The sequence below is a fragment of the Lissotriton vulgaris genome, chromosome 10, assembly GCF_964263255.1.
Source record: "Lissotriton vulgaris chromosome 10, aLisVul1.2, whole genome shotgun sequence".
Taxonomy (NCBI): Eukaryota; Metazoa; Chordata; class Amphibia; order Caudata; family Salamandridae; genus Lissotriton; species Lissotriton vulgaris.
Window position 1 is genome coordinate 31,936,240 of NC_141698.1, and position 288,358 is coordinate 32,224,597.

The 288,358-nt window shown below is 46.1% G+C and overlaps 3 protein-coding genes across 4 annotated transcripts in view; 1 reads left to right on the forward strand and 2 right to left on the reverse strand.

Moving 5' to 3' along the window:
- Nucleotides 1-16,055: 16,055 nt before the first annotated feature.
- On the reverse strand, nt 16,056-58,373 carry WDR13 (WD repeat domain 13). 2 transcript variants are annotated; one of them, XM_086940348.1, is made up of 10 exons: nt 58,231-58,373; nt 54,737-54,841; nt 51,976-52,213; nt 39,965-40,074; nt 39,064-39,194; nt 37,763-38,070; nt 28,444-28,624; nt 28,160-28,301; nt 22,893-23,011; nt 16,056-18,486 (listed from the first exon to the last, which is right to left on the reverse strand). In XM_086940348.1, the coding sequence occupies exons 2-10, from the start codon at nt 54,775-54,777 to the stop codon at nt 18,302-18,304; spliced, it is 1,455 nt and encodes a 484-aa protein (XP_086796474.1). In that variant the 5' UTR covers nt 54,778-54,841; nt 58,231-58,373; the 3' UTR covers nt 16,056-18,301. The 2 variants fall into 2 exon arrangements, with proteins under 2 accessions (XP_086796474.1, XP_086796473.1); XM_086940347.1 differs by having other exon boundaries at nt 51,967-52,213; nt 58,231-58,369.
- Nucleotides 58,374-75,966: 17,593 nt separating this feature from the next.
- LOC147684422 (scavenger receptor cysteine-rich type 1 protein M130-like) lies at nt 75,967-232,749 on the reverse strand. Its single transcript, XM_086940349.1, has 17 exons — nt 232,632-232,749; nt 209,872-210,201; nt 202,340-202,648; nt 192,094-192,399; nt 188,508-188,813; nt 183,148-183,462; nt 179,021-179,368; nt 177,201-177,314; nt 170,195-170,509; nt 162,547-162,855; nt 156,207-156,530; nt 140,534-140,845; nt 132,569-132,880; nt 117,072-117,203; nt 95,239-95,346; nt 77,990-78,115; nt 75,967-76,458 (listed from the first exon to the last, which is right to left on the reverse strand). Exons 1-17 carry the CDS (start codon nt 232,675-232,677, stop codon nt 76,340-76,342), a joined length of 4,131 nt encoding a protein of 1,376 aa, XP_086796475.1. The 5' UTR covers nt 232,678-232,749; the 3' UTR covers nt 75,967-76,339.
- Nucleotides 232,750-269,454: 36,705 nt separating this feature from the next.
- ZWINT (ZW10 interacting kinetochore protein) overlaps nt 269,455-288,358 on the forward strand; it is a 62,361-nt gene continuing 43,457 nt past the window's right edge. Inside the window, exon 1 of the mRNA XM_086942342.1 lies at nt 269,455-269,552. Coding sequence (XP_086798468.1) covers nt 269,494-269,552 — 59 coding nt within the window. The 5' untranslated portion in view covers nt 269,455-269,493. The remainder of the gene's footprint in view (nt 269,553-288,358) is intronic.

A 288,358-nucleotide genomic window follows, 5' to 3' on the forward strand; every position in this document is an offset into this window, starting at 1 on the left:
TGCATCACATGCAGGAATCTACTGCAAGCCATTGTGATTTTGAAGGCAGATTTGATAACTCAGTGGAGCTAACATTTTCTAGAGTGCCAACTATCTCTTATGGGCAATTGGTAATCAGTAGGTGTACATGTTTCAGCAATGGAATGAGAAAAAAACACCTCTCGCTCCGTGTTGGTTTATATTTTTAAAGTCACATGCTGTTTGACTATTGTCCCAGGTTAAGCTTGGCATCCTCTGGTAAATTTGGCATGTAACATGTTCAGTCTTTAATCAAAAGCCAAGCAAGCAGCATTTTTCTAATTGTAATTGCTTGATTATAATCCGCGTTAACACACGCTCCTATACTCGCTGCAAGTACTCTTTGAATAGAAATTTAACGTCCGCATTGAAAGTTGACCGCAACAGCAATGTTATTAACTGATGATATTACTGTAAAAGTTTCTCTTTTCCTTTTAGGTACAGATCTATCCATTCACTACAAAGGTGGTGAGCAAACCACTTTTTTACATTTAGGAGCCACAATGAGCTCTTAACCGATTGGTCCTGATGAAAGCCTCTAGAGTTACCAGGAGGCTGAAACATGTTGACCGCTTTCACGAGTGCGATAGGCCAGTAACTAGGTCTAAAAACGCACGTCTTTGTTTTTAGTTTCCTATACCATTGATCTACAGAATAAAACACAAGACTTGGCATAAGGAATTTTATTTCACATTCACTTAAGCACAAACATGCTCTCCTTTATAAATGTTTTTTTTTTTTAAATATCTGACCACTACTGCCATTTCAGTTGGTCTTCCTCCATGTGGAGGTCAGCATAACGTACAAAGGAAAAGACCCGATGATAATGCTGTTACAGCACTGAAAGGTGGAGAATCAACATATACCACCCGACGCCTGTGTCCGAATATGAGTTTTTTTTTTTTACAATGATTCCCCCCCCCCCCCCCCCCCCCCCCCCCCCACGCACGTTATTCTAGACCCTGGTAACACAGGGCAAGTGGTCCATTCTCCCCCCAACTTGACTTTTTGTAAATTCATGTGCCATCCTCCTCAAAAGAGCCCGGTGTAGGTTGCAGTTCACATACTTTATATACTTACATTATGCTATCACCTGGCCATCACTTTGCTATACTTTTCACAATTACATTCTCACCTACGAACAGCAAAACAATATGAAGATGGCGTCCAACACCATGTGCAATAGTCCCAAGAGGAGGTGTCACAGCCTTGTGACTAATCATCCAAGCACAACGCTAGATGGCGGACTTATGCAAACATGTTAATCTACTTACAACAAGGGGTGGTGAGGGACAGAGTCTCTGAATTAAGCAGAAAGCTCTCACCCAGTCAAGAGATCAGGGCTAGATCCAACACCGTTTTTTAGCTCACTGCACCATCCCAGTTTCAGAACCTGGCTGTATGCAAATTAGTCTGTTCCTGTCCCAGTGCATGATGGGAACAGGGAAAACCAAACTACAAAAGCCAATTCTTACACTGGGAAGGAAACAAGCTCCCGGGGACCGGTTTCTGGCATTACAGCCGTCTTCGGCCCGGTTTGCTTGAATCCTGATGGTGCAATGAGCAAGGGTCTCACATCTGAGAATACCCTTCCACGCTTAGGGTGGACAAAAATATTTACAACAAGGGGTGGTGAGGGACAGAGTCTCTGAATTAAGCAGAAAGCTCTCACCCAGTCAAGAGATCAGGGCTAGATCCAACACCGTTTTTTAGCTCACTGCACCATCCCAGTTTCAGAACCTGGCTGTATGCAAATTAGTCTGTTCCTGTCCCAGTGCATGATGGGAACAGGGAAAACCAAACTACAAAAGCCAATTCTTACACTGGGAAGGAAACAAGCTCCCGGGGACCGGTTTCTGGCATTACAGCCGTCTTCGGCCCGGTTTGCTTGAATCCTGATGGTGCAATGAGCAAGGGTCTCACATCTGAGAATACCCTTCCACGCTTAGGGTGGACAAAAATATTTACAACAAGGGGTGGTGAGGGACAGAGTCTCTGAATTAAGCAGAAAGCTCTCACCCAGTCAAGAGATCAGGGCTAGATCCAACACCGTTTTTTAGCTCACTGCACCATCCCAGTTTCAGAACCTGGCTGTATGCAAATTAGTCTGTTCCTGTCCCAGTGCATGATGGGAACAGGGAAAACCAAACTACAAAAGCCAATTCTTACACTGGGAAGGAAACAAGCTCCCGGGGACCGGTTTCTGGCATTACAGCCGTCTTCGGCCCGGTTTGCTTGAATCCTGATGGTGCAATGAGCAAGGGTCTCACATCTGAGAATACCCTTCCACGCTTAGGGTGGACAAAAATATTTACAACAAGGGGTGGTGAGGGACAGAGTCTCTGAATTAAGCAGAAAGCTCTCACCCAGTCAAGAGATCAGGGCTAGATCCAACACCGTTTTTTAGCTCACTGCACCATCCCAGTTTCAGAACCTGGCTGTATGCAAATTAGTCTGTTCCTGTCCCAGTGCATGATGGGAACAGGGAAAACCAAACTACAAAAGCCAATTCTTACACTGGGAAGGAAACAAGCTCCCGGGGACCGGTTTCTGGCATTACAGCCGTCTTCGGCCCGGTTTGCTTGAATCCTGATGGTGCAATGAGCAAGGGTCTCACATCTGAGAATACCCTTCCACGCTTAGGGTGGACAAAAATATTTACAACAAGGGGTGGTGAGGGACAGAGTCTCTGAATTAAGCAGAAAGCTCTCACCCAGTCAAGAGATCAGGGCTAGATCCAACACCGTTTTTTAGCTCACTGCACCATCCCAGTTTCAGAACCTGGCTGTATGCAAATTAGTCTGTTCCTGTCCCAGTGCATGATGGGAACAGGGAAAACCAAACTACAAAAGCCAATTATATAGCCAAAATATTGGTGATGGATCAAGCCCTGATCTTTGGACTGGGTAAGAGTGGTCTGCTCAATTCAGACACTGTTCATCACCACCCCCTTTTGTAAATCGAACATGTTAATCTACAGCATTACATGTCAAGAACAGATGCTTACAGGGTATCTAACCTAATCCTTATCAATGATCCAGTACTGGTGAAGAATATTACTTGGCCGTCTGGGTGGTTTTCGCGGTTTTAGATGCATCTTTCGAAGACCATGCCCAACTCGTTTTATTTTGTATGGTACTTTGTGTTACATATGCCAACTCAACTGCAATGTATTATTTCACAATTTTATACTCCTTTTCAAAACTAGCCTAAGATCTTGCGAATTGCAAGACACAGTTGCCCCGGGTCATGTACCAGGTGTAAAAATAATATTTAAAAAATCCTAGAAACAAATTAAGCAGACCAACACGCTTGTCGTTTGATATGAGAAATAAAGGCGTTGGTGTTTCAATCTCAATTCTAAGGATCTGCAACATGGATACCAAAAACACAGAATTCAGTCGATTGAGCCTTCCCAAAACCTGCTTAATATTATAAGGACGCATGTAAACCACCTGCTAGGAAATGTTATGCTACGGAATGGACAAAATAAACCAAATGGCGCACAGTCATTTTCAACGTGATTGATTGGACAACTTTTGTTTTCCACCCTGGCCAAAAAAAAAAACATTTTGTTGCTGTTTCGTTTCTATGAATGAAATATAGAGGAATTTGTTATGACATCCATGCATGCAAAAGGGAATTTATTCAAGTGTTTAGGACTTCTATGAAGATTCCTATGGTACACAAACAGGACTGCAAGCACATAACCGTTTCCTACCTCTACCTAGTGAATGTGGGGAGTTGTGCTAAACAGAAGATGTATATTATTTTTGGTGATTTTATTGCATAAAATGCAGTGGTATTTAAACCTATATGTTACAGGGTTTGGTGAAATATGGAAAATATTTTACAGTCCTCTGAAATTTGTCTAAATCAGTGCATAGTTTTAACCAATCATTGAATAGTTTATGCAGGTATTTATCCCATTAAACATACTAATAAGAACACTCATGGAACGCCCCCCCCTGACAAAAGTAATGAAATCAGTGCTTTGCGCAACTTTGCGTTAGTTTGGAAAACTATCCAACACAAATACTAATTTGTGTTGGCTAGCATATCCCAGCAAAACACATTGTGTTGGGTTTGCTTTATCCAGAGCAAAACAGTAGTAAATGCAGCCCTGTATGATTAGCTAAAATTACTTGTCTATGTGTGTCTTACAGCAATAAACAGAGCATTGATGTTGTGTCTTCTGACATGACGAACATCCAGTTAGATCTTCTGCAGCCTGGCCTTTTCCACACACCTTCAAACAGCTAAACAAATGTTGATCCCACCCTTCCAGGGTTGGTATGGAATTAGGTCCAGAGAACAAAATACTGAGACAGTGCAACCATCTCTTGGGGGATGATTTTTGTGAGCTTGAGTAAGTTTTGAAGCTTCTCCGTACACACATAACTCAATTGTTAGACCTGGCATCTTCTGGTGTGGTTTCCCCAGCCTTTTTGCCTTTGACCTGTGTTTTAATGTGCTGCATTTCTTTTTTTGCTGCTGTATGGACTGGGCACTTTACCAATGCTGACCAGTGCTAAAGTGCAAATGCTTTCTGTGTAAAATGTACAGATAATTGGGTTCTCCATGATTGGCATCTTTGATTTACTAGAACGCCCATAGTACAGTGCACCAGGGGATCCTAGGGCCTGTAAATCAAATGCTACTATTAGGCCTGGAGCGCTGATTGTTCCAACCACATGAGTAGCTCTGCAAACATTTCTCTGACCTGCTACTGCAGTGTCGGTAGTTTAAATTGCCATTTTGACTTGACAAGTGCACCCACTGGCCAAGCCCAGACGTTCCCTTTTATTACATGGAAGATATCCCCATGGCAGTTTGCGGTGTATTTAAGACGTAGGACATGTACTGTTGTGTTTTACATGTCTTGGTAGTGAAATACTGACACCCCCTTTAGTATGTCTGGAGCAAGGGCAGGGAAAGGCAGGGTCTTGTGCACTACAAAGACTGTCCTTTGGCGTTTGCCCACTTTAAAGGCTAACATTGTTATAAATACTGGAGCTGATACACCATATGCTCAGAAAACTGCTCGGTTAAGGACATTCTGCCAGGAAGAAGAGCTGGATAGCTGTCAGGAGAGACTGACACTTTGCGGTTTGCTTTGCTATGTTGGCCTGCTGCTTCTGTTCTGGGCGTGAAAGGACTGGACTTTGCTTTCTACATCCTGCTTCCAAGGGCTTGAGTTCAGTTTGCCTCCTGTTAAGAAGTGTCGGGGCCAACAAAGACATCACCTGTTCTTGCCACCAGCACTTAAGCGTATCTGCTTAGGGTCCTGTCTTGCCAAGTGGTGCCAAATCCCGTTCCTGGGCCCTTGGAATCTAGTAGTTTGTGCTCCAACTCCATTAAAGCAACCCTGACGCCATCATCAATGGCACTGCCTGCACCGAAGCGGAGAGCACTGATCATGAAGTGCACAACGCATCGCCCCGACTTACACCGCAGCCTTGGTTGTTGATGGGAGCAACTTATCGACTCCAACGTCATCGAGGCTGCTGCCTGCCCTGGAGCAGAGAGCACCACTTGTGAAGAGCACAATGCACCGCCCTGACTTACACTGCAGCTGGTGCTTCTGCATTGACATTGTGGAGCCGAAGCCTTGCAGCCTCCAAGGGACTGTACTAGGGTCTGCCCGACTCCGTAACCGCCCCTCACTCCATCTCTGTAAGTTTGATTTTTGTCGTTTGGCTTGTTTTATACAGATAAATATTGGCTATTCTGAATGTGTGTGTGTGTATATATATGTATGTATATATATATATATATATATATATACATACATACACATATACACACACACATATATACACACACACAAATATGTTACACATTGCCTCTGGGATAAGCCGGACTACTCCGTGCCAAGCTACGATGAGGATGAGTAGGGGTTATCTTAGGTGTGTAACATACCCTGACCAGAGTGGTGGGTTCTGCCTAGATTAGGTGCATACCCTAGCCAACCAGAAACCCAATTCCTAACTGTATTCAGTACCCTGATACCATGTTTGTCTTTTTACAATTTTGGTTTGAATGTCCGCACTTGACCCATTATTGTTGATCTGCGATTGTAGCAACTGGCCACTCATCAGTTTGACGACAAGGATGATAAATCCGGACTGAAGACTCCAGTGTCTTTTTTTATTGACAGAGGCCTGACCTATCGTTTAAACAAGTAGAGAAGCAGAAAGAATGACAGAGCATTAGATAAGGAAATAGCAGGGTGGGGTGCTGATGAGGCAATCGGAGGAAGAGTATTCCAAAGTTTAGCATTGAAACAAGAGAATGAAAGCTCACCCGCCAAATGAATTGTTTTTCCATGCTAGCTGTAGTGACAATCCTCTGAAAGTTTAACATAACGTCCAGACTGGACATCAAGAATTGATTAAAGAGAGGAAAGCAAAAGGGCCTTTACACAATAAAGCTTTAGGATAGATATATATATATATATATATATATATATATATATATATATATATATATATATAGAGCTTTTGAGTCTGTTTTGGAGGGTGGTTGTCTATTAGATGGCTTGATGTTGGGTCAATGGGAATTACTTTGGGCCCGATTCACAGAACTAACTTAAGATAAAATCCTAAACGTACTACTTTTGGTATTCACAGAAGTTAGGATTTTGTCTTAAATCTGTCTTAAGACAAACTTAAGACTAATTCCTAACTTCTGTGAATACCAAAAGTTGTAAGTTTAGGATTTTGTCTTAAGTTACTTCTGTGAATCGGGCCCAGAATGTCTGGTCTTCTCTGTTAGGCACAATTAGTCTCAGCACTGTAAAGTGATTTCACTATCCTTATTTCCTTGACATTACAGCGAGTTATATTTTTAGTTTGAAGGTGGCATGTGCTTCAAGACTAGTCTTCCACTCTTGTTCGGGTCTCTTTTTGAGGTTGGTCCTCTTTTCAAGACTGTTGGGGCAAAATACATGTTGGCTGTTTTGGGTTCTTTTCCCCAATAACAGGGATTCTAATCCCTAAAGAATCGCTTTGGACTAAATATATTTTGAATCATCATTGAATGGAATTTACCAATGAATTATAACTTCATCTCTCTAGCCTTGATTCACTCAAACTGTTTTATGATATAAATGGTTCTCTCCGTTTATAAAGGCTTAGTTACCTTTGACTTATCCTCATTTAGCAGTATGGGCCATGAAACAGGATCTTCAAAATTGTCTCTTTTCAAGACCATTTGTCCTTTAAAGGTCAAACCTCGTGGCTTTCCCCACTTGGGAATTTTAAGCTCGAGTCCTCTGGTGAGTGGTGTCAAACTTCAACCAATTCTGTATCATCCTCTCAAGGGTTCTTTTCGCTTTGGTTACTTCTGTTGCTGCCAACACTAATGTGGCAAACAACTGAAGTTGCCTTGAGGGCAGTGACAAGAAGTCTTTCTATTGTAACATACTCTTCAGTATCTAAAGTGTACCTGGTGAGATTACTGTGAGTCTTAGATAAAAAGTTCTTTGGGAGCTTTACTTTGATACACATCATCCTCCTGCTTCCAGAAGATGTTCGAGGAAAATTCAGAGCTAAAAATGATTGTCTTTGTGATTGAAGCTGGTCTATTTCCATAATTCGGGGCTGAAATCCAATGGCTGCAGGTTATTATGTGATGATGCTGGTTAGGCTTCACCATGCAACAGTCTCACAGACCCCAGAGATGGTCCTTGGATTCAAAATAATAAATCGTTAGCTCAGTCCTGGTAGTGTGGCAAAGAGTAGACAGGCTTCGAGTACCAATATGAATAAGTAATTGACACGGCTCAAGAGAAATACGCCACCAATTTATGAAATATAAAGTGTTTTTATTCTAATTTAGACACCTAAATGAACGGAATAGCATATATATATATATATATATATATATATATATATATCCAAAGTTATGGGTTTTAGAAGCAATTTAAAAATCATTGCAAAAGAAAACAGTGAGACTTTTTCTTTGCAGTCAATGGCAAAAACCACTAGTGATAATCCGTCACTTGCAGGTCGCGTTGTTGTGAACCCTTGCAGCTAAAGGTGATGTGGGTCGCAGGACCATGTCACGACCGTCAGTTCAATTTTACCTGGCCAGTGGAGCCTGGGTGCAGAGTTGTCCTGGCTGTCCCTGGGGCTGAACGGAAGCTGCGAGAGAGCTGCTTTACCGCTTACACAGTGCTGCAGGGAACAAGATGTAAAAACACAACAACAAGGCGGTTGCCGATGCCGATCGAAGTTCCCTGTAGGTGTAGCATCTAGTACAGGGGTCGGTTGCTGGACTGGCAACCAACAAGCCTCGGCAGCGGTAATACTTGGAAAAAGGTACTTTGACGTCTGGTGGATGCAGGGAATATGGCAGCTGCCTGTTAACTTCGTGGAACAGTACAAAAGGTGTTGTCTTGGTAGCAGACTTATTTTCGTGAAAAATAAAGAATAATAGCAAAACATAACAACTAATTTATAGGAGCATAAATACAATTTAATTCAGGCTAGAAGAGGGATAAAATCCCCAATGCGATTTGATTCAAAGCATTAACAAATAAAGGCAACCCTGTAGCTCAATATGATTCTTAGTGCAATATATTACAGTGCTCTGGTTGCAAAAGGTAAGGTAGGAAGGGGGTAGGTGTTGAGTGATAACGTTTAGGAGCAGGGACAGGGAAAAGGTAATCGTGACATATGTACATCAATATTTCATGGTATCAGCTTTTCCAGCCTCAGATAGGTCAAGAGTTCCTAACAATGCACATAACTCTGATGGACAGGTTATTATTTATAAGCAATGTCACTGGAGTTTGTGTTGTGTGGGTGCTGTCGACGTTTCGACCCCTTAGGGCAAGAATGGGTGTGGTCCTCGCGTCTGGGTCTTCTTCAGGACTGAAAGGAGCACCTGGGGAATAATTCTGAAAGTGGGTGTAAAAATGTGGAGTTGTAAATTATGTGCTACTAGTGTGAAAAGGTGAACACTACCTACTATGTATGAAAACGACGGGTCACCTCCGCCGGTCAATCCAAAGGGTGGGCCTGTGGAGGCTCCTGTGGGGAGAGAGGAAACAGTCACACGTCTGCTGGTAAGTCCTTGCCAGCATAGACAGGGTTACTCAATAGCGGGCCCATTGGTACTTACTTACATGGAAGAGTAACAATTGCAGCACAGTTTGCTTGCAAATTGTGAACGGTTCTGTAATGAAAGAAGGGGGGGAGGTGTCTGTCATTAAGACATCCAGAATGGAAACTTTGGATTAATTAAACCATAAACATGGAACAGTGGAACTAAGAACTGTCTGCCTAGCAATACCATGGTCACCATGCTTGTGACTGGAGGGCCAAGATGTGAGAGGTTTGGGCGGTTACACAGGTGAGTGCTCGTGTCTTGCTATGCAACCCGGTAATTTTTCCGGGATGCTGGCAATGACTGCATTGGTGGAAGTTATGGGTAATATCATGCCCAGAGGAGTCACTGTAAACGTTAGGGCAAGTAACAAATAGAGCCCAGGTGTTAATCAGGTCAGGCTCCGCAGGCCTGGATTTATGTACAACTGCGGACCTGGGAGCTTGGTTAGACTAAATTCAAAGGCTGTCAAAAACAACCTGGGCCGGTAACATAGTAAAAAATTCTCTGAGCGGAAATGCCTGTGGACGCGGGAATGCTGCCGCTGGAGTCAGCTTAAAGCAGTCGAGAACGACATTACTAAACAACACAAGTTTGGCCGTCTATTCTGAGATGCGATTAAGTAAAGGAAATGTGGTTGCGCCTGAGTCGCTTGGAAGACTGTGAAAAAGCGGAGTCTCGCTCTCCTGAGTAAAAACAGCTAGGCGGTTCTGACTAAAAAGAAAGCAGTGCGTAGAACCCCCCTCAGAGAATGACATAAAGGCCACATTAAGTCCTAGTGGGGGGAAGAAGGTAGTCTGCTTAACTGACTTGTTTAGGCGTAAAGCTCTTGAGGCAGATTGGCATCAGAGAAGTGCCGTGATATATAGGACATGATTAGCATGCACGAAGAGGCGCTAACATTCATCGTCACTGTCTCCCGGTGTGGCAGAGTTAGAACATACTTGGAATGTTCTGGGGCACTTTCTCAAAAGAGGAGGCCCTGGTGTAAGGGATAATGTGAAAAGACGGTCGGTGTGTATAGTACATGTGGTAGTGGAGGATCTAGTTAGAGTATAAAAAATATCTACATGTAATACAGATCTTATCAGTAATAAATGCAATGGAACAACTAGTAGCAACCAGTCTCTTAAAAACAGACACACATGAATGTTAAACACCAGTATCAGCCTGACTGTGATTACATATATCTTACAACTATGCACAAACCATATGTCACATTTTTTAATTATACACTCGTTAGCCATGGTTGCGAGTATCTAACCTTCACAGGTATATAACATCATACATTACAATTGTATTTAAAAGGCACAGGGTACAATAAACACCCTGTTACATGGTCAGTGATTCGAGACCTAACAAATGTCAATGTGTTTGCTGTAGTTGACACTCAAATGCTATGGCTCACCTGGCGGCATAAGTTCATGTGTGGCCCAATAGACAGTGTGTTTAAGAAAACATGGTTGTGGAGTGCTATTATACAAATACCTCCTATTCTGTCATGAGGCCAGCCAGTTGGACAATGGTACCATCCAATTCGTTTAGCCCAGTATTAACTGTGTCTAGAGGTACATCATTTTACACACTCTGACATTCAAGATAGGTCTAAAGTCACCGCCCTTTGGTCCCAAGGATACCTTCTCTAGGACCAACCATCTGATGGAGTCTGGTGGGTGTGCGTGTGTTTTGAAATGTTCCACCAATGGGGCCCCCAGGGGTGTTGCAGCAAATCCTGCTGCAATGCTGCATTATCCTGGTCTTAACCTTATGTCTGGTTTGTCCCACATATAGTAGATTGCATGGGCACAAAATGGTGTAGATAACGTCACAAGAATTGCAGTTGGTGTGGGTATTGAGTTGGATGGTATGGTGTTTGTAGTTGAAAGACTTGGTTTCGATCACCATTTTACAGGTCTTACAACGTGTGCACTTGAAATGTCCCACAATTTGGGGTAAGTTCCACAGAGTCTGGATAGTCGGTTGCGGTGGTGTGTCGAGCAGTGAGTGAACTACATGATCACGGACACTCTTCGCTTTCTTAAACGCATGCATTAGAGGCTCCTGTGTGTCCAGGTTATCAGATATGAGTTTCCAGTGTCCGTTGATTACTTTCTTTATCTCATTACTTTGTGTAGAATATGTCGTCTAATTCTGTTGTTGCCCAGTCTTTGTTCTTTAGGTGTCAAAAGGGTTTCTCTGTTTTGGTACCACGCTCTTTTCCTGGCTCTTTTGACAAGTCGCCTGGGGTATCCTCTCTATATTAGCCGATTGATAAGGTCGTCTGATTCATGGAAGAAGTCCTCCTTTAGGGTACAGTTCCTCCGGATCCAGAGGAACTGGCCGAATGGAAGATTGTCTCTAAGGCTTCTGTTGTGGTAACTGGTGTATCGTAGTAGAGAGTTCCTTTCAGCTGGCTTCCTAAACAATGTGGTGTATAGGTGATCCTCCAATGTTTTAATAGTAACATCAAGAAAGTCTATTGTATGCCTGTCACAATGGATTGTGAACTTGATATCTGTGGAGCATGTGTTCAGCCACTCGAAGAACTTATTGAGATCGACTTTGTCCCCTGACCAGATCAAGAGTATATCGTCTATATATCTGTGCCATTGTGTGACGGTTGCCTTGTATGGGTTGGTGTTGGAAAAGATATATTCATCTTCCAACATTATCCATATATAGGATAGCTACGTCCGGGGCGAAGGCTGCCCCCATAGCCACTCCTTTGGTCTGGATGTAAAAGTTATTTTGAAAGACAAAGAAATGTTGCAACATAGACACTTCCAAAAGATCCACTATGAATTCGGGGGGTACCTTGGATGGTTGTGGCCTTCTATCCAGGGTTTGTCACATCACATCAAGAGCTTGTTGTTGAGGTATACTTGTGTAGAGTGATACAATATCTAAGGTAGCCAACCGTTATGACCCTGGGTCGAAATCCAATCCATCCACTATGTTTATGACCTGCATGGTATCTCGTAGGTATGTTCTAGTTTCTTCAGCCAACGGTTTCATGAAGAAATCACCGTACTTGCACACAGGTTCTAAGAGTGAGCCACAGCCTGATATAATGTGTCTCCCAGGTGGCTCTGTAGGTTCTTGTGTACCTTCGGTAAAGTGTATATGGTGGGAAGACGTGGTTGGATATTGTTGAGATAGTAAAATTCGTGTTCAGACAGAAAACCTGCCTCCTTGCCCTCAGTTATGAGTTTTCTTACTTCTTTGGTAGAGTCAATGGATACAGATCTGTTACTGATCCCATCTTGTAGTTGCGAGTGTATTTCATCCTTGTAGTCACCGATGTTCCGGACCACATTCGCACCGCACTTGTCTGCGGGTTTGATGACTATGGACTTGTTGTCCTTGAGTGTGTGCAGGGCTTCTCGATCTCCTCTGGTTACATTGTGTCTAGCATACGGCTTGGTTGCACATGTCTTGAGAATATCCTGGATTACTTTCGAATGTTAGGATCTTGTGCGACATCATGTGGCTCGGTGGCATGAACATATAGAGTGGTCTCAATCCAGTGGTGGAGATCGATGGCGAAGGGATGTAGTGGCTATAGAAGTGCCGCAGTCGCACTTTCCCGAAAAAACAAGTGAGTTCTGCCTTAACATTGAAGCGATTGGGGAACAAAGTTGGTACAAAAGATAGTCCCTTTGTCAAGATGCTGGTTTCGTCGTCTGACAAGGTGTATCCAGATAAGTTAATGATGCGGCTGGTCTCTCGTCACCATCTGTATGTTTTCCATCTGGTGTTGATCTCGCCGTGGTTCTCCGGTTGGAACCGGACTTGTTTGGGGTTCTGTCCCTGGGGCCGCCCGTGTCCCATGTCTGTTGGCCGCGTCATGCAGGTCTTTTCCAGTTGTAACCGCGTCCCCTGGGCGGTCTCCACTGGGTATCTTCTAAAAAAGAGTTTCCAGGTTGGCATTGGCCTTGTGGTGGTTGGTACCATGGATCTTGTTGCTGGTACCCACTGCTTGGTCCTGCTTGCTCACTCCCGCTTCCTGAGCTGTACGATGAATGAGAAAAATTGGTGGCACGTCTGTTACCTCTATATCCTCCTCTACCTCTGTTGAAAAAGCGTCCTTGGGTGTCCTGTTTGTAATAGTCCTCTTGGAGGTAGGGATATGTGATCTTTTGGTCGTACAGGTGCACGTCTTTGGATAATTTGTCAAGTTTCTTGGTTTGTGTAGTTATTTCAAATTCCTTGATGGTTTTCTCAAGTCTTTCAAGTGTTTCCTTCGTGTTGGTAAGTGCGGAGTCTCCTTTAATTTCCGATTTGAGATCATAGATCTCTTTGGTCAACTTCTCAACTTGCTCAAGTGCCGTTTCCACACCAAGGACCATCCAATGGCGCGAACAGTTGTTTGCGACGAAGCTGAACCCCTCTTTGATTTTTGGATGGTCAACAAAGATCGCCGGTTCGTTGCGGACCTGTAGTCCTGTTGGTATTATGTTAGCTTGCAAGTATTTGGTGAGAAGGTGGCCATGGAGTCTGGTGCGGATCAGTTTCTTTTCAAGGCATTCCAATATAGTTATCTTCTCATTCAGGGAGAAGTCGATGTTAGGGGTACTAGATGTAAGAAATGCCGTTGTGGATTCACCTTGTATCAAGTTGTTTATGTAATCCTCAGTGTAGAAGAGTGTTTCCCTCTCTGACATGTTAGAACCTACACGGTTCCAAAGTGTAAAAAACCCTCGCAAGTATGCACTTGCTCTGAGAGTGTTGAGTATAAAGGGGGCCTTCCTTCCTTCGTGGAAGGCAGGACTACAGTTCCCACAGTGCATTAGACCACCTGGATTTGGGCGAGCTCTCAGACGGCCCGCTGCCCAGTGACTCTTCGGATCCTAAGTGTTGTTTGTTTTATCTGCAGTTTGCAGTGGACTAATGCCACTAGTTCAGGGAAGTCTGAGGGTGCTGCAGGCTCTCGCAGGGATCCCTCTGTCTGGTGGAACCGAAAGTTGGCCTTCGACGAATCTTGATCGGCAGTTCCAGGAGTGTTGCTACATGGACCTTGTATCCGTCTTTTGCTTTGTGTAAGTCCTGTAGTCACAGTCTCTTCTTTGTCATCTTTGATCCAGGTTGTTAAGACCGGAGGTTCTGGTGTCGGGGTAGCCCTTAAATCTTACATTTAGGGGTGTTAGTGGCCAATGGGCTGCTTGCCCCAGTGACTAATTTGCCCGGAGGTGAACACATCCGGTATGTAGGTCACCTTTTCTACCCAGAACCCAATACTCTACCAATTTTTAAAATGGGAGAAGAATTCCTTAGCTGCACAGACCAGGTAGCCCACCATAGAGGTGAGACTAGCCTTCTGGGGGTGTACACCTCCTGCATACCGATTGTCATGCCTGCCTGGGTGCAAATCTGTCTGGGCAGGGGTTTCCTCTGGGGTCAGCCCTGATGCATATCAGAGACGATGTAGCCTTTGAAGCTCTCCGCATTGATGAACCATTTCACTAGCCTTCCTTGTACTTTGTCATTTCTTCACCAAGTCACGTTGTGTTTTTCATGTCTGTGTTTGTGACAGATTCTTTTGAAAAAATTGTGTATAGTTTTAGGATATATGATCGTGAATATATGCAATAAGTAATGATTATGTTGTGTGTTGTCTATTCCTTCATTGATTTGTACTACGGCGTGTTAGACATTGGTCCAAACTCCATTTATGTTGTGCATATTGTCCGCTCTTCAAACTATAGACTAATTTGCACAAATTGTTGGTATATTCTAGACACCATTTCGATTACACAAAGCAATTGGGTCACCCGACTTAATACATTGTAGCTTTTATCATTATACTCCCAGGTTCCGAGGGGCACAGGGTCACCCCATTATTTTTTATGGTATGTCTACTTTCAAGTCAAGTCAAAAGATTTGTATAGCGCACTACATACCCAGAGGGTCTCAAGGCGCTTGTAGAAGGGTGGGGAGTTACTTGTCGAATATCCACGTTTTGAGTTGCTTTCTGAATGCTAGGTGGTTCTGAGTAAGGCGAAGGTGAGTGGGAAGTGAGTTCCAAGTTTTAGCTGCTAGGTAGGAGAAGGATCTACCTCCCATGGTGGTTTTGTTGATGCGGGGTACATTAGCAAGGGCTTGATTGGAGGATCGTAGCTGGCGGGATAGGGTGTAGAAGGATAGTCGTGTGTTGAGGCATTCGGGTCCGATTTCGTAGAGTGCTTTGTGTGCGTGGGTTAAGAGCCGGAAAGTGATCCTCTTATTGACTGGGAGCCAGTGGAGGTTTTTCAGGTGATCAGAGATGTGTTCTTTACGCGGGATGTCTAGTATGAGCCTGGCTGAGGCGTTCTGGATGCGTTGTAGTTTTTCAGTCATAACTATCAACTTTCCTACAGTCATTAAATCCAGAGTATAAATAAGATACTTTCAACCAAGATAGTGGAAAAATGCAATCAAGGTTGATGTCTGTCCCTACGCATTGTGGGCTTTGGGTGTTGTGATCACAAGCCATTGCACTCATGCTTGAAGCTGAAACAAAAATATTTCCCAAAAGAAAGAAAATTACTACTCTGGACCCAACATTTGAAGACAGGAGAGAACATCTGCATCAGGTACATTCTACAAAAATATACATTTTCCCTTTGATACAGTGCCTAGCACAATCACTTAAACTAATAAAAGCACTGGCTCTGCAAGTTGACATGCTTCTGTTATTTAAAACGTCAAATAATGAAGAAAGGGTCAGGGAGCCGCAGGTTTGGAATACATTGGAATTGAATCCTAGTAGAGTTAGAGCAGGGGCAAGGGGTACATTACAGAGTAGAAATAATTAAGGTGCACGGAGACGGAGTTCAACTAAAATACTGCACGTTCACTGTAGGTTTGTATGGGACATGTGTTTAAAGAACCTAAATAAAATGGACTGATTTCATTTTGATGCATTTTTATGATAAAAGCAGGAATTGGGTACACCAAGCTTTATTCACATGATCACAAACAAGACACAGGTACAAATGGAAAACTCATTCCTTCATCAGCACATGCAGTACATGGGGCCCGAGTAGGTCTGTTCTTCTGAGGATATGGGTTAAGTATAAAATCACTGTTCATACATTCTTTAAAGCAACCAATGCTTATTAGTCAGCTTCCCCTCACCATGACCATCTGGGAAAGAGGGGGGTGAAGTTTTACTTCCTGTTTGGTTATTTGCAGGTTTTGTATTCTTACAATTTAGGACCAGAAGACTTCACAAACCGCAATGTAAAGAATGGCCTACCTGGAGAATACAAATGGACTCTGCTTTATGAATTAAGAGGCCACTTGTTCTACCTCAGTGCATCTGACACCACAAGCAAGCTTCCCTAATCCACTTTCCTCCCTGAGCATTAAGAAGTGCTTTCCTGCATGCCCGTCAAGCTTCCAGCACGAACACTCTTATTCGTCAAGCAAAACGGTACCCGCCGTCCTGCTAGTTTGTCTCGCAAAAGCAGTTAGTTCTGCTTTGTTTGGGTCAGAATTAAGGGGGTTTGATAAAGCAAGGGAGCTCACTAGAGCAGAGCATATTCGTATTCCGGCCTTTTAAGTGGAGTGTCATGAGACCCTGCTGCTGGCAAGAGGGGTAATGAACAACAGCGAGACGTTGGGTAGCCCAAGACCTACTTTTCAAGCACCCGAATGTGCCCCAGCAGGAGTACTGCAAAAGGGAGCGGGAGTATGGACCATACCATGGTGTTCAAGCATGTGCAACTGCAGGGCCCAGCCCTCTATATAATATGTTTTCACACCTACTGATGTGGACAGTATAAGGTCCTCAACTTAGTAAATAGGAATGGACCAGCTTGTTATAAGGATTTGACAGTACAGAATGTGAGTTGGTGCTTGTGACCAAGCACAGATGTGATTGGTACCCTTTTCAGCTTCGTTCCTCAATGTACTCTGCCAACTGTGAGCTCATTGCTTGATTGGCCTTCCAATGAACCAATTGCAGTTAAACTAATAATGTTTAAAAGTTTACTTTAGGATGAACATAATCTCAGAAGTTTACCAACTAACTAGCAAAGCCAAAATACCTCTGTGGACATTTACCGTTGAATGGCAGTCCCTAAGATGTTTCAACAGGGAGCGTCCATATCCAGTAATAGAAGAAGTGTGGAGTTGGTCACCCTACTGACAGCGCAAAATAAATAGCCCTCAGGCAGCGCTATGGTGACTACAGCCAAAACAGGCACTTACTTCTATGGAGAAAAAATCTTCATAATATCTGGGCACAAAGAACTGAGAACAGCCATACAAGGGATGATTACTCACTAACAGCTTGGAAAATACATTTTTTGCAAGTCACAAAACCCAAAAGGTGTTAAGTCTCTAGTGTGTGCTTTATACATTCTAACAGTCACTCCCAACCTGTAACCTGCTGGATGACATTTCACCTCCTGGAAATCCACTGGTCCTGTTTTCATAATGTGCTTTAGGAGTGCTTAAAAGTTTCACTGGTCAAATAACCACAGAACAACCCCCACAGAAGTTCACAAAGTCACCACCACCACAAAATTGTGTGAAATCACACTTGCCATACAAACCCAACTGCCATGGGGTCTCACAACTTGCTGTTCACACAATTCTATCAATCGTAATATTATTAGACAGTAGTGTTCTGCAGAGTATCGTCCAGGTAAAACCTCCTTAGATCATGCAACGAAATTGTGGAATCTCAACTCCTCCTAGCCCCAACCCACTAGAGTAACAGGTCATCTAACCTTCCGTTAGGTCAGCAGCAACCAACCCAGATCAAACGATGCCCACCCTCAGCTGGCTGAGTGGCCCCAGTTTCCACAATGCTTATCTCTCCATGTTGGTACAGAGGGGTCAACGCAATGACTTCAGGACTGAGCAAAGCACACAAAAAAGCACAGCAGAAAATTTCGGATGGTGAGTCAAAGTAAAAGGAAGCATGGAACTAAGGTTTCAATTCAGTATTAGACGTACAAGTAGAGAAGGAAGCAGAGTTGTTCTCCTGGCTCAATTGAGGCAGCAGCAGCAACCAAAGTCAAGTCACCTGTAAAGGAGGCCAATTGCAAATCCTAAATTGTCAAAAAAATCAAGACCTGCTGGGGAGGCAATCCGACAGGACTGGCATGAGTACTGTTCAGCTGCATGAACTGAGAATGTTCCTTACAGGTTTGGATGCCCAAAGAGGGCATATGGTGCGTTACTTCTGCTCCCTTCTCCAAATGATGACCATGCCCTTAGCATCGCTGGAGGCCAGCAAACTCTCGTCGCAGTTGAAACTGACATCCAGGACAGCCGCACTGTGTCCCTGAAGCTTGTTCACAATGGCCTTGGTAGCCCTCTCCACATCAAAGAAGTACACGCACATGTCCTCGCTGCCGGTCACTGAGGGGAAGGAACAGTGCAGGGAAAAAGATATTTAAATTAAGTATTGAGATATGAACAGTTACAAATGATCAAATCAGAGAGAAAGAAAGGAGACAAAAAAAGGGAAATGGATACAAAGCAAAGCATACCAGCGTGAGGGTTATACAGAGGTAATAGGGAAAAATAAATAGAAGAATAAAGGAAAATATAAAAAAAGTGTAATATAAACAAAAATAAAAAGAGGGCAATGAAAAGAATTGGTGAAGGAAAATGACATGGAAAGTCAAGTAAGCCAACAAAGTATAATGGGAAAATATGAAAAAAAAATTAAAGTAGGGTACAGTGAATAAGTGATACAGACATAATAGAGAAGTAAGATCAATGGAAACACCTGAGTAAGAGTAAAAGACGCAGTGGCTTGAATGAGATAAAAAGAGCAAGAAAATGGAACAATGTGTGGGTATAAGTGGGCTCGGGGAATAGAAAAGAATGATGGATAAAGAAAATCAAAGAAAGAAAGCCAGTAAATTAGAGAAGAGGAACACACAGCAAATAAAGAATATTAAACGTTTCAGTGAAAGCAAGTAAGAAAGAAACAAGTTATGGTATCCAGAAATTGAAACAAGTCTGAAAATGTAAAAGGAGAACAAAATAGAAAACAGATGTGTCTAGGATCTCTAAGAATTTTGCTCACATTTTTTATAGTTTTTAATGAATATCACAATGTTGTTCCTTATAAGCAGGACCAGGACGTTTTGTGATAGATAATTTTAAAGTCTCCACAATACGTTTTGGGCCCTTCCCTGCTGTGGGTACTTGCCCATCCTCACAGGTGAGGTACCATTTTTATTGGGGGAACGCTGGGAGGTAGGAAATTTGTGTAAGACTGTGATCCTACAACTTTCCCACACAGAAATGTGAGAAAATTGTGATTTTTTTCAGCTACATTTGATGTTTGCAGGGATTCTGGGTAGCAAAACGTTGGGGATACACACAAGTCACACCTTCCTGGACTTCTTAGGGTGTCTAGTTTTCAGAATTGTCTGGGATTGGTAGGTTCCCGTAGATGGCCGCTGAGCCCGGGATCAAAAACGTAGGTGACTCGCTTGCAAAACAAGGTATTTTTGTAAATCGATAATTTTGAAGTCTCTACAGTACGTTTTGGGACAAGGCCATTACCTTCAGCAGCCACTAGGCCTACCCATACAAGTGAGGTACCATTTTTATCGGGAGGCTTTGGGGAATGCTGGGTGGGGGGGGGGGGAAGGTTGTGGATCCACAAAGATTCCAGAACTTTCCATCACAGAAATGTGCAGAATTCTTTTTTGTGTGTTTTTTTTTACAAAGTTTTGAGGTTTGCACAGGATTCTGGGTAACAGAACACCTGGTGAGAGCCACACAAGTCACCCCATCCTGTGTTCCCCTGAGTGTCTAGTTTTCAAAAATGTATAGGTTTGCGAGGTTTTCCCAGGTGTCGGCTGAGTTGGGTCCAAAATCCACAGCTAGGCCCATTACAAAAAAAAGGGTCAGTTTTCACGTGAAAAGTGTGATGTGTACACGTTGGATGTTGGGCTGTTTCCTGTCGCAGGCACTTGGCCTACCCACACAAGTTAGGTAGCATTTTTTTCGGGAGACTTGGGGGAACACAGAATAGTAGAACAAGTTTCATACCAATTGACTATCTTTGCATTTCTACCTTCCAAATATAAGACAATTTGTAAAAAAAAAATACGTTATTTTGAAAAATGACCTCTAATTCACATGCCTGTATGGGTACCCACAATTTTGGAGATGTACAAATAACCACTGCTTCTAAACTCTATATTTTGTTCCCATTTCGGAAATATATAGGTTTCCTTGATACCTATTTTTCACTATTTATATTTTACCAGATTAATTGCTATATACCCGGTAAACAATGAAAAACCATTGCAAGACGCAGCTCAGTTATTGGCTCTGGGTTCTTCGGGCTCTAGGTGAACCTACAAGTCTTATATATCTCCACAACCAGAAGGGTCCAGCAGATCTAACAGTGCATTGCTTAAAAAAATCTGTCATACTTAGAAGAAGTTACAATGAAAACGTTGCACTAATGGCTGTTTTCTTTAACTGATTTTCAATTTTTTTTAAATTTATTTTCAACTGTTAGTTTCTATAGAAAAAACTTGAAGGACAAATTACCCTTTGCTGAATTCAGAATGTTGTCTACTTTACAGCAATGTATAGCTTTACGGTATCTATTATTGTTTTCACACCTATTTCTACCACTAATTGGAAGGAGGTTGAAAGCACAAACAATAGCTAAAATAGGCTATGTCCCAATAAAATGCCAAAAACTGTGTAGAAAACGTTGGTTTTCTGACAAACGTCTGCCTGTCCCTGAAAGCTGAGATTTGTTGATACCATTTGCAGGAAACAAAAAAAAAACCAGATGCTTTTTTCTGCAGCATTTTCCCCATTAAAACAAAAAAATGTATTTTGGCTAATTTCTGGGTCCCCTCCAGGGGAATCCACAAAGTCTGGGTACCTTTAGAATCCTCAAGATGTTAGAAGAAAAGGACACACATTTGGCATGAATACCGTATGTGGACAAAAAGTTACATGGGCCCAAGCGCAAACTACCCCAAATAGCCCAAAAAAAAGGCTTAGCACAGGAGTGGGAAAAGGCCTAGCAGCAAAGGGGTTAAGTGGTTCTCCTGAACTTGTGCTATGGAAAATCTGAGGGATTGGAGCTTCTCTCTGGAATGTTCTAGAGGGCAAAGCAGCCTGATTGGCTGGATCCAAGTCTGGTCTCATTTTTAAATAGACTATAGTAGGTTGCAAAATTGAACGGCCGAGGGCCTTCATGGTCTCAACATTGCATTGCTATTGGATGGTACCGGGGACTCCCATCTCGACGATGGGGGATGGCTCAAGCATGTGAATCTATGAAATATTCCAATACTGGAGAAATACAATTACAGGTAAGTAACTTATTTTCGTCTTTCTAATATGGTCTTTCAACCAATGCATATGACTACCGTAAGCCAATATTTAACAGTTTTGACTCGGTATACAACAGGCTTGAACCAATGTAATTGATTTTTCCGCTAGTACTCAAATTTTAAGACCCAGCAATGGAGGTTTTTCTCACACCTGTGTCCATGAATTCTGCATACAAAAGGAGATGCAAGAAGAATGTTTGACTCCATGCCGGGCCTTTTCCCTAACAAACAATTTTACTTTTACAGCTATGTTATGAAATGTGTAAAGTGCACTATCATCCTTGAAGGTATCCCGACACTGAGACTGCACACAGTTTGTGATTGTGAGGCCCACATGAAGTTTCGATTATTTTCCACTTCTATTGCGCAATTCAACAAGGACATACAATGGATAGATGCTATGTGAAATAAAACTTGTGGAAAGTTCGCCAATGCCTCCCTTTTGGGCCAATTAAATTGCTGTGATGCCACGGAAGGACCCGATCGATGCTCTTGAAAGATTAGAGAAAAGATTATTTTAAAATGTCCTAAAATATGTAGTGGTAGACACTTTCCATTTTTTGATATTGCGATGGAAGTTCCATGAGACCCTCCACTTTGTTTTCAACTTGACAAGACAAAACAGATGCCCTGCAGCAGGTACCAGGTCTACCTTTTTCAAGCTCCTCCTTTTCTTTAATCCCACGGAGGTGGTGAAGTTCCAAAAATGAAGGGCCTATGTGTGTATATTATTAGTTGGATTCGTTTTTCCGGGTCTGGTGGCTTAGTGGACTAATGTGTCCTTTGTAGGGGCTTGTGTTCAACCTCATGGCCACAGGTTCAAATCCCAGCGGGTCTACTCTGCCTTTTATCCTTCTGAGGTCGATAAAATGAGTACCATTAAGTTGGATAACAATAAACATTTGTTATTCAGCGCCAAGATATGCATGGGTGAACATGCACTTTACAAATCCATGTTATGTCAAGTTTTCCTTCAAGTAGTACCCCCTCCCACCAAACTTTTTATTTTATTTATTTGAACAGTTCATATTTTATTCTTTTCAGTGTATGTTTTACTGAACATTGAATAAAAAAGACAAATGCAAAATGGGCAAATTAAAAAAGTTGCATTTCTTGGATCTGCATTCGAGTATTAACTGCCTAGTTTATTTCTAAATGTTTAAAATTAAAGCAGGCACAGTTACAGTTTGGGGAGAGATATTTTGTTTTTATAAAAAGTCTTCAGTGTTTGTGCATGCAAATCAAGATGACATGATTGGCCGATAAGGTATCATCAATAAAGCAACTCTTCTTTTTCACTGATGACTACGGTACTCTGGTGCCGATACAGACACCTAGATCTGTGTTGCTCCAAACCATAGACCAGGGTCATCCAGGGATCCTCACCCGGACATCTCAAGCAGAAAGTCAAGCACAAAGTGTGGTGATGCTCATACTCACCTACGCAGGCACCTTGACGGAAGGACATGAGAGGACAGAAAATACTACGCAGTGGGTGGGAGTTCTGCTGGATTTGGAAGCTGCGCTTTAGCTGTAGTGTTCCTTCATTGTCCACCACCCTAGAGAGAAGACAATGTAGTTTATAAAAGGTCAAATTAAAGAAAACAAGTTGGAAAAATGTGTTAGACGTTCCCTTTTCTACTAGGTAAAAGGACACGTCCATCTTTACCTCTAACTAGGTGAAGGCCCTCTGACACTCCGTGATAGTGAAGCATCACCCCACAGATTCCATGCACAGCAAATCTCCTCCAGCGATTCACATTTACTGAGGACAGGCCAGCCAGCTTTGACAAGGACTTTAATGTCAACACCCAGTATGGACCGGTCTGTTGAGGCAGCACCCAGAACAGGTGATATTTGTGCTTAGCAGAGTGTACAAGCCTGGTGCTATTGTTTCAGGCAGCACTGAAGCATCTCAATGACAGATAAGCATGCTCCATCTATACACAATCATGAGGTATAGGATGGATCCAAAGAAAGGATTCAACATCCCATCGCATTCAAAGGCGGTGTGCTCGAACTACCCTGGACACAATTATAATTTCAAACCAACCACACCTCCAAAGGCTTTTGGAGTCCGCGTTAAGTAGTATGCTAAATAGCACATTTAGGGAAATAAACATGTTTAACCCTTTCCATGCGGCCGCGATTCCCCTGGTGTGCTGTAAACAGCACGAACAGGGGCGGGCCGTGACGAACCCCAGCCGTCATCAGCACACGAGCACCGTAGTGCATGACGGCTGGGGTTCGTCATCAGCATGGAAGGGGTTAAGATGCTCTTCAAAACAGGCCTAGGCAAGGCACAAAGTTACACCTTGATGTACTATATATATATCCAACTGTCTACAGACATAAGATGTCATGCTTTGTCACCAGAAGGAAGAATCACGGGGCAATTTTATTTTTAATTCTCTCTGAAGAAATATAATCTGCCAAGTTTGTACCTCTGCATTTCTTTAAAATACCCGTCTCCTAGTTCCCACTCTTCACCTTCTTGGAAGCAGTCTCCGCAGACGTGACAGGGGCTCATGCACTGCTCTTACCCCATAATTTACCTAAAATAAATATGCAGGCCTCGCTCAGGCTGGTGCAGCACACCATTTGACCCTAGATTCAGAACTGGCCACGTCATCAAGTGACCTCAGGAAAAGGTTCTAACTAGAAAACCCAGATCCAGAACACATATGCAATTCACTAAGGCATCATTTAGTTAAACATCGTTGATACGTTACATTATTTATTTAAAAAAAAGGATTAATAATAGATAATCTGTGTAAAACCGTTATAGCCAAAGCTATGTCAACATGAAAATAAATAGGGTCCGAAATCTTAATGAAAATCACTGACCTGCACCTGCAGGTATATATCCTTGCATTGGTGCGGATTTACGACTTTCGGGAAGTCACAGATGCATGCCTCGAAACTGTAATCCTGACAAACATTGATGAATTTTGTGTGAGTGTGAACACATACACCTTTGTGCATTTGCTCATGCAACATTCTCCTGAGTGATTGCAATGTCACTGTCCCTAAACCTACTTGTTTCCCCAAAGAAGAAAGTTTTGCTTCTGTTTTTGTCAGGACTAAATGTGCAACCTTCTTAAGTGTTATAATTGACCGGAAAGGATTTGGCGGATACCCTTAAACATGTTGGTCTGTGGGTGTACACAGTCTCAAGGCAGTTCAAGCGTGGAACTACAGCTTCCTGCCTACCTCCAGCCCCTGTATGTAAATGTGTAGAAATGTCAATCGGAGCCTTGCTAGAATCAAAACGCTGATAGCCTTTTTGATAATGTTACTGCTCATAGGATATTATCAAAGCGCTGCTATAACGAGATTGTGGTCAGGTGTCAACTCACTGCTTGACACCAAAAGGGACAAGCATTTGCAATGCAATAGGTCTCGCATGTACGCTAGTTTGAGCTATTGGCATTGTAAATGACAATGACATTTTTTAAGTTTTGTTTTTTAAAACATTCATAAAAGGCATTGTCATTTATAATGGCAATAGCTTAACAACACTTACGGCATTGCAAATGCTTGTTAAATCCTCCCGCCTGTTGTCAGTTCAAAGGTTTGCATCTGCATTCACAAACCATTGATTCATTTGATTGTTACTCGCAATTAGGAGAGACCTTTTCACACTCCCTCCTACATGTAATTCGACTGAGTCACAAAATCAGTTTTGTAAATCTGACTCCCAATAGGACGTTTATTAATAGCAAACTGCTCTTTTGCTGTCTCGGTAGTGTTTATACATCAGTACCTTACTTTCTCATAATCAGTCCTATGCCAAGATTAATATTGTAAACCAATGTTTTACACACCCAGAAGTAGCAGGTCTTTGCTCGTAGGTGATACAGAGTGCCACCACTGTGGCCTTCATATAAAACAACAAACCGTACATGGATAATAAAGGTGCTGCTGCTCACCAGCTAAGACTCATCAAAACAATCTAACGTCTCCCACTCCAAGATGGCAACTGTTCGTACAGGCATTGGTAAACCAGAGACCGGAAAATGTTATCACCAGCCTGACTATAACCCATCACTTGACATCTCCACTGAAACGGTCCTTGGTGCAACTGCAAGACTCACTAGAGGCGTGAGGAACTTCCCAGGTCGACCTAAACCGTGGGGAACCATGTTCAAATTTCGGGAGGGACGCTTAACATCCTGTGGGGCGCGGCCTCTAAAGTTAAAGCATGCCGTGTTTGAAAGTGAAAGCGTCCAGAAACCCATTAAAGAAAAGAAAGCATGCCGTGTTTGAAAGAGAAAGTGGCCAGAAACCCATTAAAGAAAAGTTAAAGCATGTTGAGTTTAAAAATGAAAGCGGGCAGAAACCCATTAAAGAAAAGTGGCCTTACAAATTAAAACAAGCTTTCGCCATCATTCTTTCACTTTAATGGGGAAAAAAGGACCTACACCGAGTAATGAAGGAGACAGTGTCACGCCGCAAGCAAACAATCCAGTCCAGTTGGGCCGCCGCAGAAGGAGATCGGGCAGTAACAAAAAAGCCTCACTTTCAATCAGAATCCAGCATTTAACATAAATGATGACGCCAGCCAATCAAAATGATCGGTGTGGCTACAAGTCCACTACTGAAATTTTCTCGATCACAATAAGCCTCGCAGAGCGAGAAGCGCATGCGCGCTCCAGCGCTAGGCGAGACCTAACAATTGAGTTAGTTATAGGGCAAACAGATTCATGCAGTATACCCATTTTTGAACAAGTAGATATTTTATAAAAATTCCACGCCCTTGGTTAAATTTACCACAGTAATGGTTAGCTAAGATGTGATATGATACTAATATTCCCAATAGAAAGGCAGGCGCAGCAGCACCCTTATCCTGTGGTAGAGTTGCAAGACATTAGAGTTTCCCCCATAGAGCTCTATCATAAATGCAAACTGGCTTTAGACAATAACAAAGATGATGGAAGTGAGTAATCAACTTCGTGATTTGAAATCCTCTGTATGCTACTCTATCCCATTGTTCTTATCCTTTTTAAGCCACAGCAGAAAGGGGCCAACCAAATCAGTCTAGACCTTTCACTCAAAAGGAGAATTCCAGCCCGAACATCAAGGCAACTTAATCTTTCTGAAGGAAATCACAAGCAATTGACCTCATACGGAGATCCAACCTAAGCCACTATAACACAGCAATGTCAAGATCCAAGCCTGATGCATGCATAATTTCTAAGCACTACTTTTTGTTGCTCTCAGCGGGTCATCCTAAAGGGCTAGGTGTGTTCGGATATGGGTCTTGAACTTCCTTATAGCAGAGTTCAAGATGCACTTTACAGATGGTGCCTACATGGCTAAAACACTTCTTCAGTTACTTGTGTTCTTCGGAGGAGGAAATGCCTTACAGTTTGGCCTAGGCTACACTGATTTCCATATAGATCCAACCTTCTGAAGCCGAATAGGTGGGCTAAAGATTGATAGTCAGGAAGGTTAGGATACAGCAGTGATTCAAGGACCACCACTTGTTTACAATATCTGCAGGATACTGTATTGAAATATCCATAACAATGTCAAGACCACACACACTCTATGCACTAATAACACAGATTCCTTCTTCTGTTCTCCCCTCTATTAATTACACAGGGCCACATAGTCTTGCAGTAGGCCACAACTTTTCTTGGTACCAGAAGAGACAAAAAGTGCCATATCAGAGGCTATGAGCATATCAGCACAGAAAAGAACACTATCCCTAGTAAACAGCAACTAGCAAATGAGGATGGAAAACTTTGGCAGCATGCCTACATTTTACCAAGGGAGATTTTATTCTGGGAGGTTTGAATATTTTCTTAGCAGCTATCAGCCATTAGAACAGCACGTACACATAGTTTTTACCTCTAGTGAGGTAAAACGTCTGTCAGGAGCAAAACAAGCTGAAAAGACTTTAGGCCAGGTTTAGAGCTTGGCATACAGGGTACTCTGTGGCAAACGCAACAGAATACCCTGTCTGCCAAACTCTCGGATGTAAGGTTTCAATTAACGGAGCCCCTATTGGCTCCATGGAGGGAAAGTGTAAAGGTTTGGTGAACAGCCATCAAAATCGATGGCATCAATCTACCGAATGTTTTGTTCCTGGAAAGGAACTGTTGTCATGGCTGTTCTTTTCAACATACAGAGAGGACTGCTGGGTTGGCAGTCATCTCTAAATTTGGCAGATGGTAGTCCGTTAGGGTAGCATAGGCAATGTTCGCCTCCACCCGACGAACTATCCGCCAAATCATAAATTGGGCCCTTTAATTAATATAGAGAGTGACCACCTCCCTCTAGGTGATTACGGACACTGTCTCTAGTCCTGAACTTTCCGTTTACAAATCAAGGATTTCGGGTGTTTTATTCTAATTAGTTCAATTGAAGTTAAACAAGACTACACTCTGATGGCATTAGGCTTTCACACAAATGTTTAAGACTGGAAACGGTGTCCACAATTACTTGGAGGGAGGTGGTCACCTTAAACTAATGCCAATTTTAGATAAGGATTTCATGTCACATTCAATACAGATTTTTTAAATTATACTTTGCACAATTGTAAGCATATCACAGATGAGATTTTAAAAGACTATAGGTTGGATGACGATGGTCGGGATCGCCATCCGGCTGGTGTTTATGACCACTGACTGGAGTGTCTCCTTGCCCCAATGCCATCTGTTTGCATGTACTCTACTATGGGGGAAGTTAGGCAACCTCACCTGTACAGCAGCAGTTTGTTCACACATGCATTCACAAGTAGGGAGGGATCCCTAGCCTCCCGACTGATCCAGGAACGCGCAGATATGTTGGTGATGCAGCTACCTTCATTCACCACCAAGCGCTTGGCTTTGGTGAGCTTTCCTGCAAAAGACAGAGCAAAACACACACCCATCAACGTACACTAAGCAAAATGCATCCACAATGCAACAGTACTACTGCAGAACTTTCCCAGCATGATCTATGTTCCCAAATGCCTGACCCGGTAGATGCTTCCAAACCTCACCTGTAGCCATGTCGAACAGGAAAGAGAAGATGCTCCCCCGATCATCCCCAGCCCACAGGATGCGCCCCGGAGAGTCGAAGGATAGGGAGAGTACCCGGCCTGTCAGCTTGCTGGATCCCCCTTTCACTTTTTTACCAGTCGAGATGTTCACCACATGGATAGTGTGTTTAGCATTGCCCACCTTTGGGAGACAAAAGACATGTGCATGAGAAAATAGTAGATAGGGAATGGACTAGAAGATGAATGTGAAAGTTGAAAGCAAAGAATGAACCACAAACAGAAGCTGCATGTCCACCGTTACAGGTGGGTATAAGATGAACAGGTTGCAAGAATTTGGTTGAAGAACATTAGATACATTGTAGGAGTAGGTGGGATAAGAAATAGACGAGAGTGAGCGTTCGGCAGGATAGAAAAAGGGACGGAGAGATAAAGAGGAAACATAGAAAACTTGGAAGAAAGCTAGAGACTCCCCTAGTTTGTCTTTCTCAAACAAATAACACTTCTACAGCTAAAGGAACTGTAGGTTCAATAACGCAGTGGAATAGCCCTTGTAGAAACTTCTAAACTGAGCACAGTAAATACCTGTAACCTTGAGTCAAAAGTAGACCATACTATAGAGACAAAGCTATCTTCTTTGGTTGGTCACAAAATAGAAAACCCTCTCATCCATTTTTGTTCATGGATTTTACTATATTGTCAGCTTTGCAACACAATCCTCATGTCCCTCACGTTAGAGCTTGCATAGAATATTTTTGCAGCAAATACCTTGTTTATCCAAAGCAGGAGAGCAAGTATCTTTGCACAAGGAATCATGTTCAATTTAAAGTAATACTAGAAAAAGGAAGAGTTACTTATAATCATTTATCCATCAAAATATAGAAATTATCCATTTATGTACAGTTCCTATGGCAAGCACTGTCTATTTAAATACCATATTTTATGTCTCCTATTTAACAGCTCCAACAAGAAGTTTAAAACAAGCTTAAACAAGTCACCTAGCAAAACATGCTTTATTTCGCCCCCATTAAAGGGAAAAAGTGGAGTAAGCAGGGAGGGTATGTAACACCTTAATTGTAAATACATTTAAGGCATCTCCTCTAAGGCATCAGGGTGCTCCCGAGTCCCAGAATGCAATGCAGTTATGTTCGCTTAATTTCGACAGACACGTTAGTCTAAAGATCTTAAGCATCACTGCCTCATCCATTAACCTGATTTCACCAGAAAGGTAAATGGGTTATTTACGACTTTTACAAAGATACACTTAATTGAAAATTACGAATACGAGTAACTTTTAGTCCACTATCACACAGCCTTTACCAACAGTCATTATTAACAAGGGAACACCATCTCCATCACCATAAGTGAGGAAAACAATTCCACAGAAAGTTGTGGCCCACTTGGGTCTTTGTTCTGCAGGGAGAAACACAAAAATATTGCCTCACAAAAGGATGAGCTGATCTACAAGTGGTCACTCTACAAATTTCATTGAAGGAAATATTCCTCAAGGGACCAATAATGATAACACACCACTACACATCCCAATACGGGCTGTTTAGAGTTAGACTTAAGGAGATGATTGGCCTCGCCCTATGATTGTTTTGATTGGCCTCGCCCTATGATTGTTTTGTTTGTATTCAACAGAACTCCACCTACTTGCACATCTGAAGCCAAAGCAATTTTTCTGAAGGTTGGGCAACGCCATATTAATGAGCGTATGTATGCAGATGATCTACTATTACATCAAACTTTGGTAGACCTCGAGAGGCAGCGGGATCAACTTGCTACTTAATGTGCAGAGAACCGTCAAGAACCTATCCTAGAGGTGTATTTGCTTCAGCACTTTGATACGCTATATGGTGGGTTGTCTTTCGTAAAAGAAAGAAGCAATCAGCAAATTGTAAAGCGCACCCGTGCGGGTCTTAAGGCGCTGGAGGGGGGGCAGCTCCGGTCAGTCATAGAGCTAGGTCTTGAGGGTTTTTCTGAAGATGGGCAGAGTGCGTGCATGCCTGATGTTGATCGGGAGCTCGTTCCAGGTCTTTGCTGCGACGTAGGAGAAGGCTCTTCCACCTGTTCAGGCTCTGCAGATGTGCAGGGTTTTGGCGAGGTCGGCGGATCAGAGGTTTGTCCTGGGTACGTGGAAGGCGATTCTTTTGTTGAGATATTGGAGTTCGGTGTTGTGGAGGCATTTGTATGCGTGGGTGAGTATCTTGAAAGTTTCTCTCTTCTCGACAGGGAGCCAGTGGAGGTCTTGCAGGTATGAGGTAATGTGTTTGTGTCGGGGGACGTCGAGGACGAGTCTGGCTGCGGTGTTCTGTATTGTCTGGAGCTTGCGGATGAGAGATTTTTTGATCCCGGCTTAGAGGGCGTTTCCGTAGTCTAATCTGCTGGTTATGAGGGCGTGGGTGACGGCCTTTCTTGATTCAAGGGCGATCCATTTGAAGGTCTTGTGAAGGGTGCAGAGAGTTTTGATGCAGGTGGAGGCGACGGCTTTGATCTGTCGGTTCATGGAGAGGGAGGAGTCAAGTATGATGCAGAGGTTACGGGCGTGGTCTGTGGGTTTAGGAGGGCTGCCGAGGGCGGCGAGTCACCAGGTGCTGTCCCATGTAGAAGGGGAGGGTCCGAAGACTAGGACTTCGGTCTTCTCAGATGTTGAGAGATGTTGAGCTTCAGGGAACTGCTGCTCATCCAGGTTGCGAAGTCCTTCATTCCTTCCTGGAAGCGGAGTCTGGTGGTGAGGGGGTCCTTGGTGAGGGAGAGGATGAGCTTGGTGTCGTCCATGTAGGATACTATGCTGAGTCCATGTCTGGTGAGGAGTGCCATGTAGATGTTTAAGAGCGTGGGGCTGAGCGATGATCCTTGGGGTTCTCCGCAGCTGATCTCTGTTAGTTCGGAGAGAAAGGGAGGAAGTCTGATTCTTTGGGTTCTGCCGGTGAGGAAGGAGTGGAGCCAGTCTAGGGGGTCCCCTGTATGCCGGCGTCGTGGATTCTGGCGGTGATAGTGTGGAGGGAGGCGGTGTCGAAGTCTACAGAGAGGTCGAGCAGGATCAGAGCCGCGGTGTGTCCTTGGTCGAGGAGCGAGCGGATGTCTTCTGTGGCGGCGAGTAGGGCGGTCTTGGTGCTGTGGTTACTGCGGAATCCGTATTCGGAGGGGGTCGAGGATGGAGGACTATGAAGAAAACATGGTCCTAGCGGCTACATGTGTGCCCAGGATGTTACTCTGCCCAAAAGAATAAAAGAACCTTTTATCCTGATGGTTAGACAATGAGGTTTCCCCAAGCACCTGTATAGTGAACTTTAGATTTTAATGCATCAAATGCCAGTCCATGAACTCGGGTAAAGTCTCAGATGAAAATGGGGCTTTTTATGCATGTGATAAGAAAGGGACTTGCCTTACGTTGATTAGGAAGTAGGCAAGCTATATATAAGGGCAGGGACAAAGGAGATTGACATATATTGTATTGGCCTGTCCTGTGTATTAGCAATGCAGATATAACTATCTACCTGAACAAGCATTTTCAATGCAATAGGTATCGCATTAGGAAAGTGTGAGCTATTGGTATAGTAAATGACACATTTTTTTAATATGTGTTGGCTTTGAAAATATATAAATTAATAGCTTCACAAAGCCAATAGCTTACACTTTCCTAATGCGAGTCCTATAGGCTATGTCAATGCGTGTTGGTAGCAAGCAAGGACAGTGCTGTTGTGGTGCTGAGTGATGATGTGGTTGGGCTGAGTGATGTGGTGGTGTCCCCGAGTGATGTGGTGGTGTCCCCGAGTGATGTGGTGGTGTCCCCGAGTGATGTGGTGGTGTCCCCGAGTGATGTGGTGGTGTCCCCGAGTGATGTGGTGGTGTCCCCGAGTGATGTGGTGGTGTCCCCGAGTGATGTGGTGGTGTCCCCGAGTGATGTGGTGGTGTCTCTGAGTGATGAAGGGTGGAGTAGGAATTGGAGGGTGGAGTAGGTGTTGGAGGGTGGAGGTGAAGGGTGGAGGTGGAGCTAGAGGGTGGAGTTAGAGTTGGAGGGTGGAGTTGGAGTTGGAGGGTGGGGTGAGGGTGAGTGAGGGGATGTGAGGGTGTGTGATGATAGGTGAGGGTTGTGAGGGTGAGGGTGTGTGAGGATGAGGGGTGAGGGTATGTGAGGGTGAGGGGGGGTGGGTTTGTGATGGTGGGTGGGTGAGGGTGAGTGAGGGTGTGTGAGGAGGATATAAATTAAAATATATATGTTCAATTCACTTGGTTGGTAGAAGCAATCTTATAAATCGGCTGCTTTTTTCCCTTTGACTTTAAAGGCTACAAGTATCTGGCAGCGTATCGCACCTTTCATTTACAAACTCTGAGTGAAATGAAAGAAATGAAGCTTCAAGTAGATTACTGTTGTGTATGGAAGTTAACGTTTCTAACAAACTTAATATTGCAGTGATGCAAGACGAATGTGGGCAATAGTACTGGAGACCTAACGGACTAAGCACTCACAAAGCCAATAGTCCCCGTTACCTTCGTCCATTCCACTAGTCCCCGTTCCCTTCGTCCATTCCACAGTGCAGACCTAGTGGCTTTTCACATGCTTCAGTATTAACTTAGAAAATGGGCATCTTGAACCAGTACATTAGTAATGAAGTATAAAAAATCTAAAATGGTCACCAGTGCATCAGCTCTCATACATGCATGGCTGCTAGTGCACCAGTGTCCATCTCTCTGTTTTTCTGTTATACTTAATTGCAATTTTACCATTGCAGGATGCCCAACACCCATTTCTAAATGGTAAATTAAGAATAAGCATGATGCCGCACAGTTGGAAAGGGGTAAAGCCCGCCAAGCAGCATGCAGCTGCTGACGTTGGTGAACAATATAGTAAAAAACAAGTAATATAATGGGGATGTTCGTTGAGGGTACTGGTGTGGGGGGACTTCTAGATTTTTAAAATTTTTGTGACTAGAAGAAGCAGAGATGGTGCCACCGAGAAAACCACTGAAGTTCCTTTGCGAGAGTTTTACAACAAAGCTGGAAACGAATTAACGTGGCATGGCGCCAGTCGCAAGTTGAACACATGCTGTTTTACAACAGCGGATGCTAGCGCGTGTTTATGAGAGTTTTTGCAAGATATCCTAGTCAATGGAAGAAGGCAGCAGAGGAATTGTTGTAATTTTAAAAATCCTAGGTATCGGAATTGTAGTTTAATAAGAAGCTTAACAGGGTTAGAAGACACGGACATAAAAAATGTTATATTTAATGGGGAACAGCAGAGGCAGACGATAGAGGCTCGGAGTTGTAATTTGAAGGGGAACATGGCATAATAAACTATAGGTATAGCTGTGGAAACTTGTTAAGGGACTTGTAGAGAAGTAAAAATGTTTGCAAATGCAACATAATATGGACGGTGTTAAGATAGCAATGCTGTTAGTGACAATGCACATTAAGGGCATATAATTGCAGCACGATAAAAGTGTTGTCCATAATTAAGCGGAGTGAACGGGGATGTAGCTACATAGAAATAGTGCAGAGTTGAAATAGATAGACACTATTCTGTATGTAAATTTGATTGGGGGCTGGGCTAAAGTGAGGGGATGTAAGGGCTAAGTGCGGTACGAGTAATAACAGTTTTAGAGCATAGGGTTATGTGTATTGCTAAAGTAAATATAATAATATTAAAAAGCACGCAAAAAGATTGTGCTTTCGTAAAAAAAATAAGCAGTAAGTAAAGTAAAGAGCAGAAATGTTTTCGACAATCGCATTCATTCAGCTTCTTTTTTTATTGAAGCACTTGAGGGGTTCGGTCTGATTTCAGGGCGCTCGGGGCAATACCTGTGAAGGCTCCTTTTCCTGTCACCTTCTCTTCTCCCTAAGAGAGGTTCCCCCATTTGGCACCCTCCAACTTTCTCCCACCTGGGAGAAATAGGTTAACACTCCCAGAGAATCATCCTGTCCAAATTATCAAGGAATGCCATGAAGACCTTCAGGCAAAGGTTCCTTGACGTGTTACCAGAATCCCTCCTCTCTGACCTATACTACTGTACGAGAAGAGGGTCACATAAAACGGGCGTCTCATTCTTCTCACCCGACATTCCACTCTGGCTGGAGACTTACACCTCCACCCTTACCCTCGCCCACGTATCAAAAGTTCCTTTTAGAAAGAAGCTAAACATAATTCCATCAACTTTCTTTAATGCAGCAAAGTAATTATTCAAGACTTGAATAAGGACCTCCAATCCTATGACACATTCTTCTGTCGTTGTACTAGAAGGGGTCAGTTATTGACTGAGGTCTTATGATAAGCCGACTTTTTTTTTTTTTTTTAAGTGAAGGATCACTAAGGTCTTTACCCAGTACTGGAAAACTTGTTCACAGGCATGTAACACATTGCATAATGTTGTCAACCTAAGAGCAACAGAAGAAGAGAGAGATCTGATTGTACTCCTACAGCAGGATTAAAATGTATTTATTTTGGATAGTACAATCTCTTCCATAGCAAAATAAAAGCTGATCCACTGTTAGTGCGATATTTAACAGCTGACTGATGAGAATTAAACGCAAAGGGGAAGAAATGTGGGGGCGGGGTACAGTGCTGATTTTCGAGTGGAACTTCACTTGTTAAATGAATCGTGGCAGTAATTAATCTCCTTATTCAACCTGGAGGATGGATAAACTGAGATGACAGGATACTTGTTCAGTGTTTAATTTAGGCCAGTGCCTGCTGAGATCTGTGAAAGATTTGGGACTGTCTTTTGGAATCACTGGACTACAGAAATGGAAAAATGATGGCCATGTGATCAGTCCAGGAATGGATAAGTGTCTACCTAGGAACCCTTTATTCTGGTGGCGGTGCACACGGAAATAAAATTAGGAAGATAGAAACTCCATTTACTTGTAGCTCTTCCTTGAGAAATCTTTTTTTAATCATCTTTTCTTTTAACCCACTGTTAATATTTTCTCTCTGGCATGCTTTCCTATTCACGTTATGTTCCTTCTATGCGTTTTGAGTTCCAACCCTTAGTCAGGTGATTACTTAATACATTTGCTTTTAAAAAAAACAGAAGAAAAATGAATAATACGTTGTAATTTTTAGCTTTTTAAGAAGCATTGTAACTAGCATACAATCATACATAGTACAGGCATTGCAACATATACATTCTTTCAAGAGTAGGCACTGGAATTTACAAAAATCCTTGTTCGTTATAATGTCTGGTATTGTTTTTGATCTGTTGAGCCTTTTTCCCCATTGAAACAGTTTACCAACATGGCTTTATGATTTGATGGAGAGGTTTATATTTTTGCATTCTGTCGCTTCACAGCTTATAATACTCAGAGAAATTATGTCTGCTTACACATATTGTTCCATAATTCTCAGGTCATACAATCATTCACCCTTTGTTATACTTCATATTTTGCTTACATGGTAACTTGCCTTCGTTTACTCTTATCTTACATATTCATCAAATCTATTTTAATTGTTTCATAGCGTTCGGGATATTTGGGGAGGAAGTTCCGAATAATTTGTATTGATATGACCTGCACACTAATGGTTCTTACATTTAGAAGTTGCAACCATTCTATTTAGCTTATGACCGAAAGGATAATTAACTCCTAATTCCCACTTCTAAAAATATGAACCAATAGTGTGCTACAATAATACCAATAAAAGTGGTTTTAAACTTGACGCCCTATAATTTAGCACGCTGAGAAAACAATTAAAGCAAATATATAAAGCATACATCCATTCAGAATGTTTACCTGCAGAAGACGTGACACACACTAAAAAGACCCATTACCTTAAATACAGCAGAATTGAGAGCACCCAAAATAAAGCAGTACTTCCAAAGCTAATTTTTTAAAGTGTAAAATATGCACACAAAAAAGTCCAATCCAGCGACCAGAGCACAATAGATGGACACAGCTCTCTCTACATTGTAGGTCTCTGGGCCAACCTGCCATCTTAATCATGTCGCTGCCTGCGCACACAGCAGTTCGCCATTGTACGATTGTCATGCTGATGCTTACGACAGCACCACATTCCTTTCTAATGAAGCGGTTGCCTTCCTAACCCCATTTCTTGCACTTTTTACTTTTAACATGAATAGTTTGACATGAGATTTTTTTTTTAATTCTATTTGGAGTTATTTGTAAATTTAAGAGAAAAAATTGTCTTTATATAGCCAATATTTAAGATAAATTGTCCTGAACAGTATTTTCTCTGTTGATAAAATATGTTCCGGGATCCTGCACTGCCGGAAACATTCCATGTTCATAAATATTAATTAAATCCCATTATGTGAGAATAGGAAACTTTCAGAAATTCCGCAGTTGAAGTAGGCAGTGTTACTTACCGCCAGAGAACTGTATACAATCTGTTGCAAGATCCCGACTGAGCCATAGCGTAACAGACTACGCAGGAGATTGCTTTTGTAGGCTAGCTGATGATTTTAAAGGCATACATGAATTGCAACAATATTGTCAATGTGCACTCGAAATACAACTGATGAAACGTAGAGATTCAATTTCATCTGTGTGCGTCCCTGCCTGTGCGCCATGTCCAAAGGCGCCAACTGAACAATGCAACAAGTATGCTGGGAAAGAAAAACCCTCCAAGCTGGAGGGAGCACTTATTTGGACACAGGGATGTTTCCTGTGTCAATTAAACAAGTTCATTCAATCTTAATAAACTTGGTGCATTGCTGAAGCTTCTTTTTCAATTTTATTCAACCAATTGATGTAATTCTACCAATGGTTCCTTGGTAGCCAGATAGTATTTTGTTGCAATCAAAAATGAAACATCCCAATGCATTTCGGGTCGAGCGTGGCCCTTCATCAGGGGTCTCCTTAACATATTCTGTAAATGAAACAGGAGACTTTTCAAAACAGTCAAAGAATTCACACTGCCTAATCAAAAACGGATAATTCTTTTGCCATCACCCTTGGTTTCTTTGCTGTGCACGCATTTGCATTCTTTTTTAACCCGTGTCACGTCTTCATAAGGATGCATGACCCACATATCAGAAGGTTGTTGTAATTTATTATTATTAGGCAGTGTGAATTCTTGGACTGTTTTGAAAAGTCTTCTGTTTCATTTACAGAATATGTTAAGGAGACCCCTGATGATATCCATCTATCTATCTATATATCTCTCTCTCTCTCGATCTCTCTCTCTCGATCTCTCTCTCGATCTCTCTCTCTCAATCTCTCAATCTCTCTCTCAATCTCTCTCTCAAGATCTCTCTCGAGATCTCGCTCTCTCTCTCCATTCACAGAAATCAGCCACTTGAAAATTAGGCGAAACTAGGCACAGCCCCATGCCATCTCTCGCTAAAGGACACTTTCCACTCACCACTGTCAGGTTGTTGTTCATGGGTTGAAAGGTGCAGCACAGCAGCTCAGAGCCGTCGGGATCAGGGATCTCCCGGATGCACTTGCCATCCTCAGTGGCCCAGATCCTCATGGTGGCGTCAAGCGAGGTGGAGACGATCACATCGTTGGACAGCGACCAGGCAAAGTCTGTAACACCCCGAGCGTGGCCACGGAGCACCCGCACTACAGCCGGCGGTGTGGGCACCAGCTGGCAGACTGAGATGGTGCCATCCAGCGAGCAGCAGGCCAGTAGGTGCTTGTCATCGTTGGCAAACTGCACCTTAGGAACTGGGGAGGAAAGAGCAGAGGTTTGAAACTCTCTCAAAAGTACAAGCCTTAGCCAAAGCACCCAAATCCAAGATGGAGCCAAGCTAAAGAACATTTCTAGGAGTGCATTGAAACGTGGGTTAGGGTCTGGGTTATTTTAACTGCACAATATGGACCTGGATAAAGTATAATACCAATACCAAGCCCTTTGCTTTCTAGATGTATAATGGAGGTTACCTTCTGGCTCTCTGTACCTTCCTCTCCACCTGAACAAACTGTCTCCACCCATGCACATTCACCCTATGCTGGAGGTAAGTAGGGCACTAAAGACCCCAAGCTCCTTTGACTTGCATACAAGGAAAGATGACGAGGAGAGTTTAGTGTCATCTGAGGGTTTGGGGTTTTTTTTATTTACGAAACTCACTCAAAACTGCACTGGGACAAAAAATGCATTCTCCACCACTCCCCTCTCCTGCAAGGATCCTGTCGTACGCAATTCAAATTAAGTCATAGGCCACATGAAAACTGTATCATGCAAGGTTTAAGAATCATTGATTTTGTTGCCTGAAAACAAGTAATTTATATTCAACACTTGGGAACTAGAATGAGGTATCTATGAAAACACTGCCGCTTCGTAGGGCCAGCAGTACTGTGGTCTATGCACAGTCACTGCAAAAAGATGTCAGACTTTTGTTCGTGGCCAATGATGCCACTATATTACCTGTGACAGCACCAACAGAAGTACACAAGACTTGCCCTATTCAATGACTGAAATTTAAGGATGGGGAAGTTAGGGGGGCTGGCATGTATTAGATTGGACACCGCAGACTTCAAAGAACAGCATATAGAGCAGTGCCAATTGCGCACATTTTGAATGTAGTGAATTCCAGTTGTGGAATGCTACTGGAAGTCATTTCTCACTTAAACCACACTCACTTCATCATGGCCTTTTCTGCTCCCCAGACTTTGCAGACAGCCACAGCAATGAGGTCATCCGTGTGCCCAAACACCTACCCGCCTCGTCTACATGCTGATCAAAGATGTGGTACATCCCGGCAAAGGCGTAGTTCTCACTGAGTGTTGTGTCACCAGCCATGGCCCGGCTGGCTTCGGCCACGGAGGTGGGCACCACACTGCCCGAGGGCCTGCCACATGGGAGAGAAAGACAAGAGGGCAGAGTGAGAAAGAAAGTAGAGAACCCGAAGGGGGGAATAAACAATATGGAACTTTATTAATATATTGAGTTAACAGCCAGGCAAAAATGAGGGAAAAGATAGTGAAAACACCCTAGAGGGACACAGTAATTGATTCAGACAAGGGGAACCAGCAGGGGAAGATACAGTCATGGTTCCTGAAAGTTCAAACTCATTCAGGCCAAATAGCCCACCAGAGTGGAAACAAGTGTTTCACAAAAAACAAGCAAAACAGACAACAATATGCAAACAATGCATACACAATCCAGACACAGCTACTACACAAGCAAGCGAGCCAAAGAAAAAGCACAAAATCCAGACGCAGTTGTATCATACAAAGAGATGTGCTTAAAAAGCATGCTAAATACAGTTTTGTCACCAAGTGGAGTACCTAGGAGATATGCCCTTTTGTTTTCAAGTCATTACTGATCACAGGATCCTAGAATCTACACACAGAAACCCCAGGTAGAAAATGAGCTGAAGTCCATGAGCTGATTGTTAGTGCTTTGTGAAAAGACCTGTCCCTCCCTCCCTCCACAGGGCTGAGACAGTTAGCATGACAATAGGAGGAAGGAAGGAAGGCAGGCAAACAGTTTATGGGCTCACGATTCGGTAAGTAAATGGGACACTGTATAAATACATCGGACAAAAAAAAGTCATTGTATGGGATAGGTTAACCACATCTGAACCTTACACATGATTCTCTTAGAGAACCAACTCACTTCTCATCGTAGACAGCTCGGTTCATCTGGGCCTGCAGCTGGTATGAACCCCGGCTGACCGAGCGGCGATGTCCACGGGCACCCTGCGCTCGGGGATCGTCCTCAAAGTCCTAAGGTGGAAAAAAAGAAAGATGTCAGAGTCTGCAGCAGGAAGACATGAGGGAGCCTGATCTTCCATGATCTTTTCTGGAGATGAGTTTTTTATTCTCTGCACTGAACAGAAAGCTCATTATTAATCGTCTCTGATGTGATGGAGGACCCGGTCCTCCAAACGCTCGGTCCGCCAGCTCTATTCTGAATCAGGCAGATGGTCAGTTTTCCAACTACTGTGCCCCCGCTGGCTCTCCTTTTAGAAAAACCTATTCTGATGACCCTACAGAGAAGGGGCCGTCAGAGTAAGGGCATCAGACCACCTGCCCCTTTAGATCCAATGGTCTGATGTATGTTTTTTCTGCCCATCACAGCCAGGAAAAAGGAAAAACTTGGAAATCACAGAGAGAAAAAGCATAATGATCCCCACATTCTGGAATACAAATCTCAGGGTGCGAAGGTCATTAGTGTTTTGTTTTTCGGAAACAAGCTTCCGCTTTAGGAACTTCAGTAAACAACCAACTAACAGACAGCAGCTGGCCACCAAACTTGTTGAGCCTTCAGACGAACAGCCGTGATGGGCAACCAGCGATCCAAGAAATCAAGCCTTAGTGTGCACAGAAATGCAACCTATTAAAATAATGATAAAACCACTGACAACACACATCATTTCTTTCATGCCCGGCCTAGGGTTTGATGCAGAGTGAGCCTTCCCAAATCAATCGGCTTCTTCTTACATTTACCATCAGGAGACTAGTATTACTTTACACTCTACAAACTCCAATTAACTTGTTGCACTGGTGAAATGTTCACATTAAAATTGGACCAGTGTCTCAACCAATGGCCGTCCTCCACTGCTGTGTGACATGCATCTTCAGCATGGACCAATGTACACATAAAACTCAACTATGGAGCACATAGAGATCTTCAAAATCACCCAGGACAGCGGGGAAAACGAAGATTGGGTGATGAGACCTGGATGTCCAGATGTGGGTAGGTCCGACGCGTCGGAACTCCTCTGAATGATTTGATCGCCCTTGCCAGTGTGCGAGTGTCTTGGACATCAAGGTTGGGGTGTCACCACATCCCCTTCTAGGTTTTTGCCAGAAGGTAGACTGTTTTTTACACTCCCTTCCCACTTGCACCATGGATTAGGACAAGAGTCCTGACCTGAGGGCACGAAATCTCTTGGTACATCTTCCGACCATCCCCTTTAGAATAGATGAGGATCCCCGGTCCTTATGAAATGCCATTAAGCCTTCTGAATATCTTGGGCATGAAACATGTCAACCATTTGACCACTTTCACCATTCACAAATCACTTTGAGCTGTAGCAGGTTTCATTTTCCTCGTCAGCCACAACTTTTACAGTTGCTTGTTTTTAACCATGGCATCGGTATCCAACGAATAACGCTATTTTTAGACACCATTAGCTATTTTTAGACCTACTTTTTCTCCCACTTCTACTCATCTTACAGACGCCTCCGCCCCCACTTTCTGGGCTTCACGGCAGCAACCCGAGAAGACCTCCGGCAAAGAGCGCCCCTGCGGGGCCCGCTGGGCATCGCAGTGCCGGCCCAACGAGGAGCTGCCCTATGATGAAGCATGACACCTCTCGGGTATGTGAGGGTCCTTGCTCCTTATAGGAGCTATCCCAATCCGTTCTCTCATTCCATACCTGGAGTTTCCTTCCCCCACCCCTTCCAGTCCATTCCTATCAGGAACTGCATACTACTTGTTTCACCACTGTTGTGGTAAAGTCACAGTCTGCCAAGATAGTGTGGAACAGGAGTGGTCAAGCCAGCCTGTCGGTCGGTTTGCTTCAGTAGGTAACTGTATTGGCGCCATGGAAAGCTGTGAGCTGAGCACAAACGCAGCCTGACACACTTAGTTCGGGAATATCCCATGCAAGGCATATGGGCTTGTTTCCCTGCCCCTGAGCGCCCATCTACATGACTAGCTTGTACCCAGACTTTTAATTTGGGCCTGACATCATGTCAGTCTAAGTGTGTGTGCAGAGGCCTAGGTCGGTCACTTACTATGTGACGTACTGGACCTATCCTGTGACCCGCATGGGTGCACAAGCATGCCCTTACTAGCGACTACTGTCCTTATCCCAGGTATACTACATGAAGCCAAGATTGCAGCATGCTGTGTTTTGAGACAGATTATATTGGTCACACTTGGGATGAGGCCTACAGGTCCAATTAGGCAACGTTCTGCTTCTATGTCTTCGCCCAGAACCTCAGTCAGATTCTGTGTGTATTTTGAATGCATATGTAGTGCATGTAACACGTGTGGTAATAAGCTGTGTGTGAGTGATGCGGAGTATTGAAGGCCACTGGCATAACACAACATGGAAGGTGAAGTCCTTTCTCCGAGACAGTGGAAGTGCATTGACTACATTCGTGTCGCTGAAGGGAGGAGAACCAGGCAATGAAGTGAGGAGAATGGAGACAGTTCTGTCTTTGAAAGTTCACGTTACAAAATCCCCTAACTCTGCAGTCAGAGAAAGAAACGTAAACACCAACCTCCAAGTTGAAATATGCAGCAGCTTGTAAGAAGACAGAAGCTGACTTTGACCCATCTTTGTTTGCACAGCAAAAGTGGCATTAAAACAAAACAATATTTAAAGGCATCTTTATTGCTCATTCACTTTCGGAATGAACAGAACACCTGTTCTTTGTCAGCTTGAGCTCTTTCGTCAGAACGGGCCAGTAGGCACTAAAAATAGCTCACCCTAATAAAATCTGACTGGCCATAATGAGTGGGCGAGCAGATTTCTCAAGGTCTGGGTATGTATGATGGTTCGAGGAGTCTACAGTACACCATAAGGCAATTAGCAGGAAATGGAGTGGGTGGTGATGAGGCACGTCATTGTTTGGAACAGAGACCAGGTGGTTACAGTACTCATGCACACCTTGAAACTTGCAGTCACTCTGGTAGCCCAGGACCTTCAGGCTCAGTATCTGCAGCTGCTCTCAGACTACATCAGTGTTAAAGGGTCTAGCTAGTGACGAAAAGAAGCGGTTCTATTTGCCCAATCCCGCATCACTAACAATCACCAACACTATGAATACCTTAATACTGATTTGTTGGACAAGATCACTGGAGCTTTCAGACATTTGAAATCATTCATAGGACAGCCACTCTAAAGAAGATGATTTGAGATTTTCCCACAGGGAAGAGATGTGTCAGATCTGTATGGAGCCTAGGTGGCCACTGGTGGCTGACGAGCATATGCCGCTCGTGACTACAGCTATATGCTAAACTGCAGGGATGAAGGGCAAGTATCAGTGTCATCTTGAAAACAATCTTTCGAAAAATCGTCACTTTGAAAAAGATGGAGGCATCTTTGACTGTGACAATTGAGAGCTTTAAAAAAAGCTTTATTCAGGGAGTACTAATGCTCTTTTATGGAAGCCACAGAAGTTCAACCCAAAAAAAAAACGTATAATCGCTCTTTTTCTGGTCTTACCACAGGAAAATTGAACGCAATACCTCCCGAAACCAGATCCAACTGCTAGACAACCTCCTTCAAAAACCAAACTAAAACTGCTGTAGCTGACCAGATACCTTCAGCAGTAGTCCCGAATTTACTAAACTGGACTATTTTTTTCTGATTACACTTCTGGATTCTGAATCTACTAAGTCATTTGTTTACATTGTATATACTTTGTTTCTTGCTTGTTCCTTTGCTTTTGATGTTTCAACTTGTTTGCTATTTGTACAACACTTTGCTATTTATCTTTTGGTTTGCTTGTTTCCTTTTTGCATTTGTTTGATGTTCAACTTTTTTTGCTATTTGTACAGAGCTCTAATACCCGGATGGGTCTGTTTGCTGTTTATAAAACTTTATAAATAAACAAACATCTGTAGGAAGATAACTCTTTATATGATATATCAGAATGAGATATACCATGCAAGGAGTCCAGGTATTCCCTTATGAATGGACAGGGACTTGCTCCAGCAATCCCAATGTGCTCTTCTAAAGTGTAGTGTGATTGAGCAGCCGTAGGCTTATCAGAGGGTAGTGTTAGATATCTACAAATACAATCAGGTAAGTGCGTTTTTCAGTAGAAATGCTTTGCTTCAAAAAAATTCAAAACTTAGTTCATTTCTCAGAAGCTGCAATGTTATCCTATGGGAGGCAAAGCAAATCTGGCATTCAGGTACAGGACAGCGACTTACTGGATCAATCACCTAGACTTAAGGTGAGTAGTGGGCAAGGTCCATGGCAGCACCAGCAGAACACCACCAGTGGCACTAGGGTGGCCATGAGCAGAAGTGAAAAACAGGATGGGGTGCCCAATGTTAGACTATGGAGATCAGTCTTTGAGTAAAGAGGCTGAAGGCTTTGACTGGGAGGCCAGTTGGGCTGAACCAACAGGTGGACTCAGGCCTCACGATGCTTGGGGACGTCGGGACACCTTAGGTCCTCTTCTCCTTGGGCGACAGGTGCTGAGGTGTCCTTAGGCATCGGGTTTTCTTACCGGAATCAGTCGCAGTAGATGGAACAGTGGCTGCAGGCGGCATCGGTGAGTTCACGAGGGGTGAAACCACGGTGGACGTGGTCTCTGGAGGGCTGGGGAACCACATTGACACCGCTGGCCCACTACAACTCGGGCTGGGAGCAACAGGTGCAGTGGTGTCCTTAGGTGTCTGGTTTTTGCAGTCTTGCTGTCCTCTCAGTTCTCTTTGGGGTTCTGCAGAATGCAGGGAAGCAGGTCCGCTGCGTCACAGACGGTCTTATATTACCAGTTCCTGTGGGAGGTGGGCATAACCATGTCCCCTAGTTCCTAGATTTGCTTTCACAAAGATGGGCAACTCTGAAAAGTTGTGTCCACTTCAGGGTAGGCCACCTGGGGGTGGGGTACTAGCATGGGGGGGGGGGGGGGGGGGCATGCTTACCTTACTACCTATTTTTCCCACCAAGAAGGGGGTCGGCTTCTTCTATTGTGAGGGAAGCCAGACTCATTTCAAAGGCGGTAACTTCTTTGAAGCCCCTGCCATCCTAAGTGAGGGGGTAATAGCACCCTCTTCCAGAGCAGGCATTGTTTCTAACCACCTGAGAACAAAGGCCCTCACCCTTGGCCGCCAGAAACTTGCCTCTGGTTGCGGGCTGGCAGAAACCAGTCAATCGACACATAAGTGGCTGGTAGGTTTTCAGGGGGCACCTCTTAGTGCCATCTGGGTGCACTGGAATAAGTGTGGGTTTATTAATTTGAGATGTTAGCTTAACAGTCACTGGTAACAACAAACTGTGCTGCTGCATAAAGAAGGAGCAGAGTTAGTAAAGAAATGTCATGATTGTCAGGATGCTTTCGGTTGTTTGCATATGCAGTTCAAACTGTGAACTAAATGTATTTTACACTGACGGGCTATTCCTAATGGATTTTGTGTTTATTGAAAAGCCAAATCAAGGAATGCTAAGCCTTGATTATTTACTTGGAATGCGGGCCTCTGTTCAGTTGAAAGTAGTGCAGGGACTCTGCTCCTGCCAGGCTTGTGTGAGAGTTGCCCAAGGTACTTTACTGCCGTGGTCTGCGGAGCGTTCACTGTTCTGGTGCATTTTCCATCTTGGGAGAAAGAGCTTAATACGTTTCCATTAAATTTAGTGACCTTGGTTTGTACAAGTGATTTTGTCGATTGTCAGGCCTAGTTTCAGCACTATAAGTTTCAAGCTTCATTTTGACATACACACTTGAATTTGGTGTTCCAGGGGATGTATCGTGAACACGTTTCCTGCTGGTATACAGACTAAGAGCAGGTCTACGCACCAGTTGAGCTCCGATTCTGCTGCCTGCAACACACAGTAGAGAACAGAGCAGCAGCTGCCGCTTCATGTTTCTGGGCTGCATTGTCTGTATCTCAAACAGGTACTCATTGTCTGAATTGAGGTACGGTCTGGATGCAGCGCAGAGACAGAATAAAACAGTCCATGACTCTTTCTGGACCTGTGCATGGCTGCAGAAGGTGTTTATGACATGGTCCTTGTTCTTCTGTATGAGGGAATGTTTCTCCTATAGATCATCACAGTGTACAACAAAAAAATAGGAGTGCTAGGTAGAGCACCTAATGTGAGGACGTTGATTCTGGAGGCATCCTTATGCAGTGTAGTATTTCCTGTCACAATCCGGATATCTGAGCATTCAGAAAGCAAAGAAGCTCTGCCCCACTCTGTGTGAAGGAGGATGGCATCATGGTGGCATCTCCTTCCCTGGCTAGAGATCCTAGTCATAGTTCAGCTGTGAACCTGCTGGCCACTGCACGGCAATAAGAATGGCACAGTGAGCTGAAGCCCTATGAGGTCTGCCATGCAAACAAAAGGGGAGCAGAAATAGGCTAAGAGAGTCAACAGGGTCTAGGGACCTCGTGGGGATGCTCAAACGGTCAAATTAAGTGGATTGCCAAGGCCCAAGTGGGTGATAGTGGGAGCATCCATCACAGAAAACTGATTTAATGTAAAGGCTGCACTGTCACTGCTTTGACGCTGGACAGCACTAAATCAGTAAAAGTGAAGCAAACTAAGGTGTTTTCCAGTTTTGAATGAAAAGCAAATATTCCCTTCCATAGTATTATATTGGTTAGAATTGGTTTTAACTGAAAGCTGTAAACCCTACTGCTAAAAATGAATTGTCTCTGCCACTGGTGCCGAGTGAAGCCTCTCCCACTCACTACTAATGTGTGTGGTCAAACTTTCTAAGGTTGTGCAAGTCTTGCCATCATTCTTTTGATATGTACAGTGAGAAGGCTAATGCTAATAATCCAGAGTGGGAAGGGTGATTGCTACAGTTAGAGATGCTGTGAAAAGAGTCCAGAAATGGAATAATGTTTCTGGCCAAGTGAAGGTAATAAGTCCAGGGAATAACACCCATGGCAACCAGGCAGGAATGTTTTCATGCATGGTTAACCTTCTGTAGGCAGAAACATGTAAAGCAGGCCTGAGGCAAGCCGCTTAAACTGTACAGACATATCTCTGGTAACTGCCCTTTAAATTAGCTTGTAAAAAGGTGTATTTATTTTTACTGACTTTTATATAGCGCAAACTTGACCAGAAGGTAGCGGGTATCAGAGCGCTTTACACGAGCACCAGTTGCGTTACATGAGGACACATTCATTTTTTTGTTAGGTACAGGGAGATTAAGTGATTTGCCCAGAATCACATGATGTTCAGCGTCATTGCTGAAACTCGAAGCCGGTTCCCCAGATTTGAGGTTGACCGCCCTAGCCGTTAGCCAACTCCTCGCCTCAACAATATCATTGAATATCATTGATATCATGAATTTATGATTTTCTTCCTCACCAATAAATCGCCAGTATGGTACAGAGATTCGTTCAGTCCAACACAAACATAATTCTAATCACCAATTAAAAAATAAAAAAAAACACAGTGCTCCAGGGTGATCAATCAGTGCTGATCAAATAGGCAGACTCTTCAGGGCACACAATTCATAAACTGCAATCTTCCAAAAGAGACCTGGAAATTATCAAGACCCACCAACGAGCAACTACTGTGGTTTCAGGCTCAAAGGTTTTTCTTCTGGAACGTTTCCAAAGACGAAGGTGCTAAGCATAGTCCAGTGGAATCAGTAGCACCCCTTTTGCTGCGTGTACCTAATTCAGGACTGTGGCCTCTCTAAATCACAGCACATGCTGCAGCCTTTTAAGACGTTGTCAAAGATTTTAGCTGATTAACTTAAATATAAATGCCCCTTTTTTGGCAAGTTGGTCAATCTAATATTTTGTTTCAAACATTGCAGGGATCTCGTTCTGCACTCATGCGAAGTTGAAACATATCACCTAGAAAGTTGCTTCAATTACAGCAGTGAAATCAGCCAGATGATTGGTAAAAATGCATGCCGTTTTTCCTAAAAATGTTGTTATAAGAAACAATGTTGATTTTTCCATAGATTGTTCCTGAAATTCACGTTAACTTGACTATTTTTCATCTGGTTTTCTTTTCCGTACAAATTGCAATATCAAATGAACTTCCAGTTAATAAAAGGATTTACCATCTAACTTTAAAAAGAGACTTGTCACACACAGTTCTCCAGTCGCTGGTAAAGTTGCTTCCAAACGAGGTTCACCCAGATGGCATGAGACTTGTTGCTAAAAACTCTGTCATCCCCAGCAAGGATGTCTCAGGAGACATTCTACTAGAGGCAAAACTGCCAGTGAAGCACACCTGATAATATCAAACTTGCAGAAATGTGCAAATCAATTTCCTGCCGTTTAAATAACAATCTGTGCAAAGTTTAGCATTGTCTCTAGAGAAGATGGTAAAGCATGTTGCTCAATCCTTGATAATACTGCTCTCTTATTCCTCAATAACCCACCATCAAAAGACTCTTGTTGGTTTGATTCTCTTCCACGTCTCAGCTTTTCAGATTTGTAAAGCTCCTTACACATGCCCCTGCCTCAGGTAACCACAGAAATGCAACATACTAAATGGAGATCACCAGGGTCTGAACCGGCAAGATATATGGGGGAATGATGTGCCATGCTCTTTTAATTTTACAAAAACAGTTCCCATACGTTTTAATTAAAAAACAATCATCCCTGAACAGTTCATGAGAAACTTGAGGTGCATATGGCTGACAGTGAAGGGAAGGACTCTCATGTGCTGTGAAGTCAAGGGAGGACCAGAGATCTAAAAGAGAAAGAAGTCTTCTTCCCAACGGGCCTGAACCTGAAAAAACGAAAATGCATTCAATCGGTTTAAGTGCAAATGTAATGGCTGCTTGAGACCCGGTGTAGGTTTTAATTGCTTAAGTTACTTAAATCTTCATGGTGACAGATTCATTATTTTTAAGAGGTAATGAAGGATGTTACCAGCTGAGTTCTGGAATGCTTTCTTTCAATGGACACTTATGATTGCACTAGGTACTGTTTGACTCCCTATTAAAAAAAGATTTATTTTCAAAGCACTTGTTTTATGCTAATCATTAAGGGCAGGATTTTCTCCACCAGAGGGATAGTACCGAGGAGGAACTTCCGCTTGTGGATTCTGCCTGCATTTAGATCTACCTGCAGACCCTGGAGGACTTTTACTTGTCTCCAAACTCTTAATGAGGGTCTAAATCTATGTTTGCACATTTTGAGACAGTCGACTTGATACTATTTGTAATATAGTTTTAAAATAACGATTTCTAAATTCTCAGTGTCAAAGGCTGTGGCCTCGCAGCACTATAAATATGTAAGTCGCTATTCCCATCAAGCAAACTTCGGTTTACTTATGCCTTTCTTGCTGGACACAAATACATCTGCAGTGATCGTATTAAGTAAATAAGGTCTCAAAGTGAAAGTGTTTTCCTACTGATTAGTTTAACCTGCATTTATGTTGCACTTAAGGTGCACGCTATTTTATATGCAGTTACCTGAAGGCAAAATAAACTAGTTACAGAATATTTTGGTTTTTTTAGCCATGTCTTTGACCACGGCCCCACACTTATTGACCCTTCCCCGATTACAGTCAATATCACAGTTTCCATACTAGTTTTATACACTTCAATCACGGACAGGGTCCGATTGGAAACTTATCATTTCTTTGAAAACATATTTTAAGAAAATCAACGATGGACCCTCCAAGCAAAAGTAGTAAAAGCGATGCCGTTCTACTAATGAATCACAAATGTGGGTATTTTCCAGAGCTTCATATGCAACTCTTTTTAAATGAAGTTCGTAGCATCCGGTTTCTGAAACATGGCACTAGTTAAGCCATGCTTTTATAACCTTTCACACCATCATCTGGACTATTTATTATGGCCCAGCAAAGTTAGAACAACTACTTATGTGCGATATGCTATCAAGAATGTAAATCCAAAGAAAACATCAGACAGAATAACATGTGTTACTAGCGAATGTTTATTATACCCAAGTCTTCCTCACAGTTCATCCTTCAAACTTTCTTCTTATACATCTTTTGAGAGGCCAAAAAACAAGCCACTAAAATGATGAAATCAATTTAATAATGTACTTTCAATTGCAGACAACCTTCATAATAGAGAGAATGTCTGCCCTGGAAGTGTGTTTCCTTACAATTAGTACTCTACAGCAGAGGTTCTGAACATTTTTAGTTCTTTGGACCCCTGGTGAATCATTACTGGAATCCGTCCCTCTGTCATTATTGGAAGTCGCAGACCGCCGGCCTAAGCAATTTCTAGAATATTAACCTCTAAGCACACAAAAATAAGTATACATCATACAAATGTTCAGATATTTAAATGTTTTGTATATGATTCACAATCAAATATAGAAAAAGTTTTCACATTTCCAGTTTTGCTGCTTTATTCGTATACAGTTTATTATGTTTAATTAATTTTTATATGATTTAATTTTGTACAACAGTTGTGGACTGCCAGAGTAGGCCTTGAGGACCCCAGGGGAACTTGGCCCACAGGTTAAGAACCACTGCCCTAAAGTAATTTACTCTTTTTTTATCCCTAGGCTCTTACCTTTTGGTGCATATGCCAATTGACATATATGCCCCTGTCTCCCAGAACTCACAAAAAAGTTACTTTTCCCAAACCACATTTTTTCTCCATTTATTTAGGACCTGGATTATTGATAGACGTACTTATTTCACATCTGGTTTGATTGACAACTGACTTGTTTAACAAACTGTATCAAACGCCTAATCATCTAAAAAAGTTATACGTGAACGCTTGAAGCCAGTAATTGCATGCGCACTTTGGAATAAATGCACACATTTTTCCACCACAGAGCACTGTTGTTGTTTCCCCTGCCCACTGACCATTTTGGTAACAACTCGATGGAGTTGAAATGTTTCCCTGAAACTTAGCTTAACTGAACAGAAAGTGGAAACAGTATTACATGAGATACAGTTTCTTCATTGGTCCTACTGCATAAACAGAATTTCCCCTCGATCTGATAACCTCCTCCCTAACTTAACTAAAGAACTGAGGCCCTGCCACATTCGCTATGTTGGCTGCTTGGGTGAACCGCACATCAACTAGCAGGGAGGCAGAACTGCCAGTGAGATGCCCTCCTGCTGTTGCCCGAGATGCGGATGTTGGAGCACTAGAGGATTTAAGGTCAAAATACCCATCAAGCCCACTTATGCATTTTGACCTAGAATATACAACTAGCTACTAAAATCTTAAAGAGCACCATGCTGCCTGGAAGGGACAATGGCTTCAGATGGAGGTCTCCCATAGACAAGAGATCTCTGGAGAGACAACCAATGTAGTCAGCGCCTATAAGAGAACACCACTCTACTGTATCCTTGCAGGATGTATGACGTTACAACGCATGCTTTTACCACGCATGCCTTTACAACGCGGTTTTTACATCGCAATCCTTTACAACGCATAGCGCTTAGAGGTGCTGGATAGTGAAAAGTTTAATTTTCTATTCCAACTCCAGTCCCCGTGGACACTAGGGAAGGTGTTGGATAGAAAATTAAACTTATTCCCTATCCTAGAGCGCCCCCCAGCGCAATGCGTTGTAATGGTTTGCGTTGTAATGCCTGCATTGTAATGGTAGTGCGTTGTAAAAGTTTTGTTGTAAAGGTTGTTCACCATCCTTGCATGTAGAGGGAGGCACGACTACAACACAGTATTTGGACGAGACCAGTACTGTAGGAGACAACCACAGCTGCCAGTGAGCGACCGCCAATCAGCAGTCTTTGAATGTAGAGGAGTAAAAGCAACGCCTCTCTCTCTTATAAAGGACAACACATCCCTTCCAGACCTTGTGTTAGGAAGAGCTCACACAGAGATGAGATAATTAAGCACACATCAGGCCTGTGGGGAGGATGTTTCTGGATATACCACTACCAAGCATAACACCTCCACCAAAAGAGAGACGATAACAAAACACTTGCGACCAGACCACAACCTTCTAAGACCCACCACCAAGGTACCTATGTTATAAAGGAATGGGCCCACCTCGATTACCTCCATGCGATCCAGAGTGGTGCGGCTGCTGCGGATGCTGTTGCTGTAGGCCCTGAAGCTGCTCTGTTCGGACAAGGGCCCGTAACGCTGTGCTAGGAGCTGGGCCCGCAGCTTCAGGTACTGCCTACGTACCAGTGGGTCATAGCCAGCCTTGGCATTCTCCCGCAAGAGCTGGCTGCGTCGCCGGATGTACTGCGTGCGAAACTGTGGGTAGTTTGGAGTGCGGTAGGCGTTGTATCTACAGGGACAGAAGAAAAAAAGGACAGCGTAACTCAGTGGAATCTCTTGAGGAGCATGAGAAGGAGAACTTGAAGACAAAGCATTAGCTTTACGACTAAAATCTTGTTTTGGAAACTCCACTTGTCAGGGGCATTGTCCTGCATACATTACAGATCTGCCTTTAGAAGATTCTGTGTACCTAGTGATGGTGAAAGGAACCCGACTCTCAGAATTGGAAACTAACTCCTTCCATACATCCTCTGTATAAGTACAGCCTACACAGCAGCAGAGCAAGCATTCCTTACCCAGAGCAAACAAGGGCACCAGAGGCAGCAGAACAAAAAGCTTCATGCACACAGAACAGAAATAGTACAGGCAGTAAAAGACACATGAAACAGGTAAAGCATCTGTAGCAGCAGCCTCTCACCGACACAGACAAAGTATGACGAACCCAGCACTAATGAGCCTTCATCAGCAGAGTAAGCTTCTTTCACAAAAATATAACAATAGAAGATAGCAGCAGTGAAAGACACACACATAAATGCAGGCACGTGTACCCAAGGGTACAGTCTGAGCAGCAAGCTCCCCTCAAAGAGACCCTCGCCAATAATGCAAGGACGAGCCCTATATAAAGTGATCCAGAGGGCAGAGGCGACAACTATTTTAATAAAACACCCAACGCCACCTTAAGAGTATGTAGAGGCACACCATTCTAGTAAAATTGTGGATATGGAACGGTGAAGAGGGAACTCAACATAAGATGTGTGTTATTTGCGGAGCTTTAGACACTCTCAAACACAGGGCCTAAGATGGAGGCTTGGGGCTAGAGATTGGACACTAAGAAGAAACATCAATCAATCTATCAATCACTCAAGGAATTGTAAGCGCACTACTCACCCAAGGGGGTCTCAAGGCGCTGAGAGATAAGGGGTGTGTGTGAAGATCTGTTTAGTCGAAGAGCCAGGTCTTGAGAGTCTTCCTGAAGGTGTTCAGGGAGGGGGCGCGTCTGATGTCTGCCGGTAGGACATTCCAGGTCTTGGCTGCGATGTGAGAGAACGATCTTCCGTCTGCTCTGGCTCTGTGGATGCACAGGGTTTCAGCCACTGCGAGGTTGGAAGATCGGAGGTTTCTTTTGGGTATGTGGAAGTTGATTCTGTTGCTGAGGTATTTGGGTCCGTTGTTGTGTAGACATTTGTAGGTGTGGGTAAGGACTTTGAAGGGGACACTTTTCTCCACGGGGTGCCAGTGGAGTCTCCGTAGGTGGTGGCTGATGTGTTTGTGCAGGGGGATGCAGAGGACAAATCTGGCTGCAGTGTTCTGTATGGTCTGGAGTTTGCGGAGTAGGGACTTCTTGTTGTTGGCGTAGAGTGCGTTTCCATAGTCCAATCTGCTGATGAGGAGTGCCTGGGTGACTGTCTTCCTTGACTCAGGGGGGTTCCTTTTGAAGATCTTGTGAAGGGTGTTGAAGCAGCTAGAGTTGACGGCGTTGACCTGTCAGTTCATGGTCAGCGATGAGTCGAGTACGATGCCGAGGTTTTTGGCGTGGTGTGAGGGGGTAAGTGGGCTTCCGAGGGCAGTGGGACACTAGGTGTTGTCCCAATCTGATGGGATGGTTCCAAGAATGAGGACTCCTGTCTTCTCGGCGTTGAGTTTGAGGCAGCTGTTGGTCATCCAGACTGCGACGTCTTGCATCCCATTCTGGAAGTTGAGTTTTGCTGTGGTGGGGTCTCTGGTGAGGAAGAGGATGAGCTGGGTGTTGTTGGCGTAGGATACAATGTTGAGGCCTTGTTGTAGGACGATGGCTGCGAGGGGGCCATGTAGGTGTTGAAGGGGGTCTGGCATAGAGATGACCCCTGTGGGACTCCGCAGGTGATTTTCGTGGGGGCAGAGAGGAAGGGCGGTAGTCTGATCCTTTGGCTTCTTCCGGTGAGGAACAATCGGATCCAGTCCAGGGCTGTTCCTTGTATGCTGGCGTTGTATAGTCTGGCGACTAGAGTGCAGTGAGAGACGGTGTCAAAGGCTGCCGACAGGTCGGGTAGGATGAGGGCTGCAGAGTGGCCTTGGTCCAGGAGGGTACAGATGTCGTCTGTGGCAGCGAGTAGGGCGGTCTCGGTGCTGTGGTTGCTTGTTAATCCAGATTGGGATGGGTCTAGGAATGCGTTGTTTTCAATGAAAAGTGTCAGTTCCCTGTTGACTGTTTTTTCTGCCATTTTGCCTGCAAAGGGGAGGAGCGATATTGGCTGGTAGTTCTTGAGATCAGTGGGGTTGGCCGTGGGTTCCTTGAGCAGGGGCCCGACTTCTGCTCCTCCTAGAATTGGGTGATCAATCACGGTTCAGCAATGAGAAGCAGCAGGTGTAGATTCTTTAAATTGACTATCTGCCAGCTGGAACACTCCAATAGGTAGGACATGATTTTAAGACTAAATAATATTTTGATGAGGATGAAACAGTGTGTTTATACTTCAAGAATAAAATTAAACCATGACTCTTTGCAACCCTTTCCCCTGCCGGATTTCCACTCTATTTCTATCCTTTCTCTTACCTTGCATCCACAGCCAGCACCTGCTGCCACACTGCGGCCATCCCCAGGCTCCACAGCCACCTTCACCTCCTTCGCCTTCTCAGAGCTTCAGCATACACGTGGGGCCTAGTATACGCGCAACACAACGGACATATTGGTAAGGCAGAACAGCTAAACAGCCTCAAGAACACTAATTGTAATGGCTCAACAACCTCTGTCAAGAAAACATAAGCAGAGCAGCAGCATGTGGGGGGTGTTGTAAATCATAACATCACCAGCAGAGCGACCCTTTAAACTGGTGCTTACAGGTACTCCGTCAATCAAAGTACGCACAATAGGTGTGCCTTTACCCAGGGCAGCACCTAGGAGTGCCCTCAATCCGTTCAGTAAATAGACGCCTCGAGTCAAAGATGCACACAGAGGTATGTAGCCAGTCTAATATTACAAATGTGCTTCTAATATGAGCAGCACTTTGAGGTGAGCCACCAATCACAATGGTACCTAGAGGCATTTGGCCAATTGCGGCACACCTACATATCCAGAACAGCATCTACAGGTGGAGCGGCAGTGAATTCCAATGCATGGCAAATCCATCTGCATCGAGAGATGCAGCCAGTCTCATTTCTGCAGTACTTAGATGTTACTTTTATTAGTTCAGGAAGTGTCAGACTGATCTGTGGTTTGAAAGTAGTAATATATATTATCTCAGTAGTTAAACATCTGCAAGATTGTTTTCCAATATTCTAATATTAGAGGTGATTTCCAGTAAATTGGTAACTGTGAGGTGATTGCGTTCTCTCGTCTTGTGGTGAATAGCAAATCCACTATTGTAAATCATCCCAATTACACAGGATGACTCAATTGAACATACCTCTCACAATCTCCATTCTTTGCCTGCTTCCCTGCCTAAGCCCTCTCCCCAACGAAACCTCTTACAATCACAGACAAATGCACTCTTGCTCATTCCCCTTGCTCTCCAAAACCTTGTACAATGTTCTCACTTGCACACCTGTTCACTCACCTTCCTTGCTGTAACCTTATACGATCCTTTACTCAACTGGCACTGCTGCCCAATGCCTTTCCATACCAAAACCATGGAAAATCTGATACAGATAAGCACTCGTCAATCCTTTCTTCCCTGAAACTTTCTAAAATCTCTTACCCACCAGCATTCTTGTCCAATCAGCGCCTCAGCCAAGCCCCTCGACAGGCTGTCCCAGTCTGGCATTCAGGGTTTCATGGGAAGAGAGGCAAGGAGTTTGCTGTTTTCTTGGCTTAAAGTCCAGTACATATAGGGTTACGCCATTTAAAAATTCAAAACTGTGTATTTCTTTATAAAGGGACCATTGCAACTGATTTCAGTTCAGTATACTAAATTATACCTTTGTAATGAGACAGTTTTTAGAAGTTATTCTCATCATGAACTTAGAAATATTCATGCCCCCCCGCCACTGCCCGGACAACGATGCTACTAGTCAACCAAGAGGGAAGACAGTTGTCTCATGCCCCCATATGTGGCTTACAGTGTTACTATAGATTGCGTAACATTATAAATTGAGTATACATTACAGTTTCAACCAATGCCTTACTGACCACCTCTGCAACCACCAGCTCCTTGAAACCACGCAAGTCCAGATTCAAGCCCAACGAAAGTACAGAAACAGCACTCATCACCGTCACAGATGACATCCGCATGATCCTTGACAGAGGTCACATGGCAACTCTAAATTTCCTGGAACTCTCTGCAGCATTTAACAGTCTTAGCCCATGCTCATCAAGCACAAGATTGTCTTGCAATGATCCCTCTCCCCTGTGGATCAGCTCTTCCTTAACTGATAGAACACAAGCTGTCAGCCTGGCAACTTACTCCTCCGAACCCCGAAAACTCATCTGCGGAGTGCCTTAATGATCATCGCTCTGCCCTACCCTCTTCAATGCATGCATGATCCCTCTGGCCAACGTCATACGCGCACACATCAACATCCTCGCCTACGCAGATAACACACAACTCAAACTCTCTCTCCCTACAATATCCAGCTTCATCTGACACTGACCCCACACTCCAAATGTTCAGGAAAGAAATCAAAGTCCTGTCCATTTTAACGTCATCCTCCCAACCTGTCCTCTCCAATCACACATTCAAGTGCACACCTCTGAGCACGGAAAAGTACAGCATGACATACCATCTCTCATCAACTACAATGCCCACTTGCAACAAAGAAGGCAACAGATCATTCTTAATCAACAATATAATAAAGTGACACTGCACTTGTATATTTCACTTTCTTTAACTGAAAATCCCTGGGCTTTGAATGCTGCTGCCCGTTGTACCGTCACAACTACAGGGTTTAACTCAATTCCAACAAGAAAACGAAAGAAAAAAATATTTAATATTCTGCTCTCTGTTACCAGGTCGCAGCTTAACGCACCAACATCCAATCCAGTCATACCCACCACAACACATACACAACTCTCCCATGATATCACTGAGATACCTCTACTGACCGCACAGGCAACCCCACCGTCCCATGTCATTTCTTTAAATAATTAATAAAAGTCCCTCATTCATAATTGTGTCCATTTCTGTAACCAGATTAGAAACCTGCTCGCAACTAACCTATAGTTGTTGGCTCAAATAACATTGTCAATATTTTAGCTTCTCCGAGTTATCTACTCAACATAACGATTTCACGTAATAACATTAGATCGCTATTAACTGATTGTCCATCTCAATAATCGGGGAGATAGACCTGCAGTCTCCACCTCTATAACATGTGCAAACTGAAACTGAATATCTCTGTTGACTTAAAAACGCCCTGACAAGTTTATTAATAATAGAAATGGCTAGTAACTGAATACAGTTAACCAAAAGTGATCCTGACAGAAGGTAAAATAAATCAACATCTTGGTGGAATGGAGAATATAATCCTAGAACGACACATGTCTGTGGGTCTTGCTAATTCATTCCATTTTATCTCACTGTCTCCTGGAAACACACAGGCAGCATATTTTCATCTGGAGTTCACATCCTTATTTTGCAAATATCTCGGTACATAAATGTGTCTAGATTAGTATTTGTTTAATGAGATCCTAGCAGAGTAGCAGCTTCTCTTCTGCGAGCCTCTAAAATATAATACTTTGCAGTACGTGACAATGGAAAATTCAGGCCTGCCTCACATTTTTATGAGTCATGTACTGTGTAAAATTGACATTCATGGCAACATGTAACATGTATGTCCGGGGTTGTAATAAAGTGCTATTCTTCTATCTCCCCTCCCTACTTCCGCTTCTTTAAATGTGGCATTTGTCCAACTCAGTTTTCTCTCTCAGTCCTAAAATACCCATTTTCTCACTGCAGTCAATTAACAAATAAAATAGCCGCTTTTATCTGCAAAACCTCTCTGGAATATTTACAATTAGCAGGTATGGAAATTAAAGGTTTAGCAGAGCGCTTACTACCCCCAACCGAGGCGTTAAAGTGCTTTACGTGAAGGGACCGCCTATACACTACTCACACGGCCCGTCCGTGAAGTCCGCCTCATATTCGCCGTCCGCAGGGGGTCTTTAACGGGTGTCATTTGTCCGTGATTCTAGCACTTCCGGGTCGCACCGCAACCAAGCCCACGGATGACACATTCTGGGAGTCGCATGCGAAGGGGCGGTACTGCTGTAGGATTAGGTAACCTAAGAACAGGGCAACCCAGCCAATCCGAGCGCCCCATTCAGAATTCTGAAGTGCTGATTGGCTCAGTTTTCCTAACATGTCTTTCTTGGATCCGCCTCATGCCGTCGCCCGGTCCCGCCCATCTTGGATTGGGCGGGGCTTGGTTGTGACAGCCTAGATGTTATAGATGGGGAAGGATAGGCTGCTGCCTCTTGCTCAGGGGATGGAAGCAGCTGTGGTCATAAGAATGAGCCTTGGTTGGAATAGACCCTGCAAGCCAGGATCTGTTCACGACTGACTGCTGGGCAGGACCTTGGTGGCCCTGGGGCATAGCCACCAGTGGTGCAGCAGGTGCAGTGGCACCAGAGCACTGAGGAGCCCATGGGACCCTGATAATTGCTGTGTTTTACTGCTTTGTAGCAGTCACAGGGGCTGTTTTCCTTTTTTTGCACTTGGTTTCATTGCATTCTCGGTACACTACTGAGTTGACCTTTGTTTCTGGGGCTCATGCTGGCTGTGAAAGTTGAGGGGTTCAAGGTAATCAAGACAGGGCATGCGTTCCTCAAACTTAGTGTTTGAGGCTGGCGTTAAAGCGCTTAGCTTACTTTTGTACGTGCTTTAACGTTATGTTGTGCCGTATTTCACATTTCTTTACCAACTTCATAACAAAAATACAAATGTTTAAGTGGTTCTAGGATTCGAAATCTCTATCTTTTAGTGAGTGCTGCAGGTTCTCTCACAGGGCATACCACGTCCTTTGACTAAGAGATGCAGGTGATATTGTGAGGCCACGCGCCACCTCTTTTTTTGAGATTCTCTGCATTTATATTCTGCAACCTTCCTAGGGGAGACAGCAGGACTCTCAGTCATTTCTGGTTCCTCCAGGTCCCAAGACATTCCTTACATTTTTCCTATAACTCGAGATGTCATCACATTCGCTTGGTTGTAACCTTCTTAACCATTGATATGTTTGTAGTTGATGAGCTCACATCTCCGTCTTACATATATCATTGACCCTTTTTTGTCTTGCAGCATTCTTTCATAAGGCATTGGGAATTTACCGTGGGTTTGTCAATCTCTCACAAGCACTTGATCACCTATGTGAATCTTCATGTCTAGTTCTCAGCTGTAAATGGAGGCTTTGTTGTTATTTGACTTAGCTTCCTGTGGCTGCTCTGATAGTTGAAACCTTGATGGGGCAATCCCAGGGCAGTCTGTTTAGTGTCTTTGGGAGTTCTCCCAAATAGCACTGTTGGGGGTGGATAGATTGCTTTGCTATGTGGAGTGGTTTGGTATGCTCCTAGGAGATAGTGTTACCAAAGGGATGATGGACGGAGCGCTTGAGCAAATCAAACACGTACCCCCAGTCAACTGATCTGGGTTTAATCCATCATCATACTTTTGATCACTCCACCACCCCAGTTCAGACATGGCCATATGCAAATCAGTCTGACCCTGTGCCTCATGGGAACAGTCCAGCCTGAACTGCCAAGCTATGTCTTCCCTGGACCAGAAACAAACATCCTGGGACCGGTTTCTGGCTATTTAGCAAACATCATCCAGTCTACCTTGAATCCAGTGTCAAAGTGAGCAAAGGACCCACATCTGGGCACACCCTGCCAACTTAGGGCGAACAAAGCGATACCAAAGGAGATAATGAATGGAGCGTTTGAGCAAATCAAACACTCACCCCCAGTCAACTGATCTGGGTTTAATCCATCATCATTCTTTAGCTCACTCCACCACCCCAGTTCAGACATGGCCAAATGCAAATCAGTCTGACCCTGTGGCTCATGGGAACAGTCCAGCCCAGCAGTTCCATGCACAACATGGCAGGCACGGCGCGGTGCCTGCCATGTTCTGCATGGAAGTGCACAGCATGCCCTCCTGGCATTGTGTCGAGCGGTGCTGAGTGCACCGCCCGCCACAATGCGCTTATGGCGGGCGGTCTCTTTCTACGATGGGCTGGCAGGCAGACAAAGTCCGCCCGTCATCCTAATGGGCCCCTAGGTAAGTAATAATCTTTATTGCGTGATTAATAAAAATCTTTGCAATGAACTAAGTGATAAAACACCTGCGCAGAACACATAAAACAACCTATTTCCTCTCAATGAGGTTGATTTAAAATCCTTTTAAAATTTGCAATGTGTTTATGCTACTTTAAGGAATTAAAATATAAAACCTCACATACAGTGCAAGCATTAAAGTGCAATGAAAAAAAGCATACAAGTTCATAATTGATAGGTATTAGATTGATGCTAATTTCTAGGTACTGAGCCCTAAAGCCATGACCCATCTGATACAAAAGGCTAGTATGAACTTCAGGGCGTCAAAGAGGAGTTTTTAAGATCAGTTCAATTTTTTGCCAATCAAAGATTATCCAGCTGGTTCTAGATTTAGCAATATTCACAGATTGCATTTAGAGACAACAGATCTCCTGGGCCAGGATATCGAAAGATTCCCTCACTATACCACTGAAAGCACCCTGAGATCTTCCCATGCCAATCCCTGTTCATTCAGACTCAGAACTGGAGGAGGCAACTCTTTCTCAGCTCGGTGCTGAGGCATGGAACCAACTCCCCAGTCATTTAAGATTCATTGAACCAGAAGTAATTTTTAGAAAGCAGATGAAGACTTGGCTTTTTGCAGCCCCTGATTTGCACTGCTGCCCCCTTATTGATTGATCTATTACCCTTCTTTGGCCTGTCTTGATTGTAGCACCGCTGTTTTCATGGCAGGATGCTCCTCTGTGAGTGGCAGAGCGCTCTTCAAGTGCCCAATTCAGCTCAATTCAATTCAATGCTCTGGAATATGCACTTGGCTTTCAAACGCCTCTGTGAGATTACTAGCCTGTTTTTCCGCTCTCCTCCCAGGGTTTCTGGCGTGGTATCTTTATTGAGTGTGGGAAGATGTCACCGTGGAATATTGACCACCTATGCTTCAATGGCGTTGCTTGGGTTTCTGAGGGAGATCCCTGTCCCTCTGAGAGGGCTTTGCTGCTTTGGTTTTTGTATTGGCTGAAGTGTGTTGGGGGCCTCGTCCAGAAGGATGAAGAATGAATTAAGGATTCACTATTCTGCAGTGATGCATTAGACCCGGGCTGTCCTCCCATGCTGCTCTCCTCCCATGCCGCTCTCCTCCCATGCCGCTCTCCTCCCAGGCCGCTCTCCTCCCATGCAGCTCTCCTCCGATGCCGCTCTCCTCCCATGCTGCTCTCCTCCAAAGTCTCTCCTCCCATGCCACTCTCCTCCCATGCCGCGCTCCTCCCATGCCGCTCTCCTCTAATGCCACTCTGCTCCCTTGCCACTCTCCTCCCATGCCGCGCTCCTCCCATGCCGCTCTCCTCCCATGCCACTCTCCACCCATGCCGCGCTCCTCCCAGGCTGCGCTCCTCCCAGGCTGCTCTCCTCCCATGCCACTCTCCTCCCAGGCTGCTCTCCTCCCAGGCTGCTCTCCTCCCATGCTGCTCTCCTCCCATGCTGCTCTCCTCCCATGCTGCTCTCCTCCCATGCCGCTCTCCTCCCATGCCACTCTCCTCCCATGCCTCTCTCCTTCCAGGCTGCTCTCCTCCCATGCCACTCTCCTCCCATGCCGCGCTCCTCCCATGTTGCTCTCCTCCCATGCCGCTCTCCTCCCAGGCTGCTCTCCTCCCAGGCCGCTCTCCTCCTATGCCACTCTCCTCCCATGCCACTCTCCTCACAGGCTGCTCTCCTCCCAGGCTGCTCTCCTCCCATGCCACTCTCCTCCCATGCCGCGCTCCTCCCATGTTGCGCTCCTCCCATGCCGCTCTCCTCCCAGGCTGCTCTCCTCCCAGGCCGCTCTCCTCCCATGCCGCTCTCCTCCCATGCCACTCTCCTCCCAGGCCGCTCTCCTCCCAGGCTGCTCTCCTCCCATGCCACTCTCCTCCCATGCCGCACTCCTCCCATGTTGCGCTCCTCCAATGCCGCTCTCCTCCCATGCCGCTATCCTCCCATGCCGCTCTCCTCCCATGCCACTCTCATCCCATGCCACTCTCCTCCCATGCCGCTCTCCTCCCAGGCTGCTCTCCTCCCATGCTACTATCCTCCAATGCCGCTCTCCTCCCATGCCACTCTCCTCCCATGCCACTCTCCTCCCATGCCGCTATCCTCACATGCCACTCTACTCCCATGCCACTCTCCTCCCATGGCACTCTCCTCCCATGCCGCTCTCCTCCCAGGCTGCTCACCTCCCATGCCGCTCACCTCCCATGCCGCTCTTCTCCCAGGCTGCTCTCCTCCCATGCCGCTCTCCTCCCAGGCTGCTCTCCTCCCATGCTACTATCCTCCAATGCCGCTCTCCTCCCATGCCACTCCCCTCCCAGGCCGCTCTCCTCCCATGCTGCTCTCCTCCCATGCCGCTCTCCACCCATGCCGCTCTTCTCCCATGCCACTCTCTTCTCAGGCTGCTCTCCTCCCATGCCACTCTCCTCCCAGGCTGCTCTTCTCCCAGGCCGCTCTCCTCCCAGGCTGCTCTCCTCCCATGCTACTATCCTCCAATGCCGCTCTCCTCCCATGCCTCTCTCCTCCCATTCCAATCTCCTCCCATGCTACTATCCTCCAATGTCGCTCTCCTCCCATGCCGCTCTCCTCCCATGCCACTCTCCTCCCAGGCCGCTCTCCTCCCAGGCCGCTCTCCTCCTGTGTCGTTCTCCTCCCATGCTGCTCTTCTCCCATGCCGCTCTCCTCCCATGCCGCTCTTCTCCCATGCCACTCTCCTCCCGTGTCGGTCTCCTCCCATGCCGCTCTCCTCCCTTGCCGTACTCCTCCCATGCCGCTCTCCTCCCATGCCGCTCTCCTCCCATGCCACTCTCTTCCCAGGCCGCTCTCCTCCCATGCTACTCTCCTCCCAGGCCGCTCTCCTCCCATGCCACTCTCCTCCCAGGCCGCTCTCCTCCCGTGTCGCTCTCCTCTCCTCCCATGCCGCGCTCCTCCCATGTTGCACTCCTCCCATGCCGCTCTCCTCCCATGCCGCTCTCCTCCCATGCCACTCTCCTCCCAAGCTGCTCTTCTTGAATGTCACTCTCCTCCCATGCCACTCTCCTCCCAGGCCGCTCTCCTCCCGTGTCGCTCTCCTCTCCTCCCATGCCGCGCTCCTCCCATGTTGCACTCCTCCCATGCCGCTCTCCTCCCATTTCGCTCTCCTCCCATGCCGCTCTCCTCCCATGCCACTCTCCTCCCAGACTGCTCTTCTTGAATGTCACTCTCCTCCCATGCCACTCTCCTCCCATGCCGCTATCCTCCCATGTCGGTCTCCTCCCAGGCCACTCTCCTCCCATGCCGCTATCCTCCCATGTCGCTCTCCTCCCATGTCGCTCTCCTCCCATGCCACTCTCCTCCCATGCCACTCTCCTCCCAGGCTGCTCTTCTCGAATGTCACTCTCCTCCCATGCTGCTCTCCTCCAATGCCGCTCTCCTCCCATGCCGCTCTCCTCCCAGGCCGCTCTCCTCCCATGTCGCTCTCCTCCCATGCCGCTCTCCTCCCATGCCACTTTCCTCCCAGGCTGCTCTTCTCGAATGTCACTCTGCTCCCATGCCACTCTCCTCCCAGGCTGCTCTTCTCGAATGTCACTCTCCTGCCATGCCGCTCTCCTCCCATGCCGCTTTCCTTCCATGCTGCTCTCCTCCCATGCTGCTCTCCTCCAATGCCGCTCTCCTCCAATGCCACTCTCCTCCCAGGCCGCTCTCCTCCCGTGTCGCTCTCCTCTCCTCCCATGCCACTCTCCTCCCAGGCCGCTCTCCTCGAATGTCACTCTCCTCCCATGCCACACTCCGCCTATGCCGCTCTCCTCCCATGCCACTCTCCTCCCAGGCCACTCTCCTCCCGTGTCGCTCTCCTCTCCTCCCATGCCGCGCTCCTCCCATGTTGCGCTCCTCCCATGCCGCTCTCCTCCCATGTCGCTCTCCTCCCATGCCGCTCTCCTCCCATGACACTCTCCTCCCAAGCTGCTCTTCTCGAATGTCACTCTCCTCCCAGGCTGCTCTTCTCGAATGTCACTCTCCTCCCAGGCTGCTTTTCTCGAATGTCACTCTCCTCCCATGCCGCTCTTCTCCCATGCCGCTCTCCTCCCATGCCGCTCTCCTCCCAGGCCGCTCTCCTCCCATGCCGCTTTCCTTCCATGCTGCTCTCCTCCCATGCTGCTCTTCTCCAATGCCGCTCTCCTCCAATGCCACTCTCCTCCCATGCCGCTCTCCTCCCATGCCGCTCTCCTCCCATGCCACTCTCCTCCCATGCCACTCTCCTCCCATGCCACTTTCCTCCCATGCCACTCTCCTCCTAGGCTGCTCTCCTCCCATGCTGCTCTCCTCCAATGCCGCTCTCCTCCCATGCCACTCTCCTCCTAGGCTGCTCTCCTCCCATGCTGCTCTCCTCCAATGCCGCTCTCCTCCCATGCCACTCTCCTCCCATGCCGCTCTCCTCCCATGCCGCGCTCCTCCCATGCCACTCTCCTCACAGACTGCTCCCACTCTCCTCACAGACTGCTCTCCTCACAGGTCGCTCTCCTCCCATGCCGCTCTCCTCCCATGCCACTCTCCTCCCAGGCTGCTCTCCTCCCATGCCACTCTCCTCCCAGGCTGCTCTCCTCCCATGCCGCTCTCCTCCCAGGATGCTCTCCTCCCATGCCACTCTCCTCCCAGGCAGCTCTCCTCCCAGGCTACTATCCTCCAATGCCGCTCTCCTCTCATGCCGCTATCCTCCCATGCTGCTCTCCTCCCAGGCTGCTCTCCTCCAATGCAGCTCTCCTCCCATGCCGCTCTCCTCCCATGCCACTCTCTTCCCATGCCACTCTCCTCCCATGCCGCTCTCCTCCCAGGCTGCTCTCCTCCCAAGCCGCTCTCCTCCCATGCCACTCTCCTCCCATGCCACTTTCCTCCCATGCCACTCTCCTCCTAGGCTGCTCTCCTCTCATGCTGCTCTCCTCCAATGCCGCTCTCCTCCCATGCCACTCTCTTCCCATGCCGCTCTCCTCCCATGCCGCGCTCCTCCCATGCCACTCTCCTCCTAGGCTGCTCTCCTCCCATGCCGCTCTCCTCCCAGGCTGCTCACCTCCCATGCCTCTCTCCTCCCAGGCTGCGCTCCTCCCATGTTGCGCTCCTCCAATGCCGCTCTCCTCCCATGCCACTCTCCTCCCATGCCGCTCTCCTCCCATGCCACTCTCCTCCCAGGCTGCTCACCTCCCATGCTAATCTCCTCCCAGGCTGCTCTCCTCCCATGCTACTATCCTCCAATGCCGCTCTCCTCCCATGCCACTCCCCTCCCAGGCCGCTCTCCTCCCATTCTGCTCTCCTCCCATGCCGCTCTCCACTCATGCCGCTCTTCTCCCATGCCACTCTCTTCTCAGGCTGCTCTCCTCCCATGCCACTCTCCTCCCATGCCACTGTCCTCCCATGCCGCTCTCCTCCCATGCTACTATCCTCCAATGCCGCTCTCCTCCCATGCCTCTCTCCTCCCATTCCAATCTCCTCTCATGCTACTATCCTCCAATGCCGCTCTCCTCCCATGCCGCTCTCCTCCCATGCCCCACTCTTCCCATGCCACTCTCCTCTCATGCCGCTCTCCTCCCATGCTGCTCTCCTCCCATGCCGCTCTCCTCCCATGCCGCTCTCCTCCCATGCCGCTCTCCTCCCATGCCGCTCTCCTCCCATGCTGCTCTCCTCCCATGCCGCTCTCCTCCCATGCCGCTCTCCTCCCATGCCGCTCTCCACCCATGCCACACTCCGCCTATGACGCTCTCCTCCCATGCCACTCTCCTCCTATGACGCTCTCCTCCCATGCCACTCTCCTCCCATGCCGCTCTCCTCCCAGGCCGCTCTCCTCCCAGGCCGCTCTCCTCCCATGCCACTCTCCTCCCATGCCACACTCCTCCCATGCCACACTCCTCCCATGCCACTCTCCTCCCATGCCGCTCTCCTCACATGCCACTCTCCTCCCATGCCAAACTCCGCCTATGACGCTCTCCTCCCATGCCACTCTCCTCCCATGCCGCTCTCCTCCCATGCCACTCTCCTCCCAGGCCGCTCTCCTCCCATGCCACTCTCCTCCCATGCTACACTCCGCCTATGACGCTCTCCTCCCATGCCAGTCCCCTCCCATGCCGCTCTCCTCCCATGCCACTCTCCTCCCAGGCCGCTCTCCTCCCATGTCGCTCTCCTCCCATGCCGCTCTCCTCCCATGCCACTCTCCTCCCATGCCACACTCCGCCTATGTCACTCTCCTCCCATGCCACTCTCCTCCCATGCCGCTCTCCTCCCATGTCGCTCTCCTCCCATGCCGCTCTCCTCCCATTCTGCTCTCCTCCCATGCCGCTCTCCTCCCATGCCACTTTACTCCCAGGCTGCTCTTCTCGAATGTCACTCTCCTCCCATGCTGCTCTCCCCATTCTGCTCTCCTCCCATGCTGCTCTCCTCCCATGCCGCTCTCCTCCCATGCCGCTCTCCTCCCATGCTGCTCTCCTTCCGTGCCGCTCACCTCCCGTGCCGCTCTCCTCCCATGCCGCTCTCCTCCCATGCCGCTCTCCTCCCATGCCACTCTCCTCCCAGGCTGCTCTCCTCCTGTGTCGCTCTCCTCCTATGCCGCTCTCCTCCCATGCCACTCTCCTCCCGTGTCGCTCTCCACCCATGCCGCTCTCCCCCCATGCCGCTCTCCTCCCATGCCACTCTCCTCTCATGCCGCTCTCCTCCTGTGTCGCTCTCCTCCCATGCCGTGCTCCTCCCAGGCCACTCTCCCCCCATGCCTCTTTCCTCCCATCCCACTCTCCTCCCAGGGCACCCTCCTCCCCTCCCCAGGCCACTCTCATCTCCTCCAAGGCCACTCTCCTCTCCTTCCAGGCCACTCTCTTCTCCTCCCCAGGCCACTCTCCTCCCCTCCCCAGGCCACTCTCCTCCCCTACTCAGGCCACTCTCCTCCCCTCCCCAGGCCACTCTCTTCTCCTCCACAGGGCACTCTCTTCTCCTCCCCAGGCCACTCTCTTCTCCTCCCCAGGCCACTCTCTTCTCCTCCCCAGGCCACTCTGCTCCCCTCCCCAGGCCACTCTCCTCCCCTCCCTAGGCCACTCTCTTCTCCTCTCAGGCCACTCTCTTCCCCTCCCCAGGCCACTCTCTTCTCCTCCCCAGGCCACTCTCTTCTCCTCCCCAGGCCACTCTGCTCCCCTCCCCAGGCCACTCTCCTCCCCTCCCTAGGCCACTCTCTTCTCCTCCCCAGGCCACTCTCTTCTCCTCCCCAGGCCACTCTCTTCTCCTCCCCAGGCCACTCTCCTCCCCTCCCCAGGCCACTCTCTTCCCAGGCCACTCTCTTCTCCTCCCTGGCCACTCTCTTCTCCTCCCCAGGCCACTCTCTTCTCCTCCCTAGGCCACCCCCCTCCCCAGGCCACTCTGCTCCCCTCCCCAGGCCACTCTCCTCCCCTCCCCAGGCCACTCTCTTCCCCTCCCCAGGCCACTCTCTTCTCCTCCCAGGTCACTCTCTTCCCCTCCCCAGGCCACTCTCTTCTCCTCCCAGGCCACTCTCTTTCCCTCCCCAGGCCACTCTCCTCTCCTCCCCAGGCCACTCTCTTCCCCTCCCCAGGCCACTCTCCTCTCCTCCCAGGCCACTCTGTTCCCAGGCCACTCTCTCCTCCTCCTCAGGCCACTCTCCTCTCCTCCCAGGCCACTCTGTTCCCAGGCCACTCTCTTCCCATGCCACTCCTCTTCTGTTCCACTCTCCTCCGGTGCACTTCTAGGCCAAGATACATTTGGTCTCCACTCAGACTGTATGTGATAAAGCAACATCTTGGACTTGCTTTGTATGACCACTGCACCTTACCAGGTCACTTCAGGTTGGGATAGGTTTTTGATCTCCTTTTTTATGCATGTGCTCTGCATAGATGATGTGAACCTGAAATGTAATCACGTGGTGAATAATATTTAGCCTGATTTCTTTACTTTATGCGGCACACAGGTTTTCTCTTCTTCGATGTCCATATATAATAATACAAATTAAATAAAGATTTTTTTTTAAATGCATCCAAGCTGTCATTTTGTAAACAACATGCAGTTCTCTACCACCACTTTCTACAGGTACTTGCAGGACGTGTTAATTGATGTTACATCCCTCTGCCACCAATACTGTATAATAGTACATTTGGTTTTCTTAAAGGGAAGATTTCTACCTCTTGTATAAACTTGGAGACAAAAATATTTTTCCAAATTAACGGTGATCCACCACAAAAACTCAGTGGGCTGTGACGTGTTCGCTGCTGCCTTTCTAACACAATACATTAAAAACATTTTTCTTAGCAAGCTAAAACAACAAATTAAAATACCAGTTTGGGTTTCACTATTCTTTATTCTAGTAAACAGAAGGCAAGATAATAGAAATATTAGCACAAGGCATCTCTGGTAATTGTCCATTTCACAAGCCAAAATAGCCTCACATTGTAAGTATATATGATCACTCCTTTAGTATATCTACCTTCCATCCAACTTTGGCACAAAAAGATGACTACTTCTCTAAACAGGTTGCATGGTGGGACCAGGGGTCAAAGAGGTAAGGGAACCGGTAAGGTAATGAGGAGTGAGAGCAGGACCTCAAAGAGATCAAATTGTTTCAGAAATCAATAGTTAATGCCAAACTGGTCCTCATTCTAAAGTTCTAAAGAAATGGAATCTAAACAGACTCAGGCAATTTCCCTACTCCATTACATTTATTAACATCCAACAGTACCTCAGTCTTCGAAATATTTCGCCTGCATTCCTTGATGAAAGAATTCAGCTGCCTAGAGGCCCGAAAAGAGAGTTTTCTCCTTCCCAAGACACTCTGTCCTGGTTACACTCAGTAGCTGAAATCCTCTTAGCTAGTAACTCTCTATGATGCCGACTGCCATGACAGACCGTTCCCGGGCATTTTGCGCTTCACTTTTGAGAAGTACGAACTTGACAACCGGACCAATCGGTATACATTTCTGTCCTTTTTTTAACTCAATACGCCCTGAGGAAGCCCCAATCCGGATGGCCATGTAAAGGGGGCGAAACACGTGTTGGCTGTTACCTTTTTCTATTCACCTGAGAGGAAGTCTCAGTCTAAAAACACTGCATGAACATATTGCACATGAACAATCGTTTATTGGAATTTTTTCTGTGTCGAACCAAGACTTCTTGAAATGTGTCCTGACACTCTCTTGGAACTCTCTTGTCACCAGTGGGGTAGGGGTCTTCTACTGTCATTCTACTCGTATCTCACTCAATAATACAAATAGTACGGGAATTGGACCATTTTTTCCCCTTCTTTCACTGTGATAATTCTTTATATGCCTCCATAAGGTGACGCCTCTACTCCTGTGCTCCACGCCGCCACACAGGAATAACAGCATCCTGCATTTCTCACACTGAAGCTTCAGCTTCAAAGCAGACTCACATCTCTGGGTCTGACAGTACCACCCTCCAGTGGGGTCACTGATGATGGAGACTCCTAAGATGGCAGTTGAATTGCCTTCTTCACCAGGGGTGGGTCAGAGCATCCAGTGGGCATCAGAACATCCATGACATTCACCACACTTTGCCTAAAGGATTCTGTTTCCTAGAGCCCCAGGTTTGTATCCTTCAAGCTTGCCTTTATAGACTCATTGGGCCCGATTCACAGAACTAGCTTAAGACAAAATCCTGAACTTAGTACTTTTGGTATTCACAGAAGTTAGGATTTTGTCTTAAGTTTGTCTTAAGTCTGTCTTAAGACAAACTTAAGACAAAATCCTAACTCCTGTGAAACCCAAAAGTAGTAAGTTTAGGATTTTGTCCTAAGTTAGTTCCGTGAATCAGGCCCTTTGTCCTCACTGAGTCCACTTCTGCCACAACCCCTGACTCAGCAATCCTCTTTACCTAATTGCTCTTCAACTGCTGCCCCATTCTTTTCCAAATTCTCCAGTGTCTTAATAATCATTTCCACTGTACCCATTACTTCTCTATATTCTCAAAGCATCTCACTATTGAACCATCTCCGTGACCACTCTCCCCTCTCTCCTTCCACCTCCTCACCTACAGTGGTAAAAAAATACTTCCTTTACTTTTAGGCTGTTTCCGAGTTATAGTAAAGTCTCAATATCTAATCACCAGCCTTCAAGAAAGCGCCCGAGGCACAGCATGCGCCTCCCAGAATAGCCACTCCTGTTGTGGGAGCTCACTTAGAGAATATCGGAACAAAAAATATTGTGTGGACAGAATGTCGTGTCAAAAATAATAAGAAGATAAGTGCAAATAGGTAAGTATAGATTTACTATTCTTAATTCCACATCTATGTCCCTTGACGATATATATATATACATGGATACAGGGGTGGCTCGAGGCTCATGGGGGCCCTGGGCAGGGAGTGCAGGTAGAGGGCCCTGGGAGAGGGGGTCTGGGCGGGGCAGAGCGTGGAGGCCAGTGAAGAGGGGGGGGGGGGGGTGTCAGGGTGTTTGAAAGTGGAACAGAGCCGGAGGCTGCCAAATCCCTGCCAGGGGCCGCCACGCAAATATGTATCCATCCTCAGAGGATTAATATATTAAGATTATATATTGGCGTGGTGGCCCCTGGGGTTTGGTGACCCTGTGCAGGTGCACAGCTTGCACATGCCTAAGGCCGCCCCTGATAGATATGGAGTTATATCTAGTAAAACTTTACTTACCTATAGAAACTTATCGTCACAATCGTTCGTCCTAGATTCTTGATACAATATTTTGTTCCGCAATATTTTTGGTTCTGATATCCTTTCTAACATTTGTCAAGTGCTGTGCCGCCTCATTCCTTCTAGGGTGTACTATATCAAACAAGTGACAACTAAAATGGACCATTCCTGACAACAATTCATAACCATTGGAACATTCCCTTCAGATGTCACCTCACAATCTGGCACACAGACACTAGTGTGAATTACACAGTTGAACCGGCAGCGCATCCTCTCTTCGTTATGTTTTTCGATTCTCTCAGTGGCAGCAGCACTGACATATAGTCCAAACTGACATTCGTCAAGCAAATCACTAAATTCTTGACCATTAGCTCTGGTTGGACAGCTATGCATATCCTCACCTATACTAGCCATCTCTCGCATTGACAGAGTCTTCGAGATGATTCACCATTTGGGAAAGTCCTACCTTTATATATATATATATATATATATATATATATATATATATATATATATATATATATATATATATATATATATTATATATATATATATATATATATATATATATATATATATATATATATATATATATATATATATATATATATATTTTCTGAATCTAACATGCATCCTTGTTAACATACTCCATTGAAGGAGGCCCAAAGAGGCTGCTGAGACAGACAAGGTAAGTAGAATTTGTGATGTCTTCAGGAATCCCTCCTTGATCTCAAGATAAAATTCAATCAATCAATCAATCAGGGTTTTATATAGCGCGCTACTCACCTGTGAGGGTCTCAAGGCGCTGGAATCAAAGACAGGCCTATATTTGTTAAAACCTAGAGCCCCATTAGTAACTCTGTGAAAGAAATTATTCATAGACATTAAGCCATTGTGAATTTATTGAACAATACTCTGTCCAAACACACAATTGCCTTCTGAAGAGACAGAAATACCAGGGCCATGTGTACAAGTCCTTCTTTGAGTAGTCTGTTTTTTATTTTTTTTATTTCTCCTCAGAAGTTTGCCAAATTCAGATAGGCCTAAGTTTTCTGTTTTGGTGCTCATCACTCAGATGGGATTATTTCCTACAGATGTGTAGCCCATTATTACCTTTATAACTCGAGGGCTGTTCTGCATCTTGGAAGACTTTTCCTAGGGGTTCCACCACCATACCAGCTGCCTGCTTCTGCTTAAAAAAGCACAACAATCTTGCTTATCTTAATTGTGAAAGCTGTTTGTTTGGATTGATTCTTCATCTCATGCTGTGATATTTGTTCCCTGTCTTCTCTATTATTGGGGTAAATTCATTTTGAAATCCTGTCCAGTCTATGTTATTTAATCTGACCCACAAAACTCCTGCTAACATTTACATTTCGGATTAAAAATTAATGTCATGAGCTGATAAATGTTGGTTTTACTGCCGATTTTAGGGTAAGTGGTGAGCACATTATGTGCCTCCTTATTAGCTAAATTCTTATTTTTTTTTTAGTATGGTTCCCAATTCCTAAATGATGTTCTCTCAGTCCTGATGAAGGCTGATCAATTACACCTTGGGGACAAGAAATCAACATTATCTTCCTCTTAGACTGGCTCTCATATTTAGACAAGCTGCCTTGAGACATAGGGCCTCATCAGGATGGCGGGCGGACTTTGCCCGTCCGCCATCCCCATGGTAATATGGACGCCCACCTTAAGGGTGGGGGTCCCGTTGCCAGTATTTAGGATGCGCCCCCCACAGTGGCGGGCGCATCCTGCATTCATACCATTGTGGCGGGCGGTGAACTCAGCACCGCCCGCCACATTGGTAGGAAAGCATGCTGTGCACTTCCATGCACAGCATGGCAGGCACCGTGCCTGCCATGCTGTGCATGGAACTGCTGGGGGGTACCATAGGTACCCCCCATGTGCTCCCCCCACCCCCCTGTAATCCCTGGGGGCCCGCAACGGGCCAGGGCGGAAAAGCGTCGGACGGTCTTTCCGTCCACCGAGGTCCCCCCCCGCCATCCTAATATGGCGGGGGGTCTTTAGTGCAACAATGTCGGGCGGATTGCCCCCGCCTACCGCCAGCCTGGCGGGGGCAATCCACCCGACATCGTAATGGGCCCCATAGTTTTCTGAAACTTTGTCACAGACATTAGAATTTTTTTTCTTTAAATTGTGCTTTTGTCACTCTACATACATGTGACAGATTTTCACTGACAGTCACTTTTATTCTCACTTTGCATGCATGTTTGTGTTCATTTCATTTGTAAGTTTCTTTTCTGATATGTATGTTCAGTTTTTGTGCGGGTTCCTAAGCCTGTTCTATCTTGACATTTTCCGAAATCGATCTGTGCGATTTGCACTTTGAGTTAGAAAAGTTGCATTTATTTATTTTCCCTTAATAGTCTCCAGTTACATTAGGGTTGTGCTGTCGTTCTCTTCTGCAAATCCTAACCCTACTTTTGAAAATGATTTCACCCACGGTTTGTTTTTTAAGGTCACATAATATGTGAAGTTTAACCCCTTCCATGCTGATGACGGCCGGGAGCCGTCATAGCACACAGTGCTCGTTTGCTGATGACGGCTCCCGGCCGTCATGACCGCACCCGCGATCGGAATGTGCCGCACAGGCGCAGAATCGCGGCCGCGCTCAAGGGGTTAAAAAAAAAAAAGCTGAATAGGGCGTAGACGAAATATGACATGATTGATGGCAAAGAGGGCTTTCAGCTGATGACGTAGGGAAGTCCATGACTTACAATGCTGAGGGGATTGTGTGGCTTCTGCAATGTGGGTTGTTTTATGAGTTGATAGTAGTTGAAATATTTCAAGGCTGATGTACAAGGGAGTATATCAAGCTTTCATTTTAGTGATGTCAACAAAGGGCATGCAGAGATATCATGGCTAATTACACGTTGAATAAAGCAGACATGTGATATCTCAGACCACGAGCCTAAAGCTGTACCCGATACACAAACGTTGAGGCATGCGGTCTGGGCTATCACATGTGCCTTCGGTTTACCAGGGGACATATCCCTGTACCTTTAATAATGCCCTATCTCTCCCTTTTTGTGGCAATTATAATAACATGTTGAGCCATTTATAGACCATATTTCATGGGTCATTGACGCTTTAGTGGTATTTAAGGGGTCTTTTATGGCTGATACTGACAGAGAATGTCATGTGCAAATGATGTTTTATGAAGGTAAGAGATGAGTTGATGGATCTTTAGGGAAACCTTTCATGCATCTAATAATGTTCATGAAATACTGTCAGTTAAGATTTATGTTACCTATTTCACAAGCAAACAAAAGGAACAGCTTTCTTTACAGATCTCATCTGCTCCACACCATTTCCTTAATTTTATTCAGATGATCCTGTTTGATCAATTTTAATTGTCAAAACATTGAAGAAATGCATTGTCTTCTAACATATTTCATGGATGAGAGCCCTTCTTCCCCTCAGTCATTCTTCTTTTATATATTTTCTAAGGGCCCGATTCACAGAACTAACTTAAGACAAAATCCTAAACTTACTGCTATTTTGGTATTCACAGAAGGCACTTACTCATTTTGGTATTCACAGAAGGTACTTACTCATTTCAGTATTCACAGAAGTTAGGAGTCCTAACTTTAGGACTCCTAAACTAAGTAAAATCCTAACTTTAAGACGTAAAGTTAGAATTTTTCTCAGTTTAGGAGTCCTAAAGTTAGGAGTCCTAACTTTACTACTCCTAAACTGAGAAAAATCCTATTTTTAAGACTTTCCGTATTCACAGAAGGCATTTAGGAGTCCTAAAGTTAGGACTCCTAACTTCTGTGAATACCGAAATGAGTAAGTGCCTTCTGTGAATACCAAAATGAGTAAGTGCCTTCTGTGAATACCAAAATGGAAGTAAGTTTAGGATTTTGTCTTAAGTTAGTTCTGTGAATCGGGACCTTGTGTTTATTTCTATGCCGTGTTTGACTGCAACTTGATAGTGAATGGAAACTTTGTGACTTCTCCCTCAACGTTTTATCCACATCTTACCCTACTTTTCCCAAGTTAAAGAGCCAAAAGGGATTTAAAATTGCATAGTTTCATACAATGTTTTGCCAAGTTTCTGTATTGGGGACCTCTTTAAAAGAATATGTCTCAATTGCTTGGATCACCTTTATAGATACTTGAAGGAGCAGATACCACCTGTGATGAGTAAGAGGTGATCACCCGCGTGCTCCGTTTGATGATGGGAAAACCTCCATCACATTTGTGTTATCTTCTCTTTAGGGCAGGGGTTCCAAACCTTTTCTATGCTCGCACCCCCAAGAAATGTTTGATTAATGTTTGCACCCCCTACAAAAGTCTTGTCGGATTCCTATTATGCATAGAGTACATACTTTCCCTCTTGGTCGCACCCCCTGAAATGCCATCTTGCACCCCAGGTTGGGGACCCTACTCTAGGGTCACTGGCAACTAATGAGAAGTAATGACCTAATCCTGCACCTTATGCACAGACAATAGAGGCATTTGACAGCTCATCGCCCGTGGTGCATTATAACTGGCTCCCAGTTTTATGGTATTTTTTTTTTTTTTACTTTTACATCTGTATTTATCCATATTTATGTTTGGGTTTTGTGAAGAAATGGAGCTGAAACTAGTATATTTCCTCATGTATTTAATCAATAAATGTTCATTCATGCTTGAATGCCTGAGAGATTTCAATGATATGAAAACCCAGAGACGATAAATCAGTGCACTAATATGAAAACATATGCATATCAGTATCAACCTTGTGCATATCTACTGATGTTTAAGCCTCTTCACTAAAATTCCTTTCTTTTTTTAACACCATTGCCTGTCAATCCGCAAGCTATACGCTTCACAGCCATGACGGACAGCATTTAGAATCACTGAATTACAACCCACTTTCAGTTTTTATCCACATTTAAAAATAAATACAGACCGAAAAATAGATGGGGTTCTGTCAGTATTTATCTGTAAAAATCAGTAAAAACGGAAAAGAGGGAGCCTTAATTATAACTGGTAACTGCTATATAACCTACCCAGAAACCCATGACACCTTAAAAGTAGCACTTGAAAATAAGCATATTTCTATAAAAAAAATTACAATTGCAAAGCATATCCAGGAGAGCCACAACTCTATGACCCCCGCAGCAGTGTTGGCTGAGGCTGCAGCATGCCCCCTCCCTGCCAGGACCGATAATCACAGAGAGTTCAGTGCTTGAGAGAGAGGAGAGCTTGGAAGCCTCACACCAGAACTAAAGTTGGCCTAGTAGTCCACATGCACTGTTCACGTGGGGATGTAGAGCTTGTTTTTCTTTTCTTTGTTAGGGCTCCAGCTGTATCACTTCAAATTCGCTGTGCCCTTGATTTGGTGCAGGCTTTTCGATTTCAGGCGCGGGTTCGGGCGCTGGGTGCAGTCCATCTCTGGAGGCATCAGGTTGTCCTGCATGAGAAAATGGAGAGGCCGAGGTAAAGAAGCAGAGAATGAAAGCAGGGAAATGAAAGAGGCGAAGGGGGAGACGAAAGGACGCTGGTTCTTAGCTTCAGAGATGGCTGCCTCATTTCATTAAGAACTACGGGGCTTATTTATGAGGCTGTGCGTCACTTTTGCGCCGCCGGTGCTTCACTTTTTGTGACGCACCAGCAGCGTAAAAAATGTGCCATGTTGCATCATATTTACAAAGTGACGCATCTAGGTAGATGCATCATTTTTTAAACCCCTGCACCACATTATACCTGCGTCAGTTATAATGTGTGCAGGGTGGGTGCTCTGACGCAAGTAAGCCTCGTAGAAGTGATACAGTGAAATCTATGGCATTTCACTGCATCACTTCTAGGATGCAAATGCATCAATATCTTACGCCTGCCTCACAGCAGGCGTAAGACTGACGCAGTCCCATTTGAAATGGGACTTGTCCATGTGAAATGACCCATTGCTGGAGTTGCATCACTTTTGTGACACACTCCAGCAACGCGTCATTTTTGCGCCTACAGTTACTTCAGAAATACTGACGTATCTGTAACTCCTTGCGATATGATGCGTAATAATGTAAATATGATGCATCCAGCATGTCGCAAGGAGGGCAGCACTTTTCATAAATGAGGCCCTACGTACTTAGCTTCATGAACTCTTTCTGCTGGATGCTCTATCTAACCGTAGATTTCTCACCTTTGGAATATCCCCAGACGTCAAGCTGGATCATGATATTTTCACAGCAGTGCTCCAGTGAACCGCTAAGTGGTGTTGAATGGCTCTGCATTGGCCTTGTTCTGCCCCAGAAGTGACAGTGCCGAGCCACATCTAAGCCCCGCCCCTGCTCGCCGAAGTCAGTTTCTTGCTTGACTCATTCCGCGCTTTTGGACATAAAACGATTGATGGTACCCATGTGTAGCATCTCTAATTTGGGTCTTTTTTAGATGGTAAAAGGAGACCTCTTGGAGAACACGTGGAGAAGTGTGGCTCAATGGTTAGAGCGGCAGACCCTGATGCAGAGGACTGGCCCGGGACCAGGGTTCAAGCCCCGCCTTGTCCCGCCTCGGCGGCTCTTGGACTCAATCTCCCCGGACATTTTAATTCTCGCCTCGGTGCCTAGTCTAATCATGGGTCCCACTCTGTGACTCTGGGCAATAGCTTGCTTAATCTCCACAACGTCCCCAGCAGCGCTTGGATGCCTGGCTTCCCCTTGGGGGTGCCTAGGAGTGGACATCTCACAGGAAAGCCAGGAAGGGTTCCACAGCGGTATGAATACAGCGCTACGAGACCTCTGGGTAGAAGACGCTATATAAATACAAACACATTTACATTTACATTTTCTGCTGGATGCTCTTTCTAACCGTAGATTTGTGTGAACTTCTAAATCTGACGCTGGTGTGACCCGCCCAGGTTTTGAATCATACTCATTATCTCACGCTAGCCCTCTCCTTTTATGCTACTAAACGCTCATTCCTCAGTAGTAACTTCTGCTAAATGTTACCTGGCAGCCTGCTGAGCGGGATCACCACTTCCGCATCATCATAGCGCTCGTCTTCAATGTCGCTGTCCGCCGCGCCTTCCGTATTTTTCTGGGAATCCAATTGGTTGAGGGGGTTTTTGTATCCACCTGCAGGGCACACACCAAGGCTGAAGTCAAAACAAGTCAAAGGTAAAAGCACCCTCCTCCTTCCTGAACCACCAAAAACCCCAGCAGGGCTGCATGGAAGGGGACACTTCCCTTGAACCCTTCAATTCAAAGCAGAAATGCAGACAAGGTTGAGCTTTCTCCATGGCTACCATTTTAGCTTAAATTAAATATCTGTGCTTTTCTGCCACACCAGACATGCAAAGGTATTTCATATTTATGTGGGACCTTCTGTTCCTTGGGTGCTCTTGTTGCTTCCTGCCTTCATTGCGGCTTCCTGTTTAGAGCCCGCCCAACTCCTGACAGTATACAATACATTGAATAGGGTCACAGAGGCCAGGTCACATCAGCAGAAATAGCGTACGATTGTTTGAAATTTCAAGGGGATTTAATTTTGGTGGTGGTGGGGAGGCTTGGTAGGTTCTGTACAAAAGCACTGATCTCCAGAACGTTTATTGAAAATATAAAAAAAGTTGAATGGTGGTGATTGGAGTTACCAAACCATCCAGTGACACAGCCCCTTTTCCTAAGATATGCTTTTACCATAACCCGCTTTTCCCAAATTCAGCCCTGCTTTTGGTTCCGCGACTGAAATGGACAGTTGAAAAAGACATGCTGGAAGCCTCATGCTGAAATTAATTAATCCCACCTCTAGTTCCAATAACCTGCCAAAACATATCTGTCTACCTATAATTCCCTGTGTTCAGATAACTTCCTGACGAGACCCTCTCCATTCTTCCTGGCGCCATGGTGGTTCTTTATAAACCTCGAAAAAATAATTTATAAGGAGGCCGTACCAGAACTTCTCGACAGGATGGCTATGCCTTCAATGGGACACTAATTCTACATTCCACCAGTGTCAGTAGATTAAACGGGAAAGCACTACTATTTCTTAGCAGGACTACTACATTTTAAAGGAACATGACCATCACAACAAGACAGTACCAGTCCTTTGTAAAATGACCGCAGTGCTATTAAAAAAAGAGCACCATTATTTTTCCAAATGGCTGCTACACATTAAAAAAAAACTACCATCAATTCTCAAAATGACATCTACACTTTTAAAGAAACTACCATCAGTTCTCAAAATGGCTGCTACACTTTTAAAGAAGCCACCATCAATTCCCAAAATGGCAGCTGCACTTTTAAAGAAACTAGCATCAATTTTCAAAATGGCTGCTCATCGTTTCAGGAAACTACCATCAATTCTCAAAATGGCTCCTACAGTTTTAAAGGAAGAGTGCTACAACATGACTACTACGTTTGTTATGGAACAACAACATGATTACTCAAAGTCGTGGTTACAGTTTTAAAGGTACAGAAAAATCACATTTCACCACAACTGCAACGCTCTTAAAAGAACAGCATTAGCATTTCACAGAGGGACTTTCACACTCTGAATGAGGTACTGTGAGGTACTCTCATAAGAGGAGCTATACTTTTAACTATAAATTGACAGCCTTGCTTAGCAGGGCTATTATACCTTCTATATCACAGTCCGTAATTTTTCGATGGGCTTCCACGCAATTTTTGGGACAGTCAGCGGGCTTCCACGCAATCATTGGGACAGTCAGCAGGGTTCCACGCAATCTTTGGGACAGTACCAATGTATGACTACAGAACTGCTATTCTTTTACAGTGTCATCGCCTGTAAGTCGGGTTGTGCTCATCTAAGAAGGCCGGACCAGCCCCTTTCAGATGGACTGCTGCACGTCTTATCACTCATCGTCAGCAGCAGCTCTTAACAAAGTTGTTGTATTTTAACAGGACAGTCCCAGCACTTCAGAGTGTGTCTGTTGTGCACTTAACAGAACCAAATGCATTCCCAGTTCTACCTCTGCATATTACACTAGAGACTGGATCAGCAAGTGTTGGGGCATGTTGATTAAATAGAGGAGCCTGCAGCCCACCTGCTGTCTGCCATGTCTTAATTTGCATAAATAGGAGAGTGAAACATGTATCAATACAACCAGTCCCACGCCCACACACCAGCATATTCCCTATCCACCCTTGACAACTAACTGCTTAAACCCACCTGGGACAGACCAGGCTGAGCCATATATTACCTACTACCTGGGCTGAGACTGAGGTCAGGGCTTTCCAACCAGGTCTCAGAATCAGCTGTGTTCTGTCCATCCTCTCTACCAGTGCAGCCTGCCCTGCCTCCCATCGGTCAGAAACCCTCTGCCTGCGCTACTGATGGCCGGAAGAAGCTGTTCAAGCAGTAGACGACTCTGTGTCCATTATTAACAAGATGCTTGTTCACGAGCAGCCACTAGTATGCCAGCATGTCCAGTAAATAATGGATCCCTAGCAACCTAAACTGTATGATGGGAGGCTAGCGCTTAAAGGCCATTGAATAGTACAGAAATCTTGGATTTATCCTCAGTGTAGCAAAGAAGTGTGATAGATTTTTGTCAAGGAGAGCGCTATAAGACCAGGAATGGCTGGGCTACTTGCCAGCAATATTGCTTCTTCAGCTGTTTTGTCTTCTAGATAACATGCTCTAGGATACATGCCAACTTCATAGAAGGTTCCAGAACATGTAGGAAAGCATGTTAACCTTTTGCTTCTCATCCTCATTGGGCAGCAGAGTAGTGTCCAAGGACCTGGTTTGTTATGTTAGTTTAAAATATTTGTAAAGCGCTCTTACACCAAGCGGTTTCATGGCGCTGGCAGCGGGGTGGCAGCGGTAGTAGAGAGATGGAAACTTACTCGTATGCTTGTGAAATCAAGAGGGTTTTGAGACGTGTTCTGAATTGAGGGTAGGAAGCTACAGATCTGAGTTCGATCGGGAGGGAATTCCAGAAATGGAAAGCCAGAAAGGAAAATCTGAGGCCGCCATGTTTTTAGTTTAGAGTCAGATAGCAATGTAACGTTTGGCTAAGTGATATTAACCACCCTATCATGCTATTTTATCTATGCCATTGTAGTGTTATGAAAAAGGTGGCAAACACTGTGACTCAAGACAACAAACAGCAGAAGACCATATGTTTACAGATCATGTTTTGGTTCATTGTATTGATAGAGCCATGTGCAACTTAGGCAGAGGGCACAAAGGAAAGGCCCTACCTAGCCTAGGGTCCTCACATTGTGATTCAGCCCTGTAATCCTAATCATGGGAGTCATTGCCTACGGAGGGTGTGTACCGGACTCCACGGGGCTGCTTTTCGACTTTAAACTATGGAATATTCTCAAAGATTGTTGTGGCTGCAACTTGACTCTTGTGGACTGAGCATTGGAAACACTCTAGAGTCATGAGCAATGTTAAATATGCATTGTAAAAATGAAGACTGAATATGCTCATCACAAAGGAAGTGGGTAGTGGTACATAGTAGTAACACGTAATTGTATTACTAGCTACTGTGTCTAAGGCAGTGACTGGACGGAAGGTAGATAAAGGCCTTATGACCTTAGTCTCAGGTAGAGTGCCGAGAACAGTGCCTATGCTGAGAGCTGTACCAAGAGCTTACCAGACTTTATACGCATTGACAAGAAAGAGCGCTCCTTGCACTCGACGCGTGTTGCTGGACGCTGATATCACAGTGTGGTTAGTGTCCGTGCTGCCTAATCACTCTATCGTCTCTGCGCTCAAGTGATCTCGAGGTGGGTTCTATCGGCTGCATGGTGCGCAATCCATGAAGAGAGGTTTTTGATGAGAAGATCAGTCTGGAAAGGCATCTAATGGTCTCACAATACTGTTGACTTGGGCGCCAATGTTATGTCATCCAGATACTGCAGAGAAGCTGATAGTAGAAAGAGATGCCTCCAAAAGAGCAGTTGATTCAGTTTTGTTACAAGAGCAAGAAGATAAAGTACCAGAATATCCTAACTTTGATTTACCAGGCTTTGTCAGAACATGAACAGAAGTATTCCCTTCTTGAAAGAGACCATATAGCCATGTAGATGGCTTGTATCTAATGGAACCATCTTTTGATAGGCACAATAAAAACATTTGAAATCCAAACTCATCATCAGAATTTGGAGTGTTGACAAAATCTTCAATGTGGAAAAAAATTCAAGCTAGAGGGCCATTATTCTTAGCGCTATAAGGTTTCACTGTCACTCAAACTTCTTGTTCAAATAATGGGTTACCGCATACTCTTTCCTGTTGTTATCCCGAGTCACTACTCGCTTATGATCAGCCTCCAATTCTTTCTCAGCGCCTGGTTGGAATAGTTTAGTCTTTCTCAAAGTCAAGATGCCTCAAGAATATGTGAATCCGAAGAATTTAGAAGACCATCATCTGAAGACCCCCTTAGTTTGATTAAATCAATTTTATTTCAACCAGCAAGCTGTCTTTGCGCCGACCAAGGACTTGCAGTGGATGTAATTAAGAACTGCCATGACTCAGCCATTTCTAGTCATAGAAGAGTTAAGACTACGTTGGATTAGTTTTACAGTCATTTTGATGGACTACTGTTCAGTCTAATTTTCAAGAATATGTTTTCGCCCGTCATATTTGTGGCCAGAATACAATCTAACCCTTTTGAATATTTACATTTCTGTAGATATTCCACCTTCAGAAAAATACTTTATGATAATGGTTACAATAGACACTTTTTCAAAGATGGTCCATTTTCTCCTCTGCCCAAGATACCAACAGCTTAAGAAATGGCCCAGTTTTTGGTTAATATTTTTTGTCTTAATTGATTGCCTCATTCTATCATAAAGGGACACAAAGGATCCCAATTTTGAGAGCCTTGGGTGAGGAAATGGGAATTAAACAAACAATTTCTTCTGGTCATCATCTCCAGTCGAATAGGCAAAAAAGGGAACTAATCCAAATTTGTAGCAATCTTTACCGAGCTACTGTAATGCAATTCAAGATAATTGGACTACCTATTTATCAGTTGCGCAAAATGTTCTTATAACAGTGTAACACGAATTGCCACCAAGGTTTTACCTTTCTTTCATATGCAAGGATTTCACCCAAGAGCTTCCCCATCTTCTCCAGTTGATTCCTTGGTTGCAGTGGCTACTGATTGCTTGAGTCGGTTACTGAAACACAGGCACTTTTGTAGCTGAACGTGTACACCATTCCAAGGTTAAGATGAAGGAGTGTGCTGATGAATCAATATCAAATTCTTCTTATTTTGCTCCTGTAGAGAAAATGTGCACGTTTTCTCATTTGCTTTCCTGGTCATACGTTGCCAGCTCTTGGAGGGGTATCAAGGGTGATAAGGCATTTTCGTCTTCAGAGGCTTTGGATGAGGTGGAATTTGAGATATAGAACAGGGAGAGAGATATAGAACAGGGAGAAGAGATACTGAAAATCCGAGTAAATAAAGGGGAAAGGGAAGTGTGGCATATGGAACCAAAGGAAAATTTTGCTGAAAATAAAATGGAGAACTCATGGACCTGGCTCCCAGGGATTTTAAACTATAACAAAGGCTCTAACCAACTAAAGCACCCTGTTTAACCAAGGTCTAAAGGTTACAACGTGGAACATCGCTGGTAGAACAATGAAAAAAATGAAGGAAGTCCTTAGTAACCAGCCCGACATACTGACCCTACAAGAAACCTGGGCAACAGAGCCCTTTTCACAAAAAGGTTACTATGTGTATAGTATATGTGCAAAAGCCTCAAACCGGGGCCATGCCAAAGGGGGACTGGCTATTTTAATGAGAGAGGATCATCTGTGGGCACAAGAGATAGTGGAAACCAATAGTGAGAATGTGCAATGTATGAAATTGTCTCTGAAAGCCTACAATTTGACCACAACTAAAATAATGCTGCTTTTCAATGTATACGCCCCTCCAGGAAAAAACCACGACAGCTTATATGACGAGACCTTGCAAATTATTATACAAATTATTGAAGCCCATACGTTCTCACCCTATATAATCACGGGAGATTTCAATGGTAACATTTCCAATACAGAAATAAAAAAATGGGGAAAAATTCTGGAAGAAGAAAGCCTGGAACCTTTAATCCCTCAATTCCCCAACGATATTCGATCTAATAAAAGAGGGAAAACACTGTTAACAGTACTGCTCTCCATAAATGGAACAATCCTCAACGGGAATGTGGAAGGCGATATCCCGGCAGCGTATACAAGACAGGGAAACGGGAGGCCATCTATAATAGATTATATTATTTGTGGCAAAGACCAGCTTGAAACTATGTCCCATCTATGCTCCAATTTTACTACAGAGAGCGATCATGCCGTCATGCAACTTAGAACCAGTTGGTCGGTTCCGTCCGCAGAAGAAGGCCTGATGACCCTCGATAGAAAGGAAACTCTGGTAAACAGCGATCAGAGACGTATCTTCTGGAATCCTACCTCTTTGAGTAAAATGACAAATCTGGTCGATCACCAACAGTTCTTAAGGAATCTATACTCCGAAGATCCTATAGAAAACTTCGAGACCATGCTCATCGAACTTAAGGAGGTATTAATTGAAATGAATCTTCAAAGAACTAATACAATCCCAAAAAGAAAAAATAATAACAAAACAGGGAACTCACTGATAAAGAAAACCCTAAACAAATTGATACGTGCGCAATACTTACACCCCTCTCCTACTAAAAATAAAGAAATAAACAAATTGAAAAACCAACTCAGAAGAGAAAAAACAAGTGAGAGAAAAACCTTTCAAGATCGTAACTGGGTTGAATTACAAATTGCTGCCAAAGAACCAAACCAAAGAACTTATTGGTCCATAATAGCCAAGATAACAGGGACAAAAAAGAAATTACAAGCAGTACCTGTTCCTCCGAAAGAGTGGGAAATTTACTTGGCAGAACTTTACAAAAAAAATGTGGACAAACTACAAGCAAACAGTCCAGATAAAGCAAAGGAAAAAGTTATGGGAAAAACAATCCCGAAAACAACAACTATAATGGTTGAAACACACATTCGGAGGGCAAGAAGCTCAGGAGCCTTTGGTCCCGACCAAATTCCTATAAAGGCCCTGCAGACAAATTCTAGGGAATGGAGCCTTTTACTAACCCCACTTTTCAACTATATTTTCTCCACTGGACAAGTTCCCAAGTCATGGCAAGGGAGCACTATTATCCCTATTCACAAAAAAGGCTGCAAAACGGTAGCAGGAAATTACCGCCAAATTGCCCTGATGGACGCTACCGGGAAAATCTTCGCAGCAGAGGTACTATTGCAATTAAAAAACTGGGCCTTCTCGATGGGTCTGATACCCATGTTCCAGGCAGGCTTCAGACCCAAACATTCTGTTACGGACAATATTGCAATTATCCAGTTTTTTTTGGAGAAATACGTCACACGAAGAAAACAGACGGTCTACATGGCTTTCATAGATTACTCGACCGCATTCGACCGAGTGGATCGCCCCACACTGTGGAAAAAATTGAGGAGTTTGGGAATTAATGATCACTTGCTACAGGCAATAATAAGTCTCCATACAACTACATGGTGTCGAGTTCAAATGGGGGGCGAAAAAGGATTAACGAAAATAATATACACCGAAAACGGCCTTAAACAGGGTTGTCTACTAGCTCCCATGTTGTTTTCGTTATATCTCAACGATTTGCCAAATCAACTACAAAAGGGTTCAAGCCTGCCCCCAAAAATTAACCAACAAAGAGTTCATTTGTTGCTTTATGCGGACGATATAGTCCTATTCGATCTTACACCATATGGTCTGCAAAAATCTTTGGATATTCTGTTCAAGTATTCAAATGATAATTTTTTAATCCCGAACGTAAGAAAAACCAAAGTTGTAGCCTTTTCTGGGAGGAAGAAAAGTGTCAAATTTAATTGGAGGCTAGGTGATGAAAAGGTCGATGAAGAGAAAGAATATATTTACCTCGGCAGGATTCTTTCTAAGAATCTAACAAATACAAAGCATATCGAAAAGTTAACGAAAAAATCTGATTTACACGCAGGAGCACTATCAAGACTATACAACGCCACGGGGAGCAGGCACTTTTCCTCACTAATAAAAATATATAAAGTTAAAATACCGGCAGTCCTGTCTTATGCCACAGAATATATTCCCATTCAACAATGGGGCTTCATGGACCGTCAGGAGGGAAAAATCTTGAAAAAAATAATGAAGGTCCCATCTGCTACTCCAGTTCAGGTCCTACGGCTGGAATTCGGAATTACTAGCGCTTTTGCCACTGCCGTGGCAAACATAATTAGATGGGCCTACCATCTCCTTCATGCTACGGAGGGAACTCTTAGATTTCTGCTACAAAAAGAGACTTTTGGCACAGATGTAGTTAAACAAACTTTCTTAATGAACATGTCTGCGGCGTTCCAAATGGCTGAAATTTCTACAGAAATCTTGCAGACTTGGTCCGTGTCACAACTAAAACTCTTTCTCAAATGTTTTACACCTAGGTTAAGTTATGATTTGGACTTCGCTCACAGCTATAGGCTAAAAATATTCAAGCCATTCACTACACTTATAGAGTATAAACATATACAGCCATATATCTCTTTTTGTCTTTCTCATAGTGCAAGGAGGGTAATTTTCATGTATCGAGCTGGGATTTTACCTGTACAAGCCTATAAAGCAAAATGGTTACCTGGAGATCACTCCCACTTATGTTTGTTATGTCAAGGGGGTGAGCAGACTGTGGAGCACTTACTGTTCATTTGCCCCAACTCTAAGGTGGTAGCAGCTCGCGCTCATTATATTTCACCGATATACAGATCCTGTAGGCTAACAAAGGAAAAAGAAATTTTAACAGCGGCCATAAATCCACCGAACGAATTTGTATGTTATAATCTGTACAAATTTTTTAAATCCATGTTAGTTTTATATTAATTAGTGATGTACTTATCTTATGTAAAGTTCACTTTTTATCTCATGTTATATTTGTGGTCCTCGGTTGAGTACCAACACAAATAAAATCTTTTTGACTTTGACTTTTTGACTTTGAGGTGGAATTTGGTGCCTCAAACGGAGCTCGAAAGGAGACAACAGCTACTAGTGCCAAACGTCTACTGTCTCGGACTTGTTCCTACTGGAGTAAGAGGAGCACCAGGCCACATCCTGGATCACCTACCTTGGCATCTGGCCATCTGAGTCTTTCATTTACAGGCTGCATCTGCCTGCAATGATGTTCCCTGTCATTTTGCCTCTGGTTTAGTGAAGAAGAGTGGGTTCTGCCCCTACAGGATCTTTAGTTTGGCCGAGAACAGAACTGAATGTTTTAAACCCATCTCCTTGAGTTTCCTTTTCACACCCATAGGTGTTGGGCCGCCAGTGTATAATCTGAGAAGATGAGCTTCTGGTGGCTGTCCATTTCAAGACATTGTGCTTGTCGTGCCGTAAGTTGTATCTTGTTGCGATCTTTGAAGTGTAGCAGTTAGACAGCAGTCAGTCTAGATGGAGCCCCAGGAGGGTGCCAGCGAGCTTGAACATAGTGGGCTCTCTCAGGATTGAAAAAATGGGAGACTTTATGGATTGCTGCAAAGCTCTTTATCCAGTTGTCTGGGTGTTCACATCCCCGCTCTGCCCTCAAGGAAACATACTGTATTAGTTCCTTGCTCTATTGCTGTGGGTCTGAGGTTCTAATTCTTAGAATGCCCAGTGTGTTTGGATGATTCTTTTGGCAAACCTCAACTGGTTATCAACCAACCACTGTCTAGGAGAGAGGCTCTGGTTGTCCCTATGGTTTCCAGGATACATTCAAGCTTATTTAAACTGATGGCAACGGGGTCCATTACTGAACGACTTGACAGTCCACTGATGGTTGCGCAATGAACTTTACCGGCTTCATCCTTCCCATGGTTTCCAAGACTACGAACGAAACGAAAATACAAAATAGTGGAGGAGCCAAGCCGGCGTCCGCAATGGCCGCCTAGTCCCTCGGCTCCGATCATCGTCTCCTGACGAGACTACATCCTGGGTGCACCGCCGCAGCAAGACGGAGGGTACGGGTTCATGAAAGCATCCGATCATCGAGGGTGCAATCCCGAGGTCCGTGCCTGCTTCTGGAGGCGAGAAAACGTCGGCGATCCCAGCGGCCCGCAGCAGCTCTAAGACCGGGGACTCGGCCATCTTGCGAGGCTGGACCCCGAGTAAACAACAGCGGCCACCGCTGACCTGGAGGGACCGGTCAGCTCTGAGGGGGCGTGTGACGGCGCTTCTCCTGACTGCAAGCGAAGATCGAGACTCTCCCTGTGTCCCTGCGTCCCCGGACAGTGCAACATTGTATCCACTCCGCCGAAAGGTATTCTTTTACACATCCCGACTTCTGCGGGAGGCTCCCTAATTTATCGCGAGCCACTCTTCACCTGCACTAATTTCGGCGGCACCTTTTGCTTGCTCTTTGCGACCCTGCCGGGGGGGCTACATTGTTCGCCGCTTTCCAGCCTGCGCCCCGGCCCCACACCGGCCCTGATTTGCCCGAGCTACTATGGGTAAGGAGACCGCACCACACGGGGTGCACAGAACTGCTTTGCGCCTCGACGCATTACTTGCTTCTTTGGCTGCCCTCCGTGACACCTTGGTGCAGGGCGCCCTATTGTTGGGGGGCAAGTTGGATACCATGATCCTAGCGGTGGAGCCAATGATTTCGTCTGGCCCGCTCGTGTACAGTGAGACGCCGTCTTCAGCGCCAGGAGGTTTCAAGATGGCGCCTTTCGCAGCAGCTAGATGGTCGAAAACACGGCGTCTTCGGACTTTCCATATGTGTACTGTTGGATGCACCGGGTGTTTTGGACATGCTAGTCTGGATCTGGCTGCAATATCCTTTCCCAATGGCCTGCTGCTTGATACTCTTGCGCTGTTCCTGCTGTACTTTAACATTGGACTGGGGCTCTCCTGTGTTGCTTCGTTGCATGGAGTTTGGAAGGGTTGTATCACTGACTGGTTTCACATGCCGCACTTCCTGGAGATTGGTACTGTCGCTGATTCTGGTACTTTACACAAGACTGGACAAGGATAAATATCCCCCCTCCGGGTCACCGTCCTCTGTGCTACTACTGTGAGGGCTGCGTGACACGTTGACCTCCATGATGCTGTGACGAGTTGACTCTGTCTCGGATATGTTACTCTGACCCGATTCTTGCTGCTTTGGTTCATGTACTGTGCTCAATAATTTCACGTACGAGAAGGGCCGAGGGACTGCTAAAGGCTGGCTTCCATTCTTGCTTGTGTTTTTGGTTGCAGGGGGTATTGCTTCACGACATTGCTACTACAGAGGGTATGAATGCTTGGGTATGCGAACTGTACTGCCTTGTGATTAATCCTGTTGTCGGTGTGTTAAATCTCGCGCGCCGCTCGTAGATTTCCCTACTGTGTATGCATTGCTAAATGATTACCCCTTGTACTGAGATGTTCACTTGCCGGCGAGGGGGCACCGGGTGCCCGGGAGCGGGTTCGCTCCTCTCCTCCTCCACTCTTTATAATTTCCCTTCTGTGGGGCAGTTCCGGGGCGACAGGCACGCTGTTAGTGGGTTAGGCCGTAGCCATTACAGGGGTGCAGGGTGGCGGGTGCGGGGGGGGGTTTGTTGTTTTAGTTTGTTTTGTTCTATGGTCCCTATCGCTCTTTTCCGGCTTTGGGAGGGTCTTCCTCTTTAGTGGGGCTGGCGTCACAGGGTCTCACACCTTTGTCTCTTTTTCTATACTTGACATCTCCATATTTCTCTATCCCTCGCTTTTTAGGGGTGGGCTTGTGGGGATTGGACTTGGTAAAGTTGCCCTCTATATCGTCGCTATTGTCTAGATTTTTGCGCTATGGCTGCTTGATGGTAGAGTTGCTTTACGTATAGCCCACCACCGAATACCACTGGGGTTTATCCCCCTTGCTTCTTCTCTGTCTTTATGTAAGGTGTGTGGTCCTTGTTGTTGCAGCCCCCTCTCTTCTTCTAAATTTAAAAAAGAAAACCTCATATCCTATGTCGCACACCCCACAGTCCTTACAATGTACTTTGATGTATCCTGCTAGTATATTGACCTATTGCACGCTATTCTCCTGTTTTTATTGACTGTCTTTGCAGCCGGCCATGATGGTTGTGGGCTTGCGCATGTATATCCTTATTTTCCAATAAAGGTTTTCAAAAAAAAAAAAAAAAAGAAAATACAAAATAGTGATCCGCAAGGATAATTTTATCCAGACAATCTTGAACCAGTAGGACCAGCGATATGCAATTTTAAAGATGTTGGTGGAAATAGTGCCAAAAAGCCCAAAGCACCACTCAGGATATCTGGTCATGCAAGACTGGCTCAAATTCACAAGTTGTGGCCAACCGCGATAGAGCGCAAGCCAGATATAGGGACCAGGTTATTCTTGCTGAAAGAGTTACTATCAAAGTCCAGCGCAAAGAGTTCCGTTCACAATAGAAGGAGTCGCAGGGAGAGCGTCACGGACGGTCATCGGTGTAGTGCAAATAGAAAGCTGGGCGTCGCAGATTGGTTGTTGTAGTGCGAAGTTCTTTCGGCGTCACAGACAGTCATTCCTGGAGCTTTTCATTACCGGTCATCGCACAGTGTCGATGATAAAGTACAGAGTGCAGATCTCGCACTGCTGGGCGTCATTCTTGTTCGCTGCAGTGTGAAAAGTAGGATTTGCTCAACTGATGCCACATAAAGGGTCAAGGACCTGAAGGGCACCACTTAGGGGTCTGGAACTTCCTCTCTCAGAGGCCAGTTGAGCTCAGACAGGTCCAGTTGCAGGTCTGGGCAGGTACAGGGAGCACCTGGAGCTTGCTATGTCCCTGTAGTTCAAAACAGGAGGTCAGCTGACTGAACCTTGGAGTAACTTCACCCAGGGCTGAAGAGTGTAGATCCAATCTTCCTTCTCAACAAGCAGAGCAGCAGAGTGGCAGAGTGGCAGTCCTTCTGGCAGCAAAGCAACACAGCAATCCTTCTTCCATAGTATACACACGTCCAGGAATGTTCTAAAAAGTTGGCATCTGAGGTCCAATATTTATACCTGGTGCCATCTTTGAAGTGTGAGAAACTTCTACAGGATTCCCTTTGAAGTGCTCAGATTTTCTGCCTCCCCTGTTCTAGCTCCAGATTAAATTCAGGGGTATGCAATCCATTGTGGAACGGCAGGACACAGCTTATTCAGGTTTAAGTAGAGCTGTGCCAGCTCCGCCCTACCATCCTGCCAGTGATGGCCCGTCCAGGCACACCTAAGCTCCCTACTGTGTGTGGCTGTCTAGGAGGAATACTCAAAGACCAACTGCCACCCACACCTAGTCATGCGACCCACAGACAGGCTGCAGGCACTAAATATCTAAGGCAGGAAAATTCCAACTTTCTAAAAGTGTCATTTTCAAAATTGTAATTCCAAATCTTACCACCACAAAAGAGGATTTTTCATTTCAATTTCAAAGACACCAAATATGAACTGGTTACCTGTTCCCATTTGACAACTATCCTTAATAAATGTAATAAGGTAACTACAGTGTTATTATATGAGAGAGGCAGGTTTTGCATTAGTAAAAAACTCCTACATTTGCTTTTCACTATCAAGACATGTAAAACTTAAAAGCACACATCCTACTTTTGAAATACATTGCACCCTGCCCGTAGGTTGTATAGGGCCTACCATAGAGGTGACTTATATGTACTAAAAAGGAAGGTATAGGCCTGGCAAAAAGTTTACTTTGCCTGATCAAAATGTATCTGGTGCAAGACCAAATGATGCTATCTAATAGCAGTAACACCTCATCAGATACTTTCGTATTTGCTGAACCTGGCAATAAATGGTCGACAATACTCCTCAATGTGAGTACATCTGGCAGAAATGTCATGGTTCTGGAGAGCAGAAGACAACTCAGCCATGCTTTTCTTCACAGACAATCCTAAAGCAATCTTTTCAGAGTAGTAATCTATTTTGGTAAAGATTAACTTGCTTCCCACTTTTCTTGTATTTATTATTGTTGTAATGTACTGCTTACTAATTTTAATTACGTATGTGATCTGTCTCATTAGTGACTGGATGAGCTCAAATCACCTTAAGCTCAACCCCGAGAAGACCGAGCTGGTTCTTGTCGGGAGTCCCTCTAATCCCTGGCAACCCTCTTTCTGGCCGGCAAGTCTGGGCAGTCCCCCTTGCCCAGTGAATTCAGCTAAAAGTCTGGGGGTTATCATTAGCAGCGACCTTTCAATGAAACCCCAGATTAGAGCGGTAGTGTCTTCTAGCCACTTTCAGCTCCGGAAGATTCGTAAAATCTCCCGCCTCCTCACCACCGAAGCCCTCACCCTGGCCCTGTTAGTGCTAGTCATTTCAAGACTTGACTATGCAAACGCGCTTTACGTAGGCATCCCTGACTACCAAGCCAAGAGACTCCAGCAGATTCAAAATCAGGCCGCCCGTCTCATCTTCTGCCAACCCAGACATCAACATGTTCGCCCTCTTTTAAAAAGTCTTCATTGGCTTCCGGTCACCGCGCGCTGCAAGTTTAAACTAGGCTGCATAATCTTAAAATCCCTTGCAGGCGGAGGCCCCTCTTTTATTTCTTCCCTCCTTCACCTATATGAATGAATACTTTCTTTTATAGCGCATGGCTACTCTTGAGCATCCCAGCGCTGTAAGACAAAGGAAAGTAAAGACACTATTGGAAAAGGTGCGTCTTTAAGCGCTTCCTGAAAGCAAGATGGTTTGACTCATGCCTAATGGCATCTGGGAGTGCGTTCCATTCTTTAGCTGCATGCACCGAGAGTCGAATATGTCCCCTCACGCAACCTTCGCTCGTCTCAGTTGGCTTTACTGTCAGTCCCAAGATTCAAGAGGAAAAAACACGGCGGCCTTAGGTTCTCATTTTTAGCTCCTTCTTTCTGGAACGCCCTCCCCCTCCCTCTAAGGCTGTCCTCCCCTTACACTAGGTTCAGATCCCTCCTCAAAACCTTTTTGTTTACTGAGGCCTACAATTAGTCCTGTCCCTCACTTTTTCTCCGCTCCCTCAGCACAAGCGCCAAGAAACCTTCAGGTGTTAGTCGAGCTATATAACATTTTTTAACAAAACATAACATAACATAACATAGATAAAGTTCCAATGCTGTAAAGAAACTAGTTTCTTACCTGTAGCTCCAGTTCTCCAGCATTGTCATTTTTTATATATTCACATGGGACCCTCCATCCACCCCTGTCTGAGGCTCATTAATTATAGACTCCTCTGGGGCACTTAATTTCATCTTCTCACTTGTGCTATGAAATCTGAGATATGTTGGCCTCTAGGGAGAGTAGGATACTTGGCACTTCCTCCTCACTGGCCTAAGTTTGGGTTGTCTCAAATGAGGTGGGTGTGCTACTAACCAAACACTGTTGCTGAGGCCTCTGCCCATTCTAACACTGTTTATTGCTATTCAAGATTACCGGGGTTTCCAGCCTGATGAAGGGGAATTATTCAAGCATGTGACTGAATGAAAGATTCCAGCGCTGGGGAACTGGAGTTACAGGTAACTCATTTCTTATCCTAAATGTTGGATATTATGAGATTGAAGTGATCTTATCACACTAGAGCTATCTCGCACCTAAGGAAGGATATAAGAGAGTGAAATGTGGTGGGGCTTCCATGGTACTCATCCCCATTTTTAGGGCAGGGAGGGTGCAGCCCCTTGTTTGAGTGGAGGTCAGAAGCCTGTCAGATGCCTTCAGGGATGTGGAAGAGTAGTGCTGGACTATAACTTATAATTTTACAAAAGAGATGGTCTCCATTTCTCCTTTTATTTTTCTTAACACATTGCTGTTGTGTTGTCATTAAGAAAGGAGATGCTGGGAAGTGACAGACCAGCTCCATGATTGGATGCCCTGAAATAGAATAGAAAGGACTTTAAAAGGACAGGATCAATGTCAGCTGTGCCCAACTGGCATGTTTAGTGGACAGACCCCTTGCCCCAGAGGGGAGCACTGGCGTCTAAATCTCAATTTATGTGATAGCAGGATGTACGCCTCCCGTCACCAAGTCAAGGAATGAATAAACCGGATGCTACGTCCTCCAGCCACCAAAAAGCTCAGGGAAGCATTACAAGAAACAGACAAACTGCACTATGAAGCCAAATTTGCTGAATGGTTGATATGGTGTTTAGGGACCAACATTGAGCTCTGCTTTCAATGGTGTCCTTTGAAGCCTGTGTTTAGCCAGCCTTTGGAGGCAATGAGAGGAGCAAAGGAAGTTGGCATGGAAGGAAATTGGATCCACCAGGAGATTAATGCTAACATCCCTGGGAGGCACCAGTCCAGGAACCGCAATTGGTTCATTGGCGCATTTGAGGCTGGAGTTGACACACTTACTCTCATCATCTTTCTCGTCGCCAATTCTATGCCCCACAGCGTTCTAGATGGCAGGCTAATGAGTTTGGCTTCCAGGATTGTTTAAAGGTCATGTTAAGCAGGGGAGAGCTGTGGGAAAGAGGCGGGTCATGGCTTCTTTTCGTACCTGCACATGTGGGGCGGTGAGTTAGGAGCAGATAATGAGGAAATAGCCAGAGCAGGCCTAAGAGGGTAATGAAGGTCTTTCCTTGGTGGGCTAGCTAAGATGAAGCTAGGGTATTGTCAAACCAAACATGAGACCAAAGTTTAAAATGGGTAGAGTCCAGAGCATGTATAGAAACAAGGTTAGAGTCCTTGCGACAAAACATGAACAGCAGCATCGAGGGCACCAATGCATTAAAACCAATGTAAAGTAGCCCTAATCGGGGTCAGCCCTGTTGAGTCTCAGTGACACCCAGAGGGCCACAGGGAAGAGCGTATGGGCAGTAAGCCCAGTTAAACTATCTCTCTACATATTTTCTGTTGCTATAATATATAGGCACTGCTACAGCTATTAACATAAATTGCAGTGTCATCTGCTTTACCAAACGAGGTAGAGCTTTCTGTATTTATTAGTTTGAAAGAAAACCAAGGCACTATGACACTTCAAGTTATGTGCCTTTCTGCACCAAGTTTCTTACTACCTGTACCCAATGCCGTCTCTAACAAAGTAGAACAAGCATTGGCAATACCAAAGCTGCTGATATTCATGTAATACATAGAGTAGGCACATGGTTCCATGCATGCGAACTTGTGACGCATGAAGCACACCCTTAGACAGAATGGTACACATTCACTATATGTCACTGGTTGGTGGCATCAGCATGATTAGCATGCCATTAGACAGAGTAAGCTGCCTGCACCCAGATTCTAAAATGTAGGAAAAGTCAAAAGGTACACACCCCTTTCTTCCATCCTCATCATGGCATCCACATCCTTCGCATCGCTGTCCCTAGTGTCACCAGGTATTTCATCGTAGATCTTTTCAGAGGGCTTCCTAAAGAAGGAACCTGCCATTGCAACATTACAAGTTACACTCTTTCTCGCACCCGTGAAATCCTAAAAATAGTCAGATCTGCACATTTGTGGTTACATACAATTTACAGCTGAAAAAAAGTCTGAAGAGGGTTGATTGCATCTTGAAGACCATGTGGTATTTCTTTAGATGCACCCTCGTGAGTGGCTGGATTTAGCAGAAAGCGAGACAACATGCCATGCAGCGAGAGATGAAATTTGTAGGCTAGAGAGCAGGTAACAAAAGCTGTTATGGAGATTGGACAACATGCAAAGCCCTGTTGGCCAAAAAGACCTTTATGAAACCCTTCCAGTAGATGCTCTATGCAGATTATGGGCTTAGTGACCACAGCTGTGTTCCACAATATGGGGATGTGGCTCTCCTGTCGCCCCATGCCTAAGACATTTCTTGGGGTCAAGGACAACAAGAATGCATGTCTATTTAGCCCACAGGACAAGATAGAGCCACCGGCTGCAGCACAAACAGTTTGGACCCATTTTACATTATCACATTATACTTATGATCACCACTAGGGCAGGATACCCATCCACATGTACAGGAGGTTCAGAAGGGTATATATATCATTTATTAACAAAAGATGTTACTGCTAGGTTGAGTGCTGTGAAGAAATACCCTAAGCTGTAAGCTCAGCTGCAAAGAAATACCCTAAGGCGTAAATAAATACCCTTAGCTGTAAACTGAGCTGTAAAGAAATACCATAGGCTGTAAATTCAGCTGTAAAGAAATACCCTAAGCTGTAAACTCAGTTGTAAAGAAATACCCTAAGCTGTGAACTCAGCTGTAAAGAAATACCCTAACGTGTAAAGAAGTACCCAAGAAATACCCTAGGCTGTTAGCTTAGCTGTAAAGTAATACCTTAAGCTGTAAAGAAATACCCAAGAAATACCCTAGGTTGTAAGCTCAGCTGTAAAGAAATACCCTAAGCTGTAAACTCAGCTGTAAAGAAATACCCTAAGCTGTAAGCTCAGCTGTAAAGAAATACCATAGGCTGTAAACTCAGCTGTAAAGAAATACCATAGGCTGTAAACTCAGCTGTAAAGAAATACCCTAAGCTGTAAACTCAGCTGTAAAGAAATACCCTAAGCTGTAAACTCAGCTGTAAAGAAATACCCTAACGTGTAAAGAAGTACCCAAGAAATACGCTAAGCTGTTAGCTCAGCTGTAAAGTAATACCTTAAGCTTTAAAGAAATACCCAAGAAATACCCTAGGCTGTAAGCTCATCTGTAAAGAAATACCATAGGCTGTAAACTCAGCTGTAAAGAAATACCATAAGCTGTAAACTCAGCTGTAAAGAAATACCCTAAGCTGTAAACTCAGCTGTAAAGAAATACCATAGGCTGTAAACTCAGGGGAAAAGAAATACCATAAGCTGTAAACTCAGCTGTAAAGAAATACCCTAAGCTGTAAACTCAGCTGTAAAGAAATACCGGCTGTAAACTCAGCTGTAAAGAAATACCCTAAGCTGTAAACTCAGCTGTAAAGAAACACCCTAAACTGTAAACTCAGCTTGCTTTCCCAACACTGGATCCAATATAAAAATGTGCAAATGTTTATGGAATGTAACAATTTGGGGCTGTTTATAATACTTCCAGGACGCTTCTTTATTTTATGCAGGAGAGTGTTATCAAAATTGGCGGTTTTATTCTGAAAGCAAACAATGTACCTAAAAATATTTACAACTTGAAAAACAGACATCCAAAAGGTTAGTGTTGCAGGGTGTGCAGGCAACTTGTCCTTTGCACGCACTGAACACGCACACGTGTTGCTCTCGACCAGTCATAGGCGTCGTGATAGGAATATCACACCCCTGCCTAGCAACCTGCCAATTCCATGTTCGCACTGAGCAAATATACATGCAACGTTCTGCTCGTGCACAAATCTGCACAGATAGTCCATTTTCACTTGTTAACATTTTGCCTCTTGAGCGAAAATATTTTCCCCACTCAGAAGCTCCTTTCCCACCATGGAACATATTTTACTTCTGCCCTTGGCAGCCTCACAGTTACAATGTGGGAGGGAGTTCGCGAGGACAGGTAAGTGTGTGTGTGTGGGTGTGCACAAACTCATAGGGCATTTCAGACATGGAAAGACCACTTCCGCCCTACTTCCGGTCCCTCTTTTTTTCGTGTGAAAGCCAAGCTTACATGCTGAGGTGTTTGCAGAGTTTATATAGGTGTAACATGTGAACATCCAGTCATTGATATACCACTTAATATGTGCTCACACGTATGGCACACAAGGGCGCAATAAGATGAATATTCACAGTGTGGTTAAGTGAAGGATGCCAGACCTGGGGCAGTTCCCTGGATCCTCCATCGGTGACCTAGGCACTAGGCCGCAAGTTGAATCTAAGGGGCATCTACAAGAAAGTGCCGCTGCGCGGCACCGCAAGCCCTTTGGCTGCGCCACGCTGCTGCACTTTCAGAGCAGAGGAATGCGACATATCTACAATGATATGTTGCATTCCTGTGCTCTCCCCTGCGCTGGCGCAGAAACAGCTGCCATGCGCCGGCGCAGGCACCCTGGCACCACGGTGCAAGGATGCCTGCGCCATGGGGAGATTGTTTTTGTGAAGGAAGGGGCCCCTTCCTGCACACAAGCAATCGCTGCAGGCATTTTCCTCTTTTAATGCGTGCTGTAGAAAGCAGCACACATTGAAAGAGGAAAAAACGAGGAGAAATGAAAACATTTCCCCTCGTTTCGCCTCGCTATGCCACCCCTAGGGTGGCGTAGCAAACTGACGCATTTCCAGGTTTACGATTTCTCGTAAATCTGGAAATGCATCAGTGGACATGGGTGTTGCGTGGGAACACCCACAGCAACACCCATGTCCCGCCCCTAACACGCAAAGTGTTGCGTGAACAGGGGCGATATTTACAAGCACAGGTTAAGTCACGCAGGGTGACTTTACCTGTGCTTGTAAATATCCTTTAGCAGGCGGCACATGGGGCTTGTAAATCTGCCCCAAAGTTTATTTAATGTGACATTTGATGAAATCGAATGAATGCTTAAAAGTCAATGTGTCAGACCAATTCATAAGATGCTTCCCCAGAAACCAAAATAGGAAAGACAGCAATGATGTATCTTGTGCGGTGATACCATTAGACGTCCGGCACAATGAAAGCGCCGGCATAAGCAGAGCCCTACCATGACCAGAACGCCAGAGCCCATTCATATCCCTGGATATTCCAAGATTTGAGATGAATTAAGCCCTGTGATGTTCAGAATCCGGTATAATCAGAAAGGGTGAAGGATAAGACACTCGCTAGAATCCAAACCAAGACCCAATATGAATTCTGGCGTCATCGGAGAGGCTGATAACATAGCTCTTATATAGGGAGATTTCTGACATCAGTTGTCAGATCAAAGAATGGCAACAAACTGGACACATTGATTTTTTGTACAGGACAGGTCAATTTTTGAAGCACCCAGTCTCTTGGGCAAGAAGACATCTTAATGAGACTCCTCATCCTGGCAACACCAGGCCCATGACCCAGGTCTCTTTAAGACCACAAAAATCCAAGCTCTGGACACTTTGGCAAAATGATCAGAGTATCTCTACACTTCAGGCCACCTGTGCACCCTACAGAACACTATTAGGACAGGCGAAAGAAAGACTCTTAAGATATAAAATAGGAAGAAAGAAAGTTGGACTTTATGTAGCTACACCCTCAGAACATCCCCTCCTAAATGGTAGATTATCATCTGTTCAGACTCCCATTTTCAAACAGCCACCTCTCCACAGTGTATTTCCTCCCGCAGGTAGGACCATCTTGAAAATTGCATGCTCTACTTATGCCAAAGGCAACTGCCCTGTACTAGGCTGTAAACACCTCTGAACAACCTGTGGCCATGCAGTCAAATCAGTGTATACCTGCAACACCCATGAGTTAAGTGCAGCCCACACTCACTCCGGCAAACGCAAACTCTGCCTCTGCTGCGTAACTTCCTAACTAATGCAATATTTGACTCTCCTCTGTAAGTGACCAGCCTCAAATGCATACAGCCACCACATCACAAGGTGACCTTTGCAAATCCCCTCTTCCTTCCAATGGGACCACACATGATCGGGCAGATATTGACCCATGCGTTGCTAACCATAACTGGTAAATTTCTGTAGTTTTCCGCGCCAGTGCCAGAAACGTAACTCAGTTTTCAACTGTGCCTTTGGAAGTGATCACAATGTGTTTTTTATGATGTATTTAATTTCCATCCTTTAGCCAGGAGCGGCTTGTGCAGGTAAGAGCGGTGAGGCAGTGGCCCAGGTTGGGGGGATTAGACAGATGAACACGAGGGAAAATTGAATAAATAACAAATTTACCCTCGTCGTCGTCTGTCGAAATCCCGCCCCAGCCCCCCACCCGGCCCTAAGGCCCCACCGCTCCCACCTGCACGGGCTGCGGCTGTCTTTAGCTGTTTGCAGCAGGGATTGGCCCATAGAGATTTGGCCATCGGTTTCCCTTATTTAGCATGCGGCTGCGAATTCATGGAAGTATCATTCCCAGGTACCCCAAAACCATTGCAAGTTTTTCTTATTCATGTTGCCCCTTTTAAGGGCTCGCTGTCCTGGATACTGATCCTCAAATCCATGATATGTGTTGCATTGGTCTGAGTGGCTTGCTCTGATTTCGTAGCACCCGGCCTTCAAGCTTTCCATGGATCCTCTGTACCTTTTTAGGATTCGTCGATCCCCAATACTAAAATGATAGCCGGGATCTGTGGATTTGTCTAAGTACATCGCAACCAGTCTTCTGATTCTGAAGAAAGGACTTTAGTGCGCTGGAAACCGACGCAGTCAGACAAGACGCGTTAATATAATAGGTTTGGCTGCATGGAAGCTTCGCTTTTGATCTGTTTATGTTCCTAGAAGAAATTGAATTTGAAATGTCGTCCTCGAAGTTATCAAACGTTTTGCGTCACGCAGTTTGCAAAGGTTGATGAGTTGACCTATTTCCTCAAGGTCACATTTGGTCTAAGTTTTCTGCACCTATATTTTGTTCCCTTGCTAATCCTGCATTGACTCAGTGAGTATATATTAGAGGTGGTGGAACGTTGCACCTCGCAAGGGTAGCATCCTTCACCCCAAGGATGTTCTGAGTCCTCATATTCAATGTGGTTTAAGCAGCATATACAGAAACTCCAAAGATGGTGGTTCTGCTAGTGAGACTGCATGTATTCTCACATGTTTGTCCTACACTCTTGTTATGACATGGATAGAGTCACAGCTCCCAAACACTTCTTATGGACTGAGAAGGTCTGTTGAGTTTCCTACTTGATTGCCAGAGGAAAAGGCGACTCCTCCCAGTAGCCACGGTGTCCTCCTGCACTTAAAGGTACACGTAAAAGGTGTAAGCTATTTCTTTCCAGAAGGTCAAAACCACAAAGAGTACTAAAAAAATAAGAAAAGCATTCTTGCAAATCTTGTAGTTCTTGATTCAGGATGAAAATGAATACAGAAGATAATAGTAAGGCACCAACCTTCCACTGGCATCAGGGAAAAGGGCACCCAGAAGAAGATCCAGTAGAAGTTTTGTTAGACGGGGACCTGGAGGGTCGGCCGAGGACAAGGGGAGAGGCCTCCGGAGAGGGCCGTCTCCAGCGATCGTACAGACAAGTAACTTCCCCCCCCACAGATGGACACCACACAAGGATGAGGTCAACACTCTTTATATACGATTCTTGAAGCAAGGATATCAGCGATACAGTGAGATCGGGACACGAGGGTCCTCTCAATTCTAGTCTCTGGAAGGGAAAGGGTAGCGGGACAGTCTTGGTACTGGTCTGGTACGGAGGTGGTACGATGGATAGCTCACAATCCTCGAGCTCGGAGTTCTGGAAGGTCGGGCCGCGGCAGCGCCAGCAGGCTCGGTTGATAAGTCTCACTTGAGAAGGGCCGCGGCAGCGCCAGCCGGCAAAGGCGGTGGTTCACACAAGGATGGGCCGCGGCAGCGCCAGCAGGTCCCGACGAAGATGTAGGTTGCAGAGGGCCGCGGCAGCGCCAGCAGGTCCCGACGAAGATGTAGGTTGCAGAGGGCCGCGGCAGCGCCAGCAGGTCCCGACGAAGATGTAGGTTGCAGAAGGCCGCGGCAGCGCCAGCAGGCAGGACGATGATTCACAAGGCAGGGCTGCGGCAGCGCCAGCAGTCCGTCAAGGATGAGTTCTTCTAGGTGTCTCTCGACTCCAGGATACAACTGCCTTCCTGCTCTGGAGCTGCCCCAGTTATAGGTCTGGCCTCCTTTGATGTCCGGACCCTCGCTCTTGGAGGTCGGGAGGTCCGGGATGAGGGAGTCCAGACACCCAGCAGGGGGGTGGAGCCAGCGCCCGGGGAGGCTGGGGGCGATCGGCACCTGGCGGGGGAGAGCCATCGACACTCCTCTCTCCCATTGACCTACCAAGTGGTCCGTTCACCTCCTGGGTGGATGGTGGTGCCTCGATGTCGGGGCCTGGCCAGGCCCAGGGTTGGGGTCGAGCTGATGCCACGCAGCCTCGTGGTGCAGTGTCCAAGATGGCGGCTGGGCCGGGGCAATGCTGCCGGTGGTGGCCCGGGCCGGCCGATGTTGGGGTGTTTGGGGGCAGGCGTCCCGTTGGGGACGGGTTGCGGGTTGCTTCCATGGGTTTGCCGGGGTGGTTCTTCTGGTGACACCGGGAGAGCCGGTGTTCGAGTCTTATGATGCGGGGAGGGAGCGGCCCCTTCACGAGGCCTGTCCAACATGCGTCCCCCCCAGCTGAAGGCAGGGAGAGTCACCCATCTTCTTGGGTACTCTCCTCGCCGAGGCGGAAAAAGCGTGACAGGCCGTCCGCGTTGGCGTGGTCTTGGCCAGGGCGATGCTCCACAGTGAAGTCCATCCCCTGCAGGGAGATGGACCATCGCAACATTTTTGGATTCTCCCCCCGCATCTGCATCAGCCATTGCAGGGGTCGGTGGTCTGTCTGTACCCTGAAATGGGTACCGAAGAGGTAGGGCCGGAGTTTCTTGAGGGCCCATACTACTGCGAAGACCTCCCGCTCGATGGTGCTCCAGCGCTGCTCTCGGGCCAGCAGGCGTCGGCTGATGAAGGCCACTGGTTGATCGACTCCCTCGGCGTTGAGTTGAGAGAGTACTGCCCCAATGCCATGATCTGAGGCGTCCGTCTGGACGATGAATTCCCGGCTGTAGTCGGGGGCCTGGAGCACGGGGGCGGTGCACATGGCGGCCTTCAACTTCTCGAAGGCCGCTTGACAGTCCGGAGTCCAGTTGACGGTTTTGGGGTTTTTCTTGGAGGTGAGTTCTGTGAGGGGCCCCACAATGCTGCCATAGTCCTTCACAAACCGCCGGTAGTATCCGGTGAGCCCCAGGAAGGCTCGGACCTCGGTTTGGGTGACAGGTGGCTGCCAGGACTGGATGGCAGCGATCTTGAGCTGAAGGGGGGCCACCAGACCGCTCCCCACTTGGTGTCCGAGGTAGGTCACGGACCCTTAGCCAATCTGGCATTTGCTGGCCTTGATGGTGAGGCCGGCCTGCTGGGGGGCGCGCAGGACTTCTCGGAGTTGGTGAAGGTGGTCGGCCCAGTGACGACTGTACACAGCGATATCGTCCAGGTAAGCAGCACTGAATTCTTCGAGGCCCGCCAATACCTGGTTCACGAGTCGTTGGAAAGTAGCTGGAGCGTTTTTCATGCCGAATGGCATCACTTTGAAATGGTAGTGGCCATCCGGGGTAGAGAAGGCGGATCGTTCTTGGGCTCTGGGGGTGAGGCCGATCTGCCAGTAGCCTGCTGTCAGATCGAAGATGCTCAGGTAGCGGGCAGCCCCCATACGGTCAACCAGTTCATCTGCCCGGGGGATGGGGTGAGCGTCAGTTCGGGTGACAGCGTTCAGGCCCCGATAGTCTACACAGAATCGGAGCTCGGGGGTGGCGCCCAGGGCGGCAGCTTTGGGGACCAGGACGACTGGGCTGGCCCAGGGGCTGTCGGATGGCTCGATCACTCCTAGTGCGAGCATTTTAGAGACTTCGTCCTGGATGCAGGTGCGCACCCGATCCGGCACTCGGTACGCCCTGTGTCGAATAGGGGGACTATCCCCAGTGTCCACGTCATGAAGGCACCAGGGGGTAACCCTGGGGTGAGGGAGAACAGGTTCGCAAATTGCAGCAGGAGGGCCCGACAGTCTTGGCGTTGTTCCGGGGACAAGGCATCGGAGAGTCGGACCCCTTCCACTGAGCCATCTTTTTCACGGGTCCTCAGTAGGTCAGGGAGGGGCTCGGAGTCTTCTTCCGTCCCACTATCTGTTGCCATCAGTAGGCTGAGCTCCGAGCGTACGAAGTGGGGTTTGAGTCTGTTGGCGTGGAGGACCCGGAGGGGGTTCCGGGGGGACTCAATGTCTATTAGGTAGGTGACAGGGCCCTTGCGCTCAATCACCTTGAAGGGTCCTGTCCATTTGTCCTGCAAGGCACAAGGTTCGACTGGAGACATCACCCATACTTGCTGACCGGGCTCGAACTCAATGGAGGAGGCATGTTGATCGTACCATTTCTTCATGTCCTCCTGACTGGCCTCAAGATTGGCTTTGGCGAGTTCCCTGAATCGCCGGGTCTGGTTGCGGAGGGTCAGGAGGTACTTACACACGTCCGGAGGGGTCTTCTGGGGGGCCATCTCCCATTCTTCCTTGACCAGGCTGAGGGGCCTCCGGACAGGGTGTCCGTACAGGAGCTCGAAGGGGCTAAAACCGAGGGATTTCTGGGGAACCTCTCGGTAGGCGAAGAGGAGGCACGGGAGCAGCACGTCCCATTGGCGACGTAGGGGCTCTTCCAGGCCCATGATCATTCCCTTGAGAGTGCGGTTAAACCGCTCGACCAGTCCGTTTCCTTGCGGGTGATAGGGGGTTGTGAACCGGTAGGTAACCACGCACTGCTGCCAGAGAGATTTCATGTACTTGGAGATAAAGTTCGTGCCCCTGTCGCTGACGACTTCCCGGGGGAAGCCCACTCGAGAGAAGATCCCCATTAAGGCTCGGCCTACCACGGGTGCTGTTACGGTCCGAAGAGGAATGGCCTCGGGATAGCGGGTGGCGTGGTCCACCAGGACCAGGATGAACCGGTGCCCCTGTGCTGTTCGGGGGTCCAGGGGCCCCACAATGTCTATTCCCACCCGTTCGAACGGGGTGGTGACGACGGGAAATGGTTGCAAGGGTGCTTTGATTTTTCGGCCGCTCTTCCCGCTGGCCTGGCAGGTGGGGCAGGCCCGGCAGTGGTTGGAGACATCATTTCGCATTTTGGGCCAGTAAAAGTGTGTTACCAGGCGGTTGTACGTTTTGTCTTGTCCCAAGTGTCCAGTAAGGGGGACATCGTGCGCTAAGTTCAAAAGGAAGTCTCTGAAGCGGAGGGGCACCACCAGCACCCGGCTGGCCCCCAACTCAGCAATTCTTTGCTCGCTGTAGAGTAGGTCATTGTCCCAATAGATGCAGTGTGCCCCTGCGGTGTCTCCTGCGCTCTGGGCGAGGGCTTGCTGTCGGAGTCCCTCGAGGGAGGGACAGGTCTTCTGTTCTTGCCGGAATTGTTCCTGGGTGGGTCCACCCTCTTGACGCCACTGGGCCAGTTCTGGAAGGTCCTGGAGCTGAGCCGGCCCTTCTTGGTTTTGCTCTGGGGGATCAGTACTGAGGGCGTCTCTCTCCGGGACGATCGGGGGAGGAGGTGCTGGCCATTCGGGTTCTTCGGGACTGGGGATGGCACGGGCGGCCATGGACCGGGTCGTTACGCAGGCCCAGTCAGGGAGGCCCAACATCCCCAGGTGCTCTCTTCTCTCAACTGCTGCCCAGGGGGAACTTTCGAGGTCGTTTCCCAGGAGGCAGTCCACCGGGGCATCATCGCGGACAGTCACCTTCAGCATACCGGACACTCCTCCCCACTCGAAGGGGACGCAGGCCATTCGACACAGGCTCTCTGAATTGTCAGCTGATCGGACGGGGCAAAGAACGTTTGGCAAGATCTGCTCGGGGGTTACCAGATGACAGCGGACTGCCGTCACACTGGCCCCGGTGTCAGGCAGGGCTTCGGCCTTGCGCCCATTGATGTTCACCCACTGGCTGTATATTCTCGTGTTGGCGGGTAGGGGAGCCCGCGGGATCATGTCTCTTTCCCCTAGGCAAACCAGGGACATGGCGGCGGGTTCCCACTCGGGCTGTTCCTGGTCGTACTCTTCATAATCTTCGGGTGCTTGCTCCTCTCCCTGGGCGGCGGCAGCGACCTGGCGGGGTATAGGACTCTGGTTCTTCGGGCAGTTAGGGTCGTTGGCATAGTGGCCGGTCCGCTGGCACCGGTGGCAAGTAACGTTGGCTCGGAACCCTGGACGCATCGGGGGGTTTCCCCTACCGGCCGGGGGCGGGGTGGTGCTGGCGGAAGCTGCCGGGACGGCGTCTCTGCCCCGACCCTGGCCTCCTCCTCCTCGGGGGCGATCGGGACCTTGGTTGGTTCTGTTTGGCTCACTGGGCCCACTTTGGGCAACTCGAGTGCTTTCCCATCGGTCAGCTTCAGCGGCGAGCTGCCGAGGTTCAGTCAGTTTACTGTCGAGGAGGTGCTGCCTGAGCTCGACGAAGCAATTGTTGGAGAGGTGTTCCCACACAATGAGGTTAAAGAGTTGCTCGTAGGTGGTTACGTGGCTGCCCTTGATCCACCCCTCGAAGGCTCGGCTGAAATAGTTCACGTACTCCACCCAAGTTGTACCCGGGATCCGTTTGCAGTCGCGGAACCGCTGGCGGTACATCTCGGGCGTGAGTCCGCATCGAGTGAGGAGGGCGGCCTTCATGTGGTCATAGGACGTCATCTGATGGTCCGGGAGCTGCAGCAGGGCGTCGCGCCCTTCATTGATGAACCTCCCCCATAACCCGGCTCCCCAGTCACTTCGATCAATCCGGTGGGAGGTCATGGCTATCTCGTAGGCCTTGAACCACTGCTGGATATCGTCGTTCCGATAATATTCTCTGACGACATCCTTGGGGATGTGGACTTTCGGTTCTGCAGTGCCCGGTGTGTTCGGGCGCTCGGGCGCTCGGGCACCCCGAGATCTTTATTCTGTTTCCGAATCTCTATCTCTGCTATGTTGCGCTCATGTTCGTATGCCAGTTTTTTCTCTTCGAGTTCCCTCTGCCTTTGTTTCTCTTCCCGCTCCTCTCGGAGCCGCAAGTGTTCTAATGTTATCTTTTGTTCCGCCAATTTCAGCTCTCCGTCCAACCGAAGCCGTGCCAACTCTAATTCATGGAGTCTGCTTTTCTCTCGTTCTCGGATCTCCTCCAGGGAGAGACCCGATCTCCTTCTTTCTGTCGGAGTGGTGTTTGTTTCTGGCGCCTCGAGGTTTTGGTTTTGGGGTACGGCCGTACCCGTTTCTGCCCACGATTCTAGGGCGTGTTTGAAGTCCTCTTTTGTGCTTAGTCCGGTGGTAGCAATGCCTAGTTCTATGCAAAATTGCTTTAGCTCTCGGTGGTTGTACTCTTCTAGTTTCTCCATCTGGATTTCTCTGTGGATCCGCTCTCTTTTGTTGTCATTGTGGTTGAGTCGTGGGGTGAGTTACTCTCTGTACGATTACGCGTTGGTTCGGATCGCGCCGCTGGCCACCAATGTTAGACGGGGACCTGGAGGGTCAGCCGAGGACAAGGAGAGAGGCCTCCGGAGAGGGCCGTCTCCAGCGATTGTACAGACAAGTAACTTCCCCCCCACAGATGGACACCACACAAGGATGAGGTCAACACTCTTTATATACGATTCTTGAAGCAAGGATATCAGCGATACAGTGAGATCGGGACACGAGGGTCCTCTCAATTCTAGTCTCTGGAAGGGAAAGGGTAGCGGGACAGTCTTGGTACCGGTCTGGTACGGAGGTGGTACGATGGATAGCTCACAATCCTCGAGCTCGGAGTTCTGGAAGGTCGGGCCGCGGCAGCGCCAGCAGGCTCGGTTGATAAGTCTCACTTGAGAAGGGCCGTGGCAGCGCCAGCCGGCAAAGGCGATGGTTCACACAAGGATGGGCCGAGGCAGCGCCAGCAGGTCCCGACGAAGATGTAGGTTGCAGAGGGCCGCGGCAGCGCCAGCAGGTCCCAACGAAGATGTAGGTTGCAGAGGGCCGCGGCAGCGCCAGCAGGTCCCGACGAAGATGTAGGTTGCAGAGGGCCGCGGCAGTGCCAGCAGGTCCCGACGAAGATGTAGGTTGCAGAAGGCCGCGGCAGTGCCAGAAGGCAGGACGATGATTCACAAGGCAGGGCTGCGGCAGCGCCAGCAGTCCGTCAAGGATGAGTTCTTCTAGGTGTCTCTCGACTCCAGGATACAACTGCCTTCCTGCTCTGGAGCTGCCCCAGTTATAGGTCTGGCCTCCTTTGATGTCCGGACCCTCGCTCTTGGAGGTCGGGAGGTCCGGGATGAGGGAGTCCAGACACCCAGCAGGGGGGTGGAGCCAGCGCCCGGGGAGGCTGGGGGTGATCGGCACCTGGCGGGGGAGAGCCATCGACACTCCTCTCTCCCATTGACCTACCAAGTGGTCCGTTCACCTCCTGGGTGGATGGTGGTGCCTCGATGTCGGGGCCTGGCCAGGCCCAGGGTTGGGGTCGAGCTGAGGCCACGCGGCCTCGTGGTGCAGTGTCCAAGATGGCGGCTGGGCCGGGGCAATGCTGCCGGTGGTGGCCCGGGCCGGCCGATGTCGGGGTGTTTGGGGGCAGGCGTCCCGTTGGGGACGGGTTGCGGGTTGCTTCCATGGGTTTGCCGGGGTGGTTCTTCTGGTGACACCGGGAGAGCCGGTGTTCGAGTCTTATGATGCGGGGAGGGAGCGGCCCCTTCACGAGGCCTGTCCAACAAGTTTCAATAGTAAGAAGATAATATCAGGGACTAAAAATAGCATTTGGTGGACAAAGAACACAAAATATAAGGGATCAACCCTCAGATGCATCAAGCCCATATTCTGCGAATTCTAAATTGTGAAAAATACTGAATCGCAATTTAGAATTCGCAGAATGGGATGCATCAAGAAAAGCGACTAAAAAAAGCGACTCGCAATCGACCGTAATTGCCGATAGCGGTTTTCGCCAAATCGCATACATTTCGCAGAATCGCCCATTTTCCGTGTAAAAATTGCGAACTCGCAATTACCGAAATCGCAAAAAACGGGAAGTCGCATTTCGAGCACAATGATGCCATCACAACCAGGAAGTAGGCAGTTCCCTCCCTCATTCAGAACACAGAGCCTAATAGTGGAAGAAGCACAGCCCAGAGCTCCACAACAGACATCCTGCAGCACCACACCAGGACACAAACAACAACTTAAAATGTCCCAGGAAGCAGCAGGGAGCAGTGTACCAGGCAGAAAGAGAAAAATAAAATTCTCTGAGCAGGAATTGGAGTACCTCATCGAGGGAGTATCAAAGGACCATGCCAGGCTGTTTGGAAAGGAGTCCCGGAGGGTGCCTGAGGCTGACAAGCGGAGCATTTGACTGCGCATCCGCGCAAAGGTGAACTTAGTTGGAGTGACCTAGCGCTCCATTGACGAGCTCAAAAAGAGGTGGTACGACCTCAGAGGGCGTGCCAAAAAATGCATCGCTGAAAGGCTGGGGGAGCAACTTGCCACCGGAGGAGGAGACCCCACAGTTGCACCCAACACTCCACTCGAAGACCTGGTGGAGGACACACTCAATCTGCAGCCTGCGTGGGGGTCACCCGGCTGGACTTCTCCTGACTCACCCAACAATCCCAAAGTAAGTGCCATGCGACTGTGACCCCGTCGCCTAACAATGCCCATGACTCCAGTGCTAACCATTTGATAACCCCAGTAATGCAAGCGATGCACACCTGAAATGCCCTATTGCATTGTGGGACCTGTAGTGTAACCACGATTCCCGGATAGCCATACACAGCCAGACCTGTCATGTGAAATATATTCCTAAAGCCAGTCAGGGAATGCAAGCCTGTATGCATGTAGCAACATCCCATGTGCAAGATACATATCATTAATCATGCACCCATTTACATCACAGGTGCGTCTGAACAACCCAGCACAGACAGCGAGGCCCTCCACATAGAGGAGAACCCTGAGGACACCGAGGGAGAGGGCCATCCTGCCCCACGACCCGGACCATCACTACCACCAGCAGCAGTACCACCACCTCCCCATGTGGACAGGGCCACCCCTGCAGCCACAGGAGCACAGCAACCACCCCATGTGACACCCATGGCAGTGGTACAGGCCACACCACCACCACCCAGCAGACTGATGATGCAGCAGCGCAACGTCTCAACACGCGCTGGCAGGGGGGAACATGGGCTGGCCATAGAACGCCGGATGCTTGCTGTCCACCAGAAGCAGGCCCGGCACTTGGCAGCCATTCACCTGCAGCTCAACAAAACAGCGCAAAACGTGAGCCAGCTCACAGAAAGCATGCAGGTCATGACTGCAGCTGACAGGGACAACAGCCAGATCCTGGTGTCCAGGCAGAACATCACCCGCTGCCGCCACAGCCAGCTGCTGACCCGCCTGTCAGCATACACAAGATCCAACCATCTCATCGGAAATGCCACCTCCCAACTTTTGCGCCGCTCTTTTGCGATGTAAATACAGATGGTTCAATGCTGCCAGGACATCGCCAGGGCCCTTGAAAAAGTCACAAACGCTGGGCAGAGTCTGCAGGCGCCTGGCCATGGCCAAGCAAGTGGAGGTGATGATGCCAGTGAGGGCATTTCGAGTCCCAGCAGCCTGTCTTTGCCGCTGGTAACCGTACGCCGCTGCAGCACCAGGCCCACTGCAGCATCACAGGCCAATAGTGTCGTGGAGGACGTGGAGAGGCAACTGGGTGCGTCCGGCCGGAGGCGTCAGTGACTCTATGAACTCTACCAGCAGGGCCATGCTGATTAGACAAGCACGCCCTCTTCTCTATCATGGGGCTGTATGAGGAAATACAGTTCTCATGTAATTTGTAAAAAATGTAAAGACACATTATTGTGAAAATAACAATAAGAATTTATAGTCACAAGTAAATCCGACTCATGTCATTATTACATTTGTCATGCATGAGTGCAGTGTTGTGTGAGGGGAATGGGTGCACTAGAAACAGTTCATTGTTATGTTGTTGCGGCACCTGTGTCCTTCTGCAGGATTCTCCCTGCGTGCATGATGCACATGTGCCGGTGGGCGGTTGTCCCCCTCAGACTCACTACCAGACACCTCCACAGGTATCCTCTGCTTGATAGCAATATTGTGGAGTATGGCACACACGGCCACGATGCGGCAGCAGACCTCAGGCTGGTATTTGAGGGCGCCGCCAGTCGTGTGGAGGATGCGGAATCGGCTCTTTAAAAGCCCAAATGTCCGCTCAATGCAATTTATAGTGCGAATGTGTGCAGCATTGTAACGCTGTTGCTGTGGTGTGGCAGGGTTGAGGTATGGGGTGAGGAGGTACTCACGGAGGCCGTAGGCACTGTCACCTGAATGAAAGGAGCAGAGGGTCAGTGCCTGTCATGCGCAGCTATTATTTGTGTAATTTATATAGCGCGCAGCTACCCCAACGGGGTGTCCCGGCGCTTCTGAGTGAAAGCAGAGTGATAGTACTGGGGGGGTTAACAAAAGAGAAAAGGTTTTAGTGCCTTACGGAAGGGTAATTCTTCCTGGATCATCCTAATTGCGATCGGAAGTTTGTTCCAGAGAGTTGTGGCACAGACCTGGAAGGTTTTACCTCCAGAACGTGCTTTCCAGAATCTTGGTATTGGCTACATGGTCTCGATGTACTGTTTGTTGGCATGTGTACTTACCTAGAAGGTGTCCTTCCCCAAAGTCTCCCCTGGCCAGGCGTGTGTGCATGCCGCTGTGCCGGAATATGAAGGAATCATGCGTGCTCCCCGGGTATGTCGGTGATGATTGTCTTTGCGTTGCAGACCATCTGGATGTTCAGTGAGTGGTAGGACTTGCGGTTCCGGTACATGAATTCTGTCTCAGCGGGTGGGCAGATGTGGATGTGGGTACAGTCAATGCATCCAATTACATGGGTGAAATGCGCTATGTTGTAAAATTGTAGCTTTGTTTGATTTAAGTCCTGTTGGGTGGTTGGGAAGGTTACGTAATGGTGTATCCGGGTCAGCATGGTGTCCAGGAAACTCCTTAGGCAGCGGGACAGTGTGCTCTGGGACATCCCCCCTGCAACTGCAACTATCCCCTGGAAGCTACCGGAGGCCAGGAGGTGCAGGCAGCACAGGACCTGGACATGGGTGGGCACGGCATTGGTCCTCCTCGTTGGGTGCTGCATCAGGGGTCAAGGTCCCGGATGAGCTTGGTAATCATTGCCCCATTCAGCCTGTACTTTGAGTAGATTTTCTCCTCAGTCGGGCCCAGGAGTATGATCCGCAACCGGAAGATGTGCTCCTGGATCCTGCGTCTGTTCCTGGCTGCAGCCTGGAGCCTTCGCCGCCTTACCAACATGTAGAGTCCTGGCATTGTGAATGTCCTCATGCTCCTACTGTGTCTCCTTAAGTGTGTTTGTTCGGCTCGCACCTGTAGCTAGTTAGATTTTTTTTTATTATTATTATTTTTTCGTTATGGTTACCACCTGGTTTGAGTTCTCCTTAATTTGCACCTCGCAAAAAGCGATTTTGAGCTTTTTCGCTATTTGCGATTTTTCATGCATTTGGTTTGCGATTATTTTGCGATTTCGCAAATAAAATCGCAGAATGATTGGAAACTCGCTATTTCAGAATCGCAAAGAGGGTTCCACCTTGATTCTGCGATTTTATTTGCGAAGTCGCAAAATATATTTTGCGACTTCGCAATGTGGTTGTTTTTCTTTTCATGAATTGCGGTTCATGGAATGTCGATCACAATAGCTGTTTCGCAACTATTGCGATCGCAATTTGTGTTGATGAATCTATCTGCAAATGTAGTGTTAAGCATCGATCACTTTCAAATGCCTAGTTATCTATAATTCAAACGGAAACTGAGATCATCTTGGATTGAGGACCTCAGGTGGAATTCTCTTGACAAACCTGTATCTTGGAAAAGGCTGATTATAAGGCTTGCCCACGCCCCTTTCCTGAACTCGTGTTGTTGACTTTGGCCCACAAAGAAGAAGCCCCAGTTTGACTACATTTTCCAGGGCAGAACTCGCCGTTCTGGTGCTGGTCTTCTTGCCCAATGCTCCGCGCAGCTCACAGAATACCCTTCCAGGTCAATACGCCATTGTAGTCTAGGCAACCAGATGTTTAACCATCTGCTGAGTGCATTGACCAGTGACAAGCTGCCTGATGGGAAAGAAGGGTGCTATCTTCTCTTGAATGCTTTCAATTGTTGGTGAGCTCAGATGTAACACTACCCCACAAAGTCCTCACACACTTCTATACAATCTCGTACTATCATCATAATGTGTCCTATATCTCACTACTTTGTGCTTCAAATTTGTTCACAGGTGCAATTATGGAACATGGTATGGGAACTCCTCTCAGTATATGTCTTCAAGGGCACGCGACACACACCATGCATTGTGTTTTAATTCACGAAGACATTAATATGTCTTAATAACTCTTTTCACATATCTATATAAAAAGATCTTCTTGTGTGAAGCAGACCTACTTTTAGCAGATGCCTTTAAGTTGCAGAACAAAATGTTTTACAGCTTGTCACTCCTTTAGTTCTTCTTTACTTAGTCCATTTTCTTTCTCCTGCTCTCCTAAACCATGTTTTATGCTTAGGGCTTCATCTTTAGAAATGAGTGCCGGCCCCAAAATTGTAGCTTGACTCTCAATAGCAGGAAGCCCCCGCCCCATCTTTCCTTTCACCCAAAGGTGTTCAGGACCAGGTTGAATATTAACCCCTCTACCACTGTTGACTTCTTCCATCCAACACAGCGATGGGCTGAGAATATTCTACCAGAAAAATATAAAAGTTTTAATATCCAGTATCGGCAACCAATATACCGTTACGGTAGGGCAAACAGTATTGTGGAGCTGAGGTGTACACAGGTGGACATTTTACAATATTTAACGACATACCATCTGGACTGAGCGGAAGGCTGCTATGCAGTGGGTTCACCACAAGAATCGCAGACCACAGGCGGCTCCCCGTCACCTCTAAGAAGCCTTTTCCCTCTATTGTCACACAGACCCTTCATCACCACAACCATCATCACCATGGCCATGCCCCAGTGCTTAATTTGAGCCGGTGATTTCCAGTGCTCTGCACCGGCACTTAATTGCCAACACCAGCACCTATGGCAGTCTACCAAATGGTGGCGCTGTTTCTTTTATTTACAGATGAGCAGTGTGTATAAATTCAATGTACATTACCAATGACTGAGTCCCGTCGTCCAAGCCATTCTTGTAGCTCTGGGGGCCTGGAATAGTCTGAATTGTCACACTTGTTGGGCTGCGATGGCTAGTAGTTGTGTTTGTAGTATAATTTACAGCATGGCGGGGGCTATGAATGACGCGAGCTGAAATGACACCTAACGAGGGCCTTGGCACTTCTGTTTTTTTTACAAATTAAGCACGCCCTCTTGACCGCTCTTGTCCAGCCTGTAGAGTGCCCGGAATGTTGCTGGGTATCAGGTTCGAGCAGGAAGCAGTGCATTTTCTAGTTTTGTAGAATGCAGACAAAGGGGCAGACACATAGTTCTTCTCTGGGATCAATATCCATATTTTTTAATATTTTTGAAATGAATATGGAGGACCATCTGTCATACTCAGTGGGGTGGGGAGGTGTTCCCTTGTTTGATTTAGGTCTCTATGGCCTACAGAGGCTCATCCATCCTGGACCAGACAGGGAGCAGCTCTCTTTCATTGACATCTGCTTTTGTTTGTAAGAAACTTGGGGGCAAATTTACAAGCCCCTTGCGCCGCTTTTACGCCGCCGTTGCGTCAATTTTGTGACGCAGCGGTGGCGCAAAAGATGCGCCATGGTGCGGGGTATTTACAACGTGACGCATCTCCCAGATGCGTCACGTTGTAAAGACCTGCGCCAGAAGAGGCGTACCATCGCAGGGGGAGGCGTTCCGGTGCAGCAACGCCTCCCAAAAGTGGCTGAGTGCAATCTACAAGATTTCACTCAGTCACTTTTGGGCCCATGCTGCGTCAAAACCCTGCGCCTGCTTGAAGCAGGCGTAAGGATTGACGCAGCATTGTGCACATAGGGCCCCCCTGATCATTGCTGGAGCTGCGTCGTGCTTTTTACGGCACAGATGCGTCACGCATCTGTGCCGTTTTTGCCCCATGGTGCGCCGCATTGTAAATTAGGCGCATCAAGTGTGGCGGAGCTGAAGCGCACAATTACTGGTGCATCCCTGCTGATATGCAGGGATGTGTCAGTAATTGTAAATCTGCCCCTCTGAGCTTGAAACGCTTGAGGTCTCTGTGTCTGTGTGAACGCCCCAATCCCAGCCCTTGACCTACATGTCAGAAGATTATGCATTAAAGGGTCATATTACGAGTCAGGAGGAATGAAATCAAAACACATGCTTTCATGTGTTAATTTTGTTTCGCCTCATTAATAGTGTTTTTTTCCATATCTCTGTTTTTTCGGGTGTGGGAGTCCAGATTACATTTTTTCGGTCAGTAAAATTGGCGCAAAAATCCGATGAGATTTTGGCTTCTGGAGGAGCCAAGTTGTATTCCCCTCTTTCCCTGCTAGGAAAAAAACTTCTCTTTCCCTCCCCTACTCCCTCCTTTATCCCCCAACTCCACGCACTGGTCCCCGCATATGTCTACCACCTGCTCAGAGAAGATGATAAATGTATGTGGAAAACCTCATAGAATAGCGAATTCTGAGGCATATTATCAAGCAGGGCGATAGGCAATTATCGCCGCTTTAGCGGCCTTTTTCGGCCGCTAAGCAGCGATAATTCTATCGCCCTATTAGCAAGCTGTCGCTAACTAATGTTAGCGACAGCTTTTAGGCGATAGCCCGCTGTTTGGGGCCCGCTTTGTATGTCAGCGATGTTTATCGCTAATGACATGCAAAGTGGGCGTGCCCAACCAGTTAGCGACTGAAAGCAGTCGCTAACGTCTCTATCGCCTTTTTAGCAAGGCAGGCGTAGCGATGGAAATATTTGCGCTAAGCGCGAATATCTCCAAATACTAACACCTGCCCAGACCAGTTCTTAGCCATGTTATCCAATGGGAGGTGGATAACATGGCTAAGAGCATTTCGTCGCTAATGCGTGAATATCGCTGTATTCTCAGCGATATTCACACATTTCGCAGCTATCGCTGGATATTTTAGCACAATGGAGAAAAACGTTGCTAATAGCATGTTTTCTCTGCTAACATATCCAGCGATAGGCAGCGTTAAAAAAAAATGCGCTAAGCGCATTTTGCGATAAATATCGCTACTCCTTGGTAATATGCCCCTCTGTGTGGTTTAATAGCCGGAAAAATGGCCCCATGTGGTAATTCCCCATTCTATTCGGTTAAATTCGGAATGTGCATACAGCAGGTAACTGAGGACTTAAATACTGGATTATATGGATGTGTAAAAGTGATCGGAAGCGAGGTAAGAATTCCATAGGAAAGGTGAATGACTTACTAAGACAATAAGGAGACATTATTCACTAGGAAATCCCAAGGTGATGTCAGACACTAGTATCTTCTTGAATTTGCATTCAGATATCCTCGGCGGTTGCGCCACAGAACCCCCCCCTTTTAGGCATAAGACAAAGGGCCATATGTAGGTGGGGTAATACCGGTCGGTAACGGTGAAATTCGGTCAATTTCACCGTTACCGACAGGTATTTAGGGATTTGAGATGTAGGAGCCTGCAAATAAGGAATCAGTAATTTACTGATTCGTTATTGTAAGGAATCGGTAAAATACCAATTCCTTATTTTGAGGAATCGGTAAATAACCGATTCCTAAAGCCTACGTAGGTAGCACTCATGTGAGTGCATTGTAGCCTTAAGGATTCGTTATTTACCACCAACTATTAGTTGGTGGTAAATACCGAATACCTTTGAAAAAACAATTTTTTGCTTTTTTCTCAGTGCCATGTGGCACACATACATGCCCTTAGGGCATGTATGTGCGCCACATGTGCACACATGCACGATTCACGGTGCAACAGGGTGTCAATGTCACACCCTGCCACCCTTGAATATGTTCCCCCTATTACCGATTCGGTATTTACCGAATCGCGAATAGTGAATCGCTTCCCATTCATTCCTATGGGCCTCTAGGCCAATGGAAATGAATGGGAATTACCGAATCAGTAAAATTTACCGAAATATTACCTACATACTATTTACCGATTCTGAATCACCGAATTGGTAAATAGAGATTACCTACATATGGCCCAAAAGGTGGGAAATCTGTGGCTGTCCTTGGAGCTATGGTTTGGAACCTGCCCCATTGCCATCTCAGATCAACGCATTCAGAACCTTGCTTTAGGAAATTAATGAAAACCTGGATTTTCGCAGCCCCGGATTCCCAGTGCCACTCGCTTATTTTATCCCCCGCAATAAACCTCAGCAATTTTGAGCGTTATCGAAATCTCTGCCCAGCGCCAAGATTCTCCCCTGGAGTGATGGTCGCGCTATACAAATAATATATACAATACAATACAATTGGTTGTAGTGTGGAGGGGAGTCCGCTGGCACCATGCGCGTGGCCATGTTGGAGACACGCTGCTGTGGTAGTGGAACGTCCTGACTCTCAGACACCGTGGTCGCTGAAAGCAGCAGTATGTACTTGCAACATAGCGCAACTGATACTGCACACTTACGTTTCTTGGAGGACTGCCAGCATCTCCACGATACAAATCCCAGTGCCACCAGTAAAGCCAGCAGGAAGGGGACGAGCACAGAGCTGACCACAGTCGCTACATCAATCTTCATGGTCTCCGGGTCGATTCCCTCTAAGGAACAGAAGTCATGAACCCATCAGTCTACAGACACAAGATCATTGAGTCACTAAAATAAATGTATGAGATGGTAGTCCAGAGCTGGGCAACTTATTTGCTCTACCTATGTAAGGCCACAGATTGCATTTACTCCATCCTTCCTTGTCCCTGTGTCTGTTCCAGGGCTTTATTAAGTTCAGTCATGATTACCACAGCCACCAATACTGCTGGAAAGCAGTATTCCAGCAAGAATTAAATACAAAATATGCTGCATCACTAACACACCGTTACAAGTGATGAAACCAGCTTGTTTGAAAAAAAGCTCCTCGCCATCTGGGGGAGATAACAACACTTAAACAGCACAAACTCTGTGAAAGTAGAAGTCAGTCCCTTCAGAACGAGTATGCGATGTTACATCGCATGCTCTACAACGAATGCGATTACAACGCAGTTCTTACGACGACCGCGTTGTTACAATGCAAGCCATTACATTGCAACTCCAGAGACAAAAGACTCTACGCATCTCCATGCCACTCCATTGTATGATAAACCACTCCACTCTACAACACACTACTCTATTCTACAACATGCCACTTCACTTGATGACACTTCACCCCACTTTACAACATGCCACTGCACTATACGACACTCAACTCCATGATACGCCACTCCAACGTACGACATGCCACTCCACTGTACTCTAGTCCTATCTATGCACCTCCACTTTAGAACGTCCCATTCTATGACACTCCACTCAACGACACTGCAGTCTACTCCACTTTGCGGTACCCATTGGAATTGTTTTAAAAAAAAATATATGACAAATTACACTGTGCGACGCACCACGCCACTCTACAACACACCACTTTACTGTTCAACCAGATACTCAACTATACTACACTGCACTTCATTACACTCAACACTAACACACTCTATGACTCGCCACGCACTGTATGACATACCTCTCCACTCTATCACTTGACAATCCATCCTATGCCTCTCCACCCTACATCCTCCCACTTCAAGACACTCTATGGCATGCAACTCCTCTCTACTCTATGACACGCCATTCCACTCTATGCCTCTCCACTCGATAACACTCTATTCCACTGTATGCCCCTCTCCTGTATGCCTCTCTACTCCACTGTACAATATTCTGCGAAACACCACTACCACACGCCAATCTACTTTATGAAACGCCACTCCACAATACCGCACTCCACTGTAAGACACTCCATGCCACTGCACTGTACAACATGCCACTTTGCTCTACCCCGCTCCTCTCTACATCCCTCCTTGCTAAGACGCTCTATGACACAGCACTGCACTTTACTGCACGACAAACCGCTTCACTCTACACCACTATACAACACTACTCCACTGTACAACAAACCACTCTACTCCACTACACACTGCTCAACTCTACGACACTCCGCTCTATGCCACTCCCCTACATGACACGCTACTCTAGTCTATGAGGTGCCACTCCACTCTATGACATGCCTCTCTACTCAACCCCCCTACGGTATGCCAATTTGCTCTACTCTATGACATGGCAGTCCACTCCACACCACTCCCCAACACTCATACTCCACTCTGTGCCCCTTCACTCTTTGACATGCCACTTCACTCTGTGACATGCCATTTCACTCTGTAACATGCCACTTCATTCTGTGGCACACCTCTTCACTATACGGCAAGCCACTCCACTCTATGACACTTCACTCTACTCTGAGCCACTCAAATCTATGTCACTCCTCTCAATGCAGTCTACTCTACTTGACTCCACTATACACCCCTACACTCTAACAGACTGTATGACGCGCAACTCCATTCTACTCTGTGGCATTCCACTCCACTCCACTCAACAACACTCTACTCCATTGAACTCCACTACACAACATGTCCCTCCACGACACGCCATTCTACTCTATGACATGCCACTCCACCACAGGACCCTCCACTCCATGCCACTCCACTCTACGAGTTTTCACTGCACTGTTTGACACCTCACTCCAGTCTGCAACACGCCACTGCCCTCTCTGCCACTAAACTCTACATCCTTCCACTATAAGACACTCTATGACACGCAACTAAGCATGGGCGAATTTTGCGAATCTGGCGTTCGCGAATTTTGCGACTTTGCGAACTCGCAATCCGCAAAATCCGCGAATTCTCGCGAATTTGCGGATTTTTTTTTGTGTTCGCAAGGATTTCTGCCAGTTCGCAAGGATTTCTGCCAGTTCGCGAGGGTTTTGTACCAGTTCGCAATTGCGAACTTACATGTCGGCTCGCAACGGTCGCAAATATGTTGTTTCTGCGTCTGGTTCATCATCACAGGTTCCCAGCACCCTCTGTTTCACCCCTGCCACCCTCTGTTTCAAGCCGACAAAGGAACACTGTCCCTATCACCCTCCTCCCTCCCCAGGGCAGATGTACTCTGTGGTGATGTTCTGCATTGTGGGCTATTAAACGTTAGGTCTCTTCCTAAACACTGCACAGAGATCCAACTGCTGTTAGACTCTCATGAACTGGATATCCTTTTCATGACTGAAACCTGGACGCGTCCAGACTGTCTGGTCGATCCGGGATTTGCTTGCCCCTCCGGGTTTAAATTTCTCCACCTCCCTAGACCTATTGGTAGAGGCGGAGGGGTGGGAGTTATTTTTAAAGCCTCCTGCAACATTAAAATCCTTACTCTTGATCCTATATTGGGCATCGAGTTGCTAGGACTCTCAATTCAGACCAACGCCGGAAATATTGTTACAAGAATTTTGTGCTATCGCCCACCAGGGGCGTTTAGCCTTCTACAGCAACAAGCTTTTATCACTACCCTATCCAACATCGCCTTATCCCACCAGAAGCTGCTTATACTTGGCGATTTCAATCTATGGCCAAACGGTATTCTTGATTCAGCCCTTAAAAACCTACTCTCCACCTGTGATAGCTTTGGCCTCTCTCAGCTGACCTCCACAGCCACCCACAGGGCGGGGCATCTGCTTGACCTGATCTTTGCGGCTCGTGACGTGGTGGTAATGGGAGACATTCTTCCAATGGATTGGACCGATCACTCATTGGTTAGTTTCTTTCTTCATAAAACGTCAGGCCCCGGCAAGGCTCCGGCACCGAACAAGGAAATTAAATGCAGAGATTGGAGGGCTCTCTCTCGCACACATTCATCGGGCGAAATGTTCCATTTGCAACAACTTTTTGATTTGAATAAAAGCACAGACGACAATTACAATGCCCTTATCTCCAACCTCTATAGGGTGGTCGACTCCATTGCCCCCCTCAAAACTCGGACTTGCAGAGGTAAAGACTCTGCTCCTTGGTTGAACACCGACCTAAAACTGCTAAAACTTGAATGTAAACAAGCAGAGCGAAGGTGGAGACGAGAGTATAATAAAACGGACAAAGATACGTGGAAAAATAAGATCCGGGCGTATAAAACTCTTATTAAAAAATCTAAAGCCGAGCACTACGCCTCCTTGATCTGTAACACTAAAAACAATTCTAGGAGCATTTTTAATATCCTAAATAGCGTCACTAATCCGGATTCCTGTAAAAATGCGATCGTTCCGTCCCAAGACCTCTGTGACAACTTGGCCCTGTTCTTCAAGGAGAAAATTGAACTTATCCTTAAAGATCTGGATTCTCCTTTGGTTGCTGGAAACCCCCTCTCCTTGCACACTGCTACGCCGGAGAATCAAGTGCCTAACTTAGCGTTGCCTCCAGAAGAACTCCTTTGCAGGTGGCCACCGCTAACTCTCGAACTCTTCACTAAGGTAGCTAGAAGGATCGTGTCTGGGTCTCCACTGGACCCAGTACCCCCCAAAATCTGGAAAGAATTCGAAGCAGAACTCTTCCCTCCGCTCCATCTTATTTGTCAGCAATCCCTGCTGACGGGCACTGTCCCTGCTCACTGGAAACGAGCGCTAGTCTCTCCTTTACTGAAGAAACCCTTCCTGGACCCGGACTGCTCAAAGAGTTACAGGCCCATCTCACTGTTGCCGTTCCTGCCAAGATAGTGGAACTGGTGGTTAGTAACACCTTGTCTAACCACCTAGAACACCATCTACTGCTGGATGGGGACCAATTCGGTTTCCGGCCGACCCATGGAACTGAAACTGCCCTTATTATCGCCATGAACAAACTTCAAAGGCGAGCAGACAGAAGCCAGGCATCATATCTGATACTGCTCGACATGTCTGCCGCCTTTGACACGGTGACTCACAAGATCCTACTGAGGCGCCTATGGGAGGCAGGAGTGAGGGATACGGCCCTGCACTGGTTCCACTCCTTTTTGCTGGACAGGCAGCAAGCAGTTTCTTTACCTCCTTTCCAATCTGTTTTCTCTCCGGTAACGTATGGAGTCCCACAGGGCTCGGCCATTAGCCCAATACTTTTTAATATTTACCTTAGGCCACTTATTCTCCTGATCAAAAGCTTTGGTATCAAAACGATTAATTACGCCGATGACACGCAGATGATCCTCTCCCTGGAAGGAGAGGACTCTATCTCCATTGAGATCCTACACAGCTGCCTGCGGGAGACATCAAGGTGGCTGAAGAATAATTCTCTCCAATTCAACGCCGGGAAAACCGAAGTGCTGTTTAATAGTGGCTCGAGGATCCCCCGGCCGTTCCCTAGCAACTTCTGGCCCCCGGAGACAGCAGCCAATGTACAGCCTGCAGACTCTGTCCGCAACTTAGGGGTCATGCTTGACCACAAGCTCAGCATGGAGACCCATGTTCAGAAAACCTCTGCCTGCTGCTACGCCATTTTGCGCTCTCTAAGGAAGGTGCTGCCCCTCCTACCAAGCCAGGCTCGCGCCCAAGTAGTGAGATGTACAATCCTGAGCAGGCTGGACTACTGCAATGCCCTCCTGCCCGGGGCCCCGGAGTTTCTATTAGATAGGCTCCAAAGAGTCCAATCTGCGGCTGCAAAACTGGCTCTGGGGCTCCCGAGACGATCCCATGGAGCATCCGCGTTGGCACAATTGCACTGGCTACCTCTTAGACAGAGAGTGCAATTTAAGGCCCTCTGCATTGTTTTTAGGGCCCTTCACGGGTGCGGCCCAGCCCCCCTACAAGCCAAATTTGTGTGGTACGCCCCAACCAGACAACTCCGCTCCTCGGATGCCAAATTGGCAGTCATCCCCAGATTTAAGAAGGTTAGATCTGGAGGTAGATCTTTTGAGGTTACCGCCGCCAGGCTCTGGAACTCCCTTCCCACCGAGATCAGACAGATCGATGAACTCCTACCTATTAGAAAAAAGGTCAAAACGTGGCTCTTCCCGGGCTAGCCCACGCCCTTTTTCTGTTCACATCCTTTTTTCTGTTTCACACCCCAACCCTCCTCAGACTCTGTCAGCGCCAGGATGCCTGTAATGGCGACAGTTTGCGCTTTATAAATTCTTAAAATAAATCTTAAAATAAATACATTTCACCCATGCCACCCTCTGGTACATCAATGCCACCCTCTGGTTCATCATCACTGTAGATTATGGGGGGGAAAAGCAAGCACACCTGCCTGCTTCAACTGACATGAATTAATTTGGGGTTGATTTATTAATGTGTCACTGTTTTAAAATTCCAGTCTGGCACCTGCTTCCTTATCTGTAATTTGCTTTCTGTTGCAGTGCAATTTTTTTTCCAGGACCTTTGTGGCCTACTTGTAGCTATTCTATGAGCCTGCTGTGAGGGTCAGAGCAGGGTCATACAATTGTTGCAACTAGCAACTGAACTCTGGAGGGGCCCTTGTCAGGAAGCACTACAGGGAATGGTTACTAATGATGAGTTTGAACTTTTGAACCTGCTGAATGCTTTCACTTTTGCAAAACTCGTTTTTCTGCAGAACAGCATTACAGCAACTGTAATGCCCCAAACAAGCTTATATGAGAAAGTTGATTTCTAATCCAAAAGTTATCCAAAGAAAATCAAAAGGCCTCAAATTCAAAAAAGTGCAGGCAAATGTCAACCTGAGGAGTTATTCTGATAAAAATCATCATTTTCAGAAGGTCGATGCTGCTTGCTAGTAGATTTCTTGTGTAGAATTGCAATTTTTGTAATTTCGCGAGTGCGAGATTGTTGCTGCCCGCCGCACCTACATGTTCGCAATTGCGAACTTACACCGCACTCCGCAAAATTGTATCACCAAGAAAAAAAAATCCGCTGCGTGCGAATTTGCGGATTTTCGGTAAATCCGCAAAATCCGCGAGCGGAACGGATTTTCCGCCCATGCTTACACCACTCCACTCTATGCCTCTTCACAGTACTCCATTCACTCTATGACACTCCACGTCAGTCCACTCTACAACACGCCAATCCATTCTATGACAAGCCACTCCAATCTATGACAATCCAGTCTACTCTATGACACACCCACACTGTACGCCACACCACTCAACAACACAACACTTTAAAACCACTCTACTCTATGCCCCTTTGCTGTATTCCATTGTACAACACGCCAATCCACTATGAAAAGCCACTCTACAATACGGCATGCCACTCCACTCTACGGCACTCCACTCTATGATACTCCATGCCAGTCTACTAAACAACACGCCACTCCACTCTATGGCACTCCACTTTACGCCCCTCTACTCTAAGACACTGTGCGACATGCCATTGTCTGACACGCCACTCTAAGACACTCTAAGACACCCTATGACATGACACTGCACTTTGCACCACTCCATTCTACTCTACAACATGCCACCCCGCTCTACGGCACTGCACTGTATTCCACTCTACGGAACTCCACTCTCCAACACTACACTCTGCGACACTCACCTCCACTGCACTGTACAACACTTCACTCAATGAGACTCCACTTTATGGTTTGAAACACATTTTCTTTTTAAAACATTGAAATTCAATAAAAAAGCCAAAGGTGAGGCTAAGTTATAGTTAGGAAAACTTTATTCATGATTTACATACAAAACCAACTTAGTCTACACAAACATTAGAAATTCTGAAGTTATACTTAGAACAAAGTTATATTTGGTACCCCACCTAAACCTTAGTATGAATCACATACCTCTGTACATAGTGTTATGAACTTGCTAGCCAGACTGTCAAGTGGCCCCCCTCCCGAGACTTATTAGGCCCAGGGGATCCCAAATTGCAATTCCCTAAATGCATTTGCACTTCAGGGAATTGCAATAAATTGCGATTCCCTAAATTCCGAATGGAAAAAGGTACATGCATCAAAAACAGTCCAGTTTCATTCCATTCTGCGAATCGACCCCTTTGCAACCGGAAAAAAGCTTGATGCATGTGCCCCCAAGACTCCTTGAAGAACTTCCTTCAATGACAGGGGGAAGATCTTTGGTTATCGGTTGGAATAGAGTAAGAATTACATTTAGTTATTAAACAGACTGCATAAGAAAAGTAAAATACTAAATTGGTTGAAAAAATAAAATGAACAGTAGTGAAATAATAAATATTAAGTATAAGTTTGGCTAAATCCACAGAATAAGTATTTGTGAAAGTAAATTGGGGTTACAGATTTTGGATGCGATAAACGCTCCAAGAAGGAGTCTGCCACTGTAAGCATACAACCTCACTTCCGGTAAGCTGTATATGGCATGTTAATAACTTACTGGTAAAAAGGCGTCAGCGGTGAAAGTTTTAATACAAAGGTTTGTGAAAATCAATAACTTCTGAGCTCAGAGAGATGCAGATGCTGAAAGGTCTCATGTGAACGCTTAAGCACACATGGATAAACATTAACAGTGGTAAAAGAGATGTTAAGAGGTTTTAAGAAAATATACTCACTGAAAGGACAATAGTTATGGAAACAAAGGTTTAATGTTGAATTTTTACCTTTTGATGCATAGTGTTTGATTTAGTGACAAATAGACAGCATACTGTACAATTGGATGTAAGGTATGTACAACATTTCACATACCAATTGAATGTTTTAGTTGTTGTTTGTTTTGGAGAAAAATATGATTGGTGCCTGACAAAGGTTCCCCTAGTTTTATATAATGATTATTTTGTTTTAGGCTACATAAAACCCTGAAGAAGTAGCAAAAATGTTGCCGAAACGCATTGGTTAGTAGATACCACCATGGCCCTTCAAAAATGTTTCATTGTTGCTGGTTGTCATTGATCGTGTTTGCCGAATAAGTCATTGCAAAACTGGACTTGAAAATATACAGTTAATGGAATTAATTAAATGCAAATGATGCAGTTCGAAGTTTGGTGGTAGTTGTTAGGCCAATAACAAAAAGTCTACTCGCCCTCGCCTGTGACTCGCATTCAGAAAATAAACAAGCATTTTGCAATGCTACTGACAATGCAAATGAGAAAGCCTTTCATTTATCTATTTTGATAATTAACACATAAAATGCCTTGTCATATACAATGCCAATAGCTCAAACTCTTGTAAATGCAAGCCCTATTTCACTTTAAAGAAGCGTCCGCCATTGTTCCGGGCTGCTTGGAAAGTGAAAGCTTGCATGGCACACTGAATGTTGCAGGAAAGCATGTAGTGCCTGCAGTAGGAGAAACTCAATAACGAAAAAAAGTGCTTACAGACTAAATGAGACATACCGTGTAACAGAAGTAAAAGGGCCAGTCCTTATGGGAGGTTAGAAATTAAGACAAGGCGGTACTAAGAATGGACTAACAAGCCTATTAACGAATCAGAAGGCAGCATTTACGAAGAACAATGCCACAAGCCAATGATAAATATGGGAGGAATACTCTAATACAGCATGCCTCGCAGAGCAGCGCATGCACTGCTCAGACTCGACCTAAAAACAAAGAGTAAACAAGACGTCATACAAATTTTTTTTTAACACCTAAGACAACTGCCTCATAGGACGGAAGAGTCGTCTTGTCCTCCATTTCTTCTGTTAAGACAACACAATAGTATTTATAACTGAAGAGTATGTGGGTAGAGGATGTAGCCTTACGGGTAGAGCGGTCGACCTCAAAGCTGGGGAACCAGGCTCGAGTCTCCGCAGCGACGCTAAACATCCTATGTTTCTGGGCAAATCACTCAATCTCCCCGTCCCCAACAAAAAAAAATTAATGTGTCCATCTGTAACGAAACTGGTGCTCATGTAAGGCGCTCCGATACCTGATATGCTCGGGTCTAGTTCGCGCTGTATAAAACTCTTAAAAAAAAAAAGTATGTGTAAACATTTTAGAGTGTAAAGAAGATATATACCTTTCTTGCGTATAGTGCCTCCTTTGAGGACAGAACTTAGATGGTTACTTTTCACTGTAAGCATATTTCAGCTGCTGTCTTGTTGTCTTAATTAAACAGCGTTAGAGAACAGAAACAGCCCTTCTTCTGCCTGGTTAACGTGAGTGCCAGAAAATGTGGCGACTGAGCACGTATTTTGTGATGCACCATCTAAGGACCAGGATCTAAAGACCAGGATCTGGTTCATCCATTTGCTTCGTTTGGGTGACAAAATAAATCTTGGTCATAGGTTTAGCTGTGAAACAAGCCCTGATTGTAGGCCCGCGACTCAGAGTTTAAAAATAATTGGTCAAACACATGTCTTCCAGTGTAGCAAACGCCAGGCTTCAGGGAGCTGTCTGCACTCTCTCCCCAGCAGAATCTGGGAAGTGGAAAGACGATAAAAACCTGGCAGCTCGTAGCCACTGGTTTCTGAGCTGAGCCTGGCCCTTTTGAGTTCCTCTCAGGCTTGAGTGGAATTGTGGAGGGCGAGGTGATGGCAGGATGTTTTGGGACTTCGAATGATGTACCAGAAACCTGGGATAGGTCCTACATTCTCTGTGCTTCAAGGTCCCCTACACAGACTCTCTTCCCTCTGATCTCCTACCAGGAAAGTAAACTGGGCACCATCCTCTATGAGTAACACCAGATGGCCACCAGAAGGGGTCCCTACATCCCTGGGCTGGCTTTAAGCTAGCGACTGGGCGGCTACAGGCTCTAGCATTGTAAAACCCCACCGAGATGCCCTGCTATCAATATCTGCTTTATTGATTTCTATTGTCAAAATATATTTTTTTAAACAAAGCATTTGACAAAGACTGTTATAATTCCTTTCCTTCTCTAGGTTTATATTGTGGAAGTCTTTGGAAACCTTGTTCTTGGTATTTCCTTTGTTCCCCTCCCCCTCCTTTTTTTACCCCTTTGGTACATTCCTTCTGTTAAGCCAGAGGCTGCCTCGGAATGTTGACAGAGCAACCTGACTGGCGGAGTTCTAAGTGTGCTGTGCCCAGTGCTTAACATACTTGTGGTGGCAGAGAGGAGGCCGTAATAAAGGAGTTCTTCACTTTCCTGTTTCCAGTCTACTTTGTAACACTGGCGACGACTGGTCTGCGCAAGGGAGCAGGACGGCCCTCCTTTCCTTCTGTGTACATCCACCACGTCATTACCTTGTGGCCCACAAGGTTAAGGTACTGTTTCCTGCTTTCCAGCACACGATCACGTCGATTCTGCTACTGGAGGAGCCTTGCACACGGTCTACTTCTCTATTTCCCTAAGTGCGCTGATTCCCTGTTCTGGAGTCTGGAGTCTGGAGTGATTGCCTGTAGCCACCGAAGCTCCTTCTCTACCGGAGCCTTCGTCTTTTCTGACTTCCGTCTGTGCATTACTTCCTGGACATTCCCTCTTCGTAAAGTATCCATGCCTTGAAGGCATTGCCACCATGCCTGCACACATGCCCTCTGAGGCGTTTCTTTGGAAAAATGTGTTCAACGCCTGGGTAGGCGTTCCCATCATGCCTACTTTCACTCCCCATGAGGCGTTAATTCAAACTCTTTCCACGCCACTTGGACGTTGCCGGCTTGTCTGTCTTCTCTAGCAGCATTCAGAGGCATGCCGTTGGGTGTTTGCTCTGCCTTCTCCCTTCTCCTTTTGTTACGCCTCTTCTCACAGAGCCTTGAAGGATCTGTTTTTACAATCCGTCACACGGTATCACAAAGGAATCTGCCTACACATTCCTATCTGCACCAGTGACACGCACCCCACTTGGCTTGTCTCAAGAGCATTCAGTGACACGCTCACTTTTCCTCAGAGCCCCAGCCTTACTCTACAACATATTCCTATCTGGCACCGGTGACACGCTCACCATTTTGTGTGTCTCCAGCGTACTCAGTGACACACTCACTTTTCTTCAGAACCTCCATCCTCTACAGTTACACATTTGGGTTACTGGTAACACGCACGCCATCTTGCGTGTCCTAAGCTTTTTCAGTGACACGCTCACTTTTAATCCTACCTCAGCAGTGTGTCCCATTCAGTTAATTGGCCTTTTAGTTACCCTTTGGTGACACGCACACCTATTAGCGTGTCATTCATTCATGTGAGCATCTTCCACCTTTGGTTACAAACTTAGGGGCCGATTATGATCGCGGACGGACTTGCGTCCGTCCGCGATCATTGAGGAGGAGGGGACGTCCGCATGGGCTGCGGACGTCCCCTCCTGTGCGATTAGGATGTGACCGCCAGGGTGGCGGTCACATCCTCTATTTTTAACATTGCGGCGGGTGCGGCTTCAAGCTGCACCCGCGGCAATGTTAAAAATGCACGCATTGCATTTGCATGCAGAAAGAGGCAGGCACCGAGCGGTGCCTGCCGCTTTCTGCATACAAATGCAGGGGGGTACCATAGGTACCCCCATGTGCACCCCCCACCCCCCTTCACCTAGGGGGCCCGCAACGGGCCCCCGCAGTGAAGTTGCACATGCTTTTCCACGGCGGAAAAGCCGCCGCGGAAAAGCATGTTTGAAGGCACATACTAATCTGGCGGACGGTGTCTGAGAGACACCGTCACCAGATTAGTGCTTTTCCTCCGCGGTTGTAAGCCAACCGCGGAGGAAAAGCTGCGGACGGAAACCAGGACCCACAAGCCATCCTAATGTGGCGGTGGGTCTTTGGTGGGTCCGCTGCGGATTTTCCGCATCCTCCGGGCCGGCGGTGGCTTCCGCCGGCCCGGAGGATGCGGAAAATCCACAATCATAATGAGCCCCTATATTGTGTTTTGCGGTGACACGCACACCTTTTCCTTGGTACCACTTCTTCAACATTGTCCAAGTCTGAGGAGAATCTGTGAATTGTGTGGATTTGAAATGCGTTGTCTCTTGTGAGCATGGGGGATTGTGTATATATTGTGCCTTAAGGTGTGTAGAATAATTGTCTCCTCTTGTGTTGGCAACATTGTTTTGAAGATATAACCCCCGGTCTGTTGGCCTAGGCAGGACAATTAACAACGTCTAGTTAAGAATCTAACGTCCGCTTGGTGCCTTATGTAAAAACTAGGACTGGTGTTGTACTTTCAATGTTAATGTTATTTCACACGATTGTCTAAGTTTGTTTCACTTGTCATTTTTGTCTTTGAATTTTTTCGTTTTTAAGTGGAATATAAAATTGTGTATAAATGTGTTTTTGTAAATGTGGTGTTCTGTAAATGGAAGGTTTCTTTTCTAAGACATGAAAAAATATTTATTGGCTTCACTAATCTAAATTTTTTTAAATAAGCTAAATAAAGCAATAAGAACCATATAATTGATGGTCTAGGGTATTCTCTTTAAAGTGTGCAAACTGGTCCTTCTGGACACACTCTTTTCTCTTGTATTTACAGTGGTCCAGTCCAAGAGGTCTTAGTACCTGAGCCTTCTTTGTTCTCAATGTTGAAAAAGCTAATGCACCCCCACCAAACAAGAACTTTTATCCTTTCTAGGTCTTGCTGAATACATGGCCAAATACATCAAGAACTTTGCAGACCTCTCCAATGATTTCAGGGAACTCACAAAAAACTATACACCTTACAAATGGCTAGAGAAGCACCAAGTAGCCTTTGATAACATTAAAAAAAACTATATAAAGTGCCCCCCATTTATGCAACTTTGACCCTTGCAGGAAGACCATCCTTACCACCAACACCAGCAACAAAGGACTAGGCGCTACACTCTCTCAGGTCATCGGAGGGAAAGAACGCATAGAAGCGTTTGCCTCTCGCACACTCAACGACTCAGAAAGAAACTACTCTGTAGTAGAGAGAGGCCCTAGCCTATTTCTGGGCAATAAAACATTTTAGGTTCTATTTTTGGGGGATAAAGTTCACAGTCCACACCGATCATAATCCTCTCATCTTCATGTTCAGTTCCAAAGGTACCGCTAACAGCTCACCCAGAGTAGCAAGATAGGTGCTGGACCGTGAGAGTTTCATTTTTAGACTTGAATATGTCACGGGCGACCTCAATACAGCTGCTGACTTTCTTTTAAGAACACCATTATATATGGAGGAAAATTTCGAAACACCTGAGTTTCCCATTTTTTAGGTTCACTCTTCTACCATAAATAAAAATTAATGGGTTAAGAGGCTCACACAAGATGCTACACTAACCCTTCTTAAAGAATACACTCTACATGGTTGGCCAGCTACACGCAACAGTGTTGGTCAAGATCTAGGCAAATTTAGGGAAATCAGACACAAAATCAACGTAAATAACGATTGCATATGGAGAAACAACAAAGGGCCGAAGGGCTGAGAGACAAAATAATAGACCTTGTACACGAGGGCCACCTAGGGAGAAGTCTCACAAAAACAAGACTTAGGGAGCATTATTGGTTTCCTAACATGGACTCTATGATCGAAACCAAAGTCAAGAACTGCACTATTTGTGTCAATAGTGACAAAACAAAACACACCAGAAGACACCCCTATCTCTGGTTTCCATGACGGACAAACCGTGGGAAAAACTGGCACTGGACATCATCAATACAAAAGGTGTCAAACGATTTGCATTTGTCCTGACTGACTATCACTCACACTGGGTTGTCATCAAAATGATGAACCAAATCACAACCAAATCCCTTATCAATTTTCTGCAAGATACTTTTGCAACTGAAGGCATCCCGTCCACCCTGGTCACGGACAATGGAGTTCAGTCCACCTCGTCAGCCATGACCAACTTCCTAACCGATTTAGCCATTACCCATCTTAAAACTGCTCCGTACTGCTCTGTCCTCGGGCCAATGCCCTAGTCGAAAGGGTAAACAGAATGGTGAAAGAGAACATTCAAATATCTTGCATCAACCATCTACCTTTTGAACGTGCTCTACAAGAGATGCTCTGTGCATATCACACAACTCCCAACCAGATCAAGGGTATCTCTCCTTTCTCATCACTCAGAAGAAGAAAACACAGTACTTAAATTCTCCTCCAACTGGATTGGGGGGGAGAGGTGACAGTGCACTCATATGACAAGGTTAAATCCAGAATTGATTCTCATCAAGCCAAGTACAAAGATCAGTATGATTAAAAGCATGGAGCCAAGCCCCAGAGGTTAGCCATAGGAGACTGGGTGACTGTGAAAAAACCCTCACTCACAGGAGACCAAGAATCCAACTTCTATGAACCCAAAAGAATAGTTGACATCAAAAACAACACGGTGATCCTCGAGAATGGTCAGAACTGCAGAATGGACCGCCGAGCGAAGAGCCCAAGTCCAGAGGTCACTCCTCATGCTAGCTCCCAGACTTCTGTTGGCCCCGGAGACTTGACAACTCACTGAAGGAGCTTCATCAGAAGATCCATAGTTTCACCTAAATGACATAAAGACTTTGTGATGCAATAACTTTAACCTTGATTTTTCTCCCTTGCTTTTTAGGGGGGAAGATGTGTTATAATCCCTTTCCTTCTCTAAGTTTATATTGTGGAACTCTTTGGAAATCTTGGGCCCGATTCACAGAACTAACTTAAGACAAAATCCTAAACTTACTACCATTTTGTTATTCACAGAAGGCACTTACTCATTTCGGTATTCACAGAAGTTAGGAATCTTAACTTTACTACTCCTAAACTGAGAAATATCCTCACCTTAAGCCTTTCGGTATTCACAGAAGGCATTTAGGAGTCCTAAAGCTAGGAGTCCTAACTTTACTACTCCTAAACTGAGAAATATCCTAATTTTAAGACTTTCGGTATTCACAGAAGGCATTTAGCAGTCCTAAAGTTACCTAACTTCTGTGAATACCGAAATGAGTAAGTGCCTTCTGTGAATACCAAAATGGTAGTAAGTTTAGGATTCTGTCTTGTTAGTTCTGTGAATCGGGCCCCTTGTTCTTTGTTTTTTCTTTGTTCCCCTCCCCCTCCTCTTTTTACCACTTTGGTACATCCCTTCTGTTTAGCCATGGGCTGCCTTGGAATGTTGACAAGAGCAACCTGACTGGCGGAGTTCTAAGTGTGATGTGCCCTGTGCTCGACATACTTGTGGTTGCAGAGTGGAGGCCGTAATAAAGGAGTTCTTCACTTACCTGTTTCCAGTCTACTTTGTAACAAAGACTGGACACTTTCCAGCTCATGGCAAATAGCCCTGCGCATTGAAGTGATTCACATTTCACGCAACGCTAAGCTCAGAACGTGTATATTAAAGGCCTTACCTGAGCACACAAGGCTGGCGGGCCTGGGGTAAGAGCAGGCTCTTTTGCCCCACGTCCCCGGGCAGTGCTCGAGCTTTTCATTGCTGTTGCCACACTTCAGGTCCGTCAGCAACGTGGGGAGGCCCCCGTGATCAGTGATGGAGCTGTGCGACAACAACCTCGCCCAGCCACACCCCAGGCTCTTGCAGATCAGGTTCGCGGAATTGTTGTCCAATTTCCGGTTGCAGACGGTACCCCTTTCTCCGTTGTAGAGAACCTCCACTCTCCCATCACATTTGCTGTAGCCGCTTTTCAGTTGGAAGGCCAATGAGTCTGCAAGAAAAAATGGCTGTCACCATTACAGGAAGTACAGCACCTTCTGATGTCATATCCCACCTCACTTGTCAGCAGGTGGCCCCACCCCCTCTTCATGGAAACACAAGGCTGTTCTGAACTAGCTGGGCCTGGAAAAACCTCACCTGTTGCTAAAGCACCGGGAAACCCTGAGTTGGTCGCTGTCGCGCTACATAAGCATCTCAACATGCCATAACATCCTCAGTGATCAGAGACCAGCACCCGAGAGAGGGACCGGTGTCTTCCAGTCGTGCCAAGTACCACGCATCAGGCGTTAGACTAACGCATTTTAAAGTGGTGGTCCGCATCACCCCATTAAAAGGCTTTGTCACGCATTATGAGGTCCTGATCACCTGCGTGCGCTGAGCCTGGGTGAACTAATCTGATAACTGCGGCCAGCGTTTCTTCACTTAACACAGTGGGAGAACCCCAGTCTCCTTTCCCCCGGAGGCCCAGAAGCTCAGATCCTGGACAGGTGAATGAGTGCATGGCTGTGGGTGAGAAACAGGGGATTCCATGTGTGAGTGGTTGTGAATGCATGTCTGCAGGTGGATGGAGAGTCAAAAGCATAGGGGTGGATGCATGGATGGGTGTTGGTATTTAGATGGAAGCAGGGTGGGGGACCTTCATGGATGACTATTTTCTGGATGCATGAGTGTGGGTGAGTGGGTGAGTGGGTGGTTGGATGAATGTGCGGGTGAGTGGGCGAGTGCATGGTTGTGGGTGGATGATTGTCTGAGTTCAGCTGGTCCAACTCATTGTGGTCACATTGGTGCATCGTACTCAGCTGTTGGATTTGCTGTCAGCTGTGGGCAGCCAGTGCATGAATAAGTTTCCGCTAGTTGATTGGTGGGGTGTGCAGTTATTTCGCTGGTGGCTGGGTTGCAGCCAGGATGGAAGGGTGCACCAGTGTAGCAATGCACCTACAAGAAGAAGATGGCCTGTCACTTTCTGCTTTTTGCGCTTGTGGCTGAGCAGCAGGACAAGCAGGAGATAATGCCCACCTTTCAAGGTTTTGCGGTGGCTGCCTGGCACTGGGGGAGCCCAGCCTGAAGGTGATGGTGGGTGGTGGACCGTGCAGGCAGCTGCCAATCAGCTTCTGTGTGGCTGAGCTGTAGATGCCCATCCTCACACTTTGTGCACAGCACAAACGAGACAATTAGACCTCCAGCTGGCCTTCAACGTCTGTGTGATGCCCAGTTACAGCTTCAGAAAGGATGAAGCATGCATACAGACTGCAGGGGCAGAGAGGACTTCCAAGGGGTGAACACATTCAGGTGTGGTCAGGGACACACCAGGTAGGTATCCCACAGCAGCACTAAGAGGACAGGTCATTGGTGACCATTGCAATATTAAAAAGTCAGATAACATCTCTATGCACCTGCTTTCAGGCCCTGGGCTGGTACAACCGGTCTATTATTAGGGATATAGGGCTAAGCTGAATTTGTAAGCTCTGCATGGCCATAGGGAAAGCTCCACTGCTTAGGGCCTGAGACGGGGAGTTCTCTGTCACCTCATGTTCCCTCCCTGCCCCTTCCTCAGTCATATTACCTTGCTGAGAATCTGTTGATAAGAGGCTGGACAGGAAAAGTGAATGGAGTTGAAGGCAGGCATGAAAAGGAATTTCTAAAAAGACAATTCATGGCGTATTGCAGATTTGAACTCTGTAAAATTAGCCAACATATTTGTGTCTTTACTGAAGAAGCATTTCACTTTGTGCCATCCCCACCTTTTAAAATACTTGTTGATGATCCTGTGTTTTCTCCCTAAGGTCTGAACAACTCTGAGCTCCCAATGGTCTCAATAACTCTGAGCCCGCTTGTCTCGTCTTGTACGCATTGAGATTACAGAGCTTTAGAATGCTGTAGAGCATTAGCTCTACAGCATTAGAGCGCAAGACTCGCTGACGGTGCTCAACATTGTCTTGGTCTTTGCAGCATTAGAGCGCAAGATTCGCTCACGGTGCTCAACATTGTCTTGGTCGTTGCAGCATTAGAGCGCAAGACTCGCTGACGATGCTCAACATTGTCTTGGTCGTTGCAGCATTAGAGCGCAAGACTCGCTGACGGTGCTCAACATTGTCTTGGTCTTTGCAGCATTAGAGCACAAGACTCGCTGACGGTGCTCAACATTGTCTTGGTCTTTGCAGCATTAGAGCGCAAGATTCGCTCACGGTGCTCAACATTGTCTTGGTCGTTGCAGCATTAGAGCACAAGGCTCGCTGGCAGTTCTCAACGTTGTCTTGATCATGGCAGCATGAGAGCGCAAGACTCGCTAGCAGTGCTTAACCTTGTCTGGATTGGTGACGTTACAACGCAGGCTATTACAACGCCTGCTGTTACAACGCGGTTTTTACATCGCATACCATTACAAAGCATAGTGCTTTTAAGCGCTGGATAGTGAATTATTTAATTTACTATTCCAACTCCAGTCCCCGTGGATAGTAGGGAAGGTGTTGGATAGTAAATTAAATATATTCCCTATCCTAGAGCGCCCCCCAGCGCAATGCGTTGTAATGGTTTGCGTTGTAATGGTTGCGTTGTAATGGCAGTGCGTTGTAATGAATGCGTTGTAAGTGATGTTTCCCCCTTGTCTTGGTCCTGGCAGCATTAGAGCGCAATACTCACTGGCGGTGTTTAACACTGTCTTGATCGTTGCAGCATTAGAGCACAAGACTCCTAGCGGGGCTCAATGTTGTCTTGGTCATTGCAGCATGAGAGCGCAAGACTCCCTGGTGGTGCTCAACGTTGTCTTGGTCATTGCAGCATTAGAGCACAAGACTCACTGGCAATGCTCAACGTTTTCTTGGTCGTTGCAGCATTAGAGCACAAGACGCGCTGGCGGTGCTTAACGCTTTCTTGGTCATGGCAGCATTAGAGGTCAAGACTCACTGGGGGCGTTTAACATTGTCTTGATCGTTGCAGCATTAGAGCACAAGACTCCTAGCGGGGCTCAATGTTGTCTTGGTCGTTGCAGCATTAGAGTGCAAGGCTCGCTGGCAATGCACAACGTTTTCTTGGTCATGGCAGCATTTGAGCGCAAGACTCGCTGGGGGTGTTTAACGTTGTCTTGGTTGTTGCAGCATTAGAGCGCAAAGTTCGATGGTGATGTTCAACGTTGTCTTTGTTGCTGCAGTATTAAAGTGCAAGGCTCTGTGATCCACTCAGATTGACCCCTTACCTGACTGTGGGAGGCTGATGACAGATAGTTTATTATGTAGGACCACAGGTCCATTTACCTGTACCCCTAAAAGAGTTACCTACTGACACTACTATTAAAATACAGTCAGTCCTCTATAACTGGGGCTCGTAACTTTCCCTTGAGTTTGCGCCATTGTGTCGCTACATTATGCACAAGATAGAGATAGTCTGAATTCATTTTAAAGACTTTCTGGATTTCCTGTCCTCCGAGCAGCCAATAGAGACTCTGCCCAACAATCGCCCTAGTAGTTTCAAGTGTCTGGCTTCTGGGGCAAAGATCTTCCTGCTAAGCCCCGCCTGCATTGGATTTGGCTGCCTGGGTAGCTCAGGGAATCTGTCCACATAACAACAGCTTGATCTCATTTGGGATTTTTGACCTGAGGCATCCCCATCAATATCCCTGGTGACAATTTGCTGCTTCCTGCTGCTTCCAGTGTCTTAAGGCTGAGACGGAACCAGTGAAGATGCCGCCTCTCAAGCAGGCTGGTGAGGTCAACGTCTAAGATTTCTGAAATTTCGACTGGGCTCCAAATTCATTATTGTCCTTCTAGAGGTGGTGCCTTTAACCCACTTAGACCTTTAGAAGGAGCTCAGAGGAATCATCTAAAAGACGTGGTGATGCTAGTGCTTGAAGCTAAAGCCAATGTTATAAAAGCGTCAAGGATATACCATTTGAATTTCGATTCTGTGCTATACTCAGGAACTGCCCCTTGTAGACCATCCCTGAATGTCAGTGAACATCAGGTCCATTACCCAGTGGTCGAAAGGAAGTATAGTCTTTTGTGACTTTAGGGGTATCCGGGGTATAGCACTGATTGAAGACCCAGAGCAGCGCTATATCGATGTCCCTCTTATCAAAGATCCATGCTCCTCATTGCTTGGGACAGTAATGGCTGTGTCTCTTTCCCTTCATTCTTGTATCCTTCCTGTTCCACCTGCACACTCCTATCTCCCAGGCAGGTATCACCCTCTGGTAACTTTTGCTTCCTTTGCTGATCACACCCTAAGACTCCCAGGTAGGTGCTCGGCCTCCCACTGAATCTGTTCAATGTCCCACTTATTATTCATTCCTACTGTGGTCAGTCATGAATATTTGAAGCTGCTTGTGTTTGGGGTTGAGGGCCCTGGCTCTGAAACTTTGGTTGAAGGACCTAATGGAGTGGGGGTCTGTGGAGGACCAGCATTTGAAAATGGGACGTACGGATGAGGATACAGCTGATGAGATAATGCTATGGGCCCAGCTACTTAATAGCAGGGGTAAGATCCTTCTCCTACATCTCAGCCAAGACCTGGAACAAGCTCCCGACCGACATCAGACGTGCCCCCTCCCTGAACACCTTCAGGAAGGCACTGAAGACCTGGCTCTTCAACTGATACGGAACTGCTGACCCCTCAGCACCTTGAGACCCTCACGGGTGAGTAGTGCGCTTCTAATTCACTGATTGATTGATTGATTAGGTTTCAGGAGGGTGACGCCTCTGGAGCCGACAGCGGCTCTGATCCACTGTACTGAACATGGGTTGGTCATTGTTTGTAGCGTTTATTCCGGTAGACCGACCAGGTCAATGTGGAATCCATGATTATGTCCTTTGCCTCTTGTCTTAGTCTCATCGTGATGCTGATTGACATACCCTTTTGTGCATTCTTTGATGTAGAGATGTATGCGGACCAGATCCTTTGCACTGTATGTTTTATGCATAATCATTAAAACACAGTTTATAAAAGAAAATATTTGCAGCTACTCCACTTGAAGGCTCAACCTTTCTGTGGGCATGAGACCACCCCCCATTCCATGGTCTCCCTTTCAGAAGACTGTGTTCCTCCGAGTTGCTCTTCCTGCAGGAGTTTCTTCGCGGTGAATGGCTCTGTCGTTCTTGCCACCTTAGATTCTGAAAGGGAACTACATTTCACATAGTTGATGGGGTCTAACCCCACCAACTACACTGAGCCTGTAAACTCTCCTTTCACTGTATTGTCACTGAAGGGACTATGTTGTTTATTTTTCAAGACCCTCCTCTACCTTGCTGCTTCTACTCAAGTATCCCTGACAGGGGTTACTGTACTATCGCTCTTCCAGCCCTGTCCGTCCTCTACATAGCTGCTCCTTGGCACGACATGTCCCACTGACTTCTTGCCCCTTGACCCTCGTTGGCTTATCCCTCGTCTTCTCCCTTATACACTTCTGTGAGTCAAACATAAACAAGGAGACTCTGATTCTCAAGTATAATCTACTGTGCTAAAGTCAAAGACTGTCTACCACACCTGCACCATGAATAGGACAAATACTCTAACGGTGAGTGTGCAAACGACATTCAGAATCAAAGTCAAAGTCCAGCCCTAGAGCTGTCAAAATGCAGACAGGCCCAGGAAACAGACACAGAAGTGCATGACAACCAGAATCCACCAAACGTCAACACTTGCAGTTCACACCTTGTTATGGTAGGTCCATCCATAATCAAAGTCCAGCCATAGAGCTGTAAAAAGGCAAACTGGCCCAGGAAACAGACACAAAAGTGGATGACAACCAGAATCTACCAAACCTCAACTCCTGCTGCTCACACCTTGTATGGTAGGTCCATCCATAATCAAAGTCAAAGTCCAGCCATAGAGCTGTCAAAAGGCAAACTGGCCCAGGAAACAGACACAAAAGTGGATGACAACCAGAATCTACCAAACCTCAACTCCTGCTGCTCAGACCTTGTATGGTAGGTCCATCCATAATCAAAGTCCAGCCATAGAGCTGTAAAAAGGCAAACTGGCCCAGGAAATAGACACAAAAGTGGATGACAACCAGAATCTACCAAACCTCAACTCCTGCTGCTCAGACCTTGTATGGTAGGTCCATCCATAATCAAAGTCCAGCCATAGAGCTGTCAAAAGGCAAACTGGCCCAGGAAACAGACACAAAAGTGGATGACAACCAGAATCTACCAAACCTCAACTCCTGCTGCTCACACCTTGCATGGTAGGTCCATCCATAATCAAAGTCAAAGTCCAGCCATAGAGCTGTCAAAAGGCAGACAGGCCCAGGAAACAGACACAGAAGTGGATGACAACCAGAATCTACCAAACCTCAACTCCTGCTGCTCAGACCTTGTATGGTAGGTCCATCCATAATCAAAGTCCAGCCATAGAGCTGTCAAAAGGCAGACAGGAGCAGGAAACAGACACAAAAGTGGATGACAACCAGAATCTACCAAACCTCAACTCCTGCTGCTCACACCTTGCATGGTAGGTCCATCCATAATCAAAGTCAAAGTCCAGCCATAGAGCTGTCAAAAGGCAAACTGGCCCAGGAAACAGACACAAAAGTGGATGACAACCAGAATCTACCAAACCTCAACTCCTGCTGCTCACACCTTGCATGGTAGGTCCATCCATAATCAAAGTCCAGCCATAGAGCTGTCAAAAGGCAAACTGGCCCAGGAAACAGACACAAAAGTGGATGACAACCAGAATCTACCAAACCTCAACTCCTGCTGCTCAGACCTTGTATGGTAGGTCCATCCATAATCAAAGTCAAAGTCCAGCTATAGAGCTGTCAAAAGGCAAACTGGCCCAGGAAACAGACACAAAAGTGGATGACAACCAGAATCTACCAAACCTCAACTCCTGCTGCTCACACCTTGCATGGTAGGTCCATCCATAATCAAAGTCCAGCCATAGAGCTCTCAAAAGGCAAACTGGCCCAGGAAACAGACACAAAAGTGGATGACAACCAGAATCTACCAAACCTCAACTCCTGCTGCTCACACCTTGCATGGTAGGTCCATCCATAATCAAAGTCCAGCCATAGAGCTGTCAAAAGGCAAACTGGCCCAGGAAACAGACACAAAAGTGGATGACAACCAGAATCTACCAAACCTCAACTCCTGCTGCTCAGACCTTGTATGGTAGGTCCATCCATAATCAAAGTCCAGCCATAGAGCTGTAAAAAGGCAAACTGGCCCAGGAAACAGACACAAAAGTGGATGACAACCAGAATCTACCAAACCTCAACTCCTGCTGCTCCCACCTTGTATGGTAGGTCCATCCATAATCAAAGTCCAGCCATAGAGCTGTCAAAAGGCAAACTGGCCCAGGAAACAGACACAAAAGTGGATGACAACCAGAATCTACCAAACCTCAACTCCTGCTGCTCACACCTTGTATGGTCGGTCTCTGTATTGGCAACAGGTTGTGTAGGTTGAGGAAAATAAATAAAAACGTGTTAGGGGAGATGAATATATTAGACACCAGCAATCACAAAAGCATGTGTCTATCTCTGGTATGGCTTTCTCCTCAGGTGCCTGCTTTGATGCTACGCTTAATATCACTTGGATGAACTAAAGATCACATGTTTTTTATATTCTTTAACTCCTCGCGTGCCCACACAATAGGAAGCAGTCCCGGCACTATGCACAGTAGACGAACGGCATGCATTGCCTCTTACCTGAACACACAATGGCAATGGCTTGCCTGGATGGGCAGGTGATGTCCTCTGGTTGAGTCGTCAAACATTGCCACGGATGGAGAGAATTTGCCCCACAGTGAAGGTAGTTGGCCCAGATAATATCAGCATCTGAAGCCTTCGTGTTTATGGCTGCGATAAACGTTTTGCACCCAAGGGCTTTGCACATCTTGACACCAAATCCGTTGTCCTTATCCCAATGCTGACTGCAAACCGTGCCCCATTTGCCCTGGTACTTCAGCTCGACCCGGCCAGAACACCGATCAGAGCCATTCAGGCGCACTTCAATGGCTTCTGTTCAAAGGAGATAACAGTGTGTTAGGTTTTAGCCCAAACAGCAAAACTGCCTTATTTCCTCATCTGCACATCTGCTTTCATCTCAGTTATTATATTGCTAACTCAGTGAATCAGTTCTTCAGTCTTTACATTCCAATCACATGAGGTGAAGTTGTCCTCCATCCTTGGTTATCATCCTGATGACCAACTAACACCTGCTAGCATCAAACAATATGGATCAACTGGCTGAGCCACCAAGGAGCTCCAAGACCAGAACCCAGACTGGCACTCTGCCTACTGGTCTAGTCTTTGTGGTATTGGTTTGATTCCCAGAGTGCTTTGCACTAAGTAAAGCCTTCAGTGAAAGAAGCAGCACCTCATCAGAGGTAAGGCATGTGCTCTGGATCCTTTGGCAGCTTGTACTTGCAGGGTGGGTAGTTTTAAAGCTCTTTCTCAGTAGGGTCCTATCAAGCAACTAACATTGAGGTCTATGGTCAGCGTTATCCTATGGGCCACGAGATTGCAAGTCTCTGCAAATCTAAATGCCTCAGTCATGAACTAGAGGCAGTGTTTCTTCAATTATTCTAAGGCCCAGATTTCCAAAACCATCAGGCAACGCAGCACAACACCCAAAGACAGAGAGAGAGCAGGAAAGCGCCATATCAACAGAGATGTGGCGCTATACTGCTCTCTCCTCAGCGCTGGCGCACAACTGGCCTGCCTTGCCCCATGCACACACCTGTAAGGGTGTGTACATGATGCCTAGCATACGTTTTTTCCTTGAAAGATAGTCTGCCGGTACAAAATACTGTGCCTAGGCGAACTTTAAAACTTTTCCCACTTTACATGTGTGCTTTACAGAGCACCAGACATGCAAAGTGCGGGAAGCTAGGAGAAATAAAAGCATTTCCCATTTTTAACAGTTGCAAGTGGTGTTATTTTTTGGTGCAAAACTATTGTTAGTAGATAGGGTTTTCCTAAAAAATCATGGGTGGTTGAACAGGAGCGTCGTTGCCCCATCCATGGAACGTCCCCTTGATGCAGGTTAACACAACGCAGTCCATGGAGCGCCCCCTTGATGCGGAGGAACACAACGCAGTCCATGGAGCGCCCCCTTGATGCAGAGTAACACAAAGCAGCCCATGGAGCGCCCCCTTGATGCAGAGTAACACAAAGCAGCCCATGGAGCGCCCCCTTGATGCAGAGTAACACAAAGCACCCATGGAGCGCCCCCTTGATGCGGAGGAACACAAAGTAGCCCATGGAGCGCCCCCTTGATGCAGAGTAACACAAAGCAGCCCATGGAGCGCCCCCTTGATGCAGAGTAACACAACGCAGCCCATGGAGCGCCCCCTTGACGCAGAGTAACACAAAGCAGCCATGGAGCGCCCCCTTGATGCGGAGGAACACAAAGCACCCATGGAGCGCCCCCTTGATGCGGAGGAACACAAAGCACCCATGGAGCGCCCCCTTGATGCAGAGTAACACAAAGCAGCCCATAGAGCGCCCCCTTGATGCAGAGGAACACAAAGCAGCCCATGGAGCGCCCCCTTGATGCAGAGTAACACAAAGCAGCCCATAGAGCGCCCCCTTGATGCAGAGGAACACAAAGCAGCCCACGGAGCGCCCCCTTGATGCAGAGTAACACAAAGCAGCCCATAGAGCGCCCCCTTGATGCAGAGGAACACAAAGCAGCCCATGGAGCGCCCCCTTGATGCAGAGTAACACAACGCAGCCCATGGAGCGCCCCCTTGACGCAGAGTAACACAAAGCAGCCATGGAGCGCCCCCTTGATGCAGAGGAACACAAAGCAGCCCATGGAGCGCACCCTTGATGAAGAGTAACACAAAGCAGCCCATGGAGCGCCCCCTTGACGCAGAGTAACACAAAGCAGCCCACGGAGCGCCCCCTTGATGCAGAGTAACACAAAGCAGCCCATGGAGCGCCCCCTTGATGCAGAGGAACACAAAGCAGCCCATGGAGCGCCCCCTTGACGCAGAGGAACACAAAGCAGCCCACGGAGCGCCCCCTTGACGCAGAGGAACACAAAGCAGCCCACGGAGCGCCCCCTTGAAGCAGAGGAACACAAAGCAGCCCACGGAGCGCCCCCTTGATGCAGAGTAACACAAAGCAGCACATGGAGCGCCCCCTTGATGCAGAGGAACACAAAGCAGCCCACGGAGCGCCCCCTTGATGCAGAGGGACACAATGCAGCCCACAGAGCGCCCCCTTGATGCGGAGTAACATGAAGCACCCATGAAGCGCCCCCTTGATGCGGAGTAACACAAAGCACCCATGAAGCGCCCCCTTGATGCAAAGTAACACAAATCAGCCCATGGAGCTTCCCCTTGATGCAGAGTAACACCAAGCAGCCCATGGAGCGCCCCCTTGAGGCAGAGGAACACCAACCAGCCCATGGAGCGCCCCCTTGATGAAGAGTAACACAAAGCAGCCCATGGAGCGCCCCCTTGACGCAGAGGAACACAAAGCAGCCCACGGAGCGCCCCCTTGAAGCAGAGGAACACAAAGCAGCCCACGGAGCGCCCCCTTGATGCAGAGTAACACAAAGCAGCACATGGAGCGCCCCCTTGATGCAGAGGAACACAAAGCAGCCCACGGAGCGCCCCCTTGATGCAGAGGGACACAATGCAGCCCACAGAGCGCCCCCTTGATGCGGAGTAACATGAAGCACCCATGAAGCGCCCCCTTGATGCGGAGTAACACAAAGCACCCATGAAGCGCCCCCTTGATGCAAAGTAACACAAATCAGCCCATGGAGCTTCCCCTTGATGCAGAGTAACACCAAGCAGCCCATGGAGCGCCCCCTTGAGGCAGAGGAACACCAACCAGCCCATGGAGCGCCCCCTTGATGAAGAGTAACACAAAGCAGCCCATGGAGCGTCCCCTTGATGCAGAGGAACATAAAGCAGCCCATGGAGCGCCCCCTTGACGCAGAGTAACACAAAGCAGCCCATGGAGCGCACCCTTGATGCAGAGTAACACAAAGCAGCCCATGGGGCGCCCCCTTGATGCAGAGGAACACAAAGCAGCCCATGGAGCGCCCCCTTGACGCAGAGTAACACAAAGCAGCCCATGGAGCGCACCCTTGATGCAGAGTAACACAAAGCAGCCCATGGAGCGTCCCCTTGATGCAGAGGAACACAAAGCAGCCCATGGAGCGCCCCCTTGACGCAGAGTAACACAAAGCAGCCCATGGAGCGCACCCTTGATGCAGAGTAACACAAAGCAGCCATGGAGCGCCCCCTTGATGCAGAGGAACACAAAGCAGCCCATGGAGCGCACCCTTGATGCAGAGTAACACAAAGCAGCCCATGGGGCGCCCCCTTGATGCAGAGGAACACAAAGCGGCCCATGGAGCGCCCCCTTGACGCAGAGTAACACAAAGCAGCCCACGGAGCGCCCCCTTGATGCAGAGTAACACAAAGCAGCACATGGAGCGCCCCCTTGATGCGAAGTAACACAAAGCAGCCCATGGAGCGCCCCCTTGATGCAGAGGAACACAAAGCAGCCCATGGAGCGCCCCCTTGATGCAGAGGAACACAAAGCAGCCCACGGAGCGCCCCCTTGATGCAGAGTAAAACAAAGCAGCCCATGGAGCGCCCCCTTGATGCAGAGGAACACAAAGCAGCCCACAGAGCGCCCCTTGATGCGGAGTAACATGAAGCACTCATGAAGCGCCCCCTTGATGCGGAGTAACACGAAGCACCCATGAAGCGCCCCCTTGATGCAAAGTAACACAAAGCAGCCCATGGAGCGCCCCCTTGATGCAGAGGAACACAAAGCAGCCCACGGAGCGCCCCCTTGATGCAGAGGAACACAAAGCAGCCCACGGAGCGCCCCCTTGATGCGGGGTAACGCAAAGCATCCCATGGAGCATCCCCTGGATTCAGAGTAATACCAAGCAGCCCATGAAGCGCCCCCTTGATGCAGAGTAATGCAAAGAAGCCCAAGGAGCGCCCCCTTGAGGCAGAGGAACACCAAGCAGCCCAAGGAGCGTCCACTTGATGCAGAGTAATGCAAAGAAGCACAAGGAGCGCCCCCTTGAGGCAGAGGAACACAAAGCAGCCCACGGAGCGCCCCCTTGTTAATGTTAATGTTAAGAATGATTTATAGAGCGCCCTTACACCGGTTGGTTTCATGGTGCTGTAGGAGAGATGGCAGAGTACGTTACCCGAAAGAACATCAGTTGTAGGCTTGTTCATAAAGCCAGGTTTTAAGGGCTCTTCTGAATTTCATGAGATCCGAACAAGCGCGGATCTCCAAGGGGAGGGAGTTCCAAAGTCTGGGGACGAGAGTGGTGAATCTGCAACCTCCTGTGCGCTTCCGTCTGAATGAGGGGGTGTGGAGAAGTAAAAGGTGAGCTGAGCGTAGGTTGAGGGCAGGGGTATGCCTGAGTATCAGGTTGTTTATGAATTTTGGGCTTTTGCCGTGCAGGAATTTAAAGATCAGACATCCAGTTTTGAAGGAGCAATGTTGAGACATGGGAAGCCAGTGTAGTTTCCTTAGAAGCGGAGTGGCTGGTTGCCATCTGGGTTGTCTTAGAATCAGTCTGGCTGCGTGGTTCTTGACCATCTGCAGCCGTTTTAGCAGATAGAGAGGCATGCCCAGGTATAGAGAGTTGGCATAGTCCAGGTGTGACAGAAAGGTGGCTATCACCACCTGGGTGAGGACTGCTAGAGTGAGAAGACGGCGGACCTTCCTGATTTTCCTAAGTTGGAAAAAACATTTGGAGACTACAAGACCCACTTGTGTTTTAAGTGAAAGATCGCTGTTTAGTGTGACTCCGAGTGTTTTTTGCCGAGGATGAGGGAGATGGTGGGGAACCCATCTCTTGAGGCCAGTAGTGCGGGTCCCAGAACTTGTGACTGTCCCCTGTAACCCCAGCTCAGTCTTACCAGGGTTTAGCTTAAGGTGGTTTTGGTCCATCCAAAGTTGATGCAGAGTAACACAAAGCAGCCCATGGAGCTCCCCCTTAATGCAGAGTAACGCAAAGCAGCCCATGGAGCGTCCCCTTAATGCAGAGTAACGCAAAGCAGCCCATGGAGCGTCCCCTTAATGCAGAGTAATGCAAAGAAGCCCATGGAGCGCCCCCTTGATGCAGAGTAACACAAAACAGCCCATGGAGCGCCCCCTTGACGCAGAGGAACACAAAGCAGCCCATGGAGCGCCCCCTTGATGCTGAGTAACACAAAGCAGCCCACTGAGCGCCCCCTTGATGCAGAGGAACACAAAGCAGCCATGGATGGTGCCTACATCGTCCGTGCCTGTGCATCTTACAGGAACTTTCTAAGGCCTGTGAAGCATCAAAGACTCCTGAAGGAATCTTCCTTGGAGTGAAGGAGTCACTCCCCTGCATTCGCAAGCACCGCAATGAAGTCGACCGATCTGCTGATCCTGAGCTCCTCCGGATTCCAAAGTCTCTGCAATGCAGGTGGTGGTTGGCCACAGCTCCCGGGCCGGTCCTGCCCTCCCACCAAGTTTGAGAGCAGTATCCCTCGTGGGAGTTGCAATAACTGAACCCCTGTGCACTGCGTCAACTTGCAGATGCAAAGGCTTGTTGACTTCTTTTCAGGGAGATCTTCGGGCTCCAACTAGCCCCAACCTTGAGGACCTCTTGTGACCAGAATCTTCAGCCACACCACATCGTGCGCATCGTGGCCTGTATCTTTTGGTGATCTGCTTGAGGTCCTCTCACGACTCCAGTGCCTCCAGCCGTCCACTTGAGGGTCACACTTGTTTTTTTTGGGCTCCCCTGATTGCTTGGGGCCTGCCCTGACTCCCCTGCTTTTGGTGAGTCCCCTGGACCTTGCTGGTTTCGACGTTGCTCCTTCTTTGATTCCTGTATTAGTTGCATTTGCCAAGGCTTGTTGGTAAAACAGCATTCGACATCCTTTGTGGGACAGCTCGTGCACTGCTCCTGGTCCTCCTCATCATTGCCTGGTCCTCACAGCTGCAGAGTCATGGTCCTCGTGATTTCACCGGACATTTCTTACTTCCTCCACAGCAACACTTTCCTGAAGTCCTCCATTGTGTTTGATGACGGTTTCTGACACCACTTCACACCTATGCACCCGTCTTCCCTGGTGTAGTTACGTGGGTACTAGGGTATCCATTGGTGGGGTGGCTCTCCAACCTTCTGTCTTTCACTGGGTGTTTACAGGGTCCACTGGGAAAGGTCCTTAATCTTTAAAAATCCAACCTCGACTTGCACATAGAGTGTTACAAAGCCCACGTGTTTCCACACTACACACGCTCTCCGTGGGGTCCCTAAATACTTACCTTGGGTCGTTCCTTGGGGTCCAAGACCTTCTACGTCCTCTCAACCCTGTCTTGATCCAACTCGTGGTTCTTATACCCCTTTCTTAGTATATGGTTTGAGCCCCCCGGGGTCCACTGTGTATTTAGTGCTATTTACTGTGTTTTCTTTGCTAAAGTATTGTGTGCATTGTGTTATCTCCATGTTGGAGATATTGGAACATACTAGAGAGTATTATATAATAAATACATATTTTTATAAATACTTGGTGTGGTTCTTTTCACTTAATCTGTACTGCAAGATTGCATCCTGGTAAAACAAGCTGCTTTCCACTCCTTCTGGACTAAGCTTGAAGGCTGCCCTCCACAGCTACCCCTTAGAGAGCTTTCTAAGGTTGTCTAAGACCTCTTAAATCACTATAAGGATTGTCTGGACTGGTGCAAGGTGCTCACTTACATTAGTGGACATCATATACCAGGCCAGCTTCTCACAAGCGCTCTCTGTGATCAAGGGATAGCAGTCAAGTATGTTGGACGAGCATGGCCATCTCGAATGGTCAGTGAGGGAGACTGTTGAGAACAGGTGGAACCATGATCTTTTTGGATTCAGCTTGACGTGGTGTGTAGTCATCCAGTGCTGATTTGTTTGCAAGAGTGGTGGCTAAAAGAGAGATGTCAGAAGAGGATTAGCTTTTTAAGTAAAGCTGGGTGTGGTCGGCACATTGGTGACGGGGTATGCATGAGTCTTTTAGAAAAGCTCATTGTGGGCGTGGCAGAGACTGAACAGGGGCTAGTACAGATCATTGGGCCATCTGGGGGAGCAGCTACCGGGTGTGACAAAGTGCTCCACCTTCATCAAGTGTGAGCAGTTCTTTAGCTAAGATGGTCAATACTGTTCTTTCAAGACCCATGCGATCTTGAGTGTGGATGAGGAGTTCAGGTTGATGTAGTTGGCGGTGTTGAAAGAAGCTGAGTGATCGAGAAGAAGAATGAGTCTCCGTTGTCCAGGATACTGAGACCCATGCGATCTTGAGTGTGGATGAGGAGTTCAGGTTGACGTAGTTGGCGGTGTCGAAAGAAGCTGACTGATCGAGAAGAATAATGAGTCTCCGTTGTCCAGGATACTGAGACCCATGCGATCTTGAGTGTGGATGAGGAGTTCAGGTTGACGTAGTTGGCGGTGTCGAAAGAAGCTGAGTGATCGAGAAGAATAATGAGTCTCCGTTGTCCAGGATACTGAGACCATCTTTGGATATATGCAGAATGGCTGTTTCCATGCTCTTTTTGGCTTTGAACCCGATTGGAATTAGCATAGCAAATGGGTTTCTTTTATGATCAGCATTAATTGATTGATATTTTCCATTTATACAGTGGTTGGGGACAGAGGTACTGGACACAAATGTGTGAAACCAGCTATTGTTGCTGTCAAAGTTAGCATTCAAATGTGGGCCACTGGTGGTTGCACTGGACTTAGCAGTGGGAGTGGACTTCACAAAGATTTTACTGTGATTAAGTGGGCCTTGAACCTCTAATTCACAAGCAAGCTACCCCTAAATCTGAAAATAAGACACCATGTCTTACAAAAATGTTTCTTGGATAGGGACTGACAGTTTAGAAGTAATTTGGAGCTAAAGTCAGACATACCACTAATCACACGAAAAGCTTTGTGACTCAAGCCCTATGTGTTAATGGAGGAAAAACAAGAAAGCAATAGGTGGAATTTCTGAATTATTCAGCCACTAGTAATTAGGTTGGATCACATTCTAATCCATCATTTTTGTCACTGTCCAGTACAGATGTGTTAGTTGTGTGCAGGCCAGCCTTGGCCCTTCTCTAGTAGGAGTAATTCAGCCCATATGTTAGGCCACATTTATTGGACAGGAACACAATCAGACCCAGAAGGGTTCCGGCCAGGTTGGGCCTCATGAGTGAGATGCATTTTTAGTCATATGGCGCCGCAAACCTGGAACCCGCGAACCTTTATCTCTGAGACTTTGTATGGTTGAAAGGGGGTAAAATGACAGCTTCCCACACTTGGCTCATTTTCAGAATTTCCAGTTTTATTGGAAGGAAACATATACATTTTTTGCAAATAATCAATGGGTTACTCCCTTTTACTTCAACAGAGTTTAAAGTTGAAATCCCTTGCAGTGCTCTGACAAATGTAACCATATGGCTCTAGCAGCCATAAATGAATTGCCATTCTGTCCTTGCGATGGTGTTTCTGCACAATCAAATCCACATGTCTTCTTTTTTTGCAAATTTTATGCAGAACATAAAACATTTATTTTGCCCATGATGCTTAAATATGATTTTAAACAATGTCGTGTCGCAATGCATTTTCTACAATCGTTGCCTAATCCTATGTCCTGTTTTTCTGTGGCGTCCTTTTTAATCCAATCACGAAGAATTAGGAAATTGCACTATCCACGAGAATGAATTCTGAACTGTTTCCATCAGCTGGCTTTTTATAACTGTTCTCTAATGGTGTTTGTTAGGAGGTTTTTATCTTTTTTTAATCTTTTTATGCATATGTGTATCATGTACAGATATTGTTTTACTGTACTTTTATGATCTTATATTTCAAGCATCGAATAAAGTAAATTGACTGACTGACTGACTCTAGCAGCCACCATGGTGGAGGAGCTCCATTGTGAGAAAGAGCTCTTGCTAGAGGCACCGAATGAGTAAAAGACTCCTCCAACCTAACCCAACCTGGCTTTTCCTCCAGTGACTCTCTTAGGTATAGTACAGGTCAGGTGGAGAACTACTGCTCCATGGGGACTCAACATATTTAGTGAACTGAAACCACCTCCTGAAACATTAATTGCATGGGTCTCTTACTAAAGCTTGTTCTGCTTCTTGTGTGCCCACAAACTTGCTGACATTTTGTTCAGCTTTTCAAACTATATCCTACCAATTTCAACTGGCTGCAAGCTGATAGTCATAATCTGGGTAAGAGAAATATGTTACAAGGGCTAAATGTAGCCAGTAATGAAATAAGAAAGCATGATCAACACTTTAGCTCTTCTTTTGTTATTCCAGGTTAAGATATACTTTGAATAATCCAGTAGGATTCTTTAGTCCCCATATTCCCGGACCCTTACCTTTTATGTACAAATTTCAGTTTCTTTAGAGTGTGATCCAGTGAATGAAGCCGCAAACTAACTGAAATCCAGGAATCCACATATCAACCCAACATGAGACAAAGTGACATTATGGAATTCAAGGCCAACCAGGCATTAGCAAACAACATTTGGAAATCCATCACCCAAACCAACATCAAACAAAAGGAAATTCTAGAATCCCAAACTCAACCGAACATCAAACAAAGTGACATTATGGAATTCAAAGGCCAGCCAGGCATTAGCAAACAACATTTGGAAATCCATCACCCAAACCAACATCAAACAAAAGGAAATTCTAGAATCCCAAACTCAACCGAACATCAAACAAAGTGACATTATGGAATTCAAAGGCCAGCCAGGCATTAGCAAACAACATTTGGAAATCCATCACCCAAACCAACATCAAACAAAAGGAAATTCTAGAATCCCAAACTCAACCGAACATCAAACAAAGTGACATTATGGAATTCAAAGGCCAGCCAGGCATTATCAAACAACATTTGGAAATCCAACACCCAAACCAACATCACACAAAAGGGAATTCTAGAATCCAAAACTCAACCGAACATCAAATAAAGTGACATCATGGAACCCAAAGCCCAGCCAGGCATTATCAAACAACATTTGGAAATCCAACACCCAAACCAACATCACACAAAAGGGAATCTAGAACCCTAAACTCCACCAGGCATGGTCAAACAGAGTGTGATTCAAATCCAAAACTTAACTAGACTTAATCAAGAGTCTGAAATCCAAAACCCATTGCAACATCAGACCAAGGGGCATTCTGAAATCTTTATTGTGGGTTATTGTTGCTCATGCTGGAGTGGGCAGTGAGAGCCAATCCTTGTCTTTATACTGACTGCCCATTCAGGGTTTTTGTAAATATTGATGAGTCTGCGCCTTTCGACGAGCCAAAGCCTGTAGGCTGAGAAAGGCAGCTTAGACCACGCGTCATATCAGCTCCTCAAGATACTTACAGTATTTTGTATCCATTGACATGGCATTCGTGAAAGTTTACTGCAGATGAATAAATTAGTCTTCTGCCGGATTTTATAATATTGTCTGTCCAATAAATTGTCCTTCATCACGGATTATAGCATTGCTTATACACCAAGCCAGCCCTTTGTCACAATGTAAGGACCTGTATATATAAGCAATCCTCTCTGAAGATGTACTGTATTCCCTGTCCAGTAAATAAACCCTTTGCAAGAGTGTGTTGTATTGTGCACCCAACACATTCACCCTTTATATGTATAATTTGCCCACCCAAAATACCAATTCTTTGTCTGAATGTATAGTGCTGTTAACAAAATAAGTAAATCTTTTATCAAGATCTGCAGTATTGCCCACCCAATACAGAACTCAATGGCCTGAATGTAGAATACTTTCCACCCAACACATCAGTTATTTGTCTAAATTAATAGCATTGCCTCCCCCCCAAATTAAATAAATCATTTGTCAGGGTGTGTGATATTGTCCACCCAATAAATCAGTCCTTTGTCTGAATGTAGAGTGTTGTCCACCCAATAAATCAATCCTCCATGCGAGTACATACTGTCGCTCATTCAATACAGCAGCCCTTGGTCCGAGTGTACACTGTTGCCCACCAATTGAACCAGTCTTTCCTCCACGTGCATATTATTCCTTACCCACTAAAGTGGTCCTTTGTGCGAGTGCAGAGTACGCTCCAACCAACAGAACAAGTCTTTGCCAGGGTGTATAGTAGTTCTGAGACCTGGTGCCCAAAGCTCTGCTCGAAGCCCACGGATGGCGCTATTAAATGTCAGTGCGCCACATGCGTAGTCTTGACTCCACCTCATGCCTTTTTAATCAACTCTCAGACACACCCTGCCCTTACATCTTTGTTGTCATGGTCAGTGCATGATCAATCTATGAATGTAACTTTTACAATTCTTTGAGTTACATTAAGGTACAGAAATTCCCAAAGTTGAGGAGGGATCTTACCTTGAAAACAAAGGACCCTATTTATGAGAAGCTAACATAGTGCGGTGCCGGAAGTCATGTTGCTGCACCGCGCTGGGTTAGTTTCGATGCACATTTGATGCAACATATTTACAACAATATGTCGCATGTCTGTGCTTTTCCCTGCGTAGGTGCACAAACTGCTGCCATGCGCCGGCTCCCTTGCACCAGGGTGAAAAGATGCCTGCGTCGTGGGGAGATTGGTTTTGTGCAGGAAGGGGCACCTCGATGTACAAAAACAATCACTTGAGGTAATTTCCTCTTCCAATGCCTGCTGTAGAATGCAGCACGCATTGAAAGAGGAAACAAGCATTGGAAATGCAATAGGTCTCGCATTAGAAGAGTTGGAGTTATTGGTCTTGTAAATGACATATTTTATTAATTTGTTGGTTTTTAAAATTGCTAAATTGATGGCTTTGTCATTTACAATGCCAATAGTTATAACTTTTGCGAATGTGACACCTATAGCATTTGGAATGCAACATGTTTTGTATTTACGTGACTTCGATGGCAGCTCTGGTCGTTAGGCCACATCTCTAGAGAGCAGGAGAGTGCAGCAGGGGAGAGAAGCACAGCAATGCAATAGGTCTCGCATTAGGAAAGTTTGAGCTATTGGTATTGTAAAGGACACATTTTTTATTTATGTGCTTGTTTTGAAAATAGCGAATTAATAGCTTTGTTATTTACAATGCCAATATTTTTATCTTTCGCAAATGTGACACCTATTGTAACACAATATGTGTTGTGAGGGTGAGTGAGGGTGAGGGGTTGAGGGTGAGGGGTTGAGGGTGAGTGAGGGTGAGTGAGGGTGAGGGGTTGAGGGTGAGTGAGGGTGAGTGAGGGTGAGTGAGGGTGAGGGGTTGAGGGGGAGGGGTCGAGGGTGAGGGGTTGAGGGTGAGTGAGGGTGAGGGGTTGAGGGTGAGTGAGGGGGAGGGGTTGAGGGTGAGTGAGGGTGAGTGAGGGTGAGGGGTTGAGGGTGAGTGAGGGTGAGGGTTGAGGGTGAGTGAGGGTGAGGGTGAGTGAGGGTGAGGGTGAGGGTGAGTGAGGGTGAGGCTGAAGGGTTGAGGGTGTTTGAGGGTGAGTGAGAGTGAGGGTGAGGCTGAGGGGTTGAGGGTGAGTGAGGGTGAGTGAGAGTGAGGGTGAGTGAGGGGTTGAGGGTGAGGGGTTGAGGGTGAGTGAGGGTGAGGGTGAGTGAGGGTGAGGGTGAGGGGTTGAGGGTGAGTGAGGGTGAGGGGTTGAGGGTGAGTGAGGGTGAGGGGTTGAGGGTGAGTGAGGGTGAGTGAGGGTGAGGGTGAGTGAGGGTGAGGGTGAGGGTGAGTGAGGGTGAGTGAGGGTGAGTGAGGGTGGGTGAGGGTGAGTGAGGGTGAGTGAGGGTGAGTGAGGGTGGGTGAGGGTGAGTGAGGGTGAGTGAGGGTGAGGGGTTGAGGGTGAGTGAGGGTGAGTGAGGGTGAGTGAGGGTGAGGGTGAGTGAGGGTGAGGGGGTGAGGGATTGAGGGTGAGGGGTTGAGGGTGAGTGAGGGTGAGGGTGAGTGAGGGTGAGGGGTTGAGGGTGAGTGAGGGTGAGGGGTTGAGGGTGAGTGAGGGTGAGGGGTTGAGGGTGAGTGAGGGTGAGGGTGAGTGGGGATGAGGGGTTGAGGGTGGGTGAGGGGTGAGTGAGGGTGAGGGCCAGTGGAGTGAACATGTCTCCTCTTAATACCTCGAGCGAGCAGAGGTGGCATGTGTAGCTGTCCTTGGGGCTGCTGGTAGGCGCCACCCAGTGGAGCCAGCACGCTCCTGCAGCTCGGGCCTGTGCAGTAAATATGCCCCCAGGCCTGTGAGCTGGAGGATGGGGTGGGGTGAGAGAGGCAGAGGTCAGAGTTGGTCAGGTCACAAACCCACAGATGTTTTCCCAATGAAACCAAGCTCCTCCCAGGGAAGTCACTGAGCTGCGGGAGGTGATAGATGGTGTTTTCATTTTTGTTACAAAAAGAGGTCAGCGTGGCATGGGGAGCCTGCGACAGTGGGGCAGGGAAATGTTAGTTCTAAAAGAAAATGTGTTTTATAGCCTGGGGAGAGGTTTCTTCGTACCATATATATAGATTGTGTCTGTTGGTGTGTAAAAATGTATTGTTCGCAGGAGGCTTCCGAAGACGAGCCCTTCGATCGGCTGCTTAGGCCCAGATATTAAACCCAATGTGGCAGCATTAGAGGTTTGCTTGCTTCGTATTGATTTCGAGTGCTCGGGGTGTAAAAGGCTGCATGTGACCCTCCCTGTAGTTGAAATCCATTTCAGCTGAGAGGTGCTCTGTAACCAGGATTGACCCCCAGCATGAGACAATGCAGCACAGAGACCAGAATCCCATAGAATGTGTTTCTGGGCCGGATGAAATGCGACACGGCGGGCAGGGGAGGGGGCGGAGCGGGGAGAGGGAACAGACGGAGGGAAGGCAGATAAGGGGAGGGGGAGGAGAAATGCGACACGGCGGGCAGGGGAGGGTGCGGAGCGGGTGAAACCAAGCTCCTCCCAGGGAAGTCACTGAGCTGCGGGAGGTGATAGATGGTGTTTTCATTTTTGTTACAAAAAGAGGTCAGCGTGGCATGGGGAGCCTGCGACAGTGGGGCAGGGAAATGTTAGTTCTAAAAGAAAATGTGTTTCATAGCCTGGGGAGAGGTTTCTTCGCACCATATATATAGATCGTGTCTGTTGGTGTGTAAAAATGTATTGTTCGCAGGAGGATTCCGAAAACGAGCCCTTCGATCGGCTGCTTAGGCCCAGATATTAAACCCAATGTGGCAGCATTAGAGGTTTGCTTGCTTCGTATTGATTTCGAGTGCTCGGGGTGTAAAAGGCTGCATGTGACCCTCCCTGTAGTTGAAATCCATTTCAGCTGAGAGGTGCTCTGTAACCAGGATTGACCCCCATGCGACACGGCGGGCAGGGGAGGGGGCGGAGCGGGGAGAGGTGCGACACGGCAGGCAGGGGAGGAGAGTAGGAGGAGGAGGGGGGAGGAGAGTAGGAGGAGGAGGGGGAGGAGAGTAGGGGAGGCACGGCCTAGCGGCCGTGCAATCAAGAAGTTAGGGGGCAGAGCTGGGGGAGGCTGTGACACAGAGAGTAGGCAAGGCAGGCGGCTGGGGGCATGTGCACGCGCTTTTAAGTTCAATGCGCATGCGCATTGAGCTTAAATTTCTCGTGCACTGCAAGGAATCGCCACGATTCCTTGCAAGTTGGTTCAAGAGTGGATAAGCCCCCATAGTCTCGCAAGCTCGATGCGCATGCGCATCGACAGGCGAGACCTAAAAAACGAGGCGAAATGAAAACATTTCTCTTCATTGCGCCTCGCTATGCCACCACTAGGGTGGCTTAGCATTCTGACGCATTTCCAGGCTTACGATTGCTCGTAAATCTGGAAATGCATCCGTGGACATGGGTGTTGCGTGGGAACACCCACTGCAACACCCATGTCATGCCTCTAACATGCAAAGTGTTGCGTGAAAAGGGGCGATATTTACAAGCACCTGTAAAGCCACGCAGGGTGGCTTTACATGTGCTTGTAAATATCACTCAGCAGGTTGGGCCGCCGATGCGTCACGCAATGTGATGCACCGGCGGCGCAAGGGGCTTGTAAATAAGCCCGAGACAGTCTAATGGAATTACTTAGGATAGGTAAAGTGGCTTGGTACTATAGGGTGTGAGCTCTTCATGTGAGTACGTAGGGGCTGATTCACAGAACTAACTTAAGACAAAATCCTAAACCTACTAATTTTGGTATTCCCAGAAGTTAGGATTTTGTCTTAAGTGTGTCTTAAGACAGACTTAAGACAGACTTAAGGCAGACTTAAGTTAGGATTTTGTCTTAAGTTAGTTCTGTGAATAGGGCCCTACGGTTCTCAAAAGACTTCTGGGCTGTTATTGAACATAACATGAATTCTAATAGACTACAATATTACGACGGCTTCTTTTTCCCTTGTGCCATATGACTCTCTAAACTCTTAAGTCCTAAGAACCTTACCTGAGCAGGTAACTGTGGCAGCTCTTGTGGCTTCTCTTTTTACGCTGGTCTTGTTGCAGTCCCAGAGGCTGGACTCGTTGCCTGCGCAGTGGTATGTCTCGCTCAATCGATCGGCCACTTGAAATGTTGTGCTGTTGATGGTTTCGGCCTTGCCGCAGTTCAGCTGCTGGCATGCCACATCAGCATCCGTCTGGTCCCAGCCTATCTCTGAAATCGCCTGATAATGGTACTTGTGGTTGTTGTGATTGTCTTTCTGGATGGAGTGGACCTGCACTTGGCCGGAGCAGGGATTCCCGTTTCCCTTCAGGTACAGCTCCTGGTGTCCTGGTCAAAAAGATGCACATTATAGAACTTGTTTGGCCACAGACCTACAGTTAACAAATACTTTTTGTCTGCACCCTTTTTTGTAAGAAAGAACATAGCACAAAGACTGACAGAGCACATTAGGAAACTGTTGTGTACCGTAGGAAGCCAAACAGGTCAAACTATCTCATGGTGGCCAAGACCAACGCGAGAAGACACAACAGAGCATTCCAGAGTCTCAGTTGACCAAGGCCCATGGAGGACAACTAGAGGCAGCAGCTGGTTCCCCTGGAAGGCCCACTAGTATTCATGGCACTGCCACAGTGGAGAGGTGTGGTGCAGCGGCCAGGGCAACTGACTTCAGAGCACAGGGTTCACGGTTTAATCCCTGGCTCCGGCGGCAGCTCAGCTCAGCACCATGTGACTCTGGGCAATAGCTCACTTAGGGCCAGATGTAGGTTGCCCAATACCGGTCGGTAACAAGCCGAAACTACCGAATTTCGGCTGTTACCGACCGGTATTAGGCTACTGAGATGTAGGTGGCCTAAATTGCAAATTCGGTATTTTAAGTAATCAGTAGGGGCCAGATGTAGGTGGCCGTTTGAGGCCATTTACTGAGCGGTAACGGCCGATTTTGGCCGTTACCGATTGGTAAATGGGTGACAGGTATGTAGGGGGCATTATTTTACCGAATTGGTAAAATTACCGATTCGGTAATTTTACCGATTCGGTAAAATAAAAATTCTGTAATTTTACCGATTCTGAGGCACCCAGATGTAGGTGGGACTCTTCAGAGTCCCAGAGGCCTTACCGAATCGGTATTTTACCATCAAATCCAATTTGATGGTAAAATACCGATTCCGGTGTGCATGCACATGTGTGCATGCACACCTATGCCATGTGACAGGCAGACCTGCCCTTAGGGCATGTATGCCTGCCACATGGCACCCGAGCCTGTTTTGGGGGTGCCAGAGGGAATTCATCCATGATAGTCATGCACACCTGCGATATTAATTGTTCTCTATTTTTGTTATCAACGTTACAGAATCATTTCTGAAAACAGAATCATGAGTTACGGTTCAGAATATTAGATGGACCCTTTCTAGCGTCAAATTCATTACTTATATGTGAAATTCATTCTTACCTGGGGTAAGTGCAAACCAGATGCGTGATCTTAATCTATGGAAACGTAGTAAAATCTGCTAGTGATCAACTTAACGTAAGAATGAGTAGGCTCTCTATATGGATATTCACAAACAGGACAAATATCTACATTACAGATATTACAGTTAGAACAGAGACATCAGTGTGGTCTAATTGATTAAGACTCTAATAATAATAGTGGAGAGTAGAATGGTGTCTTAGTATAGAATACGGAACTCAGACTTATTCTCTCCTTTTTTCCATCTACATTCGATCCTACATCTGTCCTTCTCTGAATTAAATTCATAGCTCTACTCTTACTATTTATGATTGATGTCAGCATTGAGTATTCCTTATGATTCAGTGTGATATAATGTTTACTGAACATTAGAGAATGAAACACTATGAGACTATGGATTAATATGTCATCAGGCCATCAGACTCGTTCTCGTTTTTCCATCTAAAATTCAATTTTACATCTGTCCTTTTTTGCATTAAATTCATAGCTTTATCCTTATCATTCATGACTGATGCTATCGTAGAGAATTCCCTTTTTTGACACGTAGGCTGATGCATTTAGTTAGAGACTATCATGTTTTAGAAATGATTCATTGTAATACAATGTCTATTAAATATTGGGGAATGAATTAATGAGATTATGGACCAACAAGTCATCAGGCCACCAAGAGACTGTGGTATTAAATAAAATAGTAGCAGGCTACAAGAGAGGTTATGACATGTGATTTATGCTTCGCAATTTTTCTAATTATCGGTTGTGTTTTGATTAATTTAGGACCTGAGTTTTCTGAACAGTGTTTCCGTGTTTTATTAGTTAGCTTTTATAAGTATGCATATCTATGTTTAAATAATATTGTAATAACTGAGAATGGAAAAATTAAACTATACATCATTTTATTTTCAGAAAGTTGTAAATTGTCTTGAGAAAGGCGCTGGCCGCCGAAACGCGTCGACACACAACTTACTCTTCTATGTCCAAGAATTTTTATGTTATGATTGATGTATATTCAACTTTTATGAAATGTATATTTTTAGCTAATGTTTATGTGATTGTAATAAACTTATGTATCTAATTGGAAACTGTTCACTCTCAGTGTTGGTCCTTTTCCTATTGTGTTTTTAATTTAGAATTACTGCCTAGGTAGTTTTCTCCACTGACTTATTCCCTGACCTAGGGGTTGATTGTTATTTTTCATACAGGGAACCCTTGTTGTTTACAAATTGCATGCACACCTATGCCATGTGACAGGCAGACCTGCCCTTAGGGCATGTATGCCTGCCACATGGCACCCGAGCCTGTTTTGGGGGTGCCAGAGGGTGTCAAAGTGACACCCCCTGCACCCTTGTGAAAATCGGTATTTACCGATTTGGTAAATACCGAATCGGTAATGCCCATTCATTCCTATGGGCTTCAAAGCCCATAGGAATGAATGGGGATTACCGATGCGGTATTTACCGAATCGGTAAATACCGAATTCTTCCGAATCGTTATTCCAGCACATCTGGAATACCTACATATCCACCCCTTAGATTTACCGATTTTTAATTACCGAATCGGTAAAATTCGGTAATTAAAAATCGGTAAATCTATTTTTCCTACATCTGGCCCTAAATTACTGATTCCTTAAAATACCGAATCCGTAAATTACCGAATTTGCAATGTAAGGAGCACTCAAATGAGTGCTATTCCCATTTTAGGATTCGTTATTTACCACCAACTATAAGTTGGTAGTAAATAACGAATACCTTTGAAAATGCAAATCTGTGCATTTTCAACTGTGCCACGTCTGCACACAAGCATGATTCAGGGGTGCAACAGGGTGTCAAAGTGACACCCTGGCACCCTTGAATGTGTCCCCCATTTTACGGAATCGGTATTTACCAATTCGATAATTACCATTCATTCCTATGGACCTCCAGGCCCATAGGAATGAATGGCAATAACTGAATCAGTAAATACTGATTCGGTAAATACCGAATCTTACAGATTTGGTAATGTTTACCTATTTTTTTGCTACATAGCATTTAACGATTCAAAAATACGGAATCGGTAAAATTCGGTATTTTAGAATCAGTAAATGTACTTTACCTACATCTGGCCCGTAATTTCCATCACGGCCCCCAGCACCTTAAGACCCGTAAGCGTGAGTAGTTCACGCTTTACAAATAAAGATTTACATTTTTTTTTGTTACCAGTTGTCTCAAGGGATCATGGCTCAAAGATTTTACCTTCTGCTGTTTCCAATTCTTGCACATGCTCAGCAGCAGATAGAAGGCTGTTTGTTGAAAGACTAAGTTGTGGGACAGGTATCTTAGTGGTGTGATCAGGGAGCAAAGGGCATGTGATGTTACGTCTGTTACCCCTGGCATTTTGGTGAATTGATGTTCATGGCAGGACCTTGCCTCCAACGTGCCATCAGGAGACAGAGACCTACAGGGGATGCTATGCCCAGCAACCTGACCAGCCATTTTACCTTGGCTGCCAGGACCGAGCTGCCTCCTTCCCTTTTTGGAATCTGGATATAGAATGAGGGCCTAGTTACGAGTTTGAAGGACAGGGTTAGTCCGTCACAACGGGGTGCATAGCCCACCTGCCAAATGACATCCGTTAGGGAAACAACACTTACAACGCAACTTTTACAAGCCACTACCTTTACAACGAAACTTTTACAACGCAACATCCATTACAACGCATGCCATTACAACGCAACCATTACAACGCATGTCACTACAACGCATACCACTACAAGGCATGTCATTACAACACAGTCATTACAACGCATACCATTACAATGCATACCTACACTATCCAATACTTACCCTACTGTTGCACCCCCTGGAGTTAGAATAGTATTTTTTACCCCTACACTATCCAATACTTACCATACATGCAATGTAATGGTATGCGTTGTAATGGTATGCGTTGTAAATGTAGTATGCGTTGTAGTGGAATGCGTTTTAAAGGTAGTTTAAAAGAATTCGTTGTAATGGCATGCGTTGTAATGGAATGCGTTGTAATGGATGTTGTGGTGTAAAAATGCGTTGTAAAGGTATGCGTTGTAAAGTATGCGTTGTAACAACATACATCCTATCCGTTATATACATTGGAACTTGTAATACGGGAGACGGAATGTCAGTTGCGCTTGTAACGGAGTATCCCATTCACCAAGATTCAAATCAGGCCGTGGATCTTAGCTGTCTTTCAACTACGTTTTGTCAGGTGTCCTCCACTACACATTCTTTAATCTAATCCCTGGAATATGGTCAGTTTTTCACCATTTATATCTTGTGGTGCACAACAGTTTCTCTCCCCCTCACCGGCTCAACATTTCTTCTAAATGGCCAGATCTATGGATTTTGAACAATCTAACTTAATGTGTGCACTGGGCTGGACTGGAAAGTAGGGCAACCTGACAGTGCCATAAAGGCTAGTCAGTCACTGAGCTACTGAGAGGTCAGTGAGTGGGACATATTTTTGGCTAATTGTGGCACTGTTTTATGGTCTGGTGGGCAATTTTTACTGTTGATTGCCCTGATAGTACCACAAACATTGCCCGCAGCACGCACAAATGCATTTTTAGTGCCCCATACCTTGCAAAAAACACATACACAGCATGTCTTTACAAGTTCAACACTGATCGGATTTGCTAATAAGGACCACTCTTTTAGCTGTCCGATTTGCTAATTAATGCGCTGCACTTTTATTTTGGCACCCAGGCCCATTTTCGGTGCCTGTTCAACAACCCTGTATGCGCTTTCATGTTGTTATGCCTGAATGTGATCGGAATGGCGTGCTTCTACTGTACCACTACAAATGACCACCTACCAGCCAGAATCTCTCCAGCCAGCCAAGCAGCTGCAATAGCCAGGCAATCCAGGAGCATTCAGCCAATCAGCAGCAGCACTTTCTGCAGGTTCAAAAACCAAGTAGCAGCATCTATCCAATAATCACCACCAGCAAAACAAGCATACGAAGGCACCCGGGAGAAACGGGCCAACCAGGCACCAGTGTATGCATGCAAAGGCCCCTGGAACCATCTACCCAATGAAGGACCACTGTTAGCATGCAAAGACACATGGAAACATCTAGCCAATCAGGAACCACTGACAGCATGCACAGACACTTGGAAAAATCTAGACAATAAGAGACCAATGGACACAGATGAAGACACTTAGGAGCATCGGGGCAATCAGGGACCACTGTCCGTATGCAAAGACACGTGCAAAGATCTAGACAATAGGAGACAACTGTATGCATTTAAAGTCACATGGAAAGATCTAGAAAATCAGGGACCACTGTATGCATTTAAAGTCACATGGAAAGATCTAGAAAATCAGGGACCGCTGTATGCATTTAAAGTCACATGGAAAGATCTAGAAAATCAGGCAGGGACCACTGTAGACATCCAACGTCACATGGGAAGATCTAGACAATCAGTGACCACTGTATGCATTTAAAGTCACATGGAACTATCGAGCTAATTAGCTGCAGCACTTTAAGCAGGTGCAAGAGCAAAGCAGCATCTATCCAATAATCATCATCAGCAAAACAAGCATGCGAAGGCAACCAAGAGAATCATTAGTCTTGCAACACACTTCTTTTGAAAACAATGGAGACAAGGAATTAAAATGACACCCTTAAGTAACTATTATTAAACAAAGTAAATTGGTTTGATATTTAAAATTAAATATTGTTGCAGTGTGCTTTTTTGCTTTAATGTTAAAGGTAAGACTGGTCTGCTTATTTTATTGCCCCCACTGTCCCACAAATTGTCCCCTTCTTTATTCTAGCGGCCATTTTGTGAAGCCCAGCTAGGAGAGAATACAGCGCCTGACCTTGAGGTCAAAGCTTGCAAGGTATAGGCAGTCGAGTTACCTGAACAAGTCATGGCGGCTGCCATTTTCGAGCTGCAGTATGCCTCTGTGATGGCCTCCACCTCACACCCAGAGTTGTACGCGTCATCTTTGCACTTGACTTCGTTGACCCACTCATTGACGTCAGATCCCGCCTTCTCTCCTGGGTACAAATTAACCATGGACCCGCACTTCAGTTTAGCGCAGACAAACCCGCCATTGTTCTGCCACCATGGGCTGCGGCAGACTTTCCGCCAGCGATATTGGAAGAGCACCTCCACCATCCCAGCGCAGGGGCTGCGTCCGTTGACCAACCGGTACTCAACACTCCCTTAGACACCACAATGTGAAACAAGAGAGAGGAAGATGTTTAAGTGATGGACAAAGTGTGGCTGCAGAGGAACCCTCTGTTGAGCATGTCAGCTTCCTCAAATACTGGGTCACATCAGGAAGAACACATGTTCATACCTCAAGTGGAAACGCAACCAGGATCTCTTCCCCGAGAATGCCGTCAACCTACCCGGTTAGGGACCCATACAGAGACTACACCCTCAGCTTGGTTCACACACAGCCAGTCAGTGAACAAACCTCTGGAGTGGAAAAAGATCCCTTTCTTAAAATTAAATCATAAATCTACCCCTGGAGATGACGCCCAAAACCCGCCACAATTACCGGTTTCCAGATGTACTCCTGGAAAGCTTTGTGAATTTCCATCGGCGACTATTCCAAAGCATTTCTGCAGCTGCAGTTGGGCGCAGCGAACAGCTGTGCATAGGGAGTCATTCTGTTTTCCTCCTGGGCAACATATTATTCCTTGTAGAGGAATGTATCCCCCCTCATGCCACCAATGTAAGGGGTCTCCATTCTCCTTCCCTTTTTACCCTGTGAAAGGATTTACTCTTGCTTTTCTCAGGAATAAATCTTTTACATTTTCCAGGGTAGGAATGGGTCAGAGAAAAAGTTCTAAATTGAAAGTGGTAAGTTTTTGGGAATGCACAAACTTTAATTGCATACCAACCATGGCCCACCTACACCAGTCCACAGTGGTAGAGGAAGTCATATGAAAAACGTTTAAGAGAGTAAAGACAACTTTTCAGCATTAAAAAGTGGTTTCAGGCTACTTGCATGTGTGAGCTGAGATTACACTCATGACTAGCGCTGTGAGTTGGTCCATTATGTTTTTTTCAGCTCCATTAAGAGGCCACTGCTTTCTGTTCTGTCTGTTTAAGTTATCACCTCCCCTCTGTCGGAGGCACCCCTTGCATAGGCAACCCTTGTATTTTTATGCTGTCGTTACCAGGACTGATGAGCAACAATTAATTCCAAACAATATTGTCTGCTGTTTTCAACTTCTCTGTTTCCCTAGGAATCCCCCATTGAGGAGCCTATTGATTTACTCTTGTAAATGTACACCTGTGTAAATCTACATGTGAGAATGTACTTACACTTTCTTGTAAATGTACTCCTTTTGGCTAGCCACTATTTCCATGTGTAAATTTACTACACAGTGTAGGCTTACATGCCTCCACCCCCCTAAAACAGGGGCTGAAGCAAACTTTATGAGTATAAATCAACTACAGCCAAAAAAAGAACCCAAAACACTCCAGCTCAGATCTGGAGTAAGTCCAGTGTCACAAGGCCAACCACTGGCACTGAAACACCCTCCCATAGAAAATGGAGGACAGGACTTACAATAGAATCCTGGAGAAAATAATGTTAAAATACATTTTATTTCGATTTTTTAAAGATATATATTCTCAGCTGCTGTATACGTACCGCTGTTTTGGTTCTTTTTGAACGCAGTAACTATGGAAGCGCCGTTCGAGAATGGCGATGGGCTCACTCTTTAATGGGTGGGTGTCTGTTCCTTCCTAAACTGCCTCTTAGTCCTACCCACACCCCTTCTCTGTTAGTAGCAAGTATTCCATTTTCCAGCCAGTCCCAATGGTCTCCGCCACATTAACTACTAAGTAGTAAACTTACATGTGTGAGGATCTCCCCACAGAAAACATAGAAGAGGGGGGGGGGGAGATTTCCACTCGCGTTTGTGAATTGCATTTTGTAGTAAGTATGTAGCACTACTGTAGTATTATTTTACCAAAATGTTTTGACTTTACCATGTGGACATACTGATTTTCATGGCATTTGTTTTTTCTCTTCAATTCCTAATTTCTTTTTTTACAAGTAAAAGCAGGGCTTTCCTGCTTCATGACTGCTAAACAGGTCCAGTCACGCAATTCCTCTTCCGCCTGTAATAGGGAAGAGCTGTTAAGCGCCAGGAAACAGCATTAACAGCGCAGCCGGAATCACATGTGCCATAAGACGCATATACCTTTACCATACATGTTTGTTTACCATGCATGCCTTTACGGTGAGTTCTGTGGTAAAGGCAGTAAAGACATATGCGTGGTAAAGAAAGTCAGTGCTCTAGACTTGGAGCAAATGAGTGGGGCTGGGAGGTGTTGGACTTCCTGCCCGGACTTCCTGCTTCCTTTCTTTCTTCCTGCCTGTCTTCCTGCTTCCTTTCTTTCTTCCTGCCCGGACTTCCTGCTTCCTTTCTTTCTTCCTGCCTGTCTACCTGCTTCCTTTCTTTCTTCCTGCCTGTCTACCTGCTTCCTTTCTTTCTTCCTGCCTGCGGTTTGGTGAGTAGCTTTTTGGCCAGGTTTTGGGTCGGGGTAGTTTTCAGGGCTGGGGCTGGGTTTTAGGGCTCAGGGTGGGGGGTTGGGGTAGTTTTTATGCCTGGGGCTGGTTTTAGGGTTGGGGGGCTGGGTGGTTTAAGGGTTGAGGGCAAGGTCGTTTTAAGGGCTGGGAGCTGGGTTTTAGGGCTCAGGGCAGGAGGCTGGGATGTAACCTTTACCACTCATTTACCTCTACCAATCATACCTTTACAACAAAATTAAAAAATAAAGGCATGAGTAGTAAAGGCATGCGTGGTAAAGACGCGATTGTGGTAAAGACCACGTTGTTAAGGCATACCCATTTTTGCAAGCGTTGTTCCGTCATACAACCTTAAGCACCAACACCGAGACTTGGTAGAGGAGAGTGAGTGTGCATGCTACTAGGAGCACTTTGGCAGACCTCCCTCTTAGCTGTCTGCGAGTGAGAGAGGTTGCCATCCTTAGTTCCCTTCATGCACCTCGCCACCCAGTTATTGGGGTAGGGAGCTCTCTGGGGTGGCTGGAGGAGGACCACACAGGAACATCACCTCCCCTCCCAGTAAGTGTTAAGTGGAGCAGGAGGAGATGCTTGTTTTGAACAGGTTATAGCTTACGTCTTACTTTGAAGGGTGGGTTGTATGCTGGTCAACTGCTTCTCTCTTTTGGGCTCTCAATTTACTGCATGTGAATTATAAATTATAAAATATATTTGTAAAGCAGTCATTTGTGTGTTTGAATTTGGTGACAGAATGGATGTTAAGGGGTTCCATTCTGTCACAGTGGCATGTTCTTTTAGCTCCTGTTAGGACTTTACATTTTCTTTCCTAGGTTCATGTTTGGTTGCTGAAAAATCTTACAGCCATTCTGCTGTAGGAGCCGATTTCTTACTCAGGCACCTTGGTGTTTCTGTAAGCCTTCTTCAATGTTTATGCATTTATGATTGACTAGTGCTGTGGCCACCTGAAGTCTGAGCAGCATACATTTAAAGAGCAGGATAGAGCCTGTGAGTGTGTTTCTAGAGCTCTACTGTGATTGACCCTTGTACGCACTCTTCGAAGTGCTATCATGCCATCACAGGAGAAGACGACAAGGAGGAGAGAGGTGCACCTGGCTGATCCCAGAACACCTCCTGGTTCATCTGATAGCCAGATTCAGACTTTGCTCACATCTCCTTTAGAGGTGCTATAGTGATCCATACCTTACCTCCTTGTTGAGGTTCCTCCGACCTAGGAGTCTATTCTGTCCTCTCCTTCTTCAGTCTTGACTGAGTAGATTTCATCCTCTAACTTTTGGTGTCTTGGCTATATTCAGAATATGAATAAGACGAGGAACCTGAGTCGGTTCAGAGAAGCACGTTTATTCAATGTTCTGACTTGCCTGCACTCTTCAGGTAGCTGGAGAATAATCTACAACTTCAAATGGAAGATGAGATACCCCGTACAGACATGTTCTATCCATTTCCGATTGTTCCGCCCACCCAGACTGGCAGTGAATAGAGGTTAAGGATTTGCTTCTTCGTGTGTGGAAAAATCCAGATAAGGCTGCCTTGCCTAGGTTTCTCACAAGACCCTATCCATTGGTTAGGGGTAAACTCGGTCTTCCTCTTGCAGGCGCCCTTGATCATAGGTTGGCCAATTCGGCAGGAAAATCTCCAGTGGTCATGGAGGATGGTCCCCTTAGTGCTGCTGAGACAGATGTGTGGAGGCAGCCATCAAGAAAAGTTTTTCAGGTCTGTGTTTGGCTATCAGAGCAGCCGTCTATATAGTTTATTCCTTATTATGCAGTTTACTAGCTAGAAATGTCCACTCAATGGTGGCAGCAATCAGTCTGGGGAGGGTTGTGCAGATAATTTAGTTAACAGGACTTTATCCAAAGTTTATTTCTCTGTCACATACAAGGAGCTAAAAGCTACAACCATTGCTACAAGTGCAAATTCAGCAGCCAGAAGATAGAACTATCTTGAAACGCTGAGGGAACAAAGAAAGGCAGCCCTTCTGAACCTGTCGTGTGGTGGTTCATCGCTATTTGGAGGTCGCTGAAAGAGCTAACAAAACAAGCTTTCAGAAATCCGGAGCATGCCCAGGTTCTTACATTGGTGGAGACGTCCGAGCACTGCTCATGGCGACAACGCCATTGACGATCTCACTCACTGGACCAAGAGGTTGTTTTCAGTCTTCCTTCAAGACCAAACGTCATGAGAGATCATCTTTACATTCCTCAGACCAACATCAGTAATTCTGAGTATTCAAGTCCCTTGCATTTTCCCGAGCCTCTCGGAGGATGAAGTTCTTGATTTTAACAATAATGTGAAAGTTCAATTATAGTTGCTGGGGTGCTAATTGGGCATGGATATCTACCAGAATTCTAGTCAGTGCCTGGAGTTTCCGACACTGTGCACACTCCCTTGCCAACTGCCCCATCCAAGCAACTAGCCCTTTGTTGAACCTGGCCCTCTCGGCAGGGTCACCCCTAAACATATTGCCTTCACCCCTCCTGTTTTCTGAACCTGCTTTTGTTGGCTTTAGGCCTCTGTACACTTTACCACTGCTAACCTGTGCTAAAATGCTTGTGCTCTCTCCTTTGAACATGGTAACAGTGGCTTGTACCCAATTGGCACCTTTAATGTACTTGTAAGTCCTTAGTAAAGTGGCACTACACGTACCCAGGGTCTGTAAATTAAATGCTAACTGTGGGTCTGCAACACTCCTTTTGCCGCCCACTTAAGTAGCCATTTTAGACATGTCTCAGACCTGCCATTGCATTGTCATTGTTTTTGAAAAATAAGATATGTTCTCCTGGGGTCATGAATGTAATAACCCAGGCGATAAACTGTTTTTTATGTTGCTGGGAGGCTGCCGCACTCCCTGCAGCCCCCACAACATAAAAAATACTTGGTGTTGTCCCTGACCCTTTTACCGACATCATCAAGCTACAAATAAACGTGTATGCAGCCCTTGCAGGCATTATAATGCGCTCCTTAAAGGAGCAGAGTATAATAAACGAGCGGCTCCTGACCTCATTTATTATCATTTAAAAAAATATTTTTGTGGGTTCCTGGTGCCTAACCGGGACACCCACATTTACATTTTTGCTTGGGGGCCATGGAGGGAGCCCCACGAACCCTGTGGTTCCAGCTGGCTCCCCAGCCGACACCCATCGCGGGTACCAGACAGAGCCAGCAATTTGTTTAAGTGGAATTGGTCCTGCACTCGCATTTTATAAGATCTACGGGCCCGATTCACAGAACTAACTTAAGACAAAATCCTAAAATTACTACTTTTGGTATTCACAGAAGTTAGGATTTTGTCTTAAGACAGACTTAAGACAGACTTAAGTTAGGATTCTGTCTTAAGTCTGTCTTCAGACACACTTAAGACAAAATCCTAACTTCTGTGAATACCAAAAGGGGTAAGTTTAGGATTTTGTCTTAAGTTAGTTCTGTGAATCGGGCCCTACATTCCGAGCATATATTTGAAACTACTGATAGATTGTAAGAGGAAGAGTACCCAGTATAACTGTGTGCTCAAATAATAACTTGCAGCACTTGCACTTTATCACGAATCACCTTAAGGTAGTATTAGGTGTTTCCAAGCTGCTTCCCAACAATTTTGTATATATTTGCACTAATGATTTGCACTTAGTGGTTTGTTATTTGCACAAAGCACAGCACTTTAATGTGATTACAGACTGTATATAGCAATGAGCAATATCTGCTAAAGGCATAATATTAATCCTTCTTAGGAAGGAGCACACCCATGAACTGCTGCTATGTCATGATCAACTAATAGTGATCAATGAATCTTTTAGACAGTAACCTTCAGGAAGATGATATCTAATAATATATCAACACTGGCACTTTATTATTTCTTATGAACTTCTCTAGATACCTTATATTATTAGTGGAAGGTCATCAGTCCTTTAAATGTGTTTTACATGTCTTTTAAATTTCTTATAAGATTTTCAGCAGAATTTGTGATACCATTATATCATGGGAGAGTTAGCGTAATTTTGCACAATTAATGGCAGCTGAATTCATTATATTATATTAATTGGTTTCAATATGCCGTTTTAGGATCATCGGTTTATTCAATGTACTTACTGTATTCTTGCTAAACACGCATAAGGTGTACTAATGTTAATAATTTGTATGCCAACAGCCTGTTTTCTATGTTGACTTACCAATTTATGGATTTCAAGAGGAATTAGTGCTCACATACTATTTAAATTGTTTACTGTCATGTGGCGAATCATGTGATAAAGATCGCGGCTACACGATCGAAACGCGTCAATGACAGGCACTATGCCTGAACAGCATGTCAAATGTTAAAGGCTTTTATATAGCGCAACAAATCACCAAAAGAGGTCTCAGGGCGCTTTGCAAAAAGAAGGCAACACACAACCCTTAGGGAATATAGACCGTGGCGAAGCATTACTTAGAGAAGAGCCAGGTTTTAAGGAAAGCTTGGTGATTGGAGAGAGACCAGCATGGACAAATTGGAAATAAAAACACTGCAACTTTTAAGAAGCCGTAGTGAATTCTGTATTTTAAGTGTGAAGAGGTCCGTACCTGGCAGGTACCGCCGGGAAGGAGATGGGCCAGGAGCGTGTTTGAGTGATATGTATATATATATTTATACTCCCGACTTGAGCCTCCAGACCCAACTACCAAGCCAGGAATTCACGTATGTCAGGGGTATCACACTCCAAACACCCCCCCCCCCCGCCCCCCCAAGCTAGGTTCCTGCATACAATGAACCTGAAGGAGATTCAGTTCCAAAGTCATTGGTTACCCTGAAAATCTGGGATGGCTCCATGAGTCCGACATTGGGCAGGCAGCACGTGGATAAGAGAGGCAAAACAAACGAGTCACAACCAATGAACCTCCTTTGGTAGAAGGAACCAACCTTGGAAACATCAGATGTTGGTTGCAGAATCCCCAATACCCCGAGGCGCAGTGAAATGCAGAGGAGCAACAGTCAGACATCTTGAAATATACCATGCCACACATATTACCTGAACAAATAACCTCTGCCGGGGAGCCTTTTCGGCAGGTGTGCAGTTTCCGTTGTTTGGAAGAGCAGTGCCACAAGAACTGGGTGTCATCCTTGCACTGCTGGAGGTCCAGCCATGCCAGCGGAGCATTCGCATCCGCTACTCCTTTGAACCGGTGATCCAGGACAGAGCCACATTCAAGCTCCTTGCACACCAGCCTGGCGGCTCGCTCGTCCCAGTTCGCGTCACAGACAGTTCCCCATTGTCCCTGATAGTAAATCTCCACTCTACCTGCACAGCGATGGCCGCCTCCCGCCAACCTGAGCACTGGGTTCTCTGCAACGAGAAGAGAGGCCGTGAAAAAAGTGCTACAGAGGAGGAAGAGGCACATAGTTTCATTTGCATCTGCTAGGACCTGGAATATTGCACTCCTCACTGTTTACATTGTCCCGAAGTCTCATAACCAAAAGCACATTGTAACCATCACTTCTTGTTTGTGGCTTATCTAAAAATTGTTTCCCACCATTAGTTTGCAAAAGCAAGTTATTGGTAGACAAAGTTAGAACCTGCATGGTTGGGAAAGAAATGAATACATTGGTTATGGAAATTAGTATACTAGTCAATATGGGAAATTTGGGAAAGCTGGGGCCATATGTACAAAATTTAGGTATTACAAATTCCTGATTGTGATTCTTGGCGAATTGCAATTAGGAAATCACAAATCCTAATGCACAAAAACATACAAGTTGGGAATAGCAATTCCTATTGGGGTCACAATGACCTGCCTCATGAATATTAATGAGGTAGGTTGCCATTTGGGACCCATTAGGAATTGCAGCGTTCACAAAGATGATGGCCTTCTGGGGTCAACAAACCGCCATGTCTGTAATTGCTTTTTAATAAACCAAACTTTTTTTTTTTAAATGCAGCACGTTTTTCTTAAAGGAAAATGGGATGCATTTAAAAAAATTAAATTACATGTTTATGTTTCATTTTTTTAAGAGAGGTGGACCACTGCCTGCTCTTAAAAATATTTCTTTCAACATTCACAAAGGGGACGGTGTCTTGTGGGGATCCTTTCCCATTTGCAAATGGTTACGATTACCCTTGAGGTGTTGGTAAAAAATGTATGTTTTGTACAAAACATTCATACATAGCACTGCAATTCAATATTTGGAAGCAACACCCTAAACACGCCCCTTCCAAATACTGAATCGCTAAACACAAGCTGCAATTCGGTAACATGTTATCGAATCGTAGTTTGTGCTCTGTACATATAGAAAAGCATTTTTGCCAATCGAGCCGTTTCCGATCACAAAAATGCTTTTGTGCATTTGCCCACTGTATACAAAAGAATAAGGACAATGGTTCTGGAGAGGAGAAATGTTTACGAGTTTCTAATCCTTGGCTATATCACGTTACTTTACACAGTGCCTTGAACAACATTCCCGTATGCATCAGCCCAGCCACAAGCCCTGGTACAGTTTAGGCAGGAGGTGAAGACACGCCTCTTTAAAAAATGGAGCAACGGACCACTTCTTCTCCCACAACCCAGATCTGCTGCCTTTTGGTTAGGTTCTTGCTCATACATAAATACCTCCATCAACGCAGTCCCAACAGCACATGCATACACAAAGTGATAAGCAAAATCTTACAGTTTGAAAATACCACTTTTAGAAAGCGGGTATTTTCTTGCTCAGTCATCCTGTGTGCCTCTGCTGAATGTGGATTGCCCATCTGGGTTTTGGATGACAGAAGGCTGGGGGGGGCGGAGGGGCTCCAGATAGTCTAGGCAGGTCAGGAAAGGCCTGAATAGACCTGGGCTATGATGGGGGAAGGGGGAGAAGATTTCCTTGCACCTCAAAGGGCCTGGTCTGCCTCTGACAAATGCTGACTCCACCTCCTGCCAGGAATTCACACCAGAGAAGGCCCAACTGGTTCTGGCTGGGAACAGACACACTCTGCCTGAAAGATCAAAGGATTTTTAGACATGAATACTGGGTCCCAGACCACTGAACTTTAGAACTCATCGGGATCAAGAAGACTGCCAAGAAGAAGAGCTGGAGAAGCTGCGAAAAGGAACAACTGCTTTGCTGGGTGCTTTGCTGGGTGTTTTGCCGGGCTGACCTGCAGTGGCTGCTTCTGTCTTGGGCAGTGAAAGGCCTGGACTGGACTTTCTGCAATCTAACTTATGAGTCTCTCCAAGGGCCTGAGGTCGAGCTTGCCCCCTGTCCACGAAGTCTCAGGAATAGCAAAGACTTCAAGTTCTTCGACCCTCAGCCCTGGGGACTGTGTGTTTTGTGCTGCAACCCGAAGAACACCAACTCGATGACGTCTACGATGCCACTGCTGACTCCGTGTCCTGAGGGCACCGCCGCAGCGAAACGCTGGTCTCACCGACGACGCTTGTTGACTCTGCCACCGAGCCGCTATTTGCACCGTGACCTGTGGGCATCGCACTCTGCATCGCCTCACTTCACACCGAAGCTTTGGCACCGCAGAGGGCACCACTGCAATGCCGCACAGGGATCCTGGTCTCACCGATGCCGCCTGTTGATGCCATCACCGAGCCGCTGCTCGCACCACGACCTGTGGGCACCGCACTCTACACTGCCTTCCTTCACGAGGACGCCCTGGCTGGCCTGATGCCACCTCTCCCCACCAAAATTGATGCCGCTGCTTGCACTGTGGTTCGAGGGCCCCGCTCGTAAGTCACACAACGCATTGCCCTCATCCTGCACCGCAGCCTTGGCCTACCAATGCCGGTGCTATCGACTCCAGTTTGTGAGCCGATGACAGCGCTCCAGCAATGATGACACCGCTGCTTGCACCGTGACCTGCTAGCGCCATGACGAGCACCTCCTTCATCTCGCAACGTGACCCTGGTCTGACCAACGACGTCATCTGACACCGCCACCGAGGTGCTGCTCACACCGCGACCTGGGGGCACCACACATCGCACCACTGCACCCCGGAACCACAGCACCCGACGCCTGCCAGCGCCAGCGCTCCTGATTCCACCAGAGAGGAGCTCGACCCACAACGCGAGTGACTTCAAGGGCCTCCACACCCTGCATTTCTCACAGGTACTGTTTTGCGAATCTTCCTGACACCGTAGCTGGCCCGCGACCCCACGACCAGCCAGAACTGTTGGATTTTGTTCACAGCGCCGTGGTAGCCCGGACAGGGCTATCCCCACAAGGAACCCTTTTTAATTAGCGTATTGTTGGGGCTGTGAACTTTTAAGTATAGTAGTGTGGATTTTTATCGTTTTTGGTCTTGTCTTAATTATATAAAAATATTGGATATTTTTCTAAACTGGTGTGGTGTCCTTTTGCAGTGCCTCCACTATATTACTGTTGGCTATGTGCAAATGCTTTACACACTGCCTCTAAGATAAGCCTGGCTGCTCGTGCTAGACTACCAAGGGGGTGAGCAGGGGTTATTTTGTAACTCCCTTATCCTGACTAGAGTGGTGGTTTCTGCCTCGCTTTGGCCCACCAAAAATCCCATTTCTAACAGCGGTTTGGTGAAAATCAAGACATAACCAATTTTATTAATATAGAATAGGGTAATTGATGATTGATTGTGCTGAAAATTAGGACACTGCAGTGGGGGAATTATGTTTTTAATCACTCTTATCGGGATCAATTTTGGTGAAGCAAATTATGGTGGATATAGGTAGAGGAGCAGAAATGGATGCTGATAGAGAAAATCATTGTCACGGTTGAAAGGGGCTTTGATTAGAGGGGACATTGCTGTCTTTCTTGGGATTATCAATAGTGTGGAGGACAACAGGTTGTGTCTTGGTAGGAGAAAACAGGGTAGTTGCTTCAGCAGGATTCTGGGGGTTAAAAAGGAGCATTTAGGCCACTACTGGCTGGAGCATTATGGTAGATGGCAAAGAGTGTGACAATGATTGTTAGCAGAGAACATTTAACAATCGGTATTGGAATGGAATATTAGGGTGCTTTGGGTGAAAAGATATAAGAGCAAGTAATGTCAATGGATATCTCAGGAACTTTATTGCCAGAAAATTTTAGGCTGGTTGTTGAAAGAGAGCAATAGGAAATTGTTGGTAGGGAATCATGGAGTGGTGTGGCTCACTGGTTAGAGGCGGCAGACCCGTAAGCAGAGAACGGCCCAGGACCAGGGTTCAATTCCCAATGCGGCAGGGCCATGGACTAGGGTCAAAAACGGACTCGATAATTCTCGCCTCGGTGCCTACTCTAACCAGGGAACACACTCGGCAACTCTGAGCATTAATCTTGCCTCATCTGTACAACGGCTCCCCACAGACGCCGGGGATGCCTGGTTTCACCTTGGAGATACCCAGAAAGGGACCATCTCACAGGGAAAACCAGGACGGGTTCCCCAGCGGTCTTCAGCGCCAGGATACTCCATGGAGTCGCAGTGCGCTTTACAAGTACACCCACATTTACATTTTACATTTACATTTACATATTGGTTTGGGACATTAGGGTGGTCTCTGGCAGGGAAAACTAAAACATTATGATATGAAGTTTTATAGTGGTGAGCGATGGAATTACCTATGTTAGTCGATGCTGGAATACATTTCCATACGATTGTGATAGCGCAGAAGGGAAGAGTTGACTGTTTGTACTGTGCGCTTGTGCCTACTCAGGAACAGCAAGAAAATACCTTTGCATAGAACCCCCAGCATCAAATAAACAGGAAGCTGCTGCCTTGCCAATGAAATGTGTAAAAGATGGAGGATATCTGGACACACCGGTACTTTCTCCAGTTCATGCCCATAATTCGGTGTTTACTGGAGGGGCATTTCCCTTGATAGGTTTGGTTCGTACTCGCGACTTGTACGCATCAGTCATAAGGGCGTTTTGATGAAGCTTTGTGATGACCTTTATAGACATGAATAGGGAAGCCAAGAGGTTAAGGTAGGTGACCTTAGGCCAGTTGTTGCTAGGGGATAGTGTGATAGTTGTTAGCGTACATTCGGATGATAGGCAGTGTCCCAACATTGGGATGGTTTTTGCTATGGGATATTAGGACACTTGCTAGAGGCGATAGTAAGGAAGTTGTTACTCAAAGAGATCAGGGATTTTGCTTGAGAAAGACATTCAAGCAGCTGTTAACAAAGGACATTGGTAGATTGGGGATGTTGCTAAAAGACTGCTGGGCTGTTTGCTTGTGGGGAATGACAATCAATAGTTGGTTGGTGATATTAGGGAGATCTTGGTAGCAAATATCCAACCGATTGTTGTCATTTCTGGTGTCATCAAGTCCACATCTCATGATCAGACATCGAGAAAAAAAATGCATTGCTCATGTAATAAAAACATCTTAACACAGTAAGACTAGTAAACCATAGAAGCAAACCTGCAAAGATTGCACTAAAAATAAAAATTCCATGCCTATCTAAAGAAGCTAAAGACAAACCAAGGAGTAGAAGTGGTTATTATAAAGATGAGGCCATGGATGGGTCCTGAGAAAAAAGTATTAACCCTAATGCTGAAACTAACCAAACTATTTACCACCTTTGTAAACACTTAGGGCCCGAGTCACAGAACTAACTTAAGACAAAATCCTAAACTTACTACTTTTGGTATTCACAGAAGTTAGGATTTTGTCTTAAGAGAAACTTAAGACAGACTTAAGTTAGGATTTTGTCTTAAGTCTGTCTTAAGACAAACTTAAGACAAAATCCTAACTTCTGTGAATACCAAAAGTAGTAAGTTTAGGATTTTGTCTTAAGTTAGTTCTGTGAATCAGGCCCATTCAAACTCACAGATGTCTTTGAGTAGCCTAACATTCTCATTAACCCAAAGCTAGGAAAAGCAATACTATTGTATCAAATTACAAACCAATTTCTTCTATTAATACTGGCTTCAAAATCCATCCAAAGTTGTTTTTCAAAGTATTCCTGAAGAACACACTCTTTGCGTACAACACAAGATTATTCTGCAAGGTGCAAATGCACTCGCAACTAAGAATGATCTGCTTAAAGGCAATGTTGCTGTTTTGTGGTCATTTCTTGTCAGAGAACAAAGAAAAGTTGGTTTTGTCCTTCATTATCAGCTCATGTTCAAAACATTGCACCCCAGCCTCAATGGCAAAGAGTCACCAACATACACATAACAAAGAGACACACGACAAGACAAGGATATCCACTATCATTTGGACCACTTTTCTCTGAACCTGAAAATCAATAAACATGACAGGAGGTAGGATCAACAATAAGCATATACAACAGCCATTATACACAGAGGATATCTTCCTTTTCATCCTGATTCCAGAAGACACCATACCAAATCTGATCTCAGTTGCATAAGATCACTCATCTGTTTCAGGCTATCTTGTGAACATATCAGGACAGAAGAGGGCCCCTGAATATTCGAATAGGGAGAAACAGACCAGGGGAAAGCAAACAATCAAAGTATAATCAACAAGTGCATCTCCTAAAGATTTAAAGCAGGTCTGACTCTATAAATATTCATGATCATGAGTCAGACCAATTCAGTTTATATTTTATTTTTCAAATATATTTATATAGATTTATCTATTCAAACAAATAGAGATACTTGTATGCTCCCTATCAAAGCAAAACCGAAAGCCAAAACAACCACATACTCACACTGAGAATCAATGATCATACCCATTCATACCAAGAAAACACATAGATACTGGACATTAAAAACATTATTCAAAAATTTCACGCATAATGTAATGCAAAATCAATTAGCCAATATCCTATTGGTATGAGTTAACCTAGATGTATATATATATATATATATATATATATATATATATATATATATATATATATATAGAGAGAGAGAGAGAGAGAGGTATTTTCTTCTAGTAAGTCATACATATATCAATATATTCAATCTGTTAGCCATGATAGTTTTCTCAGTAAACAGATAGGTTGAGCCAAACAGAAAGCTTGCGCCGGCGTACGTTTGGATTGTGAAACCTTCATCAGGGCTAACAGATTGAATATATTGATATATTTATTCCTTGTTATGGTGGGTACACTATCACTCACCTGAGCAGTTCACAGCGAGCACGGTCACTGGTATCACGCTTATTGGTGGTCCCACTATCATTGGTGGTGGGTCCTCCTCGTCACCATTAACCCCATCATCATCCTCACTGTCTCCTATATAGCAAGAGAAGAGATGTGATTACATGATTTGCAAATGACTAAATTTTGCTCTGGATAAGTGATCTTTAAATATGTTTAGGCTGTGCCTTCCCTGGAATAGAACCTAATGGATCACCCCGTCCAACCCCTTCCGTAAAACACAAAAGGACGTTTTTCATTTTCTCACAAAAAGAGATGTAATGAATGTAAACCAAATCTAACGCCGAGGTTGTGCATATTCATTTAATGAATGCAAAATAATGAAATGCATCTGCAGAATTGGACAAAATTGGCAATTTCGCATTTAATAAATTTCCAGGGACAGATTTACAAGCCCCTTGCGCCTCTTTTACGCTGCCGTTGCGTCACTTTTGTGATGCAGCGGCGGCGCAAAGCCACCGCCAGCTGCGGGGTATTTACAATGTGACTCATCTGGGAGATGCGTCACGTTGTAAAGCCATGCACCACATGTAGGCGTTCCGGCGCAGGAGAGGGTGTTCCAGCGCAGGAACGCCTCCTAAAAGTGGCTGAATGAAAGCTACAAGATTTCACTCAGCCACTTTTGAGGCCATGCTGCGTCAAAACCCTGCGCCTGCTTGAAGCAGGCGTAAGGATTGACGCAGCATTTTAAGGATAGGGCAACGCTGAGCTTTGCTGGAGATGCGTCACGCTTGCGACACAACTGCAGCAAAGCGTCGCCTTTACGGCAGCAGATGCGTCACGCATCTGTCCATTTTTGCCCCATGGTGCGCCGCATTGTAAATGCGACGCATCCATGGTGGCGGAGCCGTGACGCACAATAACTGGCGCATCCCTGCTGATATGCAGGGATGCGCCAGTTATTGTAATTCTTCCCCACAAAATGTATCAGTATAGCCCAACTTTACCTTGGCTAAAGGTTTTCCTGCAAAATAAGCTTTTGTTTCAAAATGTTCCTGTAAGAGGCTTGATTTGTGAGAACATGTTCAGACTCCAAAACATGTATGTGAAAATAATGCACGCAGAACAATGATCTGTGCCCTTTCTTTCAACCAATTTACTGGTATTTTCTTTTTTTTAATCTTTGCAAACTTTATTTCGTTTGATACGTTTGGAAGACAAACTTCATAAAGTTATAGGTTTAAAATCTAGCAATTTAGTATGCCTCTGCTCTATTTCTCCTCAAAACAAACTGGTTTCATAAAAAGTGCTGAGTAGACAGATTTCCAAATGCTTTTGGGCATTACCTATCAAAACAATTTAGCCAAAAATGAAGTTCAATGGTGATTCAATTATGATTTTTATTTCAGCTCAATAAGTACAATATGTAAAATCAAACATTTTGATTAAGTCTACAGCAATCCTGCTAAAAAAACGCCTTATCCCTACAGGAATGAATATTCATGAAAGAATTATGATAGAAAAATTATCTCAATGGTACTTGTTTAATCGAAATAAATATATAAAATTCAACACAATGTTTCCACAAGCCATGCATTTCTACTATCAGTTGGTGGTTCACATACCCAACATTTTATTAAAAAAACAAATGTTCAATGTCTGATCTTCTAGATCCTCAGACTGGGAGCAAGCATTCCGTTTTACCTGGTAGAATCGCCAAATATAACTTCTAAAGCAAATTTGCCAAAATCTTTAGTGTTGTGAGTACTGTGTTGTGCATCGCACACATTGAACACTACTGCTTCCAATTCAACATGCGAAGAGAGTTCAATGCAACTCACCCGAGCCTGGACTGGTCTCTTCGATGGGATTTGAGGTGGGGTCAAAATACTCCGAGCTAGACCTGGTCTCATCGTTGGGATCAGAAGCCTCCTCTGGTTCCTCACTGATCTCGCAGTCCGTCAAGCTGGACTCATTTCCACGGCAATGGAAGCTTATCCGTGGATCTTCTTCCACCTCCTCAAAGTAAGTCCCCACTGAGTCGCCGCAGTGTAGCTGGCGGCATGCCACATCGGCCGTGTTGTCATCCCAATCCGTTGTGTTTCTCACAGGCCGCCATTGGCCGCCGAAGGTCGAGACTTTCAGCTGGCCGGAGCAGGAGCCACCTTTTAGTTGTAGGTCCACGTGTCCTGTGGATTCCATCCCAAACAACCAGAGACCAAAAATGAGCAAAGTTCAGAATTACTAGAGCTGAGGAATGGACTTTTATACTTTGAACCAGACTGTCCCAAAGTACTCGAAGAGTGGTTTTACCCACCCCTACACACCAGGAACTGCATGCATCAGTGTTATGGAGGTGAGGTCTGGGTCTAGTGTAAATTCGTGCAACTTTCTCGAAACACCCTCCCACGATCAAACATCACTTAGGAGTGCTCACCCTCACGTGCACATTCCACAATTGCACACCCATATGAGTCTGGCTCAATGTAATGCCCTAGGCGTCCTTGGAGCACTGTGCGGGAGCCGGTAGCTTCGGTACGCCATGTTTATCCAGTCACTGTGGGACAAAACTGATTAATGGTTACTTTTTGGATGTCTTCAAAGGGGTTTATGCAGGCGCGGACGGCACAGGTAAGAGTGGTGGGGCGGGGTAGGGTGGGGGGAAAGTCAATAGACAACGGGATAGGTAAAATTAATTAAAAAAATAAAACCACTTACCTTGCGCTCGCTGCATCGCCAAGTCGGCGATGTGGCAAGCGCATAGTAAGTTGTTTAGTTGATTTTTTAAATTTAATTATACCTATCCCTTCCTCTCTCAACTCACATGCCCACCCCGCCCTGCGCACAACAAAAGGCTAACTTCCTGCCTTGTTGTATTTACCAGGTGCAGAATGTGCCCAGATACAGAGTTTTGGACCTCAGAATGATCTATAAAGCATTAATAGGATATATTTATCCTTGTTCTCATGTGCTCAAACTTATTTTTTGAGCTATCTGCACCACCCCCTCCTAATTGTCAACATCAATTACCCGGTGAGTTCCAGGGGGCAAACACCTACTGGGTGAAGTGAGAGCCCGACTTGGAATCTTGATTAGAGTACAAACTTCAATCAATCCGTACTTGTAAAGCGCAGCTTATTACCCATGAAGGTTTCCAGGCGCTGGGCTGGCGGGTTTAGTCGAAGAACCAAGTCTAAAGTTTGTACCCCAATTGGGACAAGCATTCTGGATGGGAGCCTAGCTAATAACATAGATGATATGTCTCTTTCTCCACCAGATAACAAACCCTAGAGCCAACTAAAGGCAGATTTGGGATCAGACGCAGACAAAAAGAATCCCTTTGTTATAAGTAATGTGATTCAGTACAGTGGAGTTTTGAAATAGCCGTACAGTCCCCCAGGGCCGGACTTAACTTTTTACAGTTTCCCTCTACTTTACCATAAGGAGGTCTCTGCCCTGGTTGCGGAGGTCGCCGCCATAAAATGTTGTCGTAAAATTACTACTAGTAACTTTATGGTCGTCTTTTACATCTATACAGACTCTACCTACTAACCTGAAGGGGTGGAGGTATGTAAGTCAATGGCCCCCATGCATCAACAATGCCATTTGTGATTCATTATTAGCGAAAAATAAGGATTCGCTAATAAGGAATTGTAAAAGGCTATACATGAAGAAATCGCTAAAAAAATAGAGATTTCTTAAAATTCCTTAATTGCTACTCGCAAATTGCGAATCGTAATTAAGGAAGACCTCCCTATTCATTTCTATGGGCCTAGAGGCCCATAGGAATGAATGGGAAGACATTCTCAATTTGCGATTCTCAATTAGAGAATCGCCAATTGAGAATGCATTTTCAAGGGTGCCAGGGTATCAAAAGTACACCCTGTTGCACCCCTGAAATCTGCCTATAAGTACATGTTGCACACACACATGCCCCAAGGGCATGTGTGTGTAAAAAATGGACCTTTGAAAAATACACTTTAGTGCATTTTCAAAGTTTTTGCAAATTACCATGAAGGTCAACTTCATGGTAATTTGCTCCCCCTATTAGCGAAATCGCAATTTTTTTTAGTTTGATGCATTGCATTTGAGGAATCTCAATTTGAGATTCCTTAAATGCAATCGCAATTTAAGTACTCGCAATTTTGTGATTTCTTAAATTGCGAAAAGTACAAAAATTATGATGCATCCCAAATGATGAAATTGCATTAGCAAACGGGCGAAATTTGCGATTCGCACCCTTTGCAAATGCAATTTTCAATGATGCATGTGCCCCAATCTTTTTGTACTAACTTTACAAGTGGAAATGGCGAATAGCCAAAAATTGTAAAATTACTACAAAGTGTCAAAGTAAATTTACACAGGTAGGTTTACTTATGTGTAAATTTACCTTTGTGATTAGGTCTCAATGAACTTAAATGAGCTCAATATTGAAAGGAGGGATTCTGAAGGAAGATCTCTGCCTGGATGTATGCTCTCTGTGTTAGGAAGCACAATGGTATGGAGCACTATGTCAGAATTTGTGTGTATTGTATTTATTTCTTTGTATACCACTTAGACCTGATGCTTTCGAGACATTGTTTGCTATTGATATGTTTTATTTCACTAATGTGGGTTCTGGAATATTATACTTAAATCAGGTTCCTGGGGGGTTTACATGAGGGCTTGGTTCTTACAGGAGTTTCCTGAGTGTTGTCAAGTTTATTTCTTTCATTAGGTGTTGGGCTAGTGATTTATGTTCAGACTAAGAAATCCCCTCTCTCTCCCAATTTTTGCTTTGGTGTCGAACCTAGGTGGTGTGCTGGGATATGCTGGTTGAGGTTTTCCAAACGTTGGATGAGACTGTGTTGTAGACGTCTTGTACATGAGTATATTGACTCAAGGGCTCGACCCTGGATCCTACCTTCAGCTCTTGGAATTAATAGAGGTTGGAAGAAATTTGAACCTTCAGAGAGTATCCTGTGTGACTGCTCTTACTACTGCACAGTGGGATTTCTAGGCCTGAAGGAGAAACACTAGACAACAGAAGATTTGGAATTGACTCCTTTTCATGAATGAACGATGGGCCTGATTCACAGAACTAATCCGAGACAAAATCCTAAACTTACTACTTTTGGTTAAACTTACTACTTTTGGTATTCACAGAAGGCACTTAGTAGTAGTAAACTAACCTTACTACTACTAAATGTCTTCTGTGAATACCAAAAGTAGTAAGTGCCTTCTGTGAATACTAAAAGTAGTAAGTGCCTTCTGTGAATACTAAAAGTAGTAAGTGCCTTCTGTGAATACTAAAAGTAGTAAGTGGATTCTGTGAATACCAAAAGTAGTAAGTGAATTCTGTGAATACCAAAAGTAGTAAGTGCCTTCTTTGAATACCAAAAGTAGTAAGTGCCTTCTGTGAATACCAAAAGTAGTAAGTGCATTCAGTGAATACCAAAAGTAGTACGTTTAGGATTTTGTCTCAGATTAGTTCTGTGAATCAAGTCCCTTATGATTATTTTAGGACCAATATGAACGTGTCTATCACCACATTAAGGGGAAGTTAATTTTATTTCTGTCAGTCTCTGTCAGAGCAATACGCACATTCTGAAGAGAGCGAGACTGAAACCACTTCACAGGAGAGGAACATTTGTAAGGATTGGGCTTTTGGTAAGAAAGGCCAATTCATTAGTGGCTACTGTCTCTGCTTGTTCTGTAGCCCATTGGATCCCTAATTTCACTGACTAGTAGGTGGCAGCAGGGTTATGAATTTAAACTCAGAATATAATGTTTCTCAAATCCATGAGAGACCTCAGAGGCAGTGAGACATGCTAAGAAGAGTGTTAGACTTGGGAATAAGGTGGCGACAAACTATATTGAAAGACCTCCACTTTGCTTGAACATGGTTCTAACACAGAATCTGCTCACGCAGGAGCACCTGCACACACACACACACACACTGTTAAGAAGAAGTAGATTTTGCACTTACTTTGACAAACTACACCTTTGTCCATAGTATGTGTGCAGCCCTGGGTCTGAAAGGAATGGTTACACTCCCACAGGAATCTCTCAGAATTCTGACACGCCACATTGGTGAACCAGATGGTGTCCACTCCTTCTCCAAAGATTGACACCGACTGAGCAGACCTTCCGTCGTCCCCGCACCCCAACTCTTTGCAGACGGTTGTGGAACTTTCCTCATCCCAGCCATTCTGGCAGACAGTTCCCCACTTTCCTAGGTACTGGACTTCCAGGCGCCCAGCGCACCGGCTGCTGCCGTCCACCAACTTCAAAGCCAGGCCCTCTGTGCAACCAGAAATGGAAACATAAAAGTTACAAGGGGTGGAATATGGCACATAGCTAAGGGACAGGGACAAAGAAAAAGAGCTTGGTCCCAGCCAAATCCCCATAAAAAGCATGGTCATCTTGGGTTGACCCCAAAAATTGCAGTTCTTTGTCAACCAAGGCTGATAAGATATTTTTGTGTGTCTGTAGGGATCTCTAAACTTTGAAAAATAATAGTTATAAGAAAAAATATGATTAAAACCCAAATAAAGAAAAGACGTTTGATTGGTATACCAGCAATAGCTCTGCGCCCCTTGAAGGCTACAAACCCTGCAGCTTCAAAAACACATCAGAAAATCCTCGTCTCTCTCCATTCTATTGGCACCTTTATGAGAGGCACAGTAGTTTTCTCCAAGGTTTTACCAATTGGTCTGATTGAGAAAGATCCCTACTGTGGAGAACTAGGATTACAGGTATGAACCATTACCTTCTCGGTCGAGGAGCCTTACCCAAATCATAGCCATCGGGGCAAAATAACATGCAGGTCCCCAACAGAGAGGAGAGAGATGCTGAAAAGGGAAAAATCTAAGGGGCCGATTCAAAGAACTAATCTGAGATAAAATCCTAAACGTACTACTTTTGGTATTCACAGAAGGCATTTATAGTAGTAAAGTTAGGACTCCTAACTTTACTACTACTAAACTGAGATAAAATCCTAAACGTATTACTTTTGGTATTCACAGAAGGCATTTAGTAGTAGTAAAGTTAGGAGTCCTAACTTTACTACTACTAAATGACTTTTGTGAATACCGAAAGTCGTAAAGTTAGGATATTGTCTCAGTTTAGTAGTAGTAAAGTTAGAAGTCCTAACTTTACTACTACTAAATGACTTTTGTGAATACCGAAAGTCGTATTGTTAGGATATTGTCTCAGTTTAGTAGTAGTAAAGTTAGAAGTCCTAACTTTACTACTATTAAATGCCTTCTGTGAATACCAAAAGTAGTATGTTTAGGATTTTTATCTCAGATTAGTTCTGTGAATCGGCCCCTAAGAGAACAGACTGTTGAGCGAAGTCCGCCTTACCTGAACACCTGCCTTGGCACCAGAGATTGTGCAGAAGTGTTTGGAGTAGGTACACAGACTGCCACATAATAGTAAAGGAAATTTCACAAGTGTAAATGTTCTCTAACAGTAAATGCTTGTCAATCTGAAGAATGGACTCTAGGTTTCTTACTTCTCATGGCTTGGTAGCGTTTCAACAATGACTATAGTTTGTTCAAGTAAATTAGCCCTGAGCTCAGAGTTGGGTGCAACACAAAATGGTGTTTTGAATGTCACTTGTTTTGCGTTGTTCAGATGATACTGTAGCCCCTGCTTAGCATCAAAGGTACCCAGACACTGTTCTAGTTGGGCTGTGTCATGATCAAAAACAGCTGGCAACCTTACCTCTTCCATTACTCATGCACTACTATAGAGAAAAGTATTGGCAAAGACAATAGGTCTTGCCTATGCAAGAAGTGTTGGATTTGCAAATGTGTTTCAATCAATCAATCGGTTTTCAGCCATGTTGTACACCAGCGTCACTGCTGTTCAGTCTGGCTAGACGGTAGTGGTGTCGAGGAGAATGGTGTGGCGTGGAGTGTCATATAGAGGAGTGACTTAGAGTGGGTAAGAGAAGAGTGTCGTAGAGTGGAGTGGCATAGAGTGGAGAAGAGTGTCGTAGAGTGGAGTGGCATAGAGTGGTGTGGAGTGGCGTAGAGTGAAGTGGGTGGTTGTGGAGTGGCGTAGAGTGCAGAGGAGAGTCATGCAGTGTCATAGTGTGGAGTGCCATAGGGTGTCATAGAGTAGATTGTTGTGGAGTTAAGTGGAGTGGTGTAGAGTAGAGTGGAGTGGTTAGAGTACAGTGAAGTGATGTATAGTGGAGTGTTGTGGAGGTGCATAGAATGGTCTATAGTAGGGTGGCATAGAGTGGAATAGAGTGGTGTAGAATGGCGTGTCGTAGACAGGAGTGGAGGGGAATAAAGCGCAAGGGCATAAAGTGTAGGGGCGTAGAGGGGCATAGAGTGTCCAAGAGTTTCATGGCGTAGAGTGGAGTAGAGTGCCATAGAGTGTCAAAGAGTAGAGTGAAGTACAGTAGAATGGAGTAGGATAGCGTGGAGTGTCATAGAGTGGAATGTCGTAAAAAAGGAGCAGTGTGGTCTAGAGTGAAGGGGCATAGAGTGAAGTAATGTTGAGTGTAGTGGGATAGAGTGGAGTGTCGTACAATGGAATCTCATATAGTGAAAAAGAGTGGCCTAGAATGGCGTAAAGTGGAGCAGCCTAGAGTGGAATAGAGTGGCATAGAGGGGAGTGAGTGAAGTAAAGTAGTGTGGCATAGAGAGGAGAGGAGTAGAGTGGAGTGGCATAGAGCACAGTGGAGTGTAATGGCTGAGTTGAGCAAAACGGTACAAAAGGGGGTGGTGATGGACGGAGCATCTGAATCAATCAAACACTCACACCCAGTCAAAAGATCTTGGTTTAATCCATCAACGTTCTTTAGCCCACTCTGCCACCCCAGTTCAGACATGGCTATATGCAAATCAGTCTGATCCTGTGCCTCATGGGAACAGTCCAGCCCGAACTGCCAAGCCATGTCTTCCCTGGACCGGAAACAAGCTTCCGAGGACCGGTTTCTGGCATTCCAGCCGTCTTCAGCCCGGCTTGCTTGATTCCAGTGGCAAAGTGAGCAAGGGACTCACGTCTGAGCATACTCTCCCACACTTATGGCGGCCAAAAGCGGTACAAAAGGGGGTGGTGATGGACGGAGCATCTGAATCAATCAAACACGCACACCTAGTCAAAAGATCTGGGTTTAATCCATCACCGTTCTTACCGTTCTCAACGCGGTCGTTGTAACGACCACGTTGTAACAACTTGCGGGGTGAGGGAAAGCGGGAAAAGGAAGCATATTCTGCCAGGATACCAGGGTATGCTGAAACCCAGATATGGGCTATGGTGTCTGGGGGGGGACAAGCCAGGATGCCAACGTATGACGATTTTGTAATTCATGATCCACTTATAGGACTGCTAGAGAGCAACTAGGCATAGGACTGTTGAGTTGAAGGTCTGTCAGAGTGGGCACAGTGTGAGAATGAAAGGCAGGCGGAAGGCTTCTGTTGTGGCCCATGTGCATGCTGCCTGGGATGCTTTGCTTCAGATGGAAGGATGAGACAAGATGCCAGTATGGGCTTCTTGGGTGGAAGGCAGATGAAGGCAGTGTTCAAGGGTGGTCTGGTGAGATTGGGGTAGGAGCCAGGTATTCTAATGTTCAGATAGGCCTGGGCCTGAGAATCTTGCCCCAAAGAGATCTGTAGCTAAATCCACTCCCATTGAATGACTCTGACCTCTATATAAGTGCACAACTCTGCTGTAACAGATTGCATCTTTTAAAGCATACAAACTATGCAGAATTAATGGTTGTCAATACATTTAAGTGGTACAAAAATTACACAAACCACAAATATTGGCTGCAAAATTTACATTTTTCGTCTCACAAATTTTTCCATCTCAGCCATAATATTCTGGAGAGTCATAATAATTTTGATACTTAAGGTAGTTGGCTGTTATGGGCCAATATTGGTTACTTTTTAATTGGCTGTGTTTTTTTCAATGAAAAAGCTAGCTACATTGGTGCCCGCATAAGGGTCAAAGTACAGGGTTGAGAGACTTTTGGGCATATTTACAAAGGGATTGAGCCACAGAAATGCCACTTTTACCAATGTTCCTGTGGCGCTATGCGCTGCTCCATATTTACAAAGTGGCGTTAAGCCGCCTTTTGTGGCTTTTCTCCAGTTTGTAAATACAGCGCCTTTCATGCAGTTTTCTGCGTGGAAGGGGCGTGCAATGGGTGTTGCTGTCGGCGTTCCACCACAACACCCATTGCTTTTTGACGCTGCCCCAGACTTACACTTAAAACTATGCAATAGCAGGAGTAAAAATGGCGCAAAGAGGAGAAATAATTTTATTTCTCTTCATTTTTGGTTTTTCTATGTGTGCTGCATTTAAGGTGTCCCTTCCTGCACATAAACAATCATTAAATATATGGATGATTTGCTACTTCTATGTGTGCAGCAGAACGCAGCACACGTAGACGTAACGCATTGCCATTACTGATTGTTTATGTGCAGGAAGGGGCACCTTCCTGCACACAATCAATCCCTGCCATGCAGGCACCCTTGCACTATGGCGCAAGGGTGTCTGTGTTGGCGCTAAGTAGCTATTTTAGCACCAGTGCTAGGAAAACACAGGGGTACGCCATATTATTTTAAATATGGCGCATCCCTGCGTTTTGAAAATGGCAGCGCTGCAAATTCTGCCACAGCTCCGTGCTCTGCCATTTCCCTGTAAATATGCCTCCTAATGCATAGGGAGGGCAAGAAGGCATGCGCTTGCACTTTCAATGTTTAGTTTGTGCTGGTGGTTGCAGGAGGATGGCACTGGCGCTCATTTGTATGGCCCAAGACTTATTTGTTATCATTAGACTTTGAGCCACATAAAGAAAGAACTAGAGAGAGAGAAAGGAGGATCAAAAGAAAGTTAGGAAAAAAGTGACAAAGAGTGAAAATGCATGGATCAACCTGCAAGGTTCGGATGAAGAGACAGGAAGAGGAGGGTCATGGAAGAAAGAGACAAGGGGCCTGATTCACATAGGGACTTACGACTCGTGAAGTTACGAGTACGGAGTTTCCGCATTCGTGGCGGAATCTCCGCACTGAGCCCTTCAGTGCGGAGGATTCACCTCGAGTGTGGAGATTCCGGCACGAGTGCGGAGTCTCCACACTCGCAACCTTACGAGTCCTAAGTCCCTATGTGAATCGAGCCCATGGTGTTGAGTCAAGTCTAGGTAGCCTCTGTATTTAGCAACCCAGCCATGAGGCCCCACCACAGCGGGCTTCTTTAGGGCCCAAACACTTTTTTAACTAATCATTGGGCTCTTCTTCTGCAATTATGAGTTAAGAGACTTAATGCTACTGGTTGCCCACTTGAAACAACTTCAAGAGCTGAGTAAACAGAAGGACCACTTACTTGAACAAGCCATGTGGACTTCCTTCCCGGTGCAGTCATCGAAGTTTCTGCTGAAGCCGCACTGCCACAGAAACCCTTCCGACCCCAAGCAATCAACGCTGCTCATGGCAAAGAGCTGGCTGGATGACCTCCCGTGATTGGCCTGTCCGAAGAAGCCAAACTCTCCGCAGCCTGTTTCTCGGCATACCACCCTGGCATTGCGGCTCCAGTCGCCGGCTCCCCGGTGGCACACTTTCCTCCGGGCACCCTCGTGAAAGACTTCCACGACCCCAGCGCAGTCATCGCTAAGCCTCACTGTCACATTCCCTGCAGGAGGAGCATCAGAATCAAGCATTTCTTGCGTAGCACCACATCCAAGAATCTAAGCACTCGCACAGAAATTGAGCAGGATAAGAGGATTGAGACGCAGAAGGTCCTTACTAGCCCTAACCGTCGGAAGATCCCAGTCTCACATGTAAATATAGGTAAGGAGTGTCATAGCTTCCAGGCATGAAATCCAAAAAGCCTACCCCCAGGTTCAGCTCAGTGTACTCAGGGTCAGATGGATCCATTGCAGCCATTTCTATACCTTGTGCTAGGGCTCCTTCTTTACTTTACTTGCACAACCACAACTCTCTGTTTATGCTTGATCTGGCGGGAGTCTACAAAATAGCTGCTACCCCAGTCCCCAGTTCTGTGGTTCTGTGGCTCTGTCGTCCCCTCTCTGCGACAGCATGCAGTAAATTGTTTATTGAAACTCCAGGACAATGTCCCTGCTGGAAGGGAATCATTTGATAACCTTGCACACATCCTCTCGGTGCACTCTTGATGCATCCCTACCTTCTTCATTTATCACATGCCTTTATCAGTTTTCATAGGATCCCCATCTCGGATCAACATCCATGCATTGCATACGTCCAGAAAGAGGCCTTAGAACTGGTGTTCAAGCACTTGTACTCGCACACCTGGATGGTTGCAATGCCCTAGTCTATGGTCTTCCAGACTCCACTCTGGCACCTCTTAGGGGCGACCTGCATGCTGCAGCAAATCTCATCCAATGCCAGTAGAAATATGATCACATCACCCCCAACCTGCTGGAACTTGATTGGCCACCCTCACCACTCTGCACCATCTTCAGAACCAGCTGCATCAATTACAAAGCCATCACAACCATCGCCACTGTTTATCTTGCAGACAAGCTCACCATCTCTGGTGGTAATCGGCACACCCACAGCCAGACTGCAGATTAAGAAGCGTTAAAAAAAACCATGACAACAGGCCTTTTACATCTACGGACCCAGGATCTGGAACAACATCCCGTATCCATCACCACTGCCACAACGCTACTGCAACTTAGGAACGAGTTGAAGACTCAGCTCTTTAAAGAACACTACATCACAATGCATTAACCGTCCACAACTCATCTTCCTCTCCTATTACTCACCAAATTGAAGCTTACCTTTGACCATACACAGAGCTCCACTGCCTTTTGGCAAGGTTTGAGATGTAGAAATACCATATACATACGAACAACATCCACCCATGCCAGCCTCGCTACCAGCCTACATGAGTCCTCCCTTGATCCAGTATCAAAGCCGGAATCAGAGCCCTCAATGCACCTCTACACTCTGCATTAACAGCCTGAGTGCTGCTGGGCTCCTGCTCTCAATGTGGCCTTTAACTCCTATTAGCAGATGCATGCAAGTTACAAGATTTTCAAAAATTTCACGAGAATACCGTGGCTCGCAAGTTTTCACCTGAACATTTTATCTGTTCAAAGTAAGCAAAATATTTAATAAGAAAACCCTAAAACATGCAGGAGTCTGTGTGAAAACATACATTTTTGCATACTATTCACCATTCCAGGGTCAAAGGTTCGAGTGGCCCGGTAAAGGTGCGGTAATACCAAACGGTATGAGTAGTACTTAACTTGTAAAAAAGATTAATGCCAGGGCCCAAAGTTTTGTTCAGAGGCTGGCACAGATGGCAATATCGAATGTCGGGGTGCCCAATGCTAAGGCGACACAGTGTGGATTCTACCTCATTCCTCTTTAATCCACCACCGCTCCCTGCCTCTTCACCTCACTCTTGTGGATTCTTTTTCACCCCAGCTTTCTCTTTGTCATTGTTTTACATCTTTCTCTTCCTCCTTCTTTCCCTTCTGTGTTTTTCTCTCTCTTGCTCTGGATCAAAGTTTGTTGCGAAACAAAAGTGCCTGTCTTCAAAAAATGGCTGCCGGTGAGCCCCAATTGCAACCACTGGTTCATATACATTACCATGCCACACACTCCCACATCTATAAGTCCAGTCCCTTCCTCACAATGCTACACATTACTTAATGTGGCTTCCATCTGATGGGTCCCTATGGCACCAATTCTTGTGGCCTGAAAAGTGGCGCACAGGGCCGGCTTCAGTGCTGCTGGCGCCTGGTGCAACCATCTTTTTTTGTAACTCCCTCTGCTCACTTACACCCTCTGACAGTGCCCCTCATCTCTCCATAACGGCACCCTCTCATGAATTGCATATGTTTTATAGCGCTACTCATACCGGTGTAGGGTGTCAGAGCACTTTACATGCATTATAAAGCGAGAATGAATCACGTGTGCATTAAAAAATCTATAGGAATAGTCGCATAAGACAACGAGGATTACAAGGTGTAGGGATCACCTGTCATCAATACTAGCAGGCAGTATATTTTCAGTGTTTGTTTTGGAGGAGCACAAACTCAGTATTTAAAATATACCATCATGGTGTGGGTTGTCTTTACTAATAAGAGTGTATTTCTACCCAAACAAATCCTTTTTAGTGACATTAGGAATAAATAATGATATACTGGGGAAAAACATTGTTCTAACCTATACTATGAGGTTTGCATGTAGCTATTGGATGAAAGTTCATAAGTCACTGAGCTGTACTAGAAGTATTGTAACTTATGAACTGCAAGTAACAATGTGGCCTAACGGCTAGAGCGGTCGACCTCGAATCTGGGGAAACGGGTTCAAGTCTGGGCTAGGACACTCAACATCTTGTGATTCTGGGCAAATCACGCAATCTCCCTGTGCCTAACAAAATGAATGTGTCTGTCTGTAATGCAACCGGTGTGTATGTAAAGTGCTCTGATACCTTTGGGTCAAGTTCGTGCTATATAAAAGCCCCAAAAATAAAAAAGGATCTCTGTGACAAAAGCAGTAACCCACTGAGTTATCCACTTAACATACAGCTTTGTGAAACCCGTTCTTTGCAGCAGGCATATTGACTGTCTCTGCTACTTTATGATGAGCCAAACAGCCCTTAGACCAAGTTCTGACCTCTCTCTGGAGCAAGAACATTTTTCACCAGAGTTTTCTTGACATTTGTATTGTTGCCTGGTAACTGCTGGACATACAAGTAACTCTGCAGCAGGAGCTTTTAATTAAACTCATAAGTTATTTCTAAACACAGCTTAACACCCCCGCCGCCCTTCTCGAGGTCAGAGTCAGGTGTGGCTGCACCAGTTGCACTGCACTAAAGCCAGCCCTGGTGGTACATTAAGGCTGATTCTCTCTTGGACAACTGTGAAGGTTTGCTCCTCTGGCCCAATCATACCAGAACTGTCTGTGTGACTTACCTGAGCAGTCGAGGTGGACGGCCGCCGGGCCGCTGCAGTTGACGCCGTCAGGCAGTAAGTCCTGCCACAAGTTGGATTCATTCCCCAAATGCTTGTCGTTGGGCTTCAGAGTCTTCCAGTCATGGCTGCTGCTTGGCACAGTGGGAGAGGGCAGAGGCGTCCCGCAGCCTAGCTGTTTGCAGGCCATCTGCGCGGCCTCCGGCGACCAGTGGTCCGGACACACGTCCATGAGGTCGGTCTGCTTCTTCACCAGCAGTTGGCCGCCACAGGACCGCTCAGCGCCCTTCAGTCGCCCCTCCCTGTGTCCTGGCAGGGACAGAAAAAAGAGACATCAACCTGGCGGATATTTCAGGGGTGTAGTTCTGGGGGGGAAGGGGGTGTTTGGGGTGTTAATTAATTTATTTACAAAGTAATGGCATTTCATACCTTAAGTAGTAAAATTCTCTGCTATTGCAAATGCATCTATACTTAATTGTTTGTGAGTAAGTTACATAAATGGAAAAAAGGAAGTGGATAGGTCAGATGAGGTGCTCGGCAGAATCCTCATACTTTATGTTTTTGATGCTTGGTGTAGCGTCTTCCCCAGCCCTGGAGCATGAAAACAGATCACGCCTCAAACGAGAGCTGTAGTGGAGCATATCTTTATTCTCCATTCACACACTGCCTTTACGTCATACTTCCCATTACCACACCCTAACCCCCCCACCTCGTAGCTCCTGTTCAGAGTCTGCCCGGACCAACTAGTGTGCATAACATAAATATGCTACATCTCCCCCTTTGTTAAATAAAAGATGTCAGGCATCACTTGAAATCACATCTCCTCAATCAGCCTTTGAGGAGCTTGCACTAGTTTCCCAGCTCAAGCGAACAAGGTGATCGAGGTCCACCTTTATCAGGTAACGGCGGCACAGGCTCAGGAGCGGGATATGCGGGTGTGGTCACCTTCAACGTGGTTTCAGGAGCTGGCAAGTGCTGAGGTAGGTTTTTAAAATGTGATGTGCCCCATGTGATGGACTTCCCAGGACCGTATGCTGTCACCATGTGTCCCTCGCATTCCACCACCAGTAAAGGGTCAGTGGCGGAAGGGGTGTCTGTTTTCTGTTTTTCTCCGCTTTACCAGTCTCCTTTGTCAAGGACAGTTTCCAGGCATGGCGGTGCTGATCGGCATGCACCTTCATTTTGTTTTTGTGAGCAGTGTCACTGTCACGAAGTTTGTCAACATCCACTGATTGTGCTGATGTTCATTGAGGTAGTTCTGTTCTGATGGCTCCCCCAAACAACAAGGTGGCTGGTCTCTCACGCAAGTTGTGGAGTGAGGAGATAATTGATTTACTCGCAAAATGTGCATGCAATCTCCTATTCATTCATATGGGCCTGTAGGCTCATAGGAATTAATGGAAATGCTTCCTTGTTTGCGACTTGCAATTTGCGAGTCACAATTAAGGAATGTTTGGGAACTGCTAATTTTATAGCGATTCCCTACATGCATAGGCTTTTGCAATTCTTTAATTGCAATTCCTTAATAAACTCAATTAAGGAATCGCAAAAGCCTACATTGATGCATGTGCCTGTTAGTCCTTACTGTGACAAGAAAGGGCATTCTGAAAGAGCTTGTCCTCACTTGTCAAGAAATGAACTGGCTTTTTGTGAAAAGAATGAACAACAAATGACAAAAGAAATTACAGAAATGCCTTGTGATGGGAGCACGGCCTCTTCAGCACGGATATCACGTCATCCCTCGCGATCACCACCACAATCCCCTGTTGCCCGGACTACCAAAACAACCCGGACCCCACCCCTTTCTCTTTCCCTGCAGGAACCAGTCACAACGCGGGACACAGCGGAAGTACATCCCCATGACCCCGGAAGTCCCTCCCCCTTTCCGGAGGCGGATCACAGAAAAGCCGGAAGAAACAACAACACAGCGTTCAAGCAGGAAGACTCGTGGCAGGAGACGGCTTGCGAAGAACCCCCGGAGAAGAGAGACGACCCGGAACCAGGAGACGAGGTCTGGACGGAGGACTGGTGGAGTCCAGAGGAGGACGCTGGAGAGCGGCCGCAACTCAAGGACGGAGTTGCGGCGGGCCAAGTGAGTACCAGTTCCGTGTGTGTGTAAATATTAGGAGTTACGAGAGTGTGTAAATAAGTAGTCTGTACATAGCTCCGTGTATAAAATAGTTCCCTCCTCACGATTCACCGTGCACTGTGTATAGATTGTATATACGTGTGAGAGTGGCACTATCACGACTGTAGATAAATACCCTTGCACGTCCCGACACCAACGTCACCCTATTCCCTGTCCGCGCTATATCGGCACCCCTCTTACCTTACCCTCCCTTTCCTCACAGTCGTTCTAAACCCCAACACTCCGGTGAAGGAACAGGATCTTATCCTTAGATCCACCGACAGAGCTAACGGCCCTATTTTCTCTCTCCTTTTCCCCCCCTCCGAGGAACCACCGTCCGGGAGCCGAGCCTATTGACACCTCGAGGATCGGCCCGACTACCGTCAAGACCAACAGCTGTCCCTGGAAGACCACACCCGGAATACTCCCTACCTCGGACCCGGAACCCGCAATCCGTTTGGAACACTCTGTTTCTTTGTGTCATCCCATTTGCACCTTTGTACATTAATAAACACCGGCTACGAAATAGACCACTACATACGGCCTTCACGCCTGTTATTCCGGTCTGCTACCCCCACCAGCCCACAAGTGGTGTCAGAAGTGGGATTAACCGGAAGCATGGAGGCCGCGGTGAAAAAGTTAGCAGATTCCCAAGAACAACTCGGGAAGATGATGGAGCTCTTCTTGAAGACGGCCGAAGAAGACCGTGGGCAATTGCACGATGTCTTGAAGGGGCAGGGAACCGCTCAGGACCAGGCTCTGGGGAAGCTCACAGATGTCTTAGGCCAACAACGACCCACCGCGTCGCTTCCTTCCGTGGTACTCCAGAAATACGTACCGGGTGAAGACCCGGATTTCTTTTTTACTAATTTCGAACGGCTGGCCCTAGCCGCTGCCTGGCCACCCGACCGCTGGGGTCATTACCTGGGTCCGTTACTGACTGGTGAACTGCAGGCAGCCTTCCAACAGGCTAATGTACAGGGACTGACCCCCTATGCCGACATCAAGACCTGTATCCTTGAAAGATTAGGTATCGATGATGAGACCTATCGGGTGCGGCTCCGCCAAGCAAAAGAGGGACCACAGGAAACACCAAGAGCCCTCTCCTTCAGGATCAAAGATCTGGCTGACCGGTGGTTGAAGTCCGCGACCGCTACTAAAGAAAAAATACTTTCAAAAATATATTTGGAGCAGTTCCTGGCTTCCCTCCATCCTGCCACTCAAAAGTGGGTCCGTCAGCACGCCCGTTTGACCCTAGAGAATGCTATTGAAATCGCCAGCGCATACAGTCGCGCTCAGGACTTGCAGAAACCTAAGGAAGATCATGGTCACCGAATACAGCCCCATGGCCAACCCCGAGGACCCCGTCCATATCTCGCCAAGAAACCTGAGCCTCCCCCGTTGTTTCCTTATCCAGTGATGTCCAGACCCCCACCACCTGGTCCCCAGTGCTACCATTGTGGAGGTTACGGGCACATTGCTCGGGTTTGTCCTCAAAAAGAAGAGCCGATGGAGGTGGGAATGGCCCGAAACTATGTGTGTCTATCCTCTGGCCCGTCTCCTCCCGCTTTCCATCGCCCTGTACGAATAGATGGACATCAGGTGTCGGCCCTTGCAGACACTGGATGTAGACAAAGTGTGCTCAGACCTCAAGAGATACCCCACCCGATCGGGCCCATAACCGGTACAGTGGCCATCCAGTGTGTACACGGGGACACAAAGGTTTACCCGACGGCCGAGGTTAAAGTACAACACTCCCTGGATCCTGGAAGTACCCTGAATGTCGGGCTTGTTCCTTCCCTGCCTGAACAGGTTATCTTGGGCAGCGATTACCCTGGTCTTCCTCGCCTTCTCCAGGACACCGCCACCAGCTTAGAGAAGTGGTGGTCTGAGGCTCCTTTTCCCGACAGTCCTCCAGTAGTCGGAACAGACACCATTCGGATGACCAAGTCTAAAACCCAAAAGAAAAAGGAAAAAAGGAACTACTCTAAAGCCTTCCCAGTAAGAGTAGAAGAACATCCCTGGGAAGTTGACCAAGAATTTCGGGCTGCTCAGCAGGAAGACCCTATACTACAAGAAGCCTGGGGAAGGGCCCTGGACCATGAAGATCCGCTGCATGTAGGTCCCCACTTTTATAAAAAGAACGGACTCTTATACAGAAAGGGAGGACCCCAACAGCCGTCCCAGTTAATAGTTCCAGGACCCTTCCGCGACAAAGTGTTGTTTCTGGCTCATAGCCATCTACTTGGGGGTCACTTCAGTGACGAAAAGACGAGTCAGGCCATCCTAGAAAAGTTCTACTGGCCAGGCATCCACCAGCAAGTCAAACAGTACTGTAGGGCCTGCCCCATTTGCCAGAAGAACAGCCGGTATCGCCCTCCTAGAGTCCCGCTACAACCCCTTCCTTTGATAGACATCCCCTTCAGTAGGGTAGGGATGGATATTATAGATCCCATGCTCCCATCCCGAAGCGGTTGTCGGTATGCGTTAGTCCTAGTGGATTACGCCACCCGCTTCCCTGAAGCCATACCTCTCCGCCAGCCTACCAGTCAGAACATTGCTAAAGCTCTAATATCCATTTTTTCTCGGGTAGGCTTTCCCAGAGAAACCCTAACTGACCAGGGAACTCCCTTTGTATCCTCCCTCATGAAACAGGTATGCTCCCAACTAGGTGTGAAACAAATCAGAACATCCGCATACCACCCCCAAACCGATGGTCTTGTGGAGCGGTATAACGCCACCCTGAAAACTACCCTGAAGAAGCTCTTGGCCTTGGAAAGTAAGAGGTGGGAGGAAATGCTACCGCTAGCCCTCTTTGCCATCCGCTGCAAGGTTCAAAGCAGCACGGGTTTTTCCCCTTATGAACTTCTGTATGGCAGACCCCCTCGGACCCTACTAGATATGGCCAAAGAGGCCTGGGAGGCAGAACCCGACCGTACCCGACCTCTGCCGGAGTACATACAAAACCTCAGAACCCACCTGGGGCAAATAAGAGACATTGTACGCCAGAATCTAGTAGCAGCCCAAGCCAAACAAAAGCAACAATATGACAAGGGTACCAAACCTCGTTCCTTTCTTACTGGCCAATTGGTCCTCCTTTTAATGCCTTCCTCCGACCATAAACTGTTAGGGCAATGGCAAGGTCCCTATCCGATTCTGAGACAGGTCACTTCCGTGACCTATGAAATCGAGCTCGACCCTGTCCGTCGGACCACACAAATCTTCCATGTAAATCTACTAAAGGAGTGGGTGGGACCCCGTCCTGTCCTCCTGAACAACTGTCCAGAACCGGAACTCCCCTATGAGGTCTGTATAGACTCAGAACTCGGGGAACAACGGAAACAGGAACTTCGGTCCACCCTTCAACCCTTACAGCGGGTATTCTCCTCCTCTCCTGGCCTCACCTCAGTAGTCGAACATGCCATCATCACGGAACCTGGGAAAACGGTCCGTCAGCGGCCTTACCGGCTACCTGAGGCTCGTAGACCCATTATCAAAGATGAGGTAGCCCAGATGCTCCACATGGGGATTATCGAACCTTCCAGTAGCGATTGGAACTCGCCGATTGTATTAGTCCCCAAACCAGACGGATCGGTCCGTTTTTGTATCGATTTCAGAGAAATCAACAAGATCTCCTCCTTCGATACATACCCTCTACCCCGGGTTGATGAGATGATCGAGCGTATTGGTAGGGCCAAATTCATCAGCACGCTAGACCTTTGTAAAGGTTATTGGCAGATCCCCTTACGTCCTGCCGACAAGAAGAAGACGGCCTTCTCTACCCCCGAAGGCCTATACCAATTCACGGTGATGCCCTTTGGGCTCCACGGGGCTCCAGCCACCTTTCAGCGGGCTATGAATTTGGTATTACGGCCCCATGTTTCTTACGCCGGGGCCTATCTGGATGACATAATCATCTATAGTGATGACTGGGACCAACACTTATGTCACCTGAGTAAAGTAATACACTCTCTGGGGTCTTATGGGTTCATGATCAACCCCTTGAAAACCACCTTGGCTGCTCAGACAGTGAAATATTTGGGATTCCTGTTGGGGGAAGGGCTGATCCGCCCCCAAAACAACAAAATTGCCGCTATCCACGCCATTCCATTTCCCCAGACCCAAAAAGAGCTACGAGCCTTCCTAGGCCTTTTAGGGTATTACAGACGCTTTATCCCCCGGTTTTCTCAGATAGCAGCTCCCCTCACAGACCTGTTAAAGAAAACCGTAAAAACCGAAGAAGCCCTGAGGCAACCACACCCCTCCTTGTTGGATGCCTTCCACCGATTGAAAGACATCCTACTATCTAGTCCCGTTCTCATCAGTCCAGACTATGCAAAGCCCTTTATACTCCAGACTGACGCTTCCGAGCAGGGACTGGGAGCAGTTCTCTCCCAGAAAGATCCTAATGGAGACGAACGGCCCATCCTTTTCTTAAGTAGAAAACTGTTTCCCCGGGAGAGAAACTATGCTGTAGTGGAGAAGGAGGCCCTCGCCATCAAATGGGCGGTGGACAGCCTCCGCTACTATCTTGAAGGTAGAGAATTCGTACTGTACACTGACCATGCCCCACTGGAATGGATGGCCCGTAACAAGGGACACAACGAAAGAGTCCTTCGTTGGTTCCTTTCCCTGCAACCCTTCAGGTTCAAGACTCTCCACAGGAAGGGCGCGGATCAAGCCAACGCTGACTATCTTTCTCGATATCCTTGCCAAATTACCCGATCAAGAAAGACAGCTAGGGGAAGGGGATGTGATGGGAGCACGGCCTCTTCAGCACGGATATCACGTCATCCCTCGCGATCACCACCACAATCCCCTGTTGCCCGGACTACCAAAACAACCCGGACTCCACCCCTTTCTCTTTCCCTGCAGGAACCAGTCACAACGCGGGACACAGCGGAAGTACATCCCCATGACCCCGGAAGTCCTTCCCCCTTTCCGGAGGCGGATCACAGAAAAGCCGGAAGAAACAACAACACAGCGTTCAAGCAGGAAGACTCGTGGCAGGAGACGGCGTGCGAAGAACCCCCGGAGAAGAGAGACGACCCGGAACCAGGAGACGAGGTCTGGACGGAGGACTGGTGGAGTCCAGAGGAGGACGCTGGAGAGCGGCCGCAACTCAAGGACGGAGTTGCGGCGGGCCAAGTGAGTACCAGTTCCGTGTGTGTGTAAATATTAGGAGTTACGAGAGTGTGTAAATAAGTAGTCTGTACATAGCTCAGTGTATAAAATAGTTCCCTCCTCACGATTCACCGTGCACTGTGTATAGATTGTATATACGTGTGAGAGTGGCACTATCACGACTGTAGATAAATACCCTTGCACGTCCCGACACCAACGTCACCCTATTCCCTGTCCGCGCTATATCGGCACCCCTCTTACCTTACCCTCCCTTTCCTCACAGTCGTTCTAAACCCCAACACTCCGGTGAAGGAACAGGATCTTATCCTTAGATCCACCGACAGAGCTAACGGCCCTATTTTCTCTCTCCTTTTCCCCCCCTCCGAGGAACCACCGTCCGGGAGCCGAGCCTATTGACACCTCGAGGATCGGCCCGACTACCGTCAAGACCAACAGCTGTCCCTGGAAGACCACACCCGGAATACTCCCTACCTCGGACCCGGAACCCGCAATCCGTTTGGAACACTCTGTTTCTTTGTGTCATCCCATTTGCACCTTTGTACATTAATAAACACCGGCTACGAAATAGCCCACTACATACGGCCTCCACGCCTGTTATTCCGGTCTGCTACCCCCACCAGCCCACATGCCTTTTACTAATTAAAGCTTAGTTCCACCTTCAAGACTTGATTATGACACCTCAAAGGACCTCAGTCGATTTCCGCTTTTGTGGATTCAGATGCTTCTGTGTGTTTTGTCAACTATGACTACCACAAAAGGATGGCATTTTCTTATGTCACGAACAATGATTATGGGACCTGATTGGACTACACTATTATCTGGAGATGTTTCCAAAAAACTGTCCTTTTTTCATGGCTAAACCAGGAAGACAGATTCATTTTGATTTAATCGGTTTGACGTATATCACATTGTACTGGGGACCACTTGGCTGAGAGTGCATAATGCATTAATCAATTTAGATTTGGCTTCAATTCCGTTTGATTGCTCATGTTGCCAAAGGCACTATTTAGTGGCATTTGGAGTCACAGCAGCATTTGAGTTGTTAAACATTACATTCACCTCCAGTAGCCTCAGAAAGAAATTATTAAGATATAATACAGCAAGCATATCAAGATCTCCTGGAAGACTTTAGCCAAAACAGAAGCTGCTATCCTTCCGCCTTACAGGTATTATGATTATGCCATTGAGGTAATTTTTGACAAGCCAATAAAGCATGGGAGGAGTTATTCTTTTACATTAAAAGATTATGTATTAGCCAATACCTGCAATAAAACCTGAAAAAGGGTTTCATAAAACATTCTATGTCTCCAGCAGGATCCCCCATCCATTCTGTACCAGAAGCAAATGATGGGCTCCATCGATGTATTGACTATAGAGAACTCAATTTAATTACCCTGAGAAACATGCCCCCTCTTCCCTCAATTCTGTATTGCTGAACAAGCTAAGACTGCAAAGATATTTACCAAGCTTGACTTAAGGGACACTTACAACCTGGTGAAAATTGGAGAGTGGAATGAGTGGAAAACTGCATTCAATACATGGTAAGCACATTTAGAATATCTGGTCATACTGTTAGGCTTATGCAATGCTTCTGCTACATTTCAGCATTTCGTGACTAACATCCCCAGAATTAGCTAGATGCCTTTATGGTGGTCCACCTTCACACTATCATTGCAGGGCCATAGCCAGTGGTACACTCCATCTGTAACGCCCATGACATCAGGCAATTAGATACACCAATAGTACCTTTGAGGACCTCAGCTAATACTATATTTTGACTGCACGTCCAAGGACTGCTGTCAATGCTACATTCAGACTGTATCATACAGGACCTCAGCCAATGCCATCCTCTTACTGTACCTTCCGCTACTGTGATACCATGCCTGTTCCTTTCAGTTGTGCTTTTATCTTGTTTTGTTGCTGTAATTGTGCGTGAGCTTGTCACAAACAAAGCGAGGTATAGACATTGACATGATGATGGTGAAGCATTTAGTCAGGCAAGTGTGTAAATACCATACAATATCCTAATCTAGGAATACTGCTACAGCTCTGTTAATCATTGTTACACATGTATTGTACCATCCAGGACCTCAGCCAATGACCACCTGACTGTACCTTCAGGACCTCAGCCAATGACCTCCTGACTGCACCTTCCAGGACCTCAGCCAATGACCTCCTGACTGTACCTTCCAGGACCTCAGCCAATGACCTCTTGGCTGTACCATCGAGGATCTCGGCCAATGACCTCCTGACTGTACCTTCAGGACCTCAGCCAATGACCTCCTGACTGTACCTTCCAGGACCTCAGTCAAGGACCTCTTGGCTGTACCATCCAGGACCTCAGCCAATGACCTTCTGACTGTACCTTCAGGACCTCAGCCAATGACCTCCTGACTGTACCTTCCAGGACCTCAGTCAATGACCTCTTGGCTGTACCATCGAGGATCTCGGCCAATGACCTCCTGACTGTACCTTCAGGACCTCAGCCAATGACCTCCTGACTGTACCTTCCAGGACCTCAGCCAATGACCTCCTGACTGTACCTTCAGGACCTCAGCCAATGACCTCCTGACTGTACCTTCCAGGACCTCAGCCAATGACCTCCTGACTGTACCTTCAGGACCTCAGCCAATGACCTCCTGACTGTACCTTCAGGACCTCGGCAGTGTTTCAGTCCAGCTCTACATTGTAAGACCTCATCAATGCGTTACCCTGGCTGCTTCTTCCAGGATCTTAGCCAGTACTACAACCTGACTGTAAGTTGTAGGATCTCATCAATGTGATACCCTGACTGCAGCTTCCAGGACCTCAACCAGTGTTATATTCTGAATGCTATCTTCACTCTGGGCTCATGATATCATTAATCGATCACCCTTGTCGCCTCCTCCTACCCTTGCTCCTCAGAAGCTTTGCAAGCACTATTGAGCCACAAACCTGGCTCAGACAGGGCTGCAGTGAGGAGACCTGGACCATTACCTGAGCAGATGACCTGGGCTCCGTTATTGCTGCTGCACTGTGGCGTACTGCTCTGTGCGCACTGCCAGAGATGGGACTCGTTCTTCGAGCACCGCAGTGAGCTCATCCTCACGGGATCAATCCTCCTCCCAAAGTGAAGCTTCTCCGGGGTTCTCTCATGGTTGCCACAATTCAGCTCTCTGCAGACGACTTCAGCATTCACCTCATTCCAAATGTCGCCACACACGCCTCCCCAGGAACCATCTGAGTACACTTCCACTCGGCCTGCACAGCGGCTCTGTCCGTCTGATAACCGTAGCCTGATGGTCTCTGCCAAACAGATAAAGAGCACACCATTAGAAAGCCTGCCAGCTGCCAGTCATGAAAGGTCTGAAGAGACCAATCACAACAGAGAGTTACAGGAGATCCACCGGTCAGAAAAAAGGACAGTCAAAAGATCATCCAATCAAAGTAGAGTACAGAAAGTAATTTTACTAACCCTAAAACAGGAAAGGATTAAGATATGTTGATCAGAATGGAAAAGGGAAAGACTCCCTACCAATCACACAAGAGGCCAGACAGGCCTGCTGCCTATCACCATAGAGGAAAGACAGAAGATCTGAAAATCACAGAAGAAAGTATGGGTGGTCCAATTAAAAATAAGTTGAAACAGGAATTCAGCTGGAGGACAGGCAGGAGATTAAAAGTGAGCCAGAAGGAGATCTAATAATAAGAATCAAGACAGATAAGTGATCGCTCATTCAGAAGAGAGCAGACTAGATGTCACAGGAGGCACAAGAGGATGACCAATAAGAAAGTGATTAGATCTGCACATCATAATAAATGAAATATGTGAGATCTATCAGTTACAACCAAGGACAGATGGGAGGTCTACTAATTAGAATAAGAGGCAAGAGTAAATGTTCAGATAAGAAATTAACATAGACAGACGATTTACCAATCAGAGTAAAGGATAGAAAGAAGAGATCTATTCATCAGAATTAAGGAAAGGTAGTTGAAATACCCATTAAAATCAAGGACATTAAAGAGATACAACAAATAAAAACCAATGATAGAGAAGAGTCCAACTGGTCAAAATAGGAAATAGGAGATTTAGAAACAGAAAACATTTCAGATGAGAGTTCTAGAGTTAAGAAGAGAGCTCAGGTAGAGTACCTCCTGATCAAAAGAGAAGACAGGCAGTAGATTGACCAGCCAGATGAGACAACATGAAAGACTTGAACCAATCCAACTACAGTGTACAGATGAAAACTACAAATCATATAAGAATGAATGCAGATCTGCTGATCAGAATATTATTTTGAGATATATTAATTAAGACTAAATAACAAATATTAATATAGGAGGCTGGTCACTCAAAAGAGAGAAATGAGATAAGATCTGTCAATCAGAAACGAGAACATATAGGGAATGTGGTACTCAGAAGAAGAGAGAAATAAGGGATCTATCAAAATAAAGGAAAGCCAGGAGACCTGCAGTACAAACAGAGGGACGGAAGAATGTGTGCCAATCAGGAGCAGACAGATAGGAGGTCTGGCAATCAGAACAGAAGGTAAACAGAGATGCATCAATCAGTTAAAAAAGGACAGCTGACAAATCTATGGAGCATACTAGGAGAATAAAAAAGAGTTCTGCTAATTACATAACAATTCGAATAGAGAACAAAAATGAGATGGAACAATGGGTATTTATTTATTTATTTAATTTTGGGGCTTTGTAATACCCTAGGGTATCAGAGCGCTGTGCATACGGTAGGACTCCAGTATGATAAGGCATGTAGTAAATGAGTTATTAATAGACGACCTCCATTAGTCTATGGGACAATGGACTAGGTTCTCCAGGGGAGCTTTTCATGGTTCTGCTTTGCGTCGGTTCCGCTCCAGGAACCCCGGGGACAACGTTTGTGCGGGTTCTACTGGGATTAATGCGCTTCCAACCTGTATTGGGATTGCGGTGTTTGTAGCGACCAATGCGTTCATTAGAGAGTACAGAGAAGATAATTTCTATTTAGAATGGATGTCAGCTAGGAGATCTGGTGGTCAGAACAGAATGCGGCAGGAGATCTAACAAGAACAAAAAAAAGATAGACAGAAGATCTCCTTGTCAGAATGGAGAAAAGTCAGAATCAAGGATACACGGGAGGTCTACCTGGCCAAATGAGAGGCAGGTAGGAGATCTATGGAACCAAAGACAAAAATAAGATCTTGTAATCAAAACAGAATAACAAGCATTGGCAAAGCCATATGACCTTGCTTTGTTGATGTATCACATTTGCCAATGTCTTTGCTGATGCTATGAAGAGTCAGCCAAAAAAGAAAACACAGAAAAACCTATGGCATGACTTCTACTGCCAGTCGCAGCATTCTATAGGTCTGCGCATGCATGGTGATGTATGCATTTCCACCTGTGGAATGAGGAGGGCGATAATGTTACTTTTATTTACAGATTTAAGATGGTGGACACAATTTACATCAGGAAGAAAAAAATGTATTGAGTGAAATCACTTTTAAGATAGCAGGTAGGTCCAGCAGCAAATGGAAGCTTCAAGGCCCACCGAGATATGTAATTTAAAAAAAAAACTGAAATGAGGGGGTGTGAGAGCAACAGAGGAATGGGTGGGTGTGGATGAGGACTGGCCACTGGAGGGGGGGGAGGCAAGAGAGCATCTCGGGTGCCCAAAAGTACTGTTTAGACTGTGGAGTGGCTTGAGTGCAAATGGCAGCTGCTGGGCCATCCCCACCCAAAAAAACACCAGGAGATATACTGGTATTAAGGATGAAGATACAAGATATCGACTGATTGGTAGCGTTCTTGTATAAAATCTCGCGATATGTGAAATTGTCTGCTTGTTGTCTTTTCTGTTTGGTAGATTTACCAATTACAAATGATTGTAAACAGTTTATTCAATAACCAGAAGAGAGTAGAGAGTTTGACCTTCGGATGAGTCCAGAAGATGCAGAAAATGCACATTAGATTGTGCAATCAGAGGAAAGGCTGGACAGAGGACCTGGCAACCATAAGCAAGGACAGCAAGAAATAAAATAAACAGATGAAGTGACAGACAGCAGATCTGACTACCATAATGGAAGATGAAAGAGAGGAGCAGGAAAGCAGGTCCTGCATTCAGGAGAGAGGGAGGCGGGAGATACATCATTCAAGATAGGAAACAAGCAGATCAACCCATCAGAACAGGAAGATGTCTGGAGATGTAAATATCAGACTCCAAGGGTCATGGTGCAGCCGGGAGGAGGAAAATCTGATAGTAGCCTGCTAGCAGTGCTTGCTCTACAAACAAGCGATCTGCAAGACTCACGCCTTCTAGACCTGCACTCATACATGCAAGTGGGGACTAGCAGCTCACACGCGTGGGCGGCAGTACCTATGGGTACCTACTGGACCCCGGGAGATGGTCATGTCAGTCTGCAGCTGTGGGGTTGCTCAGGGTTAGGGGTGGTGCCCAGTATTAGCAGAAACGTTTAAAGATTCATCAGTAGGCTACTCAAGGCATCAGCTTTTAATCAGACCTAGTCTTTCAAGTCGCAAGCTTTGGCGGAGCGGTAGTGCAGCGTAGGCCCTATTACAAGATTCTGGCGAAGCGGTGGCGCAACGGTGTAAATGCTGCACCATCGCTCCATCAAAGCTTGCACTGCCCGCCCACCAGATTATTCCTTGTATGTAGTCTGGCGGGCAGTGCAGCGGTTACCCCTGCGGTGCACTTTAAAAGATGGCGGTGCCTTCTAAAAAGGCACGCAAAGCGAATGCATCACAGGATTCCTGCATGGCATGGACTCGTAAGTCCATACCGTGCAGGAACCTATGTGCCACATGTTATGCCCCCCTGTGTGCTTCCACATATGTCTGCGGTACGGGGAGGTTTCCCTTCCCCCAGGCTTTAAAAGACTGGCTGAGAGGAAACTCGTAATATGCTTGGCGGAACTGTCGCAGTCCCGCCGAGCCTTTTTGCAGCCTCTGACTGCAGCTCCTACGCCGGCCGTCCTAGTGTGCCCCGACGGCTCGAGTCGTAATCGGGCAGTCGGACCGCAGATGCGGCAGTGACTGGATCCACCACCGCCCGCCACCACAAGACTGGCGGTCTGAGGACTGCCAGACTCGTAATCTGGACCTTAGTTTCTTACTCTCAACTTTGAACCAGACTTACCAAGGTATATGTGCCTGACGCAAGACATAAGTGGTATTTTTCAGAGTAAGACACACCTAGTCCAGTAAAAAAGACTTTGTGGGTCAGATTCAGGCACTTAATGAGAGAAAGCCTGATGCCTCAGTGTGTGCTAAAAGCGTCTGCACTTAAACGAGGGTAGAGAAGGAAAGCAGTGTTTTTTTACGATGGACATAAAGGGTTCAATCACACTCTGATCTTGGTAGGTCGCTTACGGTCTGCGGAATGAAAAAGTTAATTTAAAAAAAAGTAACAATTGTAAATATTGCATCAATGCAAGGCAATCTCAATTAGTATCAGATGAGAGAGATCTGCAACGTTGTTACCTGGGGAACAAAACATTGTCTATGTTTTGAGGGAATCAAGTGCATTTGTACCAGATTGTTGTTATGTATCTATGAATATTTTCCTTTGAATGTATGACGATACAATACGTGGTGTTACCACGCGGTAGGTTAGAATGCGTGTGGCTTTACATCGCAAGTCGTTTCTACAACTTGCGCTAGGTGGCGCGCTGGACTTAGGAATAGTATAAATTACTATTCCTACTCCAGGTAGCGCAACAGCAGGGAATGTGTTGGATTTAACACCTTGGCTGCTAGTGATATTTTCATCCTGTGCTGACTATTATGTTTTCCCATTGTTCATGACGAGCTGAGCTCGTCATGAGCAGTGAAGGGGTTAAAATCCAACACATTCCCTGGTGTAGCATGCTACCTAGTGCAAGTCGTAGAAACGACTTGCGATGTAAAGCCACGCGTGATAACAACACAGTCGTTGTAACGATCGCGTTGTTACCTACCTAGGTGGTAACAACAGTGTTATAACCACTGTTTCCCTTTTCCTTTACACAATAAAGTGTGAAACAATATGTATGAATTAACTACATGTAAGAATACTCTGCCAATGGTACACAGACAAAATATCGATTTTTAAATATCGATATGCAAAAATATCGAAGTTTAAATATCGATATACAAAAATATTGAAGGTAAGTAATATCGACAGTCTAAATATCGATATTGGTATGATATCAGTAATATCGAAGTTGTAAATATCGATGTTAATAATATCGAAATTAATAACTTTGATGTTACTAATATACATTTTTAAATAAATTTAGTGTATATTATATTGTATTTATTATGTTTTATTATTTATTTTTAATGTTATTTTATTAAATATTGTCTTTTACTACTGTAGCGGGTTGTGGGTTTATAGGGGAATAGGGTGGGAAGTAATTTAATTATGTTAAATTAATTATTAATTAGTAGGAATTATTAATTAATTAATTGAGAATTAATTTTAAATTATTTTTAATTAATTTATTAATTGATAAATATGTTCTGTAGCGGGTTATGGGTTTATAGGGGAATAGGGTGGGAAGTAATTTAATAATAATTAATTAATTGATATATGTTTGTACATATTTTAATTAATAATTAATTGGTAATTAATTTCTATTAATTAGTTAATTAATTATTATAATTTTTTACATATTTATAATTATTAATTAGTTGGTAATTAAATATTATTAATTATTTAATTACATTAATTATAGTAATTTTTATATATATAATTTATTGTTATTCTTAATTAATTAATTGTGCAAAATAATATTAATTATTAAATTAAATTAATTACAGCAAATGTGCTAATATATTTACTTTATTGTTATTGTTAATTAATAATTAATTGGTAATTAAATAATATTAATTAATTTTGGGTACAGGGGTATTTTTAGGGTTCAAGGTCAGTTTTCAGTTCATGGGTACAGGGGTATTTTTAGGGTTCAGGGTCAGTTTTCAGTTCATGGGTAAAGGGGTATTTTTAGGGTTCAGGGTCAGTTTTCAGTTTTTGGGTAAAGGGGTATTTTTAGGGTTCAGGGTCAGTTTTCAGTTTTTGGGTAAAGGGGTATTTTTAGGGTTCAGGGTCAGTTTTCAGTTTTTGGGTAAAGGGGTATTTTTAGGGTTCTGGGTCAGTTTTCAGTTCATGGGTAAAGGGGTATTTTTAGGGTTCAGGTTCAGTTTTCAGTTTTTGGGTAAAGGTGTATTTTTAGGGTTTAGGGTCAGTTTTCAGTTTTTGGGTAAAGGGGTATTTTTAGGGTTCAGGGTCAGTTTTCAGTTTTTGGGTAAAGGGGTATTTTTAGGGTTATGGGTCAGTTTTCAGTTCATGGGTAAAGGGGTATTTTTAGGGTTCAGGGTCAGTTTTGGGTTTTTGGGGTACAGTCGTACAGGGTAAAATTAAAATAAATTTAAATTAAATCAATTAAATGAAATTAAAAAATATAAAATTACATTAAATTATTACGTTTTTAATTTATTTTAAATGTATATGTTTTAGTTTTAATTTTTTAATTATGTTTTAATATTTTTATTTAATATTTGTAACATTATATGTATTTTATAATTATTTTTACATTATTATTAATACATTTAAAAAAACGATATTTTTAATTTCGATATTTTTGTACTACGATATTATTTTTTCGATATTTTTGTACTTACCTTGTTAGGGATAGGATTCCGATATTTTTGACTTCGATATTTTTGTCCCGATATTTTTGTATGTCGATATTTTTGATTTCGATATTTTGTCAGACATTCCTGCCAACAGGAGCTTATCAAATCTGAATAGAGACATCAAAACCTGAGACTGGATGATTAGATTACAAGACAGACCGGAGGCGTGGAGATGTGAATCAAGAGATCCCCCCATTACAAGGCAGGATGGATGGGCGATCTTCCAAGCGGACACCAGGACAAACAGGAGGTGTAAAAATCATAACGCCGGAGAGGCGAGAGATCCAACGATCTGAAGAGAGCACAAACACGAGACCTACAGAGTAGAATAGAGGAATTCTAGGGATCTATCATCCAGAAGAAGGCGGGCTGGAGATCACCAATCACTAAGGTAGGATAGTGTTCTACCAATCAGGAGGGAAAACCGTCTGCAGATCTGCCAGTCAGGAGGGAAAACAACCAGAAGAATCTCCAATCATAAGGGAAGTTAGGCTAGGGATTTGCCAATCAGCAGCCTAGACTGGCGGGTCATCAGCCACTTAGGAGGGAAGAGGGACTGCAGATGTGACAATCAGGATAGAGGGCAGAAGCAAGAGCTATTTATATGAAAAGAAGAACAGCAGGAGTTCAGAATCATAGATAGAGGGGCGATCTACCAATCAGGAGAGAATATAGAGAGCAGTTCTATAGCTCAAAGTCCAGACAGGTGATCTTTTGATCATCATCAAGGTAAGATAGGAGGTCCACATATTAGAATAAAAGACAGTAGGGAGATCTACCAATTAGAAGAGGGGACAGACAGATTTCACAGGTTTTGGTCCCTCCTAACCTACCTGAGCAGGTGACTGCTACCTCTTCCTGCTTGACACATTTATGCTTCCCAAGACCATCTGATCTGCAAAGCAGGACTGACTCCTCCCTTCCAGTGCAGTTCACCTCATCGAGCACAAATACACCTTCTGGTTTGGTAAAAGATTCAATATTTGGTTTTGTGTTCGACACACCACCACACCGGAGCTCCCGACACACTACGGCAGCATTTTGTTCGGTCCATCCATCATCGCAGACGTTTCCCCACTGGCCACCATGGAGAACCTGCAGAAATCCAGAGCAGGGGTTGCCCCCTCCTGTTAACCTCACTTTTGGGATCTGCTCAGAAGCACCTGGAAGTAAACAGAAGCTACAGTGAGATAGAATCAACTTTCCGTCTCTCCGTTACTCATGGTCCCTCGTGCTCTGACTGATTCTTTCGGCATTCCACCCATTCATCCCCATACACAAATGATCATATCATAGGCTAATGGAATCTCGGTGCTAATCCCGGTAGTCCCGGCTAATCCCAGTTGGTTGGTTTTATAATCCGTGTTTGGAGATATTGAGCCAGATGTACGACCAAGTAAATTGCGCCTCGCAAATTGCAAATCTTTTGCAAAGTAGGGTTTGTACATACCTCATGCTGTTTTTGCATGCGCAAACGGGTTCGCAAACATTGCACCTTACGACAACCTCAGAAGAATGCCGCGTGTGATTTAACACAAGGGCACAGGTGGATACCATGGATGGTCTGAGTGTCCAACGCAAACCGGGAAAAGAGTAGACTGGCTGTGCCTTCGGGTCTTATATTTTTCTATGGTCCATATGAGTACACAAAAGGAATGCTGATCTTTGAGCCGTTTAATCTCTTTGTATATGCGTGGTCTTGTGCGGCTGCCTCATCGGATGTAAAGCAATTTCTGTGTAATTTTGATTGGAGTGGTGTGGCTCACTGGTTAGAGGAGGCAGACCCGGGAGCAGAGGAAGGCCCGGGACCAGGGTTCAATTCCCGTCGCGGCAGGGTCGTGGACCAGGGTCAGCGGACTCGATAATTCTCACCTCGGTGCCTACTCTAACCAGGGATCACACTCGGCAACTCTGGGCATTAGCTTGCCTCATCTCCACAACAGCCCCCAACATACGCCGGGGATGCCTGTTTTCACCTTGGAAATACCCAGTAGGGACCATCTCACAGGGAAAGCCAGGATGGGTTCCCCAGCAGTCTATTGCACAAAGATACTCCGTCTGGAGTCGATTCTAGCGCGTTAGGAACCCGCAATTAATTAATTAATAGGTGGACTCAAATACAGTGGCTGATAGCTAGAAAAGCACTGTTCCGATGGCTGACGCTCTACCTACAATACTAGCATGCATCACAGATAGTACAATAGTGCTGCTGTACCCATGGTTTATTTTGGTGGTATTTGGTTCAACATCTTTTTGGTGACGGTATTTGCAACTACTCCTCAAGCTCACTCAAAATCAGGAACTGGAAAACTGAGGTTAAGTGATTGGGTACCTATAATTTCAACCAATGCTTTGCTTTTAGTAAGATCAGTGCACAAGAACCCTCACATGTAAGCAATATATTTCGAAATACCTGTTTGTAAACATTCCTTTCATTTCCAGAAACAAAACAGGTTTGTGATTCTAATAAAACATCATAGCTCAACTTAAATCCAAACAATCTGGAATAGAGAAGAAGAGGCTAAATGTGGGTTGTTAGAGATGGTTGTATGGTCAAGTATGGTCTACAGTCTACGGGCCACATTGTAATAGGCCGCTCGGTTTCCTTTCCGACAGCCTCATTATGATGGAGGCGGTCGGAAAGGAAACTAGAACGTCATTCCAGCTGGCTTCTGACGGGCTCGGAGTGCTTGTCAGCCAGTCAGAAGCCAGCTAGGAATCTCAGGGGTAGACCTTTCTAGGTGAACCCAAGGGCACCCTTTTGTTCATGGCCTCCGGTTGGAGGCCGGGGAGCACCGAGGGGGCACCTATGGTGCCCCCCATTGATCCCTGAACCTTGAGGTGCCTGCCATGGGGTGCAGGGATGAACCGCACCTCCCATTTCACTATGGGAGCATGCAAGACAGCCGGTTTCCGGACGCAATGCATGCTCCCATAGTCAAATATAGTAATGTGATAGTAATATAGTATTCATAATGTGGCGGTCGGGACCGCCGACCGGATGTCCACGGTCCCAGAACCGAGTCGGTGTCGGGCAGAAGGAATTCCACCCAACATCGAAATCCAGCCCTATATATGTAAACTATCCAAATATTGTGTCAAAAATATTGTGGAATGGAATATTGTAAAAAAAAAAAGAGGTACGTATATCGAAATATACATTATATATAACATTATATTAGCAATATTAATCTACAAAATAATAATATAATTACAAATAAACTTTTAAATATTAATATACATGTACAATATTATTTTAAAATATCATTAAAAAAAAATAATAATAAACATATATAACTAAAACATATATCAGATTTAATCAAAGAATTAAATTCATAGAAAACAAGCAAAATAAATAAAAAATATGTTTTCATAAGTAATACAATAAATAACATATAAAAAATAATCATAAAGTAATAGCAATCAAAAATAAACAATACTAGAGAAAGTAATGGACTTGAAGGATCAGATTTAGGGCCTGCTAAGGAGTAGGGCAGTCCTGAGGCTGCCGTACTTGCTGTGGCGGTCCGACCGCTACCTCTTCGGTGGTCTGACTGCCCAATTACGAGGTTGGCGCTCAGACCGCCATAAGCCAGTCTTAAGACCAATGCCACTGCCAGGATCCTGGATCCCGATGGGGCTGCGACGGGAAAAGCGGTGACCGCCATGCTGATCACGACCTACCTTTCTGCCGACCTGTTCATGCCATGAAATAGTCAGCGGAAAGGCAGGGAAGGGGCCCCACACAGGGCCCCAGTGTGAGTGTGCCCATGAGGGGTTGTGCAGGGGGGCACATGTTGTGCACCCCTCTGCTTGCACTGTTGAGTGTGCACCGAGTGCCATGCATGACATAGTGCATGGTACATAGTGCACCAATGTGCTAGCAGCGCTACCATGGTGGTGGCATATGCTTCAGGCTCTTTCTATGAACCAAAGCATGCCGCCGCCGTGGCACTGCTGACACAACACCGCCAGCCAGGTGGTGTAGTCAGAACACGGCAGTCTGGATGCCGCCAGCTTGGCTGCATTCTCCTGCCCCCTCAACAGCGGCCCTGCGATCAGACCACGATTCTCTGATTCAGGGCCATACTATTCTAACTTCAATGTAAATAGAAGTAGAGGAAGTGTTGAACATGGAAGGGTAAGGTTTACTATTCCACTCTAATCTTAGCAGCAGTAGGGAAAGTGTTGGACTTTGGAGGAGTAAAATGTAATATCCCCACTCCAATGTAAACACAAACAAGGAAGGTCTTTGACGTTGGAGTGCTTAGATTTACTTTACCACGCCAACATAAACAATAGTAGAGAAGGTTTTGGACTTTGGAGGAGTTAATTTACTATTCCCAATCCAACCTAAGCAAAACAGGGAAAGTGTTGGACTTTAGAAGGGTTAAATACAAATTCCCAAGCATTTTATAAACATTTAAATAAATAACAAATATTTAAACATATTTTAAAATAGAAACATATTAATTAAAGTTAAATCAAATTAAATGAAATCAAAAACAAATGTCATATTACAAAACTTAGTTAAAAAGCTAGTAAACAAATTAACAATATTTAAAATAAATACACTACCCCATACTACTTAAACACAGCAATAATTAGAAAAATAAAAAAGTTATAAACAAAACATTTCTATTATTAAATTAACTGTTAAATAAAATAAATTGAATAAAAACAAATAATATATTTAAAACACTTTTTAAAATGTTCTTATTAAATACAGTGATCATCGAATTACCAGTTACAAACAACTCATAATTGATACAACAAATAAATAAATAATTTATGTAATGAATAACTAATTTTATAATAAACATACAAACCAATCATTAAAACTTATAAATAATAATTTGCTATTTCAATAGCTTCCCACCATAATACCCTATAAAACCAAGACCCCACTACTACATTAAAATATATTTATTACATTTTGAAATATTGAAGTTACACATTAAAAATTACAAAGTATTCCGACATTTTTAGAATAATTTATCTAATAATTTTCATAATTAATTACAACTTATTTACTTAATTTTCATAAACATTTATTTTAAAAAACAATAATTTATAAGTTATATTATTACCCACACTAATCTCCTACAAGCCAAGCAACTCGCTATTAAACTAAAAATTACTATTTACATTTAGAAAAAAACAGATTAAAAAAGACAAATAACACTAAAATAATTAAAATGTCAATTAAAGTATTTACAAAATGAATTACTGATGATAGTTAATATAAAAGTGTCCTTATAATTAAAAACAATAATTTATATTTGAAATATTTATTTATTTATTTATTTGAAAGTTTTATATAGCGCGGACAAGATCCTTGCAGATATCAGAGCGCTTTACACAGAGAAGTACATGAGCATGGTTAAAACAGATACATCAATAGGTCAAATGATACAAGTAGGTGGCCGCTAAGCCCAAATAAGTGGCTACAAGGCCACACATGTGAGTAATAGAGCAGTTAATACAAAATCAAAAGGGTCAAACAAGTAGTATAGATCGTGCAGAGTACTAACAGATAGTAGTTCAGGTGTATTTAGCCATGAGGATAGCTTTTACTTCATTTTTAAAGAGTGTGGTGGAAGAGATAAGTCTTGTTTCGGGCGGGAGAGAGTTCCAAATCCTGGGCGCCATTCCCGAGAAGGAGCGCTTATATGTTTTTTCCTTCCGGAATCTTCGAGGTTTCAACAGAAGCTTGTTTGAGCCTCTGGTATTTCTAGTTCCTCCAGATATTGTCAGTTTCTGAGCGAGGTATCTGGGTGAGTTTAGATGTACCGCCTTGTGTGTCAGGCAGGCGATTTTCAGATGAATTCTAGCTTCAAATGGCAGCCAGTTCAGGGATCTCAAGTCCGGGGTAATATGGGAGTATTTTTTTGACCCAGTGATGAGTCTCGCTGCAGCGTTTAGAGAAGCTCTTAGGGGTGCGGTTGTAGTTAGGGGGAGTCCACAGAGGGCGATGCTGCCGTATTCAATTCGAGGTATGACTAGTGCTTGTACTGCGGTTTGGAAGTCCTTGGCTGGGAGGTAGGGTTTAAGTTTCCTCAGAGTGTTGATCTGGAAGTTTGCTCCCTTTGTTGCCTTGCTGATATGTTGCTGCATGTTCAAATTGGTGTCAAGTGTTATGCCTAGTGATTTTGCTGAGTCCACGATGGTGGGTTGGACATTGAGTGCAGTTAGGTCTTTAAGCCAAATTTGAGTGGTGGAGGCCTTCGCTGGAGGTGAGATCAGAAGGAATTCAGTTTTCAGGGCACTGAGTTTGAGATGATTATCGGCCAGCCAGGATTGGGTGCATCTGATCGTTGAGTTCAGGAGCAAGATGTCCTTGGGGGACTGTATTTTGAGATAGAGTTGGGTGTCATCAGCGTACATGTAAAAGTGTACATTGGATGCTTGTAACATGGTGGTGAGAGGTTCGATGACTAGGTTGAATAGAGTTGGGGATAGCGAGGATCCTTGGGGGACACCTAGCGTTACGGGTATTGGCGATGACATCCTGTTGTTGCTCTTGAATTTCTGCGACCTGTTGTGAAGAAAGGAGGTGAACCACTTGAGAACAGTTCCAGATAAGCCCATTCTTGTGTTTAGGAGCTCTAGTAGATTCTCATGTTTAACAGTATCAAATGCTGAGGAGAGATCAAGGAGGATGAGGAGGCAGGTGTCGTTCCGGTCTAGCATTTGAAGTGCGTCGTCAATTATGTGAGTCATAGCCGTTTCTGTACTGTGCCCTGCTCGGAAGCCTGATTGATGCGGGTTGAGAAGATCAAATTGATCAATGTGTTTGGCCAATTGTAGTTGTGCACATTTTTCCAGCAGTTTGGCGAGGGTGGGAATGTTGGTAATGGGACGGTAGTTGTTGAGATCAGAGGGGTCGGCTGTAGGTTTCTTTAGGAGAGGTGTGACCTGACCAACTTTTAGTGAGTCAGGTATGCTCCCCTGTTGGAGAGAGCTGTTGATAATTTTAGTCCAGAGAGGGATAAGCAGGGGGGTAAAGTCTTTTACTGCTGCAGCAGGAAGGGGGTCCGTGAGGTGATTGGATGGTTTCAGGGTGCTGAGCAGTTTGCCAATTTCTTCTTCTGAGTATGTGCCAAAGGTTGACCATGAGGCATTGTTTTTTGGTTCAGTGGCTGCTAGGCGCTGTGGTTTGGAGTAGAGGCTTGCGTCAATAAGGAGGTTGCTCTTTATGTTGTCAGTTTTTTGGGAAAAGAAAGCAGCGAAGTCTTCGCAGGAAGGCGCCTCACGCGCAGTGATGGATGGTTGGGGTGATCCTTGGATTGTGATCTGATTAGCTCAAACAGTTTTCTCGGACGGTTTTTTGCTTGGTCGAGCTGGAGGCTGAAGAAGTCTGATTTTGAGCGTTTTATTTTCCTGAAGTAGGCGTTTCTCTTTTCCTTTAGGTCTTTTAGGTGCATTGCTGATGGAGCTGATCTCCAGGTACGCTCTGCCATTCGCATGTCTCGTCTATCTTCATTGAGTCTCCCGTCGTACCATGGTTTCGAGATTTTAGTAGAGGTTCTTTTTAGCTGCAAAGGTGCAGCCTCATCAATTATGGAGGTCATAGCGTTGAGATACTGGTCAGTCAGTGTTTGAACGTTTGAATCGCCTGCCGGTGGCAGTAGGAGATTGCACCTGTTAGGGGGCAGAGAGTCTGGGTTGAGTTTCTTCATGTCTCTTTTCCAGACTTTTGGCTTGGATACTTGAACCGGGTTAGCTTTAACTTTTTCATTGATGAAGAATGTGACAGTATGATGATCCGACCAGTCACAGGGTTGGATGGAGTCGAGTTGGGTGGATTCCTCTTTGGAGATGACCAGGTCGAGGATAGAGCCTTTCACGTGGGTCGGGCTGTTACATATTTGGGTGAGGTTGAGGGCATCAAGGAAGTTTTTAAGACTATTTACCACCGCGTCCTTGCCATCATTCCAGTGGAGGTTGAAGTCACCCAGGTATATTTGGGTGAGCTGCCGTCCAGAATTGTTTGAGATCATATCCATGATTTGTTGAGAAAAGGTGGAGTTGGAGTTATCCCTGGGTGGGCGGTAGATGCTGTGAAGAGAGCATATCGGTTTGCCCTCACTGATAATGTCAAGGCAGATGTATTCCCAGGTTGTTGGGGATGGTAGGGAAGTAGAATTGACTTTCTGAACAGTGATGTTATTCCTGTAGATGCATGCAATTCCACCACCTGATTTGCCTGTTCTATCTAGCCTGATAATGTGGTAGTTGGGAGGGACCAGAATGTCCATTATAGGTGTCGAGGATTCAGTTAGCCATGTTTCGGTCAGGATGATTAGGTCAAGGTCCGTTAATAATAGTAGATCAGCAATTTCGGCAGAGTGTTTCGAGGCCGATCTACAGTTGAGGAGGGTGCATTTGAGACGAGGTGTGATGCGGGTGGTAGTTTTTTCTAGCGAGAGAGGGACTTTTCTGAGGTTATTGGGGATGGAGAATCTGCTGTTTAGTGTGGGGGGTCTAAGGGGATTTGAGTGTATTGTGGGAATGTTGAGGTGTGGGGTGGTTATGTGATTTTGGGGGGCTGGGTCGTAGGAGCGTAGAAGGGTGAGAGTGTCACGGTCAGAAGTAGAGTTGTGGGTGCGACGGGGGCGGTTGTTGCGATTGCTAGCTGGGTGTGAGTTCAAGTTGGGGGAGAGTTGAGTGGGAGAGTTAGTCGGAAGGGTGGGGGACCCGTTGGGCGGGGAGGTGTAGTTGTGTGAGGGGGGGTTGTAGGGGTGACGAGGGAGACGGGGGCAGTTGCTGCGTCTATGGCCAGTAGTTGACGCCCGGTTTGGGGCGTGTTGAGTGAGGGAGTCAGCTGGAGGGCAAGGGGACAAGTTGGGAGGGGAGGTGGGTGCTGGGTGCATGGGGTGGGTGGCGAGTAGTTCCTTGATGTTGTGTATGTCTTCTTTGATCTGGGTGAGGGTGGCCATGATGATGTCCATCGTGGGGTAGGTGGTGGAGGTGTGGGCGGTAGTCGGAGGTGAATGGTCGACCAGGGAGTTCGTGTGCAGGTGGGAGCCTGGGCTGGTGTATGAGGAGGTATGCGTTGTGTTAGTGTACGGGAAGGTGTTAGGGAGGGGAGATGTTTTGGGTGGGAGGGGTGTGGATGAGGTAGGGAGGAGTTTGGAGGTAAGAGTGAGGGCATTGGTGGTAGGCGGGGGGGTCAGGGTGTATGCTGGGCGACTGAAAGTCGTGGTTGGAGAGCAGGAAGGGTAATGGGGGCTGAGAGTAGGAGGGGAAGTGGGGTAGGGGGTGGTCCTGTTGTGGGGAGGGGGAGTTAAATTAAGAGAGGTGTGTTCTGCGTGGTTGGCTAGGGGGTAATGTGGTCTGAGAGTGGGGAGGGATGAGGGGGGGGATTCGTCGCCTTGTGTGTTGTCCTGGTGCTGGACTAGGTTAGAAGTGTTGTGTGTGAGATCTGTGCTGTTAGGGGTGAGCGGGGTAGTGATGCCCGCTGTAGGTGTGATAGGAGTGTTGATGATATATGTGGAGGTCTGGGGGTTGGTAAAAAGGGTGGGGGTGTGAGCGGAGTATGTGGAGGAGCGCTCTGTGTCTGTGTTTGAGGCGTGTGTTACAACTGCATGGTGCTGAACTGGGATAGAGTGGTTGTGGGTGAGAGATGGGCGATCAGGAGTGGTAGGTGTGACCCTCATTGAGGGGTATGTGGCTGTGAGGTCATGGTCGGTGGGACTGTAGGGGATACGATTGTTGGACCGCGGATGGGAGAGGTGCTCTTTGAAGGTGGGGAACAGGTTGTCTAGCAGTTCCAGGTTCCTGTCTGTGGATTGAGCTAGAATAATCCCGTTATTGTAGATGGTGATGGTGGCTCTGCCTGGAAAGAGTTGGGATGATGTGATGGAGAGAGTTAGGCTGTGGGCGGTTTTCCTGGTGGAGGAGACGGTGAGTAGGGTGAAGAACGCTTTTCTCCATTGCGCTCTACGTCTGGTATGGAATAGGATATCAGTGCACAGGGATCCATTGACCAGTGAGAAGTAGGTGTCAGCAAAGGGCGTTTCAGGGTGTGACCTCAGGAAGTTGTGTTTAAAGCGTTTAGCGGCTTTTTTGGTGAGTGACGGTGGGTAGATGATTTTATATGTGTGATTGCCGATAGGATTGCCGATAGGATCCATGTTGCGAAGATGGTTTAGGAGGGAGTGGGGGAGTATAGTATAGTGGTACACATGTGCGGGAAAACAAGTCCATACATACAGTAGATTACATAGTGCAAGAGTATTACTACTGATCAATCAGCATAGCCCACATGTAATAGTGTGCATAGGAATATATACATACAGTAAGTTATAGAATGCAGGAGTGGCACTAGTGATCAATCAACATAACCAGGATATACGAGTGTGCAGCATAGCAATTACATACGATATAACACATTAGAACACATCTATAAGGCATTACAAAGTACCAAAGCGAAGTAAAATACTGGGAAAGGGTACAGATACATGTATCAAGTTACATGGCTCAAAAGTGACCCTAAGGGGCAGAGGTACACTAGTGATCCACCAGGGATGAATGGCTCAAGAGTGGCCCTAGGGTGCAGAGGTGACACTCGCATGCAACCAGAAATATATGGGCTAGTAGTGGTGCCTTAGCGGGAAGAGTGAAAATTGATGCAGGTTGAGTAGCTGTGCAATAGTGCAGGATTCATTGGTAGTAAATTAAGTATGAGGTAGCAGTCTGTGCAAACAAGAGGGGGGAAGTAGGAATAGTAAGGTTATATAAGGTGAATATTAAGTATGAGGTAGCAATCTGTGCAGAGTAGTGCAGAGTATAAGTGCAAGTGGAATACTGATAGAATATAGAGATAGGGTCCAGATACAACAATTAACGTGCGTCAAAACTCGAGAATCTAAAGTGACAATGGTTGTCAAACCAATAGTATGAGGTAGCAATCTGTGCATTTATAAATGATCAGACATACAGGTAATAGTGGCACTCGTGATGAACCCAAATATATGAATACTGATAGAATATAGAGATAGGGTCCAGATACAACAATTAACGTGCGTCAAAACTCGAGAATCTAAAGTGACAATGGTTGTCAAACCAATAGTATGAGGTAGCAATCTGTGCATTTATAAATGATCAGCCATACAGGTGTAGGAATATCTTCCTTCATTAATTGCTCACAAACCAGACAATGCACTAAATTAAAAAATACTAATTAAATGGAAAAGAAAACAAATTACACAATAAAAAGTACAAGCTACACTTAAAAAATTAGAAAAAATTATTATCGTAATACAAATACCTACAAATAATATAATAACTAACATATTACATTAATTTTAAAAATGCAACTATATTAAAGTAAATTATATTATACATGATATTTAAAAAAAAAAAACTATATACCTAAAATCCTGATTTTCTTACCTGCTATATTTTGTCCTATGTACTTTTAAGTTGACTGGGGCATATCTACAAGAAAGTGCCGCAGCGTGGCATCGCAAGCCCTTTGGCTGCGCCATGCTGCGGCACTTTCAGAGCACAGGAATGCGACATATCTACAATGATATGCCGCATTCCTGTACTCTCCCCAGCGCTGGCGCAGAAACAGCTTCCATGCGCCGGCGCAAGCACCCTGGCACCACGGTGCAAGGATGCCTGCGCCATGGGGAGATTGTTTTTGTGCAGGAAGGGGCCCCTTCCTGCACAAAAGCAATCGCTGCAGGCATTTTCCTCTTTCAATGCGTGCTGTAGAATTCAGCACAAATTGAAAGAGGAAAAAAAAACGAGGAGAACTGAAAACATTTCTCCACGTTTCGCTTGGCTACACCACCCCTAGGGTGGCGTAGCAAACTGACGCATTTCCAGGTTTACGATTTTTCGTAAATCTGGAAATGCGTCAGTTGACATAGGTGTTGCGTTGGAACACCCACAGCAACACCAATGTCCCGCCCCTAACCCCTAACACGCAAAGTGCTGGGTGAAAAGTGGCGATATTTACAAGCACAGGTTAAGTCACGCAGGGTGACATTACCTGTGCTTGTAAATATCCGTTAGCAGGCTGCGCCACCGGTGCGTCACGCAATGTGACGCAATGGCGGCGCATGGGGCTTGTAAATTTGCCCCACTGTTTTTTGACACAATATTTCGGATACTTTTAGCGGCACCAGACAGACAGGAGCTCTGCCTGACATGAGGCTGAAGCAGTCCCAGCCCTACCACCCTTTTAGAGGCACTAACATAGCTATTTCTGGTGTATCAGGACCTCAGCGACTGCCCGCCCTACTTTGAGAGTTTCCCTGAAAACCATTGGACCTGCTGATCACAGCCCTGCACCTTCTCGGGGTCATTCGCCCAAGCGCACGCTACCTAGCACGGTAGTAGTTCACGTGTGCAGTGTCTGGCCAGAGGCAAAGAAGTAGATTAAAAAATGTAAATAAATAAATATGCGCAAACTGTTGTGGTCATTGCAAGTATCAACTATTCTCTTATGAGTCTGCATTGCCCTCTAGTGGTTCTTTTCTGTACTTTTGATACATGGAAGTCCCAAGGCCGGCAGTGTCTGGCTGCTTCTAAGCAAACAGCGGGACGGTGCCCCGTAAGGGTCTTCTTCAACAGGAGTAAAGTCAGTCACGTGGCGTCAGACGAAAAGCTTCCCTCCCAACAGGGAGACGATAATGCAAAAATAGCAAAATATCAAGCTTTCATCACAAAAAAAGCAAGTCGTTTTTAAATTTATTTTCTGTGTTTCTGTTGCACAAGCACAATTCAAGAGGACGTTTGAACTCTTAACAGATCAATTTGTATGTTAACTACTTGTTTTTCAGAGAGATACTAGAAAGTACGGGCAGGTGCAGCATAGTAGTGCATGAAATCAATACATTTGCAGTTTTGTATTTACAGCGGTACTTCTCGATTGCAACATATATGGTCAGCGTCCTGCAGAAGTTCTGTAGCTGTCTCAATAGTCAAAACATACATGTTCAAGATTAAAAATGAGCTGCATTCGTCCTCTCTTGGGGGCATATTAACAAGGGTAGTATCGCCACTTTAGCTGCACTTTTTGCCGCCAAAGCGGCGATATTTTTATCGCCCGATCAACAAGGTGGTGCTAACATGCATTAGCGCATGTTAGCACCCGTTTTCCTGACGCCTCGCTTTGCATCTCTAATGAGATGCAAAGTGGGTGTCACTGGGCGTACCCCTGACGGACTACCTTGTAAAATATCGCTAAATGTTCATCACGATATTTACAAGGTGGCCCACGCATTTTAGCAGACGTTATTTTTTAGCGAAAACAACGGGTTTTGCCAAAAACTAATGTCTGCTAAAATGCTGACTTGCCTATACCTAACAATGGGGGTGGATTTTGCTGATAAGACCACAGGGTCGTATCAGCAAGGTTATCGCTGTTTTCCATGGAACATCGTTGGAAAAGCAGCAATGTTAATGGAAAACACCGCTATCGCTGGAAAATTATCGCCATTGCGCTATGCGTTGTTAATACAGCGATAGTATGGCGATAATAATTGCCAGCGATAGCCTGCGATAAAAAAGTTCACACTAACAACGTCCAGCGATAATTATCCCTGCCGCTTGATAATATGCCCCTTGGGGTGTAAGTGTGTTTGGCGTTAAAGTTTACTTCTGCATTTACGGATGGGTGGATGCTACATTTTACAGAGTTACTGATTGCAGCTGCCACGTAAGTCCATGTCATATGCGACACATTCAACCAATGCTAGCTTTCTGGGTTTAAATCTTGTTTATAGGGCGATACAAAATGTATACAATTGGAAAAAACGCAATTCAGCCACTTGCAAAATCTCGACCAAAGCATTTTGATAGTATGCAACAGAAAAGACCATTCGAGCAGATTTACAAGAAAGTGGCGCATATGTAGAGATGCGTCACTTTCCTGCGCCACCCTGAGAAACGCTTGCGCTACCATGGATGCGCCGTATTTACAATATGGTGCACCATGGCGCAAAGATTGACAGATGTGTCTGAAAATCTGACGCGCCTGTTGGGGGAAAAGTCACTCATTGATGGAGTTGTATCGCAAGCACGACCCAACTCCAGCAACGCATTTTGAGGCCTACTCCCACTACACTGTGTTACTCCTTACGCCTGCATCAAGCAGGTATAAGGTTTTGGCGCGGTGGCGTCCTAGATTTCACTGCATCACTTTTACAAGGCTTCCTGAGTGGGAGCGCCCACCCTGCATACATTATACCTGACGCAGATATAATGTGACGCAGGGCTGTACAACGTGATGCATCTCCCTAGATGCGTCACGTTGTAAATTGGGTGCATTTTTACGTCACCACTGTGTCACAAAAGTGACGCACGGGCAGCGCAAAAGTGTCGCAAGCGGCTTGTAAATATGCCCCCTATATTTTTTTGACCCTTCTGCCATGTGCTATGTGCCCTCCCTGCCCGAAATGGGGTTGCATTTTTTACTCTTTCTCCCCCTCATACTCTGAAATATTGTCCCTTTTTACTGTAAACCAAGGAGTCAAGGTTGTGCTAACTTTGGTAGAGTGCATTACATTTATGACCACTGCCCTTCCATTTTCTAGTGGCTTATCACTTTACGTCTGTGATATCACAGGAATCTAAGAGGCAGATTTACGAGGAACTGACACAAATGCATAGATGCGTCAGTTTCCTTGCATCAGCACTGAATGTCGTTGCGCCACTGTGGATGCGCTGTATTTACAATACAGTGCTCCATGGCGCAAAATTCTGACGCATCTGGGGGTGCAAAAGTGATGGGTTGCTGGAATTGCTCATGAAAGTGACGCAACTCTTGCAAGGCGCCACAACAGATGGGTGAGTCCCATTCAAAAAGCCCTGCGTCATTCCTTATGCCTGGTCTGAGCAGGCATAGGGATTTTGACGCAGTGAAGGCGTAGAGTGACGCAGTGTAATCTTGTAGATTTCACTACGTCAGTTCTACATGGCTTTTTGCGTGGGAAAGCCCACCCTGCAAACATTATACCTGACACAGGTATAATGTGACACGGGGCTTTACAACGTGACACATCTCCCTAGATGTCTCACGTTGTAAATTAGCCGCATTTTTTACGCCACCGCTGCGTCACAACCGTGACGCAACAGGGGCCCAAAAGTGTTGCAAGGGGCTTGTAAATCTGCCCCAAAGTTTGTATTTTGCAGACGAAACTCCACGCCCACTGGGAAATTTGGAAGTTGTTTTTTTAGAAAATAAAATTAAGAAGTAACTAAGAAGGAGATTATACAAAAAAATCAACTATGCAGGTCAGTTCCAGGCACAGAGGCAGTGGTGTACATATGCACATTTCCCTGGAACCTACATAAAGGGGCAGATTTACAAGAACTGGTGCATCCCTGCATACTAGCGGGGATGCACCAGTTAAAATGGGACACGTAAAAAAAACCTTGCGCGACCATGGACGCACCGCATTTACAATGCAGCGCACTGTGGCGCAAGGATAGACAGATGCGTGACGCATCTGTCGGCGTAAAGGTGATGCAATGCTGCAGTTGGGTCACAAGTGTGACGCAAATCCAGCAATGCTCAGGGGCGGCTTATACTTTTGTGCTGTGTCACTCCTTACGGATTTTGAAGCATCGGCGTCGTAAAAGTAACGCCCGCCCTGCATACATTATACCTGACGCAGGTATAATTTAGCGCATGGCTTTACGACGCGACGCATCTAGCTAGTTGTAAATTTGTCGTAACGTGGCGCATTGTTTACGAAGTCGCTGCATCAAAGAAGTGACGCAACAGTGGCGTAAATGTGTCGCAAGGGGCTTGCAAATCTGCCCCCTAGTTTTTAGTGTTGTGTTTTAATTTTCTGTGACTCAAATAGTCTCTTAGAGGCTTTCAGTATTAGAACTGTTGGTTGGTTTTTAAATTTAATTTTTATCCACAATATATTTCCCAAATTTTAAAACGGCACCTTGTCCATGTATTTCATCATGCTCCCTGGAATGTTATTTTATTGTTTCATGTGTGATGTACTTTGTAAAAGTAGTTTTATGTTTTTTCTTAAAATCGGATAACGTTTTACAAACTGAAACAGAAAAGGACTATATTATTTGCTGTAAACCATCAATAAACTATTCACTCGTGTATGCCAATCTTGAGGGGGTCCTCACATATTACGGGTGCTTTCAGAACTGTCAGCTTCCATAACTTTAATTTTGTTTTGGTATTTTTTGTTATTCCTGTTCTTTCATGCATTTTTTCTGAAAGAAGATTTTTCTTAAAAGGCCCAAAACGTCTTGAACATTACATTTTAAATCTTACAAAATATGTGACCTTGTAAAAATTAAAGATTCACAATTTGCCACTCAATGTCTTAGAAATCCTTGCTGAAAACCACATTTTCCCACATTTTTCCACATTTCCATGTCTTTTCACCACTACCCGCAAAATATTTTTCAAATCCTACAGGCTTGGATCAATAACACTGTCCTATTGTGCTTAAAAATGAATATCCCTTGTGGAAAACAAAACTGTACGTAGTGCTGTGTCATATTTTGTTCTTTTAATCTTACACTTACTAGGACTAGTTCCGCTGTTTCTAAATGCTGCATGCATAAGAACATAGCTCATTGAGCCATCTTGCCATATTTAAAATCGTTTATTCATGCATTAAATAACTCAACCTCCTGAAGCAGCATGTTCTATCTATATATAAGTTAACAAAAATAAGGATGGATGGTCACAAGTAAAATAGGTAGGGTGCAAGTGACTGTAACCAGTGCTTAATTTGAGCCAGTGGTTTCCGGTGCTCGGCACCGGCACTTAATTGTCAACACTGGGCTTGTAACACCCTGCCACATGGTGGCACTGTCTGTATAATTTAAAGAAGAGCACAACAGCAGTTGTTTATTAAACTGTGCTGGTCGAATGCAACTCTGACCGACATCGTAATAAGCCCCTTTTTATGTAACTACCAAAATGTCATGCGAAAAATATAGTGGAAGAGAGCATCGAAAAAAAAAATGTGAACCTATCAAAATATAATTACGTTTAGCATTAGATTTCGTTTATTTAATATTACAAAATAATAATATAATTTAAAATAAATGGATTTAATTATTAACTTCAACAAAAACATACATTAAACTGTATTTAAAAAAATAAAAAACAAAAACAATAAAAAGCATTTAAATAAAAATAATTACATTTTTGTTCTAAACTTAAACACAAAACAAAAAAAATAAAAAAAATAAAAAATCCAAAGATAAACAACACTAGAGAAAGTGTTATACTTAGAAAGAGCCAGATTCACTATTTAACTCCGTTGTAAGGAAAAGGGTTGAATTTTAGAGGAGCATTCCTAAGAGATGCTAAGAGGAACGGGGAATCAGTAGACTTTGCTAGAGCATGGGAGAACTCAACAGAAACTATGCATGCGAGAGAGAAAGGGAACGAGGAGGACATTGCCTCTTCACCTTGAATGCTCCCCTCCATCTGCTGGCCCCTGGAACCTGCACTTTTATTGGCGGATCCATGATCTACCCTCACTACCCAGAAGGCTGATTGGGAGATGAGACAGATCACTGACACTGGGTGCACCCTGACCCTGTTGGCCAAGTTCTGCCCGAATGGCTACAAGGATACGCTAACCTCGCACATTTCTTTTTTTACCATTGACCTATTACGCGATGCAAGACACCATAAGGGGACAGGGAAGGGAGTGGGGCAAGAGCGATCATTGTTGGGTTGGGATGCAATTGTTCACCTGTTTGTAGACTGTGAGCTCGAAATGTAACCACTGTTATGCGCTGCTGTACTACCATGGTGGCGGATGTACGGCCACCTTACGACACTTCAATATTCTTTTCTACTATACATTGTTTATCGTTCCTTGTGGAGGGGTCCCCTGAAATGCTGACTTATTAATCATGTACAAGCACGGTGGAAATTAAAAAAATTCAATAAAATATATTTGCCCCAAAAAACGTTTGAATTTTGAAGGGATTAGATTTACTATTCCAGCTTCATTCTGCGCACCAGTAGGGAAAGTGTTGGACTTTGGAGGGGTAAAATGTAATATTCCCACCACAAGGTAAGCAAAAGAAGAAAAAGTGTTGCACTTTAGAGGGGTTAGATACACTCTTACCACTCCAAAATAAGTGACAGTAGGGAAAGTGTTTGGACTTTGGTCAGGTTCGATTTGCTATTCCAGTTCCTGAACTTAAAAAAAAAATGTAATACATAACAAAACAAAAATATTTAAGTATATTTAAAATAAAAAAATATATACATTGTAGATAAAAATAATGTAATAAAAAACAAATTTCAAAAAACAAAATTATATTTAATATAAAAGAAATTATAAATATTTTAAATAAATACACTTCCCAGCATTGGTCAAAAACCCACTAACAAACAATTCTTTTATTTAAAAAGTTATGAATAAAATATTATCAATATTACATTAATAAAATAAATCCAATAATATAAAAACAAATAATAAATATAACTCTTTTTGCAAAATGTTAATAAATACATAGATTAAAGAAATAATTATGAATTTAAAAACAACAAAATAATTAACAATTTGTCCATTAAATGTATTACATAACTAATTACCAATAATATTTTAACATAAAAACATTGAAAATGAAAACAATCATTTCTATTTTCAATAACCCTCCACCCTATTCCCCTAAAAACCCATCAATCCACTACTATCATAAAAATTACGAAAGAAAGCAAAAATATATACATAAAAAATACAAACTATATTAAAATATTTTAAATAACAATTAATTGGTTTAATAATGTACCCAAATAATTACCAATTGTTTAATGTACATAAATATTATTTAAAAATTAAAAAACAATAATTTTTATGTTAAAAAACTTCCCATCGTAATCCCCTCTACTGAATTAAAAATGACTTATTAATTATTAGAAAAACGAATTGCACATTAAAAACCACAATCTAAGCTAAAATAACAATTATTTAAATCATTTACATAATTATCAATCAATTGGGCAATAAATATAAACATTAATAATAATTAAAAAATATCTTACCACCCTAATCATCTGCAAATCCAACCAGCTGCTAAATTAAAAATCACGAATTAAATCTAAACAAAATTTAAATTACACACATTAAAATTACGGACTATGGAAAAGAAATGCAAAACATTTATTATATAACACTAATACAGTGAAATAATATAACTTATCTAAATTAAATTAATTAAAAAGCAATATTGAATATAACTATATTAAAATAAAATCTATTATATTATATACAGCAATATTTGAAAAAGACAATACTAGATACTTAAAAAATAAAATATTACATTAAAATGAAATATTAATATTAAAAAATCTTACCTTCAGTATTCTGCCCCACCATATTTATTAGTTATTTTTGAAAGGATAGTCTTGTTTCATCAATATTTTTTCCACAACATTTTAGTAATTCACCACTGATACAGCGCCCAAGGTGCAGATGAGCGTAGACATCATTCTCAAATCTCTGCAAATTTTCCTAATATTGGGAAAGTGACGCGCGAGGCAGGTCCTGATAGAGATGCATTTTATGAACTTTCTGCATTGGGAGAGCCTTATGAACAGCTCAGTACTCAGACAGCGGTGCAGGTTACTGCAAGCATGTATTGTGAGAGCCCGGTGAATGTCTTAGGTAATAATGGATAAATGTGTTCTGAGCACACCGAGCTTCTTATTCTTATTTCTTATTTCTAATGATCTAACATTTATTTCACTGATACAATTTTATTCCTGTTAATTCACAGTAAATTCTGTAAAATTCTGCATTTGCAAAAAATTGATATTTTGTGCAGAATTTTACACAATTTACTGTGAATTAACAGGAATAAAATTGTATCAGTGAAAGAAATGTTAGATCATTAGAAATGTATTTACGTAATGCGCATCTAAGCCTGAGTCAATGTTTAGTTGACTAGCCACATTTCCTTAGGTAATAATGGGGCAGTGCCGCAGGGTGTGGGGCAGTACAGCGGAATTGTGAGAGCCCTGTGGATGATTTCACTCCTGAATATCAGTGCATGGGGTAGGGAAGGCTAAAAGGGAATTTTCATAGTTCTGCTTACATCTCTGCATTCGAAGGCCAGGGAAAATACAAATCAGTGCATGAGGGTAGTATCAGAGGTCTTTTGATGTCTTAATAAAGAGCCACCAAGGTGAAACATAAATTGATGTAATGGTGCATTGAGAGACATCTGTGATGTCGCAGCCCCTCTATACTAATGTGTAATGCAGCGATGGTAGAGGTGCATTGTGGGAGCTCTCTGAATGGGTCATTAATAATAAAATAATAAATACACATTTGTAAAGCGCACAATCACCCGTAAGGGTCTCTAGGTGCTGGGGGCCGTCAGGAGATTAAGAAAGCGATTGCCCAGAGTCACATGGTGCTGGGCTAATCTCCCGCCGATCGAACCGTGAACCCCAGATTCCGAAGTCAGTCACCCTAGCCGCCGCGCCACACCTCTTCACTCCCACGTTGGACTCAAGACCGGTCTGGATAGAGGTGCATTGTGAGAGCTCTCTGGAAGTCTCATTCCTGTGATAATGGTGCATTTTGAGAAGTCTCTTGGGCAGGATAGAGATGAGGTGATCGTTCTCTGGATGTCAGTCAGATCCTGGTGCAAGAGCACTGTGGGTGCCTAGGTACTGGCACCCGGTGCACCGTGCTAATGAAGTTAGAGGTGCACTGCGAGAGCTCTCTGGGTGTCTGGCTGCTGGTGTGCGGATCCATGACACGTTGGAATAGAGGTGCACTGTGAGAGCTCTCTGGGTGTCTGGCTGCTGGTGTGCTGCTCCATGACACGTTGGAATAGAGGTGCACTGCTAGAGCTCTCTGGGTGTATGGCTGCTGGTGTGCTGATCCATGACACGTTGGAATAGAGGTGCACTGTGAGAGCTCTCTGGGTGTCTGGCTGCTGGTGTGCTGATCCATGACACGTTGGAATAGAGGTGCACTGTGAGAGCTCTCTGGGTGTCTGGCTGCTTGTGTGCTGATCCATGACACGTTGGAATAGAGGTGCACTGTGAGAGCTCTCTGGGTGTCTGGCTGCTGGTGTGCTGATCCATGGCACGTTGGAATAGAGGTGCACTGTGAGAGCTCTCTGGGTGTCTGGCTGCTGGTGTGCTGATCCATGACACGTTGGAATAGAGGTGCACTGTGAGAGCTCTCTGGGTGTCTGGCTGCTTGTGTGCTGATCCATGACACGTTGGAATAGAGGTGCACTGTGAGAGCTCTCTGGGTGTCTGGCTGCTGGTGTGCTGATCCATGGCACGTTGGAATAGAGGTGCACTGCGAGAGCTCTCTGGGTGTCTGGCTGCTGGTGTGCTGATCCATGACACGTTGGAATAGAGGTGCACTGCGGGAGCTCTCTGGGTGTCTGGCTGCTAGTGTGCTGATCCATGACACGTTGTAATAGAGGTGCACTGTGAGAGCTCGCTGGGTGTCTGGCTCCTGGAGTACTGTGTCCAGGGCAGAGCTTCCGCGGGGTGATTGGGGTGTGACACTGCCCAAATAATTGCTTTCTTGTCATGATAGTTGGGTCTGTGGTCACTGAGTGAAGTCTGTTATGTCTATTTCTGTGGAAAACGGTGCTTTACCTGTTGTATGTGTGTGTGTGGGTGTGTGTGTGGATAGCTTTTACTGTGGTAGCCTAAGCTGAACCTGCCATGTGTGAGAGAAGTTTTTACTGTGGTAAGCGGTGCTGAATCTGTCTTGTGCATGTGTGTAGGGGTTGTGCTGTACATGGCGTGGGTCATGTGTGTGTGTGTGAGGGAAGCTTGTACTGAGGTAGGCTCTGCTGAATCTGTCTTGTGCATGTGTGTAGGGGTTGTGCTGTACATGGCGTGGGTCATGTGTGTGTGTGTGAGGGAAGCTTGTACTGAGGTAGGCTGTGCTGAATCTGTCTTGTGCATGTGTGTAGGGGTTGTGCTGTACATGTGCATCATGTGTGTGTGAGGGAAGCTTGTACTGTGGTAGGATGTGCTGAACCTGTCTTGTGCATGTGTGTGGGGGTTGTGCTGTACAAGGTTCAAGCAAGCCGGGCCGTCGACGGCTGAAATGCCAGAAACCGGTCCCCGGAAGCTTGTCTCCTTTCGGGTGAAGAATTGGCTTGGTAGTTTGGTCTGCCCTGTTCCCATGAGGCACTGGGTCAGACTAATTTGCATATAGCCAGGTTCTGAACTGGGGTGATGCAGTGAGCTAAATAACGGTGATGGATCAAGCCCTGATCTTTGGACTGGGTAAGAGTGGTCTGCTTAATTCAGACACTCTGTTCATCACCACCCCCTTTTCTGAATCGTACATGGTGTGGGTCATGTGTGTGTGTGTGAGGGAAGCTTGTACTGTGGTAGGCTGTGCTGATCTGGCTTGTGCATGTGTGTGGAGGCTTGTGCTGTACATGTTGTGCATCATGTGGGTGTGTGAGGGAAGCTTGTACTGTGGTAGGCTGTGCTGAACCTGTCTTGGGAGAGTAAGGGAAGTCTGCACTATGGTAGATTGTGTTGTACTTGTCTTGTGTGTGTACGGATGCCTGCACTGTGGTATACTGTGCTGCACCTGTATTGAGTGTGTGTGTGGTCAGGAAAGGTACTACTGACTGCACTGCCCAGCTCATGTGTATCTATGTGTTTACAATGGTGGGGAAGCGTCCACTACTGCTGGATGGATTATACATGTGTTTGTGTTTGGGGAAAGTATATGAGGGAATTTCCATTGCTACTACCTGCTGTGTGTGTGTCTGTGTGTGAGCTCATATGTGTGGACGTGGGGAAGGTTGCACAGCTGCTGCCTGATTTGCACCTGTTCTGTGTGATTTGGGCTGTACCTTGCACTCATATTCCATGCATACAGACCATGTTTCCTCAAAGCAGACCCTCCCCCATCACTACATCCGATTGGACACTTATTGTTTTTCCCTGTGTTTCTCTGGCCCTATCTTCTCATCCTACACAAAGGTAATGTACCGCGTGATTGGGGGTGGACATCAACCTACAGAAGTACCCTGTAACTCTGAAAATGTGGTCACAGTGGAGTTAATAATAGTAAATATACACTTACCTTGATGATATTTTGGGAGTCAATATTTTGGGGGTCGATAATGTGACATACAAACAACACACACAAATCAGCCTGTGCCCCCATGGCTCATGCGAAAGCCCCCTAACCTGCCCGTCCATCAGCACCCACCCCTCGAGTAGCAAATGAATAATGCTCCCTGTTTTCCGTTTTTACTGATTTTTACAGATAAATACAGACAGAAAACTTTTATTTTCTTGTCTGTATTTATTTTTAGATGTGGATAAAAACGAAAATTGGGTTGCTTTTTGAGTAATTCTAAATATTGTTTGCCATGACTGCCAGTCCAATTCCTGTGTGAACTGATAGGTAAGGGGGCTAAAAAAGAAAGGAATTTTAGTAAAGATGCTTTAACAGCAGTAGATATGCACAAAGTTGATACTGAAAATACAGATAAAATTAGCAAAAAATAAATATGGATGAATACAGATGGAAAAGTCAACAAATAAAGTACCATAAAACCAGGAGCCCTACAAAATGAGTAGATGTCGACAGAAAAGGCTGTCACTTACATAGTAAACCCCAGCACAGCAGGAAAGCGGCCTGAAAACCACCCATGGTCCCTCTCGGCACCTCTGGTGGGGTCCCGCTCTCTCTTGGGGCCCTCCACAGACTGTGCAGCCCTGGCCGTGCAGGATAGGAAGTGGGCTCAGGGGTGAGGCTCTGGCGATATCTCAGAGGCTTCGCACTATGGAGGGCGCAAACTGCACCCTCTGCAGATCTGCAATCAGTGGGAAGTCATCACATCCTGGACTCAGTGCCTGCACACGATCACACATTCAAAGGTGGGTGGGGTGGGTGGAGAGAGAGGTTCCAAAGACCCCTCACTTATTCCATCCTTTCTGTGCACTTGCTCTTCCATGATTGGTGGGGGTTTAATGAATGCCCCCTGGTCCTCCTTCTGGGCGGATGCTCATGTCCCACACTCAGGTCCGAGGAAGCCATGTTGTGAACACCTTGTGTGGCAGCTCACCCTCCATCCCTCCGCCCCCCTGCTTGTGCAGCATACACCTAAGTCCATTACACTCACAAACTTAAACAGCAAGTCAAACAAGCAAACCATTGTGTGATTGTGATGCACGTCCCCACAAACCAATCTCCCAAAAAAGTCCAAATTTGTGAGTCGTATAGCCCAAAAGGTGTGTAATGTCTAATACAGGAATTTTTACAGGCAAACTTTTGTCTGGTTAAGTGTTCTCATTTTTGTTGTTGTTATGTATTATTGTCCATTTGTGGTTATTCATGTTATACTATACACTATATGTTTTTCTATGTTCTAAAGCCCTGATTAAGTCCACTCCACGGTTTTCATAGCGGTTCCTAATCCATGAAACCCGTGGCAGAGAGGAAATAAAGGGGGCCCTACAAGGCTCCCTGTTGCCTCTGAGCCCTAGGGTGCATGCAGGGGGGCACAACATGTGCCCCCCTGTGTGCATGCACCACAGTTCCTGCATGGCATGGACTTTGCAGTCCATGCATGCAGGAACTGTTTTTTGTGTTCCCATTGCGGTGCCCATTTTTAGGTCACTGCTGTGGGAACATTAAAAAAAGCCCACCAGACACTAGAAATACTCGTAATCTGGCATGCGGCCCAAACATGGGTTTGGCTTTGCGGCGGCGGGCAGACCTGGCGTCGCACCGCCAAACGTGTAATCAGGCCCTAAATAATTCCCGATCGTTCTCATTCTGAGAGGCCAACTTTGGTTCCCTCCCATTTTACGGCTCGATTCCAAAGAGCCTTGTGGCAGAGGCTCCGCAGTCACGTTGGGATCTCTGCAATGAGAACCTCAATGCAGAGATTCCACCATGGTGTGAATCTGCCCCATAGTGTCACAAGTAGTTCCGTAACACTACATGTGGAATTACCTCAGGGTTTCTGGGGACATATTCACCTTGGCCAAATTTGGTGAAATATGTCCCTGGAAAATGGCCCATTGGCAAATTAACTCTAGAAATATCCCCTGTAAAGTCCCATTTCTCAGGCTACAGGGTACCCTCACATCCTAAAATTTCCAAGGCCCAGGGTATCAGTAATTCCAGGTGCCAATTTACCACGTCGAATCAGCAATGTCATTTAAATGACGTCCTAGTCGGATAAAGCCAGTGGGCATGGGTCTTACAGCTGATGTAGAGTTTATTGGTACCGGAAAATCCTCCAATTTCTGGAACTCCTGAAACACCTCAGCTTTAAACACTGCACCACAACTACTCCAACACATGCACCCATATGGTATGAAAGGCAATCGTCCTGTCGTGAGAGAGGGGACCAACACATAGAATCCCCATATCTGACTTTGCTTAGTTGGAGAGCCGAAGGCCCACACTCCTGCAACAAAACTATCCACAGAGGAAGCTCATGATGGGGTTGGTTGGCAGCTTCCAAGATCCCCCATCCTGCCCCATGATGACCCACTGCGGGGAAACATCTCAGTTCAAACCAAAACATCCGCTCGCTCAGCCTAAAGGTGGTCGATGGCTACCACAGACAGAGCCATTGGTTGGGTATGTTTCCACTTGCAGACCAGAACCTGCCCTCCTGAAGCATCAAGACACCAACTGAAGGATGAATGCTGTACTATATAAACATGACAGAACATTAAACATTAAATATGTAGGTGCTGGGAACCTTGAGGGGCTTAAGGAGGCCGCCTGACATCCACCATGAATAAGAGAACGCGATTGGCCAACAGATCACAGCTACTGAGATCTATGTACAGCAGGAAAAACACATTTTTTAAAAGCAGCCAAACTAGTCATAAACAGCTGATTTACAGTGAGCTCGAAGGCCACTGTGCATTTAGAAGGAAGAACTTGGTCTGTGAAATGTATTGGTACTATAGACTGAAATATTACACACTTTTATTTCAATATCACTGTGTGAGTAACTTCCCTCAGTATTTGAAATGGAAAATTAAAGCTCTAGATACTTACTGGCTCATTGTTGGTACAGAAAAATCCCTTGCATGGTGATGGACGTGCATCCCTGCCATGGCTTTTCTGGCTGCACGGATAGCTGGATCCAGATTTTTAGGTTATGGGTGAACACAGATCATGCATGGGTGCCTTCGCCTAGATCTGTCTCATGGTAATGCGGTCTGGTTAACCCAGGAGGCGTGCACCAAGCGCTACCCTCATGGTGGTAGTAGGCTACCATGAGTTCGTCACATGAGCATACTCATTTTGTGCTTAGTAGTGATAAGTAATACTGTAAATAGGCCTTTTTACCTGAGGCACTGGAATGGCACCTATTGGTCCACTCGTGTAAGCTTCCGTTGTTGTGAACTTAACTCACCCTTGGCCTACATGGTGAATGTGTGAAGCATCGGACAGTGTGTAATACTTACGTGTGTGTGCTGGGATGCAGGTGTGTCTGTGCATGGTACACAACATAGAGAAATGTAGCCTCCATTTTTTTTTTATCTGGGGCTTGGAAAGGCTGATGGAGGTGAGGTTTGCAACCCCCAGACAGGAGATGTGGATTGCTGACCCTCCTGAGATGTACGGTGGAAACACACACACTGGAGGAATGGGAGCCGAGCATCCTCTGTGCGAATCACGGTTTGATTCCAGGAAGAGTTACTGGTCAGCGGGTCTGAGCTCATTGTCAGGGAGAGGGTGGTCCTGGTAAGGGTGGCACTGTCGAACCAGGGAATCTTGATAGAGAGGAAAGTTTACGCTTCTGGGAGGCACACTCCAGTGGAGGCTGACAGCCAGGTGTGATCCCCCGTTACTACTTTGGCTTGTGTTGCGGGTCAATCAGAACTAGATCTACTCCCACCATGGAAGACTTTCCCTTTGACAAAGGACAGGGCCGAGGAGAGGGCAATTAAATGAGTACACACCCACAACCTGAATTGCAAAGGTCCTGACCAATGTTCCCTCTAATTATTTTCCTCTGTGTGCGGCAGAGTAAGGTCTCTGTGCGCTGCAGCCAAGGCTATGTGCGCCAAGAACCTGACCGCGCTTGTAGACCAGGGCTTTGAGTGGGATGAAAATACTCGGGGATCTTTCAAAGGGGCGTAACCAATGCAATTAAGGGTGTGGCTTCAAAGCAATTAAGCTAAAAATGAGTGCATCATATAGTGTGCCACCCTACTGATATTTTGCTGCTTCTGTCATTTTCTCCGCTCACTCACCCCTTGGATGCAATTGCATCAGAGAAGCCAGCGCGTGAGCAGCGTTCTGAATGTGCTCCGATCTCACCCCAGAGAGGCCAAAGAGTGAATGTGTGGCTCCATTTGCTCCAGTTATCGAGCTCCCGGCAAAATAAGTGGGGGGATGCCGTCCACCCGCGTGGTACCCCGTCTCGAGCCCTGGCCAAGACAATTGGCTTTATCAATAGTTGTTTTTTTAATCAAGTTGTATATATTAATGAAAATGCCTCCGCTCTTGTGGTTGGGGTTGTGGCTTAATGCTTGAGCTGTCGATTTTGGAGATGGGTTTTTAGTCTCAGGTCAGCCTAAAATCCTGTGATTCTGGGCAAATCAATTAATCTCCCCATGCATACAAAAAAATATATAATAATAAATCATGTAAAGCGCTGCAATACTTTTTCGGTTGAGTTCACACTATATAAAAACTTGCTGCATTTCTTTTCTCCATGTTGAGTGGTGCAAACAAGACCCAAAACCCCTTCATAAATATACTCCTAAGTATCTCTCATTACTTTTTCACTCGAGGGCTTACTAGCATAAAAAAATTATGTGAGAGACCAGCGAGCACAGCGCAAGTGATTTCTCCCTTCTTGCATAACTTACCTAAACTTGAATAATATAACATTTTGAAAACTTTAGTAAATGTTGCACAATGTTGGATGAAAAAACTTCAGACATTTTGGCTGGTCTCAATAAAGTTTCACCCTGGACTACTTTTGTTACATTTTTGATAATAACTGCTGCATCTTCTTTCAAAATAATTACTAGAATTACTTGGAGTATGACAAATACCGCTATCTTTGAGTATGATGAGCTTTGCCTCTAGAATTTGTTAATGGGATATACTGTCTTTTACAAATAAATATAAAACATGTTCCTTAAGTACTCTGATACCAAGAGATAAAATACTTTTCAAGAGAAAACAATACAGTACAAATAAAATGTTTCACATAAAGGGAAACTGCCGATAGTAATTCAATTTGAAAGGACAGCTTCTCTGCCAATGTAATTTGGTAACATGTCTAACGGCAGAACGATTCTTAGCCTTCATGGGGATGACAAAGAAATTTCTGCAAATGACTGCCTTGCGGCTTGCATTTACTTATTTCGAGGTGGCCAGTCAGCAATCCTGGCCCGAACTCCCTTCTTAGGAACACCAGGGGTGGCAAACATATGATGGGAACTTTCACTACATGGCGGCCCAACAGGAGACATTGCTGAAGACTCTAAAAGTGCCATTCTGTGACCTGAAACGTCTCATAAAAATCATCGGAGCGGGCTTTGGAAGATACATCTGCACCAATAGCCTGTGCAACACTTGCAACTGCTCTATCAGTCTGGGACCGCTTTGGGCTGGTCATGATGTGAAAACGTGCTTGGTGCTAGTGTGCTGCAGCAGAAAACTGAGTTATTTTGCCTTCCCCAATACCCAATCCCCTTTTGGAGAAAAGCCTCCAGCAAACAAAATGGTAGCATGGGAACTTAGAAGTGTTCATCTAGTATAGATTAAAATATTGCACTCCTGTCTGTGTACGCTAGGTTTGTAAATTGGTACTGCCTAGAAGTCTCTTTAACTTCTTCATGGTTGCTGAAGCGCCACGTTCCAAAGTGCGAGGAAAGGCCTGGCATCACCTGTCCTGTACACATGTTGTTCGATGTATTGCTGGACCTGTTTGGAGATTTAGACAGGAGTCATCCTAGATCTTGTGCAATGGTTGTCCTTCTCTGCAAACTCCTCGAAGTCTCATGTGTGGGCTTTCATATTTATACGCTTGTTGTAACCGTACTGGATGCTCGCCGACGTCTGATGGCAGGCTGCAGATTCCTACACATCATGCCTTGTTTCACTTTGTTTTGCGTGTCAATCCAAACAGTTCCCAGGTGTGACGACGGGTGGCACCGTAGGGCTGGGTTGTTCCTGCGTGTTCCAGTTGGTGTGCGAGGCTGCTCCTGTGTCCCCGAGTTTGGAAGGGTGTGGGTGGTCAGAAGGGGGTTTGGGCTGCAGCTGGAGCCCGTCCAGCCGTAGGGTGTGTTTATGTGTGTGGGGGCTGTAGCATTACTGCTCCATGCATCTCCTCAACACAGCTGCGGTACCGGGGGTCCTCAGCCCCTCTCTCCCCGATGCTCCAGGCCGGTGAACCGGGCCTTGCTGCCCTCAAGTGCCCCCCTACTTTACAAATGCCCTCAATCAGTCCGCAGCCTCTCTCTATTCAGAAAAGCCACGCATCAATTCCAAAAGCATTACGTGTGCTTTACACGTCATGCTTTTGGACTTGCTGCATTTCTTTTTTAAATAGAGCGCAGCTGGGTGTTGATTGCGGGCCGTTGTGAAAGTATTGCTGTTAAATGCAGCACATGAGAGTGCTGCATTTAACAGCAATACTTTCACAACGGCTCGCAATCAGCACCCAGCTGCGCTCTATTTAAAAAAGAAATGCAGCAAGTCCAAAAGCATGACGTGTAAAGCACACGTAATGCTTTTGGAATTGATGCGTGGCTTTTCTGAATAGAGAGAGGCTGTGGACTGAATGAGGGCATTTGTAAGGCCTCAGGCAACCAGTAAATTGCCGTTTTTCGCCGCTCGCGTTCTGAAAGCGGGCGGCGGCCAGAACGTGTGCGCGCTTCACAAGAGGCACTGCGCGCTCGGTGCCTTAAAGCTGCGCGGGCGCCCAGCCGCGCGGGTTAGAGGGAACACTGGTCCTGACACTAAATCACATCTGTGTCTGGATTTTGGACTATAAAGGCGGGAGACTGAGTTCCACAAACTATTGAACAAGGGAGAAGATAACCAAGACTAATGGATGCTGGAACTAGGACTAGATGCCAAGGAAGGCTAGTCTCCCTACTGGGTAAGGGGCCATCACCCAGGAAGTCAGGACCACTTGCATCGAGCTTGGACCACCAGCCTTCTGCATGACTGCCAAGACTAGTAAGCCCTGGGGTGTTTGACGTCCGGTACGGTCTGCACCGAAGAAGTTGGTGACCAGTGTGTGCCAGGAGGAGTCAGTGTGAAGTACGGGCTCTCACCCTTGTGCAGTAGTTGGTGACCACTGTGCGTTGTGAGGAGGTCATAGTGAAGTAAGGGCCATCATCCTTGTGCAGGAAATGTCGGCGACCCTGTATGCCAGATGGGGGCCATTGTGAGAGTAGGGCAGTCGCCTGAGTGAAGGTGAAATTGGCTACCCCGTGTGTCAGGAGGGGGCCACCAAGGAGGCAGGGAGTGGCCCTGGTTCATCTTATCCAGTCTGCTATGAATACCTACTGATTGCAGAAGAGCCTCAAAAAAGGACGTCTGGCACAGAAACGGCCATCTGGAGACTGAGGAGGCCCAACAAGTCATAGAGGTAAGACCATGAAAGGTGGCGGACCCTCAGCATCAGGAGACCTGAGCCAACAGAAATGTTCCCGTCCTCTTGCACTAGCCGGCTGCCATCTTGATGGTTGTGTTCATGGCTGGCAGACCTGTCAGGAACCTGCATGAACTTAGTTCCTAGTGCTACTAAAGTTGACTCTTAAGTCCTAACGTGTGGCATGATTTAGATTTCGGCCATAAGATCCTATGGGACAGAGTAACGCGTCTGCTGAAATGTAAGTCAGCTCCTTAGACTTTGATGCGTGGGAACTAGTGTGGGCTGCACCTGAAAGTCATCTCCAGTATCCAACGGGAGAATAACCAAGAGAGATTCCGGGATACTGCACAGGTGGACCCTCGACTGCTGACCTTAAGAGTGTGGATATTGTTAGACCTGGCATCCTTGGCGTGGGTCTCCTTACATTACTCTGCTAGCCCCCCACATGCTGCCCCACTCCTCAGGCTAGACGCCCCTGTGCCCCCCACAGTAATCCCGTGCGAGGCACCCCTGATGCACCCCGGGACGTTGCCCTCACCGACCCCCAATGACCCCGGGGAAAGAATAGACACCCCAGCGTAGCACCCCTGATCCCCCGGGATCATAAAGCCTTGCCATAGAGCCGAACCGTAGAAGGCCTAGCTTAGGATTCACCTGGTCCTAAGACCCCTGACTCCGTAACCCCCCACGCAGGGCCCCGAACCAAGGAAAACCTGGGCGCCAAACACCCCATGCCAGGCTGAGAGTAGCGAGCCTCTCCCAAATGAGGGGGGTGGAGTAGTTTCAATCACACCTCCTGCCTCCACCAGGGATGGCCCCGCTCCGTGCCGGTAGTCTGTAAACCCGGCGGCAAAACTTCAAAGGGGGCAAGACACCAGCTGGCAGGAAGCCCTCAATCAGCACCGGGGCACAGGGGACCCGCCTGCGACAGCTGCGTACTTCAAAGGAAAAAGGACTATAACTGGCAGCCCGTCTGCTTCGTTGGTAGTTCTGGACTGTCGTCCGAGGGAGCCCTGCTGACATGGTCGCGGCTCGTCCTGTTGTTGAGGGGAATATATCTCTCCTGGAGCCCGGAGTGAGCCCTGCTGATTTTGTCACGGCTCGATCGGTTTGGATCTGAAGACTTGGACTTTTGGCACCTAGAGAGAGTCCTGCTGACTTGGTCGCTGCTCCACTCTCCCCTACGGACCCTCTGTGTCTCCCTACTCGAGCCCTGCTGACCTGGTCGCGGCTCGAGCCTGACCCCGACACGTACCGTTCGCCTGGAAGAATCATCGCAGACCCCGGAGTGCGAGCCGTACATGTGGTACGCCCGCACTGGTCCCACCATCGTGTCCCGCGGCTCGATGAGTGCGAGCCGAACTGGCGGTGCGACACGTACCGTTCACCTGGAAGAATCATCGCAGACCCTGGAGTGCGAGCCGTACACGTAGTACGCCCCGCACTGGTCCCATCATTGTGTCCCGCGGCTCGAGGAGTGCAAGCCGAGCCGGCGGTGCAACACATACTTTTTGCCTGGAAAGATCACTGCAGACCCCGGAGTGCGGGCCATACACCTGGTACGCCACGCACTGGAAGCGTCAGCGTAGCACACGGCTTGAGGATTGAGAGCCATACGCTGGGTGCGCCCTGCATCTGCCATCCAAGGATCTCCTCCGTGACTCGAGGATTGAGAGCCGGCTGCCAGATACGCTTCGTACCCCCCTCTGCCACGTCTCCGCTAACCTTCACGGCTCAGGAGAACCGAGCCTAACGTTGGACACCTCGTGCCCGTGTACTGAGGACCCCCCCCTCCTTTTGGACTGTGAGTACTGCCAACGCTCCTACGGAAAGGACCCGACCGAACTGCCCCTCAGTCCCTACGTACCTGGGGAAATCCCTACCCCCCACCTGAGTGTATAGTAGACTCTTGAATAGTGTGAGCCTGATAATAAGTGTGATATAAAGAACCCGTTTATTCATATCAACTGGTGTGGTGTCCCTTTGTGGTGTGGTGAGACCTTACTGTGCACAACTATAAATGCCTACCCCCCCCTCTGAGGGTCAGACTCCAAGCACTCAGCAATGTTCCTGGAGGAGGTGGGTCCCTGGGTGGTCAGAGGTAGCTACCCCTGCCATCCAGAGAACCTCCCCTTCCAACAGATATTATTCAGTGTGTTGATGTATGTTTTGCGTGCATACATTAAAATACTGTTTTTTTCATAAAAACAAGTATTTGACTGTACAATCAACTTATTGCAGGTACTTTTTGTACTTTAAGTCCTGCCCCGGTAGATGCCTCACATCCTCCCTCCCCTCGAAGAGCCTTGGACTGCTCGGCCTGCGCCTCCACTGAGAGTCAAGTGCTGATAGGGGTAGTCAGGGCTTTAAGTGGGATGAAAAAACTGGGGGGTCTCTCAAAGGGGCGTGGCCAATGTAATTAGGGGCGTGGCTTAACACATAAGCTTAAAAGTCTGTGGTTAGCATAGTGTGCCGCCCGACTTGTATTTTGCTGTTTCTGTCATTACATCTAGATATAAGATACAAGTAACAAAATACCTACAACAAGTCAGGACTATCGCCTTTGTCAATGGTTGTTAGTTCAGTTGCATAAGACAAATAAGCAGCAACTAGGCTTGCATAGAAAGTGAAAAATCTTCCACTTAGAGCCCTGGTGACACCACAACAATGTTGCTATTCCTGACCTTCAAAAATATAAGTGGCAATATGCGCTGTTCAATAGGGCCCCCTCACTCGTACCAGCGCTCGGAGTCGTGTGTTTAAAAAAGCAGACACAAGAGATGGAAAAAGCAAGGATTTCCCTTCCCTTTAGGCGTGCCGTAACTTCTCCACTAGTGAGAAGTGAGCAGTGTGATCAGCGCACATGGTTGTGCCTGCTGTCACTGAAGTCTGAAAAAACAACAGACCGCCTGTGCCAAGGCACAAAACAGAGCCCGATAGAGACCCGTGTCGAGGTCCCTTTTAAAAAACTGCCGGTGCTCAGACCCCTTGAGACCCGGCCCACTTAAAGCCCTGGGGGTAGTACTTGGCCCAGATACTCAGGATTCATAGGAGTGCGGACCCCGTGTCAGTAGGGTTTAAAGGCCGCTGCCCTACGGTTGGGCCCAGTCAAGAGGCGCAACTAGAGAACATTTTCAGGGCGGGGCTGACTCTTCGGGCAATATGCAGAGTGGCGATGCAGGGGCTCTAAAAAGGAGTGAAAAACAACAAAGCCTCGTTAGCAAGTAAATGGTCTTTTAAAGACCTGTGAAGTACTCGGATGCGTCTGTGTGTGCGCCCGGGAAGCTGTCTGAGCCCAGACTGCCACACACAATGGGGGGGGACTGGGGCGGGGGCGTTGAAGCCCTTGAGCCCAATGGGCGTTGCGCGCCTGGGCCTAGTACCTGTTGCTTGTCCCATGGCCTTCTGAAAGGGGTTCTGGCACTCCCACCTGACAGCTGCTGAATATGGGCAGTAACAGTGACCAATGAAAAACGATGACTTTGATACTTTGAAACCGTTAAAGGTTTTAGGCATTTTCGGGAAGCATTAATTTTTTTTCTAGTTTTTCTCTCCTTCTCTCTCCGGGTAAATAAAATGCTGCATTTTGCAGGGCCTCTCGCACACTTCACACTCGATCTACCGGAAAAGGGAGAAGATAACATTTTGACGTGCAAGTAATCTGATCTCAGCAGCTTTGGAAGGCCCCTCTCTGCCAACGCCCCTGGGAAGCGGCGCGCGCAGGGCGGAACCTGCAGCCGCTGCAGATCCGGGGCCCTGATAGGCGGGAAGGCGGGAGCTCCCCACGTGACCAACTCCGAGCCGAAGAGCAGGGCATGAGTGACACTGCGCCTCAAATAGTCCACGAATCATATCCCGTGCCAGGCCTGCGTTGACAAAGACAATAGTTCTAGTGTTCGCAGTAGGGGCCATAGTTCATTTTTGAGTTATTTTTAATGCAGGCATGTGCTTAAAAAAAGCACGCCACCGCCTAAACATGGTAGTCAAATCCAGGCAATAAAAGATTACTTTTTTTGTAAACACCATCACTTGTCAGTTTTAATGCACATCACAGGAAAATATTATTTGTATTAGTCGAAAGAAAAGGTGCAAGTCACTTTGAATTGGTGTAACCTGGAGGCAGTTTTTACAAACAAGGGTGACTAAAAATTGAAAATGGATAAATAACGGAAAGAAAAAAATATAATCAAAGTAAAGTTTTAGCTCACCAGTCCTGGCACTAAAGCACGCTCCCTTTTAGCCAAAATGATGTCACTCAGAGCACAAGGGAGCCAATGACTGGAGCAGGCTGGTGTAAAGCCCCTGTACCTATGCCCTCCTGTACCTATGACCTTATGCAATTCATCCAGTGTCCCAACTAAGGAAGAAGCTATGGTTGTCCGACCCTCCTTGTCCTTATCCCCCCCTCCCCTTTCTGCTCCAATAAACAGAAATTGTTTACAACTACCTATTGCCAGTGGCGTCACTAGGGGGGTGCGGGGAGTGCGGACCGCACCGGGTGTCACCCCATCTGGGGGTGACACCAATTTACTACACTAAGAAGCGCACCACCCCCGTCACCACTCACAGTCACACAACGAAGGGTTTGCAATTGTTTCTTCTGTGAGTGAGTGTGACAATTCAAAACCGAAGAGCCGAACCCTGTTATGAATCATCAGGCAATGGCATGAGCAGCGACGTTGATTGTTGCTCAGACAGACTTTCAGAAAGTTTCAGTTTTATTTGCCCAGCAGTTTGGTCCCAGGGCCGTCAATCAAGCCCTACTACCAATGACGTGACGGCCCTGGGACAGCCCCTGCACGCTGTGCGCAGTGCGCAACTGCACCTGCTACTCTTAGCCTGGTGGTGAGAATAATTAAAGAACAATTAATACCGACGCCACGAGTCACGACCAGTCGGACGACGACATCAGACTCAGAAACCACCACCGGACCGGCACTATCTTTTGCTGTGAGTGTCTGTCTCTCCCCTTCAAATTTGGAACGGTGAGAGACTGCTGGAATAGTATAATTAATTTTAATTTATGTATATATCCTATGCATGCCCATGACGTAAGTAGTAGTAGCAAGTTAAAAATGTGGCAGTGCAGTGGCACACATATGAAAACACGCACACGGCCCTGAGGGCAGGGCCCTGGCCTCAAGCTAGCTTTCTTTTCTTCTGGTAGTACTAGTATAAGTAAACAAGCATTAGAAATGCAATAGGTCTCGCAGCATTAGAGTTAGTGCTTTTAGAATTGTTTATGTTTTTTTTTGTAAATCTTTAGCATGAGGTTGAGGGTGAGTGAGGGTGAGTGAGGGTGAGGGGTTGAGGGTGAGTGAGGGTGAGTGAGGGTGAGTGAGGGTGAGGGGTTGAGGGTGAGTGAGGGTGAGTGAGGGTGAGGGGTTGAGGGTGAGTGAGGGTGAGGCTGAGGTGGTGAGGGTGAGTGAGGGTGAGGCTGAGGTGGTGAGGGTGAGTGAGGGTGAGGCTGAGGTGGTGAGGGTGAGTGAGGGTGAGGCTGAGGTGGTGAGGGTGAGTGAGGGTGAGTGAGGGGTTGAGGGTGAGGGGTTGAGGGTGAGTGAGGGTGAGGGGTTGAGGGTGGGTGAGGGGTTGAGGGTGGGTGAGGGGTTGAGGGTGAGTGAGGGTGAGTGAGGGTGAGTGAGGGTGAGTGAGGGTGAGTGAGGGTGAGTGAGGGTGAGTGAGGGTGAGTGAGGGTGAGTGAGGTGAGGGGTTGAGGGTGAGTGAGGGTGAGTGAGGGTGAGTGAGGGTGAGTGAGGGGTTGAGGGTGAGTGAGGGTGAGGGTGAGTGAGGGTGAGTGAGTGAGGGGTTGAGGGTGAGTGAGTGAGGGGTTGAGGGTGAGTGAGGGTGAGTGAGGGTGTAATGTCGTAGAAGGGGGTTTCAACCTCCGTGGATGGCAACATCAAAAAGAATTTGGGACAAAACTAGACTCTAATAACCCTGAACAGGTCTATGCCATAAACAAATCAACCACAGGAGAAACAATATGTGACAAGTTCCCTGGTGTTCACAGAAAGCTCAGGATTGCTTAAGGATTTTCAGCATAAAATCAAACCGAAACCTAATGCTGTACCAGTGGTGCATAAAACCAGTGTTACAAAGACACTTGCACACAGGAGAAGAATTGAAGAGCCTTTATTTAGAGTCTCCACTCTCCGCAATTCCAAGCTGCCTCCAAGCCTCACAGAAATACCTTTCACAACATTCTAAGGCAGGCTTCAGCTCCAACTGGTCAACTGGTGGAAAGCAGCACTTGACAGATATTGGATGGGGGTGGGTGGGGTGGGGGGGTGGGGGGGGGAGAGATATACCATATAACAAAATAAGAATAACTGAAAAAGTAGCATTATTTCAGATACATCTATAGATGTGTAAGAGGAAAGATTATACCAGTAACACTAACAAAAGCGACCAGCTGAACGGCATCATGGCAGCAAGGAGGGATCTATCAATTTAATAAATGGAATAAAGCCAACAGATTAACATAACGTAGTGTTGGTACAGATTGTAGAACTCACACAGAATATAATTGCAGCACAAAAAAAATAAGCTTTCTTTCCTTCCCTGCAGTGTCTGACTTAGTGGACAGGGTTTCCCATGGCAGACAACAGAATTTTGAAACCGAAAGATACTCAACTGTACAAAGCAGAGGGAAAAAAATTGAAAGTACTGGTAGAATTAGAACCAAAAACTGAATGCACATACCTCCCTTGCCAGGTAACGAGCATTTGTTCTATCTCCTTTTGCAAACTGGAGGTAAAATCATGTACAAACATTTGTATCGCCACAAGGTCGGTACACGGAAGTAAAATTAGTCGGTAAGAGGAAATGAGGAGACTGCCTGAATGAACGTGACGAGTGTAAAAACTCATAGGAAAAAGTTAACATGGAGGCGACACGGTTAGTGCACTCAATTTGACTAAAGGTGGCGACACCATTCCCGAGCAAACCGGAAACTGCCACACTTACCAGGACAGCTGCATATCTCGAGGAAAGCCATCTGCAAAAGTACTGATGAGCTGGGAAGACGCTATCTTCGAAACAAAACCAATTGCATTTCAAATTGGTGAACGAAGAGAGCTGCGTTACGCCCTGCCCAGGAAAGTCAACAAGGGAGGAGAGGAGGAGGGGGGAGGAGAGTACACCATTCCCGAGCAAACCGGAAACTGCCACACTTACCAGGACAGCTGCATATCTCGAGGAAAGCCATCTGCAAAAGTACTGATGAGCTGGGAAGACGCTATCTTCGAAACAAAACAAATTGCATTTCAAATTGGTGAACGAAGAGAGCTGCGTTACGCCCTGCCCAGGAAAGTCAACAAGGGAGGAGAGGAGGAGGGGGGAGGAGAGTAGGCAAGGCGACACGGCGGGAGGGGGCGGAGCGGGTAAAAAAAAGACGGACATGCACGCGCCCGTGACTTTTAAGGTCAATGCGCATGCGCATAAGCTTAATGCGCATGCGCATTGACCTTAAAAGTCACGGGCACTGCAAGGAATCGCCACGATTCCTTGCAGTGTAGATAAAGAGTGGATAACTCGCAATACTCTCGCCTTGCTCGATGCGCATGCGCATCGACAGGCGAGACCTAAAAATGTGGCAGTGCAGTGGCCAATGAAAAAAACACGGCCCTGAGGGCTCTCTTCGGGCGGGTGCACCACGGCTCCATCTGGCTTTCTTCCTAATGCCCCCACACATGCCCTTTTCGAGACGAGTCAGCGCCCAGCCCCCGCCGCCAAAACTACAAACTTGCTGATTTTTATTGCCCAGGCTGCAGGCAGGCTTGATATAATATGTCCCTAATTCTCTGCCGACACCTGCATATATTCCTTAATTTTTTTGAGACTCATCACAAAGACCCTTGTGTAGCTGCGTTTTGTCACTCTTGTGGGAAGCAAATACTTTTTACCCTGCACCCCCACAAGGTCTAGTGGCATAACTATTGAATCATTTTCTGTCTCCGTACAGTACTAGCTCCACGTAATCTGTGTGCTGTTCTAGTGGTTCTGACGCGGCCTGCATCTCATGGGTCCCAGATTCTAGCCGGAATATCACGGAGGTGTCTGTGGCCTAAAACTGGGTTGGTTTCCTGCAACTTGCAAGCTGGAGATCCACCGAGCAAGCGTCTCCTGCCCTGGTCTCCTGACCCAGCCATGCACATGGCGTACACCGGACCTTCATATACTGCATGGCAGTGGGGGAGGGGGGGGGGGGGGGAGTGAGGTGAGGAGAAAAGAACACCATAGGCATTACTAAAGCACGCAGTAAACTTCACTGCTTACAACTTAATGGAAAGAGAGAGACAAAATAGGGTTCTTCCTGAAGGTACAGTTCTACAGTCTTGTTATCGTTTAAAAATTGACATGCTTGAATTATTTCCTGAGGCCAAGCTGGGAGTCCCATGATTACATTAAAATTGCACCATAAACTTTTAAGTGTGAGTGAAAACCTCCAAACAGAAGTAGCACAATCGCCTCACTGGAAAACACCTACATTTCTACAAATCAGGTGACTGCGCTCCCGGCACCACTCCCCATACAGAAGCCACAATATCTAACATCGCAACAGGCAGAGGGGAGATGGTGCAGGAAGAGGGTGAAATGGTGCAGGCAGAGGACGAGATGGTGCAGGCAGGGAGTGAGATGGTGCAGGCAGAGCGGAGATGGAGCCGACAGAGGGTGAGATGGTGCAGGCGGAGGGGAGATGGTGCAGGCGGAGGGGAGATGGTGCAGGCAGATGGAGAGATGGTGCAGGCAGAGGGAGAGATGGTGTAGGCAGAGGGAGAGATGGTGTAGGCAGAGGGAGAGATGGTGTAGGCAGAGGGAGAGATGATGGTGCAGGGAGAGATGGTGCAGGCAGAGGGGAGATGGTGCAGGCAGAGGGAGAGATGGTGCAGGCGGAGGGGAGATTGTGCGGACAGAGGGAGAGAGGGTGCAGGCAGAGGGGAGATGGTGCAGGAAGAGGGTGAGATGGTGCAGGCAGAGGGCGAGATGGTGTAGGCAGGGAGTGAGATGGTGCAGGCAGACCGGAGATGGAGCCGACAGAGGGAGAGATGGTGCAGGCAGAGGGGAGATGGTGCAGGAAGAGGGTGAGATGGTGCCGACAGAGGGAGAGATGGTGCAGGCGGAGGGGAGATGGTGCAGGCAGAGAGGAGATGGTGCAGGCAGAGGGGAGATGGTGCAAGCAGAGGGGAGATGGTGCAAGCAGAGGGGAGATGGTGCAGGCAGAGGGAGAGATGGCGCAGGCAGAGGGAGAGATGGTGCAGGCAGAGGGAGAGATGGCGCAGGCGGAGGGAGAGATGGCGCAGGCGGAGGGAGAGATGGCGCAGGCGGAGGGAGAGATGGTGCAGGCATAGGGGAGATGGTGCAGGCAGAGGGAAAGATGGTGCAGGCGGAGGGAGAGATGGTGCAGGCGGAGGGAGAGATGGTGCAGGCGGAGGGGAGATGGTGCGGACAGAGGGAGAGAGGTTGCAGGCAGAGTGGAGGTGGTGCAGGAAGAGGGTGAGATGGTGCAGGCAGAGGGAGAGATGGTGCAGGCAGGGGGTGAGATGGTCCAAGCGGAGGGGAGATGGTGCTGACAGAGGGAGAGATAGTGCAGAGGGAGAGATAGTGCAGGCGGAGGGGGGGTGGTGCAGGCGGAGGGGAGATGGTGCATGCAGAGGGAGAGATGGTGCAGGCAGAGGGGGAGATGGTGCAGGCAGAGGGGGAGATGGTGCAGGCAGAGGGGGAGATGGTGCAGGCAGAGGGGGAGATGGTGCAGGCAGAGGGGAGATGGTGCAGGCAGAGGGGAGATGGTGCAGGCAGAGGGGGAGATGGTGCAGGCAGAGGGGAAATGGTGCAGGCAGGGGGAGATGGTGCAGGCAGGGGGAGATGGTGCAGGCAGAGGGAGGGATGGCGCAGGTGGAGGGAGGGATGGTGGAGGCAGAGGGAGACATTTTGCAGGCAGAAGGAGAGGGTGCAGGCAGAGGGAGAGATGGTGCAGGCAGAGGGGAGATGGTGCGGACAGAGGGAGAGACGGTGCAGGCAGAGGGGAGATGGTGCAGGCAGAGGGGAGATGGTGCAGGCAGAGGGGAGATGGTGCAGGCAGAGGGTGAGATGGTGCAGGCTAAGGGAGAGATGGTGCAGGCAGGGGGTGAGATGGTGCAGGTGGAGGGGAGATGGTGCAGGCAGAGGGGACATGGTGCAGAGGGTGAGATGGTCCATCCGGTAAGTTGTGAGGGGGTGACACCCTGAGTTACCCGCACCGGGTGACACCAACCCTAGTGACGCCACTGCCTATTGCAGCACTGCACAGAAACGTTATGATGAACATTTTGTAACAACCTATTACCGATTGTTATACTCAGTTCCTAACACATACGATTCTTTCAATATAAATTGAATTGTATATAACTGCGATACACTTCTTACACACACTTTTGCTATGAAATAAAAATGTAAAAAAACAAATACTAACCACAAACAAGAGAAAGGAAGCAGCCATCAGCCAGGCCAAAAACACTTCTCAGCCTCCACAGCTGTAGATGAACTTGCAAACACAAGGCAATGTATGGACACATGGCCTTAAAAACATGCCAAATAATGTGAGCATCTCATACTCGGCTGACGGATGGAGGTCAGGGAGAGGGCGGAGTCATGGATTGTCATTTTCCAACATACATGTACCAGGGCACATGGTAACGCGGCTTAGGCGCGTTGGCCCAATTGTCTTTGGTAGCTGGATTCCAATATAATGGAAGAATGGAGTCTGCTTCTCATAGTGGCGGTCACTGACACACTGAAGGCCTCTCGGGGTCACTGGAGTGGGGGAGTCTCCTGCTTTTGGTGGGTCTCCAAAACCAAAGGGGGTGCACCGATTGGCTGCTTTTCCTCACTCCATCCTTCCAAAAATTCTCCTGGCCCCTTCTCCTTCCATTTCCACGGCGATCCCTCTTTCACTCCCCCTCACCTTATTCAAACCCTTCTTACAATCTTTCGCATCATTCTTTGTACCTTTTCACATCTGCCGTCACCCCTCATTTACACACCCATGTTGTTGGCTCTCCTCTCCCTTCTCTATATCTACTTGTCGCTGGCCCATTTATCTCTGTCCTTCTCAATACTCTTGCTTTTCTTTCTACCAAAATATTTTACGCACACCTCCACCCCCAACTAACTCCCTTTCTCTCTTCCCTTCCGCACATCTGCCTGTCTCCACGCATTTTAACATTTGAGCACAAGTAAGATCGAGATTTAGGTAAAAAAATATATATCTGGAGAATATATTTCTTCTACAAACATGCAATGTAGGTATGTATGTATGTATGTATTTATTTATGTATTTATGTATGTATGAATGTATGCATGTATGTCTGTCTGTCTGTTTGTCTGTATGTATGTATGTATATATGTATGTGCTATTTCCTTAGAGCAAACCTAGCCAAAGGGCGGTGAAGCTCTGGACAGGGTCAAAGACAAGCATAAAGTGAGCGAGTGGTAGAAGAGGTAACTGGTTTGGGGACTGTTAATCCACTGTGATGTAATGTACCTTTACTAGGTGCATGGTCAACTCTAACCTAAATTGGAGCAGCACTGGGCAATCCCAATCAATATGGGGATGCTGTACCACATCGTGGGTACATAGACGGCAAAAGGCCTGCGGTCGTGTTTTTGCTTTTTTAAACTTCTTAGTCTGCAGTCTGTTGGTGTCCTGGCTACAGATGTGCCGATAACCACCAGATATCCTGAGCTTGTCCCCAAGATACGAGGGGTGCAGTTCGTGAGCGTTTTGTAAACGAGGCGGCTGATTTTGAAGATAGTGCAGGCCGGCAAGGGAAGCCAATTGAGTTCCCCAGGATGGGGGTGATGTGATCATATTTTTCAGGTCATAAATGAGACTTGCGGCGGTGAGCAGGATGCCTGTAAGATGCACCAGTGTGGACTCTGAGAGGCTATGAAGAGGTTGATGGAGCGTTGTGATTGGTTTTGAGCATCCTAGTTTGACGTTCAACAAGGGAATGGGGGACTGGGCATGTTCTCCACGCAGGCTGTAATGCAGCCTGCGTGGAGGAAGGGGAAAGTGCACATGAGTGGTTTGGGCAGCCCGAGAGGGCAGGCCAAACAGTAATTGTGCACTTATGAGTAGACAAACCACTCCTCCCCTGCCCTGCTCTGGCAGCAGAGTAGCCCCGCCAGCCCGCAAAGCAGCCCTTCTCGCACTGCTTGAAAGCAGTCGGGCAATGCTCCTCTACCATAGCAGAGGAGCCGTCACTGGACGGCTTCATCGATGCTGTTGGCAAAGAACGTTTGCTTGGCTGATGTAAAGAGCTGTCTGCGATTGTGCTGAGGGTTTTCAGTATTATGAGTCGATCTGGAGTTCTGTATTTCTTCCATTTTCTTTCCTATCTGTGAATAGATTGTTTATTGTCCTCAAGGTCTTTAGGATACCAAGATAATGAAGGCGCTTGCCCTTGAGTGTTTTAATTTGGGCACTGATGGTCAAATAGTTTCCAAAAAAGTGTTGACGCTGTTTAGAAGGGTGCTGTCATTGGATGCGGGGCTGATAGAGTGAGAGGTGTATTCAAGCATTAGGTTGTCTATGGAGAAGTCGTTGAAGGATCTAAAGGGTTGACCTTCTCCTTTGGGTTGACTTTGGTTTGTTGGTAGGAAACCAAAGAGGGAGATGGGGATAGCGAAGTGGTTAGTCTAGTCCAGGGGTGAGGTTGGTTTTCTTAGGATTGTTGGTGATGTTGAGAAGACAAGGTCTTGGATGTGGCACTTGCAGTGTGTTAGTTGTATGACATGCTGGACCACATTGATTATGTTGATGAGGTTGAGAAGTGCGTCTCTTGTTTTTTTTTTGTTAGCTTGTATAGTTTGAGAGTTGAAGTCACCCAAGAGGGAGGCGTTGGCATGTCGGATGGATGAGGTGGGAAGCTTTAAGCAGGAGAAAACTAAAATGACATTCTGTTTAGCTTTAAAAATAAAGAGATTCCTGCCCAAATATGGACTGCTTGAGAATATTTGTCTCCCACTCACTGTGCCCCATTCACAGAGATATTTGTGTACCTAAGTGCTAATTTGGTGCATAAATAACATTTACGAGTGGAAATTCAACTTTGTTATTCACAAAATGGAAATCTGAACTCCAAAATGTACTTAAGGCACATAAATGACACCATTTTGATGCAATTGTTGACGTAAGCAAGTCTTATAATGAGGTAGGGTGAGTTCTCTCAGGGAGAGAAACTGCCTGAAAAAGTTTCTAACTACCCTTCTGTTTTGGGTATTCCCAAACCTTCTACTAATGCATGTAGTTTACTACCCTGACAATAGCCAGCAATGTACTCCCAGTAAGAGTGGGAATAAATATATTTCTAGGGTGGGGAAAGGAGACACTCCTAATGTGATGGAAGTGTGGATGAATGGGTCTCTGCAAGGGGAAAATAATTTTCCTAATGAGAATATTACAGCCTATGGCACGTATAATTCGCTGAATGCTACAGTTGGCACGATTTGTGAAAGCATCCTGTCCTCCAAACTATAAATAAGGCCCTAAGTTGGTATCTATACCTTTATTCATTTGAGGAGCCCTGGAATAGCAAACAGAATCTGTTATGGACAACTGGTAGCCTGCATTGAAGCTCTGGTATATGTCGACAAAGATAGCATGGATGAGGACCAAAAAAGACAAAATGATATAGTAGAGTCTAGCATATCACTTTGTCTTTTAAAAGTGAACCCAGAAAAGTTCCAACATTGTCAATGCAAGTAACATTTTAATTGTTTTAATACTTTTTGTTTGGGACTTAAACATTTAATAATTTGTGTATTTACTTGATGTATAATTGTTTCTGTATTTTTGTGTGTAGTTTTAAGATTTACATTCTAGGAATCGCTTAGAATGGGGTCCACGGATTCCAGTAGTAATTTAGTGGGAGTCCACAGAAGTCAAGAGGTTACAAACCCCTTATATAGTTTTTCAAGCTCTCTTGATTAGTTAAACTAGAATATATGCAAGCCCTGCATAATATTAGTATTTGAGTTCAAGATGGGTTAACCCATCACCGCGGGGCTAATTCCCCTGTGGTGCAGGGGGGAGGGGGGCCGCGCGTGGCACCGCGATGCTGATGACGAGCTCGGCTCATCATGCAGCACGATGGGGCTGTGCTGATGACGAGCTGAGCTCGTCATGGCCCCGCCCGCTCAATGGAACGCCCAGCACAGCGGGGTAATTATCCCCGCGTGGGCGTTCCGCGGAGGCCATGACGAGCTGAGCTCGTCATCAGCACACGAAGGGTTAATGGGGGACGGCCTCCTGTGAACACGCCAACTTAAGATTTTCAAAATTGATCAGATAGTCAATAAATTGACCAGTTCTGATATATGCAGGTGATGAAATGATATTGCCAAGATGTCCCCCATAGCACTACTCTCCAACCCCATATCTTACGTTATACACAGATAAATGGCACTCATTCTGCCGTTGGTATGGCTTTCCTGCAACAGTCCTGTTAAGAATCGTCTTGGTTTAGCTCTGAGAATTCGTTGAAGACCTGAACCTGGTGTTGTTTATGAATTGTGTTAAGTAACAGGCAATATGAGGACATTTGCTGTTGATGACTAGATGTACTATTCATTAAATGCGTGTGGCTGGAGGTCTAACCATGATGCTTACTAACGTAGAAGAGTATTTGTGACGGAAATGATGAACTAATAATAGGATAAAGAATAATGACCTGGTTATGAGTTTGGCGGTGTGGGAGCGGGCTGTCACTCCAGTGCCCTCTTCCCCTAGTGCCAACCTCCACTGCCGGCCGGCCGCCAGATTACAAGTTTGCTCATGGTCTCAATGGTGGTCCTTTGGTGGTCCCAATTAGAAAGGCACCACAATGAGAACGCCAAAGCCTGTTCCTGCACCGCATGGACTGTGCAGGAAAGGGGGTGCATGCACACAGGAGGGCACACCATGTGCCCCCCTGCACGTATCCCCAGAGGCAACAGGGGGCCATACCCTTAGTTTCCTCACATCAGCATTTTCACTGGCGGTGAGGATACTTGTAATATACTTGGCGGTGCCGCAGCAGCACTGCCAAGTGCAATGTAGCCTCAAACCACCGCACAACCACCAAGGATCGCGGATCCCCGGTGGTTGCGGCAGTGCTATGGCGGCTCGACCATTGTAATACGGCAGTTGGACAGCCGATGCAGTGGTCCCGACTGCCTCCGCACCTCCACCGTGGGTTTGGGAGTCTAATGGACCGCCAAACACGTGATTAGGCCCTAAATGTATATCCTTGGCTAGATTTAAAGCAAATACAGATCATTCTTGAATGGGTAGAGATGGAGTGGGTGAAAGACAACAAATATCCAAATGTCACTTTCTCAAGAAACAGAACGTAGCAGCAGCAGTGGGTGAACCATTGAAAGCTCGCGCCAAGCTCAAGCGTGATGCCTGGCTCTGGCGAAGCTCAAGGTTCTTTGGACCCTTGGGCCCAAAATGAGCCGAACTTTCATGTGCCTTCTACCTGCCAACACACTCTAACCCCATGCAGCAAGAGTTTGGACAAAGCATTAACCTTTGATGTAACACAGGAGTCAGACCTAGACAACATCTAGTGACTGAAAAGCTCAACGTGAAAGAAGAAAACTTGTGAACAATCCCGGAAGCCCTGTTCGCAAATTGTATGGCCTGGACAAATATTTTATTTCACAAAGCCTCCTTTTTCTTCATTATCACATATGAGAGCACTTTCAAAAACATGAGTTTTGGAGATGTGCGCCGTTCGGACACCTCTCATGTTTGATTTAATAGACTATAATGTTGCTCCATCCACAATAAGTGTCTATGCCACATTTAGGGTATATATGACCACTGAGGTGCCTCTTTGCTCACTAATGGCATTGTCATAAGGGTAAGAGCAGGACCGTTTCTATGTTCACATTTAAAAACATTTATTAATACCTGTCAATGCGGTGACATAATCTGATGTAGTTATGCGAAACACTTAAGCGTGCTAAATGAATAAAAACATTATTTTGAAGAGACTTTATCATGTCTTTTACTAGACGTCTGTTGCGTGATGTACATGCAGAATGTTTTCAAGGCTTGGCTTGTACACAGGCTCAGGCTCTTAAAGCCAAGCCAGACCCTTGGCTCAGTTCTCCCTGTTATAGTGTTGACTTGCCTGTCTCTACTTGTCGTGCTCATTGATAAAATGCCAAATATTTTGTGAACAGGTTACATATCAGTTGCAATGATTGTGAAAGATCTTGCAACCTTCAGACCAAGGCTCAACATTACCAGTGTGGCTTAGCTGTGAGATAAACTTGGGATGATGTGCTAGCTGAATGCAAGTTCTGCAATTTGAAGAAGAGAAGGGCTATTCAAAATCCCAATTAGGTGCAGTAAGGACTAGCTGTTATGAGGGCACTCCATTTCCCTTTTACATTCCCTCTCCTACCATCAGCTCTTCAACTTATCAGTTACCCATACCCTGTTAGGGTAGAGGTAAGGGCAACTGCAGGAGTAATAGAAAGATATACAGTTAGGTAAGAGTAAGTGATAGATTTAGAGTAAGTTTAGTGATGACAATGAGAGTAAGGGTAACAAAAATGTTTATCATTAGGGTACAGGTAAGGGGAGAGTAAGGGTAATGGAAAGGTTTAGGGTTATGGAACAAGTTTAAGAAAGGTAATGCATTGGGGAAAAAGTAAGCAATAGATTTAGATTTACAGTAGAGTAAAGGTCTGGGTAAGTAATAAAGAAAGGTTATGGCTAAAAAAAAAGTGTAAGGGAGAGTTTAGGGTAAAGGTAGGGGTCTGAGTGAAGGTAAAAGAACGGTTTAGGGTTAGGGTAGACACAAAAGTAAAGGAATGTTTTTGATTTAGATTAAGAAGAGGGAGGGATAGGTTTAGTACGAGGAAGCGTAAAGGATGGGGTAAGAGATAGATTGGGGGTTGCGGTAATAGTGACAGATAGATTTTGGCTTGCATTCAGGGTAATGTAAGGGAAATGTTAGGAGTTAATGCCAAGGTAAAGATAAGGGAAAGGGTAATTTATGGTAAGAATAAGAGTAAAGGAAAGGTTTATTTTTACTCTAAGAGATATTGTTGTGTTTTGGGGCACAGGATTAGGTGAAGATGTGGACAGTGGTAATGACTGGTGATGAACTCGAAGTAATGGTGAAATACATGTTAAAAATAGGCAGATATGCTACTGACAGGGAGGATGATATTGATTAGGTGGAGGCAGGAAAAGCAGTGGTTGTTAAACAGATCTATTATCAGCAAAACAATAAAAAAAAATTGAATTTCTTGCTTAAAAATGTTTGCAGATGATAACATGCAAACGCACATAGGGGCCGATTACGATGCAGCCCATTAGGGTTCCGACTGTCGGTCGGAGCCTTCGGAGCTGCATTGTCATCGGCTCCGCGGTTTACCTACCGATCGCCTCATTATAACGGAGGTGGTCGGAAGGTAAACCGGCTGGTTATTCCGACTGGCTTCCGAAAGGCTCAGAGAGCCAGTCGGCCAGTTGGAAGCCGGCCAGTAATCTCAAGGGTGGGTCTTTCCGCCCTTGAGAATATGATGCACGGTTTCCGACACAGGTTTTCAATCCGCAAAGTCTGACATGGAAACCATGCCAGAAAGCATGTTTGGGGGCCTCCAGTAGGGCCCCCTTTGGTGTATGGCCTCCCTTGGATGCAAAGGGGGCACCTATGGTGCCCCCCATTGATCCCTGCACCCCATGGCAGGCACCTTGAGGTGCCTGCCACGAGGTGCAGGAATGAACCACACCTCCCATTTCATTATGGGAGCATGCATTACGGCTGGTATGCGTGCTCCCACAGTGAAATGTAGGAATGCGACCTAACAGTATTCAAATTTCGCAATCAGAGAAAGAAAATTACATATAAGAAGATAAACTGAGTTATTGACCTCCGTCTCTGAATGCAAAGCAAATGTGACAAGATAAAAACAAGATTTAAAGGCATCGTTATCACACGATCACTTTGTGATTGAGCAGAGCATCTGTTATTTGTCAATTCCACAGGCCAGTAGGCCCCAAAAAGAGCTTGCCTTGATGAAATCTGACTCGCCATAGCGAGTGGGCGAGCATATTTGTTGAGGCCTGTATCACTGATGACATCACTGATGACATCATCCAAACTTTTGTACAAATTGCTCTATACACCAGTATAACATTAAAAGTCTGAAAGTAAGTGCAAAATAGACCATAATAATATGAAACATCATTAATGCCATAATATATACAACCCCCTTAGGTGTATCAAGGTGGGTTAAGAGCAAACTGACCCTAAACCATACAAGTCATGGGTAGCCAAGTTCATGGTGACTATCTACCACGGATAGAAGGATAACAGGTAAACTGTTCAGAGAAAGCCAAGTTCTTCCAGATATTCAACTTCTGTTACATTACTAATCCCCTACTATGGACAGCCTTCATCTGTATCAAACCCCTCACAGTCACAACACCTACATTGAGAAATAAAGGTGATGTAAGTAGAAAAGGGGGTACTGTAAATAGTGTTTACTCTATGGAGAGAGTTTACTCGGTACCACTCTGTTTATAGACTGTGAAACTGTCATGAGAAATGCACCACAGAGTATTAAAAAGTATCTACTAAGAACAGTGTACGCTCTATGCAAAACTTGTCCAAAGAGACACTATTCCCTCAAGATAACAACGGTCTGAAGATTCTAAAGATCATACTACCTGCCACCTTCTTACTGTGGAGAAAACTTTAAAGAAAGCCCTTCTTCTTAGGCAAAACAAGCACATGTATATGGGTTAGTATCTGGTGCACACAATCTTCCATGTTACATGGAAATGATCATGCGACGACAATTCTGTGTAATAACATAGGCTGCTTATAATACCTACTACATAGATTCTTTGTCCTGGTGGAAACTATTTCTGCAGAACCAAAAAACTGGTGTGGAACATATTGGACACAAGTCGTTAACTGCCATCTGCACACAGAGTTACTCTTCAATACAAAGATTTATAATATATTCAGTAGCGCTACACACCTATGATGCATTAGGTGCCCATGTGTTTTGAAAACAATTATACCCAGTAGCTGGACACAGACTGCGCATAATTAGGTAGACAAGTAATAAGGTAGTTACCCGCCACTATGTAAACTATAAAACAAACTAACACACTCACTGGATGATGTCATTTGAGATATCTTCAGTTATGTAATAGAACATATCATGAGTGATGTAATATGCGAGGTCACAAGTATATACACACACACACATATATATATATATATATATATATATATATATATATATATATATATATATATATATATATATATATATATATATATATATATATATATATATATATATATTCAAACAACGATTCCTCCCACAAGAGGATATCTTGGAGTCGCAAATAACCCAATCTTAATCCACAGGGAAGTTGGTTTCAATTCTTTTATTTTCTCAATCCATGGGGTGTCAAAAAACAAGGCAACAACCAACGCGTTTCGACAGCCTCCGCTGTCTTGGTCAACCGTGATATATATGGTGCTTGGGTCAACGGTGATGCAGGCAGGATCGTGAGCGCCACCCACATGGGCAGGTACTTACCTAAGGCACCCACACCTCTGCTACGCCCACCTGTGAAAATCTGCCAATCGCAGCAAAGCAAGCACTTTTAAAGATTGGACTCAGACAAAACTTTTTGTTGGAGAAAAGCATTTGAAAAAGGAAACTGCTCCGAAACGCGTCATGCAAAATCCAATAAAATTGCTGATCCCTACAAGCTACTGCGTGTGCCCGTCTCTTCATCGCTGTGGGGGGACATGGTTTGTGATATATATATATATATATATATATATATATATATATATATATATATATATATATATATATATATATATATATATATATATATATATATATATATATATATATATATATATATCATGATTCAGGCATACGCAGTCACCACCTATAGTGCCGGTACCATCAAACAGAACAATATGCTGTCACTCAAAGACACCAATAGCGCTTTATTAACATCGATCAATAAAGGGGTACTGGTATCTTGGAGTACCAGTGCATTTCTACTGTATATATACAGTCATAATTTGTATGGAGCATTATTTAAATTCCCTTGCTCCACTGTTTGCTGTGATGGTGTGTCGCAGTATCAGCGATTGGACGTATATGGTGCTTGCTTTATTTTAAGGCTGGGTTGGGGTAAATTTTTTTTTTATTATTTATTTATTATTTTAAAAGTTTTATATAGCGCTGGCTAGACCCAGAGGTATCAGAGCGCTTTACATGATCAGGATAGTATAAGGCAAACATGGTATAAAAAGCATAATAACAAAGTAAAAAACAACATAAATTACAAAATCAAGGAGGAATGAAACAGGATTTGGAGCAATACAATACAGGTGATATAGGTAGAGTGGAGTACAAGAAGAGGGCCATATATTACTGAGACAAATATGGTATAGTGAAAAGAGATCAGGAGTCGGGCGCAGGTTAGGATCCCAAGTAGTAGTTAAGGATGTGGGTTTTGAGGTCTTTTTTGAAGCTGGCGTACGAGGGGTTACAGCACAGGTTTTTCAGGAGGGTATTCCAGATAGTAGGGGCATTGCCAGAGAAGGAGCGAGATTGTGTGGTTTTCTTTTTATGCAGAGGTGGGATTAGGAGGAGGGCGTTGGTGCTTCTCAGAGGACGAGTGGTACCAGCGATGAGGAGTTTCTTGGATAGGTACTGCGGAGTGTTTTGGTGGAGAGCTTTATGAGTAATGCAGGCCGTTTTGTAAGTTGATCTCCTTCGATAGGGAGCCATTTAAGAGATTTGAGAACTGGGGAGATATGATCGAAGCGTTTGCTGTCTGTGATGAGCCTGGCTGCAAGGTTGAGCACAGCTTTAATTGGAGAAAGGTGGACCTTGGGGATTCCGTTGAGGATGGTGTTGCCATAGTCAATACATGAAAGAACCAGTGATTGAACTGCAAGTTTAAAATCATTGATGGGTAAGAATGGTTTGATGTTTTTGAGGTGACGGAGAGTGAAGAGGGCTCCTTTGGCGGAGTTTTTGATGTGAACGTTAAGGGTGAGCCTGTTGTCCTTTGTAATGCCAAGAGATTTGACGGAGTTGGACAGTGTGAGTGAGCAGTTGAGTGCTTTAAGGTCTGAAATCCATGATTGAATCCCCCATTCACAGAACTAACTTAAGACAAAATCCTAAACGTACTACTTTTGGTATTCACAGAAGGCATTTAGTAGTAGTTAAGTTGGGATTTTGTCTTAGTCTGTCTTAAGTCTGTCTTAAGTCTGTCCTACTACTTTTGGTATTCGTTGAAGGCATTTAGTAGTAGTAAAGTTAGGATTTTGTCCTAAGTTTGACTTAAGACAGACTTAAGACAGACTTAAGACAAACTTAAAACAGTCTCAAGACAAACTTAAGACAAACTTAAGGCAAACTTAGGACATACTTAAGACGGACTTAAGACAGACTTAAGACAGACTTAAGACAAACTTAGGACAGACTTAAGACAGACTTAAGACAACATCCTAACTTTACTACTAATAAATGCCTTCTGTGAATACCAAAAGTAGTAAGTTTAGGATTTTGTCTTAAGTTAGTTCTGTGAATCGGGCCCGTAAACCTCTAATCAATTCCATGGCCAGTGCTGTTGGGCTTTCAGATTTGAAGTTGCTCCTGCTGTGACAGACTGCTTTCTGGAGGCAGGGCAGAGGAGAGGGCACTTCAAAAGAAAGGAGATCCGCAACACAAATTTCAAAGACTCCGGGCCCGATTCACAGAACTAACTTAAGACAAAATCCTACAATTACTACTTTTGGTATTCACAGAAGTTAGGATTTTGTCTTAAGTTTGTCTTAAGACAGACTTAAGACAAACTTAAGACAAAATCCTAACTTCTGTGAATAACAAAAGTAGTAAGTTTAGGATTTTGTCTTAAGTTAGTTCTGTGAATCGGGCCCTCCGACCCTAAATTACATTTGGTGTCTGGAAATGGACTATAAGAAGGGAAGCTTGAGGCCCCTAAAAATGTCAACTGTCAAGCAGCCAGATGAGCTGTGCGAGTGTGGGAAACTCTGCAAGACTTCTGCCTGTGACCAGGGCTGGAGGCTAAGACCTGCCAGTCTCCCAGCTGGCTGAAGGGACATCACCCAGGAACATCCAAGACCATCTGCCCCTGGAGCACCAGAACCTGCTTCCTTGCCAAGTCCAGCAAATCCTGTGAGGTAGAGGAGTGCCCTGGAGAAAGCGAGGTCCAGCAGGGGATCCTGTCAAGTGGATCCCTGCGGTAAGATATGAGGAGAGGACTGTTGCACCAATCGGGTTGTTGCCTGGGGGCAGGTTCAATTTGGCAACCCCGTATTTCAGAGGGAGCCAACATGAAGTTAGCTGTGAAGCTTGCCATGCTGATCAGGCCGTTGCTTGTGGTTGGTCAGCACACCTATATGCCAGAGGGGGCCACTGTGAAGTTTGTTGTGATACTCTGGGCGTCGCACGTGTTAGGTATGTAAGTCAGCCACCCTGTATGCCAGAAAGAGTCACTGTGATGTTTGCTGTGCTGATCGGGCCGTCACCTGTGTGCTGTGTGTATGTCGGTGACCCTGTATGCCAGAGAGGGCCGCCATGAAGAGGGTCCTTCTGCCGATTTGATTGAGCTCTCACCTGAGTAAAGAGCAAGTGGGGTGACCCTATATGCCAGAGGGGGCCACCGTAGGAAGATAAGGATTTGAGCCTGGTGGATGCATTCTTTCTGAGGAGAATCTGCTGTGGTAACATGTGCGGGCCTGAGCCCCAAATGAGGATTGGAACCAGAAGCCTCTGACATCACTCCTCCCCTTGTGGGGAAAATCAAAGGAAACTCACTGTTGCATCTGAAAAATACCGAGGACATCCAGCCACAGACCCTGCAGAGCTGTGCGTGTGATACTCGCCTGAAGCAGCCGTCATCCCCGCAAGAGAGATGCTCTTGGAGACTCTGGCCAGACAATCCCTGCTGGTGAGGGTAAGATTGAGGGAAAGGCCTGAAGGCCCAAAGGGAACCTGTCTGCCAGATAGCGCTTCGGATTTGGAACACTTTTGACTTTTTTAACTAGAGTCGGAATGGAACTTCTGAGACTCACACTGCTAGTGGGGCTTAATGAGAACATCACTTGTTATGAATGAGGAATAACCACTACCGCTAGTGAGAGGGAAGAGGAACTCAGAAGACTGCCATTGAAACACTGGAGCCATGACCTCATGAGACTGTGTGTATTGTTTGTGTACCTCGTACTTCACTTTGTGGCCGTATATGAATACTCCTTCTGTCATACAAGAAAGCATTTGACTGGACAATCATTTATTGCTGCTATTGAATGTATTTTGAGCTGTGAACCTGTGTTCACCCCCTGTGTCTGTCTTCCCTGAGAAGCCTTAAACTGCTCGACCTGCGCTAAGATGGAGAGTCAAATGCTGTAAGGGTACTTGGAGCAGTTGCTCACGATCCATAGTAGATTGGGTCCCTGGACATCAGAGGTAAAAGGACTCAACCTCCATGGTTTGGCCCAGTAACTCCTGCTTGCCCCATGGCCCTCTGAACAGGGTTCTGACAGCTTGTTATATTGCCAGATTGCTGCACAAGTACTCTTCTGCAGGTTCATACATGGGTGTCAGTTTGAAAGAGATTCCTTGAACGCCAACCTCCTGGAGTCTGACGATATTTGGTTTGAGAAATTGGCTGAGATAATATTCATTTATGAAAAGGTAGCTCAATGGTTTAAGCACTTGCTGAATTGTATTGTATGGCAACATTTATACAGCGCTTACTCCCCTTATGTTGGGCACTGAAGCTCTTGCCTACGTGGGTAGCACACTGCACTTTTTAGTGTGTGTGGTTGGAAATGTTGCCTGTTTTGATCCTATGTAGGAAGAGTTTCCATGTTATGTGTGATGGACGCCAAGGTACAGCAGTTGTGTTATAGGACATAGCGCTGAGCAGTGTGATGAATGAAGAGGTGTGAGGGACAGATACACAGTTTATTTATTTTATTTTATTTATTTATTGTGATTTTATATAGTGCAAACTTTACCGGAAGGTATCAGAGCGCTTTACAAAAGTATCAGTTACATTACATAAGGACTTCAGAGTACATAAGTTACATAGAAGATACAAACAGAAAAACTCTAAATGCACATAAGAATGGCAGTAAGTACATAAGTCTGCTACAGATACTAGTGGTTAGAGTTGCATATATACAAGTTGCAAAATCACTCAAGATTACATTTTAAGAAGCGATAAGGTTTGGACAATTTATATTACATAGTTACAGAGCATGAACTTCTTGCCGTTGATCAACCAGGCCTTCAGGTGCTGTTGCACTCACGGGCAGTGATCTTGGGCCTGGAGGGATCCCCAAGGTAGTGATGGCCGAAGGGGTAGAGGGCTGGGTGGTCGTGGGTGGAGGCAGCATGCTGGTTCCCCGGGCTGATGTTAATCTCTTGCTGGGCTCCATCTGTGGGCACGGGGGAGGACGCAAAGGGCAGGCGGATCTGTGCCACAAAGTCAGGTCTCCCGCTGGGCTCAAGCACCCACAGTGAGGCCCCGGCAGGTCCAGCCTGCCAACACTGTATTCAGGCCTCAGGGCTGCCGGCCGGGCCTGGCAAGCTTGCTCCACCAAATGTCCCGACAGCAGGCGATCTAGGCTTCCACGGCCACCGGCACTCTTTCAAAGCTTCTGGGTCCTCCGCTGGAGCCTCCGCAACTGGGAGTTTCACTGCAGGGTCGACCCATGGGTGTCAACCCAGGCCATGTAGGCTGCAATGAATGGATGGGCCATGCCCAATAATCAAGGCCCCACTAGGCCCACTAAACTTTCCTCGCTCTCAAGCCCCAGGGTGATGGGGCCAGGACGCCCCACCCAGCTCAGCACCTCGCGGGCTGACAATCGCGATGCCTGCAGGTCGAGACGTCCGCTCCGGCCTCCATCTGGGATCACCTTGGATAATCTTGAATTTATGGTTTTCAGTAAACTGGCAGCTTTTAGCAGTGTTGCAGGTCCCTTTAAGGTATTTCATATGAACATAGTTCACTTAGGTGGTTACTTCACCAAGTTGTCCATTCTGAGGTCTTTTTTTAAAGCTTTCTTGTCCTGCAGTCCTTTTCATCATCACAAAGGACCTTTTGGTCTGACACCTTCAGGAACACCACATGCACTGCGGCCTTCAAGTAATGCTCGGCCCTCTCCTGGCCTCTCTCTATGCAGACAATGTATTATTATTCGTCTGCCACCCTATTGATATTTTCCCTCCATTAATTTGTGGAATCACAAGTTTCGGCCGTCTCTCAGGCCTCCACATAAACTGGGGTAACTCCAAACTTTTCCGGTTGACCAATATCACATCCCCCGTAGATGTTGAATATCCCTTTTCTTGGATAACGGATTCTACTAAATACTTGGGCATCCATTTACACTTAGATAAAGACTAGGTTCTTCATTTTAATTATGGACCAGCCTTTGGTCAGCTGCCGACACAGATGGAACGTTGAATAAATCTTCCACTTTCCATGGCTGGACGAGTGGCAAAAATCAAAATGGTTGTTCCCGCTTTTGTATCTATTTCTAAATATTCCACTCACATAACGATTCTTCAAAACTCTCTGAAACCTTCTTCTACGGCTCGTATGGGCCAGACTAAGTCCAGCATTCGAAGGAACAACATGACTCTCACTTAACAATGCTGTGGTTTTGGAATTCCAGACTTCTGTCTTTACTATCTTCCCGCACAATGGCTGTATGCACACTGCTGGTATCACCTGGATGCCCGCATCCTCTATCTCATATCGGAGAGGGACCAGATTGGACAACTACTGCTCTCCTCTCTTCTGCCGAAGGGCACACCCAGTGGTCCAGCCAAAATTCAGACCCTATCCACTACCTGTTGGGCTCGGCAGAAACTTTGTCTCAGTCTAGGAGGGGGCATTCTTTACTCTCTTGCTATCCTGTTAGCAGACAATCCCTGGCTTCCCCTTACGCATGAAAAGCTGATCCAGCGCACCATACAACCTTACGATCTACATACCATAGGCGATGACTTTCCCGACGGTCATGTCATCACCCATGCTGACAATGTTCACTTTCAGAGTGCCTCCTATATGGATCATTTTGTATTAAGAATACTCCATAATACCCTGAGCTCATGTATACCCACCTTGTACCGGACGAATTCTGGGAAGTAAGCTTCAGTCAGTTCATTTGGACTAAAGAATCATATTAGAAAATGATAAATGAATGTAGTATAAACAAACAAAAAAGGGGAAGAAATTATACATTTAAAACAAATATTTGAGGAGTGTGAAAAGGAAGCAATAAGCTCATTATAAAACTGCCAAATGGTCCTGTGATCATTTTGACCAATACCTTTGCCAGGTCCAACTTATACATAAGATCACTCTGCACAATAGGTTATTTAGGCTGTTTGTGGGCCACTACATTGCCGTAACGGGAGTTCTAATATTTATGTAATTAAATGTGCCAACTGCTTTGTGTATATGCAAAGACGTATCACTCAAAATGTCACATACATGAGATGAAGTGCATATGCCAGTCCTGCCAAGTACAACGCATCAGGCGTTAGACAAACGCATTTCAGTGTGGTGCTCCGCATCACTGCACTGAAATACATTGTCACGCATAACAGTCATAGCACCTCCTGTCAAGCCGTTGCCCTGCCTCCTATATGAAAATAAAATTGAAGTGTCTGGCAGCGCTCTGTGGCATGGGTGCGCTACTACCGCAGGTTTAGCTCAGCTGGCTGCTACAATGTATCCATATAGCAGGGGTTTCATGCTGCGGCGCCGCTCTGACTGATCTGCGTGTGATACAGTCAGAGACTTCTTAGGCGCGCAACAGGGACGTCACCTCCTGCTAGTGCTGCAGTTGTTTACGGGAGGCTGCTAGGTGATTGGAGCACATCATGGCAGCGCTGCTTGCACCACCATGGTTGCAGTCAATTTTAATTGATGACCGTCACCCCACTGCGAATTGAAGAGGGAGTGACGCTGTTGTGGCCAGGACCGGACTGAGGAGGTAGCCGCTTCAACGGCACAGTAAACCCATTGCATGGGCTCGTGGCCTCACAAGTGAGACAGTGAGTGCTTCAGTCAGCCAAGTGTGTACAGTGTGTTAATTTGGTAATGTGAAGATCTGACCACAGCCACATTGGTTTTTGATTGCACTCTCTTCAGTGCTCTTTGGGCAAGATAATCTGCTACTACATGCATATAAACTTCCTGAAAATGTATTTGTTTTAAAAAAGATAGGTGGCAGTAAGTTCATATTGGGCTCCCGAATGAGAGTGTGAATGAACAGGAGGTCTGAAGTGCGCCTTTGCTTTTTTAAATGATTTGTATGCCGCGTGTGTCCCAAGGAATTGCCTACTGCGCGCAGACTGGTCTGTATGGAAACCCGCTCTGCATCACTGCACTGAAATGCATTGTCACGCATATCTGCATATGGCAGCTGTCACTGTGAAGCCTGTGGATGGAACTAGAATGTGTGGCATTCGGCAGCACATGCCTGTGGCTGCCGCGTGCTGTTCCTGCAGGCTTGGAGCACTGCTGGCAGGCTCACAGTGCTACAATGTATCACCAGGTCTGATTCCGCTGTGCCGCACTGCTCTGAGTCAGACAACCTGACTTCAGGGCAGGGCCCAGTAAGGTTGTTTGAATCGATTGGCCGGTGGCACAGTGGGGGTAAGGATACATCTCAGATTTACTATAGGCGCCCAGGGACGGCGGTCGCCACCCATTGAAGCACCCAAACCTTTTGCTAAAACAAAAATTGAAGGCAAAGCTGTGCACTCACCCAAGTGTTTTTTCATACAGTGGGGGTGATGTCATGTCCTGCTGCCAGATCGCCGTGGAAAGTTTGTGAGGAAGGCCGGCACCGTGGGGGCTCACCTCACTGGCTTGCTGGTGGAGCTCGGCTGCTCGCAGGGGCCTAGCCACCCATGCCGTGGGGCTTTTAATGGCTGCTGCCCCTGTGCCGATTTTAATATTACTAGGAAGAGTCAAGTCCAGTGGACCTCGTCAGAGTCTTCTGATCCTTCACTCACTGAACAGTAAAGTTCATGCAGCGGCTGCCAGGACAGACAGGGCTCACAGTAGAGACTAAAGAGCTGAACTAAAGAGGCCCGCTGCATTCTTAACCAAAATGATTGCCGTGGGGATGGGGGCTTGCGGTCTGAGCCAGGCAGCCTGCTGCAGAGTCATCAACGCCAGTCACTGAGCCTCCCTGACCTTTCATATATATCTCTACTCTTTCTCTCAAGTACTCACTGGGGCTTGCCCCTCCCACCTCTTGTGACTAGTAGACAAGAAGTCACAGAGTCTCAAGGAAACACTCATCTCCGGCCCCGCCAACCATGCCTAATGGATCGAAGGGAAAAAGGGGCAAGTCTCACTAAACAAGATGGGGCATATATGCGAAAAAGTGACTCAAAAAGGTAGCACCCAAAAATAAATAATGCCTCGTTTAATTATACGACGGATTGCTGATCAAGCAATCCAGAGCAACAGTAGGAGTAAAAAATGGTTGCAAAAGCCATACAAAATAACTGCCAATGACAGCGCAGCTGCTTGCGTGACTACGGTAAATTATCCCGCGACTAGATTCGACGCTGGTGGCAGAGTGAATCTGTGGATGACCTTGGCCACCACCGGAGTGTTCCTCAGCAGCCCAGAACAGATACAGCTGAGCCAGAATGCTGCATTGTTGCCGTGGGAATCCAAGAGGTGCACTCATCAATCGCAACCGTCTCCCTTCGCAAAGAGTAAGTGCCTGAGGAGTGACAGGTATCCTTTCGTAGGCTAGTTAAATTGCTTAACCTCTTAGCTGCGTCGAACGTTCAGCACCCAGTGCTGAACTTTCGAATAACGAGCGCTGGCCCGTCGGCCAACGGTCGTGCGCAGCACTGGCAAGGTAGTGCTCGCGACGAGCGTTGGCCGACTGCAGCGCTTAAGGGGTTACAGCCAAAATATAGCTTCTTGTTACTCACTTGTAGCCCCCATTCTTTCCATTCACTCTTGTGAATTCATATACATTTACCCACTTCCATGCATACATCAACCAATACAGCCATCATCCGGATTTACCCAGAAATCTATCACCCGATTAAGCGCCTCTTGGCAAGTATTTGATACGGTATACTCTCTGTGTATACGGTTGCATGTACGTATGTTTTCTGGGTCCGCGTGAAGATGTTTCACCCAGCATAAAATATTTACTAGAAAGAACCTTTGCACATGAAATAATTAGCCAACTCTTGTGCCTTTTTCAATGCTTGTTTCTGGGGTAAGGAGATTATGTGCATGAGGGATACAGTGTTCATTTCAATCTACCTGTATACAATACTGTTACTTTCTGTTTGTAAGTTATGCGATTTTATTGTGTCCCACCAGGAAATGGCTGGGGGTAATTTCTGATATTTATATGTTTCCCTCGTCGTCATTGCTTGAATTTGCTTGCAAGAAAGTGTCAATCACAGTGTTCACATCTCACTCATAATTACACTGAAATTATGAAAATGTCATACATGGCAAACTGAAACCTTGGCATCTATGAGTCGCATTTAAAGCCCCGGCTACCGAAACTAAGAAGGCTGCATGTGGCTACAAATGGACACGCCCACGGTTATCAGGACGCTCCTGGATGAGTGAAGCCCTGCTTCCGCCACTCTCAAGATGTCCGCGCAGGCCGCATATTTCGTTCCTGTCCACGTGACAAAAATCAGCCAGTCAAAAGCCCGATCCTTTCAAAGCGTCACACGCAACGTGCAGCGTCCAATCGGCAGAGAGCTGTCAGTGTTTCAAAATGGAGGCGGCAACAGCTACAGAAACAACAACAGTGATGGCGGCTGAAAATGCCCAGCGGTGAGTGCGTCTGCTTGCTCTACAGCTTGCTGTGCCCTCTCTGCTTGATCGAGTTCATGTTATATTGTACTCCACTGTGTAAGCAGCTGTACAAGAAGATTCCGTTTTTCAAACTACCAACTTTTGAACAAGATAGGCTAGAGCTTGGTAGAAGACAAAACATTTGGGAACAGATACAGGGTTGTTTAGAAAAAGGTTGTTACAGTTACCTTTGGATTGTCTTTGCAGTGGGTTATGTTGGGTATAGGGCACGGATCTGTGCCATTCCCCTGGGGCAAAACGTGTCGTGCTCACAGATGTCACCGCCAAATTGGTCAGTCTCAGTCACGAGCAGCTTTTGCAGTTTTGCTGCTTGCACTTTTTTCGAATGTAGGGGGGACTACAAGTCACATAATGGAAATCATATACAAGTTAGAGCTACTTTGATGTCTGCATCAGACACCATGCCGGATAGGCGGATAAAATTAGCAGGTCACCTGGTGATGCAGGATACATTTTTCCCTATTTTGGGCTTTGCATTAAGATACTGCCTTCTGGTAGATGCAGTCTTGGTTTCTTTTCTCTAGGGAAAAATGCATTGGTACACCTGAAACAATGACAAGGGAAAACCCAACACTGGAAAAGTAGTTAAAGTTCAAAAATGTATATAGCGCACTACTCACCCAGAGGGTCTCAAGGCGCTTGAGGAGGCAGAAGTATTTACTTATCGAATATCCAAGTTTTTAATTATTTCTGAAGGAGAGGTGGTTCTGAGTTAGGCGGAGGTGGGTGGGGAGAGAATTCCAGGTCTTGGCCGCTAGGTAGGAGAAGGATCTTCCCCCCCCATGGTGGATCTGTGGATGCGTGGAATGGCGGCGAGGGCTTGGTTGGATGAACGTAGTTGGCGGGTGGGGGTGTAGAAGGACAGTCTCGTGTTGAGGCATTCGGGTCCTAGGTCATAGAGGGCTTTGTGTGCGTGGGTGAGGAGATGGAACGTTACTCTCTTGTTGACGGGGAGCCAGTGGAGATCTTTCAGGTGACCGGAAATGTGAGCTTGACGAGGGATGTCCAATACTAGTGTGGATGATGCGTTTTGGATGCGTTGAAGTTTTTTCTGTAGTTTGGCTGTGGTTCCAGCGTAATGGGTGTTTCCGTAATCCAGTCGGCTGGTGACCAGTGCGTGGGTGCCCGTCTTTCTTGTTTCAGTGGGGATCCAGCGGAAGACTTTTTTGAGCATGCGTAGGATGTTGAAGCAGGATGATGTGACGGCATTGGCTTGTCTGGTCATCGAGAGGGAGGAGTCCAGGATGAAGCCCAGGTTACGTGCGTGATCCGTTGGTATGGGTGCGGTTCCCAGGGCTGGTGGCCACCAAGAGTCATCCCAGGCCGAGGGGGATGACCCTAAGATGAGGACTTCCGTTTTGTTCGAATTCAGTTTTAAACAACTGTTCTTCATCCACTTGGCTACTTCTTTCATCCCATCGTGTAGGTTGGTTTTGGCTGTGTTCGGGTCTTTGGTGAGGGAGAGGATCAGCTGGGTGTCGTCTGCGTAGGAGGTGATGTTGAGGTTGTGTTGGCGCGCGATGGATGCGAGGGGACTCATGTAGACGTTGAAGAGGGTGGGACTGAGTGATGATCCTTGTGCTACGCCACAGATGACTTCTTTGGCTTCTGATTTGAAGGGGGGAGGCGAACTCTCTGGGTTCTTCTGGCGAGGAATGAGATGATCCAGTCCAAAGCATTTCCTTGTATTCCGATGTTGCTGAGGCGTTGTATTAGGGTGTTATGACAGACTGTGTCGAAGGCTGTGGAGAGGTCAAGTAAGACGAGGGCAACTGTTTCTCCGTTGTCCAGTGGTGTTCGGATGTCGTCTGTTGCTGCGATGAGGGCGGTTTCGGTGCTGTGTTTGGCTCGGAAGCCGGATTGTGAAGGGTCGAGGGATTTGTTGGATTCGAGGAAGCCGGCGAGCTGACTATTGACGGCTTTCTCAATGACTTTGGCCGGGAATGGGAGGAGCGAGATGGGGCGGTAGTTCTTAAGTTCGGTGGGGTCTGCTGTGGGTTTCTTGAGAAGGGCGCTGAGTTCGGCATGTTTCCAGATTTCCGGGAAGGTAGCGAAGTTGAGGGAGCAGTTGATGACATCGCGGAGGTAGGGTGCTATGATGGAGTCTGCTTTGTAGAAAATGTGGTGGGGGCATAGGTCGGTTGGCGATCCTCCGTGGATGGAGTTCATCAGGCGGATGGTGACTTCGGTGGTGATTGTGTTCCAGGCGTAAAGGATGTTAGAGGGCGGTGTTGGTTCGGAAATCGGTGGAGTGGACATGTCTTCGGACTGGTTGTCAAAGCTGTTATGTATTTCGGCGATTTTGTTGTGGAAGAATGAGGATAGAGAGTCGTTGAGGTCTTGGGAGGGAGAAATGTCGTTAGTGCAGGCGGTGGGGTTAGTAAACTCTTTGACGATGTTGAATAGTTCCTTGCTGTTTTGGGCATTGTTGTCAAGTCGATCCTTGAATGCTGATTTTTTGGTGGATCGGTCTCGCATTTACACGAGTTGGAGCTATTGACATTGCAAATAAAAATGCCTTTTATTTTTGTTTTTAAAACATAAATAAAAAGGCATTGTCATTTAGAATGCCAATAGTTTAAACTCTCATAAATGCGAGACCTATTGCATTGCAAATACGTGTAGTGTTGCGGCTCGAGTTTGCGTGACTTTTTTTGGTCACTGGTTTAAATGTATTAAGGATTTTGTTCGCGAACCATCGCTCTGGGTAAGGTAGGCTTATCCCCATTCCTCTGCTTACGGAGATGGATAAAGCCGTAAAGGTAATAAGTGCGATCCATTGCTCGCCTTCAAAAGTAGGTAAGGCGGGTGCCTCACAGATGTCAACATTTTATTGTAATACTCTGATATGAATTGTATAAACCTGGCCTTTGCAAAGGTGGGTGGGAGCATTTTGTCCGTCCAGAGGTCTGTTCTGATCTTTCGAAGTGCCCCCCCACCCCCGGCTGGCATGCTGTGGAAAATTCGCTTCTCCAAAAATGTGCTACTTGTGGTTTGTTTTTTTCAGAAGATGATTGCGTCGTGACATGTTATGTAAGCACCAACACATTGAAAACTTATTTTGTTACTCGCCAGTCTGTTTAAAAGCAGGCCCCTGATTATCCACGAGCTGGTGTCGCTAGGAACAGATTTGGGGGCCATTCCTTTGGGGCGTCTTGCATGAACTCACATTTATTGGGGTCGAATGCAGTATTCGATGGAGTCTTCCAAAAGTACGCCTGAAAACTCACCGCAACAGAAGGACGTGTCTCCAAGCAGTTCTTGAGTTATTGTCAAAGGAGACCCTGGTGATATATTGTAAACACACCATGACTTGTAAAGGAAGGCTTCGCTCAGTTTGTGCGTAGGGGTGCGGCAGCCAAAGTGTCATATTTGGGTGCTTGGAGACTTGGGATCATTTAATTGAAGTGCCGGAATGCTTGTTTGATTTTGCATCCGACAATCCAGGTTACTATTTTCGTTGTATTTCCTCTGGCTATTAGTAAGCGCTGCGATGGGGACGGGGGTAAGATTGGGTTATCCATAGTATTTTACAGATATGTAACATTTTAATGTTCTGACCTGCACAGAGGGTGAACATGCTAATGACGGTGGTCACAACATTCTGGTGTGTCAGTCCGTCAAGTTTGCAATGCCAGCTTGTATCAGGGAAGGACTTGAAAGGCCAGTCGCAGCATGGGTTCTGCCAGTGTTCATGGAATGAGTCTGTGAGGCTCGGACGGCCGACCAGTGTTTGCTCTGGGCTCTCATCTTGTCTTCTTGACTTTTAGTTCACGTGCGTATTGCACCCTCTGTCCCATATTGCAAGTGTCGAGAAACTGGTGTAATTTTTGTATTAGAACTGTGCATATTTACTCGTCAATATTTTTGGCATTGAGTGTGAATTGGCCTTCGTAAAATGATGGGTGGCGATGTTTCACAATCACCATGACACTTTTCACTTCTCGACGCTGCCCTTTTTAATGAGTTTCAGATTAATATACCCATCCGTTTTGTTCTACAGCAGCCTTCAGTGCTCATCGGATTGGGGTTGTAGGCAAAAAAAAAAAAAGAGCACTCGCCACAGCGCAAAGGCAGCCACTTGTTTATATTTGCATCGCACTTTCACTTTTGCATTTAATGTATGTGGAGCATTTATCCCAGCTGGGTCTGATGAGTTTAGTCCCGCCACCTGTTGCCCCCCCATTGTAATTGTGCTGCTAAATAGTAATGTTCTAGGATGGTTACCAATAAACACCCCCTCGGTCCAAAGGCAAGTATTACTTCGTGAGTGCCACTCTGCATCTTGATGTGTTCCAGATTAGTTAACCGAGCGTATGCGCAATTGGCCAGAAGGAGGGTGGTAAGTATAACAGCAGATTGGCAAAATAATAAAGGAGTCTCGGAAGGACCACCATCTTGATGAGTGACACCCTACCTGCTATGGAGAGGGCAAGCGTCTTCAAGAAAGTCATGTGGGACGACAGAGAGGTGAGAGCCTGAGTATGGTTAACATCCAATAGGTTCTGGTCTTCGTGATACACCTTGTTGCCCAGGTAGCAGACCATGATCGGCTACCAATCAACTGGGATACCGTTGACCATGAGCGCTGGGTCAGGAGAGTGGGGGATGAATGGGAAAATACATGATTTCCCCCAGTTAACCCGCAGCCCTGATAAGTGCAAAAAGGGTGAGCGTATTTGATATAGCGTCCAGTACTTTTTCTCGAATCCCTTATGTACAGTAGCAGATCATCTGCATATAGGGAAATTGCATGTACGTCACCTCCCAGTGGGATGCCCATGTTGTAGCAGAGGTCCAAATGGCTATAGCCAGCAGTTCAATAGCTAGGGAAGAGGAGAGGGGAAAAGGGCCATCCCTGTCTGGTACCCCTTCGCAACCCTATGGACTGTGACATTAATCGGCCAGGCTTAACCCTCACAGTTGGATTGTTATATAATAGCTTGACCTGTGTGATAAAGCTGGGTCCCAGTCCGTATTGTGGCAGGACATTAAAGAGAGAGAACCATTCTGCCATGTCAAATGCTTTTTTGAGATCGATCACCACGCAACCAAAGTCGGACCAAATCCTGGGAGCATAGAGCATGACACGAAACAGCCTGCTTAGTTTAAAAGAGGTAGAGCGGTCTGTAAACAACCCGTTCTGATGACTATGTATCAGGTTGGTACCAATGAGTCTAGACACCCTGCGAGTATACTAGCCAGTATTTTATCATCCCCATTTAGCAGCTCCAATGGGCGGTAGGCTCCAATCTGGGTTTTGTTTCGGTCTGGCTTTAGTAGGCTGACCAAAGAGACTTCGCGCATGGAGTTCCGTAGGTGTGATAATTGTGCTGCCTCATCATATACCTTCTGCAGTGCATGGGCTAAGATGTCCTGGTGGGCTTTATAGATTTCGGGTGGGAGGCTGCCCGGGCCTGGTACCTTCTTCGAAGCTAGGGATATAATCGCTCATTGTATCTCAGGGGCTGTGATGGATGCATCTAGTTTCAGACGTTGCTCTGGAGTTAGCCTCTGAAATTGGAGGCCATCTAGAAAACTATTCAGCTCTAGGTCAGAGGCTTCTATTGTTTGTTGGTATAGCGAGATGAAGTGTAGGACCACCTCTTTATGTATTTCATGTTGAATGTATGTCATTAGCCCAATCGGCGATTGTAGTGCAGTAATGGGGCTGCATGGATGTTCCTGCCGGATCATCCATGCGAGTAGGGTGCCCAAATGATCCACTGTAGCACGTATCTTGGCTGAGTGTGCTGCATAATTCAGGCACCTCAGTCTTTCAATCAGCTCTGTGTGCTTCAACCTTGCTATCAACAACTCCGATAAATGTGTGGGTCAGTGGACACCTGTGTCTCCATTGTTAGCAATTCACGTTCCACCTCTTGAAGTTCATCCTCTGCATCCCACAACTCTGAACCAGACATTTTCCTCTCCATGTTACCTTGAAGGCATCCCACTCTATCAGGGCCGATGATGTTGTACCAGTGTTATGGGCGAAATAGTCCTCAGTGGCTGCGCAAATAGATTCCCGAAAGGGTGGATCCTCTAGCATAACAGGCTGTAAGCGCCAACTTGGGATCGGCGGATGCTGCGTATCCCAAGCCAACAATATAAAATGTGGATTATGATCAGTGTGTGCCCCCTAGATATTCAGCCTGTTTCACATAAGGCAGCAAGTTGGATGTGCACAGAATTCGATCAAGGCAGACAGTAAGGTATGTGGGCGGAGTAGAAAGAGTATTCACTTATGTTAGGGTTACAGTGTCTCCATACATCAGCCAACCACCCACCCTGGCCCCCAGCAGCAAGGCTCCCGTAGATGCCATTGTGCCTTGCAGCAGTGGGAGTGAGAGTCCAGAGCCGTGTCCAGGATGCTATTAAAGCCCCCCACCTATTTCCCAGGGTAGTCCACACCATCTAGTGAGCACAGACAACAGTGAGTTCCAGAAGAGTCCCTGATCTGTGTTAGCCACATATATGTTACCTAGTAGGAGGCATCTCTCATCTAGTTTACCTTTGAGGACGCATATCTTCCCTCAGTGTCTGTCACCACCTCTTCTGCCAGGGAGGGGGTGCCTGGGCAAACACAGATCAGCACTCCACAAGCAAATGCTGAGTATTTCGTGGAAAAGATCTGTCCCTTCCACCTACTCTGCAATTTCTTCCTTTTTAGGTCGAGGACCGAAGGCTGCGCTTGCGCAGTCTCCGGGAGGAGATTTAATGATGTTGAGTATGGGGGCTTGAACCCGCCTCTCTCCTCCATTGGCTGGCTTCCTAAACGGAGGCCAGCCATTGGAGGAGAGGGGCGTCACTCCTTTAAAACCCTGTCTCTTTCTTCGGGGGTGTTTTTTTTTGCGTTCTTTCGACTGTGAGGTCATCCGTCACTCAGAACGCCAAAAACACGCCCCCGAATCCAACATTTTCGGACATTTGCGGCCGCCATTGTTGCCCAGAACAGCCTCGCTGCCACTCCAGGTAAGTTTTCTTTTGCCCCTGATTGTGCCTTTTTTCTTGTTTAAACATCTGCAACAATATGTCACTTTCAAATGAAAGAGGCAGAGTTGTTTATACTTGTTGCATCTGTCCCTCGTTAACCTACAATAGGGCTGTGAGGAGAGACGGAGCAGAGGAGGTGTGGCCACTCCCATCTGTTAAAAGATCACTGAATATTTCCCTGCTCTGCTGCTGTTACTATAAACACATTTTACCCTTCTTTGAAATAAACTGACCGGCCCTTGTTTTAAACTGCTGTAAGGTCTGATGTGACTAGCTCACCCTGCATAAAACTGTAAAGAAATGCGAAGTATGTGTGTGTTTCCACAAAGGAGCGCACTTTCGAAGGCCCTTCCGAGGACACGAGTTTCCATACGGTACACACATGCATGCTTGTGCCTTGTACATCCATTAATGTGCAGCCGACAGGCAGTGGTCTCTTTCTATGGGAAAGATGAAGTCACTCGCCTCTCCTGCCCTCATTGGCTTCTCTCGGTGCCCGTGAGCACTATGATTGCCCCAGTTGTCGTAGGTGCGGAGATGTGTTTATTCACTTGCTCTGGCATTCCCCCCCGGCACAACTGAATGAACGATGAACTAAGGAACGTGGCTTTGTGTAACGGAACTGGCGCGCCAATTCCTTCGGGTCGAGTTCCCTCTGTATAAATCTGTGTCGGGGGTCTTGTCAGTCTGCTCAGTCAGGTTGGTAGGCAGGAGCTGTAAGGAGACAGAGCCCTTGATTTTGGGGTGGGGGTGGTAAGGCAAGCGGGTGGCCATTCTGGTCTCGCTGCTTGCTGGTAGCGGCTGTGGGCGTTTAGGAGAAGGCAGAGTATGGGCTATAGCCAACCCTGGGGTAGAAGTACTGTAAAGGGCTCAAGTAAGCACCTCGTTTGTAACATGCACACGTCACTTTTCTCTTGTAACACACTGTTTGCTACCTCTTACATTTTGTTTGCTTTCGATACTTGCACAAGTGCCACCATTGCTTACGTAACGTTTGTTCTTGTGTTTGAGTGTCCTCCATTTATTGCAGTATTATACCTCTACTTGTACTTTGTACACTTTTGTAACCTGCACACATGTCACTTTTTAGGTCTCGCAGAGAGACCTATTGTAGTCAAACCGAAAAGCTGAGTTCACAATGCGGATTTGTAGAAGTGCACGTGCTCGTGAACGCGCTTCTATCACAGCCATCAGCCTCCCTCCCATGGGCAGCTTGGCCTCAGGCATTCACCCCAGCGCGACTTCTCCTCCCCCCTAATTACATCCCTGCTGTTTACTTCTTTCACGGCCGCGAGGCCGTGCTTCAAAGGGATCCGCCATCAGATGCCTGCTCCACTCCCCCGCCCCCCACACCTCGCACCACACTTCATTGGAATGCGCTCCATGCATTCTCCCCTCCCTTTCAGCCTCTTTCCCAGCTCCCAGCCGGACCCTCCTTTCTCACCTCCTCTTTCTTTATTTACAGGGAGAACTTGTATTTTTCCCCGAGGCAACCAGTTCTGACACTGCCCGTCCCAGCACACACCAACTTAGAGCTTGTTTTTGTTTTCACTCTCTCGTGTTTATTCAATACGCTTTTTGAGCACAAATCACGTCTGTACCTTTTAAATCTTTGAAGCTATGCACACAAGTTCCGTATTTAACCACACCCACGGTCCATACATCACACGCCATGGTTCGTCCACTGCGTTTTATCACAGCATGCTACCAGCCTCGTCTCAGTCTGCTTGTGTGAGCGTGAGCACCACCTGCAATTCACCTGTGTGTTTAACAAACACGCTATTAGCATTCTGATATACCCGAACAGATTGTATTTTTGACTGTTTACATTAGTTTCGGCTACTGGGCATTTTACTAACCCACACCAGTATTCGACTCATTTAGTTTTTCTCTGTTACACACGCTTGTTTTAGTAGGCATTGGGAGACCGTGTCCACAGCAATACGGTAGGGACCGACGAGAACGACTGTGAATGCTGACCTCCGCTTCGGCACTATAATTTAGCTTCCCCCTCCTGCTTCGCATTACCAGCCCTCCCCACCCTCAGAGCACAAACGGAGCCTTTCTTAATCAAGTGTCAGCGCTTCCTTGTTCGTCCTCCATTCCCAGGTCTGCCCGATCCTCCCTGACTCCCTACACCACTCCTACACAAGGTACGAGCTCCTCAGCAGCATTTATAGTTTTAAAAAGCAGCGTGTGTAAAAGCATTTCCATTCGGGCTTCGCAGCTGTAGCATTTATATTTTCAAAAGAGTAGTGTGAATACACATTGCCGTCACTAATGGTAAATAAATATTGAAGTGCGTGAACTTTAGCATGATAACTGCCAGAGCCGCGAAGAAATGCTTTCACATTCTTCCTGAATCAACTTGTAAGTGTCACCAGAACTGGCACTCAGTGTCGGCCTCGTGCCATGGTGAAAAGACAACGAGGGACTTGAGCAAAGCTGTCCTTTTAGATAAGTGCTCTTTAATTCATGGGGCAGCGTGCAAACAAACGGTGAGCAGACACATAGACTTGCCATCCTTGCCTGCAACGAGTACTGCCATTTCAGGGCTGGTCTGCTTAACGACGCAAAGTTAACCAAGAGGTCATTGGCTGGACATGAGGTCAATACAACACTGCAATTAAGGAGAAAAAGAATCGCCTACCACAGTATTCAGTCTTCCACCCCTCCACTCATGAATTTTATTTTCACTGACTCTTCCTTATGTTTTTAAACCTTTCAGAGTTACTGGACTGTTTGGAAAACTTTTTATTTCCTTTAAATCTACTCTAGTGTTGCAAACATCTTGTTTCGAGAGCGGCACATGTTCCACATCCCTCCGTGCACAGTGCCTGCCTGCTGGCCAGACAGACTGCTTCATCTTCTGCCACTTTTCTTCAGTCTGCACTCGTTGAAGCAGCCGGCTGTTCACGGAGCATAGCACATGCTGCCTCTGTGCACCGTCTGGCACTGCACTCCTTATTTCACAAGGCATGTTTATTAAGTTTCTGCAGTCCCTAATTCAGCCCTGCCATTGCTGCTTCATCTCTTGTGTTGGTTCCCTTCCTCCGCCACCCTGGCCTCCCAGCTGCTTTCCCACCCCCTACCACACTACTCCGCCCACTGTCCTGCTTTAATTTCCCCAACATATCTCCCTTGTGTTGGTTCTTTACTTTTTTTCTCTAGGCCAGTAGAAAATCAGTGCCTGTTCGGCCTCACACATAAAGGGAGTTTATACATTAAAAATAAGCATTCTTCTCTTTCTGTTTACCTTCTTTTTTTATGCCCAATTAAAACACTAAGTGACAATCACACTCGGAGCCCAGCTTAAGAAAGCAGATGTCAATAATGCAGTGTTGCTGCTCATAACCAGCCCCCACTTTAACACCTCCCTGCTAGGCTCCTAGTGTCTTCAGAGAGTCACTTTGTCTGCCATTTGCAGTTTATGTGTTGTTTGCATGTTCTGTGCATCTGGAATGCTTTCATAAAAATAATTTTCATCATAAATTTTTACACTCGTCCACTCCACACCTCACAATTCCACAAGTAACCATAGCAATTCAACCCACACAATTCTACTCCACTCCTAGCTAAAACATATAGGTAAAATGCATTGTAATTTACAACGCAAATAGCTCTTACAAATGCAAGACCTATTGCATTTGTGCCTTTCTGCCCCGTTAGACTCATTTTTTGTGCCCTTCTGCCCTCTGTTAGACTCGTTTTTTGTGTCTTTCTGCCCTCTGCATCACCACATCATCACTCAGCGCTACCCCAGGAACACTCAGCACCACCACAGCATCACTCAGCACCACCATTATCACTCAGCACCACCACAGCACCACCACATTACCACTCAGCATTACCACTCAGCACCACTACATTACCACTCAGCACCACCACATTACCACTCAGCACCACCACAGCATCACTCAGCACCACCACAGCATCACTCAGCACCACCACAGCATCACTCGGCACCACCACATTACCACTCGGCACCACCACATTACCACTCGGCACCACCACATTACCACTCAGCACCACCACAGCATCACTCAGCACCACTACAGCATCACTCAGCACCACTACAGCATCACTCAGCACCACCACAGCATCACTCGGCACCACCACAGCATCACTCGGCACCACCACAGCATCACTCGGCACCACCACATTACCACTCGGCACCACCACATTACCACTCGGCACCACCACATTACCACTCGGCACCACCACATTACCACTCGGCACCACCACATTACCACTCGGCACCACCACATTACCACTCAGCACCACCACATTACCACTCAGCACCACCACATTACCACTCAGCACTACCACTCAGCACCACCACAGCATCACTCAGCACCACCACATTATCACTCAGCACCACCACATTATCACTCAGCACCACCACATTACCACTCAGCATTACCACTCAGCACCACTACATTACCACTCAGCACCACCACATTACCACTCAGCACCACCACAGCATCACTCAGCACCACCACAGCATCACTCAGCACCACCACAGCATCACTCGGCACCACCACATTACCACTCGGCACCACCACATTACCACTCGGCACCACCACATTACCACTCAGCATTACCACTCAGCACCACCACATTACCACTCAGCACCACCACAGCATCACTCAGCACCACTACAGCATCACTCAGCACCACTACAGCATCACTCAGCACCACCACAGCATCACTCAGCACCACCACAGCACCGCCACATTACCACTCAGCACCACTACATTACCACTCAGCACCACTACATTACCACTCAGCACCACCACATTACCACTCAGCACCACCACATTACCACTCAGCACCACCACATTACCACTCAGCACCACCACAGCATCACTCAGCACCACCACAGCATCACTCGGCACCACCACATTACCACTCAGCACCACCACATTACCACTCAGCACTACCACATTATCACTCTGCACCACCACATTATCACTCTGCACCACCACATTATCACTCTGCACCACCACATTATCACTCTGCACCACCACATTATCACTCTGCACCACCACATTATCACTCTGCACCACCACATTATCACTCTGCACCACCACATTATCACTCTGCACCACCACATTATCACTCTGCACCACCACATTATCACTCTGCACCACCACATTATCACTCTGCACCACCACATTATCACTCTGCACCACCACATTATCACTCTGCACCACCACATTATCACTCTGCACCACCACATTATCACTCTGCACCACCACATTATCACTCTGCACCACCACATTATCACTCTGCACCACCACATTATCACTCTGCACCACCACATTACCACTCTGCACCACCACATTACCACTCTGCACCACCACATTACCACTCTGCACCACCACATTACCACTCTGCACCACCACATTATCACTCTGCACCACCACATTACCACTCTGCACCACCACATTACCACTCTGCACCACCACATTACCACTCTGCACCACCACATTACCACTCTGCACCACCACATTACCACTCAGCACCACCACATTACCACTCAGCACCACCACATTACCACTCAGCACCACCACATTACCACTCAGCACTACCACTCAGCACCACCACAGCATCACTCAGCACCACCACATTATCACTCAGCACCACCACATTATCACTCAGCACCACCACAGCACCACCACATTACCACTCAGCACCACCACATTACCACTCAGCACCACTACATTACCACTCAGCACTACCACTCTGCACCACCACAGCACCACTCTGCACCACCACAGCACCACTCAGCACCACCACATTACCACTCAGCACCACCACATTACCACTCAGCACCACCACAGCATCACTCAGCACCACCACAGCATCACTCGGCACCACCACATTACCACTCAGCACCACCACATTACCACTCAGCACTACCACATTATCACTCTGCACCACCACATTATCACTCTGCACCACCACATTATCACTCTGCACCACCACATTATCACTCTGCACCACCACATTATCACTCTGCACCACCACATTATCACTCTGCACCACCACATTATCACTCTGCACCACCACATTATCACTCTGCACCACCACATTATCACTCTGCACCACCACATTATCACTCTGCACCACCACATTATCACTCTGCACCACCACATTATCACTCTGCACCACCACATTATCACTCTGCACCACCACATTATCACTCTGCACCACCACATTATCACTCTGCACCACCACATTATCACTCTGCACCACCACATTATCACTCTGCACCACCACATTATCACTCTGCACCACCACATTATCACTCTGCACCACCACATTATCACTCTGCACCACCACATTACCACTCTGCACCACCACATTACCACTCTGCACCACCACATTACCACTCTGCACCACCACATTACCACTCTGCACCACCACATTACCACTCTGCACCACCACATTACCACTCTGCACCACCACATTACCACTCTGCACCACCACATTACCACTCTGCACCACCACATTACCACTCTGCACCACCACATTACCACTCTGCACCACCACATTACCACTCTGCACCACCACATTACCACTCAGCACCACCACATTACCACTCAGCACCACCACATTACCACTCAGCACCACCACATTACCACTCAGCACCACCACATTACCACTCAGCACTACCACTCAGCACCACCACAGCATCACTCAGCACCACCACATTATCACTCAGCACCACCACATTATCACTCAGCACCACCACAGCACCACCACATTACCACTCAGCACCACCACATTACCACTCAGCACCACTACATTACCACTCAGCACTACCACTCTGCACCACCACAGCACCACTCTGCACCACCACAGCACCACTCAGCACCACCACAGCATCACTCAGCGGCACCCCAGCATCATTCAGCACCACCACAGCATCACCACATCATCACTTAGCGCTACCCCAGCATCACCCAGCACCAACACATTATCACTCGGCACCACCACTCAGCACCACCACTCAGCACCACCACTCAGCACCACCACTCAGCACCACCACAGCACCACCACTCAGCACCACCACTCAGCGCCACCACTCAGCGCCACCACTCAGCGCCACCACTCAGCACCACCACTCAGCACCACCACTCAGCACCACCACTCAGCACCACCACTCAGCACCACCACTCAGCGCCACCACAGCATCACTCAGCGGCACCCCAGCATCATTCAGCACCACCACAGCATCACCACATCATCACTTAGCGCTACCCCAGCATCACTCAGCACCAACACATTATCACTCAGCAGCACCACTCGGCACCACCACAGCACCACTCGGCACCACCACAGCAACACTAGGCACCACCACAGCACCACTACACCACCACTCAGCACCACCACTCAGCACCACCACTCAGCGCCACCCAGCACCACCACAGCATCACTCAGCACAACCCCAGGTTATAGATGTCGCATTTGCGAAAGTTATAACTATTGGCATTGTAAATGACAAAGCTATTAATTTAGCTATTTTCTTAACCAACACATAAATAAAAAAATTGTCATTTACAAGACCAATAGCTCAAACTTTCCTAATGCGAGACCTATTGCATTGCAAATGCTTGTTCCTCTTGTAATGCACCGTTTGCTACCTCTTGTGTTTTGTTGGCTCACGATTGTCTCATGTAATGTAACGTTTGCTTTTGTAATTTGTTCGCTTGTAATGTTCTCATGTATCAGTTCTGTTCCTACTGTGAAGCGCTCTGACACCTTAGGGTAAAGTCCGCGCTATATAAAAACGCATAAACAATCAACCCTGTATTGCATCTGTCCCTCGTTAACCTATGATAGGGCTGCGAGAAGAGACGGAGCAGAGGAGGTGTGGCCACGCCCATCTGTTAAAAGATCACGGAATATTTCTCTGCTCTGCTCCTGTTACCATAAACACATTGTACCCTTCTTTGAAAGAAACTGAGCTGCACACATTATTAGTTTGAGGAACACAAACGCAACAGAAAGGATGTTTCATCTCTGTCCATGGTGACATTTCAGACTCCTTTCCAACAAATGAAAGATTATGCAGGGTTAAAGGTTAGGCAGGGCTGTGTCCTGGCTGAACACGGTTTACCCTTTCGCTTGATGGCATCAGTGTCGAAGTGCTTAAGATTAAGGCTGATATCTTAATGATGAGGTAAGTATGCAGCGAGGGCAAGGAATATTGTAGTCACTTCCTTTGTGAGGCAATGACACTGTCTCAGTGACCCAAAGAAAACACCCCTTCTGAGACTGCAGGAATGCTCTGTGATATGTTGCATGACAAACAGCAGATCATGAACAGAGGCTGGAATGGAGGTAATTACAAAGGGTAATTAACAGTTTGTCTAAAAGGTTGAAATCAGCCAGGTTGAAAAACGATTGTCTATGCGCAAGGGACATTTCCAGGAATATACGGATGAGATGAAGAAGAACAAAAGTGCTGTCCTGAAAGTATTCATGATTGCTAAGTTTAGTTAACCACAACATTTCTGAGAGTTTTGAAAATACACTTCATTTGCAATCTAGGAACCGAATTTATCTGGCAAACACACCACTGAAAGCGTCCGAGGTTCAAGTCATGGGCCTTGGCGACAGAGAGTGTCGTAGGGAGAGCTTGATCACAGAGTGAAGGAGTGGCCAACCTCCTTGCCAGAGGCTGTGTAATTGAGGAGTGAATGTGTAGGCACTAAATGAAATTGAGTTCCAGTGTAACTCATACAATTGGGGAAACCTCTCCTGGAAAACAGAAATGCAATTGTCAAATAAATACATGGCACACTACATTACTTGATGTTCTTAACTACCCCGTCTTTTACATTCCTTTGTGACGCTCCCTCTGTGGATCCCCCAAACTATATTCTGTGAATTGTACTCTGATTATAGAGCTCATTGGGGGTCAGGGGCATAGGAGGATGGTACTTGTAGCGTTGAGGCATCCAACATAAGTGGGAGGCCTGGGGGTCCCAGACTTCAAGTCTTATTATCTGGCAGCCCTATGACAGTGGTTTGTTCAGTGGTTTGCACGCCGACAGACACCAGAGATGGTTCCCGGGCACGAGGAACTTCCTAGGATAGTGTTGTGGGTGTGACGCCCCATTACGGAGGACTCCCAAGAATTTCAAGTGATTATAAGATGCTGGCCTCGATGCTTGCAGAAAACTGATGTTGAGCTTCTGTACTCCCCAGTTTAACCCATAGAGATGCTGCGGGAGTCACCACATGGAGCGGCGTGAAGACAGTCTGCCACAAAGTCACTGTCCTGTCTATGGGGCAGTCACGACCACCCTTTGAAAAAAATGGCCCATGGTCGCAGCGAACTTCCCACACATCACTGATGCCATTATATGGCAATTTCCTCCGGCACAGTTAAGGCTGTCTCTTGCCTCTAAAGGGCTATTGGGGAGGATGCTATAGGTCCAAAAGAAAAATCAAGCTTTACCTGGGAAGAGGATATGAGTGTTTTTCCGCCGACAGCTTGGGAGAAAATACTAGCTGGCATTCCCTAAGTATCCTGTAATGCTCTATTCAAATGAATCAACTTTTATGTCCTCCGTACGCATACCTTATGCCCGAGCAAATACAATGATATTTTCATGTAGCGGGAGGAACTTGCCCTAGATGTGCCACCCAAGGTGCCAACCTGATGCATCTGCTTTTGGCCTGCCCTTCTGTTGGTGAATTTTGGGAGAAGGTTACTGACGTGATTGCTACACTTATTGATGGGGAGGTCCCTTGCACCCCGGGACATTGTCTACTTACTTCTAAAAAAAAAAAAAAAAAAAAGAGAACTAGTAGATTCAAATTTGGCTTTTGTGCTGGTAAAGCGAAAGATCACCTTAAACCGGAAGTCACCACAGGGTCCTTAGTTTTCCTCTTGGCATAGAGAAATGGAAAATGGGCAAACTGAAGGACGTGTCCGGTTGAGGGAAGCAAATCAGGGCATCTGCAGTATGGAAGAAGCTCGAGCGTGGGAGTCATTGGTGGGCCACCTTAGGGCCCCAGAGGAGTCTTCCCCCATGACTTCCCCTCTTGCATCACCAGAACACCCAGAACAGTAACACCTTTCATTCCTATTGAGTAGCCACTTTACCACATAAAACAGCTATTGCGACTTTAATCCTTCTATATATACCTCTCCTCCTACATACATGCATTTTCTTTTTCTGTAGATGGTGGGGCACATCTGTAGACATCTTCCCATACTGTGCATTGATTCAACTCTTGGGGTGGGGAGGGTAGTTTGACTGGGGAGGGGATGGTAAATCATAAGTTTGTGTGTGACAATTTTCGTGTCTTCCTCTTATTATTCTCCTGTGTTACTATTTGTAGAGATGATTCAACACACTGTCATCACTATGAGGCAGTGATTGTTATGTACTATGTTGTATAAAAAATTTAAAAACTGTGTTCTGAAAAAAATAAAAACATTACTTGAAGTTCCTAATTTTAGAGGACCGACTCCTCCATTATAGATACATGTATACACAACTTCCAAGATTTTCCCATGCTAATTGCCACCGGCAACCCCAGAACACGGCCTATCCCTGCTGACGAGGGGTGATACCCCGAAACACGTGTCCAGGGATGGCAAAGACCGCGAAGATAGCAGAAGATCGAAAGATGATTCATCGCAAACACGTTACTACATTAACCAGAGTCCTTAGGGGCGACACCGCCGGTGTGTGAGTAGTGTGCGACCCCACCCCCCATTTCTAATTGCCAGAGTAGATCAATTTCAATTGATGATTTACATTTTTGAAGAATGTTGTATAGAGGTTCTTAAATGATTTGAGATTTCATGAAGCACTTGAGGACTTTATTTAGAGTTTAGAGGACAGAGTAGTGTTTCAGAAACCTAGCTAATGTTTTGTCCACCGCATTGCAAGTGCTTTATAGTCAATGGGATTCTAACTACAACCGACAGTAGACACCAAACTCTATATAAGGCTCTAAATCTTTACAGTCCTAGGGATCAAACTTGTGCAACAGGTTTACATGGGTAAAATATTTACAATGCAGACATAATTCAGATGTGGGAGAGTATATGATGGTGTCTGCCATTGCTAAATTTGTGGTTTTCTTCTTGCTTTGGTCAATGACCATTGGCAGTTTTAAACCTTGGATTCAGTCTGCAGTTCACCGGTCACCGTGCTTCAAAGACAAAGGCCACCTTTTAATCAAGTTAGTTTTTGTTGATTAAATACGGTGTTTCCTCTTTTGCTTTGTGATGGTCTCTCTCTCGCTCTCTCTCATCTGCTAGAGAATGTTAGATGTTGGTCACTGAGCCCTTCCTGTGCCTTTTATGCTGTGCTCATGCAGCACTTCTGGTACGGACCGATGATGTTTCCTTATCCTGGTTGTTCCTCCCTATGGTCCTATCAAAGCATGACCACAATTTTGTCACAGTCTGCTAAGCCTACCTTTTATGGTCTTTGAGCCCCCTTACATTACCTTACTCACACCCCCATTGTTGCTGGATCTTTTTCCTTTTTTTCTTTTTAAGTTCACAAAGTTAGAGAAAATTACATTCAATACAGTCATGATTCAGGATCGACAATCACACAACTATGAATGTGTGTGTGTGGGGCTCTGTGTGTGTGTGTGTGTGTGTGTGTGGGGGGCTCTGTTTGTGTGTGTGTGGGGGGGGGGGCTCTCTGTGTGTCTCTGTGTGTGTGTCTTTGGCTCTGTGTGGGTGGCTCTGTATGTGTGCGTGTGGGTGGCTTTGTGTGTGT

Bases quoted from the DNA above. Each gene is read 5' to 3' on its own strand.
- WDR13 (XM_086940347.1), bottom strand. From the start codon at position 54,777: ATGGCCGCAGTGTGGCAGCAGGTGCTGGCTGTGGATGCAAG. The intron at 39,195-39,964 runs GTGAGTTGGTTC...CCCATGTGGCAG, and splicing joins CGAGCTGTCTACGATGAGAA to GCCCTCGGGCAGTGTGGTGC. The intron at 38,071-39,063 runs GTAGGTGTTTGG...TTTCCTCCCCAG, and splicing joins TCAGCATGTAGACGAGGCGG to TTCCTAAGGTGCAGTTTGCC.
- LOC147684422 (XM_086940349.1), bottom strand. From the start codon at position 232,677: ATGGGTGGTTTTCAGGCCGCTTTCCTGCTGTGCTGGGGTTTACTAT. The intron at 95,347-117,071 runs GTAAGTGTGCAG...TTGCAATGGCAG, and splicing joins CTGGCAGTCCTCCAAGAAAC to GTTCCTTCTTTAGGAAGCCC. The intron at 76,459-77,989 runs GTAACATTTAGC...TTTCTCATGCAG, and splicing joins CCCGCTCAGCAGGCTGCCAG to GACAACCTGATGCCTCCAGA.